General features: G+C 39.1%; 7 protein-coding genes across 8 annotated transcripts in view; 4 read left to right on the top strand and 3 right to left on the bottom strand.

Annotated features, from left to right (window-relative positions):
* Positions 1–85,084: 85,084 nt before the first annotated feature.
* Positions 85,085–91,518, top strand: AGR3 (anterior gradient 3, protein disulphide isomerase family member). Its single transcript, XM_071560202.1, has 7 exons — positions 85,085–85,190; positions 87,276–87,339; positions 88,576–88,628; positions 89,266–89,342; positions 89,588–89,651; positions 90,637–90,720; positions 91,469–91,518. The coding sequence occupies exons 1-7, from the start codon at positions 85,085–85,087 to the stop codon at positions 91,516–91,518; spliced, it is 498 nt and encodes a 165-aa protein (XP_071416303.1).
* A 26,192-nt stretch (positions 91,519–117,710) lies between these two features.
* AGR2 (anterior gradient 2, protein disulphide isomerase family member) lies at positions 117,711–122,963 on the top strand. Its single transcript, XM_071560848.1, has 8 exons — positions 117,711–117,773; positions 119,400–119,537; positions 119,819–119,882; positions 119,962–120,014; positions 121,013–121,086; positions 121,469–121,532; positions 121,964–122,047; positions 122,643–122,963. Exons 2-8 carry the CDS (start codon positions 119,408–119,410, stop codon positions 122,690–122,692), a joined length of 519 nt encoding a protein of 172 aa, XP_071416949.1. The 5' UTR covers positions 117,711–117,773; positions 119,400–119,407; the 3' UTR covers positions 122,693–122,963.
* TSPAN13 (tetraspanin 13) lies at positions 120,384–140,925 on the bottom strand. Its single transcript, XM_071560847.1, has 6 exons — positions 140,786–140,925; positions 131,887–132,054; positions 130,832–130,912; positions 129,875–129,988; positions 129,408–129,518; positions 120,384–128,260 (listed from the first exon to the last, which is right to left on the bottom strand). Exons 1-6 carry the CDS (start codon positions 140,846–140,848, stop codon positions 128,186–128,188), a joined length of 612 nt encoding a protein of 203 aa, XP_071416948.1. The 5' UTR covers positions 140,849–140,925; the 3' UTR covers positions 120,384–128,185.
* An 18,326-nt stretch (positions 140,926–159,251) lies between these two features.
* BZW2 (basic leucine zipper and W2 domains 2) lies at positions 159,252–215,069 on the bottom strand. Of its 2 annotated transcripts, none has more exons than XM_071560844.1 (12): positions 215,051–215,069; positions 196,128–196,192; positions 189,489–189,665; positions 188,273–188,376; positions 184,748–184,813; positions 178,120–178,255; positions 174,656–174,765; positions 172,690–172,860; positions 172,076–172,222; positions 167,718–167,856; positions 161,343–161,465; positions 159,252–159,708 (listed from the first exon to the last, which is right to left on the bottom strand). In XM_071560844.1, the coding sequence occupies exons 2-12, from the start codon at positions 196,183–196,185 to the stop codon at positions 159,680–159,682; spliced, it is 1,260 nt and encodes a 419-aa protein (XP_071416945.1). In that variant the 5' UTR covers positions 196,186–196,192; positions 215,051–215,069; the 3' UTR covers positions 159,252–159,679. The 2 variants fall into 2 exon arrangements, with proteins under 2 accessions (XP_071416945.1, XP_071416947.1); XM_071560846.1 differs by lacking the exon at positions 215,051–215,069 and adding an exon at positions 214,608–214,745.
* ANKMY2 (ankyrin repeat and MYND domain containing 2) lies at positions 214,988–237,294 on the top strand. Its single transcript, XM_071560843.1, has 10 exons — positions 214,988–215,133; positions 217,131–217,195; positions 223,872–224,010; positions 225,826–225,924; positions 228,740–228,900; positions 229,763–229,977; positions 231,086–231,221; positions 232,970–233,098; positions 233,512–233,653; positions 235,821–237,294. Exons 1-10 carry the CDS (start codon positions 215,067–215,069, stop codon positions 236,030–236,032), a joined length of 1,365 nt encoding a protein of 454 aa, XP_071416944.1. The 5' UTR covers positions 214,988–215,066; the 3' UTR covers positions 236,033–237,294.
* Positions 237,295–238,625: 1,331 nt separating this feature from the next.
* On the bottom strand, positions 238,626–255,332 carry LRRC72 (leucine rich repeat containing 72). The gene is made up of 9 exons (XM_071561248.1): positions 255,323–255,332; positions 254,575–254,683; positions 251,219–251,288; positions 248,927–249,008; positions 247,659–247,772; positions 243,388–243,477; positions 241,294–241,458; positions 240,049–240,076; positions 238,626–238,791 (listed from the first exon to the last, which is right to left on the bottom strand). Exons 1-9 carry the CDS (start codon positions 255,330–255,332, stop codon positions 238,626–238,628), a joined length of 834 nt encoding a protein of 277 aa, XP_071417349.1.
* A 31,701-nt stretch (positions 255,333–287,033) lies between these two features.
* Positions 287,034–288,358, top strand: part of SOSTDC1 (sclerostin domain containing 1) — a 3,891-nt gene continuing 2,566 nt past the window's right edge. Inside the window, exon 1 of the mRNA XM_071560104.1 lies at positions 287,034–287,386. Within this exon, the coding sequence (XP_071416205.1) occupies positions 287,068–287,386 (319 nt within the window). The 5' untranslated portion in view covers positions 287,034–287,067. The remainder of the gene's footprint in view (positions 287,387–288,358) is intronic.

The following is a 288,358-nucleotide window of genomic DNA, read 5'->3' as shown; positions in this document are numbered from 1 at the left end:
ACAAAACTGATAAGGTCTTACTAAATGTCACTTCACACTGAATTTTATTTACTGTTGTTGACAATTATGCATGTAAAAATAACCTATTTAGACAATAAGGATTTTTAAAGATGCGTCATATGTTCATGGTTAAATATGTTAAATGTCACATTAAAGCTGACATGCATATGGCTAAAGGCAAAAACACTGTCAAGTTGCCTACGATCCACATGTGGTGTATGTCATCAAACTGATTGTTTCTGTTTGACTGTAGTTTATACTGCATAATATTGCTTATCAAATGTCCTGAAAAAGTGCTGCTTGCCATGAGAGAATTTTTCATCCCCTTTTGGGATTCAGTTTTAGTTAACTCATATTACAGCTGCTGGCAGACACTGCAGATATGTTTCAGTTAGTACTAGCTTCCCCTTATTGGGAGATATCTCTATATATGTACATATATTTACATATATATATGTGAGAAAACTAGAAGTAAATAAACCAAAATAAAATGAAATTGCTGTGGAGACATACTGCTCAGAGGAAATCATAGCTCTACACTGTGTAGCCCTACTATAGTAAGCAGACTTGTGCATGTGTGGGAAAGGGAAGATTTCTCCACAAAAGTCTTGTTAGACTACTTATGCATCGGTTGCAAGTGCTCTTTTGATAACAATTTTTTCCTCCCCAGGCTCTGGCTTTGTCTTTTTATTAGCTAAAAATAAATCAGTGTCCGTAAGATCTAGGTTTAGAAAAGCTTCAGTAGCAGTTGAGCCAGAAGGCTAGCTCTGGAGCAAATCTTGTTGAGTGGTTGTTTATAATATTTTAATTGTCTTTAATATATGGATTTTTAACAGAGCTGGATGCACATTGCAGTTGTACTGGGAATCTGTACTTACTGGCAGATAGCATAGCGGAGTTTTTGCCAGACAGATTTCCGTCACCACTCATAACTTTTTTCCATTAAGTGGGATATTTATAAACACTGTTTCAAGCACGTGTTTGCAGCATGCTTTATCACCAATTAAATCCTCCAGGAGGATTCCAGTTCTTCCTGAAAATAAGCACTGTTAATGTTTTTATTTTTGCTCTAGATATTAATGAAAAAAATAGAAAAAAACCTTGACTTGGACTGGAGAGAGCCTTTCAATGACAGTTGGTTTTACTCCAAGAGAAAACCCAAGAAGTGTTTTTAACATTATGTCATAAAATGCTTTTTTCAGTTTTGAAAGGAAAAGCTAATGTGATTTCTAACTAGATTCAGAACACTTATTTTCTTGCAGCACATCAGTTCTAATTATGGCACTTCAGAGAGAGAACAGAACCAGGTAGGTTTCTGTCTCTTTCTTCTCCAAATGTGGAGGGCTTTTCACTCATTTGAGTGAAGACCAGAGGGCATACTCTCTTTTCTGTTACTGCTGTAATGACTCTGAAGGAGCTTTATGGGGATTTCACACACTTTCATTGTTGTGTTACACTGAGCCACAGTTTATTTCCTCTTGCCTAAGGCAAAAACAAGACTACCAAGTGATATAACCAGAACTCATTGGAAAACTTTGATGGAGCCATTTGGCATTAGAAGAGAACTGCTTCCTGTAATCATGATCCCTCCAACCATAATTTCTTTCACTAAAACAAAAATGGGTCCTGAAAAATACAAAAATGAATGCTCTACAGTTAGAGAATGAAATATTTGACATTAAACACCTTTTTGCCTAAGTAGGAGGTAGTGGTAATTACCCATATTGTCATGGAAACTATTTTTTTACATTTTTGGCTTCCCCTGCCTCCACCACATGAGGAATTTCAAATTTTGGAGCATCTGTTCCAAACTGGAAACAAAAAGAAATGTTGAAATCCAGTGCTCTTTCACAAAACAGATTTTCCATTCTCAATACATCAAAAGTTCTGCAGAGAACTTGAAGTGATAGCTTAGTTCTGGTTTCTCTCTTCAACTGATAAAGTGAAAAGGGGAAAAACAAGCTCCGTTTGGTCCCCTGGGGAGTGTATTTAGAGCTCAGAGGTTGCCATGATGGCCTGTGAGGAGAGAAGAAGGAGATGGCTATCAGCCTGACATACTCACAGAAGTGGTGTCACAAGCCTCACAGCTTTCAGGGCTAGGTAAGAATTAACACCCAGTAGAGTGACTCATTTCTCCATATGGATATGAGGGAATGCATATACTAGTTGTGCATTTTTGTTCCATTAGGATCAGGCACAATTTGACAGCATGTAGGAAAAACAAGGGGGTTTATTCATGTCTTAAATACTTTTGACATAAATAATTTCTTGTTGAAGAATAAATGAAGTGCACTGCTCAAGTTAGTATGTGAGTGTTGCTTGCAACTCCATGGCCAAAGCCTGCAAATCTCTAGTTATTCTCTGCCAGATCTGTAATGAGTAACTCACTTATTCCATACAGTTTAGCCCTCTCACCAGCTCTGTATCCCTGGAGAACTGTAAAGAAAAGTAGGTGGGAGGAAGCTTCTCCGATTCACTTCTGACCCCATCCCACCACTAACACTCCACAAACATATACAGAGACTGACAGAAAAGACACATTCCTACACATTTTTGGCAGATTACCAAGTTTTACAACACAGAGCATGCAAGTCCAAACATATTTTATAATTGTCTGTGAAGAAGTGTCTTATACTGTCTTCTTCACATTTTCAGAGTCAGTGGAAGATATTCTTACATTGCATTTTTTCTTTGAAGTGCAATGTGAGATACAAATCTAAGGCTATTATAGGAAGGCACAGAAATAAGAAAACTATATAAATCATAAGTCTGGAAACTGGTTTTCTGAAAGAAAAAAAAGAGTATGTCTCTAATATTCATCCATTACTACTGACTTCGTGTGAGTTTTATGATTCTATATGAGGTTAGGATTTTGGCACTTCTGGGGCTGAAATTCATGAGTAAAACTAGCATTAGATTGTATAATAAAAAATAAATGTGCTGATTTACTTTGTATAGCTTCCCCAAATCTGCTAAAATAGTTCATCTGACATCATTGTATGATTTTTTGCACTGTGCAGAAATTACAGAAAAGGTTGGCTGGTTTTGATAAAATAGAATGTGCCTCCCAGGGGGAAATTAAATTACACTTGACAGCTAAGAAGTATCCACAGCACAAAAAAAAAAAAAAAAAAAAAAAAAAAGGAAGAATCAAAGTAAGTTGTTGGATTCCTGATCTGTTCTGAAAACATTTTTGTCTGATTCATACTAAACAGTGGTTGAAATCTTAGTTTTTTTCTGAACATCTACTACAACCTGTCTCCACATAGAGTGCTTCAACTCATGGTGCCCCTTCTCTCTTGATCCAAGCATCTGGGCCTGTTCTTATGCCAGCAGGCATCTCCTTTTGATCTGTGAGCATGATTGAGCTCAGACCAGCTGTGTGAGTTCAGTTCTTGATGGGTCCTTTTTCTTGTGACTTGATTTTTCCTAACATAGATAAAATCAATGTCTTCACATGTCTCTGATTTTAATCATAAAGTCGGCAGTATTGACTGTGATGATAAGTAAGAAGTTTTAGTGGAGGAAGTAGAGCACTGGCAGAGAATGGCAAACTATTAGATAAAGGCAAGAAACAGCAAATGTATTCAATCAAGTTCCATTCTTACAGTGTCTGCCCAGACAGAGCATTGCCAAGACATATATATATTTCTTATTTGTTGCTAGTAATGAAATCTGGATTACAGAGTTAAGCACTGCATAAATGAAGTCCTCATTAAAAAAGATCATCCTGTATATAGAAATTGTAGACAGAAAAGATTAAAACAAGAAACAAAGGAACCAAGGGACAAAGTTGAAGTGATGGACTCAAGGGAAAACATCAATATAAGAGCAGAGGGAAACTAAAGGTTTTTCTTCTATTTTTTTACAGAATGCAACCATTCAGTTCTACAGATCTAATCTGAAATGTGCTCTTATCAGTAGAATTACACCCATGGAGGTTGGCTTTGGAAAGAGACATTGATTTTGGTTCTTCTATTGAGATCACTTATTGTTCCATGTTCACAGCCTGTGTAATGTCTGAAGGCTCAGAGGTCTTCAATAGTGTGTTCTTGCTAGAAAATGCCATTTCTTCTAAATCAGCTCTTTTTATGAGAATGAACAAGCTTCAACTTGACACGAGACTCTTGGCTATACTATTCTTGAAGGCATTTCATGTTTTATTAATAGTAATTCATACAGACTGGGGAGAGAACACTGATTGGAGCAATTGCCTTATGTTCACCTCTCTGATCTGCTGCTGTCAGCACTGAGGTGAATGTTCTGACTAGCCAGCAATACTGGGAAGGGCTCCCTCCATCTCTGCTGTGAAATAAACATCTTCGCACCATTTATTTAAAAATCTTTGAAAAGTCTTGTTGGTATCCCAAAGTTTGTATGCTTCATATTCTAATTATGCTCTGTCTCAGATGAAAACCAGAATGTAAAGGTGCTTTTCATGCCATCTGTGCTCTCTTGCTGGCATACTGCTGTCTACAGCACATTCTGCAAGATTTGCTTCTATCCCTCCAAGTTCTCATTTCTTCCAATAGATGGTCATAGGGTTGCTATATTTTTATGCTTTTGAAAAATCTCTGAGTGAGACTTCAACTCCAAATTGTGCTCCTTGCATATATTTTGAGAGGAGTTATTTTTCCCACAAAGAAATGATGGTACATAAAACATCCCTAACAATCTGGATCAGTGATTAAATGTGTATTTTCTGTCTTTCAGTTACTACCATGTTAATTTGATATTCTGGCTGACCAAGCAATTTGATTTTGTAACCATATCCAGCACAATTTAAACATAAATAGGGATCTGTCTATGAGATAGAAATGTTTCTCCTTAAACCTTAAAAATAAAACTAATACAACCCATTAAGGTTACAAATGTTAAGTATTTCAAGTTGAAGTTCTCATAGCCCTTCCTTGTTTGTTTTTTTTTTTAAATATGTCCAAGATTCTGCACCTGTTGAATGGTTTCTAGTGTGAAGTATAAACTAGGAAAAATAAGTGCAGGTTTTAACAAGAAATGATAGACAGCCATCTGCACTCTATTAGTATAGTATGGCCAAACTTCGCGAATGAAGATTTGAGCAGGACTCTCCCCACGTGGGTGCGCCCTTCGAGCCTGCGCAGTGGATTTTTTAGGTGAGGCACTGTGTGTGCAGAACTGGCCCCACCGTTTCAGTCCTGAGGTCTCATGGTGTAATGGTGAGCACTCCAGACTCTGATCACAAGGTTGTGAGTTCGAGTCTCAGTGGAGACCGAACCGGGCACTCAGTTAAATGCCTTCCTGCCATCCCATCCCGTCACATCTCAGATGCTCAGCAGGGTCAGCCCCGGTTAGTACCGGGTGCTGTAGACAGTCTTGAGGACTTCACTGTCACTGTCCAAGCTCGCTCAGCACTCTATTAATGTCACTGCTAAATAAGGGTCTCACCTTCCTCTGAGTGTAGTTTACAGTATTGCAAAAAACATAGCTCATGTCAGTTCAATTTCTATTCAGCATTTAGTTCTTTCTCTCCATCAAAGATACAGAGAGGGTATTTGAAAAGAACTAGCCTCTTCTAATAGCATCAGGTCATCTCTCCAGGCACAAAAATGCCTTTAGATGTGACATAGAAGTGTTCACCTATTGATTCTATCTATAATACTATAAAGATTGGATAGTATTTTACGGCTTACAACACATACTACAGATGCTCATTTATTTAACTGTATGATTTTTTTCTTCTTTTCGAACTATCTGTAAGGGTAAGAAATCATAAAGAGTTCAGGCTTAAAAAACTTTGCACCAAACAGCTATGGCTTTACTCTAGTAATTCCTCTCCATTCATGCATTTATGTCCTCTTATCTTATAGATTCTCAAGAAAACAGTTTCTGTCAAAAGCAGTGACTATGGGTTACACAACTATGAGGGAGAAAAAAATAAGAGGAGCATATGTTATTTTGCATAATCTATTAAAAAAATCAGGTACTTTAAACATAGGCCGAATGGGTTTTGACTCTTTGACTGTTATATATATGTATATATAACATATCACATGTTTATATATATATATATATATTCATGTAAATAGGTTTTTATGTTTCTTGCTGGATGCTAAATTTAATCTAAATACACAGGGCTTTTTTCTTTTTCTATTCTTATTAATTTTTTTCCATTCTTAAGAGAAATTAAGTGGTACAAACCACAACAAACTGTACAAAACCCATTAAGAAGGGCAGTTCTTCAGAAACACTGGTAACTGCAGAGCAGATAGCACACTGTACAACTGATTCTGCAAATTTCAGCGACTCACCCACTTTTGGGCCCCTTCAGAGAGGAATTAGCAGCCCTTAAAATTGTAGACAAAGCTTTGCTCCTCAGAGAGTAACAGAGGTTCTTTTCTTCCATTTGATCTTGTATAGACCCTGGTGGATAAACACACCATCATTCATTTCTGTATTCAGGATTTCTTCCTTTTCTAAAAAGATATGCTAACTGTTAGGCTATTCACCATAAAAACCTCAAGCAAGTGCTGCTTATAAATCAGAAACCCCAGAGTGTAGTGAATACAAGTAAAAAGAAATGTTGGTTCTGTAGTCAGTGTTTGGTAAGCCATTAAGAAGTCTGCTACACGAATGAAAACCATGATTTCCTTCTCTTCTTCTGCTCCCCAACATTTGTTCTAGCCATAAATGATTTTCAGAGGTAGATTGGTTTGCTTCTGAAGCAGAGTAAGACCTTGATTCTTTTATAACACTCTCTGTGGAGACCAGTCAGGCAGGGACTGGAGGCTGAAATATTACCATGAGACTCAGCTGGGATAGAGAGCTTGCAGGAATTTTTTTTATTAGATGTGAGGAGTAGAATACCATTTATCAGTTCTGGAAGTAGAAATAAAGCTGAAACTGAACACCTGAGGAATGGGAGACATCAACCCAATGGAGCGTGATGTCACCATCCTTGGCCTGGAAGACAGGCCAGCAGAGTGAAGGTAGGCTGAGCTGCAAAAACTATCATATCTGCCATCAGTGGTAGAACTTTCCTCAGGATAAGCAGTAATTGTCAGGATTTTGAACAGAGCAGCCTTTATGTCATTTACTAGTAAAGGGAAAGGCAAGTTCTCTGTGCAATTGCCAGTTGTCTAGTGAGCTTTAGACCAGCTATGTCAATGCCTTATCAAGTTGGTGGCTATTGTGAATAACAGGAGGCACAAATAGTAATTTTGTGAAACACCAGCCCTTTGGAAACCTTGCCACAGACCCTTTGTGTGGAGAACTGAGGACATTCCAACTCATGATTCCAGCTCATTGCTGTCTGTTGCTGAGCATGAGCTACTGCCACCAAATTCAATAGCATGGATTTAACTGCAGGGTAAAGAAAGCCTGTCCCCTTCCCACTGTGCTGCAGCCCTGGGCTGTGAAGAAGTTAGGGTCATAAAGAAAGGCTGCCTGAAATCTGCAGCCTAACTTTAGGACTGTTATCAAAACTAATATCCATCTTTGGTAAGAAATAGATATCCAACCATTTTTATTGAGAAATCAGCCTATAAAGCTCTCTGTCTGATCCTGAAAGATGTGTATTGAACCCACCTCCTTCCTGCCATCTATTGTTTATGCTCCTCATAGCCACTGTCATGTTGTATTTTCCAGGTACCCATCCCAGGTTACAGGTATGCTTCAGTGACTATGGACTAGTCTACAAGAACTGGCAGTACTGTGTACAACCAGCTCCCCCCTGGCTACTAACCAGCTATCTGCAGCCGAGCAGCCTCTCTGATCATCAGCTAGTGGCCTTGTGATGTTGGGCCATGCAGCCAGAATAAGCCAAAAGCATGTTCCATATTACTACCTGCTGAAAACTTAAAGCTTGGCTGTAGGCATCCACAGTTCTAGGAAGATTTCGGCTGTCATAATATTTAGACAACAGTAAAAACAACAAAATAGGATGCATTAGACACCAGGCACAGTGTGTCTGTTCTGACAACTGCAGATCAAGGTCACTGCTAAATGAAGCATGGTCTCTGCTTCCAATGCAGTGCAGAGCCAGCCAAGGAGGCAGGAAAAGCCATGGAGAGAACACAAACCTTGTTGAATGAACTCAAATCAACACAGAGAGTCAGACTGCGAGGTCTGCGTCTTTCTCATTACTCCCTAATATACATCATCATAATGGATAGAAAGGAAATACCAAATCGAATATGTTCAGAGAAGGAGCCTAAACTGTAAAATGGCCTATTCAAAGCAAGGAGGACATGCTTTTTACCTCCTCTAAAGTATACACAATTCCAGGCATGTAAATTGAGCTACTCTGGCTCAAATTAGAGTGGAAAACAGCAAAATTAGGTTTTAGTCTTTTTTTCCTGATTCTATGATTTCATTTTCTCTCTAATTTCTTTTTCTTTCATGTTTATTGGTTTAAAAGGGAAAATTTACAGATAAGGAAGTTGTGGATTCTTTTTAACTGTCCAATAGAAACAAAACCCCATTTACTGCAGAAATGTTATTTTGGGAAAGGTATTTGCTGTGAATTTTCATAACTTAATTTCATACTGTTGTATACTTTTTTGTCTCTGACTTTTTTATAGGAAAAAAACAATGTAAGACCTTGGGTCTCTGAGTGAATTCTGAGAGAAGGGGTTGCAATTATCTTCCATATGCTATACTGACGAATGCAAATCTGCCTGGTTTTCAAAAATAGCTCTCTCTTCTCAATGCCATTGAAAATTCCAACTTCTGAATTTTTTTTCATTTTGAAAGAAAGAAACGTAACTTTTGTTACTGCTCGTTATTGGTTTGGACTGGACTGTTATAGGTTTATCTGGATCTCAGAAGCCAGCAGGACAGAAACTGAGCAGAGTTTTTTTTCCTCTCATTTTTCTATAGATGTGAAGTTGACAAGACATCATAATGTTCATGACTTCATTTTCCCAACACTCTTACTAAATAGGGACCTGAATTTTAAAGACGCCACAAGAATTTTGGAACCAAATTAACAGACAACATGACTTTTACAGTTACTGACAAAGTTTAGGTTAATTAGCAGCACTGCTAATTTATTTTATGTTGTTTCAAGGGAGTACTCAAAATTTATACTCATATTTCATCATCATGGTGAGGCTTCATGAACAAAGATTTGGAAAGGGCTCTACCCATGTGGGTGTGTCCTTCCAGTCTGTGCAGTGGATTTTTTAGGTAAGGCACAGCATGCGCAGAACTGGCCCCACCCTTTAACTCCTGAGGTTCATCTTCCATGGCCGAGCGAGCTTGGACGGTGACAGTGAAGTTCTCAGGACTAGAACCTACAGCCCCTGGTATTCCCAGGAGGTGTCTCATCCAAGTACTAACTGGGCCCAATCCTGCTTAGCTTCCAAGGTCTGAAGGAAGGGTGGCATTTAAATGCCTACTCATATTTGAAAGCTGTAAGTATTTTGGCCTGTCTGTCAAACTTGTGACATAACTGTAATACTTTTGATAATTTTTTTAATTTAAATGTATATTTCTAATAGATGGCTACCAGACACATCACTCCAAAACATTGTACTGACCTAATTTTACTTACAAACATAACTGTGTGTGATAGCCACAGAGAAAAGGCTGCTGCAACTCTTTTCACCCCTAATTCACTCTTTCCTTTTTAAAGTAGGAAACAAAGGCTGCATGGACACAGTAGAAGTACTTGCAAAACTGATTTCTGTCAATGAAAGAGAATGACTATAATGCTAAGAGAAAGATACAAGGTTTTGGGGTTTTTTTAACTTTTAGATTATTATGCAAAGCCTATGTGCTCAGAGTGGCCCAGCCTGGTCTTTCTGCCTGAAGAATGGCAGGGAAGGTTTGGATGCCAGCATAGCATCAGCTCTGTGATACCTTTGAAGTCTCTCTAATGCCGCATATCATTACCTCTGTTGTCCTCTGCATAGTTAAGTGGATGGAAATGGTGGCAAGTACCTAAGACAAAATTCACAAGCTGCTGCAGCAGCACATTGGGCAATGCTTGGCCTCATCAGCCTGCTCCTGCATCACCCTCTCTGCCAGGGAAGTACAATGTATGCCTAGGTCTTTGACAAGTGAACAGATTCAGATAAAAAATAACCCTCCCCAGAAGCAGTGTTAGCTCTGGACATGGCTCAGTGGCCAGTTTTGGTGCAAGGCAGAAGCCTGCAGTGGGAGCTCCACACACCAGTGGTTTGCACCGGAATAAAAAGGAGTGAAATGAGAGTCTCAGATTGACAAATGCCAAACAAGTGTTTGCTCACGTCAAGTCAGAACCATCTCAAATCTCTCACACTGCCAGTGCAGACTGTAGAGTGCATAGCATCTTCACAAGGTGTCTGTCAAAGCACTGTGCCCTGTGCTCATCACATTATCACAGCTCTCAGTGCTGACAGCAGCTCCAGCACTGTGGACAGCCTTTGCTGCAGGAGCTGCTGGAATAAAGATAGCATGAGGAACTCAGCCAGACGTCTGCAGAGCAAGAGGGGAGAAGAGTTCAGGTCAGTAGCAAGAGGCATTTCAGTCTATGAAATGCTCCATGAATTGAAAGAGAGTTAAGATACATCTAGAATAAAACCATTGTTCTTTAGCATTCTTCGATTGACCTATTACAGTTGTGATACTGATAATAAAAATTTAATGTAATTACTAGAATTTTGCTCTTTTCTTCATTCTATTAAAGGCTCAAAAACATTCAAATACACAAACTGCTTGGAAAAAAAATACACTAAAATTGTACTTTCAGTAAGCTTTCATAACCCAGAAAACCACCTATAAGGGAATAAATAGATGAAAACACCTGCAGGACAATGCCACCAAAAGCAGATCAAATACATCTAATATAAGAAACTACACCTGCAAATCTAAATGTGCCTTCTTGCTCCCTCTCTCTATTTTGACTTGCTGCCTCTGAAGACCTCTGAGACTGCTGTGTCCTGAACATGGATGCCTCAGTACATCCATAGCTGGTTTAAAACCTCCCAGTCTTTTCCTGTCCTGGTAGGTCTGTGAATTTCTATTTATATTTGGATGATGTGTAAGCCCTTCAAAAATGCTCCAGTTGAGCTGAAAAGTAAGTGGAGTGGGGACTCTCCTGTTCTGCCTAATCAAATCCTTGAAGTGTTGAATACCTTCATTGCAACTATTTCTTCAGACCTACCATGTCTGCCTTCCTGAAGTCAAAGTTTCATTATCTACTAAGATCCAGACTGTTGAACAGCCCAGCATAGGCACTTGCTACATCTGCTGCATAATTCAAAGAAATAAAATAATTAGATATATTCATTCTGGTAAGCATCATTATTTATTACTTCCTCACAATGACAAAAGAGAAGAGATACAATTTGTCCCAAAGTCTAGTGACAAATATGAGAGGAAATATGTTTGAAACTAGTGACAGATATGAAAGGACAGCATACTCCAGGTGAATGAGGAGTAGGCAAAATGTCTCCTCCTTTCAGATATGTTTCTACAAGTCCTTTTTCTTTCTTTAATTCATGCTGACAAGCACACATCGAACCTAGCAGATAAATATTTTACTTAGATTTTATGCTGTCACTGACATGTTTGCACAGCAAGAATCAAGTCTGCTCCTCATTTTCAGGGGCATGCCAAAGCAAGTGCCAGCCTACACAACTCTGCTCTTCAGAGGGCAGAATTCTCTGTGATGGCTACCCCTGGCAAAGTACAGCAGGGCAGAGCTGCAGCAAATAGCTAATGACTTGTCAATTCTGTAGTCCAAAAAGTTAGATACAACCAGTAAAAAAGGCCAGCTTCCAATATTGTTTTATTGGGCATTTTGATATTCAACATCCTGCCAGTGGGAAAATGGCTTCAGCTGCAGGAACTGGGTAAGGAGGCTTCTCCTGCTCAGAGCCATTGCTATGTTAGCAGGACTGGGGACAGTCAACATTGGCTCTGGGCTCACATGCTTTTTACCAATATTATTAACCACAGCTGCATTTCACTAAGCCCAAAAGAGGATTTGCATTAGTTATTACTCAATGCTGAATTATTTTCTGAATCAACTGGAAATTTCAAGGCTTGATATAGCAGTTATAAAACATGTACTATGCTGCTGTTTAGATGGCAAGTTGATCCAGAAATGTGGTACTGCAAGTTTAATACTAAGCATATGAATAGGAAGTTAGGGTACAGGAACTTCTCAGTTATGTAAAGTTACTATTTATCATTTTACTATTGTAAGATATGAACTGATAACTTGCACCAAGTTCTGTTCAGATGACTAGTTAGTTCAATAACAGTAGAAAGAGACATTTCATAAGCACCACTGGGTATTGTTGCCAGCAGAACTTTTGTGCTTTTCTCTTTAGAATAGCAGCACCTTCAGCTTTTACTGTTAGGTACTTTTTATTCTCTTCTTAGCTGTTCACTCTTCCCCTCATCTTCTTTTGCATGCTCTTGGAAACTGAACACAAGAAGTGAAGTTCCCAAGAGACCAGTGGCATGATAATAATCATCTCTTTAGTAAGATGAAACAAAGTTAGAAGATGGAATTACTTGCTGGCTCTCAGATGTTAGTACAAGGCACCGCTAAACCAAATCTGCTGAATCCAGAGTTCCAGTCAAACAAAAAACAGGTTCATATGCTGCTGATGCAGAGAGAGATGAATCACAAAGTTTTCTGGCAACCTTTCTTTACCTTGGCATGGCCCAAGAAATGTCCAAATTACAAAATAACTGGAAGCTAACTTTCTTTGAAGAAAACAAAATAATCAGGGAGGGTGCTGCATTGAAGAATGGAAGCACCATGTCGCTATGCTTCAGGTTTTACACGCACAATCAGTGTTGCACCTTCCTTGGAGATCTGGAGAATGACAAATTCACCACATGAACATCAGTGGGGTGGTAACATTTGGTGTGGTGAGGCTGATTTCTCCAGCATCGTGTGCAGTGGGGAACACTGTAGTAATGAGAGCAGTCTACTGTCCAGTCTATTGATACTCTACCAATAGACAGTTTATGGAGAGATCAAGCCCTACACAGGATTAACATACACAGTATAAACTCCAGTTTTGCAAATGCGCAGATAAATATGGCTGTAGCTAAACTGTCTTTCAATAGTAATGCTTTTTGTTTCTACTTTCAATTATTTGCTTCCTCAAATTTGTTTTGGTTCTTGCTTGATATTAGGATCTTTCAAAACATTCTTTTAGGTCCTTGGTATGGGATGCTTTTTCAAAGGATTTTACATTTAAAGCTTGAAATCCATGGGAAGCAAATGTTTGCAATGTCACTCAGACTCAAATTCAAATACTTCAATATAGTGCTACAAATTCCAAAAAGCAGCTGCATTTTGTCAGGACATTTTGAGAGGTTTTTCTACACTGATTTTGAAGAATAAAAAACCTCTGCCATCCATTTTGTGTCACTTTCAACATCCATACATTTATTGATGTTTTCCATGACAATAAAGTATTTTTTATGTTTCTTGAGTGACACAAACTGCCAGCTAGACATCATACTGTTGTATGTATTTCTAACACTGACACTTAAAAACTATGTGTATGCACTTATGTGCAAATTTACATGCGAGTAAAGAACTACATTAAAATGGTAGTCATAAGCAGATTAGTAGACACTTTGGCAATGTTTATGAATCATATTAAGGATATTGTTAAAAAAGTGGATATACACAACAGATATGAGGCAAAAAACTCATATTCTTTTGATCAATATTTGTACATATATATTTATCATGGGATTTTTTTCTGACTTGTGTTTTCATCACATATTCCTCCTTTGCTTTGGAATTATTGCTTTTCCAGGTCAGGATCCTAAGCAGCTGTCCCTAACCAGCAAAAAACACTTCTAAAATAATATTTTGCTTATTTTACTTTACTTATTAGCTTCTGCAAATTTTCAAGGAACATATTTACCTGTGAATTGCTCAATAAACTGTGTCCACACACAAAATCTTGTCTTTGATTTCTTTCACTGTGCAGCTTTATCAAACACGATGATGGCAGGAGGAACTCTGGAGGATGCAAAGAACCAAAGTTTCAGAGTGCTCAGGAAGTGGCAATAAGTGTAACAAGTAAATGAAAAGGCATCCCTTGGTGAGATTTCCAGATGCATTCATTCTGGTTGCTGCCAGGGTAGCAGGAGTTGTGCTTCTGGTTGAGAATTCTTTCCTCTTGTTTGACCAGAGAGACACCGTTCACAACTCATATCAAAGGCCCCTGAAACTCCCTTATTCTCACCTCAGTAACCCCTAGAAGGCTGTCATGATGCAGTTCTAGTAAACTTGGCTCTACACAGTACTCATATGTAAAGATGCTACTCATTATGTGCCAATTTTCGGCTAAAATACTTAACAAAGATAGCAGTTTTCCAATTTTAATATTTCATTCTGAAAAAGGTTGTGAGCCAGACAAACCCTTAATAACTCCAAATAACTCTAAGTTCTGAAGCTGGCATGACAATATGTTACTAGTATGCCTGCTTTTTTTTTAATGCTAGCTGTTGATTTGAAGGTATGTGGGGAAACATGCTATGCAGAGAATCTTTTCTGATGCGTTCTTCCTCCTCTGTTTTTCAGACTTAGGCAGGACACACAACTCTTTGTTGCAGAACTTAATTCCTTCACATAATGTAGAGACTTTCAGGAACTCTTTACCAGATCAGATTGCTGATAAATACCAGAGACCGCAGGGCTCTGCACTGGTGCAGTCTATCCTTTCAATATCATTGTTACCTACACCTAACAGGGGTTGAGGAGATATGGAGAAAGTTACTCAAGTTTTCACAGGGACCTAGATTGCTCTTACTTCAAAGTTTCAGTAATGTAGGCTGGGGTGAAGACCATAATGAGCTAATTCAGGAGCCTTAGTCTCTGAACATGGCCTAGAGGCAGATCTCAATGCAGATAATTTTCCTTCGTGGTTGTATTTAGCCATTTTGCTTAACATTAATTAAATAATAGCAGTATTTGCCATAGAGTCCCAGAATGATCCCTGACCAGTCATAACTCTTTCCCTTGAACTCTGAAGAAAATCTTGAAGGTTCAGCTTCTCTGCTCCTGAACTTTATTTGCAACAATGCTTTGCTCATTGTTTCTTCAGTATCTGTAGTATAACCACCATCCAGCCTCCAAAGAACATCACCAGAGACAATGACACACTACAGAAGAAATTGTGGAGTTAGTCCTAATTTAGTGTTTCTACTCCCTGCATGCCCCAAAGGAATTTAAAAAGAGGTATTGCCATATAGTTCTGTCAACTAACAGTGAGACTAAAAGCTAGTCTTTCCTCCCTCACTGAAAATAAAAAGTTCAGCAATCTGAACAAAAAAAAACACTAAACAGTAAAAAAGACAAATACAAAAAGCAAAATTTTGAATTATAAGACACAAGTCCTGTGTGGCAAAGTTTAAGAGACTGTTTCAACATGTGTCAGACATTGCTGAGCTTCTGGAGGGGTGACCATCATTGTACTGTATTGTACTGTACTGTGCTATTCCACCCCTCATCTTCCCTACCTTAACCACAGCTGCAAGAAAAGACCACTTTTTATTCATAAGATTGTTTATGCCAGGTACCAGTGACAGCTGGAATCTCCCCAGGGCAATAAGATTCCTCCTTTATGTCATCTCTAACAGTAGGGCATAGAGGAGTAATTCAGTAGAGGACTCTCAAACCCTGATCCAGCCAGGCATTCAATATTGAAGTGAACGTTCGGCTTCAGTCAGGAAAGTTAAACAAGTACTGGCTCACAGAGAGTGAAAATTCCATCACTAGTTTTTATCAAAAACTAACTAGCCTCAGTACATCCAAAATGGAAACATTTCTGCCATGTCATTTGTGATGACATGTTTCAAACCAGCCATGCATAAAACTGCCACAACAACAACAGGAAGGGAATGCCCACTCCCTGCCCTTCACAAAATTCTTAAGACTCCAAAATATCTGTGACGAAGCAAACTGGTCACTCAATCCCCTTTGCCAGACACCCCAAACGCAAAGCATTTTAAATACACACATAATTTAGTTTATTGGCACAAGAACCACAAGGTAATCTAATGTGGGATCTTAAACTGCCAGCAAGAAACAAGAGGTAGGAAAGTGTGATTCAAAACACCATGAATGTAGCCCAGATGGTAATTGAAACAGCAGCTTTGGTAGTTTTCAGTAAAGCTGTGCAGACTATGTATTCCTCTTTTTCTTATCCTGAAACGTAAGATGCCACACCATTACACCTTTGGTTTTCCTTCTTCTGTTGTTAACAGTGCTCTGCACAAGACGTGACCAGGTTGTGATCCATCAGCCTTGGAAATGACAAGTAAATCCACTCAATTTAGTATCTTTTAAATTAGATCTCTAATGAAAAACTTAGCAGAGAAATGTCTTAGAAACCTGAAACAATTGTATAAAAGATACCACAGCTGCTTTTTTTTCCTGTCTTTCTTTTCTCTTACTTGGGCAGAGGCCAATGTGTGGGCCAAAGGCCCTTTTCTGTACAGAGGTGCCCAAGATGATCTGGTTGTAAGTTAACAAGCTCAATGCAAGGGAAGGTTTTAGATTCCCCTTTTGATTAAATGGAAAGGCCGTACACATTTTCCACCATGGCTTGTTTATGATGTAAATGATGGTTTAAGCATTGTTCTTCACTGAAAGTAGTCCAGCTGCCCATAATCTGGCATTGATTTTCAGTGCATATTTTGCAGCTTTAAAATACAATCTTGGCAGGAAACTTAGAAATTTTAGCCTATCATATTAAAATCTGTAACTGGATTTGAGTGTGGAAACATTTTTCCAGGTCTCTAGTCTGCTTCATTTTAGGATCCATGAAAATGTTGCATTTGAACCTTCACCAAAAATTGTACCATGAATACAGAAGCATCATTCTTCTGAGCCGTCTCTGAACACCAGGAGAGCCTGTGGCTTGTTCTGGCACTGTGCATCTTTGCAGTTGCTCTCCCACTTTATGGACAAATTATCTCATCATCTAGTTGGAACTCCGTATTGGTCCTTTTTAACACACTATAAATATTTGTAATTCTTGAAATATCTAAACTTCAATTTTATGATTCAGTGCAATCTTTTCATACTTATACCTAATCAATAAAATTAAAAGAAAAAAAGCAAAAAGAAAATTCTTTCTCTGGTGCAAACGATGAATAAAGTTGCTAATACTCTGAATGCAAGTGTACTATTTAGAATCTTCTGAAATACAACCATTAAGATTTTAAGTGGCAGATTTATCTCCTGACTAATGTTGAAGTTAACACGGATTTCAGACAGACAGTGTAAACTATGGCTTATTTAAACAGTATCTTTGTGAAGAATAAGCTTCCAGACACACACACAGCACTACACCAAATTACACTGCTGTGAGGAAAATATATCTGGAAATCATTGTGCTATAATACTAGCCCTCCCTCATGGCACTTTCTCCTGGTTCGGCAGCTGGGACCAGTTTATGACTACGCGGGTGTGATCAAAGCTGTGTGTTCTCCAACCTCCATGTCATTTCTCATGAACTGTTAACAATGGACCACTTGCAGCAGCTGCCCAGGGCACACCTGACCCCTCAGATTGTAAGCTGGGTGTGAAAGGAGCCTGTGAGATAGGAGCTGTGATAACTCCCCCCGGAGAGTGGCTAGCACCTCCACACCCAGCCTGAGGGGGTGTGTCTGCTAATGGGCCATCAACGATTCCAAAAGTACCCCATAACTCACAGAGTCATAGAATCATAGAATCGATTGGGTTGGAAAAGACCTCCGAGATCATCGAGTCCAACCCTGGTCCAACTTCAGTCCATTTAATAGACCATGGCACTCAGTGCCACATCCAATATCAGTTTAAAAACCTCCAGGGATGGTGAATCCACCACCTCTCTGGGCAGCCCATTCCAATGTCAGATCACCCATTGTGACTTCATTCAATAGATGTAACCTGGCAGGGTGGAGATCAAATTTCGATACTTTCTGGTGTCAGACCAGAGCAGATCTCAGACCCGAGTTCCCTGGTCATAAGCACTACCTGCATGTTGATTCGCCCACTGGCATGGACCTGGAGTGGGACAGCTGGCTCATGAGGCAAAGAGCTCGGTCATGGGAAAACTCAGGAGCCCTCACTCCACTCCAGGTCTCACAGCCACTAGGAGGGGGCCTGTGCAGTCTGGCCCAGGGGCTTGGTTGCACATTTGGGCACTCTTGCCGAAAACAGTGTCTTACCATGCATAGGAATGAAATTTGTGCTGAATGTGTAATACCAATAATGCAGGCTTCTTCAACACAGACTAATGTCGAGAAATTCCTCGCCCTTAATCAGAGATGACCTCAAAAGATTGTTGCTTGATTTTACTCCCATCATGACTGGAAGTTTAGTTTATGAAATGTTCAAGATGTAAAAAGAGTTTCATTCTGGGTTGGCCACATAATGGGAGAAAAAAGGATAATTTAGCATTTACAAAAAAGCTTGTCAAGTTTGGTTTCCTTCTACCAACATTAGAGAGGGAGGTTTGTGTCTTGCTTGTATGCAGAGTCTGTAGAGAAAGAAGGATGGAAAGGTTCCACATCTGGCCTCTCTTTCTCACCATGCAGAAAATCAGTAATGGATCACCCAATTTCCTTCTCTTTGTAACCATTTCACTCTGCCAGGCAGATGTACTGTACTAGTGTAAGCACCAAGAAATATGATAAGAAACCTATTGGATACTACGGATGTTTTCCAAAAAATACAAGATAAGCTTTTAACTTCCTCCTTCTTTACTCCATTCATCTCCTGCTCCTGTTACTCTTTAAAGTTTGTTTGAAAACTTCTGTTCTGTCTCTGTTTCTCTTCTCTACACTTCTTGTGCATAACTGAATTACTATTTCACAAGCATTTGAATATTTTTTATGTTTTCTTTTCTCATGCTGTTATAATTCCCTAGATTTGTTTTCATTCTCATATTTCATGAAATATTTAATCTCCAAGTTGGCATTTTTTTCTGCATCTCTCTCCCACTTATTCATCACTACACACTCCTCCAAAGGCTAATTCCTTATTCTATAGGTTATTCTTCCTATATAACCACCCTATCACACTGTGTGTGACTCTCAGAAGATGTAAAGATGTACCTTTTCTTCAAAATTACATCACATCTGTATTTAAAGTTCCACAGATTTCCACCTCTTCTAATAACAAGGGGAGGAAAAAGAAAGCATAAATGTTTATTTTCAATGGAAACTGTACTGTTTTAACTGCACCAGATTCCTTGGAAAGTGTAACCAGCTTACATCTGTGAAATGCTTCCAGCATTAAGAACACATGCCAAAACTGAAAAGCGTGGGTTGAACATGAACATATTTGGAGATGCCCTGTAATAATTACAAACACTGTATGCTGACCTGCTTATTGGAATAGTTACTGTACAGATAGATTTGGTTTTGTTTAATAGTTGGAAAAAACAGCTAGGACAGAAGAAACTAGGGACAGAGAAGTCTGTTTTCTCTGGAAAAGGGAAGATATTATGTCGGAGTAGACCCGGAGTTTATACAGTGGCAAAAATACTACAAGAGATGGATAGACGAGGACGCCGAAGTCCAGGAACCCGGCTCCCCGAATATGGAAGCTCTGTGAGAGATTTATAAGGACTCTAATAAGTTCACACCCTATATTGGTGTTTCCCCAGTTTGAATGTTATACACCCCAATATGTCTTCCCTAGTCACTTTCCCTTAGTCGTTCCTTATCCAAGTTTTCTCTTCCCACAAAACCCTCTGGGTCACAGCCCCCTGTCCTGGCGCGCCCCGGACATGGGGGTGGTTGCCGGCGGGGCCGCCCATGAGTCGCCACTGGAGCCCAGACGGGGGTTGTTCCTGAACTTCGGCGTCCTCGTCTATCCATCTCTTGTAGTATTTTTGCCACTGTATAAACTCCGGGTCTACTCCGACAATATTAGACAAGAAGGCGTCTAGGTAGCAAGGAAGAGTAGCAGTTTTAACAGCAGCGTGTTCTCGAGGAAGAGAATTACTCTGGGAACAAGACTGAGAGGAAGGCACTTTTCCTTTGGTTGTCTGATGAAGTCAAGCCTGGACTGCCAGCCTGTGGACCCCACTGTGGTTACAAAGAGCGAAAACTTTAATCAAGAAAAGAACATGTGTCTCTTCAGGACCAGAGCATTATTTTGAAGTGATTTTTGTGATTTCCATATGAGTTGATTCAAAAGCAAAATCTTGTAACTTCGGTTGACTTGTGTGTCTGAATATTTCAAATATTCTGAAGTTCCCTAAAGCTGTTTTAACACTGGTTTTAAGCTTTTTGATTTGTGCAGAGTGGCCAGTATTGTTCCTGTGTGAAATTTCCCTTCATCTCAGGCAAAGAATTTCTTTGTACATGCCAATAGTCCCTCTCCATGAACAGAGCATGAAGAAAAAACCAAAAAGAAATCAGCCTTTGAAAAAAAGACCTCTTGCAAAATTATTGTTAAAGAATAGTTAACAAAGCACAGAAAAAACATGTGAGCATACTCCAGCCAGTTATGCATATTTTTCAGATTTATAAGGCCTTCTCTGATGAACCTTAAAAATCTTGGTTCTCCATTAGTATCCAGTCTTTGAGTCAGCAACCAAGAGGGAATAATTCAGAACTGACATCACAGGAAACTTCACAGTTTAATGTCAACGGATGACAGGGGAAGGGAGACTTGCATCAGGTTTTCATCAAACCATATTTAGAACTTATCATGGGTTTCTAAACATAGATCTGACCAGTCTTGCATTTGGCACCAAGTGCAACCTTGCACAGTGTGCTTTGGAAAGGATTTTTGTGACTTGATTTCTTCCTTGTCAAATGCTTTAACCATTTTTAGGTGACTAATGAATATTTTTATCTGACCTTCTAATCTCCAAGTGTGTTACATGCCAAAGAATGATAACATGGGAGACCATGTTGCAAAATAAATTATTTCATTGAAAATCAGAATCCCTTACCTAATTTTACTTTAGTTAATGTTCTACAATACACCAAAAAGATGAGACAGGCATCAGTATGATTAATTTCACCGCTATTTCCTTTTCTTCCTCAAACTGGCCACTGAGGCCACCAAACTGGTATGCACAGGCTTACACTTAGCACATGTTAACTGAAATGTTTGTCAAAAAATCACATTCCTTTTTCCATTAGCTGGTGTTTGGTCAGCCATCTTGAGCTAGTATACAAGAAATTAGTATCAGATGAAAGGTTTGCTTTTGAATTTCCATCCATGCCATATTGAAATGGGTAAAAAAGATTCACAATAGAAAAGTAATTTTGTTTACAAGATCTAGAGTACAGATTTTAGTTTGTTGGATCAAAACCCCCTTGAGTACGTCTTGGATCCAGAACAATTTAGAATATTTCTAGATTTTGAATCTATTCTCATTTAGGATCTTACTTGTAGATTATGACTAGTAAGTGATGTTTATATTCAGTACTGCCCACTGGCATACAGTTATGAAAGTCACCTATGCCAGCTAAAGTTTCATCTATATTTCAAAGAATGAAGTGTAAGCTCTGTCCATTGAAATCACATGGCAATTTTAATTAATAACATTAAATTAGTTCAAAGCTCAGGTCCAGAATAAAGGTTTGAAGCATGTATGGAACTGCTTTTTATTCCACAGTACAAAGAACACCTCCTTTTTTCTACAGCAGTAAGTATAATCCTACCTTCTATTTAAAGCATGCAGTTTATTATCCCACTTTTTTATTTACATTTTTCTATAAGGTCTCTTAATCCATTTCACTGAAAACAGGATTTAGCAAGTGTAGCACATATCAGATTTCCTGGTAGACAAATGGATTTTCTGGGTTTTTTCTTTCATTAGTAAATGTAAAACTATTTCTTTTTTAAACTTTTCATAAGTGGGGGCTGAATGAAAATATTTTCTTTTATTTTTTCCAACTACTATACAAGAGCCCTGTGTCTACAAGTGTGTTGGAGAAAGATCAGAGAAATATCCATGTAGTGTCATGCGTGTGTACAAAATTTCTAATTGATTAATCATACATTATACAAACCTGTCAAACATGATGTTAAAATGTATCCCAAGGTTTCTAAAATGATGAATTATTATTAAGTCTTCTGAGTTTCCCAAAGCAGATAAAAGATGACTGAATTAATCCTCATGATGATTATATAAAACAGGCAGTATCTCACTTTGAAAGACAAGGATTATTTTCTTCAAGGACTTCTCAGTTTGAACCTTCAGTAATAAACTTCCTGATATGGATTTTTAGGACGTATCAAAAAGCTGGAGATTGCAGTAGGTCAGATAGAGCTGTACGTGTTGTCCCCTGGAAAGAAACGACCTCTGTCATTACGTCAACAGGCACATGAAAAACCAACAGAATTTAAGTTCTCTATTAACTGAGTTTTCCAACAAGAGGAAAGGACTCTGACACAGCCCAGCTGAGAGGTCAAGCCACCCAACTCCACAACTTCATTGTGAAAACATCATTTAGACTATCCTACACTGCATTCTAGGGCTCAGAAACTTCTATATTGGTCACATCTTCTTTTTAATAGTTACTCCCAATACCACACAGTGTTTTATTGCAAACTATTATTGTTTACCATGTACCTGTATTTTAACTCTCCTTTACGTGTGCCCTTCTTGATTCTTACAAGAGTTGCACTGCAACTTCATTACCTGGTGGCTCACAGAAAACTTTTCAGATCCCTACACTAAAAAACAAGATCAAAATCCACCTCTCTTTGGTATCAAGGTGCTGCATCTACATATGTGGAAGTAAGAAATGGAAACAGCTGTCTAAAAAGGAGTCTTGACAATCGGATTCTGCCTTCTGTGGCAGTTTCAGCTGCCAGGTTACTAAGGTAGGGGAAAAAGGAAGGAAAGTGGAAGAATTTATTTCAGCTCTCCTTAAAAATTTCCCATGACTCAGAGAAGTTCAGCTAAAAATCTTGAGTTCATAAGTTCTTGAGCACACTTGTTGGTGACTTCTGGAACTTTGAACACTTCAGAATCATCAGCAAACAGCAGCACATCTGACAGTTTTGGTAGGAGAAACATACAGAACTACATCAAATTTCCCATTCAGCCACAATTCAGAGCGCTCTAATGCCAGGAGGGTCAGCTGTCCCAGGGTTGCAACTCATACCAAAAGTATTCACAAGGCTGGAAGGCTGAAAGATCCTGGAGGCATTGTGCATATCATAGAAAACTCAAAAAGAGGGAACTCTGGGGGAAATTAATTGACAAAAAGTGAGAGTAGTTCTCCAGGTGTCCTCTGCAGCTCACTGAGCAAGTATCTATGTCCCAGCACAGTTTGGGAATTGTGTTTCAGATGCCTTTTAGGCTTCCTTCCTCTCCCAGCTCTGCTTCCAGAAACACAAGGCATTCCTCAGGAGGAAGCATTCAGGAACAGCTTGAAAACAACACAAATTTCAAGAGTTATATTGTAGCTGTATCTGCTCTTGTAGGCAATGTACAAAATGATACAAATGGAAAAACTGAACGCAAACCATGACATTTGTTATTTTCTTTATCAGGAGGTGTCACATCCAGTCCCCCAGATGATCCAAGCAGAGGGGCCTCTCTAGAGCAGCTGAAGTTTGGCAACATCTTCTAAGAGAAGGGCTGATGGATCTCATGTTGTGGGTACCTCCTATGTGTGGTGCTCACCAGAAGGAGTATTTCCACCTTTAGCTCGAGTCAGCACAGCAGCTGAGCTGGAAGAGAGCCATGCACCTGCAGATGTGCAGGAAAAGATATTTAAAAATCAAAAGACAGGCCAAACCCAACTTGTATTTATTGGTAATCTTGTGCTTGTGGAGTATCTGATTAATGACCTGAGAAGTTTCATAGCAGACAAAATTCAGGACAAGCTTCATTTAAATGCAGAGCACAGTTCAACATAAAAAGTAGAAAATAATGAGAAGACTCCCGGTCTGAAATTCAGGGACTTGGACTGCTTTTGCATCACTTCCCTGAATCACCTGTTTGCAATTTGAAGCCTAACAACCTGATGACATTTTAATGTCTCTGTAGTTATTTGGGGACTTTTTATAGCTCTAGGGAATTCTGCCTAAGCTTTTTCTCCAGCTTTCTTCTAGCTCTGCTAGCTTTCTTTAGTAGGAAGATACTCTGTTACAGTATATTTTGGAGCCTCTGCTTCAGCAAAGGCTTTAACATTTGCTTTGAAATAAGCCAATAATGAAAGGTTTTGTCTAACAAATTGCACATGATCTTGTAGTTGAGCATCAAAACTAGTTTTCAGGTGACTTTTCAGATTACTTCAGATAATACACACTCTCCAGTGCTGTTTTCTCCTTAAAATCTTTAAGCATTTTTATCTGGAAGGAATTTTCTACTTGAGAAGAAGAGTTTGGGTTTGTTGAGCCTGTTCACTCCTTATTTGTGTTTATTTATGTCAGACTAGCATTTAACAGAATGGGGACAAAGGGAATGGCTATGAAAAAATACTGAACTAAAGCTGTATGGGAAACGGCTGCACAAAGACTGATTACACAGTTTTTTGTTTTTATTCTAGGGTTGATAACTTAGCTTTGGCTTCCAGATAATTAAAACTTATTCTAATTATCCTCATGAATTATATCCTCTAATTTAAAAATTGTCCAGCTTCAAAGACAGGGATATAATGAAGGTAGAGTATGACAGCTATGTACTACTTTGCTTCCAGGTACCCTGAAGGAATTAGTATATATTTATACTCATTTTTGCCTTGTTTGGGTCTTATTCCACTTCCTCTGTGGTTGACTTGCTCTGTGCCTGTGATGACAATCAGTGATAAAGGCAGACTACATAAAACTGAGCTGCAGACTCACAGAGTAAAGTACAGAGAGTAGGAATGCACACCATAAAAATAGTTTTTATTAAGGGTATTCATGTAATCCCATCCCTGTCTTTTTCTCCTCTCCTCATTTCCCCAGGGAACAATTAAGTTTAAGAACAATCCCCTGTCTCAGAGTATTTGATCAAGGAAAATTAAATTAGCTGCTTCCCTGGCTACAGTTCCTAACAGTATTGTGAAATTCTTCATCAAGGCTCCTCAAAACCCCTTCACCCCTCTTGTTAACTCAAAGTCCATGGTTTATAACTACAAACCACAACAGCCAAGAAATGCCAAGTGGCAAAAAATGCCTTATTCAGAGAATATATGCAACTGAAATATTAGATACAGATAATTACTACAGTGGCTTATATTATGATGGAGTCTTCCCACATGACAGGCATACAAACTGGGTAGTATTTCTTCTTGTGGCTTTTGGCTTGGCACAACTCTAGTTTATGAGGGGTGGGATGGGTGGACAGAGGCTAGGAATTGAGCCAGTGGTGTGTACAAAGAGTAATGTAACAAAATAGCCTTTTGGGAATCCTGATCCTAACTATTCAAAAATAGACTCCAGGCAAGAATTTATTTTCCTGTAAAATTGTAATAAAATGTAGGTTGTGCAAATTTGAACACCAGAAGAGCAAGAACATTGAAGAACAATATAGAAATACTGTATGCTAGGAAAAAAAAATTAAGGGACTTTAGGACTGCTAGGCTGCATGCAAGCATTAAGCCAGACCACGTTACAAATAGAACAAGAAACTAGGGATAGATCCAAAGCCCACTGAATTCATAGTCAAATATTCCTCTGATTTGAAGATAATAGGGCTAATGTAAAAGTGCCCTCCTTAATCAAATTCTAGTTTTGTTAGCAAATACTAGCCTTTTACCATAATTTATCCAACTATAACTATTTTTCATATATAATCAAATATAAATATATTTTCCAATATTTTATGTTAAGAAATTCTAAATATATATGTATACAAATATTAACTACAAATACTTCAGTCTGTTTGGTCTGAGGGCATCGTAGCATGTCTAAGAAGCATGGCTTGTGTGGTTTTTTTCACCAAAATAGGGGAAATATGCTACATATTGCAGTAATTTTGATAGCTGTACATGACTAGAAAACCAGGATCTATAAGCTAATATTACCCACTGGAAGGTGAAGCAAAGTGACCTGGCTCCTGGGTCTGAGTAACCTGAAGTAGCACCTGTAGTAAGGTCTTAGTTTAGGGTGTTCAAGGGTTTCTGCATGCCATAGATGTGGGGTGTTGTTGAAGGGGCTTAAGCATTATCTTCAGATGTTTTAGTATTCAAAATGAATTGGGGAAAAAAAAAGCATAGTCAAGGATTTTATTTTTATTCTAGTTGTTTAAGTATACATGCTGATCTCATTTGATTCACCAGTAACTAGATATGAGAAATATCAAGGTAAGCTAAACAAAACTAAAATAATGTTTGTACTTTCTTCTCTGACTTGCAATCTATATTCAGAGAGAAAGTTGAAAATCACCTAAATAAGCTCATTTGTTAAGTTTACATTTTCCAGTGAGAGCAGTTTTTATGTTGTGAAATGCATTTATGTGTTCATTTTGCACAGACCAGTTTCCAAAATGTTACTGTCCAATTTTTTAAAAAATGTAAACTGACTTTTTTCTTATTGGCTTTGTGCTGGCCAAGATGTATTTCATTTAACACTGTCTAAAGTCAGAGGCAACATGGTAAAATACTCTAGAGGTTTTATATGTACATTGGAAAGAAAATATCATGAGGGTTGTATGGAGATCAGGACCAAAAATGTTTAGCCCTGTTAAATATCTTCTCTAGCAGTCATATACATTGCTATAGATCACTTTGGTCAATAGTTAGGTAGGGAAGTCAAATACAGATGGCCTTTTAGAGTTGCAAGAGAAAGTTATCAATTCTATGAGGTGCTAATGCAGACTCAGGGCCAGAGCCAGCATTTGCACATAATGCAAATCTATCTGCATTTGTACCTATGTTTGTGTAGAGAAATCAAAACATTCAAACATATTCTCTTTGAAACTGATGCAAGAAAATCTGATTTACCCTCAGGGTGCAATATCAGGATTCTATGATGACAAGAGAAACATGACTGGAAGGGTGATAAGTGATGTTCATCTGGACAAGGGGTAACTAGAGAAGAGAGAAGGTACTTGAACCTAAAAACTCTCTCTTTCCATGTTTTTTTCTGTTGTTTTTCTGGGTGCCCCCATTGGTAGCCACCCATCCACAAACAGCCCATCATCGGTGCCATTTTATTCTTCACTCCTAGATTTGGTGCCCAGCTGCTGGGCTCAAACCAGAACTGAAGCCTCCGTTAAAGAGCAGAGAGGGCAGACGTAGTTTTTTTATACTTCTCCCAGGCACAGAAAGGCTGGTCTGGCAAAGGCCAAACATCCCTTCACAGGTGAATAGGTGAAAGAACCTGTCATTTTTATTTTTCTTGAGAATACACCAACTTTATTACTTGTGTGAATGAAGACACTTAAATTATTAGAAATTATTAAATTAGAAACTATTAGAAATCCTATGTCCAATCATCCTTTTAATCAGAAACTGAATGGAATATGCAATAGGCTTCTTTGCTAAAGAATTGGCAATCGTATTTCAAATGCTATTTGTTTAGAGTCATGACTGCTTATTTTTCCCTTAACCTCTCAAAATTTGACAAGGGTAAAAATCTTAGACTTGCTGGCTTGCCATAAAATATCAATATTTAATTAAGTCAAAAAGAGGGCTGTCATTAAGTACCTAGAATGATCTCAAACTCACCAGTCCAGCCATATTAAGATCAGTAATAAAATACACTCATTAGATCACAAAGGATAAACAATAGCCTGAGATTAAAGTGCTTTAATCCTCTTGCAGTACAGCAACAGCAGCATTTCAGTTTAAGGTCATCTGGTCTTATGAGGCTTGATATAGTATTTCTATAACTAAATACACCAAAGTGCTACTAATACTGGTTATACAGAGCATTCAGTGGGATTTTCCATGCCAAGTGCTGAAATGAAGATATGGACATGGGACACATGGACTTGTCCAAAATTCAGCAGAATTTAGCAGGCAAATCACAGAAATTATGCTGGAATCACATCATGCAATGTTGCCAAGAATTAAGGGGTTAAACTCTAACAAGGTGAATCAGGATCTCAAATCAGAACAAACTTTAATTGACAGCTGTTCTTCATCTCTGCCCCACATCTCCCACAAATAATGCCCTGATGAATATTGGAGAGACAGCTCCATTCTCACACTGGCAGCACTAACAGTGATGTGTAATTTCTCTTAAAAGCCAAAAGTCAGGAAGCAGGACAGATCCCATGGGACAAGTGTCGCCTTGCTTCAACTGTCTTCCAGGTCCCTCAGCTGAAATGTTGAACACTGGAGCAACAGAAATGTTAAAGGAGGAAGGGCACATGAAAATCAGGAAAATAGAGCTGCAAGTCTTCATCAGAGAGCAAGCGGGAATGATGATTGTAGGTCAGAGACAGCTAAAATGAAAAATGTGCAAGGGCTGAAACCAAAACAAGAACACAGGAAACAGCAAAGGCAGCAAATATATCAGATGAGGCAAATGCTGTCTGCAAAAAAAGGAACAGGGTGTGAGTCACAAACTTCTTCTGAGACCAAAAACTAGATAGAAGGAGGGAGACACCCAAATGGTGAGAAATAATTCCAAAACAAAAAAAGGAAGAGATAAAAGGAGATACATTTTAGATCAGTAATTTGGAAAACATTCTGTTTCTTAAGAAAACAGTTACTTGACAGGTACAAGTCAAATTTCTTCATTGCAAACATCAGAAGTGGAGATGCTTTGTGGAAGTGGAGGAAAGCTTTGTGATTGTACTAGTGGGATAAATTATGTGACTTGCACATACTAGAGGTGAGGGAAATAATAAACAAAATTTTTCCCAAAAGGTCAAATTATTCCATTTAAACACTTTTGTGAGATAAGAACTTTTTTTGACATTCAAAATATCTTTTCTAAATGTCCCTCAGTTTTGCTTTTTTGACCAGGACCTATTTTTAACCTAGTTCCTTTGAGAAAATTGAGGACTTCTATTTTGGATAACCCTTCCCAGGATGGATTTAACCAACTGTAAAAATAGTTCACAATTTCTCCTGCCCATGCATGCAGAGAGTAGCAGAAACCTGCATGAAACTACTTTTCTTTCTTATTTTAACTGCCAGTGAACCAAACAGAGTAAAAAATTAATCGTTCATTCAGTTCTAATCCAGAAAATTCTTAACTGATGTTTTATCACCAACGCTTTTGGGCTCTTGGTGATGTTCTGATTGCATTTGCTCAGCTCTGGAGAAGGCCCATAGATTATAAACTCTTTCTGACAAGGGCTCTCATTTATTTTCTGCTGCCTGGAGTTGCCTTAGGGCTGTATCACGTGGTATGGGAGGCCTGAAAGATTGCTAAAGCTCCCTTTCCCAGAATTGTCTGTGCTTTGTTACATAATTTAGCATAAACATAGATTCCATAACTTCTTAAGTTTTGGGGGAGTATTTTGCTTTGTTCAACGTTCTGAAAAGCCCTCTTTTATTGAGTTCTTGAAAACATTTCAGCAACATAAATCCAAATATCATGAATGTTCCACTTCAAAATTCATCTTTATGATGCTTTTTACTGACAATTAAAATAATTAGCAACTACTTCATACTGTTGATGTCTGCTTCCAGCTTCATGCTCCAGGAATATTACCATGCTCTACTGAACTGGGAGCCTCAGGCTGAAAGCCAGAAGCAAGAACTGTGAGAATAGCTTTGATAGCTCACCTCACAACACATTAGAGTAGGAGCTTTATCAAGACTGAATTATTACATTTGGCTTGAATGACTTGACAGACTGTAGTCTTGAAGTACATTAAGAGAAAAACAATAACTCACTAAAAAGTGGAATAAACATTTCACCATTCCTTGCAGGATATCTTATTTGGATTGGGCCATTTTTCTTAGGCACTTATGAAGTCTGCTCTACAGCATAACATTGATAAAATATCTAGGACTCTGGTTAGTGGCAAGTAGCAATTACCTACGCAAAAAGAAAAGCATAAAACAGAGATTACCACATAATATTTTTATAAATTAAAAACTGGCCATCACTTATTTAGTGTGAGGTGATTCTACTATGATTAATACAGCTACACAATTTATTCCCAGAGACTTGGACTTTATTTACAGGAGAAAAAGCTTAGTTTTGTGACCATCTTCTCTGTGAACCATTTCTCTTCCAAAAACACTGTAGTTGAAAATGACCACGCTGACAATCATGTGTTGAAAATAGTTGCTATTTTTGGAAGAAAAATGGGAGTGTTTATGCAGATACAATAGGCTGTGCTTTTGTGTTCATAAATTAGTGAATACCCTTTTAGGAAAGCTGATGCTGCCAAAAGACATGTAGCAATGGAGGAGGTCTTCTAACTTTATTAGTTGTTATCATCAAATTGCAGCAAAGAAAGAACTGTGAAGCAAAAGATGAAACACAAGAAGGAAATACAGTAATATTGTCTATTAAATGGGGGGAGGGTGTCATATTTAGTAATCTGTATCTGTGATTGCACATAGTAATTCTGACTCTTGGAGCAACAAAGACTTGTTGCCACTGCTGATACCACTGTGTTTAATTTTCTGTTTCCTGTTCAGAGCAACAAAATTCTATCCATGGTTCACATTTTTACATTTTCCAAATTCCTGTTTTCAGGAATATGCCCAGGTATACTGTTCTCATTATCTTTCCAAACCTTTCTTTCACTTTTGTCTCTAAGCTTCTCTCATATCTCTCATTTCTGTTAGATATTCCATCAGTCCTTTTCTCCGAAAGACTAGTCTTCACTCAATTCCTCCTTAACACACATATTTCCTGGGAAGGTCAACACTAATCTGTTGGAGACAGAGATCATTTAATATAATAAATCTGCACAACCTGAGAGATTAGACCCTCATCTGATCATTTCCCACATTTTATTTATGTGCCTGCCTAGTCTTGTTTATCTCACTGCAAACGTGTAATCTAATGGAGTGGCCCTTAAGGTTCAAAAGGTACCACAGTCAGTACAAATGCTCTATAAAATACAGTTATGGTCTACAGTTTAAAAATCAGCTGATGATTTTGTGAGTCCAAGTGGATGACAGTTTTCAGAACAGTTGGTATAGCCAACTCCACACCATCATGAATGCTTAAATGAGGTAATAAAAAGTTGTTAGGCACAGAAATTAGGTTGGTATAATCATAGGAACTGCATTTCAGGACATTAGAAAATAAAAGGAAAAAAAGCCTCTCTCAACAAATGAGAGTAATTTCTCCACAGTATACTAGAAGGTATATTCCAGCTGTAATTGCTGAAGAGTAAAAACATGAAATGAGAGGAAAATTACTAAAAAGAAAGAATAGCATCTCATGACATGAGTAATTACTGAATTTTGTTATATCTTCTACCTGGATTCAAATATTTAAATGACTTTTTTCCCCACCCAACATTTTGAGTCCTGGATTTAACTCTGAATTTTATGCCCGGAAATCACTGGGCTTCTTCTAAAGAGGTAAAAGAAAAAAAAGAAAAGCTTGCTGTTTTATATGTGTGCACATTCTGGATATGGACGTAGGAATTTTTTTTTTCTTTTTTTTTTCTGAAACAGGCTCTTTAGAAACTAACTTTTCTTTTACTTCATTACTTTCCAAGAAAGTTATCTTTAGTTTACGGATAGCTGCTGTTGACCTGCCTATAGAAGAGGTTTCATTAGATACCCCAAATGAAATCACTTTCTCTAATAAGTCTTTTTCAGCATCACAATACTTTTACCATTAAAATCATAGCTCAGGCATAAGAAGACATTGGGAGGTACTATCAGGTATAGCTACCGCAAAAACAAATAGTCTGGGATGCTGTGAGGAAATGGCAATAAAAATCAATCATGGGGACATTTTCCCTGCAGCCACTGGATCAGATCAAAGCTGCAAAGTCAGTGGAAAAGTTGGCATTTGACTCAATAAATGTAAGCCAGTTCCATGCTCAAGGGCTGTACAACTCAATCACAGTGCCCTGCCTGTGCTAATGTTGCTGGTACTGTTGTGCCCCACATCCTTTCACTGTCCACACAGAAAGTTCATCCAGCAGACCTAGATGATTTACATGCTCAGACATGGAAATCCAAAATAATAAGCTATAAAAGTAATTCATTTAGCAATGTAACACAGCTGACTGTGCAATTAAAAAAACAAAAATTAATAATGAAGGTGGTTATTTATAGGTAACTTCTAACCCACAGAGCATCAATGCACTCACCATATTTTACAAATTGATTTATAAACTGCATATCAGAAGGATAACATCACTTAGCAATGAAACCTCTGGAACAATATTTCATAAAGAAAAGTACAGAACATAATATGAGGAAGAAATAATGCACCAATTGAACAGCACAGTGTTGGTGTGTGCTGTGCCAACCAGCATTTGCCCAGGACTCCAGAGCTAACCCCTCTAATCTTGTGAAAGTACTAGAGCATCATAAAAAATAATGCCTGGTGTTTCACCCAAAACACAATAAAAAGACTAAAAGTGCAGATTATTGATCACCATAGAAGTAATTTTGAAATTCGTTTTCTTTCTTTCGCAGTTAACAGTTCATTAAAAGCTTTTGTAACAGTTACTGGCACAACTTGCTTTGGCTGCTACAAAGTACACTGCAGTGACTTAGACAAAGCTGTGACAGATCAGAATATTGGCTTCCTCACTGTTTACACACACCTACATTGTCCCCCTCCTTACTCTACATAAATATGGAAGTAGATTTATTTACCAAACTGAGGTGGGAGTAAAAGTGTCCTGTACTAACATCTCTTGTGTAAGATTTTATTATCAGTAAAATAAAAAACATCACGTATCTATTGACTTCTGAATCACTAAAATTAAGTAAATAAAAATCCTATTTTGGATCTGAGACATGCACAAAAATTAAATGACTGTGTGACTTGAAAATAGAATGTGTAATAATATTTAGTTTAATTCATTAAGCTATAGAACCAAGAAAAAAAATGCTGTATTTCCTGTTTACAATAATACTCTCTTATATTCTAAATTTTAAATGTAGAATACAAAATGCCTAGTATTTAATGGAAAATTACTATATAGATAGATTCTGGCTCACTTTCATGTAAGAAATTCATCACCCAAAGAAATCTGTAAGGTGCTCAAACATGAGAATAAACACTTTCTAACAGTCAAATGTTTTATTTCTCACATAGCATTAAGGAGAGTACAGGGACTAAGCTGAAAACATCTGTGTTGCTCCTTGTATATGGAAAGTATAACAGCCTATGTATAGTGCCAATATCAATATACTGCTTCTTATTTGCCAAGCAGTGCTGGTTATCATCAGAAGCACACCTTTAATGGAGTATCTGAAAGGCACAGATACACAACTGTATTTAAGTAAGAATGGGATAAGGAGGTGATTGTGTCTGAATCTGTTCCTCATCATTTGACATCCCAGATGAGGTGAAAGACAGAAACGCTGTACCTCATTCCCAGCTCTCTTTAACTGGTGACACATACTGGTTTACCTCTAGCTCCACCTTCAAATCTGTCAAAGTCAGTGCTAATGAAATGTGATCTCTCTCCTTCTTCTTGCCTACACAGCTGTTTGATTAGAAGACTTAGTAGTTGGACTCGATGATCCCTGTGGGTCCCTTCCAACTTGGCATATTCTGTGAAATACATCATAAATATCAAATGTGCTCATCTCTATATGGGTCCCATTAACAGTATGCTCCAAGACAGGCTCCAGGGATTTCTCGTTGGTGACAAAGATGCCTGCGTAAAGTAGATAAACCAAAGAAACTCTTTTTCCACCATCTGGTACTAACAGCATAAACAAAAAGTCAGCAACTCAAGTTCCCCACCGGCACAGCTCTTTTCACAGTGATCACCAAAAGAGTTCATTCCCCCAGCATCCAGGTGCTGTACACTGATAACTTTGCCTTTAAATTCTCCCCAGAGGGAACAAAATGTTATTTAATTCCATGAGTTTCAGAGATCATCCTTCTTTTAAGACCAGGAAAGATGTAACACAGCAAAGCTGGGACCAGCCTGAATTTCCTCAAAGACAGATTCCCTGCCAAAGGCATGCAGCTTGGTTTTTCCACCCAAAAAGGCTAACGCTATCCTGCTGGGGTCTGTACCTACAACACCCACAACAATTAATTAAAAATGGCATGATGTGTGCTTGCAGAAAATAAATTATCTGGTGAGGATGCAGACCAGGAAGCAATCTTTTATGCAACTAGACAGTAGCACCACTAATTGCACATGGGTGTCATTTAGCCCTCACTACTGATACTAGCCAATTCCATATATATGCCCAAACAATGTATCTTCATATGCTATTTTTTTTTTTGCAGACTTGATCTTCCAAGTTAAAAAGGTATCAAGATATTTTTACAGAATCACAGAATATTCTGAGTTGGACAGGACCCAAAAGAACCAACAGGTCCAACTGTTAAGTGAAAGGCCCTTTCAAGGATCAAACCCATGATCTTGTTCAAACTAACTGAGCTCATCTCTTATCTTGCACTTAATTATCCTTCTTTTCACTCTTTTAGCTAGGCCAAGATTTTCTTTCCTCTTTTTCTCCCATCTTGCCTTAGGAATCGCTTCTCACTGTATTCCCTCCTAATAATTAGTTACAACATCTTCACAGTGTTGACTATCACACTTTGCCCTATCTTACATGAATTTCTTACATAATGAAGGCAGTAATATCTGCCATGTGGGCAATAAATTTTGCCAGTTTTGCTACACAGTATGCTCGAGACATTATCCTAACCCATGTTAGGATAAAAGCAATTTGTGTTAGCAGCTTTCTGCAAAGATCCTGATAGAGAGCATGTGTATCTGTTGCTTATTAGCATTTGAATGTAAGTATCCTTCGTATGGTTAGAAGAAATGGTAGCAGCAATATGCTTCATAGCTATCAGCATAGTGATGGAGAGTGCATGATAAAATTCACAGTTGAATGAGTTTCCACACTTATCACGTTAGCATGACTAGCAGTTACTCCAAATGTTCATATTTTACAAAGACTACAGATATCCATCTAAAGCTATTTGAGAGACATGTATAATTTTTCAGAAACAATTATTTGAATCACAGTTTGGTAAATCCTGTCATTAAGCTGAATTACCAAAATTTTAACCTTAAAATACACTGTCTAGCATTGGATATTTTCACAAGCCCTGTGAAAGAATAAGCACCCAAATAATAGCTCCTCATCTGTAACTTCTGTATTTTCATCTCCTTGGTCTGCAAAATGGTGTTGGAAATTTTGCAACAGATGTCTTCCAAATTGAATGTCTGGTACTTCCTTTTTTTTTCTATTAAGGTTGGGAAAAGGTTCAGAATAAGACTAATTTCAGCACAGCAGTATTTTACTTCTCCTTCTGATTAAAACCAGAAAGGTATTTAAGGGCAGACAAGGATATCTAGTGAGTGACAGCACAGGTAAGAAAGGGAAGTGTTCAATCAAATTTCCATGAACTTCAGCGAAGATCTAGTTCAAATTCTAAGCAGAAGTCTTAAAACCACTGTTAAAATTTATTTTAATTCATTTTTCACCTCAAATCTTCATAATATTTGTTTCCACTGCCATTTTATGTAAGCTGTATGATTGTCCACTACTACAATAGGATGCTTTTTGCAAGCAAACAGTACTTGAAAGCAGCATTCAGAGTTGGAGGGTGGACAGCAAGAATAAGAAGCCAAACCCAAGAGTACATCTGAGGTGCAACAGCTTAGCCGTGCCAGTAGGATTAAGAGAGAAATAGCCTAAACTCTTGGAGCAGCATCTAGTTGAGCCAGCAGACAAATCTTTGCTAGGCAGGAACACTTGGGTACATGTGCCCCATCGTTTTTCCCTCCATGAACTGTGGGAGGTCTTTTTCCTTCTCTCTCTCAAGAAAAAAAATCACTGACAAAAGTTTATCAGCTGCATCTTCTCTGAGCAGTGTAACGTGGGCTCTGTCTTGTGCGGTCTGAAGCAAACCGGTGTGCCTAACCTACAAGCACCACCTAAGGAAATACTGATGGAAAGAAGGTAAAGGAAATTCAGGCAGTACATCAGAGTGCTAAACATTTAGCCCACACATAGTAAATGTAATTTCCACTCCTCTGGGGACTTCTCTGTAAATCTTACCTCCTGTTAGTGATTACACTAGAAAACCACAAGCATACCCAGACATAAATGACATGCAACTAAAAGGACCTCCATTTCTGTTTCAGCAAATGTTTTGGATCAGTAGAGTTAATTAGACAAAACTTACTAATAGAAATTTGGGGAAAATTCCTTCTTGAAAATGTGGTAATCCCTATGATAAACAGAGGTATGTTTAAAAAGGGTGACCCAGAGATTTCTATTGATGTGCAGTTGGGAAGTTTGTGTCTTAGCAAGAAAAGCAGACATCACAAAATTGCTGTTTTGTTTATTTAGAGTTAAATGAAAAGAACACATTAAAAGGAAGGTGAACAGCACCCAGTGGTGACAGAAGCAATTTTCCAGTGTGATAAATATGCCAATGTTACTAGACATAATGGCAGCATTCTGCAAAGCCTGATGACAAACAGCTTCTTCTTCAGTGCTGGTGCAGCACTTAAGGCTCCAAGACTGACAGGGAAATGGGAGGAAAGGAAATGAAAGGAACTTTCACATTGAGTTTCAGTTAATTAGAAACAGAAATTTGGGAAAGGAAGTAGTCTTACCTTTTGAAATCTCACTTGGCTCTCTTTAGATCATACTATGCCCAAAGGCTGAATGAATATTCTTTTGGTGTTTGGAGCCAAATAATGACTCTGCTCCACAGATATTCTCAGTTTTGATAGATGTGCCATACAAAAAGTTGAATCTATATGTTTGGGATTTTTTTTTCTCCAACATCAGCAATGAAAGTAAAACAAGAACATTAAGCATTTGTGGTCAATTAATTCTGAAGAGGAAAAAAAAAAAGAAAATGCAGATCACAGGAAATCACACTTCTATTCTGCAATTGTAAGATTGCTAGAAATGAGGATGACTGCAAAAAGGAAGTTAAAAATCTGGCAATTTATAAGAAGTGACTGCTTCCTTTTTAGGGACTGTCTTCATATTCTGATTTACTGAGGCTACACCAGACTAGAAATAAGCCCTCTACAGTAGTTCCTCTCTTTGTTAGAATCACCAATAACAAGTAGGGATTTTCAGTATCCATTCTAGTAGTTAGCAATACCTCGGAATTTGTAAATGCCTAATAAGCCAGAAATTCCAGGAACTGTCTCAGAATCTATTTGCATTAACTTTTGTAACTTACACCCTTGTTTCCCCATTTCACCTTCTTAAAAATAACACTCTGTATGGTCCAAAAATTTGATTCTTTCATATTAATGCCAATAAAGGCTTTAGTAGAATAATAGATTGTGTATAGTGATTGCTGATTACTGACTTTTAGGGGATAGTTTGCATGAAGTGTTAAGATTTTGCCTGCAAAATCTTTCACGCCCTGATCTAGGAAAACATTACTGCATTGAAACAATTCCCATAAATTTGATGTGTTTTAGCTAAGCATTTGCTGTTGATTTACTTTATTTTATTGCAGTTTAGTTTAGCTTAGTTTCCCACCTGGCTAAAAGGTTTGCTGTTGATCATACTCCAAGGCACCTTGGTTTTAAGAGAACCCATCACTTGACACTGCCGTTACACCCAGCCCCAGGATCCAAATTATCCTCCGAGCACACAAGCAGGTATGGGATGGGATCACTCTGGGTTTAGCAAATACTCTACCCATGAAGCTAATGAAGATCCTCAAAAAATGCCAGGAAAACCATCACTTTCTTATAAACACTTCTAGTTATAGAAGGAGGACTACTGTGCCTTTCTCCTTTTAGCATAAAGCCCCATTTCAACAGTATAGACAGTATCATCCCCCTAGAGTAAGGCTTTAGTCCACTTTCTGGGATGAGTAGGATGTGCAGGTTAAAATTCCTCAACTAAAAAATTACTGAATCCTAGAATTTCCACCTTTTGTTGGGCACCCTAACCATTACTGTACAGCATAGCCATAACTCCATACTCACCCCACCCCTCAAACATACTGCAAGAAAAAAGCAAGGTCATGTCATTTCCTCAAAAGCCCCAGTGTAGAGGCCCTTAGGTTTGAGAGCGAAGCTCCAGTGACAGAGTTTCACAACTGGAAAAATCCTCCCTCCAGCCCAGACGGAGGGGGAGGCAAGCAAGAAGAAAGGGTTCGTAGCTCATTCTTGTCCTTATGGTTTATTCTTGGCCTCTGTATACCATGTTCGTGGACTCTCCTGGTCACAGCACTGTCTGAGCAGGTCTTGTTAATCACTGTGCTAATGATGGAACATCCATGCTATCCACTCAGGGAGCACTGACTCCTGCTGCCTCTCATCTCACATGAGGACAAAGATGACTATTGGTGTTATTTTTTTCTACGGTAACTTTCTTCAGCCTACAAATTCTGTCTTGGCAGGGTGACTACAGCAGCCTGCCTCTGTTCCTGGTTGTCCTCAATAACTTCCCTAATAAGCATGATTTTTTTTAACAGTATGAGAGGAAATGCAAGCCATTAAAAGGTATAGCTTCCTGGCAGAAATTTAATTATTAATTTCATCATCTGAGACCCCATCTCCTATGACTCCAGTGCCACAACAAAAATGCTTCTGTACTAACATCTGACATCATGCAGAATTTGAAGGCCCTTATCTCACTTTTTATTTGCTCTAGTTTTGTAAAATTCAGGCCATCCAACCACTGCCTCAAATGATTTGTTTTGATATGACCTTTTTCTGTTATAACCTCTTAACTGTGTTGTCCATCTTGTTCTTATAGCGTATATCTTCTCTGACATTTGGTTGTGGTTTTTTTTTATTTCTGAATGAGTTCCATATAGTCTTGCTTGATTTTCAAATTAACGTTCAACTAGTAGCCTTGAAAATTATTAAACTTAAATTTAAAATATGTATGTTTAGTTACTGTAATTATCTATATAAAAGGTTTTACATTCATGTTTTTTTTAAAAAAAACCTTGCAAACAAAAGCATATTCTTTTAACTGTTTGTGCTGGTTTAAAGGTGAACCATGAGAGAGATTATAAGTCAGAGCTAAAATTTAATAATAATATTACAACAACAACACTGACACAAAAGGGAAATTGCTTTCAACTCACAAAAACCCAGCAGTATAACCCAGTGTCCTGGGGCACAAACCCAAGGGGGATTTGTTTGCCCTTGTACTGAGACCCCTGTGGTTCCCCCAAGTCCAGAGCAAAAGGAAATGAAAAACCTGTTGGTGCAGGCAAGGGCTGTGGTCTGGGCAAGAGCGGTGATCTCCTCCTGTCGAGGTCCTGCTGCTCCTCTGGATCTGACAAGAAGTTCCTGAGGTCTTCTTACCCACCACTTATGTACCCTCAGAGAGCACCCAGTCCCTCCCCCTGGGCGGGGACTCACACAATGGGTGATTAACTCTGGGAGCCAGTGGGTATTGTTGAACTGTGGATGGCCCATTAGCAGCTCCGCCCCCTCAGGCTGGGTGTGAAGGTGATAATGGCTCCCTGGGCAGCTGCTGCTAATGGTCCATTGTCCTTGGGGAATGAATAGAGGGGGTAGAATACACAGCTTTGATCACCCCCACACAGGGTTAGCTGGTCCCTCCTGCTGAACTAGGACACAATTGTTAAAGCTCAGTATTTTCAAATTTTGTTCTTGTATTATTTTACTAAAAGAACATATATTCACTTTCAACCCAGAGCTATATCACCTCTGGAGGCCAGAAAAAAATAGGACATGCAGACTTACATACATGCATTTCATATTTCCACTCCAGAATACTTATATATGATCATTATACATTTGAACAAGTGACAGCAACACCATGAACACATTATTTAATGAGTAAAACATGGACACTAGCAACACAGGAATTTGCCCTAGAATATAGACAGGGAAGGAGATTAAATTTGTATTGGTGGATGTTTCATTGTTGTGAATTCAAGTTTTACAGAATTAAAATCTGCTACCCATACTAAATCTGAGGAATTCCTGTGGGGTCGGTTCTTCTCTTGGAAAAATGAGAAGACCCATGTAATTTCCTTCCTCATGTTGGACTTATATTCATTAAGCTAAGGTGCTCTTTCCACAGAGATGAGTGTGAAACCATGTAGGTAAGCACAGCTGAGACAACACAAACTACCAAGAAAGGTCTGCTCCTTCTCCTCTGATGGGATCCACAGGGTGAGCCCAGGGACAGTATTTCAGTAGCAGTTAGAGCTGGTATCCATCCACAAAACAGAGGTTGGAGAAAGTGGACCTTGCTCAAGTCCTTGAAAGTCAGTGTGTTGTGTAAGCAGATACCTCATATGTGAGAGCAGCAAATTAGAAAAAAACAGGACTAGTTGTGCATATAAGATCTATGGAGCAGTAATCAGGAATAAACAGCTCAACTTTGGAGATAGAGGTTTCTTGGTAAGAGGGGACTCATCTCAGGCACAACTCAACACCCAGTCTCAGCTCCCTATTAAGGATAAGGACACCTGCATCCAACAATTGTTTTACTCAGTTTCTTATTTGTCATTAAAGTGGCTTCATGACACATCTTTAGGTCTTTTCATCTCTTTCTATGCTCATGCTCAGGAAGAACAATTTGAAGTCTGACACAACCCAGGGAGAGCTGATGTATTGTCATTCATGTTGGAGATAAGTACCTGCTACTTTGGCAGTATTTCTGCTTTGACTAGATATAAATCTTGCCTTGAAAAAGGCTAAAGAGCTTCAAAAATATCTTAGATCTCTGTGGGGACCAAACAAAAAAAGGACAAGTTATTTATATCTGGTTAATTTGTAGAGCACCTTTCACATTTGGCTGAATTTTCACAACACATGCTTTGTGGTTTTTGCTTGAGGAGTCTAGTGAGCCCAGTGCTTAATCTGCTAACACGAAACAATAGTGAAGGTATATGACATTACAGTTTTTGATGACTCTTTCCTGACCTCTGTGTCCTGAAACTGTCTCACTTAGAGGTGCTGCAGGGAATAAGGACAGCCAGAAGGGGTGAGGTTCACTTGAACTTGTCTGTCTGAAGGACAGGCACTGAGCCAATGTTCCTCTATAGCAACAGGAGATACTAAGGCACCTTTTACCTAATCCTTACCACAGGCTGCACTATTTTCCCCTCAAATGCCTCTCTATCTGTCTCTCCTGCTCTCCCTAGCTGTAGCAGAGCCTTTCTTTTGCTAACTTTTCCTCTACTCACTTCCCTGTACTTCTGTGTTCCAAGCAAGAATGAAAGAGGAAGTGCTGAAACAGCAGCACACTTTTCTCACAGTATTTCTTGACAAAATGGAAGTACCGAGCTCTGGAAATCTGTCCAATTTTGCACTCTGTAAACAGCTTCTATAGCAACATAGCTGGGACCAGACAAGCTATGAATAAGAGTATAGGCTTGTGGACATCAAGGATTCCAAGATTTTATTTTATTCCATTTTACCTCTACCCCAAAATTTTATAAACCATTTGCCTTCGGAATGAAAGGGAATAAATAACAATCTACAATCCCTTCTTCCTTTTCTTTTTTTTAAGGGGGGAAATACCTGTCAGATTTTCCCTCGAAAAACCTACTTTGACATCTCTGAACTCAGACCTAAAAATGTTGTGATTTTTTTTTTTAAACTTTTTGGTTCAAATAAGCACAGTTGTGTTCTTGTCAAGACGCAGAGTACAACATAAGAGAGTACAATGTAAAGAGTAACAAGCTCCAATCTTTCATTTATATGCTGCCCTTGTCTCTGAATTACTTATGTCTTTTTTCCAGAAGTGCCATATTACTGATTACAGAATCATGCAATCATAGAATATATGAAGTTGGAAGGTAGTGACAAGGACCATCGAAATCCGGCTTCTGGCTCCTGACAGTCTGAAGAATCACACCATGTGCCCGAGAGCATTGTTCAAATACTTCTTGAACTCTGTCAGGCTTGGTGCTGTGAGCACTTCTCCAGGAAACCTTTTCCAGTGTCCAACCACCCTCTGGGTGAAGATCTTTTTCCCGTATCGAACCTAAGGCTCCCTTAACAGAGTTTCATGCCATTCCCCCAGTTCCTATCACTGGTCACTAGAGAAAAAAGATGCCTGCCCCTCTGTTTCCCCTTGTGAGGAAGCTGTAGACAGCAGTGAGGTCTCTCTTCAGTCTCCTCTTCTCTAGACTGAAAAAGCCAAATGACCTCAGGCACTCCTTGTGTGGCTTCCCCTCAAGGCCCTTCACATCTTGTGGCCCTCTTCTCTAATAATTTTATCTTTCTTATATTGCAGTGCCCCGAACTGCACACAATATTTAAGGTGAAGCCACCTCAGTGCAGAGCAGAGCAGGACAATCCCCTCCCTCACCCAGCTGATGATGCTGTGCCTGATGCCCCCCAGGACATGGTTGGCCCTCCTGGCTGCCAGGGCACTGCTGACTCATCCAACTTGCCATCAACCAGAACACCCAGGTCTCTTTCCATGGGCCTGCTTTTCAGCCTTTCATTCCCAGTCTGTCTGCACATCCAGGGTTGCCCCTTCCCAGGTGCATATTCTGGCACTTCCCCTTGTTAAAATTTGTATCATATATACATATATATATATATATATATATATATATGTGACTGCCCAGCCCTCTCATTTGTTGAGGTCTCTCTACAGGGTCTCTCTGCTTCAAGGGTGTCCACAGATCCTACCATTGCTCACCAGTTGCACGATGTATTTATCTAGCTTCAAGCTGGACATTTTGCCCTTGTTTTTTTTCATTTGCAGTCTCAGAACTTCAGTATTCTCTGCTTAACTCCCATTGTATGAAAAAAAAAATTCAGATGTGACCATAAATTCTTTGACCTTGTATTACATTTACCTTGCATGAAACATATTTTTGTGACTGATGTTAATAGCCATATATTCTTTACTTAGTTAGAAAGGTAGTTTCCAGCCTCAGCAGTTCCATAGATTCATGCCACGCTTTCTTCACAAACCATGGCAGCTTTAGCCCTGTAGTCCAGTATTTACAATACAAACTTAATTGTCTTTATTAGCCATTATATTTTTCTTAACAAATTAACATTTGAAAGACTTGGTAATTCTATTTACAGGGTCTGTTGTGGGAAAAACAACCTCCAACAAATAACTGAATTCCTCAAGCTCAATGCAATCATAATTGCTTGATACAAGGTACAGATTGCCTTTGTGTTTCCCTAAATGGGATTAATGCCTGGAGGATTCAGTAACTCCTCATTAACAGGCAAAATGATTGAATGCAACTGACTTCCAAATAATGGCTTTGGTCAGATTATGAGTGTGCCAGAGAAACATACACCCTAAATGACTCAAATAGTCCTTTCAGATTTCCCTTCTGTGCAGACCATTGAGTTGAAGGGATAATAGACTCTCAGCTAGCATAATTGCACGGTATTTTCTTACTATCTCTGCTAAATAACTACATGGGCCAAGCAGAAAGGTAAAATTTGAATTTCATTTCCTGCCAGTGAAGAAGCAAACCATAATATTGTGGCAATTATCACAAAAGAGAGATCCTAGATGCATATGTGCTTTTGTAGCCCAAGCAGGCCTGTTCACTGTATGACAGCAACAGCCTCTAATGTAATTTAGAATTTCTATGGAAGGGGAAGGAAACAAAAAAAAAGCATCATTTGGCACTTAAGAGGACTCATGCTGTTATTTATTTCTTAGTGCTTGAAGTATTTTATGTCTACATGTTGAAGAAAAGGTAACTTCTGTACTTTGATAAGGCATTATGCACCTCCAATTACATAAACATCTGATGGAGCCAAATAAGGATTTGGCACTGCATCCCTGATCTCTTTTTTTTTTCTCTTTTTTGCACCAGTGATTAATGATGCTACCAGGTGTCTGATGCCAGGATTTTGTTCACTTTCAAACCCCTGGCAAACTCTTAGACTCAACAATTTGAAAGCTTCCAGATAGGTAACTGAAGAGCTCTTGAGTGACCCTCTCAGGGCAAATGACCATGACATTAATGGTATGATTTAGCTCCCACTGAAGACAATGAAAGTCCTACCATGGACCACAAATGAGGCCAGATCAGGCTATTGTAATAGTTTTACTTCCACTTCTTGAGCTGTAGCAGAGAATTCTAACGCAACAATCTTAACAGCATCACAGACGCAAAAAAAAAAAAGCACATCGCAACTTAAAATGAGAATATACACATAAAACATACTTCCTGCATTAATAGGGTTGCTGTTGTTAAATTAAAGACCTTTATTTACCTCTTAAATATGTTGTTGAATTTTGCTTTCTTTGTTCAAGATTCCATTATTCTAAAGAACAAAAGAAAGAGGGAGTGGGCCTTAGGGGGTGGGTGTTTTCTCTGCACATCACACTGTGTATCTAACCAGTACACTGCTGCTGGCACTCTGAGAGAGCCCCACAACCTCAGCCGCACCAAGAACAAGCAGGAAAAGCAGTTCTTGCTCACGCAAATTTATATGTTAAGTACTGCTACATTTTGAAGCAGTTTGAAGTAATTGAAGAGGTTGGTTTTTATGCTCTGGTGATTTCCAACTGCAGAATGGAAATAAATTGAGCACTTCAAAGGGCTGAAGTTATTTACTCAGCATCTTCTAAGTTATTAATACAGATCAAAAGACAAGATAACTGAATGATAATGCGCAAGGGTATTGCATAAACAGCTTTTAAGCATTTCTTATGAAAGCACTGTGTGGTTGGATGAGATAGTATAACTACTTTCAGCAAGCAATGTACTCCAGGAAATTTTAATGGGTCAAAAACAAAAGGGGACAAATAGGAAGCTATAAAATAAAGTTTAAGTGAGAACACTTCCTATTTAAATAAAGACTTCATCAGAAACATGTAAGATTCATATCAGCTGAACAAGCAGAAAAGCAAGAGGTTTTGTCTGGAGTAAGGAGAAACTGTCTTACAAAAATCAGAAAAAATTTCATACCCTAGTTTCCCCCCTTAAAAAAGATCTCAAGATGCAAGTTAGGTTTCTTATATCTCACATGACTCAAAAATATTCTCTTTATGTCACCTATAGGCACAAAAGATAACAGAGTATAAATCCTTTCCATGCCACTTGTTTGACTCTTGAAAGAGAGGAAAAGGCCTAAAATCAGTGACCATTGGGTGTCAGTCTTTCTAGTCAAATAAAAAGTTCACTTCCTTATTTTATACACTATTGTGCAATACAGAGCAAACCAAGGAAGCAGGGAGTACTATGAAGCAGCATTGCTACTGATCCAAGGAAACTGAAACTCAGCATGTGAAATTTCTATTTAATCTTCTCTTCTCTTGGTAGTAGGATGTAGAATTTGTAATTACTGCTCCCATTTGAAGGGTTAACTTTTCTTCTTCCCTGCTGCAGGATACAGGAAAAGTGCATCTCCCTAGAGGGAGTTGCAACAGCATACCCAGAATAAGGGTTTCCAAAGGGAGTTGTTCCTCAGAGAGGTGCAGCACATACTTCCTTAGGGTTTATGAAGTTAGGCAAATGAGTTAAATACTTTGTTTTGACTGAAGAAATACTTGCATTTGCATGGGAACATTATAACAACTTGTGCGTTTTCAATTCTGGTTGACATAGTTTCTAATTTAGACCTAAGTTTCTGGGTGGGTTTTTCTAGAAATTTAGAAACAGATGGAAATTTTCAATTAAATGGTTTGGTTTTTCCTTTGTAAATTGTCTGCTTTTCTGGTTTCATTCTAAATGCCAGTTAAGTAGGAAAATAGTCTGAGTGGAAAGAAGGGGGGGGAGAGAGAGGGGAAGGGAAAATGCAAATAATCAGTTTAGTATCACAAAGCATTTATCTTTGCAGCTTGTGAGAATTTTCATTAAAATAATCCAGTGTGTCACTACATTTTGCCCTGCTTTTCACATGTGCAAAAACTCTCTTTCAAGAGCATTTAATATGATGAAATTCTCTCTTTTATGCTTAGTAATATTCTGGAATAATAGGAGATTGAAGTTAAAGAAAAACCATTTTACTTCTTCAACACCTCACTAACATTTAACAGTGATAAAATAGTTTATTAAATCATTACTGGTGGCATAATACTTTTGTACATAAATTGCTCTCTATTTATACTCAAAGCAAAGGAATTTGTTTCTTAACCATGTATGGTGTTATCTAACGCTCAATTTTCTGGAATATTTTTCATAGTGTGGGTGGTAATGATGATGATTAATGCAAAAGACACAACCAACCTTCTCAAAGTTTTTCTTTCAGAGATTTAATACTTCCATGTCCAAACATGTACACTGATGAGAAAACATCAATTTATGCTAGACTATATCAGAACATACACAAGTTTTGTATAATTGGACTTGTTCCTCTTAGCCAGCAACCATTGTGGGAATCACAGGTACCACATGAGAAGAGTGGATATGATTTTCAGTGCCTGCTGCAGAAAGTTGCATTAAAATAGGTTAAACAGTGAACCTGTGGCTCCAAGACTCACGAAGAGCATACTGGTCACAGGCAGGGAAAAAGGTGGGGCTGGAAAGTACAGTTAATATGCCAGTGTGTTGTAAGCTGCCAGAATAGGACTGTAAGGAGGGCAGGCATGCATGGTCATGTCCTTTGCAGTCCCAAACCCTGTTGCCTCAGGCATGATGCTTGGGACTGGCCACCTTACCTGGACTTCTTCTTCAAAAAAAACCAAGGTGCAGAGCAGGAAGACTGACACACACCCACATTTGCAAGTTGAGGGGCATGTCCAGATCCCAAAACCTAGACACAGCATAAGATGTCATACTTTTACAGAACAGAGAAAATTTATTCCCCGTTGTCTTGAGACTGGAAAAGTGAAAAGTGCATTAAAGGTTTACCCATACCTATGCAAAGCATGAGTTTAATGGGAGCTGAAAGCTTTCAACAACTTCCCAGAGGCAAGTATAAAATGCTAGTTTAGAATGCTTGAAAGAATTTACCCAAATATAAATAAATGTGACAGTGGAGGTAACTCTGTTTACCAGTTAAGATAAGCTCTTGTCTAGGCTAGATAGGCTGAGCCCTGACCTCTGGGCCAATCAGACCATTAACCTCCTGACCCACACTCTGACTGCTCCTGATCCCAACTCTGTGCCTGCAAACTCCTGTGCAATGCAGAAGTTGAGCTTCCTCCTCAGCAAGACAGGTTGGAACCCACCCAGCACATCCAGCTGTTGCAGACTGAAAAGCACCATGATGGAGAACACCACTTACTAAAGTCAAAAGTATTTGATCACCCCAGATCTGTTCCTAGAGGGAACAGCCATGGCTTGGTCCCATAATGCAATAGAGAAATAATACTTATATAACAAACCCAGCAATAACTAGCACTGATTCTAGCTAAGCCCACCAGTTTAGGCATCTGCCCAGAATGAATCCAGAGACTAATCAGAACAAGTGTCTGGATTCAGTATGAACTATACATGTGTGTGTGTGTGTGTGTGTGTGTGTGTGTGTGTGTGTGTGTACATATATATGCATTTATGTTGCACATGTATATGCAACATGAAACAGAACTGGACTTAGCCAAGAATAAATGTCAGGGCTGTGCAGTGAGTATGCAATAGATTTACATCCCCTCTTGACTGGACCTGGTAGTTTGCACTGAATTACATATGAACAGTTCTGTTTCCCAGATCCTTTCTTGCAGTTTTACCAACAGTATCACTCTTTATTATTAAAACAATTCACAGAATTGTGGGGATAATGCACTTACTCATCTAACCTGACATACTGTATAATAAGAAATGAATCAAATTTTACATAGTCATTAACCAAAGGTCACCGGCCATCCCAACTTGAGTAAGACAGTCCTAATTTTGGTGGGAAGTATCTTCAGGGCAGAGACTGACAAAACAAACATTAAAATGCTGCAAACATGCAAAACACGTGATAGTGAACACCATATGTACCCTGGCTGGCTACTTAGTGAGACACTACTTCTGAGACAATAGACTGAACATCATTCAGAACCTATAGGTTTAAAAAAGCCAAGTAAAACCAGACCTCAAGTCACCATTTTCAAACACAAGCCAGACTCAAGATCCTCTGACAAGTATCTGGAGACATCTCTCTTGGAAGTGACTACAGAAGGATTTTAGGGAGATGAAAATAGCTTCAATGCAGGTTCATCTGCAAGAATCACTGGCTCTATCCACACAGTCAAAATCTGCCACCAGGAAGCTACTGTGGACAGTACTCTCAAGACACAATTCTAAATTCCTGCCCCATCTTTGCTGGTACTAATACTACTTTTTTTCCCAAAAGAGATTAATATCTTCATTGTATGAATCATAGACATTTCTTATGGTACAGACTGGTTTCTGTTTCACTCAAAATCTCATTGTCACTACACCTTGTCATGCACTGACCAACTTTGATGATATATGTGTCTGTTCTTAATATAGTTGACCCTTTGCATATTTTTGGACTGTTTTCCCTCCTTGCTTACTGGACAACCCAATAGCTGAGGTAGCAAGGATGAATCAAATAAAGGATTTAACATTATCACAATAAAATATCATAGTAATAAAATATTTTTTCTTTCTCTCAAATACTGGTGGTACAAAAATGTTTAAAAATATATTCTGAAAATTATTTTGTTACAGACATACAGTGCATATTGCTCAAGCTGTAGTACTGAGCAGACTAGCCTGATTGTTCCTGCTCTTTCTGAGCCATATAATACAGGAGCTCAAAACACCTACAACCCTAAGTTCAGAGAACTGTGGCATTATTTGACCCAATTTCAGACACCAAAAATCACTTGTAACTACCCAATTCATCTGTAATAATCAATAGTGTAAACTTGTGATGTTTTAGTTTAAAGCTGTTAGCATGAAATCCTCCCAGTTTTTCAAGCTGAATAAAGTTTGAGACCAATCACTTGAAATCTGATTGCTTGGCCATACCCTGGGCAGCAAACCAAATTTGTTTAAGACTAATTTTATTTCAGGCTTGAGAATCTTGGTCATCAAAGGTTGCTTCAATAATCATGTTAGCTTTGCATGGGAACACATGCTTCTAATTGTAGGACTGAAGTCCTCAGCCGAAGTTTTTACTCAGACAAAGTCTTTATTCAGAAAAAATTCCAATTTATTCCTTTAAACACAAGCCAGCATAATTTTGAGAGCCCTGAAGGAGGACTAGAGGCTGAGTGAGCATCCCCAACTGGAATTTGTCCTGCTTCTCTGTGGATGACAACTGCTACCTAAGCAGAAGATTCAGTAACATTTCTAAAATATCTCAAAAAACGTGGTAATTTGTAGGGGTGAGATTAATTTTTGCTGTAAATTCTGAGAGTAACATGTTAATGTTGAAAGTCTGGAGAGTAGTTTGGACTTATTTAGTTGCACGGCTTACAGTTGCAGAGACAAAAAAAAGATTTGGATGAGGACAATCTAACAGGAAATAATAAAATTTCATTCTACCATTACAGGTTCTTATTTGGAGGTCAGAATACCATGAACAGTGCAATCTTCACTGGCTTCCCAGCCTTTCTGTGAAAATGAATCAGCAAGTAAACATCACAAAGTTTTTAACCACTTTTTACTCTTCTTGTTGGGGAAAACATTCTTTTCTGTGGAGCACACCTAAGAAATAATTTGCACAATAAATTGCTACTGCACCAGTCTCAATAATAGTTTTCTCTCAATTGTGAGAATCAATTCCTCAAGCTTATACTTTGATATTACAGTTGAGTTGTACACAGCTGTATATGGTATAGTAAAAGTTAATTGGGACATAGGTGGACTTGTCTTGGATGCAAGTTGAGAAAGAGTATCTGCTGAAACCCAAAGCTCTGGGACATTTTCACACAAACATGATCACATCAAAATATAAATATAGCAAAGTCAAATTCTTGGAAATATGCAAAGAATACAGATAACCTCATACAGAATTTTGGCCCTTCCTATGGAACCACTTAATGAAAAATAACATAGAAATCTGATGGCATAATAATTAATTTACTCTTCCATGAAAAGTTTGCATACTGTAGAGTGACAAAGGCAGCTTCACCTGCTGAACAGCAACTTAAATGTTCACAAGGGTCTTCCAAGAGAGGTTTGTGCATGTACCAAGTTGAGAATACACCTTGATCAGGATGAACTATATGAATAACAATGCATCAGCTAAATAATTTTTAAACATCAAAATAGTTTCCTTCCCTCAATGCTCCCTTATCACAAATTGGATAGAATATGATAGCTTCAGAAATTACGCTGAACAGGATTATTTGCATAACCCTTTTCTATCTCAAGGTGAGCTGATTCTGTTGGATCAAGGTTGTGTTTGGTTTGGCTTTAACTCAGCAATGCTACAGTTCTGTTTTCAGGTCTGTCTGTATTTCGACTCCCACACCTGACAGGTTTTATAGTATCCACCTACCATGTGCCTTTCTTAGATTAAAGATTTCTGCAGTTAATTCCTTTTAGTTTTTCCATTCAAGTATGACAGGTCAAAACCACAGGATATTGCTTAAAAAAATCACATTAAATGTGAAACAGTGTAATAATAACTTTCTGAGAGATCTTTGGGGGAAAAAATATATAGGGACCTAAATAAACCCAGTCTTCAGACTCGGTTTTTGAATTCGAGAGAAAAGAACTGATTTCCTGAAATCTGCAATGATCTGTTCCAGTCCTTATCTCATCCCTCTTGTTCATTTCCAAGAATAGATATTAGATACTGTTTGATGTGATAATGTGTTATGTTTGTAAGTCTGATATGAATCATCTTCAAGAAAAGCTATGGCACCAAAGTGACTGTGCCCTATACAGATCTGGCATCAAATAAGTCTGCTGCCATAAATTTGAATTATGTCACAGGAAATACCAACTTTACCACTTACCCACTAGTAAAACCAAAATACTTATCTGCATTATTTGCCCTCAAGTGATTTAGACATGACAAGTTTGAATTATGTGTTTTATGCTGGACCTGCTCCACCAAGAAAAGCTCGAAGGCAAGAAAACATTCTGAGGAGCTACAATCTTAAGAAGCTTTAGTGCAAGCCAGTTAGAAACGCTTTTTGTTTCATGCAGAAGTTAAAGCGATGTTTGCGTGTGTGTGTGTATCAGCTGTCACACTTAGGGTCTAACTGATGGCTGATCAACACCTAACACTAGGACCAAACAGGCAGAGAAAATCCTGGGAAGACAGCTGAAACGCTGAAACAGTGTAGACATCATTCCAATGAAGGTTTCACATTTTATTTATTAGCACCATGTGCCTGCAAAACAGGAAAAAGTCAGAAAGACTGAAAAAGCAGGCTTTTATTACAGTACTGTGTGTCAAACCAAGTTTTTAACAGATTTCCATTAACAAAAGAAGGTTAGTCATTGAATTATTTTACAAGTTGAGTGCTGTACTTCATATTAGAACAACTTTTAAAAGAAGAGTGAGATGGACACCCACACAAACACTGTACTACACATTTATACAGAGCCAGTCACAGAGATCAACACACACAGGTGCTCTCAGCATGCACAGCAGTCTTATTCTGTTCACATCACTGGCTGACCAGGATGAACATTTGTTTTTAGGCATACATGTCTCCATATGCACAAGGGAGAACCCTGTAGCAGCTGTCCAGCCCAGACACTTGATCTTCCCAGTAGCTGTGCATGGGTCCCAATCTCCCCATGTGCTGGCACCAGAGCATACAGGCCTTGGTTTAGAGCCCTCTTGCACACACCAACACATGCTTCTCAGCCCCAGACACCATGGTCTCTCCAGCAGTTGTTCTGGACCTCCTGGACCCCATGTAGCCAACTCTTCTGTTGGTCTCACACACAGTGACACACATATCTTATGGCTGTCTTGAAATCTGGCTCCCAAGACGGTTTACTCTACCTGCTGACTAGGCCAGTTTGGTATCTGCTAGCTATAACATACCAGCACACATACTATCACTCAGTGTGACTGCTGGCACCACAGTCATGTGGGTCACTTGACCATGGCACAGCTCCAGCTATTGTCATATAGACCTCCAAACACATATGCACTCAGCACGTGGTACCCTCACACAGGGAAATAGCTAGAAATTGAGTTAATAAGAGGGTAGAGCAGATTGAGATGGTCAGGCACAGGGGATGGCCACATAAACCCACTGATCATCAGGCTGTTTACTTACAACCAGCCTCAATTCTATTTTCCCACATTTCTTCCTCACCAAACTGCCTTGATTCCTCCCTCTCCATCTCTTTGATTCCTCCCCTGAACCTGCCAAAATAAATCTTGTATGACCTCCAAATGTTATTCCCCTGCATCCAGCAATATGTCCCATACCTCTAGGCAGTGCCCCTGAGGCGGGCTGAGGGTCCAAAAGGTGCTCTGAAGAGCAGCTGTCGCTGGTGTCATCCTTGGCACATGGGGCTGAAGGCACTGTTGGGACAGTCCTAGGAGGGATCATGTCCCTTTCCATGACTGGGGTTTGGAGTTCTCCTCCCTGCCGTCATGTCCCTGAGCCCTTTCATGCCTGTTGCAATGAGCTTTTTATCAAACAACCTAGAAAAGTATATCTGTTAGACTAGGATCTGATCATGCATTTTTGTGGTTGGGACATGAAGGGACCCTGTTATTCATTTCTAGGAACTGAGGACAAGCACTCACCTTTCTAGACCATGGCAAGTCCCCAGAGTCAGTCTCCATAAAGCATCTGGAATATTACAGGCAAAAAATTCACGACATCAGACTGAATCTTGAAAGGGGCTATGTCATTGTGAACACAAGAAGGGATCAAAAATACCATGAGACCTGAGGCAAAAATCTCCAAGTTCACGTTCTCAGCACAAGAAGTCCCACAAATTAGAGCAATAGCAGACAGCAAGATGACATATGATGTTTGGAAAAGACACTCTGTGGTTTATATCTTGTGCCTGGGTTTGCATTACCATTCAAGTGTGCAAAACTTGGGTAAATAAAAAAGGCATCAGAGTAGCTAGGTCAGGGCAATTACTCCTGGCATAAAGAGCAACATTGCAGTAGCTATTTATCAAACTGCCCTTCTGTACTGAAAGTAGAAGGGATTGCATTAGTTTTGATAGAAATCTGTAGTTTGCTGTAGGAAAGACCTGCAAATCTGGACTAAAACCCTGGGCATCAAGGAAACCTCACTTCTCTAAAGTCTGAATAGCTCAACCACATTAGCCATTGCAGCTGGTTCCCAGAATATCCCGCTGTTGCCCTAGGCCACTGAGATGGTAATAACTCTTGGCTGCTCTGCAGCAAACACCACATGCATCAGATATTAAATGCCTCCAGACTCCCACTTCATCCCCTTAATGTGTAGGCAAAAATAGAAAATGTTTTTGGCTGCTTTGTCTCAGGCTATTTGCAAATGCAGATGAAGATACTGACCATTGGTGTCCAGTGGCCCTTCCACATCTCCTTGCAATGGAACCCAAGGATGGGTGCTCCCAGCCAGCTCTTCTGGGCCACACTGGTCTGGGTCACAGAGATCTTATCAGTATTTGAAATTCCCTTTCCTGGCAATATGCACTACTAGTTAATAAGCCCATTATATTTTTTGAGAAAAGAAGGTGGAGGGAGAAGTACCCTCAGGAGTCTCTTATACCAGCTGCTTGGAACCACCTGTATGAGACACCTTAGCCTTTATTATAGAGTAATGTTTAGAATGTAGACAAGGTGAGGCTATTGCATTCTACAACACCTACCTTTCCCACATCCCTCTCTTCCAACAGGCTCCTCAGTTGTCCAGACAGCACGTGACAAGCCTTAGCACTCCCACAACCTCTGCCCCCGTGATTGCACCTCGTGGATAAGTAGGGGCAGCTCGCTGGGGCTGGTACATGCCCAGGTATTGCTGCAGACTTGGAAGACAGCCCAGGCGCATACCTGGGAGGAGCTGAGTCACAGAGTGAGGCACTCCTTGGCTCCAAGGTGCTGCTGAACAACATATTAAGTGTTGGGACCCCAACCACCTTTCAACACAGTCCTCAGCCCTTTTACACTACAAAAGTAACACGCTTCTGTTGGTTTTACCATGCATCCAACTATAAACCTGTCACAGTGAAAGCAATGGGGAAAAGCTCTCAGTTTCTTTGTCCAGTGAGGAATTTTAAAAGGAGAATTAATATTCCTTCTGTGTGCTCTGTTTATGAAGTAACTTTACCATATGCATAGAGCATCTTAAAGAAGATTAGATTCTTCCAGTTGACAATGGAGGGAAAAAGATAGGATAAAACTAGATTTTTTTTTTCTCCCCAAAACATGTAGTTTCAATAAAATTCTTACACAGAACATTTCATTATCATTAGTGCTAGGGATAAAAATAATCTCTTCCATTTTCAAAGTAGCCCCCATTTCTGTTATTCATAATTTTTCCTTGTAAATTATTGTAAAATACTGCTGCTGTTGTGCAATCACGTTTCTGGCTGCACTGGGAGATACCATGTTGGGGCTACCAGAGTAGCTCTTCTGTTTGAGTGCATTACTCTCCATCTTGCAAAAGGGTTTTCCACTATTGTAAGGTACATTTGTGTTATGCTTAAAGCATTTCTACCCTCAGGTAGTGTCAGACTGGCATTGCCCAGAAATGCAGCCATGACACAGCGATGGTCTTGTTAAATGCTGAATGAAAGATGTTAATATTCTAGAGTGTTGCCCAGGGAAAAGTAAAGGGCTGCGCCATCTTGCACCCACTGTACAGTGCACTGCCAGCAAATCCTCCCCTTGCTATACTGCACAGCTCTGCCTTTGGTGGTGCCTTTGTGTGCCTTTAAAATCTTTTAACCACAAGCTGGAAAAAGGCCATTCTGATTTAGACTCAGTATGATTTTTTGTTTTCAATGGTCACATGTTTCAGATGCATTTTTTTAGAGCATTTAAAATTCTTTTTAAAAGGTAACTCACATCACATTTTTTTCAGGTTCCTCTTTAATTAGAAACCTAGAAAGTACATCCCAAATTGCATCACTCATTAAATACACATGGAAAAATGTAATAATAACCCAAGAAACTGTGCAAGAAATTTTGTATGCCTGTATACGTTCTCTTTGACCAGGGAAGCTGATGCACTCACCAAGATAACAGTTTCACAGGTCCCTCAGACGCACAGGGAAAGGTACAAGAGTTTCCCAAGAGGATTTTCTTTCTCCATACTGTTGCTTATTTCTCAAAAATATATGCCCAGCTTTATTAGTGATCAGTGATCATTTAAGTCAGTGTTGAAGGCTCTGTCTGTCTCATCTCTCAACTTCACTCCTACAGTCCCAGTCCCATAGGGTCACATCAAAAACATAAACCTCAGTCACATGATCTAGAGAGGCATGGATACCATGAACCACTGACCAGAGGTAAGATCTCCCGGATCTGTGAAGTGGAAGAAACAGCAGTGAATGTGAGTGTGTGAAAGCCTCTGGGAAAACTGGCACTGGGCTGCTGATAACACAGAAAGACGCTGCACCTGCCTCGGGGAGCCTCTCACCCTAGAGAGCAGCAATGCTAAACTTCAGCTGCCAGAAAGCAGAGAGGAAGTAAATGCAAGGTTTGCCTTTTGCAAAGTCATTGATAAATGCTATCTTTCTGCAAAAGAGTTAAGGCATTTTAAAGTTCAGCACTGCAAGAGATGCAATAGGACTTTCAGAGCCTCATTTAGTGACTCTCTTCCCTCTCTCCCAACTTGTAAACTATATTACAAAAAGCCACTTTATTTACATTATGTTTTATATTTTTGCTATGTATTCCCCACTAGCCACCTTAGCTGAAAAATAACTGAATGAAACAGATCAGACATTTGACTGACTGTGGCTGTTCTTATGTTGCCTTCTCATTCAATTTGTATCACTTGCTCAAAAAACAAGGGTCACCTCCGCTTGGCTCTTGCACTTTGCATACTGTGTGCACCTTGCTAAGTGGTATTAACTGACCTGTCGGTATAGCAGAACTTTTCCCTTGCATTTTCACAGAACAGGACACAAAAAATTAGAGTGCAGCCTTGTGAAATCAAACTGACAGTTCCTATAAATTCCCAGACACCTCTTAGACAGCACAGCAGTATTTCCTGACCCTTAGAAACTCATGACAATGATATTAAATGAAACATTTTAGCGTTATCTCTGTTTAATTTGTTTTTCAGTTTTGTTGTTACAGTACCCATGGTGATGCATCCATTTAGTGATGAACTCCCAGCACAAGTTTAGCATGTTTCCTGTAGTTTTAAGACTACTCTGAGGTGTCAAAACACTCAGCCAAAAGTACCTTTTTGGTAGATGAAAAAAATGCAGAGACACATTTCTTTACCTTCATTCATCTAGAATGATACATCCTTGCAGATCATCGCACTGACTGTAGTCTTAGGGGAAAGATACACAAAAATCCCTCCTACATCCAGATGGTGCATTCAGAGGCTGGAGTACATTGAGAAGCTCTGGAGTTCCCTGCCTGCACAGAAGCAGACAGCCACTTCCAAAAGCTACACAAAGGAGCCTCTGTCTCTGCAGATGAGAGATCCTTTTGAAGCTTAGGAGTCCTGACTGGCAGCATTTCATATCTGGCCATCTTTAGGTTGGAGCAATGAAGAATGATAAAAAAAGGAAAAGATGAGAAAGGAGAGAGCAGGGAAGAAAAAAGGTAGGATCAGCTCAGAACAGGTCTGGCTGAGAGCCTGTCACAGCAACATGCATTTTGCTATGCTATTTTTTTGCTTTCAGGCGTTTTTATCAACACAGAAATTTCCAGTTTATTTTTGACTTTTTGACCAGAGAGTGGGCAATTGCTCTCAGCCAGGAAGATATAATTCACTACTAAGAAACACAAAACCTCCTCAATATAAAAGTACATTTTAAAACATAATAAGTCTAAACCAAGACCATGCAGTTTCATTTTAAAGAATGCATGCATTGCTAATTTCTGTATGAGATTAAAGGGAATTCCTTGCATAAATATTCCAGTTACCTGCAAATAAAGTAATTATGTTTGAATTCGAATATTTCCAGGCTTAAAAAACTCTTAGCTCCTTAATGGTCATGGTTACAAAATATTTTCTCACCTCTATGTCTTGCTTTCTCCAGTTGTAAACCACACAATGTCCTTGTTGAAAGCAGTAAAAGTGCTGCAATTGATTCTTATACAGAAGCAAACATCCATTCTTTAAAGAAGAAAAATCTAGAAGTTAAACTTGCAGTATTAACAAATCTGTTCCCTTGAAATGTTTTCTTCACCACTGTCAATTTCATGTTTCCCTAATACAGAAAACAGAAAAGCTTCATTCATCTCTCTGATAAGTTGTTCTGTTGTTGGTAGTAGTTGTTGTTGTTATTCAACCTTATTCAATTAAATGCCATTTACTGGAGCTGTAGTGTCAAGAAAACAGCTCACAAAATAAATTAAGCTTTCACCTTCAAGTCTTTGAATTCAGAAATAATCAACAATTATTTGTTGATATTCTAATATTGTTTATTCTGCTATATTCTCTTCCTCTCTTTAAAATGCATAACCTAGTTCTTACAAGCAAAGAATATTAATATTAGATATTTCAGAGGGACAGTAAGTGCTAAAGATAAGACTTTTCTGATTGGATGCAAAAGGGCTCAAGAAAATACTCTCCACATTTAAAAAAAAAGGATGGGCTGTGATTCAATAAAGCCAAAGCAAGAATGATAGAGAAGTAAAACTCAAGAATTTGTGACTCTATCATAGTTTTAAAAAATTTAATCTCGTTTTTTTGAAGTGCCAAACTTTTACTTTCTTACAAGTATGCTTTCTCCCATGTTTTCAACACTTATACTTTTATCATAAATTCATAGGACTTCAGAATTTTCTTCATGACTTTACTGTTAGAGGCTCTCTTATGAAAAATTTGGCACAGGGATTGCCTGATCATGGTTACTGATCTGCACGCAACTCAAAGGTGATGAACTATGACCAGCCATAAAGCCCTGCTTGGGTGCTGCCATGCTTAAATACCCATGCAACGAGCCCATGCAGGGCTCTGCTGCACTACACCTCCTCCATGTCCTGTGTAGGGGCCCAAGGAGGCTACTGCCACACTCACCTGGCTATGAACCACCTTTCTTGGAGCTGCCTGTCTACTCCAAATAGCTGATGCTTGTCTGGCTGTGGAATAAATGGGTATGAGGGGAGGAACAGTAAGAAGGGTTGGCTATTCCTTGAGCCGTGCTTTCATTTCACTGTAATGTGTGAATACCTCAAAAGAAAGAGTAAAAAAAAAAAAGAAAAAGAAAAAAATGAGAACAATATTCAGCATTTTCTACTTAAACTACAGTTCAGTGTAGGAAATTAAATAAAACTCCCTAATGATTAATTTAATGAGTGAGACGATAGCCATTTTTATTTTACACTATTAAGTAGGCAATAATGAATGCTGACACTTTTCTTTAAGGTCTAAAATCTGTCCTCAAATCATTAGGAGTAGCTGGATGAAAGTCTGTGCTGTGGGAGAGACATGGGAGACTGAATTACTACCCTTCTTAGCCTCAGGAAAAAAAATAATAAAATATTTAAAGCCTATGAATATAATTTATTTGTGACTTGCCTTCAACTATTGTGCTCACTGATTTCACTTAATCTGCACTGGCAGAGTACGTCAGCCTGGCAGAGCTGCTGCTACATTACAGTGCACTGACTCCATTAAAACACTGTGCAGCAGCTAAACTGGGGCAGCCCTGCACTCCTGAAATCCTCGGCTGGCCCCGCTGACCCAGGAGAGAAGTCAGCCCTAGTGGAGGGGGAGTGCAGGCAGGCTGCCCTCCACTGCACACCTGGAGCCTGCATTTGCCAAAAAGAAGTCCCAGTGATTCCTCCTGTCAGGGGACTGACATCTACCCTCACGAGGATATTGTGCTCCTGGAAACAGCATCCCTTTGCACATGAGGGAGCAGTTGCAGAGCCCTGAGCAGAACCACTCTGATTGCACTTCGGTTGTGCTCATATGTACTTAACTTGGTTGCATTGTAATGATCAGACAAGTGAAAAGGCAAAACACAGCAGCCATTAAGAGAAGACTTGTCAGGGATCAAACATATCCACAACTCTGCCACAATTCACTTGATGGGGACCAACAGCCATGACTGAAATCCAGATCAGCACCGAGTCAAATATTTGCCATCTCTTCAGGCAGATTCCCCTTGACATCCAGTCTGGCGCCAGCTGGATTTCTGGCTGTTAGCTGATGAGACATCGTAAAAACCCAGAAGCAACAGTTACCTCATATGCAAACAGGTACTTATTAACATCTCCTTATTGGGTCTGACACAGCATAGCACATCCTGTATTCTTTCTGAAATAAGTACACAGAGGCACCGAGAGCTTTAGTTATAACTATCATTACTGTTAATGGCTAGGAACATCAGGGCACTTACCACCAGCCAGTTGCTCCCCACCTGGGAATCTCTGCCAGGAGCACAAGGGGACTCACCTGTCCTCTACCTCTGCAACTTTGCTCTTCCTTCTCCTGAGTATCTGAAGTCCACATTATCATTTTTAGGCTTTATTTTGTATATTTTCCTTTTTAAAAGAATTTTTTTTCTTGCCTGAAGTCCTGTGGTATATTTGCCAGGTTCTGTTACTCTCAATGGTCAGACAGGAATTTCACCAGGACAGTTACAGTTCCCAGTTTCTCCTGAAACTTTGGGAGGCAGAGATAATTACTTTCACTCAAACAGCTGAGGACCTTCCTCTTGGACTTAACACATTCATAAAGCATGTATTGCTATCTCTCTTCCATCCCATATCAAAAGGCAACGTAGCTTTTATACAGACATTCAGTCACAGCAGTTTAAACTGGAGGAACTACTAATGCTGTTTTCAGATGGGAAGCTCCATGCAGAAAAGTCAAGTGACATGTCCCAGGTAACAGAGCTGATATGACACATACAGTAGTGAAACCAAGGTCTACAGCACACAGGAGGTTTCCTTGTGCAGCATAGCAGAGCTACAACAGGGTCCCACTCCTGAAGGACATCTTTAGGATCTTCCACAGAATAAATAAATACGATTCTCCACTAACACTCCAGGCATTTCTGCTATTAAGCTCTTCTCCAGTTAATATAGCAATGTCAAGAGATCAATAGATCCACAATTATGCTCAAAAAGATGTTGCTCAGACTGTCAGAAGCAAACAAAACTTACAGCTTGCTCTCTCTTGGCATGAACTGCTTGCCCAAGTGGCTAGATAAAAGTTATATCCCTGGCAGATGTCACACAAGTCAAAAAAGTTTGTTCTCTACCATAAATTCACTTTATTCTTAGCATGTTGGATTAGCATCTGTGATAAAGAGCTTTATGACTGACTGAGAGAAACATATTTTTGCTTCTGAACAGAGCAATAGCTGACTTCTCTGGACCTCTGTCTTTTCATCCAGACACCTAATTGACTTGGGAAAAATGGCCTGTTTATCAACTTAAACAAAACAACTGCTTTCCAGAGCAGACCAATAAAATAGAATTTATATGAGGAGCTGGGGGTTTATTGACTATTGGTTTAAGCTTTTTGTCTCTTTTTAGGAGAGTATAATTTTTATTAGGTTTTTTTGCCCTGGTAGAAAAGACTACTAATTGCATTGTCATAAATAAGGAACTGCTTTGTTCAATGTGGCCATTAAAAAGGAGGTTTATAGATCACATGATCACAAGTGTTCACTTGGGTCTCATAGTAATTAACAGAAATGGTTGCATAGCAGCAGTTCACAACATGCTCTTGTTTGACCTTTTAGACCTACATTTTCAACCACTTTGAGATGATTTTATGTAACCTCTCCAAAAACTGACCTTCGTTGCCCTCTGCTGGCTACATCATTTTCTCATTGCACAACTTAATTCACTGTGCACAAGATGGGATGTGCAGTGGTTTAACCCCAGCTGGCAATTGAGTTTCACGCAGCCACTCACTCACCCTATCCCACTCGGTGAGACGGGCAGGAGAATCAGAAAAATAGGTAAAAACTCATGGATTGAGATAAAAACAGTTCAATGACTAAAAAAGATAATATAATAACATTGACAGCAATAATAATAAGCAAGAGAGAGAAAAATAAAACCCAAGAAATCCAAGTGATTCACAATAAAATTGCTCTCCACCCACTGACAATGCACAGTCTGTCATCAAGCAGCAATCAGCCCCTCCCAGCTGGCTTCTCCTAATTTATACACTGGGCATGACATTCTGTGGCATGAATATCCCTTTGGCCACTTCAGGCCAGCTGTCCAGGCTATACTTCCTCCCAGCTTCTTGTGCACCTGCTCCCTGGCAGAGCATGGGAAATTTAAAAAGTCCTTGATGGAGGGTAAGCAACAACAATTAACAACAACTATAACATCACTGTGTTATCAATGTTATTCTCATACTAAATCAAAAAAACACAGCACTGTACCATCTATTAAGAAAATTAACCCTGTCCCAGCTGAAATCAGGGCAGATGTAGCTGGACAAGCTACAGGACATCTGAAGAAGGCTGATAGAGGTACGAGCTGTCCCAGGGATTGCCAGCAGCAAAGCTGTGGTCTAGCTTTGCTGTCTACTGCAACCATCGTACTGAGCTTAATGCATAGTTACCTACAAGTATACTACAGCAAGCACACTACTAGTTAGGGCAGAGATATCATCTTAGGAAAAATCAGAATGAATATTTCTGCAACAAAAAAAAAGTTTTTAAAAAACTCATTTATCTTCAAAATTGTACAATATGGCTTGCTCTGATAATCCAGCAAAAAGGCAGGCACTGTTCTTTAAAAATACATCTTAAAAACCCTTTTAAATGCCTCCATTTAAAATAATTTTATTTCAGGACCAGTATAAAAATAGTCAACTTCTGCAATACCATAACATGTGTATTGGTCTTTTGAAGGAACTGGTCAGGAAACACACAGGCATAAGCTACTGATAGGTATTGTGTTTCATGTCAACAGTGAATGGTACTTGTTGGAAATATGGTGATAATGTGAAATGTGGCTATGGGAACAATCCAGCCCCTCACAGGTGCATTATCATGAGACCAGGGATTTTTGTAGTTGGTTATTTGGTTGGCAGGCACAGCAGAGGGGTCAGAGCTGTATCAGGCATTGAAACAGAGCTCATCTCTGCCTTAGCAGTGAAAAGAATACATCACATGTTAAATGTACTGGAGGAGTAGGGACCTTTATTTACACTGTGGCTGCCTTTAGTACATATATTTCTTGAGGAAGTACATTGTTGTTGTGCCTACTTCCATGAGCAGCTAATTCATTAAACACTGAATAAGCTGTCCCTTCATACAATCTCCATGTGCTTGGCAGGTGGTGATCACACTAGTAGGAAGCTGGCTTTGAAGGAGTGCTGAAAATCCCCACTCTCACAGAAATAATGTAGCTCATTACTCTCTGGCTCTTTTATTTTATTTCATTCATATCCTTTTCCTTGAAAATAGTTCTAAGAAGATGTTTCTACCAAATAAAAGATGACATATTTGGTAGAGCACTGTATAGGCATTTTTTCACCACGCTGGAGGATTATATTACAAAAGTTTATCTCTACAGATACTTCATGTAGGAAAAAGATTTAAAATGAGGAAAACAACATTCTGGACACTGAATTTTCAGCAATTAGATTAAGAGAAAATCACAGTGTGGTGGATAATGTATTTTGTATATGAGGAAGAAAGGATTGCCTTAATAACAATAACAAGGAAAAAAAAGAGGAGATAGAAAGGAAAGTTAAATGAGTCGTTGTCTTGGAATGGAGAAGTGGGTATTTCTCTTCTTCTGCCCAAGCTCCTTTTCAAAATTAACAGTGATAGTCTCCTGCAGAGACTATCTGTCTCCATCAGACTGCATCCATTTTCCCATTGTTCATCAGTGGACTTTACCAATGCTGTCTATAAATTTCAAGTGAGTTAATGGAAACTCTCAAGACTCTGCTAGGTCTCCTAAGTAAGATAAGATTTTCATGAGATCTCCAAGTCCCTTGCGCACAAGAAAGTAAGGAAAGTACCCTCTGTGTAGCTGCCATAAGGGCTTTTAATGCCAGATACACTGTTCCCTTTAAAGGAAAGACAAAGGGGGAGACTGCTATTCTATTAAATTCACCTTTCAGTTACAAGTTCATACAGCTCCCTGGTCCCTGTCCCTCATTTATCATCATTGAGACTTAGACTATTCTCAACCCATTAGTGAGTATTAGGCCATAAGAAGAAAGCCAGGCTTTTCATTGGAGCAATAGACAAGACCCCAGTAACAGCTTACAGAGAAGATGCTCAGCCTTCAAGGACCTTCCAGGCTTCCCAAAGTGCAACATGTCTCTAGTTAAAGTTACAAAGCAAGTCACAAAAGGTTAAACCTTAACTTAATTCATCTGATTTCCTTTGGTTTAATTTGCCTGTTAAATCTACACATCTTGAAGCAGAAAACAGCTGTGCTAAGTCCTGTCTGTACCTGCATATACCTAGAAATGTGAAGTATTCTCTGCTCTAGCTCAACAGAGTCCCTATGGCAACTTGCAGGTTTATCTCTTGAGTGAGGGTGAGTCAGATATGCACAGTACAGTGTGGGTAGAGGAAGTCTCCTCAAACTGAGGTAATGCTGAAAGTGATACAGTCAAATTCTTCAGTATCACAATGGTTTCCCACCTGTGACTCATCTGTCTGTCTTGCCATGACCATGTATCTGCTTCACAGAGTCCCGGGAGGGAACACTCCCCGTCACATACCTCCTGAGTTTGAAAATAAACATACATCGTGACCTAATGCTTCATATCCAGTACAACTTAACCTTAAGAAATTATATTAAATGATGTGGCCCTGGAGGCTGTTATGAAAGGCATATGTTAGAAAGCTAAACAGCTGTCCAGTTAGATGATATTTTGTTTTTACACATTCAGGATTCTGAACACTGAATGGAGTTAAATGCCAGAAATAAAGTAAGATGCATTTGGGATTAAAAAAAAAAAAAAAAAGGAACATCATGAAAAGTTGAAAGTGAAGCATTTACACTCCCAGGAGATCAGACAGAGAGGCCATAAATGTTTCCCTGTCATTAGAATGGAACATTAGAGTATCTGTCCTGTTCAAGCAAACCCACAAATATGGGAAATGTCATTTATGAATAATTATCCCCTTTTCTTGGCTCTTACTCACTTTACTAAGCCATCTGTAAAAGTGACCCCACCTCCATCAGAGCAAAGGTAAACGAAAACTTATTTTTGACAAGATGACAAAATGCCAGGAGGAGTCCTCAGCAGGATTCTAGGAAATTGATTAAAAAGAGGACAGACTTCTTTTTAAAATGGTATGAAATCAGATTTTCTAGTGGTATCCCATGGTTTTTTCTTATTCCCCATTAGTCTGGAATGGAAAATGTTCAAAAGATCTTGCTGTGAATACACTTCCTATAGAATAATGAAAATCTCTGCTTCCATTTTGAAGGCAACATGAGCCTGCTATACATTAAAATAAGAGACAAGAAAGTTTCTGGAAAAGGAAAATCTAAACTTATACTCACCTCTTCCTTGTCCCTTTTGATAGCATACATACATTCATCAAAGAGATGCAGAAATGAACTGAGTGGAGGATAACAACTCTGAGGAAAAGTTTCAGAAAGTTCTGGCTTCTCTTTGAACAAATACCAAATCAAGAACACATCATTAGGTCATAAGAGACCCCATTCAAAATCAGTGAAATCAGTGGGAAAGCTCCCAGTTGGCTTCAGCATGTTCTGAGTCAACAAGAGAACAATTACAAATGCTTAAAAGTTCTTTTCAATGAAATCACTTTTTAATGAAAAATTATTCTTTCATAACGGTGAAATACTCTTAGGATCATTTGTTTTCATTTATGTACCTCTCTTCTTTGGTGGAGCAAGCTGGAAATAAATATATTTCATCTCACTCATCCTCCAAACTTTTAAATTTTGTTTCTTTATTTTTTACTGGAAAACAAGTATGGCATGAAGAAGGGGTGTGTTCAGGAAGGCAGCATCATGGTCAGATCAGAGAGCTGGCCCACCTGGAAAGCTGGATGCCTGCCAGAAGCAAGGAACAAATGATCCCAGAGGTAGCAAGCTTAGCCAGTTCTCTTACTTTCTTTGTTGTCCCAGCAAGTAACTCCTTTCTCCTTTGCTTTTTTGGATGTTCCACACAAATTGATTGCAGAAAGGATACTACATAGAGTGTAAGAAAACTTTCAGAAAATTTAAAATATGTTGGCAGGATTGCTAGATCTCAAACAAATACTAAATTTGAGCAGAAACAGAAAACATCAGTGAAATTTCTTAGTCAGCTACAGGTATAGGAGGACCACAGGTGGTCACCCATGACCCATGAAGAATTCTCCTTCATCATTCTTCCCTTTTCTGTCCATTCTGTTGAAATGAACCAACACTGAAATACTGGAAGATCACCTTGCTGAGCTTCTGTGCAATTCTCTTCAATGGAAGGCACCACAACTGATCTGCATTCAAGAAGTAAAACACACATGCAGTAATGTTAAACACCTGGTTTTGTGAATATGTTCAGACTGGTACAGTGGTAACCATGATGAACATGGAAACATGGTGACCATCTATGAATATTTAGAGATGCTCCTATTTAGAAGGCAAGAATTATCAGCTGGGTTGTTGTAGTTGGTGTTCACGCTGCACACCATGGAGCACCCAGTTCTAAAGTTAGTGGGCATTTTGTGAAGGAATAGCAGCCTGTGGACAGGCCACACAGAAGCTGCTTTATCTGAAGGACTGCAGCCTGCAGAAAGACCCATGCCAGAGCAGCAGGAGGATGGAGCAGCAGAAAGGGGAACAGCAGAGGAACTCTTATGGACTAACTTCAAACCCACATTGCCCATTCTCCCTGCACTGCTTGTGGGGAGAGGAGGTATAGGAGTTGAGAATGAAGTAGTGACATGAGCCTGAGAAAATAATGCACAAGTAGGAGGGAATGTGTTGCTTTAGTCTTTCTTTATGCTTTTCACTGTCAAAATATATTTTCAATGGCAATAAATTAAATTCATTTTCTTTAAGTCAAGTCTGTTTTGCCTGAAGTGGGAACTGGAAGTAATTTACCCATCTTTATCTCAACTAACAAGTTTTTAAATTTTTTGTTCACCTCACTTGAGGAAAGGAAGTGAGTGAGCAGCTGTTGGAGGGTGTCTGGCTGCTGGGCATGGTCAGCTCAACACAATCCAATACCTTTCTGTTGGTACTGAATCCAATACCTTTCTGTTGGTACTGGCTATCAGTTACACTGCATGAGTGTCTCAATGCTCCAGATAAAATGTGAGTTCCTTTACTCAAGTTGTTTCAAACACATATCTCTCCTCAGTCTCTGCCAGTTCCAATAGGTTAATAAATGTGTAAGCTAAAGCACTAAGCAGCCATCTAAAAATATATTAATGACATGAATTTTTCCTTCTTTCTTTTGAACTCTTATAAAGTGTTGCACATATTTCACACTATCCAGGCAGCCCCTCAAGAACAGCCTCTAGCTTTGAGTTTAGCATTACTAAAATCTGAAGTAATAGTGTCTTTCCTATTTTTTGACTCCCCTCCAAATGTGTTTTAATTAGCAAAGTCTTTGAGCCTTGAGAAGATATTTACTGTGTGTAGCACATGAATTCACGTTATTTGAGTCCATAACATTTTCTCTGTTATTTAATGGTCATAAAGTACTGCATTAAAGCATCCTATTTGTTTTGCTACCTATTGAGGCATATTGGTCAAACACATTTGCTTAGATCTGTGCTTAATAACAGGCCTTCTCAACAGAGCTGAGAGCTGGGAAGGTCTGGTGGTCTGCAGCATCTGAAGGCATTATACCCACAGAAACTAGGACAGGCAGGACATGCAGAACAGTCAGATTTTAAACTTTCTTATCACACCCAAAATGTCTCTCTTCTGATTTGCAGTGTTTATAAATCCACTTAGCTGAGTAGGCCTCACTGCAAGAGCTAAGAGCATGAGTTAATGCCTCACACTTTGACCACAATAAACCAAATTACAACTGGCTACTTGGCCATCAGGTAGGAAGGTCAGAAGTGACTGGACATAATGACAGCTGCATCACCCCCTTATGAAGCTATGACCTGCATAAACGAGTCTATTCCAACTGCACTAGCCCAGAGGATTTATGTAGACACTGGTATAGGCAGAAGCTCAAATAACTGTCTGGAACAAAACAAACATCGCTCTAATTTATGTCTTTCTACCCAGTGATTTTATACACCATACACAGATTACACATTTGCATACATCCTTTCAAGAATGAATTGTCAGGACAAGTATCAAATCGGTCCTGTCTAATGCATCTTTCATCTGGTCCTCCTCTTGCTCCTTCTGTTTTTCTCCTCTTTTGCACTCCTCTAACAATCCTTGCTTCATGTGAGGAGAAATAGCTCTGCATCTAAACTGACATGGTCTTACTGGCTGGCACAAGATCTCTGTGACTTTTCAAGGTAAATTAAGTTTCTTAGCTTAGGACATGGAGATCTTGAGATTAAATGGGTCTTACAGGTAACATCCCAGTATATACTAGAATTTTTCACATTTATTCAACACTGTAGCCTTATGTTTTCTGAATGCTGCCACATGACTTGAAAAAAAGATGCAAAATGCATATACTTTCAGTGCATATGGAAGTATGTGAAAAAATGTTTGTTTTCCATATGCAGGAACTCAATGAACTGTTTTTCCTTAAATGCCTTCAGAGTTCCATGACCACATGTGAAAATGTTTCCTGTCATCCCTTCATGTTTCTATAAAAATCCAGTATGCTACCATAAATGTCAAGAATGAGGCCAGATAGTTTCAATTACTTGTTTCAAGAAGATGCATTTTCAATCACAACTTCTAACTTAAAGGGCAGCTGCTTGGGTCACATTACACGTCAAGAGGCAGACTTCACGATTATTGAAATTTTCTGTATGTGTAAGTCTCAGAAGGCAAAGAAACCAGACTGCCTACATAAAAGAGCATTTCATTGTGACAAGTACTTCAAATACATAGGCTACCACTGAAAGGATGGAAATCTTGACAAAAATATGCCTGTACTGGACAGTTTATTTTAATTTGATGTATATTACTGTGGCTAGAGCTCCACAGAACTGCATCTGTACCATGCAAAGTTGTTCCCAGCAAAGACAGGTGAGGATTAATAGATGTGGTTTCTTAAGAGCCAAAAGCAATACCTTCTAAAGTCAGTGAAATCTTAAGAGCAATGAAGAATTTGGGATGAGAAGGTATTTTCTGGGATTTAGCCAAGAGCTTAAAGACAATGTAAGCAGCTGGCCATTGTAGATGACTTGTTTTGTTGTTTTTTGGGTTTTTTTTAGTTCCTACCCTATTTTCAACCTAAAAACTCATTCTTGGAGTCAGAAGGGTCTGGAAGACATGCATCCTGAGAAACCTGGGACAGCAGTGAGACAGAGCTAAGAAATCTTGCTGAGGTACACAACACAGACCAAATCTGTCAGGTAGGCATGGATTTGTATTACTTATCCTCTGTTAGGTCATTAATTGAAATACCTCTGGCAGACTGGGACAATACAGTTCAGCTGCAAAGCTTCCCGATGAGGTGGTTACAAAGGCAGACTCCTTTTCCTATTTATAGACTCTAACAGAGCTGAGTGAGTCCATGAATAAAGGCACTCATGCTTACTCAAAAAGATAATCTCTTTAGACCTACCATGGACTTCACATTAGCTGAATAATCCCACAAGCTGAACTCTTCAATTTTCAGAATGTCTTTCCCACCCTGTCTTAATGTAAGGTGTTTCTGTGAAGCTGAAATCTGTCCCACAGGAGCAGGGACAGAGTTCTTTACATAAGTTCCATTAAACTTGCTCATTCTTTCATGCAATGACCTAAACCAACAACAGAACAAGGGATCTCCTCCACCTGTGAAAGGATTTGGGAGAACTACCAGAAAGCGATGGCTTTAACAAATCAACTCAATCTTTAAACTCTTTCATTAAAGATTAAAATAGTCCTTCCTTTTTTTGTAATATTATTTTTTTAGAACCATCAAAATTGCTGCTTTTTCATCAGAATACTGCCATAGTTCTGAAAAGGAAGTCCTGTCTAGACATTTTTAGACATATCTATACTCTATTCATCTCTAAAAAAAACCCAAAAAACTAGGGCCCTTTGTGGTAAACGCAGTTTGGCTGATACAGGTAGTGGTTTGTTAGACTTCTCTTGCACATCTTGTTCTCTGAACCAGAGTGAAGCAAAGCTAACTATAAAAAGCTTCAAACAAGTTAACTTTTTGTAGTAAGAGATGTAGTTCTACCTGGGGAGAGATACAATTGACTGCCCATGGAACTTCCACGTAGTACTTTTTTTTTCAGAGTATTTTTCTTAAAAGTACTTTGCCAGTTAATCTCCATCTTGGTGATGCAAGAGATTGCATTTCTCTTTGTCTTCTAATAATATTCCTTATCTGCACTGTCTTCTAAAAGCTTATCCTCTTTTACAGTTTATATTTAAGTAATCATTTTTATCATAGCCATTTGCCATGAGAATACAAATAATATTTCAGGATGAAGTTTGCACATGATGAGGAACAAATTAAATTAAATAAAAATTTCACATTAAAAACTACTATTACAGTTCATCTGTTATAAGAAACACTAATAGTGAAAATATTACTGCTCATTTTTTTGACTTTCCAGGAGTCATCTCTTTGCCCAGCCTGAAACCGAACTACAATAAAATGTGCTATAAAAACTCACATGGATGTTACATCTCTGTGTCAGGACAGTTCAGTGAAAGCTCAGATGGTCACAACACCGAGCATGAAACAATTATAGCTACAACTGACAGACAGTGTCATCATAACACACATATTGTGAATGTATTATAATCCATTTCCCAGGGGCACAAACACACCAAAAATACTGTGACACCATAACATATAAATGGGTATTTCCAAAATAGTTTCTGAAAGTGATAGTTCACAAGCACCAGAGTTCCTGAGGCTCATCATGAGTATAACCAAAAGGCATCACCACAGCGTAACAGAAATTATAGCTCAGACAAACATAAGGGAAATAATGTTACACAAGTAAAAAATGAACCCACGGAAACTACAAAATATTGATTAGTTGTTAAAATGTGACCACAAATTTGAAAGATTTAGTTAATTCTTTGGAAAGCAAAATGTCAAAAAGACAGAGATTCAAGAAGTATTTCCAGATGTCAGGGATCAGCAATATGAGAATCAAATGGTAAATACAATAAAATCCCATGAAATAAATTATGCAAGTTAATGAAATAACAGGTTACCAGAAAACTACATGACTTTTTTTTATTTAGGTTGTGTTTTGGGTTTTTTATTCATAGAAGCTGGTCATAAGTAACCTACCTTCAACCTTCACCTTTAATGTATAAAAGATTAAGCATTATCAAGATGTTCATGCATTTTTAAGATGATCATAGAGAAGATATAGGAATAAATGGATTTTGAAAGCGACATTCTCCATCATTTCTTCACTGATGTAAATTATATAAAAACAGTAAGCAGAGGAGGTAGACACATTCCTCTAGTGGCAATTATCATAGAAGAGGTTCACATGTCTATGTTCAAAGCTATAAAAGATACTTCTAATTTGTTTCTTCTTGTATTGGCTTACGTAGTAATACTTTAAGATTGAGAATAAAAGAAAATACTCCCACTCTTAGTCCTGCTCAGAGACAAAGGACATATAGAGCCTGATTTTTGCCTGTTATGCAATTGACTGCATCTCCTGTACTTCCCTCAACCCACTGGCTTGTCCTGCAGTGGGTTATTCCTACAGTGACCATGTGACATTGAACAGACATGCAAGTACTATACGTACTTCACCAGTTACCAGTTTAGGGCCTCCTCCACAGCACAGCTGACCTCACTGGTGCAGAATGAAGCTTATACTGAAAGAAACAGGACAAGGCTAGAGACCAGGGACCAGTAGCCCTGTGTTGTGTTTTGGTATTGTGGTATTGCAGGCACCTGTGAGTTAGGAATGTTATGCATAAAATAATGTGACAGCTAGGAGAGCATAAAGAACACTTGAAATCTTTTTGCATTCCAGACTTCTCTTATGTGCATCCTGGATAGACACAGAGAGATGGTTCAAATAACCTGAGCCAGGTTACCTTAACCATCAATTTTAGAGTTAATTACTCCAATTTGAGAAGAAATAGAAGAGTTCTGTTATTTCAACACTATATTTAGGTACTGTGAACTTGTTCTCTGAATTATTTAGGAGTTTCTGTTACAATCACAGCTTATCAGCAGAGTCTGGCAGAGGAGCACCATGTAATCTGAAATTTGGCTGGGGTACTTGATATCTTTGTTCTCTTTCTCTACCTTCAAGACCTTCCACTATTTCTTCTGCTCTTTTCCTCATGCAATAGCTTTATCCAAATAGTTCCCTGTTTATTTTTCATTTATATAATTTCTCAGAAGTTTTGAAAATGCTCATTATTTGCTGTATAATGATTAAGAAATAGATCCAGATACATTATTGCCCCTATTGCACAGACAAATAAAATTCAGACACAGCACTCACCAAAGACATTGTGTACAGTATTTTGATAAAAGCAAAACTCAGAACTAAAAAATAGTGGAATAGCTGAAAGGAAGACTAGTACAGCTGCAAAAATAGGTAGACTGGGTACTTAGGATAGTCTGAGCCTACTATTCCTACATAAAATTCCTTATTTTTTCCATATTATTTCTACATTTATATATTTGCAATGGCATTTCTCTCAGCACACTAGTTAGTTTACTAGTTTCAATTATGCCTGTTGAGATGATTTTTTCCAGGTTTTTTGGTTCTTTGTCATGTTAAAAAATGCTTTTGAGACTCATCTCTAGGATAAATTCTGAGATATATACATATATATAATTTCCAAAACTCTTTTTCTATCCACTATTATATAAGAGAGAGATGAGCATATCAAAGGTAGTTTTATGAATCGCTTACAGATTGTGCCATGGACAAACCAGAAAACTAGTTTGGTTCTCCTCATACCCAAGAACTTTTCATTACTTTAAGGCACTGTGGTAAAAAGAGAATGTTTATGAATGTAATGTTGCAGACTTGAGCTTTAAATCTTTAATTGTGAACTGCTAAATCAAATTGAGAGATTGCCTCTAGGTCCCTGGCTGGTTTTAATCACATGATGATTCTGTGGTTGTCCTATTCTAACCATTTCTGCTTTTCCACTCTGAGCATTTCTGCTGGTTGTTTGAGTGGGTGAGAAAGTAGCTGTGCTTTGTTCTGAGCCTAATTTAATGTGATTATATTTCTGGAGTGTCATGAAATTCAAAAAGAAAAAAGGCAAAGTCCTGAACCCAGGATGAGCTAACACACTGCAGAGGTGCAGTCTGGAGACTGAGCAGCTTTAATAGCAGCTCTGCTGAAAAGGACTGGTGTCTTGCTTGACAATGTGATCAACATGACCCAACAGTGTGCCCTGGGAGAAAAAAGGGCCATCAGTATCCTGGACTGAATTAACAGGAGTCCTGCTAGTGATTATCCCCCTTTACATGGCATCTATTAGACAACACATGTAAACCTGTATCCAGTTTTGTACAACCAAATATACGAAAGATGAAGATAGACCTTGGCAAGTGTATGTAGCAAGATACTGCCAAGAGTTAAGAGCTGGAGCCACTGACCCAGAAGGAAAACTAGAGGATTTGGTCTTGTGCAGCCCAGGGTAGAAATGTTTTAGCAAGGACCTAACAGAAGCCTGACAGTGCTTACTGAGGGGTTAGAGGGAGACAAGCCTTTCACTGGGAGAAAAATGTTGTAAAGTAGAGCAGGGAAGGTCCTAACTGAATTCAAAAACTCAAAAAAGAAATCTCTGAAGATGATTAAACATTTAATTAGGTTACCCAGAGAAGTCACAGAGACCCTTTCCTGGAAGATTTTCAACACCCAACTGGACAAAGCCCTGAACAGTATGGTCTGAATTCAGTGTTAAATCTGCCCTGAGCAGGAGATTAGACTAAAGACCTCCCAAGACCATTTACAACTTGAATTTATCTGTATTTAAACACCACTAACAAGTTTGGATTTAGCTAGGAAACAGGAAACATATTTCTCTTTAAATAATTGAAGAAAACCGTGATTTATCCATTTTAAAAAGCATGTTTTGGAAAAAGTCAAAATAGCATGACCTGACAGCCAAGAAATAGAGTTTATAAAGATGAGAGGAAGAATAACAGGCAAGAAATTGCTAGGTTTTACACCACTATCTTGTTACCCAAATGCCATCTCAGCACTGTAGCTTATGCAGTCCCTCTGAAATGTGTTGTGTTGTACAACACATTTTGCTGTTGCTGTCATAACTTCTGCCTTTGCTTGCTTTTTAATTTGGTGGATCTTGTCAGTCTAAAAGACTTTGCTTCAGTAAGAGCCCAGGGTTAGCTTTCTTTCCCTGAGGATAGGTTCATTCTGGTAGCTGGTTTCTTCAGAGGTTCCTCCATTGTGTTCCCTCTCTCTCATCCACAATTGAAACCTATGGGGTAGATTTCCCTGTACACAGCTTTGTGACAGATTTCCACAGTGCAGACTTCCATATCTGAATTAGTCAACTTTCATGAAAGTGCCTTATGATCAGTGGAAATAGGAAATTTAGAGATCTCTACCAACCTATTTTAGACTTCTGTGTTAGAAGGCATCTAATCTAGTGTATATGTCTGCATTTACCAGAGGGAAAATCCCCATGTCATTTGCTTCCTGTTCATACTGGAACTGGGCTTTTCATCCCAACTAGAATACAAAAGCACATTCAGTTGTGCTATGGCATCCATATAGCACTCTTATGCAATTTATGGCTACTGGCAAGCTAAGTTAGAATTAAATCAACAGGGAGAATGTCTTTGTAAGCCACTAGCATTCTCCCACACAGTCCAGTTCCCAGTGATGGTGAGCTGTGCCAGTTACTTCTGCACTAATGCTGCATTGTGGACCCAGCTCAGCCTTCAGTCTATTTCGTGCTTTTATGACAAAGAACAGATCTTTTATTTAGCATATTTCAATTGATCTTTGCTATGTCATTTGTGTTGGATTTTCCTGACATAATTAAATATTGTAATTAAATATTTTTTTCCATTTTTTTTTAATTCATCTTTCTTGCAACATGAGCAAGTTAACTCAGCCATTGGTATACACTACTTTTGATTCCAGTATTGCCACTGAAATCCTATAAATACTAGTGAAAACTAGGTAATTTTCCTTCTGTCTTCATCCCCTCCCAAGGAACATTACAAAGCACTGCACAATGTGTACAATCTGTATGCACTTCCCAAATACCAAACTGTAAAAACATTTCTCAGTTTAAAAGTAAAAATAAAAATGTCCCTTCATGTTCCTTCAATAAACTCTGTAAAAATTTCCTGAAAATTTTTCTCTCTTCTCCCTCACATATGTTCTTGCCTTAAAAAAAAAAAAAAGGTAGTATAAAAGCCCTGTTCTGCTGTTTTACAGTGTCATTAATGCTTGTGGACCAGGACTAGAACTGTTCTTATATATTATCCTGAATAACTGTGGTTAAAATAAGGATTTTCCATCAGTTAGGAAGATCATGACAGAAAAGGAATTTTAAAACTTTTTTTTTTAAACTATAAAAACCATTAGGAAACTCTCTGGATAAAAGTATATGCTGTCAAAAGATGGGCTCATATTTCAGAAGGCATACCATCACATTTCCAGAAGAAAAAGACTGCTGAAGGTGACAACAGACCACAAAGGAGAAAGATTTTGCTCTTTTTTGTTGAAATGAAAAAAAGTACTGAAAATAGCCCCAAAATTTTGTGTAAAGAAGATAAATACAAGACCTATGTGTTTTACAATGATCTACATGTCCCCGTATATTTGAGGATCATATATTTTTCCCAAATACATTTTTTTTGTAGGCAACAGTCCTTGCAGAATATGGAGGAATCTACAGTCAGACAGACCAAGGCATCTCACTTTACAGAAGAGGCCAATTTTTCCAGTATCTGTCTCATGAGAAAGACAGGTTGTCCCAAGAGGGTAACTGGGAACAGTATTCAGTAAAATCTAGCTTAGCCAAAACAGGTATCTTCCTCCCTAGCCACATGAAGTTAAGAAATGTGACTGCCACTTCACAACCTGAATATAGTGATCTCTCTGTGAGCTGTCTCTAAATTGCAGTGGTGTAAGCTGAGAGAGAAAGTTCATTCATTTCCTTTTCATCATGGAAATGCAACGTGGCAGAAGCTGAGCAGAACCCCAGAGTAGTTGCAACCCACACCTTACCACAAACCACGCTTCCTGAAACACTGCACCAAAATCTTTAAGCCAGTTGCAATGCTTTGCATGTATATGTAACAATAAACTATTTCTCATTCAAGAAAGGGAAAAAGATAAAGTCATTGGAACCTCTAACATCATCTTTTGTGCAACATCACCATTATAAATAACAAGGAACTGTCAGGATATACCTGTCTACTGAGGCACCTCACTAATTCAAATAAAAGATCATCCTCTATTCTGAAGAAAACACATATGGAATGTGCTACAACTGGAAGCTCTTATGCAGGCCTTGGAAATGCTTGTCAGCAGAATACCAGTAAAACAGGTGTTTGGTGGGCTAGGGCATATAACAGACTCTTTAAAATTGGCTTCAGTAGTAGTAACACAGAATTTAGTGTTTCAGATATCTGGATCTTCGGGCTTGAAATCTGTTTTTTTTTTTTGGGGGGTGGGTGATCTCACATCTATTTTGGTGTACGTGCTAAAGAAGAATGCAGAGATAATGTGAACTTCCAGACATGTAGCTGGAAAGATATCTACAAAGACTAACATCAGCTCATAGGAGCCAGTCTCCTAGAGTGTCTTTATCTGGTGCCTCCCATCCGGGTCCCATCTGGCTTCTCCAGATGGTAATTTAGAGTAGGCTTAATCCATATGTTTGCAGTCATCTCTGTTCATCTCCATTTCCTAAAGCAGTGGCTTTAGGGAGACTAACCACTTTAGGCTAGGCATAGCCTGAGTGAATACTCCTACAGAGGAAAATGGAAGATGATTCAGTTTTCCTCACTGTCCTCAAGGCCAGCTTATCCCCATCTTAAAAATACTGTTAAAGACAAAAAAGGCACTCATATAAAAAAATCTTTTCACTACTGGGCAGATATTTCTGCTGAAAGTCGGTGCACTGTCAATTGGGAAATTACTGGAAGAAAAAAGATGTGGGTGTAGTCATGGTCAGTCATAGGATAGATCATATTATGATTGATCGTTAGTACCTAGCATATGAAAACTGTAAGAGAGGCAAATGGCACATGACAACGTCTTTTCAGAGAGATAGTAGTTGCACAGGCCCATGGAGGACCAAGTCTGGAACACATGGGTGCATCTCTCTTCAGGAACTCTGAACTCCTGTTAGAATAAATGCAGAAAAGGGCAACTTGATGTGGTGAACGAAGAAACTCAAAATCTTTTCTTTCTTCCATCCAGAAGAAGGAAGACCAAGCTGAGATATTATTTCCCTGCAGAAATACAAGCAAGCGAGAGAGAAACAGCATTTAGGGTAATGCTGGCAAAAGAACACTTGATCAGAAGTTGCCAAGTTCCAGCTAATTAAATCAGAGTTTCTCCAAAGGAATGAGTTGCAAAGGCAGCCTTGAGAAAGAAGAATGGCAAAATTCCTAAGTAATTTTAATGCATATATAAGCAGGATATTATGATGTGGCTGCCTCCAGTGAAGGACAGCACTTGATGACTTAGTCCTATGTTTCTGTCTGTCTCCTATTAACCCTTGGCTTTAAAAAAGCAGCAACAAGAAAATACTGTAGCTAGAGCTAATCTGAAGCTAAATTTTTCTCTGCATCACTTATGTGGGCCCTAAGTGTAACAACAAAATAGCAAAAGGTTATGCTTGGCCAGGCTAAAAATATATTCCAACAATAAAAGCAAACTGTTACTCAGTGGAAACAGACTGTGATAATTAGCAGGTTTTAATGCTCATGGAGATAAAGAAAATCAAGACCTGGTATCTGGTCAATATTTCAAGTTACTCGCATGTACTTTTACATGTTCCCTGCCTCCATCTCTGCCATTCAGAGTGGAATTGTTTTCTGTCAGGTAATGCTAAATTCATTGTTTCTCAGATGTGAATTGTAGTAACAGGAGACCATAACAAGCCATAAGGGTTTTGTTTGGTTTGTGTTTTTTAATAATTCTGATTGAAATTTTCTGAATATATTAAATATTCACATATATTCTGGAGAATAATTATGGAGAAAAATATATGTGAAAGAAGCATTCTATTTTAGGAATATGGAAGTCTGTTGTCACTTATCTTTTTCAGACTGAAAGGAAAGTGCTCAGTGTGGCTGATAACAGGTTGCAGATGAAGAGATGACAGCTCCATGGATTGACTTCAGTGAACAAGCTCAGGCTTAGAGTGATGGGTGAGCAACACCAAAGGGGTTAGTACAGGGACCTCAGGTTGCAGCTCTACAAGCTGCTCAGGTGAGCAGTTCTGCATTGTGGTGGCCAAAGCTGGAACATTTCTGTTCGTAAAGCAGCATGGTCTGCTCACTCCATGAGGAATGATCTGTTAGAGACCATTTCTAGCAACTGGCTGCTGGGGATAAACATGGCTGCACCAGGACAGGTACACATTAGAAGAGAGGCTTGTCTGGCTTTTTTAGGAGAAGTTTCCTGGAGACTTGCCAGAGACCTCAATCCCATATTCTCTGATCCAGTGTAGACACTTGAGAACATGCTTAACTTTAAGCATATGAGTCGTCCTGTGGACATCAATGGGGTTGCTAATGTGCCTAAAGTTAAATACGTATCAAGTGCTGTTCTGGAATGGGACCAAGGACTCAAAAACTTACAGGATCAAGGTTTGGCTGAAGAACAGAGAGTAAAAAAGGAGACAAAAGCTGAGAGAGACAGTTGCTCTCATGCCCTCTTGTGTCAGTGCTTCACAGAAGCAAGCCCCAAGATAAACCCCTTATTACAGTAAAATTTAAAGGAATACCAGTGCAGAGAGATGAAACACTAAAAGATCCTACAAACACTCATTTTACAGTACACAGTGGTTTTTGAGTTTTAGATGTCAGTGGATTTTAAAGTAGATACAGTGATGTCACTGTAGGAAAACATCACAAAAATATTGCAGCAACAGGATCTCTTTCAACAGAGTCCTGCTTGACTCACTCTCACAGCTGCAGCAAAGTAGTCCAATGTGTTTCTGGAGAGCATTCTTGCTTGTGAAGTCTTTATTGGGACACTCTGACTGCAGGGAAATGCAGCCGCTTTTCATTTCTTGTGGCAGTCAGAAAGTTTCATTGAATATTTCTGAGCTCTCAATCTCTTCCAAAACACATGCTGAATTTCCTGGCTCTCTTCCTTAAAATCTGGTCTGGGTTTCTACCCTTGTCACCTCTCAAATTGCTTTATGTGTACACTAAAATAAAATAAAATAAAATAAAATAAAATAAAATAAAATAAAATAAATAAAATAAAATAGAATAAAAATAAACATTCTGATTTTTCAAAATTAAGTTTTAACTTTTTCTTCAAACTACATGATTTTTTATAAGAAATCAGTTTTATGTTTAAATGACCTGTATTATGGACTTATCACTGGAATCCAGCAAAGCTGAAACAGAAATATTTTTCCTTTTGCTATTAGTAATGCAACACTGCCAACTAGAGGCATTGGTAACAATTAAATTTTTGTCTTATTAGCCACATTGATAAAGGGTTGCATACCTATAAATACTAAGAGATTGTATTGGTACTAGAGAAATCCCACCAAGTCCTCCAACTACAGTGATACTTGCATTTCATTTTGATTAGATTTTGATGCATCAGTATGTCATTTATTGAATCCAAACACCTCATTGCATCGTCCAGAAACTCAAACAAAATCAAGTCAGATATCAAATTACCTTAGGTTCCTCAAAGAGTTACTGAGCCATTCTAACAGTTTAGGAAATACGTCTCCACAACACATTCTATTTTAAAAAAAAAATTATAACTTTAGGGGGAAATTCAAATCTAGACATCATTTTCTTAACCCACAATTTCAATAAGACTTCATCATTTACTGGAATAAAGAAATCATAGTCTATTCAGATGGGATCAAACACAATTTCTGTATAAGTTTTCAGGTCTGTAAGATAGCATTCACTTTGAGGAAGGTGTTTGTTCACAGTTGAAGTAGTAAGATTGAAAATAGAGAAAACATGCCCTTGACCAGAAAGGCTCAGCTACAGCCTGCTGCATGTGGTTCCCTGACATGCACACGCTTGTTGGGTCCCTGTATGAGAGGTAACTCAAAGCAAAGCCATTGCTGTTCATGCCCCACGCAGAGTGGAGCTGCCTGGGCCCCACACTGCTGCCCCTGCCCTCTTCCCTGCCAAGCCCATGAGTGTAGGGTGTAGCAGTACAGATACCCAGAACGCAGCAAGAGGAAACTGGAACAGAGGGGAACAGGGACCTTCTGTAGGTCCCCATGCTCACCAACATCCAACAAAGCCTCAGGGAAGGACTCATTCCTGCTGCCTCCAACCCCTGCTGCCATATGACCAAGTCAAACACAACTCTGTGTGTAGGCAGTCTGCTGTCAGGGAGAGAACTGAGAGCCTTGAGGATGCACCAGGCTTAACCACTACACTCCAGACTTACAGAGTGCAGGACATACAACTCTCCCCATTTCTGATTAAGGATAGTAAACAGTGGCAACCCTTCGTGCCTCTTTACAGCAGCCGGGACCTTCCCAGCCATGGGCATGGAGTGCACTGTACCCCTCCTCTGGGCTGGCAGTGTGTGCCTTGCAGTGCACCAGCATCTTGAGAAGCCAGAATAGCTTCCAAGGCTTCCTCCAGCATGGCTAGAACCACACTGTAACAGGAAGATCCACTGGTAGAAGGGAAAACTCTGCCTGCCAGGACTCACGCAGCATTAAACAAACAGTCCAGAACAGTTTGTACTTTGGACTGAAGGAAGGAACCAACATCTAGCACTGGTTTCCTTTTATTTACCAAAACACATTTATTCCATAAATCTCAGCAAAATTCATGAAGAATAATAAATTACATTTCCCCCATTGGAGTCTTCAAAGCTTTGTATCTATAAAAAGTTCTGGGAAATCTGAGAAGCTTAGAGGGCAGGAAAAGAATCTTGTTGGGAAGTGAGAGCAAATAGACAGTAGTGACTCACAGAGGCACAGAGCTGCAGAGCAGCTGAAGTAAGGTGCCAATTAAGTCTGAAACCAAGTTTTCCAGGGGCTGTACCACAGGGTAGTGTAAGGATGGAGAGGCCAGTTTCCAAAAAATACAGAGAAAGCCCTGGAGGGGTTTGGAGGTGAGTGCTGGAATAAGTTGTAGGCATAGAAGTGAAAGCATGGACACTGGCCTGGGAAGCAGAGAAAATGGTTTGCAGTCAGTATAAACCACTGTAAAAACTAATCCAATAAATGTTTTTCCACTTACATTATTAGGCTTATGTTCCATAACAATGTCTTTACAGGAATACGAAGCTAAAAATGTACAGCAGTCCAGTGGAAGCAAATTACTGGGGCACAGGTAACACTGAAGTAGTTTCTTCACTTGAGCAGTACCTAGAGGTCTGCTTTTAGGAAAGGGGACTGGGGGGAGAGTACATCTGTTGTGAATCAGCTTGTAATACCAGAAGTCATATTTCCACAGTTGTAACTATTTTGAAAGACACACTCAGAAACAAACCAGTGTGTCATATCTAGATTTCTTTAAATTACTTTATTGAAATGATCCGGAAATTTTCTAATAATGATTTTTGGCTGTCAGTCAAAACCTAAGCCCAACAGACATTTGCAGAGTTTTTTCACTTATTCTTTTTTTTTTGTTTGGCAGTGAAAGCTTATGCTCAGCTCTTTAAGCTCAAAGTGTTGCTCTCTGCTCTGGTACCATGTGCTGCTTGAATGTACCCCAAGATCCAGACCCACTCCACACCAAATACATGTGTTAGGATCCAGCAGTACCTCTCATCCATGAAAACATGTGTTCCATGAAACTTCCTCCTAATGTTTGATGCAAAATTTGTTTGGGCATTTGTGGTGATGCATCTCCCCTCTCCAGGCCACACTACAACCTCTCTGTGTAATCTCCTAATTAATTTTATATTGATTTGCAAAGGCACACTGATCATGTGTAAAGTCTTTTGTAGAGTTATCAACAGAGGTTGCAGGAATGACCCTGAATTACAACTGTCACAGGAGCTGTGATCTTATACCTTGCTCACACATGAGCTAAGGCAGAGTTGGATAGAGTAAGAACTTCATCAGCAACTTAATCTGTGCAGCACTATGCAAATTCAAATTTAAAAGTCAGCTTTGCTTTTCCCCAATGGCTTACATGTATGGATACGTACCTAAATCTGCTGCTGCATGACTCACATGAAAGCAGTAGCACGTGATTCCAAGTGTCACCTATTGTGCAACATCTTTCTAAAAATCTGTTCTCTTCACATACTTTATTGCTGCCTTGTTCTGCCCTGTATTTAGCTAAGTGTTACATTTCCTCATTTTGACCTGGATAGAACTGTATATACACAGTTAACCCATAGTTATCTGTACCTCCAACATTATTCTTTTCGAGTAGAGAAATAAAATGCAAACACCTTTGACCCACATTACCCTGGAGACTAAGATGGCCAAGAATGAGCAAGAGCATGCTAGTCCAATGAATGAGTGCAAAAGCATGTGTTCTACATTTCAGAGATTCAATATTTTGGCTGGTAACTGCTGCTGCACAGGTCAGCCTTTTGAAAGTCAGGCAGCACAGCTTTTGGCTGGGATGGAGCTCTGGCTTCACACTCTGTTCATGTGTGGATGCTGAACACATGCAATAAAAATCAAGAACAGAGAGCCGATAAGATCCCACTTCACAAACAGTGATTAAGTAGCTACACTGAAGGCACCCAGCTTGGATTTATGAATTATTATAGTCACTTTCTTTCAGCATTAAACATTGACAAGGTCTTTTTCACCAGGGCTGCCAGTCTCTCTGTGGCAACACTGACCAAGCCTGAAGTTCTGACCTTCAAATTTAGAGACAAATTGCTGAACATCATCCTAAAAAAGGGCACTCACAGGTAGCTCAGCACTAATTTTAGTCTATTTGACTGAATGTCAACCCCTTACTCCTTACAATAAGAAACCTGTGCCATGAAAAACACAGTACCTCAGGGCTGAATAACACAATATGTCAGGAATGAGCAACAATACACTTCAGTAATTTTGGAAAACTTCTGTATTTCTAACTATAAGAAGTGTAACTGTACAGTCCATATAAACAAATACATGGGAGATCAAGAACTAAAAGAGGATTGCTTCTGATTTCCTTGCAAAAGCTATCCAAGAAGGAGTGAAAGGGTGATCCAGCTCATTCCTTCTTTGCACAAAGCTGATGAATAAAGGGCTTTTCCTGTATTCATCATGTTCTGTAAAATTATATCAAACATAATGTCCAAGAATCAGATGTTTTGAAACTTCAGCTCCCAGGAGCAGTAATCAGGTATTTTAAACCATATTCTTTTAATAAATAATTTTATTTCCATCTCAGAAAGAAGATAAGTTTGTTTTATCTCTTACTTATACTTCCCTACACAAAGTAACCCTTGTGTCTTCCTATTAAGTTCATACCTGTCTTCAAGCACCAGAGAACCCTGCCTTTCTCTGGGAACAAAAGAACCTACAGTTCCAACTTTCATTGGTGGTTTCCTTTTTCACTGGATGTAAGCCAGACTCAAACTGTCTGAGGGGGAAGTAGCAGACACACATAAGCCACTATTTATTTCCAATCCTCATACAAGACACCTGATACAAGCAAGATGGAGAGAAATGAGAGGATTCAGTGTATAAGCATGGGAATTCACAGGAGTGAAAGTTGGAGGGATGGCAGAAAAGGAGGGGGGAGGGGGGAAACACAGTAATTTGGTTTTCGGCTCAAAGGTTCCTCTCATTTTTTCCCAGGTGAATGCGTTGTTGTTGCTACATAGAGACGTGGGCAGCTCAGGTGTTTTGAGCTTAAATCACACTGATTTTTAACCATCCAGTTCCAGGACGAGGACCTTCGATCGGGAGAACTGATTGCTTCTGGTGAGCAAGTATTTCTCATTCTTAACTCTCCTTCAGTACAGCAATGAGGTTTGGTTCACAAACACCTTACAAGGCAAGTTATACAAAAAGACAAATGCATAGAGATTAGCTAGCAAATGTTTGTTCTGGTGGAGAGTTGAAGGCAATCTATACGGTGCTGGCTATAATTTTTTTCTCTGAGTCAATTAACTAACATTGGATCATGTAGCATAAAAAATTCAGAATATTAAATTTAAACTGCCTCTAGCTGCAGCTCCATAAATTATCCTTCAAAAATCCTATTAATTTTCAATAGGATGGTAATCAAATATTAAGCTTTAGGTACTTATACCTCTGATTTGAAGAGATTTACGCTCGGATTTTTCATTGTGCATCATGAAAGAAAGAACTGAATCACGTCTTCCATATCTGCTTTACAGAGACATTATCTGGTGTGATTTCAAAGCCATATCTATTTATGTTTAAATAGCATTTTAACATGTTAATAGAAATGTTACATTTGGTTGTTAACATCCAATAGGTAAACTGATACTAAAGATAGTTGCTGACTTTCACATAGAGTTGGTACACATAGTCATTTGTCAGGAGTGTAGTAGTCTGGTGTAATGATCTGCTTCAGCTGACTGAAGTTAGTGGTTCACACAAATATGGGAGAAACCTAAATGGAATTTTTATTGAGGATTTATTAAAAATCCTCAGCCCTCAGACTTAACTAAAAATTCCAATCTCTATTTAGGAAACACTGGAAAACTTCTTATTTTCCTATTAAACCTCAATAATCTTCAATCATCAAATTACTTTGCATAATTAGTAAGTTCCAAAGGAGACTCCTTTCCAAATCTCAGTCAACAGTAGCCAACATGAATGAGCCTAGGAAAGTATGTGAAACAAAGAACAACTCTACAGTTTTCAAGAACATAAGATTCTTACTACAAGATGATGATTTCTTTTTCTAATTTTTTGTAATTTTAATGTACAAATCTTTCTCCACCTGAACAGAATTCTTTCCTCAGTTTGATATTGCCAGTTATTGGAAATGGAGTTTTAATTTGTTCACAAGAAATTTAACTGCTAACAGTGACTCTGTGATGTTAAGAGATTCATTAAAACATCACTTTTCATGATTCTCAGTCCTAAAAAGCATGAAGCATTTTCTTTTTCCAGTGCTCAGAGTTGTAATTACATACTGGTTATCTTTTTTTTAAAGTCAAGCTTGAAATTTTCTTTATCAGTATCTGAAAAGTGAAATATCCCATGAGAACTGATAAGAAAACTGGGTGGTATCCTGGGCTATATGCACTACATTGTTTATCTCAGTTGAAACCACCAGGTATCCACCTGAATATCAGAGCTTTAATGCCTAAAGATGATTATACTGGACAGAACGACCCATCAGTCAAAAAAAAATCTGTATTTGTAATGCTTTTCTGCAGCTGTCTCTTGGTTCTCCAACTTTTATCAAAGCCAGAAATTACTGAATTTCTTATAATGATCTTTGTCAGGAAGGGAATACTAAAGCAGCCAGGAGCAGAGATGAATTGTTTCATTCAGAAGGAGTTCACCTGAAACTCAGTGTGAAAAAGCCATGAAGAATGGTGAAATTTTTCAAGTTTTCATTGTGAGAAACTGTTGAAAATTTCTTTGATATTTATTTCACAGCCTTTAACATCCTGGTTCAGAGAGTGCAGGCTTACCAAATTTTGTCAATTTCAACATTTTGGATGGCGTTGCCAATATAAAATCTTGGAAGCAAGTATTTGCCAATTTTCCTATTTTACTAAGGAGGATATCATTAGGCATCTTTTGACAAAAAAAAATCTCATGGTGTTCTGCTTTACTGAAATTAAAACCCCTGTACTGCTGTCTTGATACTGTCATGATCCAGTATTATAGCATTTACTAGTTTATAAGAATCAAATGAGAACAGTTCCCTGCAGTTTTGACAGCTGAGAGCAGTGCTTCACAGTAAAATTAAGTACCTCCATTTTACATTTTTCTCACAAAAGAAGACATTTCTAGAAATAACCAAAGCTACCTCTGAAGTATAGATTGTTAGGATGCCACTAACACATTGATTTACACTGTGCTGGGTGACACATCCAAGTGACTAAAGTTGTTACTTTATTTTCTAGTTTCCTTGCTGCATTGAAAGGGAAATAATGCTCCATTCAACATTGGCCTTGTCTCTCCTGCTAATTGCAGTCACTTCCAACCTTGCAATGGCAATTAAAAAGGAAAAGAAAGCACCTCAGACACTGTCAAGAGGTATTTTATATTTACTGGATGTAGTTACCTCCTTACCTCATCATATAGGCCGGCAAATACTTTTATTTTAATGTACTTACTAAGGTGTGTTTCTCTAGTGTTAAGTGACACTCTGAGTAGTGCATGTTCTTACTTCATGTCATTTAATTCCATCAGTGTATTATTGAGGATATGGTTGACAGTCTCCTATAACGTGTATAATTTATGTAACTCACAGTGACTCAGTAGAAGCAAATAACCCCAACTGAGTCTCTCAGATCGGGATGTACTTGCAGAACTATCAGTGAAAAAATATTCTTTCATATACCATCTGAATTATATTTTATTACGGCAACTCACCATATGAAATGCAGTTTCATAACTTCAGTTGTTATGGGACAATTTTTCTACGGACCCATTTTGTACACAGGACAACAATTTAAACCATTGGTGTCGTTTTCTATATGACCGTTTTTTCCCTTTTGCTTTTCATCAGATATCCATTGCAAATCATGGCTATAAGTAACTCAGTCCTTGTAGTGCATAATTTTCAATCCAGACGTTAAATAAAGACTCTGTTTTAAATTATTTGTATCTGATCAATCCTTGGAAATACAAGCAGAGAAATATCTTAGCAAGCTATTTTCCCCTTCACCTTCCTTCTCCTTTTGAGACCATTCACCAAAAATAATCTCCATCTCCCTTTCTGACTTTTTCTGCATGCTGTACAAAGCCTGTAGATCCCACAGCTCACCTCTGAGGTTTCCCTATCCTGGCAAAGTAGCATATGTCACAGAGGTTCCCTCTGAGCCTAATTGCTCAGAGACCACTTGATAAAATCATATAACACCTGGACTAGCCAAAGCGAAGTTTAAAATCACTTTTTTATAAGCAGTGTCCTTGGTTATAATCAACCTAGCATGTAGATCATGATTTATTTTTTCCACTAAGTCTGAATGCACAAAAAGATAGTAAAAACCTCTTACATTCTGGTGGGTTTGAAAAAAGAAAAAAACAGCGACAAAGCAGGTGTCACTTTTCTACATCTGATTTCAGGCCTTTCAGGATGCCTTGCACATTTTACATGTAATTTTCACAGATCAAAGGGGAATACTTAAACCTGCTGCAAGATGACTCCTCTGTGTAGTTCTCTTCAGCAGCAGCTGACTGCAGCCAGGGTTGGGAAGCCACTGGTCAGCATGCCCAATTTCCACCATCAGCCAGACCGACTCATCTACTGAAAGAAGAGATGATCTTGTAGCATCACAAGCAATTGGACCATGAGAAATCTAACAGCAAATCTGGGCTGGTCCAAGCACTGACCAGACAGTGAAGAAGAAACAGAGCTCTAACATGGTCCAGATGCAGAAATTGTTCTACAATTCTCATGAGGACTGTCATGAATGAGATACACTGCTTAGGATGCAGGGATCTACTACACAGGGGCAGATGCCTTTGGGAGCTGAAGGCATAAAACCAACTGGACAGTTTGCTTTTTGAGATCTGTGTATCACCAGCTAAGGATGAGCTATGAAGCTGATGATTCATTGTGATTTTGTTTCAGTAGAGACTTTTATTTAACAGCCATTCTTTTATTAAATTATTTAATTAAATTAAGTACTTGCAAGTCCAGGGATTGAAGTGCATAACTTTGGAGATAAGTTTATACCCAAGACTGTTCTAATGACATTCACACTAAAGCTGATCTTATTTGAGCTGTCATAATTTACTTTTCTCTCTTCTATATGCCTGCTTCTCTTTAAGTCCCAGGTCTACAAAAAGTATGGAGCAGACAAGATATAAAGGATTTGGGTGCTGATTTAGGGACCTCTGAGCATTTAGAAAGATAACCAACTAGTCTGTCAAAGGGATATTCAACCAGCTGAGATTTTCGGGGGGAGTTGGTTGGTTGTCTAGGTTTTTTTATCCTCTTAGTGTACTTATCAGGAGATGTAGAATTAGCATATCCATAATGTTAGAGAACCTTTGACTAAAAAACCCAAATCCTATTTGTGTGCAAGTGTTGCTAAACATTTTTGTAAAAAAAAGGTATTTGTTATAAGTTACTTGCCTGGCCAACAGCTAATCCTTCTGTTATATTTCTAGGATGGGGAGATGAAATTACCTGGGTACAAACTTATGAAGAAGGGCTTTATCAAGCAAAAAAAAGGTAAGACATTAAAAAGTAGTATGAGGACTATAATGAAACAGAACACAAAACCATCGTGACAGCTGCTCTGCAGACCACCCAGTTAAATAAAACAGACTGTGTCTATAAATAAAAGCCCTTGTAGGAATCTTATGACTCTGAAGTAACATTATGGGCTGACAGTGTACCACAGTCATTTCTTTGTCACAAAAGCAGTGTTTTCATTTGAATTGAAAATGGTAAATACATACTATCATTTTTAAAATTGCATCTGTGGTGTTTTAGTATCATGTACCTCTGATTACTTCCTTGAAATCAGTTCCATTTGTTCTTGCATGGTGATCTGCTGCCTCTGAAGTTCTACCCAACACTTTATGAGTTGGAATGTGTCCATGATATACTCACGATTTCTCACTATCTGGGTAGAAATGGAACTTCCAATTTGAATGTTCTCTAGAACTCAGCTGAAGACACATTTGAGAATTCATAACAATACTTACCTAAATATCTTTTACAGTTCATTTTAGATCCCAATAGTCTAGCAGGAGCTACTGCTAAATAGAAAACAAATTATTTTTAGAATGAAAGACAATTAATGTCATGTACTGAATGTGAAAAAGGCTAGAAATTAACAACTCTTGATAGTGATAGCAGACCAAACATTAGTAACTGATTTGCTGAACACTAAATATAGCTTTAAAAAGATTACAGGAGAAAATGCAGAGAATTTTTTTAATGTTTTGACACCCAGAATATAAAATTTTGATCCTTTACCAAAACATTTACAGAAAAAAAAAATACTATGTAGCTGCTCAAGAAAGCTTAAAGCATATGAAACTTATCAGGGGAAGTATCTGATGACAAACTCAATCTTTAAAAAAAATATTCTTGTTCATGCAGATTATTTTTTATTTTCTTAATCATGGAGAATTTTATACCTAAGCAACATTAAATACCTCTTCAGTTTGATTATTTACTACCTAGGAATGACACGATGATAGAAATGTTGTTTCTTTCTTCTGCAGTCCCTTACTATAGACAACCTATACTTACTATAGATGTAGAAACTCTATGGGTTTTTTTATGGAGTATTTATGCTCCTTCCCATTGCTCAAAAATATCTGTAATACTTTATGGAATTTCTGTATAGTTTTACGTAAGATTAAACACAATTTGCCTTTTTCAGTTTCTAGTAAAATCATCCATTTGCATACTTGTCAAATTATCTAACTACATGTTTTATTATTATTAATAAAGTAACAAGCCGCTGATGGTAATTCATCATTTGGAAGACTGTCAATACTGCCAAGGTAATTTTGATTTTTTTGCCTGTAAAAAACTATCTATATAACTGAACCTATCTCTATATTTATCTTGCACTTACTGAAAATTATTTAAAGAAACAAGCAAGTGAAAAATTATCTGAAAAGCAATTAATTTATTACTGTTATTTACAAAAATTCCACTGTGAAACTACCCAATAAAGAACATGAAAAACGGTGCTGCTGTACTGCTATCCTGAATGCAGCACTCAGCAGTTTAAATTAAGAGGCACGGATTTGCTACTGACTCATTGAACAGATTTAATTTTGTTTGGATCTTCTGAACTGGTAACTAAAGAATGAGACAAGGATAGGGCTGCTGAAATTGATCTAGCAAGAATTTTCTGAGCATAATGCACTTTTGTCAAGCCAAGACATCGTATCCATCAAGACAACAGGCTTCATAAATGACAGAAGAGAGCTTCCATTTTCACAGCCGGGAGGTTGTACTGCCATGGGTCAAAAAAACCCCAAAAAGTAGTGATAGAGCCCTTAAGTGTCTTCTCAGGAATGTGAATCAGCACAGACAGGAACAATGTGGCCAGTCTTTGGCCAATGTGGTGCCCAAACACAGACAAAAAGGCAGAATTTGTGATGGACTTCACAGTGATCCTGTCTTTTCTAGCACTGAAGAAAGCTTTTGCAGAAAATGAAGAAATACAGGAAATGGCCCAAAATAACTTCGTTATGCTGAATCTCATGGTATGAAGGGTTTGGGGTGATTTGACTGGTAACTTTTTATGATCTGTGTTTTCTCTCTCTTTGTCTTGCCTTTTCATGTCATTTTAGCTAACATCTCTGGCATTTTAGTTATATAAGTAGAGGCACTTGTGCATGTGTATTCACACATAAGTAGTACCGTTTTGGTTTTGTACTCTGGTACAAGGTTATTCACAGGGGGACTACTCAACAAATATTTTAATAGCCATCTTTAATTTTTCTACCAGCATGAAACCACAGATAAAAACCTGTCACCTGATGGACAATATGTGCCTCGAATCATGTTTGTAGGTATGTACAATATTTATGTATCTTCAAGGATGTGGTATCTGAATTATGCCAGTGTTCTCCTTTGGGGACATCAAAATCATTCATTTTGCAAAAGGAAAATAGCTTGCTATCTCTGTTGCATTCTTTGACCCTTGTAAACGTCCTCTAATTGCAGATGTGTTCTGGAGGGTACCTAATCTGGGCTTGGGGACAAGATGCTTAAAAATCAGTTAGCATCTGAGGTTTTGCTCTCCATGCTTCTCACTAGTGCTGTTACAAGACAAAGTTTACTGAAAAAGTCAAATATCCAACTGAATGTAGATGTCTATAGTGTGGACATTACCACAGGATAAATCAATAGTCAGTGGCATCTGAGGAATGATTTATTCCATTGTAAAGTAGACTTCTGGAATGGATCAAATTAATTATGCTCCTGAGTGCCTGTTCATTTTGACCAATTGTACAGGCAGTGAGTAGCTCTATGGTGGCATGCAAAGTTCAGAGAGATGAAGCCCACACTCAGAGAGCAATGTAGTTAGGAGTCAGCTAATTACCAAAAAGCTTGGAAGGGGAACTGGGAGAAGATATGCCCACAGCAACCTGTTCCCATGCTGGGAACATCAGGAATCACAAGATTTTCAATCTGAAGGCTCTGGGTAGGTCATGCTAATATTGCATTAGGGATGTATGACCCTCCCTATGTATGTATCCAGTCAAATTAGCCTCTCCTGATGTAAACCCAGAACCCGTAAACACAGGATAACTTCCTTTAAATATGGATGAAATGTGTGACCTAGCACTTAAAATGGCTGCATAATATAAAAACGAGCACTAGCTTTCGTTCAGGATTTCTCCAAGTACAGAGCAGTTGGTTGGAACAGAACGTAACGGTCTCAGAATTGCCTCGTTGATGGAATCAGAAACAGGGTTGTCAAAGCAGTAACATACCATCACCCACAGCTGTTGTGGGAATGCAAGGCAGTGGTTAATAGGATTACTTTTTCAGACCCATCTCTCACAGTAAGGGCTGACATCACAGGAAGATACTCCAACCGGCTTTACACTTATGAACCACAGGACGTACCATTCTGTAAGTGACCCCTTTGTTGTGTTTGCATTTCACACTGTAAGCAGCCAGATAACCAAGCCCAATTTGAGATATAAATACTGTGTGTGAGCATTTGCAATAAATTATAATGGTCTAAGCTGTTCTAGCAAAACAATCACACCTATTGTCGCATTGAATTTGTTTGGACTATTCAGGTAAGAAAAATTGAAAGATCATGGGTGAGAACTTTCAGGATCAAGATCTGAGTAGTTTGCTAGAGAATGGTGAAAGTTATACTTGTGCAAGTCATACTTGCACAAAAAGTATCCTACTGCACAAAAAGTGTCCAACTGCACAATATAAATAGCCAGTGGTGAGAGGGAACAGTAAAGAAATGCTTATCTTGGCACCACCTAACACTCATATTTCAGAAAGGAATGTGATTTTTCAGGTTCAACCAGTCCTTACTCTGTATCATCTATTTGACACCAGTGCACTAACTCACCACAAATATGCACATCACATCTGATTACCAGCTTGCTATTAAGAATTAAGGGAGTTGAAAGGAGCCTTGTCAAATCCCTTTAAGTTAAACATTTTCATTCATGAAAACTTTTACCTTCTGTTCTAGTATCAATGCCAGAATTTTTACAATAGAAAGCTCTAAAATATAATATGGGACATAAATTAATTTCAATGTGAAAAATTTACTAAATCAAACTGGGTGGGTTTTTTTTAATTGTACAAATGGACTTTTAATACATTTTTACACTTCTTATTTTTCTTTCAGTAATAGAAAACATGAAGAAAGCACTACGCCTCATTCAGACTGAACTGTAACCAACAGTGAAATGACCGTAACCTCTACGAGGTGAAACTGCACCTCTGTCTCCACCAACATTTTGAACGCTTACCAAGCAGCTTTTGTATATCAGATTTCTTAAGAAATTTATATGTAAAATTTGGAAATCAAACATAGAAAGGCCATTGCATCCATTCAGAAAAAAAGAGAAGAAACATATTAAATGCTTTGAAATTATTTATCTGAACAACTGAAGGCAATGGTTTAAGGTGCAGCAACCTTCAGCTGTATTTTATAAATCCAACTCTGACTCTATTAAGTCAGCTAAGACTTCTGACCAGAAGTTATAAACAATCTTTTTGATGTCTATTTGCGATTTATTACATAACTGAATAGCTGCATGTTGGCTCCCATTTTAATTTTTATTGCAAGAAGCTTGTTAGTTGTTATTGTACCTCTGCTTTATACACTTATTTCTCATTAAGGGAAAATAAACTTTGGGGTTAAATCAGACAGGAAAGCTCTACTGACAGATTTTGGAATAGCTTATACAGGAAAAAACAAACAAACAAAAAAAAATACCCAAACCAAACAGTGATCTAGGCTTAGACTTCCCCTGCATAATCCTTCAACCATTGTTCTGATAGCTGAAAACAGGACAGACATTCCAGACTGAGCATGTGGTCTCAGTGAGGTGATAACCATCAAAGAGCAACTACAGGTTTTGCTATGATAGAGTGAAGCAAGAGAGATGGAAGGAGATAGTCCCAGAACCCTGCTCCTAAAGCTAAGTGATGATTGTAAAGTCTGCTGTGGGAAAAATGAGGTTTGTCCTTGGTCTTTTCATTAGTTTGGTGTGGGAAAAATGAGGTTTGTCTTTGGTCTTTTCATTTAAACAACACTCGAATCATGGGAAGCTCATCTCAGGTCAATGACTCTTATCACAGCATTCCACCATGTAGGTGGCAGCTTATTGAGGGAATCTGTACATACAAAGCCTTTGCAAAATTTACCCAAGATCACCTGGGTAAGCACTTGTTTTCAGTAAAAAGCTGAAGTTGATTGAAATAGTTTATTATCCCAGTAACACAGTTTTTTGTTAGAGCAAAATAGTCAGCAATTCACCTGCAGTAGGACCGTGTATGTTCTGTTACATGTAAAGCATCAGTGTCATTTGTGCTACTTGCCATTTTCTGTGGTGCTGCCTGTATACACATGTAAAAGATGAAGGAAGGACCTCTGCAGCACAGCTTTGCTAATTTATAATACCTAGTTAATTTGTCATGAAGTAGTTAAATTGCACCTATCTAAGTCTTCAAAATCACTTCAAATTTGGATAAAAGTGTATATTCCAACATAGTGATGACCTGTACACTAAGAGAAAAAGAATTATTATATTAGTCACTAACAATAACAATATCTTAGTAATCAGTTAAATTATTTTTTTAACCTATGGAGAAAATATTAGTATTAAAATTAAACTGAAAATCACATTGCTTTCATTTGTGTTTAGCTCCACTCATTCATGTCTTTATCTATTCCAGATCTGGCAACATTTCCCAGTCTGTGGGCATTGCTCTTTCAAGCATGCCAGAGATGTTCAAGCACACCAGGAGAAAAGGATGTGAGCTAGCTGCCAGAGATGACATAGGATAGCCATGACAGCCACTCAGCCTCCTTTTCCCCAGGCTAAACAACCCCAGTAACCCCCTGATGCTCTTCATGACACTTGTGCTCCAGATCCTTCACCAGTTTTGTTGCCCTTCTCTAGACATGCATCTGCCTGTTGGCCTTCTCCCTGCTTCTTACCCATAAACACTCAATCCTATCATCATCAGCAGCAAGCTCTGGACAACAAAAAAACTCCCTAAAATACAGGGCTCCCCCATCACCTGTCCTTCCTTGCCTGTCCCTTTTGAAGGGTTTATAGCCATGCATTGCAGCACTCCAGTTGTGAAAGTCATCCCACCATGTTTCCATGGTAGTTTTCCTGCTTCATGGTGTCTTCCAGCTCTTTCTGTTTGTTGCCCATGCTATGTGTATTGTGTAGATACACTTCAGTCAGGCTATTGGTCCTGCCATGTTTTTGGGGGAGAAGTCCTAATTCCTACATGACCATTCTCAGGCACTTCTGTGGTTTCTAACACATCAATAACCCCTGGGTCTTTGCTGCCGCGTGGATCTTCATCTCCTACCTCTGCTGAGATGCAGAAAAAAGGACTTTGCTAGTACACTGTCCCTCAAACATTTGTGTGCTACTACCAGGCTTATTTATAGTGAACATGGTTTTACCCCCTCTTCAAATCCAGTTCAAAGTTCATTATTCCTTTAGTGAATCCATTTAAAAGCAAGAGATGTCTGTCAAGAACCCACAAAACTGAAATCCCAAAAGATTTGTTATACAGGACCATAGTCCAGAATTTGCTTGATCTCAGGAAAGCTTAAACTCTATAGTCCGTCTCTCCTCAGTGCTGTAAGAGAAAATAAATGGTAGAATTACCACTTATTGGGATTGTGAAAGAAACAAGTAATGCAAGCCCTGGGCCTAAAAGGCTACTGTTGTTTTGCTTATTTTGGGCATTTGATATTGAGTCAGCAGACAGGAAATATACTATGTGAGTTAAATAAAATAAATAACCAAATTTTCATAACAATACAAAGATCACTGACTTCATTGTTGAACAAAAGTTAACTTTTAGATCTATACTGGAATGCATGTTGTTTTAACATTTAAAGAAAATCTGGATGAATTTCCAAAGGTATTATTGATACTGACTACACCTATAATCTAGAAGACTATTTTCTACTGAGTAGAAGTTTCCAACAGTTTTAATGAACCACTCATTCAAACAGAAAGCAGCTGTTTTCCAGAGATATCACAGGCATATGAGTTCCACCGTGGCAGATGAAATCAATTTGCAAAGTGTCTGAGATTTCACCCTCCTTTCCCTTCTAAAATCCCCATAGGTAGCAGGTTGAAATCTGTTCTCAGCCTTCCAAAATGGGAGTAACCCTTTGTGATTCTTGAAGATTCAGATCCAGTCCTTTTGGTGGAGCTAGATATTCAGGTAAAAAAACACTCTGTATGCTGCACATATTTTTTATTCACAGCTTCATCCAATATTCATCCTTAATTTTAGAGCTGCTACTATATTTCTGCCTTCTCCTCTTTGAAGACTGTTTTACCAGGTAATATTTCTATCGATGGAAGAGAAACTCAGATCTCGTATTAAAGTTCCATTGTTCCATGAGAAGACAATAAGTCTGTAACCTGTGCAATGACAGACACAATGTGATTTTTTTCCCCTTTTTTCCTGTGAAATGAATGGCATGATAAATTGCATGATACACTACTTTCTCTTTTCTTACTTTTCTATCCACTTGCATGCCACACAGATTTATTCACAATATGATTTTTATCCATATTTTTCTCTTTTTCTTAAGAAAGAGTGGGAAACTGTTCTTTTTGTTCCTTGGTTATCTGGAACTAAATCAACCAGGTTTTTTTGACCTTCATTATTTGTGTCAGAGCTGAAGAAGGAGAAAAAAAGACTGAAAAGGTGGATATGATAGCAGAAACTATTTTACAGTTGCAGTATAAGGACCAATAGCTGAGAAAACCTACCTGTGCACACTGTGTGCTTTTACAGAATTCGTATCCTGTATTAGCTATGTGTGGATGTTAATATTAACATGAGCATAATGCAGCATCACCTGTGAAAGTACATGTTTTATACAAAAAAGACTTTTCTGAGTTCTGCTGTTGCTATGAACACAACATGTTCTGGGAAGCAAACTTTATTGCCACTTGTTCACATATCCGTGTCTACTTTACTGTCTGGACTTATCTGTTGTAATCAGACCAAGGGTAGTCAAACAAACGTGGCCTTAACGTCAGTGAGGTGAGGCACAGGAATCTGAGAACTGACAGAACAGGATCCTCCCCTATGTATCCGTCTCAGTGCAGAAAGGCGTGGCCTTTTTCAAGCAGACATCTGGCCTACTGGTTTGCAGAGCTAAAACATTTTCCTGTGTGCAAATATTTGTGCTTGACCAGAACAAAAGAAAAGGCACCATACCTTTGTGTACCATAGAGGTGAAAGACTGTGGGACACCTCAGACCTTAAAATGTAACAGTAACTTGATCTTGCAGAATAAGACTGATATAATTTGACTTATTTCATGTACTACAAAAATTCTTGCCAAAGGTTGACACAGAGAAATTTTCAAATGCTGAGGTGTCCTTCACAGGATCAACCAAGTTATTGGTCTGCTTCCTTTTGTTGGTTCCTGTGTTCAAATGGACATACAGATCAATGGATGTTCAAATGGATGCACAGTATGATTCAGGTGGAAATAATTAGGCTCTATGGCAATTAAAAAGCCCAAAACCACCAATCAGAAGGGGAGGAAAATTAACTTTTTCATCAGAAAATCTACAGGATATGCAGTCTATATATCTATTATTTTTCCTTGATGTTCAAGGTTCTCGTGCTATTCATCACTTGCCATCTTTGGCTGCTACCACATATTGCAAAGTAACTGACCCACTAGTCAGTAAAAGTGAATCTATTTCAGCAAACTGTTTTTCTCTTAGGAGGTATCAGATATTTGCTGGTCTCTTTAGAATAAGAGAAGACACACAAAAACAACAGCTTCTCCTACCTTTGCATAATAAGAAGGACCCCAAATACAGTGGATTATCCTTTAGTTCTTGCTCCCATGTCAACCACCGCACTTTGAAATTTCCCTATAATTCCAACTCCAGCTGTTTTTAAGTAGACGATCATCAAGTCACCCTCTGTACAGGTCTAAGTATGACCTGTGAGAATGAGAAAAGATGCAATAATTTTTCAAGGTTGTAACAGTCATGTGACACCACTCCTCATGGGATATTTTGGTGCTTAGACTTGGTTACTGCTTCAGGAAAGAGCTTAAAAGCACTTCAACAAGATCTACTGTGTCATCTGTTTCTTTCTGAGATATCACTCCTTATAAGTTTGTACACCCTGGCTACATTTCCCTGTGTGAGTGTTTGTAAAAGGTTGGCACACATGAACCCACCCTACTATTTAGCCTTCAGCCAGCTGCAGAGAAACAAGTTCACGTATATATACAAACCACTGGCTTCACCGCTTCTGTTCACATACAGGGAAGAGGACAGGGACTGACTGGGAAAGAAGCTACACCCTAAGGTGAGGATTATTGTACAGGATGAAGAGAACTGGAGCCTTGCTCTCCTAAGGGTTTTTTGTTTACTTCAAGCCTTCAAAAGCAGGTGTGTCTGTGGTTTTACACAGCTCCTGAGCATTTGTATCAGAGAACCGTAAGAGCAGAAGAAGAGCTTGTATCTCCAAGGCCTGCACTGCTTCTCTTGGAAGACAATTCCACATCAAATAGATGTTGCTGTTATCAAATATTTTCACATATGCATTCCCACTGAGAAGCATTCTTGCCCTAAGTGAAAAAATATTCCCTCATGGCCTCAGTAGATTGTTTCTCATTATTTTGTACTCTCAACCTTGACAGAGAAAAGACAAAAATTCCTAAATCCCTCAATGAATTTCCAAAAGGGAATTCAAAGATTCAGAGCAGTAGTTACCCTAGGCCAGGAGACTCAATCTTTCCTTCCTTGGAAAAACGCCCTTTCTTATTTACCAACCAAACAAATTAGTACACGGAGTCATACTCCAGTGAAAATGTATTATGGGCTGTCCTGCATTCTTGGACTAAAGATATGGGATGTGGAACAAATCTGTTAAAGAGAAAGAAACCTTTAGTGTTTATTTGGTTCTTGTTTATAAAAGCCAAGAAACACCATTGTTAATATCTCACAGAGAATTTTAAATTAATAAGTATTATTTCATATGCTATTTCTAGAAGGCATCAGTGCAAATGTTATCCCACCTTAAGTGTTTATGTAGTATCCACTCTATTAACACCATCAACTATGACCACAGGGGATACCTCTAGGCTGCCCTTTCTGACCAAATGGGTTGGCTACACAGATGGTGATCCGAGCTTGTAGAGCCCTAAGTACAGCTATAGGGCATTTCTGGAGCACAAAGGACCAAACATCTTAAGTGCTAGGCGAAGTCATGTCCACTGGCAAGTGTGATGCCTGAAGGTTCCCCATGATATGGGAGTAGCATTAAAGAGACTGATGACTCCTTTGGTCATTTGCCGTAAAGAAAGTTGCAGGAGCTAAGGGTGCTTAGTTTTCCTTATTTTTATACAGAGAAACTAAAACATAGACAGGTTAAGAAACAAAAACATAGGCAGGTTAAGATCACACAAAAAATATGTGGCAGGACAAGGAACCGAAGGTGCATTTATTCAGCTAATATGAATTAAAATTAGCAGAAACTAATTAGCACTGCCTTTTCCTGACTGTGAAATACGTTCTATTAGTCATCTGAATTCTTGAAATTAAGAAGGAAAGGGCATTGTGCTAAGACAAATGAAAGATAGCATCCAAAATTTTGTAACCAACACATAAACATTAAAACCTTTCCTTCCTGCACTGAAATAAAAAGGATACGTGTCCTTTGAGAGAGAGGATGACTCACCAAGAAAGCTAAAGAAAATTCTTGTGCTATATAGTTTCATAACACAGACTACTGAGCCATAAAACCAGTAGGAACAATGTCTTTGAGGTATATATTTGTGGTAAACTTAATTCCAGGGTGCTAGAGTGGCAGAGGTTTTTTAGTAGATACCCTGTCTCCAGGTAAAGTTAAAATTCATGTAAAGAAATGAGGTTCCAAGTTTGACAATAGCAAGTATTGTCAGCAACAATAAATATTTTGGCATTACACGATGTGTATATTTCAGTTATGTTGGCTCAATACATTTGTGGCAATATGCTGATAAATCATGGAAATATGCAAAGGGACTATAGGGACAAGTTGCCAAAAAGATGTCAGGCTGGTAGCCACATTTTGAAACAGCTAAGTTGAAAACTAAGTAAAATCTCCCAATAAAGGTAATTATTAATTTTTAAAACAGTGCAGGGAAAAACAAAAAACTCATCTATTTGTATGACTTGCAAAATCTGGAATAAAAAGTACACTTCAAAGGGTATTTCATTTATGGATGTGTAGATTGCTTTTCATGCTGATACAGGGGTGGGGGAAGGACAGGTGGAATGATTATGGCTTCCATGCCTTTTATAGGTAACCAGCACAACTGGGTGCATCTCTGAAACTGCCTTTCCACCGACACACATGGCATGGGGAACAAACAGGAGGAATAAGAGGTCTGCATGGAGCTGCTGGACTTACTAGGACTCCAATGGAAGTGTTCAAGGCCAGGCTGGATGGTGCCCTGAGCAACCTGGTCTAGGGGAAGACGTCCCTGTCCATGGCAGAGGGCGTGGAACTGGATGACCTTTAAGGTCCCCTCCAGCCCAAACCATTCTGTGATTCCATGGCGGGAGGTAGCAGGGACAGAACTTGGCCCCAAGAGCAGCACTTACAGCTAACATGAACACATTTCCCATTTTGGGCCATTATACCTCTCACATGGCAAATCAGGTAAGTGATTAATGCACAAGTAAAATCCACTTTTCCTAGGAGACAATACTGGCATTGCTTTGAGGAAGGGAATCTATGGTAGCTGCTATTATTGTTCTTCTTGCTTCATTTTTTCACATGATTAAACAATCATCCTAATCCTTATCTGAAGTTTAGCCAAATGTTAGTTTGCCTTGTCCAAATTAAGGGGAGAGGCTTATGTTTTGAAGCCAGAGTATCCACTACAGCCCAAGGCAGGCTGCAAGAGGAGAGAAGAGTGGACACTATATCTACCAAATATGAAGGTAACTTCTATTTAGAGTACAAAATTGCCTCAGAGCAGAGCCTTGGCCTTCAGTGTACAGCTAGTTTCCAACCATCTTGAAGTTTCCTTTACCAGCCTTTCCTCTTATGTTTGCAGTATTATTGTAAAATCAGAATAACTGTTAACACGAAGTTCCTGGATTAGAACAAACTCCTGAATTTCCCATTTTTTCTTGAAGGTGGGTGTCCACAAGCACCATGAGGACATATCAGTCTCCATGTGATTTACCTACACATCAAGTGCTTTCATACAGTTTATGCACATACTTGTAAGGTATTGTCTCTTCTGTAATGAGTGGCAGCATTTTAATGACTAATTTTATTACCTCTAAGAAGGATATAAACTTACTGTATAAAACATCAAACACATTGTCAAGTGTTTCTGCAGTTAAATTGTCAGAGTGGTTGTAATCCCTTTATAAAAATCTTGACATAGAAAGGCTGCCTCCTCCTGGTATATGCTACATTTAATCACTCCTCCATGCACCTCTTCAGGCAAAAAAAGATATTTCTAATTATCCACATAGTTACCAAGGCAATCACTATGCAATGACTACAGAAAATTTTCAAATTCATCTCCTATATAAGCTAGCCTTTGTGAAACCAGAGTAAAATAGAAGATAGAATTTATTGTTTAATAGTAAAAGGACAGCTTTTCCACAGCTGAAGTCACAAGGCTAGGCAAGAGTAGAAGCTGAATAAAATATAGATTTCTTTGTTAATTTTAGGCTCAAATTGAGAAAAATATGTGGTAGCTTGTAATGTGACTTACATAACTGTAGCCATTCTACATATTAAACTTGAAAAATGTATTCTCTTCCTACCAGGGTGTTTTTAATTTTTTATGTTGACAAAACCACTTATACCACATGGACCTAAAATTTGTCTTTATATTTCAACTAATTATTTGGATAAGAGAGCAAAAGAACATAGGTGGGCGTGATAATTTAGCAACACATGCTGCCAAACCACAGGTTAATTTACTGCAAAACAGTTCATACTGAGAAACATGACAGTGATACATTTTTTTAGACTTATTTTTTAAATAGCACACATGCATTTCAATTCTCCTGGTCATTATTACCTTGTTTGCACAAAATTTTTACCTCCCCTGATTTAAGAGGAAAACAATGAAAGAAAACAATGTCAAAAATAAGACTAAATTTGGACAACAGTAGAAAAAGAAAGGATAAGCTATTCATTGAAAAATTCCTCTCTATACCTTAAACTACATTTTCCTGAACTTGAGCCAGAATGAATCCAGGAATGAAAGCCTTAGGGCTGTTTTTCTCTAGGAAAGAAGCATAAGCCAGTTGTCAGTGGTTGCCCGGTGGAGGAGGGTCATCACTGACAGGTACTTAAAATAAATATTGTAACATAGAATCTTGTCCGACTCAACAAAGGATAGAGTGACAGGGAAAAAATTATCATGGGTAGTAAAGGACAACAGTGCAAAATGTGCCTTTATAGATTCTTTTCTCCATGCAGTCTATAGCTGGGAAGTTAAAAAATAAATTCTTTGCATTTAAGACACTGGTCTGAGTTACCTTAAGCTGCCGTTTTCCAGCATGGAGTTACTGTTAGGGAAGGAGCTCAGGAATGTGGCCTCCCCATTTGCAGTGATTACACATTGCTCTCTCTGTCATATCACTGGACCATGCAGCTTCCTTACACAGGCAGGTTGTGCCTGGGCCTTGGTCCTTCCCAGGATGAAAAAGAAAAGGAATTACAGGCATGTCCAAAGGAGGGTCACATGGATTAACTGAGCTAATAGATGAATCAAAGGCAAGAGTGGCAGCTTCTACAGCAAGGGCTATAAATAAGAAAACACTTTTGCAGCTGATTTATCTCAAAAGTGACTAGAAATTATTTTATCATCAGAACAGATAATCTAAGTCAAAGGAATTTTCACAATCAGAGAAAAACTGCTGTTTTTAAAAGACATTTATTTTTAGGTAAAACAAATATGATAAGGCTTGTTTCACTAAAACAGCATTTTGTCTTTTTTTGAATTATAGTTAGATGCACATTAAAATAACCCAGAAATGGACACGTATCCATGATAGCAAACTTCCAACACTTTTATCATTGTCTGGTTTATTAAATTACTGATTCTATATATCTGCATTTAGAGATTCTTCTCTCTGAAACAGCTGGGAGAACAGAAGGGAGCCAAACCCTTGACAATGCAGCTATTCACTGTGGATTCCGCTAAGCAGTTGCTCAAGATTACTCATGTAAGGAGTGGTTGCAACTGTGCTTACAGGGTTTGTGGGAGGCTTTGTGGGAGATAACAGCATCCTTTCCTACGTTACAGGAAGTTCACACCATAAGCATGTGTATCACTGCCCTGATTCTTCACTTCCCCCTCCACCACAGAGGTGCATCCAGCCAGGAAGAGCTGTCAGTGACCAACATACCCTCCCTTTTTGTCACAGAAAGCACAGGGAAGTTTCTCCCCTTTTCACCACATGATGACTCCTGTGTTTCATTGAGGATCTAGCACATGGCAGGCAAACCAGTCCAAGCTCCTATCCACTTTCCCCTTTCCTCCAGCATCCACCCAGCTAGGCAAACAGGGCAAGGCAAAGCTGTGTTCAGCTGCAGCAGCAGCCAACCTGCACAGCGATGCCACTCCCTCTGCAGAGGCACAGCTTAAATTTAATTTTCAGAACAGATCTATCCTCCCTGGTTAGTTTGCACAAAGCAGTCTGTGTCCGTTAATGCTTTTCCACAGACCCAAAACCTTCACTGAATGCACAGCAGCACCTCACCCTCGGCAGTGAACTTAATGGGACCAGCTCAGGGGTCAAAGGTCTTCCTGCACATTTATAACACAAAAAGAGTGGTCAAACAGTATGTCAAGAATGATCAAGCACTCAAGAATCATTCCCTACCACTTTATTCAATAGGATATGCTGTTTCCTATGCTACTTCAAGTCTAGAATGTTACAGGGGGCAGGAAGGCAGAATATTAATCTTCAGTAATCAGGCAAGAGGGAAACAACTAGCTTCAGTCAGAATGCCAGCCTTCCCTTCACAAAGGTATACTTTAGGGGCTTTGTTGAACAGGCTACCACATGAAAACCTCCTGATACTCCCCCCAGCACAGCAGCTTAGTGTAGTGTCTCATTTCTGAGCTCCTCACCACAGGAATACAATTAGAGCCAGCACTGAGGGACTCCTCAGCCTGGGCTGGCAGAGCTGACACCATGCCCTCTCCTTCACCAGAGAAGCACCAACCACACCATGGACATCACGCTAGGCACCTTAATGAGACAGTGTCTTTTGTCAATGGGCAGATTCATCCAGCTTGACGGTCCCCATTTCCAGACATTGCTTATTGGCTTGGAATAGATTCACCTTTAGAGGAGCAGGGCTGCCTGTTGGCCATGATGGAAAGACACTCTGATGGATACTGTTGATGTCACTCTTCTCAAAACAAGAAGAAAAGTACATGGGGCTTTTCAATTTTGCAATAGCAAGCAGTAGTCTTAATAGATATCAAATGTTTAAAATGGCCATGAAAAAAAGCTTGCTTCGTGTTCTCAAATATTAACTGAAAAAGGGGCCTTCTGCATCCCTGCTTCAGCAAGACCTCTTTTCTGTTCTGAAGGCCACATGTATACAGTCATACATAGACAGATGTTCTGAAAATGTAAATTTGACAGACAGACACAGCAATTTGAAATGTGTAGATCAGATTTGAATGATATATGGAGATTTGTATTTATAGAAACAGGAAAGAACATCAGTGAAAGCACACAAGATTTAGGATAGGCCTGAGATCTAGGACAAATTATTTTAAACCAACCAACCTATAAATAATTGCTTAATACTAAAGGAAGTTCTTAAATTAACAGCAGCTTGAGAAATGGATAAATATAGCATGGGTATATCTAATCCCTGAAAGTGTTCTTGAAAACATTAAGTCAGTAAGGAATAAGGAGGTAGCCATTTACAATCTGACATGTTTTCTCTCTATCCGTCAAAGTGTTTTTTAAAGGGATTTGCATTACAAGAATTCTCAAGAGATTTGCTGTTGCTTAGCACAACATGCTGCAAGTAGAATAGCATTTGCAGCAGACCTATTATCTGACCTAGGTCATCTCCTGATTAAACATATATAGATTGGAAGAGATTAGTCATTAAACAAAGTAGAAATACAAGCCAAGCTACTGCTTACATGAAGAAACTATATCCAATTAGCTTTGCAAGTGAGCTAAATGCAGGAATTAAGAGGAAGGTAGTTCCAGGACACTTCTGCCAGCATATCCTGTTCAGGATGCCTGAACACATGGCTGCTCCACCCTGTGCATTACACTGAGTTATATTTCCACATTCTGTGCCACAGGGACAGTGTTTCAAAGATTATTAAATCCTGACATCAGTATAACTGGGAAAAATGAAAAATTAAGGATTTAAATAAGAAAAGTTGAGTCAGGTAACAAAAAACTTACCCTGCCATGTTGTTTTAAAATCAGAAGTTATAATCACATGCATTATCATGCCCATAGGTCATTCAGCGATCAGGCTGAGATCTCACTCTAAGCTGGTGCCTTAGTTCAAAGCCACTCCCCAGGAACTGGACAGGAACCAGGACATAACTGAGCATTAACACGACACACAACCAGTACCTCAGACAGCTTAACCTTAAAACTATGTCTGGCGGAAGTGAAACTCTTCATATAGTCCTGGCAAAGGAAGGGCTACTCCACAATATAGCAAAGCTCAACCAAGAAATGGGTAGTTCTCCAGTGACTGAGAGAAAAGGACAGTGTAGAAATGAAGGCACCTGACTAAGCAGTCAACTGTCACCCATAATGATGAGCCTGATGCCTTCCACCTGTCAAAATGATGGTATGATCACTTCTGTCTCCCCAAAAAAACCTTGTGGTGCACAGGCCAATTTTATTCCTTTGGAGATCAAAGTATCACACAGTATTATATCAGATAAGCCAAGATTTACCACTCATAACAACTCATGCAGCTATGCTGTGACCTGCCATTTCCTTCACTGCTGTGTGTACTTAAAATATCACTCTGCTCTGGTAGCTCTGGCAGCTCTGGCATAGGGGACACCAATCTCGCAAGCACCCTGTGCTCTCATATCTCCACTTATATTACTTCTCTTTTTGTTTTTATAATAGTAACAGTTTTAGAACTGATCTATGTGAATAATTTTACAGGTTTACAGTTGTTGGTTATTTGATTTTCTCTTGGAGATATAAATGGTAGACGTACTAAGAAAAACTGGACTCAAGGTTTAGATGTCATACTAAGACATCCCACAAGAACTCTAGAATGGCCCAGATTCATGTCCAAAAAAACTCCTTCTGAATGGTAAAAGCTGTAGTTATTGTGCAGTGCTAAACAACTAACCCATGTTTAACAAAGTGTTTCTAATCAACAAGAACAAGACTTAGGAGAGTCATGAATAAATTCAGTAATAGTAGGCACAAAATGCAAAACTGGGTTGTGGATCCAAGTCATGAGTTCAAAATCGGTCCGATTTCTGTGACATTTCGTTCTGGAGTTGTAAGTTGAATGAATAACAATTTCAAAAATTTGAATCTTCTAACATTTTCAAAAACCCTAACTGCGCTTCAAGGAGCACTTACTTTACTCCACAAGGAAAAATTCTGCTATCTGATTTTCTACCAAGAGTGGGAGACTGCTGTGGAAAACTACAAACTTCATATTTTACCCCATCCCCATCTAATTATTACTTAATCAATTTCATCTAACCAATTTCCCATGAGAGTGTTGAACTGGTTAAATCATTTCTAAAATAGACTTTTTAACTGATTCATGCTTTCACTTAAAGAATTCTTCACACTCCCAGCTCTTATTGGATCTCCACAAGTAGAGGCAGCACAGGCAATTCCCTACAATACACTCTTTTTGAGATGTGAAGCCAAAATATATACTTTTTCTAAACAAGTTTTATTTCTTTAATGAGAAACTTTGAAAAAATCTTACTTTTCATACCCAAAATTTTTTTTCCAAAATGGCAATTTGACAATAAAAAGCCCCTGTCTTTGATCAAGCACTCATATATTAGGCACAAAAACATCAGTATTCCCAAAAACATTTTTGTGATATCACTGTAAAGCTGTTATGCTTCAGACCGAGTCCCTAACTGTGAGTAAAGCAAAGCTTCACTGGAGTTTTTTTATGGGTAGGGTTGTTTTATTAAAGTGCTTGGTTGGCAATAAATAAGTCTAGATCTGAACTCATCCCTTTCAAAAAGCTTGCTTAAATCACAGTTTTCATCCCTCTGCAAAAGTCTGGGGAAAAATGAAAAATGAATGAATGAAAAAAGGGCCTGAATCTGACTCCACTGTTATTTTGAAGTTGCATCATGCAGAACCAATGGGCAAGCCAAAGGGCAGGGGTACCTTCACTAAAACAAAGAACTAGTATTATTATTACAGCTTCAAAACATGCATTTGTTTCACAAAATGTTAACACTGGCTGCTACAGCTAATGGGGAAAGAGATATTGTTGGGTCTTTCATTGGTATCTTTCCTAAGTTCATGACAGCTTGAACTGGGGAATAACACAGTCTTAAAAACATAGAATAATACAACATAAAACCCGAAATTGTAGGGTGGAGCTTTTATTTGCACTTAGTTTTATATCCAATTCATTTCCTGTTGGAAGAATTGTGGTAATACTCTGCTACAACTTAGCTGCAAGCTATTGTTTGACCAGCACAGTAAAGCCAGCATTAACTTTTAGCCGTCTCAGATTTACTGACTGAGCTCTGCATTCCTGCATTAGGATGCCCTCTCCAGCACTTTCAGAATGCAATACTGTCTTGCATAAAACACACACACAAAAAAGGAAAATAGTATCTTCCCTCAAGGATAGGCTAAAATCTTTGTCATTTATCTACCATAATACTTAAATCTCATTACTGTCATAAGTCACAGGTAGGCTCTCTTTCCACTTCCATAATCAAACTAAAGGCAGCAAGTAGAACATTTTGATTAGTTAAACAAAGTCACTCCCAAATTGCTATGGTACCACAGAGCAGAAAACCAATAGCCATGGCTGCTGCTATTGCAGATTCCTGCTCACCAGCTCTGCAAACTATCCTAGGTGAAAACTCACTTACCAGGCAGAATTAAGTGAAACCGAGCAAATTGGAGAGGAGCATTGTCCTGCAACTGGCTAGAAGGCTTTACAGAATTCAGGTCTCACCACAATGTATCTGCCACTTGAACTAAAGCATTTTATCAAGAAAGTCTGGTTTCTATATAAACCAGCTTGCAAGGAATATTGAATTTATCATACCAGCTGATGTAGTCAGAAATAGCAAAGGGTGTTCAGTTTAAGAATCACTTGACAAGAGATGACCTGTAAAAACTGAGATGTTTTTCAGGCTCAAGTGCCCTAATAGACCACCACAGTACCATTCCTGTGCCAAAATGAAAAAAGAAATGATCTCTTGAAAAGGGGTCAAGAACAGAGCTTGGGTTTAGTCTAAAACTTTTAGAAAATGCAGTAAGATTTACATAAGAGATAGCTGGATATAGAAGTTCAAAGATTAAGTCTCTCTGCTTAGTGTGAACCGGATCACTGAATGAACTCACAGAAGAATTGTTTGCTCACCAAACAGGAAACAGAAAAGAATCATGGCAACATGGTGTGCTCTCATGAAGGCAAGACTCTCGTGACTCTCCTGGAAGGGTCCTTGCTAACAGAATCAGGTGCTGCAGAGCAAAAGGAGTCATTATCCTTTATATGAGCAACTTTAGTGACAGGAAGAAAACCTTGTGATTGTGCAGTAAAAAAAAAAAAATCCCTGGAATAATTTTTCCTTTCAATTTAAATTACCTGTAAACACAAAACACTGGTTTCATTTTCCCCAGACTTCTGTGAATGTAACGCTTTTCCCCTCAAATGAACACTTTTAATTTTCTAACATTAACATAGAATACTCTGAGATGGAAGGGACCTACAAGGGTCATCAAAGTCCAACTCCTGGCCTTGAACAAGACACCCCCAAGAATCTCACCATGTGCCCCTTTGAGTATATAATCTTCCAAGGCATGTGTCAGTTATCTGGAAAAGATTTGTTAAATTAAACTCTTCCCCCATTATTCAAGTTCAAACTAAAAAGACTGTCAGTGATGCAGACCAGAGCTCTGCTAGACAAATACACATGCAACAAATGGTCCACTGACTTCTCTGGAGCACATCACAATGTGTGCAATACAAGGCATTTTCACACCACAGGTTCTAGCAGGCCAAGCTCATACAGATAGATTCCAACAATATGGCAGCTCATAGAAACTCTTACAGCCTGCAACTGAAATAGTTAAAAGGTAGAGCTACTCACATTAGGAGTTTTATATTCCTACATGTTCCGTATCTAGCAGAAAAAAATAGAGTGGTTTTATTTCAAAACCAACCTGACTGCCTCAAAGAGGCAGCTGGAAAATTCTTATTATTATGGTGCATTCATGCTTAAGTTTCATTGACATAGCAATCTCAATCACCAAAATGATGGTCTCATAATTCAAGATGCAGCTTGCTACTGCTTAAATCAATTGTAAGGCTTTTATGATGACTCCTCTTAAATTACCCAGTAATAAGAATGTTATTTATTTTTTCGGCTGAGCCAGGACAGTGAAGAGCAGAAAGGAGGACGGATTCTGCATAGCAGCTACACAAGTGACAAAGTCAAGCAAACTAGATGCTGATCTATTGCACACATCAACCAGGAAGTTTGCAAGGAAATACAGGTGTGACAATCTTATTGGTCAATGGAAAAAAGAAACCTGAGTATATCGAGCACCTCTCAAAATGACGAAGGCATCCTTAGTTGGACCAATAGACTCAGTATCTTCTAAAAGAGTAGAAAAAAGAAAGATTTTACAGGAGATCATGACAAAGGCCCCTACTCCTAACCACAGAGAACAGCTTTGCACACACACAGTGTGACATTTGCAATATGCAAGTGCCCACATGAAGCTCATACAAACTGAAAATCATTTTAGATTTTTTAAGATTTTAAAATATAAAGTATAGGGAGCTAGATCAGATGATGGAGCCTACGAGCTGTTTAGAGCTTATTATTTAATTACCATATGAACCAGGTGAAAGTCACGCCTATCACATAAACCTTTAATAAAAATAATAATTCTTACAGGTTTCCACGCCTCTGGTCTTTTGTCACGGGGCACCCACATGAGTATAGCACTGAATAATTGCTTCTCTACAAGTAACTGACATCATCTACCTGACTGCTATTCATTACCTTCAGTTTGCTTTTTAACTTTTTGATAACATATCTGACATTTAAAACTTCGAGTCAGTGGAGGGAGCAGCACTTTGTACTGAATTAGCAATTTGGATTCAGCACTGCTAGCCAACCCACCAAGGCAGCAGACATCAGACCTTCACGATTAGCCAAACAAAGACAGGCATTTCCCCCATTCCTCTGCTGCTGATTTATGTTCCCTCCACCCATGCCAGAAAGCAGGCGGGTGCTACCAATTGGTCCCTGGTTATTTCTGCCCAGCAACACCTGCAGAATATAGGAGGCTGCCTGTTACAGGCAGCTTTCTGCCTGCTGCCTATTTGTTTGCAGCTGCAGCTGTTGCATGATATAATATAGGAGTGCAGGAACTGAAAGCCCAACCTGCTGATGTGTTTAATGGCTCAACGCTTTCGACTCTGAAAACTTAGCCAGCCAAAGCAGATTAGCTACAGATCTTTCTACAGAAAATAAGAAATTACACCTTATTTCTTCTCATTCAGAGGTGTTAAAAGCAGAAACAGCTTCTAACAGACAATTGACATAACTCTAGTATGTGCATTTTTACATATGTATGATTCCTGATGAAGTTTTAAGTGGTCTACTTCCAGATCACACTCCCATCCCACCTATTTCCACATGATTTTTTTTTTACATTAAACCACCTTGACTATATGGGAATTCCCTGCCTCCTAGGGAATCTCGAAATGATACAGCTAGATCCAGGGAACAGCTGGATGTAAAAAGACCATATTGCCTATGCTTGTTTCTATTTAGGTCATTCTCACAGCTGCTGGAATGACCTTATGGAGAGGGAGGGCAAATGAGATATGGTTGCTCAGTTTCAGGTTCTGAGCCTCTATGCTAAGCATAGCTGAAACAGATCTCAGCCTTTGGACCACTATAAACTAAGCATTTTCCAAGATTTGGGATAACATTGCCTACACAAGTTAGAAAACAAACAAACAAAAAAGAAATAAAAAGAATTTCAAATGATCATTGTGCATTTGAATGCCAAGAAAGAGCCACGTTATCATCAAGCCACCAGCTGGAACAGTGCCAGCAGGAGAATAGGAACACCCATCCTCTATCAGCTCCCTGTGACTGATACTGCTTATTTAGTGTCACCACCTGTGGGAGTGTGCTTACCATTACCAGGCCATAACGTTTAAACAAGACTTTAAGTACACGTTGCCTTAAGTCACTCTAAATGGCTTGAACAGCCAACTAGCTATCCTGATAGGGATATTACAACTGTATTTGTACAGTACACCCATACAGTGGTGAAACATGAGCACCTCATGGGGAAAAGTTAATAACCATTCATTACTGTTCCAGAATAATATCCTCAATTGTGAACATAGTATGGCATCTTTCATTCATTTAGCTTATACTGGACAACAGGTCAGCTGTAGCCAAGAGTGGGATATGTGTGGGTTCAATTATAAGTTCACTTTTCACCTTTGTACTATTTAACCTTTTTTTTTCATATTTACTACATATGTGAAGTCACAAAATAACAGAATTTTTACATTTGGAAGGCATCTCTAAAGACTGTGTTGTCCAAGATCCCCGCTCAAAGCAGGATCACCTACAACAGGTTGCTCAGAACTGTATGCCATTGAGTTTTGGATATATTCAAGGATGGAGATTCCACAGCTTTTCTGGATAGCATGTTCCAGTCTTCAATCATCCTCATATTACAAAAGGAAAAAAATATATTTTACATTTGCATGTAATTTCCCAAATAAACAATATGGGCTCACTGACTTCTGTCCTGTCACTTGATGTCAGAGGAGAGTCTGGCTTTGCCTTCATTACTTAAAGTCAAAAAATCATAGAATGGTTTGGTTTGAAGCGACCTTAAAGAACATATAGTTCCAACCTTCCTGCCATGGGCAGGGGCACGTTCCACTAGACCAGGTAGATCAAAGCCCCAACCAACCTCAACCTGAACACTTCCAGGGATGAGGAACCTACAGCTTCTCTGGCCAATCTGTTCCTTAGCCTAAGCACCCTCATAGCAAAGGATTTCTTTCTTATATGTAATCTAAACCTACTCTCATTCAGTTTAAAGCCATTCCACCTTGTCCTATCACTACATGCCCTTGTAAAAAGTCCCTCTCCCATTTTCTTGTAGGCCCCCTTTAAGTACTGGTAAACGCTATAAGGTCTTCCTTGAGCCTTCTCTATACTAAACAACCCCACACCTCTCAGCCTGTTGAAGACATGTTCAAGCCCTCAGACCATCTTAGTGGCCCTCCTTGGGACAAGGAGGTCCCCACATCAGGTATTTACACACATTGATGAGGTCACTCTGAGCCATCTCTCCTGCAGGCTGAACAGTCCCAGCTCTCTCAGCCTCTCCTCAAATGAGAGGTGCTCCATCTTTTTACCATCTTTGAACCCTTTGCTGTATTTGCCCCACTGTATCTGTATCAACTTATCCAGAACTGGACCCAGCACTTTGTATGTGACCTCATTTTCTTTGTCCTGCTGGCAATGCTTTGCCAAATGCAGGTCTATGGGCTGTTTGTTGCCTTGGTGCAAGGGCATGCTACTGTCTAGTGTTCAATTTGCTGCCCACCAGGAATCCCAGGTCATTTTCTGCTAAGCTGCACTCTCTCTGGTTGAACTCCAGCATGTATTGGTGCCTCCTCAGGTGCAGGACTTTGCACTGCCCTTTGTTGAAATTTATGGGGTTCATTTCCCTGAGCTGTAAATGTCCCTCTGCATGATATCACAGCCATCTGGTTTATCAACCACTTCTAGCAGCTTTGTGTCACCTGCAGACTTACTGAGGGTGCACTCCTTCCATCCATTAATGAAGATGTTAAATAGTATTGGCCCCAGTATTGACCCTGCAGTACACCACTGGATTGGCATCCAGCTTGTGTGTTGCCAACTAAAACCCTGGAAGTCCATGTCACTCTGCTTACTTAGTCCATACTTTATTGTATTTCCCATGGGGATGTTATGAGTGATGTATCTTCTCTCATGCACGGTCAGTATGTTCCCTGACTCAGAAAACAGGTCAGTTCCTTCAAGAACGATGGTCTTTGAGAAGCCACCATCACCGATCCTGCTCCTGTGCTCCTGTTCTTCACAAACATATTCTTTAGCAAGAAACCCAGGGTAGTTTACAGGTAACATATACTAAGAGATTATTAGCAGTAAAATGCTATACTTCAAAGAAATAGAGGGAAAGATTCTTATCCCTGTGGGATGGATTATTTTTGCAGTAAGCAGGGTTTAGGTAGGAGGAACATTGAAAATTCAGCAAAAGGTTTTACTTGCACAGTTACAGAATTCATAAAGAGGAAGATTTCTGTTCTGGGATTATGTCAGGATTTGTAGCTCTGTGGGGATTTCTAAAGGTGATCTTGGTGAAGAACTTTAAAAGGTATGTCCCTAACATTTCAGTTAAATTGGCAAATAAATGATTATTTTAAGAGCCAGAATATAACTATAGCAGAGCAACCCAAAAATAACAAACTAAAGAAAATATGAAATTTGAGGCATTCTGGAACAGAATTACTTTATGCAGTGGGAAGACAAACCAGTGGTCTATGACACATCATTAGGATAATGTGTAACAAAAGGGACTACATTATGTCAATACTTGCAGACAAGGATTGTTGTGAGATGTCTTCAGAAGTATATTCAGCATTCTGCATTAGGAACTACCTCACAGCATGAACAAACTGGAACAGAGTGCTGTGCTATTTCAAAGTTCACATTACAAACAGCTGAAGGTCAAGCAGGATGATGGCACTCTTTCCAATCTCATCCCCTTGCATGACCACTGAATAATGGCATTAATAATCAAACTTTGATGAAAAAGCTCTTTGAAACCTGACATCAGAGTTGCCCTCCCACCTCTCTGGGTAACTTGTGCCAGTGCTACCCTATCCTCCTCATGAAGATGATTTTACTGGTGGGCATTGTGAACCTCCCAGGCCACAGCTCAAGGTCCTCAAACTGATGGGAGAGTTTGGATCCTTCATCTTTGAAGCACCCACTTAAGTAGTTGCAGGCTGCTATTATATAGTCCCTCATCCTCATCTACAAATTAGACAATCAGCCAAATTCTTGAATTTTAGTAGTAGAGGTCAGTTGTGACATTGGACAGAAATTCAGTGTACTGCACTCCAGGGGACGGGTGAAGGGGGGAAGAAAAAACATTTCCTACACCCCCAAAAAACCTCAAACAACAAAAAAACAAAGAACAACAACCAACCAAAACAACAAACAAAAAACCCAAACAACTAAGTAAGAAGGTGAAGATATAGAGTAGTTTATCCCTGGTCTAAATTTGGATAGTTAGTTTTAAAACTCAGAGTCTGAGGCCCAGAACAAAAAGGTAATACTCATGATCTTAGAAATCCAACTTAGAAATGAGGCTGCTAAATCTCAGATTTAACCCTGACAAGGCAACTGGAACTGTCAAACAAAGCCTCCCATCCAGCTCAGACTGAAGTAGAGGGAGAAAAAAAAATGGCACCATGATGTTGACACAGTGGGGACATGACAGAATATCTGAGACATGACAGCTGTGAGATCTGCTGCACAAAGGTGACCGAACCTCAACAGTGGAATCCCTTAAAATTGTGCAGCCTGTGGCTGACTAAAACTACACTATGACAAATACACAAGCCAAGGCAATTTCAAGAATTTGGGAGAAGATGGAGGGTACTGTGGAGTACAGCAGGCCATGCAGACCAGAGGATGTCAACACCACAAGAGTCTGCACAGCTTGGAGAAAAAGACCAGCAGTATCAGGAACAGAGAGAAACTTGGCAGAACACATACCCTTCATTGCAGAGGTAATGCTGATGGGGAAAATGAACCCAAAGCAAAAGGAGTATTAAATAATGTGAGGCTAGCACACAAGAAGTAGAGGGGCTAAGAAAGCAGTTGTGTCAGTGGGTTCAGCTGGAATTTCACTGAGCAGATATATTTACTGCTCATTCATTAAAAAGAAAAATAAACAAAAAACCCCCCAACAGAATGGAATCCTTTATCTTTGCAAACTTTCGAGTGAATTAGTATAAATAAAGAGACTAAGGAGACTCCCATCCCTTACTACTTAAGGACCACTAATTCTGGAGTCAGAGCTGGGACATCACATCACTGGTACTCACTAGAAACCGAAGTTTTCTGATATTCAAGATAAAGTATTTGGAAAACTGAAAGAGTCTGGCGTACAGACTTCTTCCCAGGCTGTGGTACACCTCCAGCTTCCCAGTCCTTCTCATCACAGAATCCCTCTTCACTCATTCACTGCCTTGCTGTGCAACTGAACAAAACATTTCAAAGTAAAATCTAAATGCTGCCAGGCTTTCTCTTACTAAACACAAGCTGAGCAATTAAGTGCCACATATGATGAAAACCTTGACACTGGTGTAACAGACCATGACAGTTTCCTTATTGTGTGAAAAAGGGCATTAAACAATACATGAACAAGTATATACAATATGGGTCTTCAAATGACTTAGTGATTTTAAAATGTGTCATTCAGCAATGCCTTCCAGACAACCCAGTACTTCACAGCTCAAAACAGAGTATGTTTTAAGAACTGGTTACGTGACAAACCCACATCTTTATCTAAAACTATGTAAGGGATGCTCTATGCTTTTCATGCCAGCCTATATCAAGTGATGGTGATTTATATTACAAACATCCACATGTAAATGAAGAAGAATTCCTTCAGAGATATCTAAATCCTCATAGATTGGTCTTCTGTTTTGCAAGCAGTGACTAAAGGGTCAGAATTTCGTATTTTAAATCCTTACCATCTCTTCTGCTAGCCAATTTGAAAAGTATTACCAATAAACCATAGGTAATGCAAGTTAATTGAGTAATTCACTCACGAAAAAAAGAGGAAAGTCTTAGGCTGACATCTTTTGGGAAATCATCATCCTTCAGGACAAATCATCAGATTATTAGCACATATTTATCTGAACTCCAGTTACCAGCTTTAAGTATTCAGCAACAGAAATCTCCTGAACTTCCGAGTGTCCAGCTCTGTACTGAAATGTGACTTTGTACTGAAAATAAAGTGGATGGGAGATGGTTGAACTATAGTTTTCCAACTCTCAGGAGAATGTTTTGACCACTTACAAAACACCAAGTCCTTCCTAGTCTCTCATTTAGTAGTGGTCTCCATTTGCACATATTAGCAAACATTTCCTGAGCCAATGTGAGAAAAACTGTTTTCTCGCCTAGCAGACCACAACCAAGCTGGGAAGGGGGCTATCTGGGGTCTGGGACCTGCTCCAGCACAAATGGCAATTATACAAAAGAAAGAGTCTTGATGTGCGTGACTGGGGACATTGATCATGAGAGCATATCCCAATCCAGATAGTACCTACCTATAATATTCTTTATAAGGATTTAATTTTTTTCAGGGGAAGAGCAAAATAAAATGGAACCTGCATCTCTCATGGATTTCAGAGGTATCTCAACTCCTAAATTTTGGGTTGTAAGGCTTTCCAGAAAATCTCAGTCAAATTTCATCCACAGAGCTTTTGGGTAATAAAAATGTTACTAATCAGTTCATGCAGTTAAAGCATTGACAACAGAAATTTGATCAGTTCTCAAACAAATTGATTCTGCTTTCAGTCACTGAATCTTACAATACACTACTACTTTAAGAGAACTGGAAGCTTCTTGATTCCCAGATCTGACTAGCTCTAGCTTTGACTCAGAGTATTGCTAGTATGGAACTGACTATACATCTCTTTCATTTCTTCTCGTTCCCCTAATGTAAAGTTTTGATATTCATTCTGAGCACTATAAGACAGAGAAGCATGTGTTTGTTATGAAATCAGGAGAAACAGCTGAATTCGAAACCTTATGTATTACAAAACAAGATAAAACAAAGGACTTCAGAGAATACCTTCAAAACAGCTATAACCTCAACCACCTGAAGCTGTGCTGATTTCTGTATAACCTAATGAACAAAGGCACCTCAGACGCAGGGAATCAAAATCATATTAAAAGTCCAATGACTAGTTTTGTAAAGATGTTAAATATTAATGGTAATGGGGTCTACCAGATCTTTAGAGCAAAAGAGGAAAAGCCTTCTGGGACAGTCCTATTTTGTTCCAGGCTCTCTGAGCAATTCCTGAAGGATTTAATCACTAAGGCAGAGAAAATAGCCTCTTATAAATGGCAAAAAACTAACTTAGTGTCTGGGTACAGTCTCAAGGTCTAAGCAGAGGGCTGAGGAAAAAGCTGAGCTCCCCTCTTTCTTCATTAACAAGGTGCAAGGGTGACTTAGAGACAAATTCAACTATCTACATTGAGATCACTGGGCATGAGCTAACAGGGAAGCCCCTATGAGCAGCTGTATTTGAATTACTGAGTTTCCTGTAGAACACAATTCTTTCAGAGCAGAACAAGGCCATGTGGAAACAGGCTAAGGTAAATGCATTCCCCAAAACCAGGAGAAAGCCAAGGTTCAAATGAAATGGAGGCACATCTGAGACTGGAATCAAGGAGGGGGGGGGGGGGGGCTTCATTCTGAGGATGCATTTTTAGACAAAACCCAATTTTTTTTAAAAAAGTCTGTGAGTGGGAGCCTACCTGCTCATTATCACTTCACATCACCAGAAAGCAACTAGAACTTCTGTTATGGGCTTTAAAACTACCAAATGGTCTTAGATGTGACCGAAGATAGTCAGCAAGAACATGTTAAATTACAATTATAAATTTTTTGAGCAGAGACCAACATTTCAGAAATGAGTACACAAGGTTTACTTCTACAGCTGCACAGAGGTGGATTAAGTGTGTAACCTGACTGTCCAAAGTGAGTGGTCCTATGTCCAAGCATGGATCCTGGAAACTTATTTTGGTGTATGATTTGAAAGAAGACCTGAGTGGATGTGGTTTGGATAGACAATATAGAAGCTAACAAAATACATCTCTAAATCTTCACGGAGAAGAAGAAGAAATTTTCTTTTTCAGGAAAACATGTATGTATCACAAAACATATAGGAAGGGAAGTTTAAATGACTGATGCCCCTGGGAGCTTTAGTTTAACCCTTCTAAGTCAAGCAGCTAAGCAAAGCATGGTACTACTGAATATTTGTAAGGAAGAGCAATGATTTTTTTAGCTTGAGTTCACCATCTTGCTTCTGCATCTTGTTTTTCTAATTAATTATGAAAGAAAAAATCCAAATCCAGATTGTGATCCAAAGCTCTTAATTCTCTTACATATATTCGTAACAAATGGGTGCTGTTAGCAGCCAGCAGAGAACACTGAGAATTTTAAACAGGAAAATCCATATCTGATGGATTTCATCTACCCAGCTGAGCAATGTTAAGTACTCACTGCCCATCAACATGTGATTTTAATCTCACTGAAATTTATGAGGCATATACCAAGAACATACTGTAGTTTTAACATACATTTTCTGAGGACCGAAGCACACCAACCTCCCTGTGGAACGACCATCTGTGGACAGCACAACAGTAGGAATGGCCTTCCAGACACCCAAAAAGGTCTCATTTTCCTAAGCACTGCACTATTGTATGCCTATCTGAAAACTAAAGTGATTGGTGTTTATGTTGCAGTTAAAAATAAATGTCTACACAACTACTTATCATGAAATTTGAATTAAATTATTATTTAGACCCCTGCTTATAAACACAGTTTTTTTGTTATAGCTTCAAATGAACTTTCTTTTAGGTATTACTACAGTTTTTCTATTTGTTGTTACATGTGGACGTGTACACACATATCTGTATAATGTGTATGGTCATCAATTTAACTTTTTCTAGGGTCTAAAAGAACAGGGATCCATATTGATTTTCCAACCAATCAAAGAAAGACAAATCACTCTTCAGGCAAATCAGGAGTCTTGACTTCAGCTTACCTGGACTTGGTTCTTTGCCAACCTTTTAAAATCACCTTTCAATAAATATCCTGTAAGTTTACAGAAATGTCTCTGAGCTTTAGATACAGTGCCTGAGAGTAAACTGTAATGTTATTTAATTATTAAATTAATTCTGAATGTTTTGGTGGGGAAAAAACTTCAAAGGTTAGCTCTTTGGAAGTGGTATTCAAATTCAAATCTTGTGGGTGGAGTTGGGTTGTGAAGGTGCATAAATAGGCAGAAAGAACAGCAGCATTCACAAGGGAATACCTTCGCACCCTGGCAGGCGGAGAGTAAACAAGGTAAGGCACTGCACACTCACTGCTTCAGAAAGTACTGGGCGAGCTGTGAACTAGTGCTCCTGGGGCTGGAGAATGTGATCAATAGAAAGAAAAGACTGCAAGGCAGGTACAGTCCAGGACAGCTTGGTATGAGGGAAAATTGTACAACAATGTTGGCTTTGCAAGCTAAGAGAACCAGCAGCGGAGGGGTTATTTTGGAAAACTTTTCAAAAGTGTACATATTCTTCCAGAGTCAAAGTTTTTAAGGAGCAGGTTTAATGTTCCTCTGTCTTTGCTTTCTGCACTCTGCCTCCAAAACAGTATAAAATGTGCCTGGTCTTCAATTTCCTGTTTGTTTCATACCTTTTTTTTTTCTTCTTTTTAAAGAAGCATTACTTCCTCCATACAGCTCTGGCCAAAACAACTCTTGAGGCAACCCTGACTATCCACAGAGCTTAATTCAACTTCGTGCAATTTTCTTCCTTGACAAAAAGACTTTTCTTACAGCAGAAAGTTGTATTTCATTCCCTTGAAACAGTGACTGTTAAAGATGTTTGAGCTCTGCTGGACACCCCAGTAGCAAAGAGCACTGAATCACTGATGGAAACTCAGCTACTGTCTCCTCCTGTAGTTCCTACCCAGAAAAACACTTCTGTTTCCCTGAAGTTTAATTTTCATTATCTGAACTTTAAAAATTGTCAGCCTGTTGTTTTATTAGTTTTGGGGTTTTATGAATCTTTTGAATGTTCTGTGTCACTTTTAGAGTATCTTTAAATTCTCTATCATCATTATATTGGTTCTAGTTTCTAGGAGGAAATGTAATGAGAAAACAGTCAGGTTGCTGAAGTGGTTGTACCCCTTTAGAGAAACATCCCAGCAGAAAAGCTGAGGAGCTTCCCAACAGACATGTCTGGTCTGCAGAGTCTGGCTCAGGAAAAGCTCTGCCGTGTGCTGCTTCTACTCTCAACACCCATTTCAGTTCTCACTGTGCAACACAGCAACTCCTCCCCACTCTTTTTATTATAGATCCTGCTGGTTTTAAGGATTAGTTGATACTTTTAAGGGAGAAGACATAATTGGAAGTCTCAACACCACCATAAAGCCCTGTCTATATGCTAACACTGACTGTAAAGCATGGCTTAACATCTTGACTTCTCATCTGACGCTCCCAGAGCAAAATGGGGGGAAAGTTGAAACAAGTTAATTTGTCAGCACCTGCTGCTGGGTTACTAGAGCACTGGAAGATCAAGGTAGAATTGTGAAATTATTAGAACTTGCAAGTACTTTGGAATTGCCAAAACTTAGTTATTTTACTGAGCAAATTCAATATATGTAAAAAGAAGAGAGAGAAACTAACAAACACGCCTGCATGCACATCCTAGAAGGGTCACAGGCCAGTGGCATGAGCAGGGCAGTGAGAAACAGGTGGGTCCCCCAGGGCACTTTGCTCAACAAACCTCCGGGTTCCTCGCCGTTCCCCAAGCCCAGGCCCCTGCCTGGAGCGATTCCTTTCAGCTCTGACTCACCTCACTGCATATTTGTGACCTGACCTGCTGCTCCACCCGTCCTTATCAGCCGTTCACCTCCCAGCACAAGCCGGGGGGCATCGCAGTGACCGAAGCTTCCCATGTATTCCTCCTATTCCAGGACCAGCCATGGAGAAGAGTTACATGTCCATGTTCCTGTTGCTCGTTGCCATCTCCTGTGCTCTGGCAAAGGATGCAGGCAAGAAGGATACAAAGGAGACTACTGCTAAGCCAAAACTGCCTCAGACACTCTCCAGAGGTAAAAACCAAACAAGTAAAAAAAAAAATTAAAGAAAAAAGTTCAATCGTGTGGACGCTTTGGCTACTAAGCTCCTCTAAAGAAATTAGTTTTCTTGTAATCTATTTTGCAAATACCTTTTCTAGTATTTCCTAGCCCCCTTTCCTCCTTCATTGCTGATTTAAAGCACCCTGGCAGCGGGGTTGTTCCAAGCCGCTGCCGGCAGAGGTCGGCAGGGGCAGGACTCGAACCCGCGGTTGTAAACGCTGTGCCTGTGTGTGTCCCCCCACCCCCCTCCCTAGGCTGGGGAGACCAGCTCATCTGGACGCAGACCTACGAGGAAGCTCTGTTCCGTGCCAAGCACAGGTATCCACCCTGCCACCCCTGCGCACGCCCCGAGCCCCCCGCGACCCCACCGTCCCTAACGAGGGCTCTTCTTTTCCAGCCAGAAACCCCTGATGATTATCCACCATTTGGAAGACTGCCCGCACAGCCAAGGTAATCCTTTTGCACTGGGGAGGGCGGGGGGGGGGGGGGGGGGGGGGGTGCGGAGGGTTAGGGAGGGAAGGAAATTCCGTTTTCAGTTTCTGGATAAGGGCTGTTTAAAATGAAAAAAAAAATCAGCCACCATTCTGCTTGCTGGATAAGCGGATAAGCCTTAGTGAAGTCCTAACTTGGACAAGCATGGTGAGTGTTGTTCTGGTTGCTATCCCGCACAGGTATCTTCTAATGTGTAGAAATAAAATAAAAATGGTAATTCAGTAGTACATGATACAGAAACAAGCATGAGTCAGCAGGGTTTGATATCTGACAAATACAGTTTTGCTTCATGCCACAATCAGTCAAAACCAGTAGCAAGACCAGGAGTAGAGAGAAACAATAATTTATTGGAAAAGACATATTCAGTTCTCAATATCATCAATGACTGAAACTGAATCCAGCCAGGGACTCAATCAAACCAGGCTGAAACTGAGGTCTTGCAGGACTTCTGCCAACTGGGACTGCTCTTTTCCTAGTGTATCTGTGGGCCCTTCTTCCTGCAGGTTGATCCACATGGCAAGACCTTTGCATTTGTCCATAGCTGCAGTAACTCGAGAAGAATCTTTCTACGATAATTAAAACCTTTCCAAACATTATAGGCTGAAGCCTTACATGTTGTATTGTCAAGTGCCTTAAGAAACAGCACCAGAAACTGCAATAGTAGAACAGGAGGTGGGAAGGGTCAAATGCTCAAGTTCAAACCTAAGCAGACAAATCTGAGAGCCAGCTGCACTGTCTGAAGATGGGACATTTCATACCATTATAATTACTCTTTAATGCAGAATATAACTGAGCAGATCATCTTCCACTGGAATGAACTGGAAGTCCTCATTTGCTACAATTGTAAACTGTGAATTCTCATTTTTATTCTGCCACTTTGCTTGAGTTTCTTTTTTGAGGACAAACAATTTCAGGGGCATATTTTTAATTTTCTTTCCCATTTGTTTCCACTCTAGCTCTCAAGAAGGTCTTTGCTGAACACAAAGATATACAGAAACTGGCTGAAAAATTCATTCTCCTGAACCTTGTGGTAAGTTTCCCAGTTATGCTTCACTAAATAAAAGCAATAAAGTTCTATTTTTAATTATGACTTCTTTAGCTTCAGTTTAATAGCTAGAGTTGGCTAGGAAGATAACCACTGCTGAAGCATAATAGATTTAGTACTAAGTTGTTTTTCATTTGTAGCTATCATAAACACAAAATGTGAGAAAATTTAAAGTTTAACAAGAGCGTGACCTGTTGTTAACAATTTGAAATTCCAGTTGTTAAAAATCTGCATCCCAGGCAATTAATCTCTTAAACTGCAAAATGCATTGTTTGAGCTGTATTTCATAACACAAAGTACAATGAAGGAAAAAGATCTTTATGTAACATGGCCTCCTTGACTGGAAATCTTTTCTGTTTTCTTTAAGTATGAAACCACAGACAAGAATCTTGCACCTGATGGCCAGTATGTCCCTCGGGTTTTGTTCATAGGTGAGTACCTCAAGCATCAAAGCTGAGCTCAGAACAGAGCCTCTGCTGCACCATGCATCTTGAATCCTCAGGCTTATTAACAGGAATTTATTCCATGGAAGTATAAAGGTTCTAGTCAGTTTTAGGGATCAAATATCAAAGCAACCCCAGCCAGCTTTACAGTTCCAGCATTACCCCCTCAATGACACAGTGCCACAGTCCCTGGAATGGGTAACCTATCCCATTCTTAACAACCCTGCAAACATAACACTTAAAATTGAAATGCCAGTAATTGTTTTGAAGAACAGTATCTTGGCTGTTAGCGGAAGCAGACAAGTCTTGCAGAAACATGTAGGAAGCAAGTAGGGCTGCAAAAGGTTGACTTCCTTTTATTTCCTTCCAATTGAAGGTTAGTCCTATGCTCTACAACTTCTCTCATGTTTTTTTCTCAGATCCTTCCCTGACTGTGAGGGCAGATATTACTGGAAGATACTCAAACCGCCTCTATGCATACGAGCCCTCTGACATTTCACTGTGTAAGTAGTGTTCTGAAACATTCTGAAAAAGCAGTCACAGTCTATTCATCAGTCACGTTTTTCAAGCAAAAAAAATAACACTAAGCAATACAGATGCCTGCTGAAAGACATTTAACTAAGATTAAAATTAAACAGGATGCTAGACTTAAACTCGGTGAGGTGAGGAAAATGATGGCAGTACCCTGGAGCCTTAAGCATCCATCTGTTTTAAAGGCAGTAGGAACTTGCATAATTCAGCAGTGTTCACTGCAAGCAGTGGTGAGAACTATTGTACACAAGTCCTGCCAGGCCAGGTCAGGAAACCTGGGAGCAGGGAAGGATGTTTGCTACAGCCCTCTCTCACTGTTGCACAGCTCTTGTCTCTGCCCTGTGAATGTCCCTGCGTTTGCATTAGCAGATGTATGTTCTCACCAGCCAAAATTAAACGCCATGACGTTCACAAATTGCTTGGAAGATCACAGTGCATCAGAATCCCTATAGCAATAGGCTTGCGATTTAAAAGCTTTAAAAATAATGACATTTTCTCTACAGCATTTGTAGCTGCTGGCAGAGGAAGTTGCAGCAAAAATAACATGCATGAATATTTCATTTCTAGTGTATTCAAATATGCAGAAGGCACTGAAGCTCCTGAAGACTGAACTGTAAGGGGAAGAAGGAAGCCCTTAAATATTTTGAAGTCTCATCTTGCATCTCTTCTCCATGCATTGACACTGGTGAAGAGACTACTTAGAGAGATATTTAGTGATGTGTAATGATGGTTTCTATACATAAACTCTACAGTTCTATGTTAGCACTTTTGTACTGGGCAGCATTTTTAAAAGCTGGAGGCTTTTAATTTAAGGCATACAGAATACTGTATGATCCAACTGTAAAAATGATTTTTTTTTAAATAAATTCACTTCAAGTGTTTACATACAAAACATTGCTGTGTTTTGGATTTTTTCCTTGTCTTCACCTACCATTATTAGAAAGAGCAAAATCACTACGTTAAGCTTGAGACCACAGCTTGCACTTGACATTTCAGCACTTTGGAAGGAAAAGGGCTGTTGTGGGTTAATCTTGGCCAGCAGCTCAGCCCCACACAGCTGCTCGAACTCTCACTCCACTCCAGTGGGCTGGGAGAGAGAAATCAGAAGGGTAAAAGTGACAAAACTTGTGGGTTGAGGTAAAGACAGTTTAACAGGTAAAGCAAAAACTGTGTGCACATGCAGAATAAAACATAAGATTAATTCACTGCTTCCCATGGGCAGGCTGGCGTTCAGACATCCCCAGGAAAGCAGAGCTCCAGCACACATAATGGTTACTTTGGAAGACAAACACCATCACTCCAAACATCCCCTTGCCCTTGCCTGCTTCTTCCCCCAGTTTATATGCTGAGCATGGCACCATATGATATGAAATACCCCTTTGGGTCGGCTGCCTCAGCTGTGTAGCCCTCACACCTTCTGCAGCCCAAGTCTACTTGCTGGCAGGCAGTGTGAGGAGCAGCAAAGATCTCAATTCTGTGTCAGTGTTAGAAATCACAGAAAATCACCTCATGTTATCAGCCCTTGTTTTGGCCACAAATCCAAAGCCCAGCATCATGCAAGCTACTATGAAGAAAATTACCCAACCAAACTCAGGGGAGGAAAGCAGATTTTTACCTCATTTCAGCAGCCACGTAAGCTCTGTATTGCTCGGTCTGCTTTATCTCCATTTATTTTCTTGTAGCATCAGCCTATATAGAATTCCTTTCCTTTCCCTATATTATCATTCCTTTCTTTACACTGAAGATAACAGGAAGTGCAAACCTTTCCCAGAAAAGTATTTGAGACTAGAGGATGGGTTTGCATGTGAGCTTTTTTATTTCCTTTTTTGTTTGTTTGTTTTTAAACTGCATTCTGGAGGGATTTAAGATAAAACTGCTTCCCTTTAAAGGTCCCTACTTACATCAGATTTCAGTAAAGCCTTGAGATGATTAATAAAGTGATACCAGATTGAGTATATGGTTGGTTCATAACTGTTACAGCTTGTGATTGCTTATTTACAAGCCCAAAAGGGACAAGAGAAGTCTGAAATAAAGTTAATGCTGCAGATGAACACCATGAGAGTACATACCACCTTAACACTTCGGCAAAAGGGAGACTTTCCCCTCCCCAAATATCTAGGAATTCAGCAGCACCATCACTGAGAAAAGCTTTGCCCAGGACCATACCTTATCTTCTCAGCTCTTCGGCAATGACAGCATTCTTACCATTATTATTACCATTACTGCCACTACCAGTCATGGTGAGAATTGTGAAAGAAGAAAACACTTGGGAAGGCAGGAAGGTGAGAGAAGCAAGGGTTCCAGCTCAAGGGAATCTCTCAGCAAATTAGAAGGAAAGTACTTGCTAATGTGTCTTTTGCAAGCTATGTGAACTCTACCAACCAGAAAATCTCAACTCGCACCTGGAAATGGTCCCAGACATGGAACCCCGTATTCCTTCAGCAGTTCAGTAAGATGTTTCTATTGCAGCATCCAGAAGACAGAGGAAAAAGAGATGCAATGAGGGGCAAAAATATTCTATTGAGGCAGCTAACAGTGACGAATAGCAAAATAAGTTGTCACATCACTTAGCAGAGGGGCAGCAGAGGCTGAAGCAACTGGTTATCAGAATCATCTTTACCTACTTCACCCAAACTACACTTGCGAGAGCTCTGTCTCTGATATAAAACAAAAGCTGCCTGTGCTATTATGTTTTAAAAATGTTTTTATAACACTACTAAAGCTGATCATTTTCTTATGCAGATGTACTGATCCCATGGGTAACATCCAGCAAATGGACATAAGGCATATAACCTACAAGGCTCTAGTAGCCTGTCTACATGTTATAGATGCAAATATCCAAGCTAGCTCAGCCTGCAAGTACCAAGAAACTAGTTTTTGAAACGGAACTAATTTTTTTGCACTCAAGGCTATGCTTTTGTCATTTTCAAGAAATCTTAATAAATGGTCAACTTAATCCTGCTCTTTTAATTCTCTCCTAGACATACACATTATTTAGGTTTACAGAGCCACCAAGCCAAGCTGAGATACCTATAAATGCCTCTATTTCTTTGGAAAACCTGGAAATCATTGCTGAAATATTTAGGTCAATAACCTGAAGTACATGTGATATGGGCTTTTCAGAAGTCCACTAGCATTCAGACAATCTTTAAATAATTGGACCTAAAAATAATAATGCAAGTTGGTAACTCTAGCACATCCCTGTTCACTTGTCAGCTATAGCTTTTAGGGTATATTTTTAAAGGTATCACTGCAAGTTATGCAAGTTTTTCCTTCTGTAATAGTTACTTTCATGTGAAAGAAAGCAGATACTGTGCCGTAATTTCAGTATGTTAGTTAAGGTCTGGATTCACTTTCTCATACAGATTCAAAACAGTTAGATTCATTATTTTCCAGCCAATTATTTTTATATGATAAAAACATATAGGTGTTTCGAATGAAGTCAAGATAACTTTCTACTTTTTTCCAGAAAAAAGAACTTTTAAGATGAGAGTATTGCAACACAATTGGGGTCAAAAGACACCTAATGTAAGCAATATGAATGATCCAAGTTAAATCACTCCAATACTTTGATACCCTGCTGCTGTAAATAGCTTCTAGAAAATCTGGAAGCAATGAAGTCCAATTATCAAGCAATCTGGTAAGAACTGAAATGCCTCTCCAGAAAACAAACAACAAAAAAGTCTATATGGCAATGACTCCTTTTTCAAGAAGAGAAGGCAAAGAAAGAAAACTTCAACAAAACACACCAAGAATAGGTGTCTTTTTTTAAGTGCTCTATTTTGACATTTAAGAACAGAACAGTGTCTTGTATACTCACAAGAGTCAGACCGCCCCTGAGAGGCCACCCTCTTCCCTTCCTAAAACCAAAGTTAGACTCAAGGTGTTTCATTGGCCCCCTTCAGGATCAGGTTTGGAAAGTGAATCCACACCTCTAACGAGAATATCAAGGTTTGTGTGCGTTGGTTTTGGGGTTTTTTTAAATCACAATCCTGAAGAGACAAAGTATTATTAAAATGATAGAAAAACTGCAATCAAACCACATGATCTACCAACCCATCTTTTGATCACTTAAACAAATTCACATTTTAAGACTTGCATTTTTGAAGTGGTAGTATTTTCAGTATTTTCCACACTGATGCACATTTGCATTCCAATTTTTAGGAAACCAGGCCCACCAAAAACTACACACTACAAAATAATTAGGAAAAAAAGTCAAAATTGAAGCAGCAATATGGTATTATTTTAATCTTCAGTAACCCTTTCCATATGACTCCTCCTTGCTTTACTACTGCAATGTGCAAAATACAGAGCCTGTCTAGACTGGGAAAATGAACTGTTCCTAAAGGCAATCACAAGATCATCACTGTCCTCTTGACACATACTGAGGACGGCCAGTTAGTTGTTTTAAAAGGGCAGTAACTGGGGGTATGAAGCGCTGCATACATTTACATTAACCTTCAGTGTCTGAAGGCTCTTAAGGTCTTCCAGCATACGAGTGAGCTCTTACCCTGAATGTCCAAACATGTGCTCGAACCAGACAAAGAGCAGGACAGGCACAGCAGGAATTCAGAGCAGCACCAGGAGGTGGCGCTGACCGCGGATGTAGAAGAACCAGCTACAACCAAAGACAAGCAGTTCTAGAAGTTCCTCACATCTCTCTGCATTGAAATTCCACTCTTCCCCTTCCAAACCTCGAGATAATTCCTTCTTCAGGAGTAAAAGTATGAAACTCTGCTCTGATTGGCATGTATTTCAACTTTATGCCTCTGCTGCAGGAGTACGAAGGCATTTCCCTAGTAAAGACAGATTTTGAGAACCTACTTATGTCTGCCCTCTCTAACTTCCTTTCCACGTGGCTCAGGTGCTGTATTCCTTGGCAGAGGGCCTTAACACTCTTTCCCTTTTCTTCCTGCAGAGCTGTATTTCAGGCTACAGCAGCTGCCTACCACACCAGAAGCTGCAACTGTATGAAGAGGTGGAGTGCAAGTCTTGCAGCTCAGCGTGATTAGAAACAAATGGGACATTATGCACCGCAGGTGATTTGATGTCTGCTGTTCCAGCTGATGCAGCACTTCTGTTACAAGCAGGAAGAGGCACCATACTTTCCTTAAGCTCAGACAATAGGTAACATACCCATCGAACTTGAACTCTTTGTTAGTAGAAAACAAACTACTGGAAACCATAGTTTTGTTTTGTTTTTTCTTTTCTTACACATCATTCAATCTCTCGTGAAATCAAGACTGTTATCTGGATGACAGAAATATACACTGCTGAGTTATTACAACAATAATTTTACACCATCTGAAAAAAATAACTGTACAACAACTTTCCAGACGTCAAGTTTCTTACATCAGAGATGACAGACATTGATTGTGCAAATACCAAACTTCATTCACTTGTCAAAGAAAAAAAAAAGTTTCAAGTTAATCAGCTGCAGATTACATTCTCCTGCTTTTCTTCATTCATTGTTCTCGTAGTGACAATATCCATTAAAATTATTTTTACTCTCAACAAAATTCTAAAGCTACCAGAAAGCCAAAACAAACAGGGAAGGGGAGGGGTGAAGGCTACAGTAGTCATTAACACACACTTATGTGCACTACAGAAAATAACATCTTTAGCTTCTATTTTTACCTTAACAGGAAAGTGGGAGACAAGAAGTTTACCAGAGTTCATCCTAAAACCTAAGCAAATCATACCCAACCACCCACCATACATTTTTATCATTTTAGTGAGAATTCATGTGAATTTTTGTAATCAATGAATACAGCAGAAAATACTTCTGGTTTTTTTTGACACCAGATAAGCTAGTAGTGCTATAAAACTCACTGTATAGAGTTCACTGTATCAATTAACAAAGTCTCCACAGTTTTTTAACCAGCAGTTCAACTCTGTCCAGCTACTGAATGCACCCATCTACTTTAAGATAGAGATTCTTGGAAGAAAAATAGTGGAAATTAAGTATGAAAACTACACATTTTCTTATGGAAATTAGATTTTATTTTGGGTACATGTAGAATTCCTATTATGGAGAAATACCAAACTATGGAGAATCAGTATTTTTAAGTAGAGGGTGCAGAGACAAGATTCAGTCCTTCATAAGCTTATCAAAGAAATGCACTGGGGTTTGCACGAGGATCCTTTTGGTTCCTGTATCTGTAAGTCAGCCAGACTCCCAGAATCTGAAAATAAAAACCAAAGACACTATTAAGCGGAAGCTCCTACCTCATCTTCTGTCAGTTTTATAAAATTTGTTTTAAACACAAGCTTATGATACTGTACTGCTGCTAAAGTTGTACAACCACACACCAGCTTTCTTAATGAGAAACAAGATGCACCTTCTCCAAAAAAATTCATATGTAGCAACAGAGAGAACAAAACAAAAATGCCAAAACTGTATCCACAATGCCATACAAAATATTACCCACAGGTATGTCTAGAGCTAAATTATTCTCCCACTTCTCCAAATGATACATATCCACAAAACTGTTTTTTGTATAGTGATAAACAAATCCTGCAAATTGTTTCATTTTACAGTTACCACTAAACTAGAAGGCTATTTTTCTAATGCATTTTCAATCTTGACGTTCTCTCAACCACATCATCCCTTCTTCCCAGCAGCTTCACTTTTTCAGTAGGGAAATTGATGGCTGAAATCAGACTGATTCTGTTTAAGTTGTTGTCTCTCTGTCATTGCTGTAGTACCTATAAACCTTCTAAAAACTGCACAAGGCAGCAGGAGTATTTTCACATGCTGTACTATGGGGTCATTAACAGACCTCCTCTGAGGATTTTTTGTGCACAATCAATAAGGAAAATTATGTATCATCATGGTAGTAAAACAAAGAGTCAAAGATCTTTATTTTAACCTTCTATTTCAATTCACTCATCCTGTAACTCTATCTTTGCACTACAGGTGGCACAAAAAAAAATCCTGGAAGACTGTGTGTCTGCATGAGAGGGGAGAAGGTGGAAGGAAGAGGGAACAGGGTAAAAAACCAGCACTCTTTCTATTAATGTTGGAAAACAGTAAGACTGAATAACTAACTTTCAAAACAACTTAAAACTTTACAGTACCACATTTGAATGTTGCAGTTTGTTGTCTAAATAACACAAAGTTGCAAGAATTCCTGGTGCTGAATAAAGACAAGCCTTCCTTTTGGCAGACTTAAGCAAGCTGATAGCCTTGAAAAACTTGACCTAATTAATTATTTGACTCCTGAGACAGAACTGAGATTTCCTGTAATAGATGCCCTAAAATTAAGTGTTTTGCAAAACAGAGCCTTAAAAGCGGGGGAAAAGCACTCCATTTTCTAACCTCCTACTCACCTCTGTGAAACTGAAGAAAAGTCCTATGCCTCCAACAAATCTCAGTACCATTCCAGAATATTCCTCTATTATCGGTGCACATGGTTTACACTGGCGAGTTCTAAAACAATCCTGTAGCAGATACAGAGAATTTCACTCCATTTTCTGATGACAATTCATTGACTGAAAGTATCCAGTTTGCTCTAGAAGAGACTGCTAGCCATGGACAAACTCCAGCAGTTTTAAAGCCTCCAAAAAAGCAAGCACATGAATGACTGTAACAGAGTATAACCCGAGCAGGGTGCTCTGAGATTGTCTTTCCAATAAGGTAACACAGAAGAGCTCAGTATCACTGCAACAACTACCTTATACATTTGTTAAAAACACTCTTTTCTGTAACTGGGAAAAGACTTGAACAAACACAGCGTGAAATTTTTGAACAAACACAGTGTGAAAATGTTACGTTTTTTCACACTTGAAGAACTTACAGCTGCACAGGTTTCATTTGGATGAAAAGCTCTGAACCCACAACAATTCAGATTTCTCTCAATATCTGTCCTTGCGCTGTTGGTATTATTCCATCCCACCTCCAGAAGTTCACTCTAGAAGGCATAAGCAAACACATATTATATTAATTAAACTGTTCTCAATTGCAAACCAATATGAGGCCAAGGTGATAATGCGCTAACTAAAGCCTTCAGATACTGATGTTTAATAGGATAATATACTAAAGAATACTTGAGTGTCCAAACAGTCTGGGGAGCTAATGAAATAACAGCACCTAGCAGCAGCACATTCATGGGTATAATTAATTTTCTTTCTTTGTTTTTCCTAAACCCAACAAGAGCACTAGTAATGGGACATGCAAGAAATCCAACTGGGACTGCTCAGACTTTAAACAAAAAGTGTGCTCACATGCAAAAGCTGATTATTCAGTCACTGTACCCTTGCCCACTTCTTATGCTGGAAAAAGTCTCATACCACATGGACAATGTTTTACTTTCACATGTAAGAATCACCTCTGTTCCTAATATAGTTACAACATTTTCAGTTACACAAGAACAATTCAGTGGCCTCGCCACCTTTACGTTATGATTACTATAGATTTCATCAGCTTGTCTTAAATTGCTGAACTCGTGGTATATTCAAGGTACTATTGCTGCTATACCTGTGACAATAAATCTACAAAGAAAGCTTAAAAACAAATCAATTAAAAAAAACCCAAACATCTGAAAGTCATTTCAGGACCCAGATGTATTTCTTTCTAGCTACCAGAGTCAAGCACTGATCAAGATCTAGTCCTTAATTAACAGGATAATGCCAATTTTCTTAAAATATCCTCTCCCCAATTTGTGAAAGACTGTACACAAATATGTGTGCCTGTGTACATACATATTTATAATATTATGCTATACATTAACTGAAAGTCATGAAACTTTTCTTACCTGCTGGTCCTTGTTTAGTGCCAAACAAGCACAGGAGACAGAAAACTGGACAATAAAGACTAGAAGAAGAATAATCATGTACTGGAAACAGTAGTTAAGGATATAGTTTCAAATTCATTTTGCTTTTATTACATATACACATAATGATATTATTTCATTGGGTAACAGTAAGTCTTTTGAAACAGAAGAACTATAGAAGCAAATTCTGACTGGATGTCGAAAATATGACCTAAATAATGTTCCCAGAACTCAATCACCATATATTGTCTCTTTTTGGCTATTATTATACATAGCTGGCATTTCCAGGTTAGGTACTTCTTGCCTAGCAAGAAAACATGAGCAGAGAAGTTAATAAAAGGAGCTTGGAGAGGAAAATCTACAACAGCTAATTTCTCCAGTTTTAGGGGCTTCATGTTGTAGAAAAGAAAGTATTTTTCTGGTATTGCGTATTCAGAATATTTTTTTCAATGATATAGTCTTGTAATTAATTACAAATAACTTTAGCCTAGACTTAAAAAAAAAAAAGTCAAGAGTTGCTCTTGGAACACAGTCTCACACACTTTTGTACTAATGTACCTGAAAACAATATAAAAAAAAGAATAAACTTTGATATTAAAGATGGCATTTTGACAACTGTGGACTGCCTTCACAATTTGGCTGCTGTGCTCAGAGGGAGGAATGTACCTCACACAATTAAGTTGTTTGTAAAGTGGAGGTCAATACTTTTTCACAGACCACAAAGGTTAAACATTAACTGTTTGCACACTTCAGCTCTGTGTAGGCCTGAGCGCACAGCAAGAGGCACCTGTGACACAGTGAGCCACCATAAAAACCTGTCCAAAAACTACATGTGAATACTGTCCTCAGAGCACAAACACGAGAGAAAAAAAGGATGCCCAAATAAAGTTAAACAGGAAGGAAGTCTAACTTAGACTGTACTTGATCAAAATAAAATTGTGAATATCTGTTCTGTTTCTGAAGCACCTTCCCCATCAGTCTCAGCTGACAGAGCAGGTTGTTTACATGGCAATCAATGCAGTGTGTCAGAAGGATACAAAGAATAGCAATACTTGATGATGTTTCACCGCACCAATCAATCCGACTAAGGCAATAAAGAAAAGGAAGACTCCAACTGCAATTACCACTCCAACAACTCGGAAACTAGAGATGAGGCCAAAGCCAATTCCCCATGCCGCAATTCCAATCAGCAGCAGACTCACCAGCTGGAGGGAAGAGAAAACACAAAGTTAGTCTGCATGTTAACAGAGAATCTGATCCACGGATAAATTTGTTACGCTGAAGTTGTTAGTAGAAAGGTACAACTTTCCTTTCTGGTGCAAAGAGAAGCAGCACAATGCTAAACAAACCAATACTCCACTTCATTGTAGAGGTAACTTCAGTTCCAGACGTTTAAGTCACACATGTTCTTCAATACTGCTGATGTGGAACTGTTACAACTTAATCTACCTACAAGTCAAGCCATGTTGCACTGTCTGTGACTGACTAGAGATACTAAACCATAGATTAACATAATTGACAAATAAGCTAAAAATCATCCACTTTAAGTCACAGAGTAGAATAAGAACAAAAATTCCAGATATTTTGTGAAACTGAGGCAGTGTATTTAAAGAAAGTGGAATATACAGCTCCACAGCTCTGATGTGTAAAAAAGTGCACTTTGCAAAGCTGATCAGGGATACAGCTGTATTAATTAGAGACGTGGCTGCATGATTGATGATACAACGTAACACTTAACAAGGTCACACAAAAACATATTTTAGATCTGAATCTCAAGAACTTCATGCAGTAAAACACTGTGTCTCAGCAACATATTTCTTCAAGAAAACTGCTCTACTATTAAGTAAATCCTGTTTTGATACCCAAACCACTTATGCTGTTTCCTTGCTTTTCAAGATGGTATTCAGGGAAGGCAAGCATAATCTGTCCCAGTTAGTTCACTGGGATTTATTGTTTATATGGGCAGGAAACTCCAGCCTTTCCTGTTTCCATGCCAAAACCCACACAATTGAAAAAAAAATTCCAACATGAAAAGCTGAAGAGAAATCTGTAATGAGGTAAAGCAGCAGACAAAGCCAACCCAGATGTCCAGTGCAGTCTCTGATTTGAAACCTGGTGTGACACATCACTCACTACATTCTCTGTTAAATGACGCCAATTCAACATGCAAGTTTTAACTTTCCGAAATGCCGACCTCACAAAAAAAATCCAGAAGTTGTATCATTATTTAAAAACAAAACAAAACAACCCCAAACCAAACCACAAAAACAAACAAAAAAATCCCCAACAAACTCAAAACCCTCAACATGAAACAGTAAGCACTTAGTCTAGTCCAACTCCTTGGCTGTATTTGACAACAGATACAGAGCAAGCACTTAGACCTGCTCTCTAGTTTCCATTCAAACAAGGCACACCTCGTGACATTTTACTGCTTACCTGGAGGTTGGCGGAGGGGATTAAAAAAAAAAAACAACAAAGGAGGTAATTTCCAACTTGCCACTTCAGTATACCTACTCTACAGCTGGGCATTTTTGTTGGTTTTAATGCCAAATGCATCCACACTATTTTTTCAATTTACGTACATTTTAGAAAACTGACTTATGTAATGCTGCTTTTGAAACAGAAAGCTAAGGTAACATCAAGAAAATAAGTTGAGATGCTCATCAAGGTCAAAACATGGTGGGTATTTTTTTGAGTGCTCCCACAGGAACACATCTCAAAAAACTCTTTACCAAAAGCCAGTAATCCACACAAAGAAAGTTAAGGGTCTGCAAGAACAAAAGCAGGATACTTGTCATACTTACACTTCTCTCAACACATGAAGAGACTAAAATCCAACATAAAATTCAAAGGAATTGTTCAATACCAGCAGAGTTTTAGGATTATTTCACTTTTATCTTTGTTTCTCTTAAACAAAAAGCCTTAATTACCATGTTTATTTAAAACCAAAACAACAGCCTAAGGTGTCATGAATCAAAACTGTAAAGGGGGAAGAAAAAAAATAGAAAACAAAAGAAAAAGCCTTAGCTCTGACACAGACAAATTTTCTGAACCATTTTGCACAAGGCTATAGACTTCCTGGTATTAGTAGATTAAAAATTAGCCTTGCTAATCAGACAGTTAAATGCAAGACCTACCTGTTCCAATCTATGTCTACCCACTTTATTTAATTGTCTCATTTCACTGGTAAGACTTATTTTTCCATGCAAGTGCCACAAACATGCGAGCAACAAAAGAAATCCCCAAACCCAATTTCCAATCAAAAAATGCTGGCTGATATCCCATGCTATTTACCAAATTTTGAACACTGAACTCGCACTGTCACTACACAGCATCTCAAACTTACTAAAAAAAAATCTCAACAGCAATGTCGAATTCCAGTTTATTTCACAAAGAGCAGATGAAACTTTGTTCCCAATGATTTCCACTATACTTTTCTGAAAGTGGAATGGATCAGACTCCACTTTTGATGACATCTTTTGTAATATAGTTATATACAAACATTTGAATTTCAGAGATGTTTAAAAAAATAACAACAAATCTAACAAATCTCCTATTTTGCTCTGTTCTTTAAATTTTAGTTCACTTATGCACATAGCTGTTCCTTTTCCTCACTCCTGGAAAAAATGTGTTTCTCTTCACATGTACCCTTTGTATACTTACATAAAAGCTGACAGTCTAAATCACCAAAAAACCCCCAAGATATTGACAGATTATTTGTGTAGACAATGCCACTGAGAAACAATTCAAATGCTAGAGCCACTTCCTCCTTACTACATCAGCAAGCCACCAGTAAATCTGCTGGTTTGACTAACTGGCAACCTTTTGGTATTTCAAGTAGCTCGGACTGCCGGCTAGGAAGGAAGTCATATGCAGAAGTTCATGTTCCCACAGCTTTCTTACAGCCTCAGCCCAATGAGGAGTCAGTAAAAACTGCATTTCAGAATTTAAATGTCATGAAATATTGACTCACTATTCCCAGGTAAAGAGATTGGATAGCCTTTATACGGGTACCAACAAGGGAAATATTCACAGAATAGCTGTTAGGCTGGATGTGGAACAGGAACTAAAACCAGGGAGATTACACAGATGATGAAATACATCCTCCCTAACCTCTCTCTCCACGTCTAAGTTTATATTTCACTACTTTTAAGGGGACTTTAAACCGTAAATGGCATATATATTGAAGGTAGAGCTGTTTACATCACTCTCCTCTTCAACTTGGCCAACCATTTCTGCACAGCCATAGAGAATCAATTAGAGAATAGACAACTCTTGTGTTTCCCTGGAGTTCATCCAAAGCCACCACATTAAAATTACAAGCAAACAACAGTATATAGTGATGCATCTTTAGCAAGTTAAGACTAAGTTGAAATGGTTTTTATCACAGTTGTAAGCTACTCAACCTGTAAGGAACTTTATCTCTTTACAGAGTTCCTTCAGCTTTACTGTAAGCAAAGGAAAGCTTTAGGTATCTCCAAAGGATTCCTAACAGAAAGCAAAATCTTCTACCTTTATGTGACTGACTTAAACAAAGAGTGATCAGTAGTCTGGTTACTGAACAGCCCTGAGACATGCAGTGTGGAACAAGCAATTTATGTGAAAGGCAGAATTCCTGACTCTTACCACAAAAGCCTGTTCTTTCAGTTTCAGGACTAGTAGAGTTACTCGTGTTATTGGCCATGTAATAAACTACTTTCATGCTAAAATGTCAATGAGATTCAACCCCTGTTCAATACTCCCTGGTCTTTGGAAAGGCAACCTTTCCACTACACAGCAGTAACAATTGTCTTCTAAAATGTTTACTTTTGCTTGCATGTTTGTTTGTTGTTTTTAAGAGGTTGCAAAATGTTTTCACGAAGCCCGATGATTCCTCTTCCATTCATATATCACCCTCAACAGAAAAACAACAGTACAAAGAACACAACTAATGATATAAGCTACAGGACATCTACAGGGCACTCAAAGGGCCTCTCCATAATTGCGCTGGTTTTAGTTTCCATCTGCACCACTCAGATGGCTACAAAGATCACCGGTATCAAACATACCATGCCCCATGTAGCCTTCTCCTCCCTGCCCTGTTGTTCTCCTGTTCTTTCCCTAAGGACTATGTGCTTTCATAGCTCTAAATGCCACTGTGCACTCTGCACATGACAAGGGAGAAACAAAAACCCATTCCTGGGTCTAAAGACTCAGCATGTCTTGATTCTGAGATGGCACCACAAACTGCCACACTTGGGCTATAAACTGACACATGGAGTAGCGAGGGCATTCCCCAGCAGTGGCAAGAGATCCACAAATACATATCTGCATATTTGCTGTACTATTCTGTGCTCCTGAGTGTAAGCACAGAAACCTTCCCAAAATGTCAAGGAGAACAAAACCCATTACCCTTCCTTGCCAAAGACCTGGCGACTCCTGTACCACTGTTTATTTACACATCGAGACCAGATAGCACAGCTTATACTGCTGCCTTCAAAATGTCCTTGAGAGTGACAGAAATGGCTACAAGGCCACCTATCCCATTTGCTGAGGATCCAGTCATGACAGTGAGCAAGACCAACACAGAACTGGCTGGTGCTGGGGCAAACTTAATGCTGCCCTCCTTAATGCTGACCAGAATCCATCAGACAGAGCAAACAGTATCCTATTTACTTCTTACAGCTGAAAGCAAACTTACACAAACCAAAACAGAATTGCACTCAAGAGATCACAGACTGACTTACCACTGTAAAAGAAATTGCCACTTGAGGCAAGAACTGTGATTCTCTAATTCCTGTCTGCTTGTACCTGGCTCTGCCCAGCCACTACACCAGTCAGGAATTATATGACAACACAGAACACAGTCATACACCCCTTCCCTAGGAAAATCCAGACGTTCACCTCTTTAACAACAGGTTTCCCCTAAGCAGCAAAATGATGGAGCTGACAGATTTGCATGGAAGATGCAACATGGTCACTCTTCTGCATCAGGAACTCTGCTTGTAAGACAAACATTGCAAAAAACTTTATGAATTAAAAACTCTATTAAAACCTTCAAGGCCAGGTTGGATAGGGCTTTGAATAACCTGGTTTAGTGGAAGGTGTACGTGCCCACAGCAGGGGGATTGGACCTACATGATTTTTAAGGTCCCTTCCAACCCAAAACATTCCATGATAACAAACACGTGTCGTCCAAATCCGAGAACTCCTATACCCATCTTTGCATATTCCCATAATACAGGCAAACAAAATTTGATAACTAGGGCAGATAGTACAAATGCACTTTTAATAATTATGGCATCCAGAGAACAAGAGGCAGTGATGGGGGAGAGGGGGGGGGAGAAAAAACCCCAACCTTTCAAGCACAATTCTTTGAAAATGGATGCAAAACCCAGGACATTTAATAGTCAAACAAAAAAACAGGTTCAAAGAGCAAAGTAACATAAAAAGTAAATTAATAAGGTATCTTCTAGTGTAAAGAGGAAATGTGTGTGCTTTTGGGGGAGGAATTTTGTGCTACTAAAAAGTACATACTTCTAATGTAAAGGTACTATACGTTTTACTTTAAATCAAATGGCCAATCTAGGTGTAAGAAAAACTGGAAAACTGCTCATCAAAACAAATGTGAGATGTTTACATACTAACAAGAAATGGTTCATGTTTGCTGCTGCAGCAATAATTAAGAAGTTGTTTGGGTGACAAAACCAGCACACACCATCTGAATGAACTGTCAGTATTTTTTTAATTCAAATATTTAATCTTGTGGCCCATCTACCATGTCCATCTTTCACCAGTAGGTAGGACTTTGGAATTTCCCTTTCCTCCCTGAAAATCTGATTTAGAATATCAACTATTTGCACTTAAACACAATTCCTGAAGACTTCCTTGGAAGGAACACTGTCTAGCAAAGGAAATCCTTGTCTTGTTAAAGTGAGGATCTAGAGTTCTTATACTTGAAAGACTGGAATCCTTAAGCTACAAATAGATCCTGGAATTTGGATTAATTCTGTGAAGAGGCAGTTTAAACAACTTGTATAGACTTGCCATTTGATCAGAAATGTAGATTTGACTGAATAAATACAGAGAAAATTAGTCGGATATCAAAAAGTATTATTTTAAAGGTCTTTCTATACAGACAGTTCTCCAACATAAGGCTTATTCCAGCAATACACATCATTATATGCACAGAGTCAATAAACAGTCTCAATTATTCTCCTCTACTCTTCCTCTACCCGTAAGAAACAATACTGAAGTCAGCAAGACTCAGCACAGATGCCAGAATTACTCATATAAAATAAATTTAAAAATAGAATCAAGGCTGAAGGACATTAACTTTGTCCAGAGAAGAACCAAAAGCCACCAGCAAAGTAAGATCTGAAAAGAACATTAAGTGAGCAATTAGGTTACTGGGTTTCTGGTTTCTTGCCTTTAACCAGTAACTGATTTATTACTGCCAGGACATATATTTTATTAGTGTCCTACTATAAAAAGTAAAACAAGACAACACTTAAAAAAAGAAGAAGAAAAAAAGCTTGAATATAATATCCTATCCTAGAAGTGTTTTAAAGAAAAACAAAATATAAGCTGTAACCTCCAATATACAGTTCTGAGGGCTAATTCATTCCAAGAATGTCATACAGACATCAATGCTGGCTACAAAAACATTCAAGAAATGTTACCTATCCCTTCTTACCCGCACTACTTCCTTCTCAGCATTTTTTAGTGAATTAACGTCATGTAAAAAGATGATGATGTAGTTATTGCCCTGATTGTCTTCTGTATTTTTTTCCAGTTGATAGAAAGTAAGTCCATCGTTCATTGTGCTGTTGTAACCCAACTTGTGTTGTCAGAGTTTTGCCTAATCAAGGAACACAGAAGCTCCCACATTTTACTAGATCACCTCCACTGGGCCACCCAGGTGCCTTAAATGTTATTTCTGAAACTCAGAATTTGAAAGCATTAGTCTTGTAACTTAACTGTAATTAATAAACAAGACTAGCAATAACAATTGCACAGTCTAGTAACTATCATTCAAAAATGTCAGTCCTTCCCTTTAGCAAAAACATATGCTCTGCATAGGTCAAATGACAGAACACCAAGTGACACCCACAAAGTAAATTCTACTCAAGGAGACATCAGAGCAAGATTCAGGTCATAGGTGCACTGTACAGATATCACAAACAGAACTACAGACATCCCAAAGATCAACTCACCCTTACTGAGGCCAAATATGCCCAGAAGACCTACCAGACTCCTTATACCTGGTTAATAAATGGCTGTAGGAATAAGTAATGGAGTCTTTAAAAGAAACAAAAACAACTGGTGTCCACAGGACAACACAATGAGATTTGTGCATGTATTATATGGGAAAGATCTAAATTTCTCTCACTCTTCTGTCACTCACTGAACAATAACAACAATAACAAAGAAAGTCTTGCATTACCCCCTTTTTCACTGAAAAGTGAAATGGGGATGGGACAACCCAACTATAATCCGCCCGCTAGAACTGGAAAATCCCACAAAAAGTAGGTCATGGTCTTTTGGGGTTCCTTTCGATCTGGGCTACCCTGTGATTCTATCTTAGCTGCAATCATGACAGTCTACATACACTAAACTTACCTCCAACTATAGATATCTAGCGAGGCAACGCCCATCTGCTCTGGCTGGGAGCAGCAACACACGCCATCAGAGGGATTCCAGCTGACACTCACAGTGGGCACGCTGGGCTGCCTAAGCGTGCTCCAGAGACTTTTTCAGAGTCATATTCTGCTCTGCAACCTCCTCCAAGGAGGGAGGGCAAGCAGCAGTGCAGCCTCTCCCACATAAAGGTTTATGTTCTGCTCTTTCCTGAGGAAAGGGGGGAGTCACCTCATACACCAAAGAATGTAACAGCCAGCTATGGTTTCAGCACAGGCACTTCTACATCCATTCACGCTCCATCCTGGGGATCACCGTAACCACCACCAGCCATGAGAACGGCTTGTTCTGGTGACCAGCGTTACATCAGTTTATTCTCTGCTCTTGCCTTCAGCCGAGGTCAGGCAATGCTTTTGGAACAGCACCGGCAGAACTGTCCACAAGCACCAGCTGGCCTCAGTTTCAGTCTACTGAAAGTCAGCCCCAAGCACAGTTGTTAACTTGAAACATTAGAGGCCTCACTACCTCTCCAGATGTGCTTTGAGAGGAAGCCATTACACTTACTACTGTTTCTTGCTATTTCTGTGTCATTTAAAAATAGATAGCAAAGAAAAAACCCTATAGCTATAACACAGTTAGAGATTTTATTGTTCTCTGTTGAAAACAAGTCCTCCAACATGCCGGAGCAAAGCCAGGCACCTGCCTGGAGCTCCCCACAAGTCAGTTATTTCAGTTTAACATACTCCTTTCCCGTCTTTCTCACATATGTTCTCACCACCCGGAGCAGCGAGACTTTGCAGCTCCCTGGTCCATCCCAGAAGACACCGATGGGGAAGGCCTGGGGGCCTTGTCACTGACCGAGCTGCACTTATTTCGGCGACGCTGCTTGGATGAGCAACAACAAATCAAACCCTTGCCTGTCTCACGCTTGGATTGGTGCAGCGCCCTTTCCTGTCGGAGAAAAAGGGCACGGCGGGCCGGGCCCCGGGGCCGCTCTGCCGGGAGATGCGGCACCGCCGCGGCCCTGGACGGCAGCGCTCCCGGGCCGCCCTGGATTTTGATCCCGAGGAGCCACGTCCGCGCGGTGACAAAGCTCGGCCTAAGCGCTATCACCTCCTCAGCCTCCCCACCCCACCCTCCCGAGCCGGAGGCCGCGACGAAAAGCCTGCCGAGCCCCGGAGCGCCCCCAGCCCCGCAGCCACGGCCCGCCGGGGTAAGCGCGGCGAGTCCCGGCGCCTCGCCTCGCCTCCCCCCGCAGCCGACGGCGGAACGAGGAAGCCCCGCTGGCCCGGGCCGGCTGAGTGCGGCGGCACTCACCGTGTAGAGCAGGTTGAGGGCGCACAGGCAGTTCTTGGAGCAGGCGAAGCCCCCGCACGCCATCGCGGCCCCGCCGCGCCCGCGTCCGCACCCGCGGAGCTCCAGGAGGCCCCGGCCCCGCCCCCGGTGCGCGCGGGTGCGGCCGCAGCAGGTGAGCGGCGCCCGCTGATTGGCTGCCGACGGGCGCAAAGGTAAATGTATGCAAATATGCGGTGACGTCACGCTCCCCCCTATTGTGGCGGCGCGTGCGGGCCCGCCCCCCTCCCCGCGGCCTCCGGGCAGGGCCCTGTGAGGGACATCCCGTGGCCGTGTAAGGGGCTGTCCGTAGCCGTGTCATCCCGGGGACACCCCGTGGGACGTGTAATCCCAAAGACACCCATGGCCCGTGTGAGGGACACCCCGTGGGACGTGTAATACCGGGGACACAGACAGAGACTGACTTGTGCAGGCCGTGAAAGTGTTGGAGTACTGTTAGATTTACCAGCTAATCATTGAATCACCAAGGCTGGAAGAGATCTTTCAGTCATAAAGTCCAACCACAACCTAGCACCACCACTGTCCACTTGTTTCTATTTTTAACAGTTTTTAATTGCCTTTTTTTTTTACTAAGTTGTGTTTCCATTGTGCCTCATTACATGTTTGGGGGCGGTCCCGTGGTGTAAAGGAGAGCACTCTGGACTCTGAATCCCAAGGTGCTGAGTTCGAGTCTCAGTGGGGACTGCCCACTGGCAGTTCAATGCCTCCCTGCCATCCCATCCCGTCACATCTCGGATGCTCAGCAGGGTCAGCCCCCGGGTGCTGTGACAGTCCCGAGGACTTTACTGTCACTGTCCAAGCTCACTCGGCAGTGGTAGATGAACCTTAGGACTTAAACGGTGAGGCCAGTTCTGTGCACGCTGTGCCTCACCTAAAAAATCCACTGCACAGGCTCAAAGGGCACACCCACGTGGGGAGAGCCCTTCCCAAATCTCTGCGTCTGAGAAATTTGGCCATATATACATGTATATATACATTACATGTTTACATCTGTACATTTCCTTAGTTTTAGGGTTAAATGTTTTCACTTGCAATTATTTTCCTTTACAAAAATCCTGTGTCAGTAATTTCCTGCTATTCAGTACCTAGTTTTTATTACTGTTCTTAACTGATTTGAATGGTGTCCCAGTTTAGTAGAACCCTCCAAAATCCTGTCCTCACAGTTGCCATGGGCTAGGCTCTGCTGAGTGATGCTTTGGAACAGCTACAACAGATCTCTTAAGTGCTGGTTATTTCAAAGTGCACAGGTTGTTGCAGAATTAGTGTCCAAGATAGTCAAGGAGACACGTTTCTCCCTCGGGGTGTCTGTAAGGTGGCATCACACAGTAGTTTTACTTTGTCAGGGTTTGATGCCAGAGAAGAAGTTGGGATGATCAGTTCCCAGTACACAGAGGAAGCTGCATCTACTTGCTGATGAATTCACAACAATTCTTAATAGGAGCTTGTCACCAAAACAGTTCAAGGAGGAAATTCCAAAAGCATTTTGTTTTCCGTAATTTGGCTGGCCTTCATCTGCTAAAGGAAGCCCCAGCAGGCAAGTAATCCTTGCCAGCAGTGAGACACGGAGAGGTTGAACACCAGCATGCTTTGTCTTTCCTGGTCTGTTACTCTGGTCTTTTGTTTTTCTTTTTTATTATTACTTTAAACATCTTTTTTCTATGCTCTTTGATGTTTTGCCAAACTTCTGCAATTAAATATAACACACATTTTTTTCTCATGCAAATAGCAAAGACTCGCTGTTTTTTTACTGATGTATACCTACCTCTCAGCTGCTAGACAGGCAACAAATTAAGATTCTCCAATATTTGTGACCACAAATTAAATCTGAATGCTCAAAAGTGGTGAAGCTTTATATATGTTTGTTTCTCAACTTGATAGACACAGACTATCCCTGCTGCTGGGACTCTGTGAAGTGACAGGAGTAGTTACAAATCTGTTGGTTTATTGTTTTTTTTTTCCTTGATAATTAAACTGACTTGATGTTGTGCCTAATTTAGGCGATTGACAGTGCAGATTTACTGACTGGAGCTACTGCTTTACTGGTCCACGCTTCTGATCTTTTGGGCTCAAGTCTGGCAGAGAATAAAACCAATATAAAGTCATTTGGTTCAGTGCAATTTTACCAGCTGCTTTTAATTTTGTTGTAAAGACCGGTTTCAGAAATTGTTTGATGTCCACTCAATTGGAAACAGTATCTTTCCTGAACACAAGAAGCCGACAGCATATCAAATGTTTTTGTTGGATTTTGTTGCAAATGCTCACATCTAAAGTTACTGTGCCATTGTTCCTTTGGTTATAGTGTTGAATTATTCAATATTATCATCTGCTGCCCTTAGTCTTAGGAGATCTCTTTCATCATAAATTATTAAAAGATGTACCTCCACTTTCTTAATTAATGCTGGTGTTTCTTATTAAGGGACTCAGCTCCTACAGCCCTTTATGACTGGGAAGTACCTCTTACATGTTTACTACCTCATGTTCAGGTATGTGTCTAACCATGTCTGATGCAACTTGGTTCATACCCACTGCCAGCCATAAAATCTGGGGCACAGTTCTGCTGGTATAAGCAATCAAAGGCTCCAATTAAGTAAACAAAGCTGTGACAAATGAATGCAGCAGGGGTGTCGTTATCTCTCCCCACCCTCTTCCAATTTGGATTGTAAGTTATAGGACAAACTTGGATTTAGAATAATACCTTTGCTGATATGGCAGTCAGCTGTGCTGACTGTGTAGTTTGTGATAGTGGTTAGGAGTACGTCTGTGCTCCCATTCCTCATCAGCACTTAGCTTGTATTCTGGCTACAATTAAATTGGCTTAATTATTTTAAATAGCTCATTATAATTTATTAGTTATGAAAAGACTCTCCTGGAGTTGGAAGGAAATCTTTTCCCTTTTGTAGGGAAAACATAGATAGCTGGTCCAAGTGAGGATCCTAGGTATTTGTCTCCTCAGCCTTTGTCTCTGTAGAGGATGAATTCTGCACTCCCATCTGTTAGACGAACCCAGAGCTGCCAGACATAACCAAGAGCAGAATACGCCTTCTCCTTTTCTTCTCTCACTTTTTTTCTGATGCTTATTCTCCGCTTCCTTGCACAGTCTTTGTTCTCCTGCCCTTCTTTAGTGTGTTTCAATGGCACTGCTGGCAACAGGAGGAGCTATGAACAGAATGAATTAGTCTTTCTTTCATGGGAAACTGCAATGGAGAGAGTACACTGGGCACTTGTAATGCTGCTGACGTGCACTTACAAGACAGTACAAAAAGTAAATGCTCCTGCAAAGGGGAAAGGGAGTGAAAACACAGAGTTACTAGGGCTCAATCACAGCACGCTTCTTCCTGATCAGAAAAGCTTCAAATGAAGCTGTTTGGGTAGTTTGTTCTTCGTTTCCCTGTAAACTCACATCAGCTGCATTGTTTTTTAGGAGATTTTCTGCATGGAGCCTTCTGCTGAAACAATGTGAATGCAAACTCAGCTTGTAGGCAAATCTTTTCTGTTTCTGTTGCCTGCGACCCCACGATTGCTTCTGGTTTCTGTTATTTGTTATGTGCCTGACATCTTAAGGCCTGTGTCACTTCTGAGGCACAAACTTGAAATGTAAAGGCTCAAGTATATACAAAATCCTTCTAAAGTATATACATTGTCTTAAAATTAAGATAGTGTGACTTTCTGTCTCTCTGCTGTTATGGAATGTCTGAAACACTGCAACTGAAACATTATTTGAGGAAATTGATTTTTATCACTTTATCTTTCCCAGGTTTACAATGAGTTGTTGACAGCATTTTAAGTATTTTATTTCACTCTTTGTTTTGCAAAGTCATTTTTCTTCCTCTTTTGTTTGTCTGAAGTCTCTCATGCACATCAAAATCAGGGAGGGGAAAAACAGGGTTAAAAACAGCCAGGTGTTTCCATCAGTAGTATTTATTGTGTTCAGTTGACATATTTAGATGTTAGTCTTGAGGTGAATAATGTATTCACACAAAGGGACAGGGTTTCAGCTGGCTTAACTTGGAGTAAGTAAAGGCCTTATCCTACCTTGGCAGTTGACCATTAAAGCAGGTTCTGGTCTTTGGGCCAGTTATATATTTCTGAAGTTTGATGATGGCTGTAGAATCTGTCAACAAAGTCTGTGAAGTAAAATGCTGTTTATCATCAACCATGTCTCAATCGATGCAGAGTTTTCAACGTCCAGTCATTTCTTGTGTCACTGAACAGGAAATCTGAGTCATCTCGGTCACCTGAACTGCCTCACTTATTGAGTCATGTCAATTAGTCAGCTTAGTTATCAGCAACGTATGACTGAACATATGAAGTCAATAAAACATACACTTAAAATATGGGCTGCAGTAACAATAAAGAATTTTTTTTTAAATTCAGCACAGATGTCCTGTGGATATACCCCAGTTATTTCTTGACGTGTTAATAATGAATTGGCTGTGCCATGGTGTTTGCATGCAGTCATGACATTCTCCTTGCTTTCTGGAACAGAACCAGTTCCCAGCAGTGCTATTGCGCTTGTGCCATCACATCCTCCACCTTAAAGAAGCCCTTTCTTGCACCAGGCAGTGAGGAATAACATGGGTAGGCATAGCTGTTGTGTGAATCTTTGCTATCTTACAGGTTAACACACAAGATGCTGTAGTGGCATTTCATGTTGATGATCATTATGAGCCAGACACGATGGAGGGATGAGTCTGGCATACAAAATAAACTTGTCTGTGTTGTTTGGATCAGAGGTTCTTCCGTGCAGAGAAGAAAAAATATACAAAATTGTTTGGCCTTTATTTTTTTTTGGTCAAGTGGAGCATTGTAGATTTAGAAAGGGAAATTAGGACAGGAAAATAGGCCATTTAAGTATCATGGCTAAAGCAACCCACAACTAGGTCAGAAATTAGCTCCTCTAAAAGCACAAATGGTTTACTAAATCTAACAAGTGGTTACAAAGAAAACAATGGTTTGTTCATCTTTGCTCTTGGACAGACAGATAATGAATCTAGTATTTGACAAACTTTCTGACAAAAATCCAAATGTCATAAAAAGCTTTTGGATTAAACCTGGAAAGTTAAAGTGCTATTAGAAAACTACCTAAAAGAGAGGCTCATTCAAGCAAAAACAGTCACAGGCAAGTGCGAAACTGTTGGTCTGGATGGAGTGTCTGGATGGCCAGCCTTGCTTTTTAAGCTTTTCTTAATGATTTCTACCAGGTCTGCCATGCAGTGGTTGAAAATAACATTGGAATATAACAATAGCATGTCTACTTGTTAATTTAATTGATGCCCATGTCTTTTGAATTGTCTCATGAATGGGGCTTGCCAGATAAAAGAAAGGCTTGGTGAAGTTTGTCCCTCTAATGTTTATAGACAGGTGAAGGGGAAAAAATGCCAAAGAACAAAACAAGAGCTAAAATACCCCCAGGAGTTTAAAGGGAAAGCCTATTTCAAAGGTCAGCCTGCTAAAAATAGTCAAAGAGGCAAATACTCATTTTATAGGTTCAGAAGGTAGGTGTTGGTATATCTGAATATATTAACTGTAGGAATCACCTTCTGGCACATTTAAAATCCATTTGCATTAATCTTATAGAGGTTAGGACAAGGAGGGTTTGTTGAATCTGTTGTATTAAAAAAACAACTAGAGACTGAAAATACCAGTATAATGATATTTCGAATAGTAGTACGTGAAAGGCTTGACCTAAAGCCCAGTCCTTCTGCTCAAGATTAGGATTTGGAAATGTTCTGAAATTGGGCTGGTTTTAGGTAAGCGTGGAAGAGAAAAAGGCATAATTCTAATACAGGAAGTGATCTAGTGCCTCCTGCAGACAAATCCAAACTTACTTGTCCTGTTAATGTATAAAGCATTTGCGTGTCTGTCTGCAGAGGTGGATAACTGCTGGGAAAGTAGCCTCCCAAGGACTGTGTGTATCATAGTCTGTGTTCACGGGAAGTGGATCAAAGCAACATGCTGGCACCTGACCTGTCACCACATCTATTCTTCAGGTCTGAAGTAAACCCAGTAAACTTCAACAGCAAATATAATTTAAGACAATAACTCTGTCATTAACAGGACATGTTAATGCTTGAAGACTAACAGTGGGGTGTAAGCATCAGCAGAGTAAATAGTTTTTAGATTAATTGCAGGTTTTATTTGGTTTATATTATGTCTGCTGCAGGTTCTTATTACCATTGCTTCTCAAAGATTTCCTATTCATCACATTCAGTGGAAACCAACACCCCTTGACATTGGTTTAAAGAGAAAATGGATACCATCTGCCCAGTACCCTCCCAGGTGATTCTCTGGGAGAGTTCCAAAAATCGTAAGAAGCAGAAATCCAAAGTCTTTACAAGTATATAGCAGAACAGTAGAGGATGGTTTGAGGAAGACCCTATATGGTGGAAGTGGAAGGGTGAAGAGAAAAGCTGGGCATTACAAAGGAAATTCAAGCACTAAGGTTCTGATGTAAGCTGATTTGCTAAGGGGTCATCACCAGGTCTGTCTGTTGGCTGTGTTGCTGCTCCCTCTGTGTTTGTTAGCTGTGTGACAAATTGTGTTGTGCCTGTCACTGAACCATGGAGAACGCAGGTTGGAAAGGACTCCTGGAAGTCACCTGATCCAACCTTCTACTTAAAGGCCAAAGCACTTTTCTCAGAGAAGAATTCTCAGGGAGTCAAATTTTGAACATCTCTGAGAATGAAGGGTCACAACAACTTGTCATAGTGCTTGAGTACGCTCACGGTGAAAACCTTTCCATTATCAGAAATAACCTTGTTGCAACTTGTGCACATTGTCTTGTTCTTTTGCTGTGTTCGTCTGATGAGTTTGGCTCTGTCTTCACTCTAACTCCTTTTTGCAAGTGTAAGACTGCAGTCAGATCTAGCCCCAGCCTTCTTCTGTGTACATTAAACACAGTTCTGTTGTCATTCCTACATCATTTGTCCAGGAGCCAGAACAGTCATTTTTTTCCCTGTGAAGTCATGAGCTGATATTTTCCTTTGACATGCTGTTAAAGTGCAGTAGATCACTTGTAAGAAAATACAAGCTCTTTCATTCAAACTAGCAATCCCCAGGTGAAACAAATTCACAGGATGAAGAGAAAGACAGAATGCCAAGGTTTGTTCTGTCTGTTTCTTTCTGTGGCTTATGTAAAGCACAGTCAGTGTGCTCACCCTGGTCCATCAGCGTGGCTTAGCTGTGATAAAGTTAGCTGCTGTGGTCCTGTGATGATGTAAGAATCTTTCAGAAATGGGCAATTTGGTTATGAGCAAAGCCTTGGAAACATGAGCAGTAAATGGCTCAAAATTCAGAAGGTAAATTTAAAGAACCTAATTTCTTTCCTTATATCCAGTCTTAAACTAGTGTCAGAACTAATTTAGACACCTGACACACATTTTGAAGCAGTTGGTTCAGTGATAATGCTATCTGCCCCTAGAAAATCATCTTTTTTCTTTGAACATGTCATTACTAGAACAGCCTAGCTTCTTGTCTTGCAAAGAGAAGACCTGGAGCCACGAGCTGCCAGTATTGTGAATGCAGTACTTCTGAGTGTGCGTGAGGAGCATATAGAAAAAGCTATGACTCTTTAGTTAGGAAAACAACCTGCCACTGCCAGCCAGTTCTGCTGCATCACCACCACCATCCGTGTGCAATCTGGGGACAAGCTGGGAAGCAGTTTTATCTTCTGGTCTTTTCCCTCAATGGCACTAAAAGCGTATCAGGCCCTCACATAAAATTTAAAGCAATATGAGTGCTCAGGAGTCTGTTCAGCTACAAGAACAACTCTGTTTAGTTTCCTGTAGTCTTCTTGCAAGCCGATGACACTAACAGCAGAATGGGTACCTAATAAATAGGAAAGAGAAGAAACAAACTTTGTTTGTTACTTGAGTGTCAGGTGATATCCAGAGTCTGATAGTGAAGCCCTGAAGTCTCATGCTTATTCTGAATTTTCTGCATTGCTCTTAAGCTATATAAATCCCGCTCCTGTACAGTAGCAGACATATCACTGTGAAAATCAGCCCATTTTTCTTGGTGTGGAGTGCATTTCTGACTTTATGTAAACTAAGGAGTATACAGGCTTATATATTTAAATTTAGCTTTGTATTTTATCCAGAAGTTAGCTGCTTATGGAGTCTAATGTCAGTGCTTTTTGCTATCAGTGCCCAAACATCTGCATTAGGGACATACACAAGCTGACAGGCAGATATTGGTATCTGCATTAAGTAATTAATCTCTTAAGCACACAGGAATTTTCTATCAGTCAAATTGGCTTGGTACAATTTCCCTAAAGAAAAGATAAAGCTGATGGGGCATGGCTTATCTTTCACCAAAATTTCTTCTTGGAGTCCCAAGATTTGCCTCTTTTTATTGTCTGGCTTCCCAACTTGCCATCACAATGTAGGGTTTGCCCTTTTGAAAGTGTGGGGGTTTGTGTTTCTAGTTGGTGTTGGTCAAAGCAGCCATCAGTTGAAAATGGTTTTGTATGAATTGGATGGGTATGAGCTTCGGTTTGTTCTTTTTGTCTATGCAGTTGGTTTTTACTGTACAGTTCACAAGATGAGAAGAGTGTTCTGCCAGTATGTTAATACAGTTTCCATTTAATTGTGTACTTCACATGTGTCAAGGACCATTCTTCAAGAAAGTAAAAGCAGCAAACATTTAGGGATGAAGGAAGAATCCTAGAATAGAAAGAATATTTGCTGTGATTGTGCTTTACATAATGTACACTAAGCAAATCCAAAGGTAAATCTAAACTTAATTCTGCAGAAAATTTTAAATTATGGTGGATTTTCAAGTGTAAAATAATGAGTTTACTTCCTAGCATCCGCCGCAAAGTGTTTTTGACACCATCTTGTGATTTATTTCCACCTTCTATGTATGAGTGAGAGCTGGCAGCTCTGGAAGCTACCAGCCTGTCACCACAGGAGTGCTTTTGCTTCTGGAAGTGTATTGAAACTTGATGGCACAGTTTCCTTATAGCAGCCCAAGTCATGGCAGCTTGCAGTATGCTTGGTGCTGCTTTGTCTTGTTGATGCCACCGAGAGAGACACAGCAGCTGACAAAGCAATAACTGGGGTGCTGATGAAAAACAAGGCTGCTTCACTAGTAGCAAAGCATTCTATGTATGAACCTACCTTTTAAAGGATCCAGCCTTAAATAAATATTGTGTACTCTGAATAGAGTGCTCTTGAAGGTTGCTTTTCCCCAGGAAATATTTCTTCATGTGATTTAGGAAGAGCAAGAAATCAGTCATATTAGGAGCAGACAGATCTGGAGCACTGACACCTTGTGGGTGCATTTGTGATGTGGCTTTGCACCCGTTCAGTGGGATTGCTGCATGAATGATAAAAGATTACAAGTGCTATTGGCTATTACAAGTTACATTATGATAGGAACAATACAACAAATGTCAGAGAGACTTTATGGCCCCCCTCTTTGTCAGCAGCATGCTGTTTGTTTCTAGTCTCAACTCTGGCCATTAGTGCAAAGATTTTCTTTGAAAATGAAAGGAGTGGAATTCAGGTCTCTCTTTGCTGCTTTTCATTGCTGTATCTGTGTTGGGGCTGAGACACCACAACTTCACCCTCCTAATTTTCTGCTGTCACAAGTCATGCAGTATTTCCAGGTATCTTGATGTCAGGCTTAAGTGCCATCTTCATCTCTGAGCCAACAGACAGGAAGGTCACAGGCTTCACAGAACAAAGCAGAAGATCCCTCAGAAGGTTTACTCCAAACACTGTGTAAATCCTTAACTGCTAAGACACTTCATTTAAATTGTATAAGATTTTTATTTGACACTCCTATCTCAAAGGCATGTGCGCTGCACTAACCAAATACTATAAGCACCTCTGCATTTAGGGAGTAGAGTATAATTGATATTTTTATTCAGTAGTTGATGTTTTTTCAGAGTGCTTTATCAGATCTGTTTAATATTATTTTCCTGAGCTGGGTGATTTCTGGTTTTTGTTTGCCTCTGAAGAAGAATTTATTTCTGCTCCTTACAGACTAGGACAGCAGTGAAAGATGGCTGGTGAGAGGTGGTTCAGTAACATAGTGATACCATCTCCAAATGTCTTCTCCAAAAGTAGGAGCCTCTCATTGTCATTGGGCAATCTGGTTCATCATGGGGGAATACTTTGATTTCTAATGCTTCCATTTTATGGGGTGGAGTAAGAACCCTTGGGAATTCAGAATATCTCTGGGTTCCTGATATTTTAAGTGACTTCTTATGAGAAAGGTTAGCATGAATTTCAGTATGGAAACAAAGTTCCAGCTTAAATGTTGTCTACAGCATGGTTCAGACCCTCCCACAGTTTCAGGACTGGGAGGTTGTTGCTCTGCTGTCACTCTCTCTTTTATGTCTGTAGAAGACCATGCTTTTGTGCTTTTCCTCCAGTTTACATTTAGGTTCCCATCTATACTATTAAAATTGTCCTTAGTGGATTCTTCCTTTGATATGGCAAGAAGTTTTACTCCCTCTCTATTAGTATTCCCAGGAAAACCACACTTTTCCTCTGTGCCTTTTTCATGTTAAAACTTGAGGGTTGCTTTGCAGCATCAGCACCACCATGTGTTTCTCTTCAATCAGTTGTCCATAGGTCACTTAGAGCTTTCAGACCTCTCCCAGGCCCCGCGGAGGCCATTTAGAGTTTAGGGGCATGAGAACCAGTTGCTTTAGGACTTCTTTAGTAAATATATTTATGTCTTTGATTTATCCATTCTGGTTCTTCTTGCCTGTATCTGATTCTTGAATTTCATCCATCCTACTCATGTTTAGTAATGTATAAAGGTGAAGTTGCACACAGGCAGATCATAAACAAGTGTCTGCTTTGCTAGTCCTTGAAGGGAGGCTTGTTTTACTCAGTTTGAATACATCATTCAGATATATGACTGTATCATTTTAGCTCCATTTTGCCCCCAAAACCCCCCAGCTTAAAGGAGCACCATGAGCTGCTATTCCAGGAAGGTTTCTTAAAAAAATACAGTTGCTGTAACAGCCACTAAATTATAACATAAACATAATGAGACCACTGCTACATAAATCACTAAACTATAACCAGTTATTATAAAAATACTAAAACTCACCCACACAAACAAAACTAAGAAAACATTTAAGGGGAACTGTTAATGTGATAATGCACAAAATGCAGCTGAAAGCTGAAATAGAAGAAAAAAAATGGAGATGAAGCAGTCTCTGCTGATCAGTAACAGGAACCTGTGTGTGACTGTAAGATGAGCAGTGCATACCTCCTGTTTGGTGCAGAAGGGACACACATGACCTTGAATGATACAGGTATTCTTAATTATCTGTCTGTCCTGGTTTTTGTGTCCTGTACTTCTCTTGGGACGCTACTTTTCTCTATCTGTCTTTGCAGTGTTTGCTGGCATTTTTCCTGACAAGCTCCTGGCCTGTTTGGTGTCTCTGGAGAATGCATCCCCACAAATCTGGCTGCTGTGATTATTTTAGCACTCAACGCAGATTTCCCTGAGGAACAGCAGAATTGTGCCAGATGTAGTTCAAGTGCTCTGCTTCCCCTGGGCCCAGCAAAGAGATTGTGTGCTGGCTGGAGGGGCACCAAGAGGGGGCTGAAGCAATGGCACCTGGGCCCTGCCTCAGACCCTGGGAAAGGAGGGATCCCCTTTTCTTCCTCTGGGTGAGGGGCTGCAGGGTGTGTCACTGCACAGGCTCTTCAGCAGCATGGGAGGGCAGGCAGCTCTGACTGCAGATCCAGAAGCTTAGCTGACGCTCACAAAATGTTTTCCCAGTCTTTCTGGAAATCTGGGCCAACCTATAAGGAAGAGGAAGTTGAGAAACCATGGTGAGAGGTGATGTGTCTGGGAGCAGAAGACATTTCCATGTTGGATTTTTTGAATTATGTGTGGTTTGTGATGGGAGAGACTTCACAGGATGTTCTCACCTAGGGACAGGATGAGATACCCTTGGATTAGAAATCAGCCTTAATGAGTACTTCTGGAACAGCTTTACTGGTCCAGAGTTTTCTGGGTTCATTGTCTTAAGCTCAAAGCAAAATGCAGAAGATATGAAGTCTGTGATAAAAAAAAGTAATACAAGGTTGTTTCCATTAATCGCCAAATCCCAGTCTTGATGAAACCACAAAAAACCTAATTTTTTATTCCAAAAGGTAGGAGAAGTGTAATCTTCCATGTCTGTCCATACACTGCTTCCATTTTTTGACACCAGAAAAATTTCTGGTTGTGGAAAAATAGTGTAATCTCCAGGCCCTTTCAGAAGATATCTTTGCAGTGGCATTATCCCAAGGGCCTGGATCGTAGGGACAGACTTGTAGGGATGGACACCCAGCCTTGTGATAAATATCATTTTTGCCAGCTAGTGCAGTGCTGTCCAAGACCCTTTAGTAAAGGTGGAAAAGTCTGAATTTCCTTCTTTAGGTCATCAACACAGTAAAAGAGAGATTCTGAGACAACTTTTGACATTTTCTTTCACTGACCTGTCCTACTTATTCCATTAACTCTACATTTTCTGCCTTCTCATTTCCCTTTTGAATCTCCTTCAATATCACAGATACCATCTGTTTTCTCTCAGGTGGTCTTATTGATACAAATCTAACTAAATTTTAGATCAGTTGTTCCCAGCTGGTTTTTATTTTTTCAAGGCTGCTGCTTCTGTTTTGGACCTAGGGAAGAACTGATGCACTTGAAAGCTTATTGACTTTTCCCAACTAGACTAGTGGGTTTAATAACATAGAGCTGGCTACAAGCCTTATTTTGGTGATATCCTTGGATACATCAACAATGCTGTTTTGTTATTTCTTCTGGCATAATTTATGGCTTTCAGTGTTATGCAAATATCTCAACCATATGGAGAGTATTATGTTGGCTTGTCAGCAATGTTTCTAATCTTCATCAGGGAAAAATTAAGAGAAAGATCTCAGGCAACTGATGTACTGGGAGAGACTGCAATGCAAATGCATCTTCTTATTATGAAGTGGCCATGATACAATCATTTGTTCATTATGGGTTGAATCAATCTTTTCTTATTCCCATTGTGTTCCTAAGTCAGAGAAATTTAGTGTCCAGGGTGTGTTTCTCCCTACTGCTGGAGTTCCAGAATAGTGAGTGGTGAGTGTAGGACGGAGTGGCACTTGTTAATGCTGAACTGGTAAATGAGACACTTGAACTGAGGTCATTGAGTTTCTGGCAGCAGCCATGGGAGTGACAGATCCAAGTACCAAAATGTTACCTGTCCAACTGCAGCTGAGTCATATTAGCAGCTCCAGCACTTCCCTCATGCTGACAGGGAGAAGATGGTGGATCTTGGCAAATACAGTCTAGCAATGCCTCTCCAGTGCATAGAGGACATGTCCTATATGTCTGTAAAACAGAGCCATCCATGTGCTCCTGCTTGGTGATGGCTGAGATAGACAAGTGCATTTCTCTTTTGCATCCATGTGGGACAGACAGTGGGAAAGCAAGTACGCACTCTTTCCTTCTAATCTGGATCTCCTCAGGTGAATACTAAGGACACTGCTCTCCCAGCATGGCCCCTGGTGGCCCAGGGCATCAGGGAGCAGTGGTGAGGGGAGACTCCGACTGCACAGCTACTACTGAAGCCCATAAGGTCCCTTGTAATCTGGTGAATTTCTTACAAGAGAATAATGTTGGTAAACTGGAGAGACCCAGAGGGAGCCAAGCATCTGAACCCCCTGCTAAAGCATGGTGTGATGTGAGCTATCAGACCTCCGTGGGAGGAAGCTGAGGCCGCCACAGTGGTGTTAATCAGATTCCTGCCAGGAAAAATAGCAAGTGAGCAGGTCATCCAGGACACCAGCACAGCAGCTCTATGACATCGGCCAGTTATAGGTTATGTGTACAGCCTGGGAGTGCTCACCTGCCTGAATTGTGTCTCTGCAGATGTCGGCGTAACTTCCTCTGTGGTGATTTGTTTCCATTTACATGAAGCTTTAAAGGCTCATGTGGCTGCAACAATCAACTTTTCCTTAAAATACCACAGCAAAAACAAAACCAAAAGCCTGTGGAGAAGTGGATGAAGCCAACCCTGACGATTTGCTTTTCCCCCCTTCAGAATCAAAAGATGTGGCTTTTTTTGGAAAACATATACTTATGTAATTTGTCCTAGTTTTGGTTCTTAATAACCAGCACAGCTCAGCGAGTGCTGAATGGTTTGCTGCAATTAACCCATATAATGTTATTTGTGGCTTTGTTTGACAAAGGACTGTTTTGTCTCAGCCTACAAGCCTTATTTTAGATAATTCCCATTTTTAAGTGCAACTGTGGTTTTAAAGGTAGTTACTTTTGTCCATGAACATGACAGGAACTTAAAGCAAAGCCTTTGAGATACCAGAGGGACCCATTACAATTTCCAAGCAGTCTACCAGTGCCTCAGTAGGGGCGTGCTTGGGAGCAACAGGTATTATTCTCCACCTGCTGTTTAGACAAACCCAGCAAGGCTGAATCACCACATGCCCTAGGACCTGCAACCACTTTAGGCCTGAAACAGTTGATTCTGGAAGGTCACATTTTGAGGAAGGGGTTCAAAACAGAAACCAGACTTCACCAACCCCACACTCTTACATCACTTGGGATTGGGCCACCTTTGCTTGCCTGAAGTGCCGGGCTGTTAGTGCTGAAGTGCACAACCTGTCCTGAAATAAAATTGCACCTCTTAAATACAAGACGCAAAGAAGCTTGTTTCTTGCTGCTAATGCAATATCATGGATGCTTGTCAGTGCCCTGCCCCAGGCATCACCACTGAGGAGCTGTGCTTGGAGCTGGAGCCCCACAATGAATTGCACCAGGAACCTTAAGCCTAAACCCAAGTGCTACATGCAGGAGGTCCATCAGTCCTGTCAGTGTTGCTCAGGTCAGCACATGGGTGTTTGTTCTGATCAAAGTTCTGCCTCTTACACTGTGGATTATGGCTGCATTGAAGGAAAACATGACTCACCCACCCACCCATTTATGAGACATTGTTTAACAGTACCTTACACCACTAAATGAACTGGGGGTTGTTTTTAAAGATTTGAGAAAATGGCTCTTTGTTGCTTACAGAGCCCCTTTCATGTAAAATCTTAATTGTGCACACTCAAAACCTCTGACGTATCCCCCCTCTCCCAAGCATGGTCATGGAATGGATCCTAGGATATTGCAGAGGGTCTGACCTGGCAGATGCTGGTTGTTCTGGGTGCTAAGTGCCCTCCTTGCTCAGCCAGCTGGAACTGCCCTGGAGATGAGCTCAGGGGTTTTTCCATCACTCCTTTTGGCACAGGGCTGGCTGCTGGGTTTAGGATGTGCTGTCCAAGCAGATAAAGGGGGATGCTGGCACAGGAGGTCATCACATGTTTTGGGGGTGAATCTCTAATGGCCAAAACATAAGGGTCAAGCAGGATTGCTGCTGAAAACACTGCAGGGAGTGTCAGCTTGATGATAGTTTGGGATCTGTAGGATTACTGACTGTTGTGGGGTAGAAAGTCCCTTTGTACAGGGCTCGACACAGACAAGCCTGCATGCAATCAGGTAGTTGAAACATAGTTGTAAGGAATTGTCAGCCCCTTTCAGATTCCTAACCAGTGCTTTAACCAAGTAGACTGCAAAATCTCACTGCTGCATCCCAAGGACGATGTGGTCCCTCTCCTGGAGAGCACTTGCACTCCAGAGGAATGTTTTACAGCAATGTAATTGGCTTTCTTAGTTAAAACCTCAGCATGATTTCAGAAGGGAGAGGCCAGAAGGGAAGAATCACCTTCAAATTCAGTAATTGCCACTTTGAAGTGCAACCCATTGCAACTTATTGTCAAGTAAAATACATATTTACAGTTTTGACATTTAGATTGCACTGATGTTTCAAAATTGAATGCAATGTATTATGTGAAGCACACTTTCTGTAAAGTGTCTTTTTATTTTTACAAGACTGATTCTATATTTGAAAAAGATATTTAGTGCTGACTGTAACTTTCACTTCTCTAGCAGTGATGCCTCAGGGTTTTTTTATTTTTTGATTTTAATTTTTATATATTTTAGAATGTAGATTTAGTGAAAGTGGATTTTAGTGTACCAGTATTTCTAATAGCTTAAGTTCAATGTTTAGACATACCAACCCATACTCATATCAATCTCTCAAAATTCTGTTAGCTGTTTAGTCTTCTTTTCAAGGTAGAAGTGCTGAAAAACATCTTAAGGCCTCCACCAGGAGACACAAACATAGGCAGAGTGACCTCAAAGCTCAGGACCCTGAAAGGACTCCAAGAACCTTTATGTGCTGCAAGGAAGATGATGAAGGAAGGGCCCCAACTCCCCCAGACTCAATTTCTGGTGGGTGTGCCAGGGGATGAGAGAGGGCAGAACCAGGGATGGGTGAACAGGGATTGGACAGACGCTCATAAAAACCATGAAGCCAGAGTTCAGGCACGTTCATCTATATGTATTCCTGTGGGCCTCAGGCCTGGAATTAAAGGACCTATTCTTTTTCTCTTATACACTAAGTTGGCTGAGTCCTGTTTTCTGTAGTCTTTAAAGGCAACACAGAGAAACACTAATTCAAGGGATGTGTTGAAGAAATGCTTTGGGTTGGGAACACTGTTAACTGAAATGCAGACTCTGGAGGCTTCCAGAAAAGGGCACTTTGCCTGGAGAGTCACATTGAAAGTTCCACCCAGTTTGTAAATCTCAGGTTTCTTGAAAAATCTTATCATTACACACATTTGCACTGAAATTCAGTCTGATGCAAACCAGATCTATTTGTATTTGTGCCCCTGCCTAGTTTAGTTACCACCATACATATGAAGTGCTGGATGAAAAAACACACATATGCGTTGAAGGTGCTCATTTGAACTGATCTGAGAGATTAAGTGGGGAAAACTCCTGAAAATGAGATACAGAAACACCCAGTGCCTAATAATTTTGCTGGGGGTGGGTGGCAAGCTGAGAGGGGGTCCTAGAAGCTACACATCAGACTTGATATGAACACAGAAGATGCTGGAGTTTGGGCACTGCTTGACTGAAAAATGGACAACTCCTGTCAGCCCAGAGTGCAACTCCTCACACTGCTCCAAATCACAAGTCTCACTTGGCCAGCAGCCCTGTGCTAAAAACACCCGTTTCTCTTCCAACACATCTATAAATGGGACAACTGCATGAGCAGTCACAGTATATCTCAGCTTGGCAGGGGCCCATAAGGATCACTGGAGGCAACTCAATGGGTGCCTGGCTTGTAGGTACCTGAACTTCAGTGAAGTGGATCCCACTCAGCTTTGCTTGTATCTGCATTATGACAGTTGCAACAGCCACCCCAGATTTGCTGCCTTTGGCCTCAAAGTGCCTCCTGCTGCTGCTGATCCTTGTCTCCAGCAGATGGCCCAGCCAGCTGTGCCTTGCTGTCCCTGGCAGTCTCACCAGAGGGGCAGTATTATCCTAGATTGGCACCTTTGAAGTCAGTCTAAGTTTCAGCTTATATAAAAAAGTGATTTTATGTACACCACATTAAATATTCACTAGTACCTCAGAAAATGGCCATGTTTTTAGTAACAGTGACTCCACAGCAATGACTCAATACTACCATATCACTGCTGCAGTTTGTGAAAAAAATTACCTTCTGTAATAACAAAGACCAAAATGAAAAGCATGCAGCTAATCCATCAGTTCTACTTTTTAAATATGATTATCTTATGGTTTCCCCTAAGTTACTGAAAATATCCCTATGACATATTTTCCCTTCCAGAGACCTGTTACAAAAATAAATGCTGTTCTAGATGGAAAGGTGGCATTCAGCAATACTTGATTTCCACCTGCTGTTTGCTGTTTCCAGTAAAGCTAGATATATATTGAGACAAGAGACTTACAGCCATACAACCTGTGGTTTATAGGAGGTGTTGACTTTCCCACAGAAAAATCTGTACTATTGGTTTCTAATGACAAAATACACCACTTCTTTAGTTAATTATGCTCTTTCACGCATTTCCCCTCTAAGAATACAATCCTGTCTTTTCTAAACCTGATGTAAATAAATTTCAGATTTCACAGTAATGATTTCTAGTCATGCATGTTTTGAAGCTAATACTTCTAAAATGAGAGGATTCTCTTGCAAAACTCAGCAATCACCAGTAAACTGCATGTAGTTTGAACTGAGAAGAGCGTATTATCCTACTTATCATTCGCATAAATTGTACCTGCAAAATTGCGACTCCACAGATTTGTTTCTGTACCTTTTCTTTGAATTAATTGATGGAATGAATCAACATTTGTTACAGAATATGGTTAATCTGTCTAAAGTTATATGGAAGGACAGGAATAAAGATTTGATAGTGATCCCAGTTAACTATGGTTGCTGATTTTTTGGGTAAAAAGTATAAGAACTGTCTCTTGACATTCTTGTTTAATTTTCACTTGAAGAATCATAAAAATTTTGGCAAGCCAAATTGAGAAAGCATACATGGTAACACCACAAAACTAAGATATAAAAGCCATTTATTCAAAAAAATGTGGTGGTGTCAAATCACATACACAAGCCAATATTGAGCTACAAACACAGACCAAACAGTTCTATAAACAGAAATTGGAGTGTTCATATACCATAGTACCTGAAAAAGACCGTTAATAAAAAGGAGTCCATAAGTATTTCATTTCACTTTTTCTATATGGCTCCCTGCTGGATGTGTTTGCCTAAGTTAGTGTACAATGACCCAGAGGTAGAGTCCCAAGTAAAGCATCTAATGCCTCAGGGCTCCATTAAAAATCTTTATTCTTCTAAACAAAAGGAAAGTCTAGTCTATAGTTTTCTGTATGACACTGAAGTAAAGCCTCTTTGCTTGAACAGTACGGCATTCCCAAGCGCATTTGGCATTAACCTAGATTGAGACTGTGCTTTGTGGAACCGTCTCAGTTCTCCTCCCCTTCAGACTCCGACTCTGGAAGAGAAGAAAGTAAAACACTTCATATAGATTATGCAAGGACAGTGATATGAGTTATTCTATAAAAATAACAAGATAGCCTTCTAAAATGAAAATTTTCATCACATGCAGTACTTCCTAGGAAAGACTGGCAGATCAAATAGAGTAAGCCGGAAAGAAACATACAGCTTCAGAAGATGGAGGTCTACTCTGCTGCCCTCCACGGTGGAGCTCTTCACTTACAGATCTATCACTAAAATTTTCACCACATTGCTAAGAATGATTCTGGCTGTGATCTGCAGAGATCTAGCCACACAATGCATATCTGAGCTGCATTTAATAAAGGATCAGCATTATTTGCTCACTCTTCTAATCTCTATAAGTAGACTCTACTGATAGCATCCAGGATCCCTTAAACCTATTTGCTCTGCAAATATCAATCAGCATTATCATCTAGCCTATGTAGGAAGGCAGAAGTGATGTTACCCTGCAGGTAGGTATGAAGCCTGTAAAAAACAAAAATGTTATGATTTGCATAGCATAAAAGTCATTTAGAAGTAGAAGCAGGAGAAGTGGAAGTAACTGAGAAATAGTAATACACATGGTGGTTTTGTCACCTAAAGCTACTTTGGATCATACTGTATTTCTGTCTGTGTTCACCTGACAGGAAAGGGCTTGCTGCCAACAAATATTACACCATAGATCAGATTTCTCACAGCAAACACAGTCTGTGTGTTCTTACAGAAACATTTTGTCTCCGTTCGTACTGGACTTTGTAACGAAGGACACCTGGCAGAGGGGACATGCAGGAAAGGATAGAAATAAAGAGCAGTTGAAAGGCATACAAGCAGAAAATTAAAAGGTCAGAAATATTGCTTAATTAGACCAAGATTGCCCATCCAAAATCTCAAGTGTGAAAGGAGCTGTCATATCTATACTGCTACCTGAACACGTGATTTGCTGCAAAGTTCTATGTGTTCCTTAGTGTTACTACATATTTGCTCCAAGTTTATAAAAGTAATTACATTAAATGGATGCAAATGAACACTAATAATTATATCTCTATCTACTACACGTGGATTTATCTTCCCAAAAGATGTGGAATTCTTTTTCCATGCAAAAGAAGAGAACTTATTCAGTACAAACCAAAGTATTTTCCTATGCAGAACATGAGAAAAATCAAGTTAAGAACTAAAGAAATTAGTTCCTCTCCCAAATAACCATTTTAAAGCAGAAAATACAGACCACATAATCTTAGTTTGACCACTCAGCATAACTCAGTTGCAAGTGCCATGGCACAAGCAGGTGTATGCTATGTTCATGATGCCACTAAACATGATGCAGAGAAGACACCAAGACTAAAAACCATTTGGTTGCATGTGCTAACACCAAGGTACTTCATGCTGTCATCACTGCAAAGGTCCTCCCTGAAGAAGCTTAAAGAGATGAGTGGTGACTGAGGATTAAAAGCACTTCACAGGGACACCACAATCACTAAAATGCAGCAAATGTAGTTAAGCTTAGGCATGTCCAGAAACAATTTGGACAGTGATGCCTGCTGTTTTGTATTGTAAGTCCTGTATATTCCTGGTACAACTAAAATCAGAAAAAACAGAAAAGACACTACCATAGTTCCTCAAATGAACCCCTACCTTCTTCAGCGTTTTGCAGCCACTCCACAAATTTCTTCATCTGGTCAAGAAAAACACTTTTGCCTTTAGCAACATGTGCTTCTTTATACCACTTGAGGATAGCTTCTTCACTGAGAACATCAGCTGAAATACAGATCAGTGTTTGTGAAAAATCACCATATTTTTTAGAGATTAACAGATTTTGAACATGAGAGGAAAATGACTTTTTTTCAAGGCAGCATAAAATAAGTCAATATGATCGCAGTGGAACAAGCTTTGCATGATCTATATTAGGCTACAAATACAGAATATTTGCTGCATATTACAGGTTCCAAATGCAATAAAATGTGTAATGTATTAGGCTTAAAATAAAGTATTAAATATTGTTTCTCTCTAAAGAGTCCTCTATTCATCTGCTTTAAATTCACCACATAAGATGGAGGGTTGGATAAAAGAAATCTAATAATCAGCCTGCCCATCTTGCAAGTTACCACAATAACAATTACCATGCTTTTTCTTGCTGTTGTCTCACAGAACTGTGCATGGTTCTAGAAACCTGAACTGACATCTCCTGATTAAATACTTAAAAGGCAGCCAGTAGGGATTTTTTGTAATCCCTTAAGGCTTTATATTGTTTTAAGGTCACTATTCAGACCACCCATTTGAAGGATCTGGCTTGGATGGAGAGCACAGCGGACATTTTTGGGACAAGCACCAGGAATAAAATAGCTGTCAGTGAAGAAATGTGAGGCCGAGTACAATTCAGAATAAAGAAACAGTAATAAATAGCAAGGACACTTATTGTTTCCAACAGATGCAAATTTAGGTCTTGCAACAGACCTCTAGCCCCAGGACAAAGCTTCTGTGATCCAGCCAAGCCAAGTATCTCAGTAATTGATGGTTGCAGAGGCAAAATCTGGGATCCACAATGGCATTTTAGCCGTTATATAATGCAAGAGGCGAGAACAAACATCAACAACAAAAAAATCAAACTGTGTTCTATAAAAAGACTCAAGACAGCTTTCTACACCTCATTAAGATTTTCATTATTTTTGTCTTTGAACAAACCACCCTCCCTTGCTCTGCAAAATCAACACATTTATGTACTTCAGTGCTTCCTTGAGCTCCTTGGTGCCATCCCACCCACTGGGATTTGCTTGCCAAAGCACTGACCCTGACCACCACCTTCTGCTTCAGCCTAAAGTTACAGCAGATGTGGCAGGGAAGAGAAGATGACCAACTGAAATAAACGACATCAAAACTCCAAAGCATCTGATCAACTGAGACAGAGGACACATTTCACATATGCTGTTGAATAATAAACAGATGGAAGCAACAGGGATATGTTCGAACTTAATCAAAACTATCCCAAGACATCTAACAGTAACTGAATATGAAGTCTCCCTGAAAATCAGGAATTTAGTTAAGTGCATGTGACTGGAAATTACCTTGTCTCTCATTCAGACTCTTTTCCAAAATAAAAGCTCTTCTGCAGTTTGCTGCATCTGACCGTAATGCAGAGAAAATGCAGGGAAAACAGGACTGTGCTGGCCCTAGGCTTTTTTCCATACATATAAATTGTGCTTAGTGAACCCTACAAGCGGGTTCACACAAAGCCAACTATCGTCCTGAAATCACAACCTGCCACAATGCACTTTTCCTCAGATGTTACAGAAAGGCTGGAGCTAAGAGAGAGGTTTCAAACATGTTGCATTAGATACTTGCCACTATTCCTTAGCAACAGCTCAAAGGCATTACATATTTAACAAATCTGGATTTTAATTTAGCAAACCTGAAAATATTTAACATGGACTCATGAATTTGCAGTTTAATGTAAATGCATGTGAAAAGCTTACATTTATCATAGAGTCCTGAAGTTCACACAACTGTATCTGAAAAATTACACTAGGTATGGCACATATTATCATTCTTACAGATTGGCAAAGAAAATCAGGGGAGATTTCAGAAAAAAACCTCAAAAGAACCAAGCAACAAAAACCTCAAATCAACAAGAAAAAAATGAGTAGAGTAACTCCCTCCCCAGCTCAAGCTCTGGGGCACTGTGGCCATTTACAAGCATGAAGTTGCTGTATAGAAGAAACTGCTGAAGCCTGTTGTCACTGTGTTACAGTTCACCCTACGATACTGTACAAGGACACAGGTAGGCACATAGCTCAGTTCAAGAGTAATGGGATGTAAGTCTGGCTTTTCGATTTGCAGTCTGCTCAACTGGTTTTGTTGCCAGAGAGGAAAGGGGATCTTCTCCCTCCCCAAACCCCTAATCTGATAATAGCAGCACACAATCTCACTGTGTACCATGAAGATTAAAACACTCCAAGTGCAGAGGATGAAAAATTTGCCTGTATGGAACTCAACAGTGATAAACCTCCTACCCTAACAGAGAAGAACAAAACGTGCTGAAGTAAAAAAGGGGACAACTGCAACTCTCATTTCTGAGAAACATTATCTGTAATACATTCATGCCTCCAGTGCTCATAAGGGATGACATTCTTCTGTCAGAACACAGATTAGCAATTCAACAATCATGAAGGACAGGGTGTAGTTAATCATACCTCTAGGTTGCTTTGAAGCAGTGGGAACAGTGGGGAAAAATGGAAGAAGGATGAAGGGATGATTCATTTTGTATATATACAGTTATTCCTCATTGAAGTTGATTATAGATATATTATAATGGCTGGAGCTGAACACTGTGGTTTGTGGGTGTGTGCACATCATTTTCACTGCAGTCCCAGGTGATGTCAGCCCCAGAGCTGGTTTTCCTGCAGGTGCAGCCAACTGCCACTCAAACCACCCACGCCAGAGCCTCCAGGGATGTCCCTCATGAAAGGGAGAAGCTGCACTGCAGAGACTGAACAGCCCAGTGTCTTTACTTCAGGGTTAATGGAGAGTTACTTGAAGTTCAGGTCTGGACTTTGTACTCAATCACCTGGTTCAAATGAATTTCTGCTTTCAACTCAAACCACATAGCCACAGGCAGCAACAGGAAAAGCACACCCTGGCAGCTGCCAACAGTCAATCAATCTGTAAAATTCAACTCTATTGCAGCTAACTCAGCAGGGAGAACAGAGCCTTAGGGCAAGGGCTCTTTCAATGCAAGGAATGTCACCCACAGCATAGTTAAGGCCTTTATGGTTTGTTTTGGGTTTTTCCCAGGAAAATTTTACATCCAGTACCACAAAAAAGTATTCAAATTATGAAGATATTTAAAAATAATTGTGATCCATCAAAAACCAAAACCCATAAATGAAGTAGAACTTGAAGATCCTATTTTTATAAGTGCAGAATTCAGAGTTTGAGAATCTCTGAGAGTCTGCATCATTTGGTCACTGTACCTCTGTACGCAGGAGAGTGTACCTGACGCCTAATTATGCTGCAAACCAGAGTCCTACTTCACCTCCACTTGTGATCAAATTTTTTTTTTTTGTATTTTGTACATGTCTTAAATTCTAATGGAAAAATACACAGAGGCTTTGGTTTGCTGTTTAAAGGGTGAAATCCTGATCCTTATGAAAGAAATGGGTATTCATTTCAATAGCATCAATTTCACGTTTGGAATTTCAAGGATGGACACAAACTAAAAGGAGATTCAACAGGTGAATATGATATATAGCATGTAACCCAGTACAACAGTGCTTGTTTTATCCACAGTAAGGAATACTGCAACACAGAATGAACTAACAAATTATGTACATAATGCAATGCAAGCAAGGAGACTGGCACACTTATTGGGTGTCACTCAGGAGAATTCAAAAATTCTTATTCTGCAACTGGCTTTTAGATTATTGGTCAAAATGCAACTGGCAGATTAACAATTTTATTGGCTTTAAGTGAAAACCAGAGAAGCAACATCATAGCCAGGGATCAGTACAAAACTGGACAGCTGTGCTGGTTCCAGCTAAGGCAGAGTGAGGGTAGGGTTGATCCAGTCCAGCTGGGCTTAAAACCACGACAACAGCTTATTTTTCTATCTACTATATCGGGAACACAAACATAGACTAATAATAATGTCAACAAGCTTTAACTGACTACATAACTGCTTTTGCTGATTATACTTACAAGCTGGTAAGAAGCTGCTACTACTTAAGGGAAAATAGGGCTTGATTTCCGTAAGGCAAAAAGTGAATGTTCCTTCTTGTTTAGAGACAAAATAATAAATAAAAAAATCAACACCACAGGCTTTCAAGACCTTCTAGGTGCTAATTAGCCCCAGCTGTCAGTATGTTTAGGTATTTTCAGGTAATTCACAAAAAAGTAATCCGAGTGATGTTTTATGACAGAAATATGGAAAGCGCTGAGATTCAAGATGTTGGACGTGCTGATGAGAGTAGTCATAGAACTAAATATGTCAAAGCATGACTGGTCTTTGGTGCCTATCATCACTGTTTTCATGCCCAGGAAGCATTCCCTAATAATGAGTAATGAACACACTGTCCACATTCATGCTGGTAGAAATCTGCATTTCTGTCTGCATATTCACAGATACTTCAAACACCTCTATCTGTCACTAGATAACATTCATTAGGTATCCTGAAACCTCTCCAGATCCTGTGCAGGTTACACTTAGTTAAACAGAAAGGGGAACATGGATATCTGCTGTACCCTCACAACCAACATGGCCAGTAACAGCTTTAGGGGGATGTTTTCCTTAACTATTAGGAAATAGAAGATATGCAAATATCATCAGCAAGTTAGTCATACAAATTAGCAAATTTATCATACAATGAAGTGTATGTCTCTAAAATGACTTGATGGCTTGTATCTTGTGGATAGGCATGAAGTGGGGAGAGAAAGGGTGAGATCTACCAGCATCGAATCAATGATGAGGCAGGCAGCATGGCTCTGGACAAGCCAAACTCTGTCAAAGCTCAACAGCATCCTGTGGGAGAAACAGGAATTGAAGGACTTGTACTCCCAGAATCTTCCCTGGTTAACGCAGGAGCATGTTTTCACCTAATGGACACTGTTTAACTGCAAAGCTGCCATAAACAGATGGAGCTGATGACTTCCTCGCTGTGTCCAACGCACAGAAAGGCCCTGCGGCAGTGGCTGTGAACTCAGGCGAGGAGTTTCTAGCAGGAAGCAGTACATTTGCCAAACAGGGCAGATCCAGCTTCAGCCTAAATGGGGCCAGGAAGGGCTGGCAGCTGTGCATGACTGCATCAGATAGCAGAGAGGCAGGTGCCGCTGCATGCCTGCCCCAGATATTCCAAGAAGGAACACAGGCACAGGAGCACATTGCGCATGCTGGACACACCAAACTCATGGCTTCCACTGACAGGCCATACAGTAGCTTCAAACACTCTTCCAGACATCATGTGAATCCTTAACAATGTTGTGGCATCTGCAGTGCTGAGGCTCATCTTCCCAACCCCTCTGAACAAGTGCATCTCCAGAGTCAGAACAAGAGCAGACCAGGTGAGCAGAGTAAAGGGGAACTGGGTTCTTCAGGCATGTTAAGTTTAATGTACAATTAGTGATTTATTCTCGATTTAATTTTAAAATGCTTTAGAATGTCAGGGTTGCTCTTCCAGGCTAACCCAGTAAAGAATCTACAGAAATTCTGAAGCCAATCCTTCACAAGACTATTTCTGGTTTAACCATCCCTTATGCTCTAAGCACACAGAAGTTACGCCTCCCATTCATCACGTCTGAAGCGAATGTTCTTTTCCAAGAAAATTGAATAAAGTGCTTGCTGCAGATTGCAGTTTCAAGTTGTTCTACAGTCATTAATATTATTTAGGAATTGTATAATTTGAGGGCAGAGGGACAAGGTGTGTAGCTTTTTTATTGTTGAGGCCACACTATATTGTCACAAGGAGGGAAATAAATCCATATATTTCTCTCACTTTTGCCTTCTGCCTTCTGAAGCCATGAAATTATTTTAACAGTCTGAACTTGTTTGCCTTGAACATGTACCTGGACTCATCAGGGTGAACAAAGATCAACACTGTGTTTCTAATCCTGACTTTTCTCCTTCAACTATTTATAGCAAAAACGTCAGAACAAACTGTTTGGCACTCACCCATCACACGCAGTGCAAGACCATTAGTCTCTATGACAACCTGATCAGAATAAACTTGTGAAGAAGTCAATTTCACAACAAAAATGAAAACCCTCAAACTATAGCACCTGCAAGAAATTGGCAGGGAAAGAAGAAAAAGGAAAGCTACTTCTGGCAGGGAGTGACTTGAAAAAAAAACAACTCGAAAACCCTGAAAAATCTTCCTGCCAAGAGGGTTTGCACTTTCAAGGTTTCTTAAAAGAGTTAAATGCCAACACATCCTGCTCATGTGCCATAACTGCTGATACCTCAGAGGCAAGTGGTTGGCATGGAGAATCCAAGCACAGAATACAACAGTGGGTATAGACTTTTACCTTTATAAAAGAGTACCACTATCTTCTGAAAGGCTTTCATGAAGTGGATGTTGTCATAACAGTACTCCTGCACCTTCTGGAGAAGGATTAACTCTGACTGGCCTTGTGTGCTGAACACAGCAAGCAGGGGGGCATATTGCTGAAAGAAAGAGAAGATAAAAAAAGTGTTAGTATACTAAAACAAAGAGAATTTTTTAGAATATGCATCATGAATTTCATTCCTGAAAATCACTTTCACCAAAGCCTCAGATTTACTTGCGCACTGTATTTTCTTAAACACATACAATGCATATACATATTCATGGGTTTTTCTAGTGTGTGCTGCATGCTGTAAGCTAAAATTCACTGCCACTTAAGATACTGAATTTTGTAAAATCAATTTATAAAGCCCAGTCTGGGAGCCACACATTTCACAAGGCAGCATACTGCTGATTCAGGAGTGATGCTTTACTGAGGTCCATAACCTAACACATCCCAAGATGAAATGCATGAAAATAAAAATCCCTAGTTTCATAGGGGTTTCAGAAGTCCCAGGAAACTAAAAGAAATTAAATTATTCCAAGTAAACTGTGATCAAGTGTCATTATTTTTTCTCATTACCACAATAAAGAGTATCATGACAACAATGCCCTGTGTGGGCCATTGATTTAGAGTTGGACTCGATGATCCTTGTGGGTCCCTTCCAACTCAGAATAGTCTGTGATTCTGTGAACCTTTACTAATAAAGAGTATCATGACAACCTTTACTTTAGTAAACAGCAACATTTTCTAAGCAGTGTATTAACTGCTAATGTTACTCTGACAGGAGAGTAATGGTACATTCATTGTCTTTTTCTTTCTGGAGTTTATTCACATAATAAAAGATAAACCAAAACCCTATTTGTTATGCAATTTCCCCCTCATATCAGATTATGAAATTAAAAATTACATTAAAGGACCATATCCTGTTAACTCTTTTCTTAAAAGCTAGTGCTTATGCCCACATCTCTAATTTCCTGTCATCTTAGCCTATGATGAGTCCAGCTAAGGCTGCAATCGTAAATTTAAGGTAATATTAAGAGCATTTTGCAGAGATGACGGTAAGACAAATTACTCTTGATCTTCAGAGCCCCTGGCCAAATATACATTAATGTCACTGTTAAAATTGTACCGATAAGCTCAACCTTTCTTAGTCGACTTTTTCAGTAACAGCCACTCTGGCACTGTTCAGTTGGATGTGCAATGGCTTGGTATCACAGAATTCTGGTACGCGAAACTAGAGCTACTGATGGTCTTGGTAAGGTAACAAACCACCAATCACTGATGGGCATGATCAACAGTACATACACTTCAGAACTTCTCTACAAGGCTAAATCCTGAGAGTTTTACCCAACACAATCCATGGAAATAACTATGAAAATGCACAAAACTGAAATATGAAAGTTTGGTCAAAAAAGTATTTTGCAATAATTTTCAGCTATGAATTTTAAGACAGAGAGAGCAAGAAATTACACAGCAACAGTAAGGAGCATCTCAGCAGGCAGACAGTATTTCTGGAAGAAATTCCCTTACACAGCAACTATAAGAAATTGCAAGATACAGCTAACACTAGAGGTTAAGTTTTTCTACTTCTGGCAGGTATAGCCACATCTTCAGAAACAACATCACTGCTTTGGTAAAAGCACTGAAAAACTTGTGCAGGCTTTAGGCAGCTATTTTTCCCGTTTTAGCCCTTGCAGCATCCAGCTCTTGCAGGGAGGCAGGGCAATATACATTGCAGTTGGTTTACTTAATAGCTTTAGCAGAACTTATGTTCTTATACATATGTTTGTAAAGTGCTGCTGTCTATAAACATTAGCTTATTTCTACTAAAAATCCTACAGAAGTGAAATATCTTCATTTTGCTACATCTGACTCCCTTTGCATTCCTCTCACCTCTCAACTGGTATAGATTTACAGTTGTGAGTTTAGCAAGGGTCTAACTGATTAAGGATCTATGAAATTAGCTTGCTTTCATTACTGGCTGAGCCAAGTGGCATTATTTTCCATTTGTGTCAGGTTAGGGCGCAGTGAGTCAGCACCTGCAGTTGTCATGGAGCTTACCACAGCCTCGCCTCCAGTGAGAACTGTCTGGAGGATTCTCCCCACCCATGGAGAAATCTCTGCATTGGAGGTGGCCAAGGCAATAAGCCCCAGTGTCACAGTGAGGTTACTGGGACGATGAGGAGCTTATTCTGTAAGACTGAACAGCTTGCCTTGTCTCCTCCCAAGTTCAGCTCCTGCTGGCCCTGCCATATGGATGGGGCACGTGACTTTTACTGCACTGCCCAAGTATGCTGGTTCATGGCTGCCCACCTCCATTAGGCAGCCACCCATTCAGCAAGGCTTTTTAAGGTCTGTAAACTAGGTCAATTTTCTTTGCTTTGACAGGTCTTTTTAGGCATGCCTTGTATATAGCTTACTAAAAGAAATCAAATAAATTAAAGAGACTGGTACCTAGATGTCAAAGTTTTGGAAATGTGCTTTGTCAAAATTATCTGTCAGTTAGAGCCATACAAGAATAAATCCCACCACATGACATGTAACACATCAAGTATGTATTTATAGGCATCCTGACTTGCACCACCAGATCAAAACAAGTCCCTGATTGTTTCCTGGCATGTCAATGCACAGGAGGGCACTGAACTAAGCTCTGTATCATGCTAACACTGTCAATCCAGTTTCTGGAGCTAGTTCACACACTGGGTCAGCTGAGAGCCCAAAGAGAAGAATCCAAGATCTGCCTCCACCTATCCCAAAGAAGGATGCGAAACAAATTCTGTAATGTTTGAATGCTGAACTGTAAAGAAGTGGTTATTAAAGTCTAAATTTTCTATTTCTACTGCTTCTATTAAAATCTTACCTGTAAGTGCAAATAGTAAATATCCCTACAAATCTGTCCTCTGTTTTTAGAAAGTGGATGCAGCTAGAAAGATGCCTATCTGACATAGGCAAGATGCCTCACCTCATGCACTGGGGGTACATATATAGCTGATGGCTTGGGCCAGGGAGATGCACAGGATTAAACATCTAGTCAACAATATCTGCACAAAGCCAGATGTGTTTCTCTTTTCCCACTGTTCAAATATTCCAGAAAGTGTTTGTTAATTTGCCCTGCAGTACTAGACAATAAATCTCACTGGATACTTTGTTACAACTCAAAGAGATATGATCAGTTTTTACATCAAAAGATAAGAAAAACAATGTCTCTCCTCCTTCTAGAAACTATTCTGCCTCTACTGCTATTTGGGTCACTTGAGAAAACTTCAAGGCATTCAATCTTACCATCAAAGACTACACAATACCCCAAGTGACTTCGTTTCTATGATGACTGATTGGGAAAACAAATTCAGATGAAAGGACAGCAGCAGTAGGAACTAAACCACTGTGGGAACTTCCAAGTATGGAGAAACATCCAGTATGAAAAAAAGAGATCCATTTTACCATGAAGAATAAAGCCCAGATTTCTTCTATCCTAGGGCAGATCTTTACAGCCCTGGCTATGAGGGGGTATTCTCTTGGTAATGTTTTACGAGCTTAAAAGGACTAACTCTGTTGAAAATCATCTCTGCCTCTATTCTCAGCTCAAGCGTCTTGCACTGCACAATTCCTTCAGACTTAGATGAGGAATATTGATGATAACAATGACTCTGATGCCTGTGCATTGGGTTTTGGTTTTGGAATTTTTTTCACTTCAAGATCTTAAGTTTTTGTACCAACATGCAATGGTGATTCCCTCATCCACAAGGATGGTACCTGGATCAGAGAGTAACCACGTTACACAGTTCATGCAGTCCCAAGCCAGCTTCTAGATCATTAGTTGACAAGTCACTGAGAATCCAAATGGCAACAACTGTTGCACAGATTCTGGCCTCAACATTCCTGCTTTGATATAACCAGCTCTTTGCAAAACCAGCATAGATTCCACCTCACCATGCTCCCAAAATGTCTTTGCTTCTGGCAAAGACATAGCAAAGGCACCCCCTGCAGGCTTGCTAGTCAGATATGAACAGGCTGAATCCCAGCACCTGATTAGCACTGTCCCCCATGCAAGGAGCATCTCAGGACCTGGCTCACTGAGAAAGCACAACAGAGAGGTTCAGGCTGTGATAACCTGAGTGCCCCCTGGCCCTCTGCACTAAGTGCTTCAGGGCACTCTGATCTGAACTAACTCAGTTTTGCATTTGTTTGACTGAACTCAGACTATAGACAATGCTTGGTGTGCTCAGCATCAGCCTTCAAAACTCTACATCTCCTGGATTTAAACATGCGAAAACTTGACAGCTATAGGATGTATTGTGAATTCACAGCTTCCTTCCCCTCTTCACCCATGCATGCACCTTCAGATGTTTGAGGGCCTGCTCTGCAACCAGCTCTTCTTTCTTGTTCCATTCCACAGCATTCATAACACAGGTCCAGAGGAGGCCGATCACTGCTGGCTCTGGCAGCTCATTTCTTTTCATTTCCTCTTTCACATAAAGCACTACCTGAAGCAGGAAATAAGTAACATTTCCAATGAACCAGAAATGATGCTGACTTTCCAAATACTTACAGTCATTTACAGATAATACCATGGTGCACAAGTAATAAAAAACAAAAGTAGAACAAGAATAATAAAAAGGAAGTATTTAGCATGACATTACTATAACTTGACTACAAGTTTTGTCCCTCCCCTCCAACCCGACAGTTAATGCAGCTAAAGGAAATACTTTGTTAAGCATAAATGAATGGAAAACCCCCAACTCCATAATCTGCTGCATTTGCAAATCCAGAGGTTATTTTGTTGCTTTAGCCTTAAGCACAGAATGAATGGATGAATAAATTAAACTAATTTAAAGAAAAACAGAGGAAATCTATGAGGAAAACAGGGGAAATCTGTTTCTCTCTACCTAGTGTTGATTTAAGACTTTGACTATGATTGTATAAGCAGAAGGGTGTAAAAAACCACTTTTACCTCTTTAATTGGGCATTCCTGAGAGAGACGTTCTTGTAGTTCTTTTTGAAGTTCTTTACGAGTCCCCAGTGACTGCTGAACTCTAAGGAAATCTGAGAGTTCTTTCAGACCTGCTTCAGTAAAATACTTGGCAAAATGGTCCACATTCTGCCGGTTGGCTGGAAAGAGTTCCTAAAAAGACAGGAATGCTCTCTGTTAAATAATCAAGTATGACTCTTGACAAAAAGGAAGGAACATTTTTTCAGAATGAACAATGGGAATAACCCGGTACTGAACTTAAAAACAGCTTGTATCCACACTGGAAAACTCAACACTTCATTCATATTGTTGTGTTTCATTACAGTGAAGGGAAAAAATTATGTCCAGTCACTCAAATAACTTAACACTGACTCCACGTGAAATGTATGTACTTGTGAATAGCCATGAGCTGAAGAAGTTGATCAAAACAGTCCTAAGAGAAACTATACCTTTTCCAGATTCAAGAGTCTTGTGGGGAATGTACACAGGACTAGATGGCAAAGCCATTGTATGGAAAGCACATTTACCATGTCCTTTCAGTGCATCCACATGTTTATCTCGTAAGACAAATATGCTCAGCAATACCCAGTAAGTGGTCCAGGGTACCCTGACCTACCACTAATGCATCATTTAACAAAAATCAAAAAAACCCCACTATATACTGTTAATATTAACTCCTACAGGCATTTCTAATTCAAAGATACTGTCAATTTATGAAAGTACAGGTACTTAAAAAAGTTAAAATTTTTCTTAAAAATTGTTATAGCAAATGCCTCATCTTGGCAAGGATTCAACAGCATTTGTTTACCATCCAGTTCTTGGTGTCTTAACAATGATCTGTAGGATGGATAGCACTTTTTTTAACAAAAAAGCTAGGAACCCTCCATCTGCTTGCACTGACTAATGACATTAAGAAGACACTTTTATGAAGGCATCTGTGCTAGGTAACATCATCCGATACTTTGTTTAATATAAGCAGCACAATGAGAGTCAACAGCTGAAAGATAAAGTCAGTCAAGTCTGAAATACAAGGAAGATGCACTTTGTCTTCCCCTCTCTAATAAAGAGCATAATCAGCCCAGTTCCAAGTTTAATGGCAAATTGTTTATGACCTGGACTCTTAAAATCAAATACAAATTGAAGAGATGAAGGGGTGTGGAAGGCTGCTTCACTTTTGAAAGATACTTGCTTAATTATTAATTATTGAAGTAGAAACAGGAAATACTGCTGAGTCTCCAGGCAGTAGTACACAGGATGTGTATTTGACTGGATTATCGCAGCAGCAATCTCTTTGAGGATTAAAAAACTCCTATTCATCTTCAGAAAAATACTGGGAGAGAAAGGTACATGACATTGTTACATATTCATATATTCTCTGAATACCTTGCTACAAGCCCAGAACAGGCTTTGAGTCCAGAGGCTGAAAGCCTTCCTGCACTGCACCTACTAGGTCTGCTGTAATAACTGTAGGACCACTTATGCTACCGAGATGGCTACTGCCTCAGAAAATTAGCTGACTGTGCATTTGCCGTTGTATTTAAACACCGTTGCTTCAGAAACTTACCTTCTAATCATAACCCTTTGTACTTCATTATTTGCAAAAGAAAACATATTAAAAAATAAAACTTCCCATGCCCAGTTGCTAGTGATGTGTGTTTTGTTAGAAGTGGTTAGAAAAAAAAAACTCTTTTAGTTAACTCCCAAGCCCCACATGCACAGTGTCTCAGAAGGCATTTGACTACAGGAAAAATAGAGAAAGAATGTAAAAACATGTGATATTTAATATTCCTGAACAGCCCTAACAATATTGCTGTGATTCAAAATATTTTAAAAATGCTAACAGAGTCTGAGGGAGAGTTAACATGCTAACAGCAAACTACCATCTGCATTTTATTTCCTTCTTTTTCCCCAGGAGAGATAAGGATTATTGAAAATATATTGTACTTACTAGCAATCTCTTATCAAGGTTGGCTTTCCTTAAAGCAGAGGTAACAGAATTGGCATCTTTCTCTGCCATCCATGCTTTAAAAAGCTTTACAGCAAAAGAGGCTGCAATCCCTGTTTGAGAAAGGCACATTTCAACAATTTTCAACATGAATTAGTTGACTGTAAGAATTACAAGGTTACAAAAAGTTACAAGACTATGGAATGAAAATATATTTATGACTACAGGACTAAACAAATAGACCTGAAACACTTATTTTCTTCTTTAACGCAATACTAGTTTCCTGAGGTATGCAAGATTGTTTGAAAATCTCCTCATGCTGTATTACCCATCTCCATTCAATTTTTCAAAGATTTTCTTTGCAATTATTTTTCCTACATTCCCAATTCACAGACTGAGTCTAATGCAGAAGGAAAAATTAGGCATTAAATCAGTTAGGAAACAAAGGCACAAAACAATAAAGGACAGTCAGGAATGAGAACTGAAAAAAATATATTTCAAACATTTTCTTAGCAAGCCCTGGAATAGGGTTAACTTTGCAACTTCAAGGTGACTGATTGTACTGTGTCCTCCTAGAAGCCATTTAGTAGCTTGTAGGACCAGGCACAAAGACTACTTTAAGTGGAAAAATTCCTTCCTGAGGCATAAGTTAGTATTTTGTGCATTTTATCAAACCTCTGCTAGCAGGGTAGCTCATGAAGCACTAGGCCCATATCTCCTGTTTACTAGAGGGGCACCACCTCAGCTCTGCTCCAGCTGCTGGTCTATGAGGAAGTGTAGGGAGCTGAAGGAAGCCAAAAGGTCTCAGAGATGGAGACCCAGCTCATCATGGGTCAGTTATTCTCCATGCTACACTCACACCAATATCTGCAGTGCTACTGAGGGCAGTGATAAAGCATAATGAAAAGCATAATTCTATGCTACTGTCAGTCACTGTAGTCTTCTGTTTCACCTTCAAACAGTCCTGAAGCTCTGACAGCTGGATGGGCCTTACCAGTAGGAAGGAGCTTCATTGCTCTTAGCTACTTTATAGATAGATATGCATTCTTTTTATTTTTAGGCTATGACTAAATGAGTCATCAAACAAGAACAGAAGAGATTATTCCCAGAGCAGTATAAAGTTCATCGACAATCATTATAGATCTTGATTGCTATGACAGTTCCGGCAACTGTATTTCAGGAGCTTAGTCATAAGGAATGATCCACAGAGAAGTACTATATGGAACCATGGGCACACAACGCCATGCCAAGAGGGGCCTGCAAATACTCCTTTGGGCTTGCTTTATGTGTTGGACAGCAGGTTTCAAGAGGAACCAGTGCAATGCGGCAATCCTAAGTGCTGTAGGCAGACTAGTCAAGACTCGCAAAACCTGGGCCACCAACAGGTGACTTGGGCATAGCTCCTAACTGCAAATACATGTCAGCACATCCAGGATGTGCTTATAAGCTCAATACCAAAACTGAATGGAATGGTCTCTGTCACCAAGCACTGTCCCAATACATGTCCTAATTTCAAGTTTTAGCTTAAAACAAAGTAAGTTTTATGTCAGCATCCATGCCTGAGGTTGTGCTAGGGCTTCACTACCTCCAGATTCTCAAACTTGCTTCTAATTTACTGTCCAAATTTATCAATGGCCAGTTCCTATACTCTATGCATGTGCTGCTGTCTTTTCCTTGAAATAGCTCTTCTCTTTTCCTGGTTGTTTTTTGGTGTTTTTTTTTTCTTTTTCCTATTTCCAGAAAGTAACTTTAACCATTTATTTTATTGATTAAATCCATTAGCTGCTCTTTGCATTGCACTGTTTTTCCAGCATGGGTGACAAGAAGGGTACACTTAACTCTTAGGAGGTTCCATCACCACCTAGACCTTTCTCTGTCTGCTGCAAATATGTCAGCAATCCACACAAGACATTTTTGTTTTCCATCTACATATGACAGTAAAAGTAATGGCAACACTGAAATAGGGTAATCTGAAAATAGATTAGGTGTTTGCGCTCAAACTTGTTAGATCTCCTGTTCGCATAATCCACTCTTGGTCTCACTTTCAGCCAATGATTTGCCAGTGTTACAATTTCCAAGCTGATCAGCAACTCCCTCAGCACACCTAATTGTTTCCTCGTGTAGTTTAACCTCAGTTGACTGCAGCATTGCTTTTGTAAATTAAAGGAAGCTTCAAGTTTATTCATATGTGATCTATGTGTTTTGCCTTGCTCTTTTCCCCTTTTTTCAATTATCTTTGCATCTTTAATTATTCTTCCATAAATTGTCTATTCCAGGGCACTCATGAACAATCTTTCCTCAAATGCTGTCATAGGTACATCTTTAGGATATATAAACCAAGCAAAAAAAGTATATGTAAGCACCTGATAACAATTTAAGGCTCCTAGAAATGTAAGTTCATAATGAAAGTAAGAATTGTATTCCTAAAATGTAAAATATAAAATATAACTATTTACATGATTTTTAAAAATTTGAATTTTCAGATGGCTCTAGTCTTCCCACAACTAAGAAGACTTTCATTTAAACACATTGCAGACAATCACTCTAAAACATGGATTAGTGCTTTTGATTTTTTTCCTAGTTCAATTCTGATTCCAAAAGCTGTGAGTGATGACAGAGCAAAGCTGCAGCTGTAGCTTTTCTTTCTGCAGCATTTAGAAAACAAATGTAATGGTTAGCATGCTGCAAATGAGAACATGAAGTTAGAATAATTATTTTTGATTGAAAGTTAGAATACATTTTGGATAATATATAACATTTTAAACAAAACAAAAAAAAGGTCATGAAAACTGTTCCACACTGACAGTACATTTGGAATTACGTCAGAGAAAGAAACTGTTGAGCAAGCAGTTGGACAATCAGGGCTCCAAGGCAGATATATAACAAAAATTCTTTAAAAAAGTAATCTCAAAAAGGCATTATACCTTAAGACTGAAAGAACATTTACTCATCATATGGTGAATACAAGTCCATGGGACGGTTTATCCATTACTGATCACTACTATGAAGGCAAACTGAGGGACTGATTTTTTTTCTTCTGCAGTATCCTGTTGGCCTGCATGTGCTTCCTGTCCCACTTTCCACCCACGTGCAATTAGCAATGCTTGAAAAAATGCTAGCAGACATATCTCAGGAATAGATGTTATACTTCACACCCTTGCACAATCACAGTAATACATACATTCTCCAATTCTGCACACACCAGTACGACTTCCAGAAAAACATAAATCCTTTGGCATTTGTTGATGCTAGTTGTTGCTTTTTTCTATGTTTGACTGCTCTCTTACTAGATTTCAAAAAGTATGTGGGTCACTGCTGTCTGTATATGCTTCTGCTTCAAAATACTGATTTTTGTTGTACCATCACAAGTTCCCAACTTCCATTTTATTGCCATATATATATTATGTTGCAATAAAATACATCTCCTATGAAAAACTAATGCAATAAAAAAACATACAGAAAATTACCTTCTTTGACTATATTATCAGTGAAGAGGCTTGTTAAAATTGTAGCAGGAAGAGTCCCATTGGCTAACAGGATGCCAGAAAGCATTGCCAGTTTTGTCTGCTCCGTCTCAGTAAAGGCTTTAAGAAACAGCAGGAGCTATGGGTCAGACAAGTAAAAAGAAAAAAAGAAGATATATTAGAGGCACAGGCAATGACAACAGGTAGAGATGAATATTAACAAACAGTCTAATTTCTTGTTTCTCAGAAGTCTCACTACAAGTAATAGCAATCACATCAAAATCTATCCTGACGCGTGGTTGTGCCATTTCCCTGATCCCTTGTAATTTCACTTCCTGTAAGGACACAAGCCAGCACCTGAAGGGAGCCTAAAAGAAAGATGGAGAGAGCATGTAGTGACCTGAAAAGGGGGAATGGCTTCAAACTGAGTTAGATTAAATATTAGGAAGAAATTCTTGTACTGTGAGGGTGGTAAGGCACTGGAACAGGTAGCCAAGAGACGTTGTGGATGCCCCATCCCTGGAATTGTTCAACACCAGGTTGGATGGAGCTCTAACAACGTGATGTCATGGAATGTATCCCTGCCAATGGCAGGGAGGTTGGAACTACACGAACTTTAAGGTCCTTCCAACCCAAAGCATTCTATGATTCTACGGGCACTATGGCCTTAGCCAGGTAGAAAAGACCTGTCTTCTCCAAAGTATGTATTATATGTGTAAAGATAAAAGTGCTTGCTACAGGCTTCAGGTGCACAGAAACCAGAGACAGGAGCCTGCCTATCTATCCACATCTGTAGACTTCCAGCTAAGCCACAGAAAGCTGCCATTCATTTTCGAGCTTTTGAAAACTATTGCTGATGCAAACAATAAAAGGATGAGAAAGCTTCCTGTTTTTCTTTTGGAGAAGGGAACACAGCACAATTACAACAGATTTTTTTACCGGCTAAAATAAGAGATATATTTAAAGTTCAGACATTCTCTACAAAGTTGACAAAGAACAGACAGGAACACAAGCTGCTTTAAGACCTTGCCATTCCCAGTACTAATTAATACAAGAGAAAACAAATAGCTTGAGAAAAAATTACAAATCTCATCACCTTAAGTGCTAGAAGACCTGAACTACATATATACCCCTCAAAAGTCTAAAAATAACAACTAAGTCACTGTTTTAAAAATCCTAATTTCCTATGTTAAGATGAATGATGCGAGAGTATACTGATGAAGTACATTACACCCCTTTTCCTTTATATCAGGAAAAAAAGTAGTGCAAAATGAGCTTTTGTCACTGGTGTTGCTGTTAACAACAATATGTTAATATGTTGTTAGCAATCACAATATGGTTGATGAAAAAAAGAAGGTGAGACAATAAAGGACACCTTCATTCAACACCAAAAGCTGCTGAGTCCCTCAGATGCTGGCTCGCAAATTTACCACCACCACAGAGAAAGATAAAAAAAAGAAGAACTAAAAAAAGGAAAAATACTGCAGATGTGATTTTCTGGAGCTAAAAAGGAATTCTCATTTTCTTCCTCATAAGGAAGAAGAAATGACACCCGTTCAAAAGGGTGTCATAACCTTCTACTGTCATGACACTCTTTTTTCTTTTCCAAATGAGCAACAGATGCAATCAAAGCAAAACAGCTTGTTCTGATGGAAAATTCCCACCAGGTTTTCACATTATGCATAATTCTTAATTATCAGATTCTACCCATACAAAGGGACAGAATATCACACATGTCCTTGTGTTTGTTTGTTACCATGGACAGTGAGAGATCTTCTCCAAGATATTTAAGGAGCTTATCATTAACTGTAGAGCTTTCTGAATGCAGTGATGCTTTAAAAATCCAGATAACTAATGAAGTTATCAAACTCATGCAGTGTTTTATGAATAGTTCTTCTCTGTAGCAGTGAACAGAACTGAAAAAACCCTAATTCATATGGCAGTACTTACATTATAACATCAGCTTTAAATTACAGCTTTAATTAACAAGCCTAAATGATTCAGCCACAGACAAATCATACGGGATTTTTCTTAGGGGGCTTCAGCCACATGATTGCAACGTGCACTTTTAGCTTAGAAGAAAAATTATGAAACTATAAAATCTCAAGGTGTAAGTTTATTTCAATATGTTAACTGACTCAACCAAAAATTTATAAAAATTTAGAATGCAGAAGAAGAGAATTATTATTTCTAAATCCATGAATGAGAAACAAGTGCTGTATTTCCAAATGCAGCAACTAAGTGGTGCAGAGAAAGCAACGATAGAGCCACATTTAATGTGAAGACTTAAAATATTTTTAGAGAATTTCAATATAACCCTAGTGTAAAGTGGAAGCCTGGAGATTTAAAGCTTTCTTTATACAAGATTTATCAACAACACTGTACTAAAATGAGATCTGCACAAGCAAAAAAATCAGAATTAGACCTTTTGTTCTTTGCTGTAAGTATTGAGACTGTTAAGAAAGAGGAAACGGCTTCAGATTTCTGTGTAGCCTTCTTAACTCTTTTGCTACCCTAAACAATAGATGAGGATATTATTAGAAAGTGGCCACACTGACAACTTTAACATGACAACTTTTGACATACTTCTGAGCTGTAACCTCCATCGGGTCTTGTCAGTAACGTAGTTCATGAACAGTTATACCTATTCATGTCAGATTTTAGTTAGGAAAGCAACGATGTCAGGAAATCCACCTGCAAAGCCAGAGTTACACGGTACAATACGGAGATGGATTCTATGAGAAGGACATCCAAAAAATTATCAATTCTAATTTTGAGAAATCTGTATTTGTTCAAATGTTTTGGAAGGTCTGAAATTACATGTCTGCACAGTTTGCAGCGTTATCTTCTTCCCTTTCCTCTGAATGTGCTCCTTGTAAGTCTCTTAGCATGGTTTCTGGTGTTCTTGAACTGCACTCCACTGCAGTATGTTTTGAGCAGCACTCTCGCCTTCTACACGTTTCTCACTACTTAAAGTACTGTTTCCTACTAGCACAGATTTTGTTTTACTAGTAGTTTTTAAAAGCAGCTCAAACTTAGGCTTGCCATTTTCTGCTGTTTAAGCATATTCTTCTATATTTTCAAGCAATTGTGAAACACAGCCTAATTTAGAAGACTGGTTCATAGGAGGAATCAAAACCTTTCATAAACCCATTTTAAAAACATCAAAAAGAACAAAAATTTCAGTCTATAGTTGTTATTTCTGATTTTTATTTCTGATTACTTTAAGAGCTCTTCTTTTACCATCACAATTACAAATCTCAGCAGGGAAGTCACAAAATGTCCAAGTCACTTCACAATAATACCCAACCACACATAGAATGTTCTCCAAGCAGATGCTTCCCTGCTGTTAGTCAAGCATGGATATTACCACTTTGCTTAGAGATACAGACTGATTCCAGGCATAGAAAGCACAGTCCTGGCTCACAGTTTTGTGTTTCTATTATAGCTATAACTACTCTTACCTATTTAAATGGGAGATCAGAAAGCCTAATGAGCACAAGACCAGACCTAATGTGCTGTTCCACACTATTTTTGTCTTTTAAACACAAGTTTTGGGCATAAAAGATATGCACAAGACACACATGCAACATTAAAAAGCAGACAAGAAACATTTCTGCTCTCCTCTTGTGATCTGGAAGTCTTAATAGTGAAAATTAAGGAACTCTACCCACACAGAGAATGTGGTGTCTTTTAATATCTTCGTTATCTGAACCGGTCTGTTGCTGACAGTTTGTCACACCTGTAGACAGCACTGAATTGGCAGCAATGGAGAAGGTGATGCCTTAACATAACAACAGATTTCTGCTGATTCTTGCCTTCAATTTACCTGACTTAAAGCATCTCTGTTTACTCCCCATTTGATCTCAGAATGTTATTCTCCTCTTATTTCCTAATTCCTAGCTTGATTTATTAGGAAAACAGGAACACAAAGAAGATCACAACATCTCTCAGCACTTCAGACTTCCTCATGTGACTCAGTAACATTTATCTGTACTTTACCCCAATTTTGATAATAAAAACCTGTATAGAACCTATATACTTAAACATGCAGCACAATATATATACAGCTAATATTGCATTCTTCATCCACTGACCTCAACAAAAATACATACACAGAGGAAGATGAACACAAATTTGGAATTGAGAATTTTACTGAAACTATTGGAAAATGTTGTCATAGGTCTGTGCCAGTACACTGGGTAATGCTCATGTGAACTTAAGCTGCCTACATAAAAAAACAAGTGAGGAATGTATTTAAACCTCTTTGTCTTCTGTTGAAATCACTTGCACAAAATAATTGAGCTGTAAAACTTTAGAGATATGGTTTGCTTATGCCATTAGAAAAAATAATTGGTAATTTGGGGGGGAGAGAGTTAAGAAATAAAACTAGAAATAGACAAAAATGAGAATATCCTAATGACAAAGTTATGATCTAGAAGACAAATACTTGTGCAAATACTTTTATTTAAGATAATCTCTCTTGAAAGACAAGTGTCACTGACACCACTTCTTTAGAGTGAAACTGCTGGTATTGCCTTCATTTTTTTGGCATGCCTTTTTCTGCAAGAAGATCTACTTTTCCCCCAAGTACTCTATCGGCCTAGTGAGTCTGCCAGAAAAATCACTTTATTTGTGGGACAGTGACACATGAAAAAACATCAAGGAGTCACTCTCTACATTTCTAACCACCACTAATTGCAGCTGTCTTTGAACTACTTGATCTTGCAGTACCATATTTTAAAAATATGAATGTACATATCTTCTGGCCCTCTATGGGCAGCTACTTTTGGACACGTTACAGCACACAGAGATTAAAGGATTAACTGGTTAAAAACCCAGCAGACTGATCAGTGAGAATACAGTCACTTGGTGGGTTCACACAAGCAGAGGGAGAGAAGGTAAGCAAAGGACACCTACAAATAGTCTCAAGGGTTTTAAGGGCAATAGCAGTGCAGGTGCAATACACAGGCCCAAACACCTTCACAACCACCTTCTTAGTTTCTATTCTCTAATAAATGCATGAACAGAGCACCCCTGGCACCCCCAGAAGCCACACCAAGATTCGCACCCGTGCCATGGATGGTGATGGAATGGTAGATGGAAAAATTTCCCCTCAACCAAAGACCACTATGCAAACCTCATCCTGTGATTTGTCATACAAGATGTAATCTGTCATTGAAAACTACACAAAAAGCACGTACATAAAATTGAGGCTTGCAGTCTGCAAGGTGAACAAGCCTGCTCTGATCCCACGCTGCCACAGCTAGGATGTTTCCAATGGCTTTAAATGAGTAGCATGGTTCCAGTCATGCTGCACCTCAAACTACTGCTTTCTTTTAAGCTGGCATAAGGCTAAACTTCACGTCAGAGGTACCTGTTTCTCAACTGAAGAGTTAATTATTATGTATTAACCACAGTCTCACTTTGTCACTAAGTGTGCAAAGTGAATTTTCAGAAACTTAGAGGATTCAAAACCAAGCAAATTACAGAAGAGAGAGGAGGCGGCTTGAATTGCCATGGCATTTGCTTAATATGCTGAACACTCTCTGAAACTTGAATGCTGTGAGTCAGCACTTCTCATGTCAGTGATTATAGTAATTAACAGCAGGAACATTAGATTTGTGTGGGGATAGAGGTAAATTTAGGTCTTTAGAATGATGTACTGAGTAATCAGCATCAGTTGATAGGCATGCTGGCCATAAGTGTAAAAATAATTTCCTATATGAGAAAGAATGCATAAATCAGAGCCAAATTTATTCAGCCACAAGAGGTGGTGGTGAGGCATCATGCTCCAGGCATGCCCTCATTTGACCCTTGCAGCAATTTTTCTAATGTCTAAATAATATGGAAACCCACTTTTACGTTTAACAAACATGGCATTTTATTCACAGGATAGGTTTTGCCATTATCAGTATGCCTGTTAAGTTACAGCACAATACAGTGTTTATTACTTGTTCAGGCCATTAGAAAAAGATATTACCAAGAACTCAAAATAGACAAATAAATCTGTATTTTGTTTTTCAAATACTTCTACCCTGGTTTCTCCTGTCTCCTTAGAATTCAGTATCACAAAACAAACAACATCCACAAATATCCACTATAGTCTTATCAGGCAAATCCTGAGCACTCTGCCATTGGTGAGGACTTCCCCTTGCATGTATCTGTGCCCTTAATTACAAAAACCTTGTGGTTAGCATTCATTCCACAATGCACAAGTGGTTTAATACTCATAGATCAAGTGACATTCTGCACAACAGATTTGCATTTATTCTTTGGAAAAAAACACAGAGAGCTGTTCTATTAGCGGAACAGTAACGCCACCTCTTTTTAAGAACTATACCTCAAAGCATATCAAAGTTCTGCACAAAAAAGCCTGGAATAAGAAGGTGAGTTTGGTCAGAGCAACCAAAGGAATCATTAATTCAGAATTGCTCTACATGGACTGCTGGCTGCAGTATTCTCACAGAGCCACACCTGCAGAGCAAAGCTGCCTTCTGTAAATTCCTTCCTCTTTTCCAGTAGGGCTAAATAAAATACTTAATATAGTGCCACATTTATACATTTACAATTATATTAGAAATAGAGCAAAAAATATTACCATTTCAGGAAAGACCACCATCATCATTACCTTTTTGATTTCATCTTCAAATGCTTTTTCCAGATATTTGTATCTCCTGATAAGTTTATTGAAGACCTAAAGATAAACACAGATTAAAAAGTATAATAATCGCAGCCATTTTTCTTCACAAAAAAGAAAAAGGACAACAAGACTGCCACTACTGAATCCATAAAGGGAAACTTTGACTAATCCATGACAAGACATTTTTTTCTTTTTACTATCTCCATAGCAGGAAAGAAAATGTAGAAGGCACTGCTGGCATCTCACATTCTAATATTGCACTGCACAGTTTCTTTAGACATGTTTCCAGGAAATAAGCAACTTGCAGAATGGTATTTCTGCAGTTATCTGCTGCATTGTCTGCCTAATGGAGACCATGAAACATCCTTCTCTATCAGTTTATTCACAAATGAAAAAAAAAGTTTTGTGATTCTTGTTGGACAGAGCAATGCTTGATTCAGAGAATTTACTGCAGCTTGAGTCTTGTTTTTGCATTTCTCAAAATGTTATTCCTACGCTACTTTTCATCCCATGCACATATCAAAAGCAAGGGAGAGAAGGAGAAAGCTAACTCTGCCCCCTTCCCACAGTAGTGCAGTTCTGGGGAGGCTGCCAGCTGAGGCTGATGGAGGGAGGCTGTCAGGATGCTGAGCATCTTCAGCAGCTGCAGCATCTTTGCAAATCAGCTAACATAAATGTTTACAACAAAACACACTACTGACAAGGAAAGAGAAAGAACATTTGACAAAGCTTTTACAACAATTATGTTACTGGAAACACTTGTTCTCCAGTTTTCACCATTCGTTTCCCATCATGCGACCACAGATTATGAAACTAGAAGCAACACAGGTGCAGAGCATTCAAGGTCAAGAAGGAAGAGATGAGAAATTAAATATACAAATGATTGCTGGCAGGACTGTACAAAGGCACAAAACATATGACTCACTGTCAGAAGTAAAAACGTTTATGTGGGGAACAAATGACATCATTGCCACACTGGATGGGGGTTGAATTCAGTGTAGAAAGTTTTAATTCACTTTTCAGGACATAAAATACATCCAAGCATCCTAAATGGTAGTATTTTGTCTCAGAACAAGTGAAAAATCAAGTTGAAGCTACACAGAATTTGAACAAAATAAGGTGTAATATGAAAATGTAAGCTACTTTCTTGTTCACATTTCCAAGCAAAATTTTGTATATTTTCATAAGCTCTTGTAAATGACAGAAGTACACTTCATATGCAAATAATCTATTAAAATATAAACACTAGCTTTAGTCTGTTTACCTGAAGATTTTTCACTCTTGTAATTGTTTCCATGGCTAAATCCACAAAAAACCCCACACTACTGGTTTATTTGGCAGTCAGAGGAAGAAGTTACCTTAGAGTTCTAAACAATATTTTAGATTAACTCCACTTTTTTGATAGTAGAATAAGAACTCTGTTTTCCATTATGCATGGAAAAAAAACCCTGGCAAGGTCAATAAAAGGACACATCTCTTCAGGTATGTGTCCTCAAGATACATACCTGAATTACAAAGTGTTGACTTATTTTGGTGGGTTTTGGCTTGAAATGCAGAGATTATACTGAAAATTCCACTGCTTCAAATCCTGCTTCAATATGCAAGCTTCTACTTTAAATTTCTCCTTGGAGGACTGGTATTGCCAATTTTTGGTACACAACCATTAAAACATTAAAATTCAAGACAGAATCAATGCTTTTACCAGTAACAGAGATTTTCCTGATTTAAGAAATGATAAAGCTGATACACGAGAAATATTGATCCTTTTTCCCAAAACAAATATATTTAACTTCTTTAGATTATCAGAGATACATTTTTAACAGAGATTTCTGCTATTAAGCAAACATTTGTTACTGATGCAGATTTTGATCTCAGCACCCTTTAAATCAACCATGCGTGTGTGTGTGTGTCTCGGCTTCGCGAACGAAGATTTGGGAAGGGCTCCCCCCACATGGGTGTGCCCTTCCAGCCTGCACAGTGGATTTTAGGTGAGACTCAGCGTGCGCAGAACTGGCCCCACCATTTAAGTCCTGAGGTTCATCTGCCACGGCCGAGCGAGCTTAGACAGTGCCAGTGGAGGCATTTAACTGCCTTGTAAATCAACCATGCACCTTTGCAGCAACTTGCCACCTTAGGAGGGACAGTGGCTTTCATGCCTTTACTTGCTGTCTCCAGTATTCCAATAATAACAGTTATTTTAAAGGACAAATATATTACTTAATTAACAAAAGATTTCTGACATATGGGAGGTGCAATGGTACTGCATTTTTATGCAATCCTACTTTTATCCAGAACTGAATGGTGGATTTGAACTTTCCATAGAATTCTTACTGTACTTTCTCATATATCATTATCTTGCATTAAGTAGTTAGCTTCCTGTCAAGAATGCTTTAGGCTTCACTGCTTTTTTTGTGTTAATTTCATGTAGGTCTATTTATGCAAGCCTCATTCCTGCAAGAAGAAACTATGTACCACATACGATGGAGAAATAAAAGCTCTTGGAATATATGCCCAATTCCTAACTAGTTATAAAATGAAAGGTTGGAGGCAGGATCTTTATATTTTCTGTCATTTTTATACTTCGCAGAATGGTTAGGTTGGAAAATACCTTTACGATTATTGAGTCCAACTGTTAACCCAGCACTTGCAAGTCCCACTAAACCATGTCCCTAGGCACCATGTCTACACATCTTTTAACTATACCTCAAAGGATGGTGATTTCCCCACTTCCCTGAGCAGTGTACGGTAATGTCTGACAACACTTGCAGTGAAGAAATTTTTCCTACTATCCATATAACCCTCCCCTGGCATAACTTGAGGCCAATTCTTTTTGTCACTTGTTACCTTGGAGAAGAGGCTGACCTCCACCTGGCTACAATCTTCTTTCAGGGAGTTGTAAAGAGCAATAAGGTCATCCCAGAGCCTCATTTTCTTCAGGCTAAACAACCCCAGCTCCTTCACCCACTCTTCCTAAGACTTGGGCTCCAGACCTTTCACCAGCTTTGTTGCCCTCCTCCGGATATGCTCTGGCTTCTCAATGTCTTTCGTGCAAGTGAGGGGCCCAGAACTGAACACAGGATTTGAAGTGAAGCCTCACCAGCATCAAGTACAGAGGAACAATCCCTGCCCTGGTTCTGCTGGCCACCCTACTGCAGATACATGCTGATACAGTTCATCCCTTTCTAAAAATATGTTCATACAAATCTTTCAGTCTGCATACAGAAAAGGTCGACAAAAATAATAAAGGTAGTGTCAAGAAATAGACTCAGCAACAGCAGACTGAGATAAAGGAAATGGCTTTTTGTAAAAGAAAGCATGGCCAACTGTGATCAGATTATCTTAGATATCCTATTTTCTTACCTAAAATGTATAGGTTAGAGCAAATTACTCATTAACTGGATTTTCAATTGGCCTGTAACTAGCCTAGTATAGCCTAGACAGTCTGCAGATGTTCCACTGTAATCCCTTTTGATACGTAAATGGAAAACAGTAATCAACTAAGCCTCTACCGACCTGAGCATAATTTCGGATGGCATCATGATCTTCATCTGCAAAAAATACACAGTGGTTGGTCATCTTGGTCTTATCGTTGTCATCTATGCGTGTGCCTCCAGGAGCTAAAAGAAAGGGAAAATAAGGTAGGGGATGATTTCTTACTTACAGGATGTTCTGTATGTAAGATTTACTAAGTCTAGTAAGTCTCTTGTCAGGATTACTGAGGCAAAAGACCAGGGTAGGAATTAGAAGGGGAAAGGGAGGAACAGAGAGAGACTAAACTTTGCTAATGTGTGGTGGCACCTGACAGAAGGGACACTTGGCCATATGCTCCACCTTAGATCACACAGACCCCATAGGACTGAGTGATTCAGTTCACACTGAGGAATCTCAGCTGGTTTTGAGAGCTCTGACAGTGACTAAACAAATATGGGCTGGAGCACAACCCTTGCACATATTTTAACTACTACTTTAAACACCACAATTATGAAATCCTTTCCAAAGAGAAAAGTGTTAGCACTCTGTTAGTAATGTGAGGACACAGAACACCCTACCAACCCCTCTAATGCTTACCAGGCTCATGTAAACATTCAAAACACTGGCTTATTTTGTTGAGTGTTTTGTCATACGTATTTCCACTAGCTTTTGTTTCCAGCATTCCCTCAAATCTTACAAAAACATCTTTCCTTCCTACATACTAAAGAGCAGGAAGCAGGACTCAAACCAACTTGACCAGTAAAAGAATTCAACTTATTCAAAATACAGAGAAAGGTGAAGAGAATGTTTTTGCCAAAGCTGCCCCTGACACGTGGGAGAAATGTCCTATGAACATCCATAAAGCACTCCTCATGACCCTTCACTTCTCCTCTCAGCTAGCCTTTGCTGCAACATCTCCAAAGCAAGACTTGCAACAGTTAATAACCAGAGTGCTCTATTATACCTTTTTACACTAATAAGGCCCTCTGTCTGCTTTACTTAGCACATCTGTCATTTTCTTTGCTATTGCAGTTACATGCTGGTTTAGCTCAGACTGAAGGGTTCTCAGAGCACTATCAATCAAGTGCAGAGGGTGTTCCTGCACAACAAACAGTGCTATGATAGAAGATGCAAGCAGTATCTAGGCAAGTGAAATTGTAATACAGGCTATAATTTCCATTGTAAAGAAGGAGAGCATCTTAAAAGAGGCAAACAAGGCTGATCATCAAAATTGTCTTTCAGATACTCTGCAGGTTACCTAACATGCTGCCAGCTACCAAAATATCAAAGAGTGTGTCAGCATAGCGGCGATAATCAAGCCGTGAGCCTGCTGCATCCAGAAACTTGGCTATAGCCTCCAGGTCATTCCCAGCTTCATTGAGGCCTTGGACAATCGTATCCCTGAAGACTGTGGGTTCAAATTTCTCCTTTTCATCTGCAACAGAGATTAAGGAGAAAGAAAAGGAGAGAGACAGTTTTTAAACTTTCTGTTAAAATCCTGTATCAGTCAGCAATTTAAATGACCACGGCACCCAAATATATTCTTGTCATTCTAGTCAACACATCAAAAGTTTGTTTGGCTTGTGCTGCCTCTGGAGATTCTGCAGTGTTTATCCTTGCTTCCCTCTTCTCCTCATCTCCCAACACCAAACCTTCCCATTTCTCAACACTAAAACACACACAAACATATCAGAATAAATAAATAAAGGAGAGGAAAAGCAACTACTGAAATTGTTTTCAAACTTCATACTCTTACTTCTCTTCTTGAAGGAATTATCACATGTGCATTGCTAATCTGAGAGCAGAGTGAAGCGAATGTAGGAACACTCTGTTTTTCATTTCTTGTTATTTTTCTTTAAATAACTATGGTCACACAGCCAAAATGTTTTCAAAAAGACAAGTCTTCAGAAAAAGAGATCAACGTATTAATAAAACTAGTTTTGTGTAAACATTTAGGACCCAGCAACACAGTGTAACCAAGAATTTATCCTTCATATTCACAGACCTAAACAGCACTAGGAACACAGAAACATAGGGCTCACGTTGCATTTTCTACAGCTGTCCCTTGCTGAACTCGATTAAGGCACAGTCTGACCCCCAGACAATGTCCCTATGTCAATGTCATTAGTCACAACAGACGTAACTGCAACCTTCAGATAAATGTAGGTAGACTTACCCATACCTCCTGCTGCCTTTTCATGCAGTCTGTCTGTTAACAGCTCATCACAGACACTTGAAGCTTCTTAAGAAAATGTGTCCCAGCTTTATATATGGGCACATATGAAATACCTGTTACTGTCAAAATAACTCTGAACTTTAGGAACAACACTGAAGCTGTTCCACGTACTCAAACCCCAGGTTTGTTATCACCTGCTGACACAAGTATTGATAAAACCTCCTGAAAAACCTGCACGTTATATCCAGAGATTCAAACCAGAGATTTTTTTTACTTATTAAGATAAAACAGGATTGGTTAAATTGATGTCTAAACATATGCTAATGCAGTCTGAAACTTACCAGCTTCAATTCTTGCAGACTTTTTGTGACAAAAGGTTCTGGCCTTTACATATCCTCTGGCTGCAAGCTTCGGTTCCCTGCTACTCATGGTGCAGCTTCTCATCCCAGCCATTAACCAAGAGACCTTGCTTTCTAATAGTCTTTCTTCCCCAATCTCTTCCCTCCTGCCACAGTAGTCTTAGGGCAATAACTACTTTACACACAATTCCTACTTTTACTAACAGTTTTATTTCTAATACACAAAAGATTTTCTCTCTCCTTGTTCCCCTGCATGCACCTGGGATGCACCCATTTTACTGTCTTCAGTAGCTCACTTGCACTTTCCCCACCACTTCCAACACATCCTCTTCCTCCATAACAATCATACCTGGAAGGCACAAAACAGTCCCTTCCACTCCCAGGCCACTGGAAAGCTCAGGTGACCCATCAGCCTGTCCTTCCAAGCAGCCTGGCAGCACAAAGACAGCTGCCAAAAGGCTGTCTGTCAAGCACAAAGCACTGGAAAACTGTAGCATTCCCTTATTTTCTATAAATCCCCTGCTATGCCTAGCTTTTAGTGACTCACGGAGTCTACTTCCCATCTACACATGAATTGCTTCCCCATCCCCCAAACTCTGACCTCCTCAGACCAAAGCTGAGGATTACTCAACTCCATGGACACCCAGACATATGCTTATGAAACCTAAGCCAGCTCATCCAGAAGTGATGCACAGAAGCACAGAGCCAGCCTCGATTCTCCCCACCACGTTCTCATCATTTAATACACTACTTAATTAACATGGCCCTTCTCTGGACTGCAAATCACTTCTTTCAAAGCTTTTTACTTCACCAGACCCTGACATTCAGGCTCTCAGCTGTGTTACCTCAACTTCAGCTGTGATGGAAATCCAGAGCGCCATTCAAGTGATCATCTCTCTTACCTGCAAGGGCATGCTCATGGTAGACAAACCAGAGAGGGTTGACAGGGGAAAGGAAAGAACATGCCTTTGCTCTGGGGGAATGCCTACAGAGAAGCATAGTACTGGAATCCCATCTGAGTAATCAGACCTATTACCAAATACTCAATTGCAGCTCTCTTCCATCTTCAAGTACAAAAACCAAGCCAAAATAAGGAACAAAGCAACCAACCAACTCTCAAGCCAACTAGTCTTTTACTGAAGTTTAAGTACTTCAGTATGTGTACTTCAAGCAGTTCTATTTGTACACACGAAACACAGTTCCACCCATAAACAAGTATCTGAGTATAATTACTTTCTTCTAGATTACCAAGTAAGTATGTATTATTTGCAAGACAAAAAAAAAAGCTCAATGATACGTCAACCAGCAAGAAGACTGAGTTCTGTCTTAAGAGAGGAATTAAAAAAATACTCCTGCTTTACTTTTTAAAATGTATTTCGTCTAAAAATTTAAGATGTTTACATTTAAACTGAAAGGTGTTATATACTTGGTATCATAGGTAGGTACACAGTTCTCAGTACAAACACCATGATTAATACCAACTCTTTTAAATACTCTTCTCCTGTCCCAGAAGTCCTCCTCTCATCTGTACTACCCTACTATTTTCTTGTCTATCACAATCTAAAAATTTTACACAGGAGAATTCATTGCATGAAAAATTATTTATAATTTTACTGAAACATTTTCCTACCAAACTAACGTGAAGAGAAATATGCTGATGTAGTACAAGAGGGTGAGTAAGAAGCCATCATCAAGAAGGGGTGACAGTGTGTGGAGGTGTCAAGTGCACAATTATTGAACAAGCACAGCTCCAATCACAGGATAGCAGAAGCAGGTGTAGATTGCAGATGTGATGCACACAATATCCAATACAGCAGTGCTATACACAGCTTTTCATTTTCAACATGTTCCCAGATCCTTATATCCTTGCTTTTGTTTCTAAGAAAATCACAGAGTATATTTATACCCCTCTCCTTCAAGAATTAATTTTAAGTCCTCAACAGAAGGCTCATTACTGTATTCTGTGGGAGAAAAAAGATGGTTTGGCCTCTCTTTTTACTTCATGTTAAAGGTGCAAATGGTGACGTTTTACTACATAATTTTCTTCCTGAAAGTATTAGGCATAATTTTGCAGAGATTATTTTGCACCATATTTTTAGTATATACGAATCCTATGTTATCTATACCATGGCAACATATTTAGGTATCAGGTATTGCCTGACAGCTTACTTCAAACAATGTGCACTGTTTGTTCTTGTTAATGCTTTGGGAAGCTTTTTGTCCTGTAGGTATTTGTCAACTGTCTGGATTCATAAATTTTCCTTACTACCTACTGGCATTTTTGCTACTCCTATTTCTTCCTCTTTCATTTTAGAACACACAAAGACATCCCTTTGCACACATCCATGCAGCCAATGCAGTCCACATCCCTGTTATCTGCTCCATGGTACAGGGATACTCACAAAAAAAAGCTGTATTCATCAAGTACAGAGATTATACTGAGAAGAAACAAAACTATTCTCTTTGCCCAAAGTGCTGCAAACTTGATATGGGACTGTGAGATGCCTTCTTCCCTTGCAAGGTTCTTCCCTTAACACCATCATTCCTCCTTCAAACGTTTTTAAAGTGATTTTAATGTCTGCCATTATGTATTTTGGAGGCAAGGCTTATTCCTTTTATTTGGTCAACTAATAGAACTGGAAACAGTGGGATTTACAAGCTCCTCCTTCACGGTCCTCTCTCAAAAATACTTTAGAGTCTAAGCACATTTTCAAATGTTAAAGAAAAAAACCATTGTATTCTGGGTTTTTTTTCCCTCTGAAAGCTCAGAAGTTGTTCTCAATCAGATTAGTTGCAGTTAGCTGACCAGTGGTAAGAGTTCATATAGGAACTAATTTTATTAGATGCCTGACTGCAGTGTCACTCCTTGCTGTCTCCCCACATGGCAGCATTCCAGGGAGCTACAAAAGGGAAAAAGGAGTATCATGGGGCACGAGTCAACTGGTAAAAACAAGTCATCTCTCACCCAGCTTTCTGTCCCCAGAGTTGTCACATTTCAGACCCCACTACCTGCCTGCCTTCTTGCTACACACAACAGGATAGACTTTGACACCTGAAATGCCATGGTCAAGCCAAAGCCACTGCACTCTGTCCTACCTGGGTGACATCTCAGGACTCCTTGATAAACTGAAAGTCATAATAAAAAAACCCTACTCTAAGTCCAAGACATAATAGTCTGTTACACTGCTGTGATACTATATGCAAAGAGAGGGGAATAAAGGTATTTGGGAGTAATTTCTCTTCCTCAAGCCCTCTGCTTCTAGAAAGAAACAACTATCTACCATGTTCTAAGCAGGATATTCAAATGTTAAGGCATAACCATAATCCCCCCATGTTTGAAGAAGAGATTTTATGCTTTGAGCACAAAAACTAATGTTTCCATGTTAAAATTTCTATATTAAAGCCATTTAATATCCACAACTCCACTTAAGTAACCTCTCTCACAAAAGAAACCAAAACCCCACCACGCGATCTTTCAGACTCCCAAACACATCTTTTGCTTCTTCCATGTAGTCAATGAGTTATCTGGTAACACTCCCAAACACTGTAACAGAAATCCAACAATAGGCACTGAAACACAAATCAAATCTCTTTATTTAGTGTAATTAGTCTAATTACTGCTTGGAGTCAAAGGCCAAATCTGAGTTAGGAACCATTATGCCACAGTGCAAAACACAGGCTGAAAGTTTGCATGAGAAAGAGAATGCTTTCTGAGACAATTTTATCAAATAACACATGTGCCAGTTATAACTGAGTGACCTTGACTGGAAACCACATAGGATCAATGCAGAAGTGAGCCTGTCTCATTGCTTTCACTGGTGGTCTGACAGACTTATTTCTTCAGGGATTGTTAGTTCCACCCCTCTGGCTGTGTCTATATGGTTGCCAGTTACTGCAGGGTACAGCTCCCACTGCACAATGCTCTGGACCATGCTGATGGAAAGTTAATCCCAATAATTAACTGGAGCATTGTGATACTTAATAACAAACAACACTAGTTTTTTAATTAGTTATACTACATTCTGTGTGCATGATAGAAAATACACTTTGCATTTAAGAGACTGCACCAGTCAAATAAACTGAAGAAGGGCTGGCTGCAAGGGAGGAAAGACGAGAGAAAGCTGGTACTGCCCTTTAACATGACTGAAACCAAATTATTTTTTAATTCTCATCCTAGCTTTGTGATCCTCCTAGATCTCAAGACACTCACTCACTCATCTGTTTAGACTCGTGAGAGGATTTGCAATTTTCTGAGAAAGGTTACCAAAAAAGCCTCTTTCTCTTTCTCTCATCCCAACTAAGAAAAATGCTCCTTTTTATATTTTCAGTCATAAGACATTAAAACAAGGTGTTAGCTCTTGATCAGAAGCAGAAAAGTCAAGATGGAAAAAGTCTATTTCATGTCATGCAGGAAACCCATCTGTCTGCTGAAATAATCATAATCTGCTATTGCACAGCAAAAAGTCTGAGCTTTCTTTTCACAGACCAGACTTTTTGTTTTGGTGGTGGTGGTAAGATAATTTATTTCATATAATTTTGCTCTCTGCCTCAAACTGTTGGGCATTTATCTCAGCCACCAAAAATATGACAAATGAACTCTCAGTATCAGCAAACATGTTACAGAATCCACTGTACAGAATACCTGCATAACCAGTATAATTAGCCCCACTCAGCTTTTGTTAAAAATTGATGCTTACAGTACATAAGGAAAGGGTGTTGGTCATCTTTACAGAAAATCAGTATCACAATGAGTAAAATGGGACTCGCACAATGGTAATTGTTTTATTTTAACAATAAAAAAAGACTACAGTAACACAGGAGAAAGAAGTATTTGTGAAAAAGGAGCTTTCTGACTTCCGTTGTTCCACAAAGCAGGGCCAATGAGATCATCTGACCATGTCATAGAGAAGGAAGGTGAGACAATTCCTTTCTAAATATGAAAGGTTCCTTTATAAACATAGCATTGATTTGAGTCAATGAAATCAAAACAAAAATCAAAACAAAAAAAGTGAGATAATTTTCTTTACAAAATCTTTAATTAAAGGTCATATTTTGCTTTAATTGAACACTTTAAGAAACATGCAAAAATGAACAGTTAGTAAGTTTTCATCCTCATATGTAAATATACTGTAAACTCAGAATTCAATTATTAACTGAAGATTTCATAGCTAATAAAAACAAATTTTAAATGAAGTTCTAAGATATACAGTGAAAATAATAAAATTCATAGAGTTAAGTTAAAAACAGCAATTGCAGTCTTAACATGGCTGAATAGAAGGGGATAAAAACCTTAATCTACTCTACCTGCCCTGTTTATAGCCATTTTATCAAAGAAAAAAATGAAGTAAGAAATGTAACCTACCCCTCTTCCTAGTTTTGAACCGCTGGCCTGTTAGCACTGGCTTCTGATTCTTATTCATAAAATTTCTGGAGAAAGAAAAAAAGGAAAAAAATATTTTTATTCTGGCATTTACAGACAACAGTTTAATCTAAAGGCAAAAGACACTCATTGCAGTAAAATCCTAACATATAAAAGGGCAAGAGAGTTCTTGATGCATATTGAAAGAGTAATTCACATTATCTTAAAGATGAAGAGCACTACAATCCAAGAATGACTATGACTTCCCCCAAAACCTGGCTCTTGGCAGGAAGGTGATGGAGCCTCTGCTCTTATTCCTGGGGCAGTACCACTGTCCACCCAGCTCATGGGGGTGCTGGGGGCACAGAAGTCACCAGGGCAGAGGCCTGAGGACCGTCTGGTGGGGCTCTTCACAGCACAGGTCTCTGTGAACACCCCTCTGGCATGTTCAGCAGGCAGATGAATCCCCGGGCTACACACTGTTCTGCTACAGACATGACTTTGTGATCTAACCACAATGACAGTGTTTTAACCATCAAATCTCAACACACAATGTCAAAAATTTTGGGAAGTGATAATATATTGATGCCATTTTATCTAAACAACACTATTTCTCAGCTTCAGATATAATCAGTTTAATCACACAGACACGGCTTCTGCAATGAGCTGCTATACCGAGAGTTGAATGCAAACAGCAGCAAACAAAAGGAAGCTTTGCAGCACACAGAAATCATCATGGGTCATCCCCCTGTTTGTCAACAGCAAAGGCCAGCCCTGAGACTCAGAGGCCACCTATTTCATATGCTGCGTGTCATTACGACACTGTTATGTATGATTTGCTTGTCCAAAATTAAGCCTTCCCTTCAAGACTTTGAACATGTTCTAATAATTTCAGTTTTAACAACATCCATATTATTGCTAATTCTTCATTGTAGACTCCACAGGTCCAGTTTAGAAGTACATACATTTGCCAACATTTCTTCCTATCATGAATGGAAAGAAATTCAAGCTCCATAGCTAGAAAGATGCCATCAATCACCTTACTACCCAAGTAATGCTTTCTCTTCCCCTCAAAATTCATTTAACTCTGTTAACAGTGCTCCAGCTGTACAATGTGTTACCATTTGCCAGACTACCCCCTCCACTGAAGCATTCCTAGCTAGCCATTTCTACAGCATTTCAAATGTTTAACTTGGCAAACCACTGCTTTCTAGTGTAGGTTTATCACTTATCCACAGTCAAAAACTGCACAAAGGCATTGGAAATAGCCAGTAAACTTCAGAGTCAAGGCTGGGTTTGCTTCGTGCAAGTCATAAAAACACAAAAGACACAAGAAGCTAAACTGACAAGTTCAGATTTATCACTGAGATTTAAAGCTGCTGTTGGAACAAACTAAGGAGCATTCTGAAACAACTGTGTCACTAAACAGCCTTCTGGAAAAATTATTTGCTCATCTGCAAAGAGAGTTATACATGGCAAGTCCCTGTATCATGGAATCTTTAAAAATGCTATAGGATCCAAGCATCCCTTTACAGTAGAGCCCAAAAGGCTCCTTCCCCTCCTTAACTGTCTCGGTGGCAGAGAACAGAAGGTGCTTTACAAATTAATTAGGCAGATAATCTAGCAGTCTCCAGGGATAAGCAAGAGTCCAGCCTTTTGCCAGTGATGGGCTGGATTTGACATACTTACCTGGTTTGTCTTACTGACCTTCAGTTATTTGTAAAGACACTGATCTGTAACATTCGTCCAGCTGTTTCTCATTTGGTTTTATGCCTGACCTGGACACCTTATGCCATGCTCCAGGTCCGAAAACGTTCAAGAGATGGCAGGAGGAGCCCATAAGGTTTGGAAACAAAGCATCAAGTGAGCCACACATCAGGTAAGAATTAATCTGCTTGCTTATCACAGCTCTTCCAGAGCACAGACGCCATCAGGCTGGGACCAACAATGCCCACTTCCTTAATAAACACACGAAAGTCTTCAATGCAGCCATACTGGCACACTTTCCCCATTTCTATAACAGACAGAAATGCATATGCTAAATTTCTAGCACCAGACTTCTCCTTTCCTTGGATGCAGTGTATTTTTAAACTGCAAGAAGAGTTGCATGTACCTGAAGCTTCACTATCAATTTTAACTGTTCCCTGTGAATATAAAATATGTCCTTTAAGATAGCTGGGAAAAAGATTTTTAAAAAAGCAGTTAAAGTAAGACTCACTGCTTGTGGCAGATTTAATGACTAGACATTCAGTGCAACAGAAGTGACTCCTGAATAGTTAATTACTAGGAAGACAGGATATGCCTTCTTCTATATTTAGCTTTAAATGTACTGTGCTCTGATCTGCTCGAGTGAGGGTCTGGCTTTATAAGGCACTGCCTCAAGTACTGGCCCAGGATATTTCATCAAGGAACTGCAGCATGAGGCTGTGCAAAACCAACCCAGTGACCTACACAACAAGCCAGGATCATACAAGCAGCACCAGCTCCTGCAAATGAGATTTTAAAGTGCTGTTGTTACCACAACAGAAACCTGGATGATAGCTCAGAATTTACAGAAGTGGATGTATGCAAAATGTTTGGGTTTGGTTTTGTTTTTGGGGGTGTTTTTGGTTGTTTGTTAAATCACAAACACATTGACAACAGCACAAAAGTAATGGCTGATGGTTGTACATTCGGGGGGCAGCACATAAACCTGTACACAACACGTCTGATGGCATCAGAGTGCAGCCAGTGCAACCAGGGCTCATGTAGCTGTAAAACCTTGAAATGACAAGACCTTGAACTATTACACATATTCTCCATTTTGAAAGGTACATCTGGGCAGGTTAAATCCAACAGCAGATTTTGAAGTGGCAGCTAGAGAAGTCATAATGGTTTCAGAGAACAGATCTTAAGGATAGATAGCAGTAGGAAGGCAACAGCCTCCAAAATAAACCCCAAACCACCAGTCAAACTTGGATCTTGCAGCCCAACATCCTCCAGGATTCATATGAATTGTCAGCAGGAAACTGAGCACGAGTGTGAAAACCACAGCTCACTCCCTTCACAGGCTCCACGCTTCTACAGAAGATGGGAGAGGATCAGCAACAGAAGCTTTACTCTCAACTTACTGCTCAATGTTCAAGCAGATGTCAGAGAGAGTGCAGAACCAGGCATTACACTCCAGTGTGGACTGTGGAAAATGGCTCATTTTTCATACAAACCACAAATGTCTAAGCCTGCTAACTTTGAGCTACAAAATTAATCAGAAAAATAAAAAAATACATGACTTAAAAGTTTCCCAAATTTCACACCCACTCTTGTTAACAGGCTTGTATAAAACAGATTCATTCTTTAAAAATATGCAAGTTATTGAGTTGGTACATTCTCCCAAGCCTGCCTGAAGTCCACGAGCTCAGCTTTCTCTATTGTAACTCCTCATTTACAAGCTGAAGACCCTAAACAGTTAAAATAAAACTGAGGAACGTCTACCATTGTAGATATCAAGACATATATTATACAGCAGTTGCTTTAATCGACCAAGCCTTCTCATGCAATTAATAAAAATGTTTACAGCTTTAATTAATAAATCCAGAATTAATTAATATAATTAATTTACAAAACCTGCAACAGATGAAGTAAAAGTTACTTTGGAACTTCAAGTATGAACTTGCTTAACAAGATAGAAAAATGAAGCCTTTTATCCATACCACAGGGAAATTCTTATGATGATTAACTCCTGAATTATTTAAAGCCTTGGTAAGGCTTAAGTTTTTACCAAACTAAAATACTGGAAACGTTTGTTCTTGGGAACATATTGCACAAATTGAACAAAAAAAAACACACTGAAAACCTTTATGCATAGCAACACTTTTTCTAAGTATCATTTTATACTTCTTTTAACCAAAAGCTCAGAATCATCTGGTATTGTTCAAACATTCATATGCTCAGATGAATTTGGGAACAGTTACTTCACAGCAGAAAAACTCCACTGCCCTAGTTATGGAGAGAAGGAAATTAGTGCCAAACAATGTAAGAAAAAGAACAACAGCTTATTATTAAACTCCCTACCAAGATTTTACAGCTCCATGTACACAGAGCACTAACAAAAGCCCACAGGGGCAAGCAGTGACCATGTGAGTGGCCCAGTGGAGGGGGGCCCTTGGCAGCAGTGCCCCACAGGACCCTGCTGCTGTGGAGACTGGCACTGATGGCATTTGACTGACAGGTGATGGAGAGCTGCCAAAGCACCACCAACACAGCACCTCCAGCTTTCACAGGAACAGATGCTTGGCAGGAATTATTTCCATCCCTTCCCTTGCTGAGATACCAAGTAAGATGGGGCACTCATCACAAAGTCCAATCAAAGAGAAGCATAGATGGGGAGGGAGAGTTGCTATGAAGGGAACACTCCAACCCACATAACAAGGGCAATTCCCCATCCCCCAAAGTATCCATGACTTTACAGGACTTCAAAAAGGACTTTAAAATGCTTTACTGGGTCTTTTTCATCCACCAGTGTTACTGGGCATTTTCATCCTCTCACAGTTACAGTTCCAGAGTAAAGAGGGTTTTCCTGTTTTTTACAGCAGTAAGACAAAAAGTTACATTAAAAGCAAATTATCAAACTTGAGCAGCATGGAGGAAGAGCTGCCCGTGCACTTCTGCTGGAGAGGAAACATGTCAGCACACAGCCAGCAGTTGTCTCTGCTCTCCGGGAAGGCAGCAGGCAGTTAGATTATGAACTAACAAAATCTGTAGGTGGAAAACTCATAAATCATTACCAGTACAAAGGCAATGTGAGGGGATGACAAGACAGAGCAGCTGAAATGCAGTCACTGGTTCTCGCCAAATCCTCTTCAGGCTTCCCACTTTCTATCAGGACACTAAGTCCCTCTGGGGGCTCTCACAGCTCCTCCTTTTCCACAGGCACTTCCCAACACATGGGTGCAGTGAGCAATCACAAGGCACACTGGTCATGCAGACTGTGTGGTTGCTGCAGTATTCACTGCAGCCGAGACAGCTGTGAAGCCTCTTTTGTTTTAACACCGTTTCTGCACCCTCACAAGGCTCCGAAATCCAGCTCGGCTCCTGACATTTCCCAGAACTGGTCAGTGTGAACAAAAAGTGCTTTATTTCCACAGTCAAAGCTGTACAATGGCTAGCACACAACGCGAAGAGCAGTTGAAGTATTTGCCACCTCCTGCTAAAAGCTCACTTTGATATTGTTGAAAAATAAGGAAATAAACAGCTCTATTTTCTGCTTCCCAGGGTCGCAAGTGCTCAGAATAGGACCAGAGCAGTGTTAAGAAGCCACCTCTCCTCTCTCCTTCATTGCATATCTGGGGGACACAGCAAGAGCAAGACTTAGTGATACACATCAGGTCTTCTCTGCACAGGTTGACTTGCGCCATTTCATCAGTATTTTCTGACTGTTGCCCTTCTGTTTCTGAAAACATATGTGGTTTCTTAAAAGAAGTGGTTAGCTAGGTTTATCTTGCTGTTTTGCTCTTGGAGACACAGTTACAATGTTTATAAAATCTTTATCCCTAAGGTGCCATTCACTGGGAACAGTAAAGCTGGAGCCAGGCTTTTGCTACATTAAAATTCCCTCACTGATTTTATTGCACAAATGACCTCAACAGCAACATGCAGGGCAGTCATGTAAAGATGTGCAGGGCAAATACAATCAACCTCGTGTTTTAATATCTACATGAAATAAGGATATCACTAATCCACATATTTATTGCTGAAAATACCTTTGATTTCATACTTGGAAGCATGCCCAGGTCACCAGTGGCTATTATGTACATCATCTTACGACAGTGCTCTAATAGGTTTTCAACACACACTGAATGCCCTGTGTTTCCCAAAAGAGCTTTCTAGAAGATTTCAAGGCCCTTAATTCTTTTTCAAATGTTTATTTTTTTAATCACAGAACAGTGTTTGTCCACAATAAGAAGCATCTACTCCAATAAAAGTACTAGTCCTTTACTAGTATGTCTAGTGGGAGAGAGAAAAAGACACGAAACAAGCAGAATTGGTTTCATTCTGCAGCAAGTACAAACAAATACCTGAAGAGAATGAAACTTACCACACATTAGATAAAAAATAAAAACTGGTGCTCATGCAAGATTCTCCACCAAGAATTGTGCACACAGGCTGTGAGTAGTTAACCTGGAGAAAAGGAGAGCAAGGAAGACCTTACTGCTCTTTGCAGATACCTTAAAAGAAGAGGTGGTAGAGGGGCAGAACCTGGTCTCTTCTTCCAAGTAACAAGCAACAAGAGGAAACGGCCTCATCTTAAGCCACGGGAGGTTTAAACTGGATATTAGGAAAAATTTCTCCACTGAAAGGGTTGTGAAGCATTGGAATAGGCTGCCCAGGGAAGTGGTGGAGTCACTACCCCTGAAGGTGTTTAAAACATGGGTAGATGTGGCATTTATGGACATAGTCTAGTGGTGGCTGTGGCTGTGCTGGGTTAATGGTTGGACTCAATGATCGTGCAGGTATTTTCCAACCTAAACAATTCCATGACTCTAAGCCGAGAAAAGAATGAGAAGACAGACTCACAAAGTTTGCACCATAAATCACATCCCCTAACTCCTAAACTGGGATGCATAGGAAGATGTTTCTTAAAAAACTGTAATAGGGTGGGTTCTACAGTTGCTGGAAAAATGAGGCTGAGCACTGCAGAGAGTTCAGAAAACACAGTATCTTTATTAACAAGACTGACTGAATAACAAGAACCCAAAGGGAAGGGAGAGAGAAGGAGGGGGACTAAAGCACCAAGCCCAAACGTGTAAGCACCCCAGTCACCAAAGAGTTACTCACATAAGGTTGTTTTACCAACTCAGGATACCCTCCCAAAGGCAGGAGCTACATCTTCTAAGCATTGGCAGAGAGCAGGCATCCCTGCTGTCTTTTTGGGGAAAGAACTACCAACGCCAAGAGCATGAGCTCTCTCACCCTTCCCATTGAGCCTCCTGGAGACATCTGCCTGGGGGGGGAGGAATGAAGCCTCCATCCCAGACCCTGCTGGTCACTCTTGCTCACTCTCTCTTTCACCTTGCTCCCCCCACCATCAGCTCTCCTCCCAAGGCTGTCAAACCAATAGGAGAGACTCAAGTAACTTTTGTTTATGCAGTCTGTCTTCAAGGATGAAACTTTCACTGTATAAGCTTTTGTTCCCTAGAACTTGGCAGGAAAAGGATAAATCTTTTGACAGGTGGCAATGGCAAAAACACAGACCAAAATGTCAACAGTTTTTGATGTCCAACACAAAAATAGCAAAAAATCCCCACTTCCCACTGCCATCAATGAATGTACAATCATACACTGCATTAGAGATCCATCTCACTCCACCTATTTCAGGAGACTGGGTATTTCTTAGGTCACTAACCAAAAATTTCTACCAAAGTGGCTCATATGAATAACACTACTGAAGCACTCCAGATGCACTTCACAATGTCAAGAGAGCTGTAAACTGAAGCACAAAGAACTTCTCTGTCTTGTAATTGGCATCCATATGAAAAATGTGTAAGTCATGGCACAGTCAGTGAAAGAAAAAAAAAATCTCAGTAATTGACAGGTAGATATACAAGTCAAGAAAATAATCATATACTCAGCCTGACACAGAAAATGTTCTTTCAGTGACAAGCTTTCAGCAGCTGAAGGGGAGGAATTAGATGTAATTCTTCAAGGACAAGATATTACCAGGAGCTTTTCTTGCTGCTGAGAGCTCTCTTAGGTGCTGTGCTTTTAACTGGAGTAAGCTGAGATAATGGAGATGCTGTATTGCTACAGATCAATTCATATCCAATTAACATTCATTTTAAGGTGATGGCTAGTCATCCAACTCCAAGCTTGCATACCTTGCCAACGGAGAAACCTCTCAGAAAAAGAAGGGGATAAAAAGGATTGGCAGAGATCCGGGTCAGGTGAACTGAGAAAAAAAGAGGAAGACAATACTCTTCCAAAGCTAACAAGGTTTTTATATTGTACAAGACACCACTTTCAAAGGACTGTATAAATGTTAGAACAGGATTCTTGAATTCAAAGGTATATTGGATGTCTTGTTTATCCTGAAAAAAATTATCGTTTCAGAAATTGCTGTAGAGATGATTTTGCTATAGGAAAAATAGTATAGCTGAAATTCTGCAAAAAACACAATTAAAAAGGTACTGCAACTTAGCTCAAGCCTTCATTAACATTTAGCAGAGAAAACTGTATTAGTCACTGTTCATAGTACACTTGTGAAAAATCATTAATGGAGTTACTTTATAGGGTCCCCTCAAACCAGACCTCCAATAAACCACTAAACACAAGTATTTGAAAGAAAACATGTTCAAAAAATTACCAGAGAGGCTTCATTCCCAGCAATGAATGCCATCAGATAAAAGACAATACAAGAACAGTTCAGTAATAAAGGACAGTGCAGGAAGAGCAGGAGGACACAGCACTGCAGCACCTGAAAACTCAAAACTGCCTTAAAAATTATGAGGGCTAAGCTTAAAAATTAAAAATAAATAAATACAATCTATGCATTCTCCATAAAGCAATGTCTCCCAGCTGGTAACAGTTTATTATTTCATGAACTAAATACAGTAATTGGAGGAGGGATGTATTAATAGCCAGCACCTCCTACACACTGCAAGTGGTGAAGGCCTTGGCGTTAATAGAACTGCTGTAAGCACTAAAGCAAGTTTCAATTTAGAGTTCCCTAATTATTCTTCAAAGCATGGGGCAAGGAGTTCTCCAAGGTAACACACAGTTTTTTACCTGCGGGAAAGTCAATCAGCCTCCATACACCTCAATTCTGATCCTTCTGGCGCATGAAGAGATGGCACAAAGGGCCAGCAGTGGAAACACACAACCCTTTGCACCATGTCAAGCATTCCAACCACAGCTGTGAACACCAATTATGCTGTTAGCAGCATTCGCCTGCACAAAAAAGGAGTCCATAACTGACTTGTACTACTCTGCATCCCAAAAGCAGTCCCATGTTCCCTGTGGGTGCTTCTTCCTCCTCAGGGCAGACTGAACATTCTGACAGAACACACTAGTTTTGGTGAAAAATTCCAGGAGCAAGGAATAAAAGCAGACAATGCTCAAACTGCTTCAACATGCAGTTATTTTCTAGGCAGTGGTGGGTACAATTCCTCTCAGATCAAGTTAAGATAATTCTATGGCAATAGATACTGATTCATATCCAAGTTAGGTGTTGGGAAAAAAAAGAAACAAAGCCCACCTAACAGTGTAAGGCATGGTGTGCCTACACAATCAACTAGTTTTCTAGGTGAGTCAGAAAAATAACTATTACAGACCGAGCACACAGAGAGAGGGCACACACTTGCTATCCTACCCACTGCTTGACAGCTCCCATAGCAGCATTCTCAGGCTTATTTCAAAAAGGCATTTCTTCAATCTACATAGAAGCCTGGAAGCTCTTTAATTAATTTGTGGAGAAGAGTCTATCAAGGGCTATTAAATACAGGGATGATAAAACTTTCTAAGCTTGAAAATTGCTGTGAGTTTCACAAGGGCATGAAAGATAGAAATGTAGCCACTCTCATGTCTATTTTTATACCACCACATTCTCCTCCCTACTCATTTTCTGTTTTCCTTTTTACACCTCTCAGCACTGCAGGCCACTTTCATAGATGAGACTCCAGACCAAAGGCCAGTTTCTCCCAGTAAGCTGAGCGTTGGTATGAGGAGACTCTCTCTTAAATTCACAAAAACACAAGACAAGCTTTACTCACCCATCACAGTATACTCCACCTAGGAGTATTATGATAACAGCACTCAGAGCTGGGTGGCAACTGAGTAAGGCCAGGTGAAGAGCAGAAGTAAACAAAAATCCCAAGAGGACTGTCCTGGGCCACTACTAATTTTGTAGAAGGCCTTTAGGTTGCTTCTTCTAAGATGAGGGAAAACATTCAAACTAGTTATCTTCAGTGATGAAAGTAAAAAGCTTTGAGCCAGTTTGTACAGAATATTGCAATTCAGCCCATCAATATTTTTTCCCAGTGACTGGGGATGCCCAGCACCGTGCCCAGTGAGCATACTGTAGAGACTGCTAATACCAACCCCATTGGTATTGTGATTGAACTGTGCACTGCAATGCTTTACTTTGTTATGGGCATTTACAACTGTATTATGTTCCCAGTATAATCCGTATTACTGTACTAAATCCCACGTAATATCAACTATCTCCCATGTGAGGAAATTAGATATTAAACATCACATCCTCCACATGTGGAATACGTAAAATATGCTGGTCAGAGAGAGTATTGGATCCTGACACTATTCACATAAAAGAACTGGTAGATCAGTCTTGGTTTGGTAACCAAAAACTCAAATGCTAGGCAATCATGCTTCGCTTATTTTGTAATACCTTGCACAGACACAGTCATGGAAGTGCTCAAAGCACCACATCCTCTCTCAATTTTGACAGTTCAACTTTGCTTTTCTTATTCTTCTTCCGTAACTGACATTAAGTACAACATTTAAAATATAAACACAAACTCAAGAATATGCCAAGAATATGTCTTTGTTGCTAATCCAGACTCAGTAGACTTTGAATTCCACCAAACTAAACCCAAAGAATTCACAGTCTATCTATAAAGAGAGCATTGCAAGCAATGGCTATTATGAATACATCTCAATAGTTTTGTTCTCAAAAAGTTATAAACAATTTTGATAATAACTGTAACTGGATGAAAACTCAATTTTCAAAAATACATTTATGTACACAGGTGGCCAGAACCTCAGAATTAAGAAAAACTGCTCTGAAAGGAAGTCAAATAAAGTAGCAATGTAAACGACAGGAGCTAGAAAAAAAAAATACAGAGTAACAAGCCGGTTGAGTCAATAATTTGTATCTATTTTCCAGTACTAGCGTCATCTCCTAACAGCATACAAAATAGAAGTTAGTGAGACATCTGTTTTACCCAGATGTAGACCAAAGAAGGTATATTTTACCCCACTCCATCACTGAGGCAGCAAATCCCACCAGTGAGCAGGGCTGAACACACTGCAGCGCTTTCTGCCCACACACTGGCAATGGAAGCATGGGCAGCTCAGTCAGCTCAGTTCAATGCACAACCCAATAATTTAAATGATACTGTTTGGTGTGAGGATCACTACCTGTTTCACTGTCCATCATTTTAGAAGGCAATCAGCTAAGCCAAAACCCATATCCACCTTTTCTCAACCAAACAGCCAACTGTCAGAACCCAAAAATGGGGTGCATTTGACCTAACTTTAAAAATTAATGAAAACAGACACCTCACTCTGACCCTGCAATCTTTGTCTCTTTTCACCATAAGAAAAAACAAACATTTCCAGAAAACAGCTTATCTAAAACACTCCTCTTGCCCGTGTGAGAGTGAGATGGGTGAAGAGCTTCACAGCTTCAGTTTTAGGCACTTTTTAAAATATCTAAACCAGATCAAACTTCACACCTGCAGATTGGCCATCTGTGTGAAAGTCTATAGCTCAGTGATCCTTATAAACATCTTAGGCAGAGTTAAGAGTTTAGTTACCCACCCAAAATTAACTCTAGAGCAATTACTATTGGTATATTATTCAGTTCTATAGTTGATTCAGTAGACTTCTTGTTTGTCTTTCTGAAATGATTCACAGAATTTTCATTGTTGGCTGAGAAGTTTCAAAATCCAGTGTACCACAAATACGCTGTGAGAACAGGCTCAGTGTCAGACCAGAGCCACCCACTCACACCAACCCAGTTTCTGAAGCCAACATTACTGAGGAGTTATGGATTTCTAACTGCAATAGCTGAAGTATCTTCTTTAAGGGGCAGAAAATATCACTATGCCATACAGCCTGGCTTCCTTCAGAGAAAGCACTCCCACTTTGCGGTTGTTTGGACTGTTTCAATACCAGCTGGGCACAATGATATCTGACACTATTAATAGGGAAATCTATTACTTTGTTTACAGCATTGCTGTTCATGCACTGGAAAGACCAGTATCAGCAACTTACTTCCACTGATAACCCAATAAAGGTTCCATGGATGTGTATCTGTAGGTGTCTGCGCACACACATACACACATACATACAAGACAGCAAGAACGCCAGTAAAAGCCATGTTGGCTTTCTACAACTCACCTTCCATGAGGATGCAACATACGAAGAATTTAAAAGTTTTACTAATGAAACAGCTAAAGGATTTGTTTTTTCTGAACTGAGAAGCCACAATGAAAGGCCTGGCTGCTCCCTCTGAGTCCTCAGAAGGAGATGTCAGTTAACCTCGGGCTCTTGAATGTGGATCTAGAAAAACATTCTACAATATACATGAACTTTCAGTGGAAAAGGGGCATACACCTTCCAGTGCAACACTGCCTGTCCTTTTAAATGGAACAGAAGTTCTTTAACAGCCAAAAGCCTGTTAACAGCTACTGCATCTATCATAAAATGAAGAGAACAAAAAAATTAATTCCAATTTTAAATAGTGAACTGATGCTAAATCCCAAAATATAGAGCTGTTCAATCATGGATACAGCCAAACTCTCCCAAGTCAATGAGCAGACTGCTAAAGGTCATACAGACCAACATCTCTGCACCCCACCTGAAATGTTGCTCTTGATGTGCTCTGTAGAGTTGAAGAACTAGAAAAAACTGGCATATGTTCTTTGCTAATGGAGGATAAAAATGCAAAGGTAGCAGAAATGCCAATCTAAATTATTTTTTTTAAATTCTAAAAGAGAAGAGAGCAGATACTCAACATGACTCTCCATTGGGGGCTTTGCAATAGGTGGTATTTTTTTTGCTATTCTTGAAAATGCTTCAAAAAGAAAGTTGATATTTCAGATGAAGAATATGTTGATATGAGCCTTCATTAACCAACTATTAAGCACACAAATTAAGGTAGCTTATTCAGTAATCTAAAAGCCTAGTTTTCAACAGGAATTGAGAAATTTATATTGGGCTTACAAAAAAAAAGGTAACAAGTATGTTGAAAATAATAAATGGGAAACATGACCGACAGTAGGAAGACTTGTTCCCATCATCAACATCTTGCTCTCCCTCAGCTTCAAAAGACTTTTTTGTGTTGACTCCTCATACCATAACACTTCTTTTGCAGTACTGATACCCACTGAAAACATCAACAACTGTTTAAACTGATAGGACAAAGGAAAATGGGGACAGAATCAGGCCTTCCTACATCCAGGAAACAAAATACAACTTAGGGAGAGCAGGAAGCTACTAAACTAATCCCAGCATCAAACAGGCTACCCATGAAATGCTTTGGTTTGACACACCTGGCTTCAGGGAGCTGGGTACCACTGCCCATGGATAAAAGTTTAAGAATCACCAACTTCCTCACAGGAGAGACCTGACAGCAGGATGCCTTGATGATTTAGCAGCACAGGTCACTAAACAAGCACTCCAGGATCATCATGAAGGATCTTGGAAGCACAACAGCAGTGCAAATAAATTGCCATACTGATGGTGAGGCACATTAGGAAAAGGCACATTTCAGCCTCCACCAATAAACACTTTAACAACAAGAAAACAAATGACAAAATAAAGCACTCCCCTTGGCTCCTTCAGATAATTATGAGTATGCTTTCTTTTCTGTAATTCAAGAAGGCTTTTACTAAAGTTCCACAAAACAAGACAGCCAAACTCAAAATTTGGCAAAACACCTCACGCATGTGCTTGAGCACAGGAGCAGCAGGTGCTCCCCTGTTCTGTGAAGGGAGCTGAGATTGATGTGCAGGATGATGAAACTCAGTGTCAGAGCCAAGGATTCCTGTGGCTCTGGGGACACACTGACTGGGGCCTCTTTTCACATGAAATGTGGGGGAAAAACCCCACACACATCTTGGCAGAATATGGTACTCAACAGCACAACATTGGGCTCCCATAGCACTGGCTGATGGTTTGGGGATCCTCAGGTCTCAGTCACAGGAAATTGGACATTAAGACAATGCAGTCAAAAGAGACCTAAGGCAGAAGAGACTTAAAAACACGTAAAAGGCCTCAGAGGTGCAGAGACATGGCATAAAACCAGCAACAAGACTTGAACCAAACTCCTGTCAATACTGGTGCATACAGAGAAGGTTGTAGATTGAAAAGAAAGTCACCAACCCCTCTTCTTTCTAAAGGATTGACTTCTTGAGATTTAAAACAAATAACATACTTTGTTTTTATAATTTTCTACTGATCAATGCATGAAATGGTAGTGCAAATAAATTACAAGTCCTGTATCTACTCATGCTCAGCAGTATTTTCCCAAGATTTCATTCCTGTGTCTTATCAGAAGAAAAATTATATATAATTTGATGTAAAATTGAATGCACTAAGTGAATCTTCCCTCTTAAAAATATTTCTAGAGAACTAGAGGATTTTATTTATGGAAACAAAACCTAAAATGAAAGGATCACTTTAGCTTGCAAATTATAAACCACTGAATGCTTAGACTTCTTTTTCTGCATGAAAGCACATTTAAGGAAAACACATGAAACAGTGGTTATTACAAGGAAGCACAACCACAAAGCCATATTTAATTGTTCTGCCTGCGGTAGTTGAAGGAGTTGTAGTAGGGTGTGTAACTCTAAGATACTACAGGAGATGCCTCCTTCCCGGATCCCTGGCCAACCTCTGTCCCTGACTGTGTCTAGCAATTCCTTTGCCTGACTTGTTTGTATTTAGTCCTAATTTTCACTAGAGGCAATCCATCCTTCTTACAGGCTGACTAAACCCAATAATCTTGCTAGTCCACCACCATGAGTCTGTAATAACTGTAAGCAATCTCTAGACAAAACTTCTCTGTCTGACCTAAGAATAATTCAGATTTTGCAGAGTGTAGAGAAAGCCCAACTTTCTGCAAGGTCCCCCAAGAAATAGGTAGCAGATGAAGATCTCTATCCATGTCTCAGTAAGCATCTTACCTATGGGAATACCTTGAGAATAGCTACTGTGGATACACCAACTATGTTTGAACATGTAGGTGCTCCCCAGTTTTAGTTACTCTTTTGTGGTCTTTGTATAGTCTCCCTTCTGGTACAAAACACGCCTGAGCAATGTTGACAGATCACATCAAAGATCAAGTAGCTGTCCTGAGATCCAAAAACAGATAAAACTTGGAAAAAACCCCCACTTAAAATAAAATTAAAGTACTTAAGGAAGTCAGAATTATACAATGCCAATCCACTGATTACTATTTGTGAGATCTGAGAGGAAAAACAGAGGATGGTTTTAGCAATAAAAACCCTTTGAACTAGCATGAACTTGAATTGATCTAAATGAATAATCCTATTAGATCCTCTTAACTTTGGCCAGGATATAATTATAAGGATTGGAGACAGTCGGACCAAAACCCAATGGGAGTCTGTCTGCAAGGCTCAGCTCCACTGGCAGATCTCCCATAGCCCAGGCCAAACAGGAAACAGAACCATTTTATGAAAACACACTTGGCAACCAACTGACATGGCTTATACATAGGAATAACTAAATATTCCTAACACTTCAGCTTAGCAAAAACACAATGGCAGGGGATAACACAGGTCTGTCAGGCATGCCTGTACATCAAGGGTGAACAGGACCCAAAACACAAACTGGAGCTTGGGGCATCAAAGGAAACCACGAAGTAGCAGGTTCAAAAACAAGTAAAAAGGGGTCCTCTTTCAAGCAGTTCTGAAAGTAACAATCATGGAATTTTGCATACACACAATTCATCTACATTCAAAAAACCCACCACAGCCTATCATATATAAAGGTAAACACAAAGACATCACTTTTTGCTGAGCAAAAACTTAGCTGTGAACCAGTGAGATGTAAGCTAGGAGAATAAGTCACAGAAATAGGAGTACTTATTTGACCTATTATTTTATTTTCCCCTAGGTAAAACAAAGTGGGTCAGACCAAGTTTCTGACCCTGCCCGGCCCAGGCACAGAAAGAGGCTGTAGGATACACAACCCCTGCTACCATCAGCAAAGCAGCAAAGTGCACAGCCACAATTCAAGCAAGCCTCCAAGACACAAGCAAAGGTTGGTCATTTGAAAAAAAATAGCTTAAGATCAGTGAAACCAGTTGAGCATTTCTTTTTCCTTTTTCCTCTCTTCTGTGTCCAAAGACCGAGAGTTTCATGGTGCACTCTCTGGGGTACAGGGCAGTCTTTTCTCCCTCAGCTTGACCCAAGAAAAAGCTTACTGTTTTGTACAGTCACCAAAAACAAATGTGACTTAATTAAACAAATCTTTGTTATTTCCTTGCATGAATCTTGCTCTCGACAACTACTGAAAATGTCAGGCATTTATGATCACTGACACCAACAGCCATCACAAATCCCCACTAACACATCTGCATGAACTAGAGCCAGCAAACCACTGGGGGAAAATGACACCTCTGGTTCCTGCTTTCACAAATCACGAGTATCAGCTGTATCACCTGATAAGGAAATAGACAATGGTACACTTATCCTTTGAAATCTAGAAAATATCCTCAGTCATAGTGAGGTTAACATTTCCTTCTCCCTTTGCAATACCCAAACCGTAAATCATTAATTACCAAACAGTCGTACCCACAGTCTAAATATGTGAAACAAACAGCAGATAAAAGAAAATGCATTAAGGGGCAAGACACAAACGTACAGAACCTACATTTTCATGTTCCAATTCCCTGCCCTGACACTCACTCTCTACACTGCCTTGACAAAAATCACTTGTTGCCTCCATGCTTCAAATTATGTTCATAAAATGGAGGCAAAGCCACTGAATTACTTCACCATCTCGCAAGGATGAACTGGAGATTGTGAAATGTCTGCATGTTACAGGATCAAAGGTCACATAGAAAACTTTCACAGGTAAGAGCAAGAAATATTTTTAACTAGTGTTAGAAGTATTTTATTACCCTTGCAGATGAAGCACTCCTGTAGCTTTAGTCACTAAGTGAGCTCCACTGACACAGCCAAGGAAAAACTGTTTGCCTGCTCACTCTGCAACCGAGGGTGCGACAACAGTACTGACATTTTCACATTAAAAAAAGGAATGTAATATGCATACTTTTGTACACTGAATGCCCAACAGGTTTTGGGGTTTTTTTTAATAGGAAAGGAAGCTTGAAGGCTCTTGTTATTTAATAGTGCCACAGAGATTATCAGTGCACTGTAATATCACAAAATTTGTTCACAGTGGGGGAAATTTACACCCTGCAGTGAAGCAACAAAAGACCACTTAAACCCTAATTTCAGCTTTCATGGCTGAGTCAGTGACAGACTTCTGCTAGCACTACACGGGGATATTTTTCTGGATCAGCATATTAAAAGCACATTTGCTTTTAGGCAATGCTTTGCAGGTATTTCCTTCAAGGCATTTTTGTCCGCCACAAAAAAACCCTCACAGGAATCTGTTATAATCTCAAGTCCAAAACAATCAATCTTATTTACACGAGTTGATGTAAGTAAAACTAGATGGTGGTACACTCCTGTATTTCCACGATTTTTAAAATTATGAAAACATAAAGAATTTTGCTGTTTTGTTAAAATAAAAACGTACCACATTTTGGTTTTGTACCCAAATAGTTATGAAGATACACGGTACTCAAAGAGCATGCTCTTCCCTGAACCAGGAAGCAAACAATGGGGCTTCACCATTTCTGAAAGTCAGTCAAGCCATTAAGAGACGACAAAACCGAGAACAGGTCAGTATTTGAAAGAGAAATTCCAAAATGTAAATAACCATGAGATGACCTGCACGTAGTAAGGAAAGAAAAAAAACCAGCTTCCTGACAAAGTTATGGCTTCAAAAATCAGTTAGAGGAAAAAAACGGTTTCCTTAAAAGAAAGGACACAAAAACTATACATTGAAGAGTAGGGCAAAAGAGGGTAAAACGTCAGCACCAAGTATCAGGGTCCTGCTTTTCTCTCTGGTACAAACACAGGGAGAAATCAAGGATGTTAAACCCAGCCTCTGTCCCTTGGAGGGGATCTGCAGGATAGTCCCAGTGCCTACTGAGCTTCAGCTGGAGTAGTGGAAAGTTGGATCCGTAACAAAGACCATTTTTCCATCGACAGTTTAATTTTAGAAAGGCGCCAACAAAAGGCACCGTTCTGACCAGCCCGAGCTCGTTACTTCCCTTCCCGATCCATCAGCGCCCGCTTCCTGCAGGAGACACGACGCCGTGACACAACCACGGCTTCCCTCGGCCACTTCAGCCGAACAAACCACTTTTCCTGCTTAGGAAATGATAATAATGAAAAAAACAACCACCACCTCAGAAGCCGGTGCCACAAAAAGGCAGAGAAGCAGTATCACGGATGGAGGAGCGGGCGGGCCCCGCACACCCGCGGCCGGCGGCGCTTCCCACCCCGCGGGGCTGCCTCGGCCCGGGGGCTGCGCCGCCCGCCCTGCCCTGCCCTGCCCCGCCATGGCCGTCGCGCCCGCCCGGCCGCCCCAGCGCGGCCGCCCGGGCAGCGACCCAAAGGGCTCCGTCGCGGCTCCCGCCCGGCGCTCTCCCCGTCCCAGCCGCACCTGTCGGGTGGTTGCGCGGTCCGGGGCGGGGAGGGCGGCGGGCGCGGCGGCAGCGGCGGCAGCTCCGGCAGACAATGGAGGAGTGAAGGACGGACACATTGACACACGGGCGCCTCCGCCCGCCCCCACCACTCGCGGCACCTCTCGGGGGGGGGAGGAACGGGAGAGAAGCCACAGAGAAGTCTCAAAGGGGAGACAAAAGAAGAGCAGAACGCGTTTCACAACTTGCAAAGAACGGGACAAGATCAGACAGGCTCCTTCTCTCCGGCAGCGCCGGGACGGGAGGCCGGCGCAAGGGAGCGGCCGGCACGCAGTGCCCCCCCCGGCTGGGCAGGGATGGTTCGCCCCGCGGCCGGCCCCGGCAGGGCGGAGTTGCGGGCGGAAGGTACCGCCAGGAGCGGGGCGGGGTCGCTGCCGGCTAGTCCCGGGCCCGGCCCGCTTACCGTGCGCGGGGGCGCGATGGCTCCCCCCAGGAAGGGCGACCTGAACCCGGAGGAGAAGGACTTGCTGGCAGTGATCGCCACCGGTGAGCCCACCTGGCCCTCGCCACTCGCGGTCCTGGGCCGCAGCTCCGGCCGTGCCATGCAGGGCTCCTGCGGCGGCGGCGCGAGAGACGCCGTTACCGCGCGGGCCGCTCCGCGCCGGGCCCGGGACTGCTCCTTGGCCCGCCGCCCTCGGGCAGCCCGGGCCACCCGCGAACGCAGGGGAGGGCACGGTGCAGTGGGTCGTGGGAAGCTCAGCTGGGCGAGTCTGACTCCGCCAAGGAAAGCTTACATCTCATTAGTAATGTCTGTTGACATTTGCCTAATGATTGATGTTCGCGTGCTCTGCCAAAAAGAAGAAAAAAAAAGTTTTCTTGGGGGTAATCCAGTCCGATTCCTAGAGCAGGCTGTCCTGGCAGTCAGTTCTTAAGTTAACAGAACTTGGGCTTGTCCAGGGTGTTGTGCACGTCTTATCCCTTATACGGTCTTATTTTATTATGCCTTGTACTATTTTACTACCGTCCTCTTAGAGAGAGGAGAGGAGACCTCCTCAGTGTCTTAAAATCTGAAGGGAAGGTGTGAAGAGGATCGAGCCAGGCTCTTCTCAATGGTGCCAAGCAGTAGGACAAAAGGCAACAGGCAGAAACTGATGCACAGCAAGTTCCACCTAAATGTGCGGAAGAATTTTGCTGTGTGGGTGACCAAGCACTGGAACAGATTGCCCGAAGAGGTTGTGAAGTCTCCCTCACTGGTGACATTCCAGAACTGTGTGGATGCAATCCTGTGCAATGTGCTCTTTGATGACCCTGCTTGAGATGTGGTCCCTTCCAAACTGACCCATTCTGTGACTCTGATTTTGCATTTCACACAAGTGTCGTGTTTTCACCACACACATGCTTATTGCTGGAGGGCTTTCTGTCACGCTTTCTGTAACATTTGGGTTTCCTGGTCCACCAACATGAATTCCACAGCCCTGTCTAAATAGTTATACTCCAAATGACATTTGGAAAATAGCGACTGGTGGTCATTAGTTGGAGGTAAACTAAAACCACTTGGTTTATCTCATGCATTCCTATATGTAGTTTTCAGGCAAATTGAACCCACAAGAAATTTTATTTATAGTTTTGGGACTTCATTCTCAGTTACGTAAAAATGTTTCTCTGTGTCAGAGACACAGGGATAGGACAGTCAGCAATGAATTTATTGTGAATCAAAATCAGTCTGATTGACCCACTTTAATCAGTTTCAGGCCTTTGTCTTGCAGACACTTCTGTCTAACTTACCTGATCACTTATGATACGGTCTCAGAATGATTCAGGTCCGAAGGAACCTCAGGAGTTCTCTAGGCCAACCTCCTGCTCAAAACACATTAGCTGTGAGGTCAAATGAGATTACTCAGGGTGTTATCCTATCAGGCCTTGAAAACCTGCAAGGATGGAGGCTGCAAAATGTCTCTGGGCAACCTGTTTTGCTTTACTGGGCTCATAGTGAAAAAGTTTTTGCCTATATTCAGTCTAAAGCTTCCTTTTCTTTCAACTCTTGGCCTCCTTGCATGCGCCACTGTGAGCAGCCTGGCTCCAGCTTGTAGCTCTAGACAACTTGTGAGATCTGAGCTCTTTTAGACATAAGATGCTCCAAAAGAAGTCAAAGTGTATTAAAATGCTCAGCATCATTGTGCTCATTCAGAATTGTTGCGGTGCTCTTTATGAAGATATGCATTAGTGTCCTGTTCTCATGTGTGTGTAGATCAGCTACTTCACAAAAAATGGATGTTTACTTCTAGTGCATGCTCTCTGACTTGCTTGTTAATGTTGTGACTTCTTGGCTTTTAACTTCTAGAGCAGAACCCTGTTCATTCCTGAGCTTCTTCACTAAGTGTACTTGATTTATTGGTAGTTGATCTACATCCCAAGTAGTTAATCTGCAAAGATTTTGATTGTAATGAGGAATGGAAATAATCATTTTCCTCTTGATTCTCAGTTTATTCTTTTTCTCACTCTACTTTCACCTCTCTGTGTCTTTTTTTTTATTATTATTAAAGGAAACACTGAGGAGGCTGGAAGGCTCCTGGGCAGCAAGAATGTCCGTGTCAACTGCTTGGATGAGGTACAGCAAAACTACAAGCATTATGCTGAGTTTATCAAGCAATATACTAGGTCTGAAGGCCTTACTGTTGTTAAATAACATTGCTGGAAGTCAGAGTTGTTCTGAAGATACTGCCAGCCTGCAGCTGAATAATGAGCCTTTGAAGAGTTCTTACTGGGTGTTTTTTAAGAAAGGTTAAAGATTAATGTTATGTAAATTACTACACTGTTTGTGTTTTCTCTGAGTTTCCAGCATGAATTTTGGTGTCTGTAAGGTAAGGTAAACACTGCAGCAAGACACATAGGGGTGCTCCCTGGCTTCTGTAGTCCCTTTGCAGCAGAGAGTGGGGATAAAGAATACCTGTCCCTTCTTGTGCTTGGGTCTCATCACTCAAAGTCCTGTCTTTGCCAAATCGTAAACGTACTTGGAGGGTGAGTGGCTCAATCAGAAGTGGAAAACACAGTCTATTGCAGAGGCAGATGAGATAGATATGTAGAAGATAAAATCCTTAAGTGCAACCTGATGATGAGATTAAGTTAGTAGAGAAAGGAGCCTGGTGGGATGGTCTTATGTTTCCTCTTCTTTTTCTTTTTACAATGTCTTTCTAAAGTGTGCAGCATTAATATGAAGTGTAACATGGAAGCAAAACTGTAATTCCCCACCGTGCATGTTAAATCCATGAGTAATTTATTAATTTAAATGTCAGTTTGTGGGATTTTTGGCAATTTTATAATTTCATAGGATCACTGGGAAATTCATGCAAGAAGGGACCTCAGAAAGTCTCTAGTCCAGCCTCTGGGTCAGAGCAGTTTCAGCTCCAAGGTCAGATGAGGTTGCTTTGAGCTTTGTCCTGTCTGGCCTGGTAAGCCTCCAAAGCTGGAGATTGCACAATATTTCTGGGCAACTTGTTCCACTGCCTTACTGTGCTTCTGGTGAAATTGTGTTTCTCCCTTAGTTTGAACCTCAGCTTAGCCTCGGTGTCTCTTGCCCCCCTTGCCACCATCACTGAAGGGTTTGTCTTCTCAGTGACCTCTATGCTGGCTCTGGAAGGGTGCCCTGGGGGCCCCCCAAAGCCATCTCTGCTCCAGGCTGAGTGAGTCTGTCTCTCTCAGCCTCTCCTCACCACACGAGCGCTCAAGTTCCCACCACGTGTTGGTGGTGTCCAGCTGAATTTGCTGCTGTTAATACACATCTTTGTTGTGCTGGTAGGCCCAAGATTGGACAGAGTATTACAGTTGTGGTCCCCTGAGTGCTGAATGGAGGAAAATTACCCCTTCATCTACCAGATAACTTCCTGGAATATTGTTAGCCTTTTTTGTGCTGCCAATAGATCCATTTTCTGAATGCTTCTAAGTAACTGTTAAGTATTTAAACCTTAATTTCTATTGCATGAATTGCAATAAGCTTCTGACAAACTCATCATGCTAAGCTTTACAGTGAACTTTAGGAACCCAAGATACAATATGTTTGCACATGTTCTTTATTGTAAGGTCATTAAAAGATTTTCCTGTAGTAGAATTGCTGACTGCACCCATGATGCAGTGTTAATGCAACATACAGGATTACTGTCAAGAGGATGTAGTTTATTAATAGAAACCATAACTGAGTTATGCCCGAAGTTATTGTTAAAGAAGAAATAGTATTAGCAATGCTTGCCTAATGCTCACATCTGACTAGATACAAAAAAGGCACATAAGACTTAAAAAATTTATGCAATGGACTTTTTTTTTATCCCCCAAAGTGGTCTGTAATCACACATATTGAACAGGAAAGAGCTCAGATTTGTTTAGGATTCTTAAGTCCATCAGTCATCCACTAGAATTTTTCTATTATAAACCATTTTTGCTCCAATGTGTTACTCAAATACCTATACAAAAGTAAGAGTGTATGAAATCCCAGTGAAACGTTACCTTCATCTGTTATTCAGTGTCACCACAACTGGAGAATGCTCTCAGTGCATCAGGTCTTACTTGTTTTTCTCTCTTGCCATAGTTGTTTATCCTGAAATTCACATTATTATTATTATTTTACTAATGTTAAGAAATAAGGAAACAGCTCTCAAAATGGAATGCTTAGGAATTGAAATGGGAGCACAATTTATTTGGGAACTCATTTTCATCCTGAAAGTCCTTTCTGCGTGAGAGAATCCACAGAACGAGCACAGCTTTAATGTAATTCTGTCTTCTAGTTGTGGTACAAAAAGAACGCATCACAATTTAATAATTTCCACAGACTGAGAAATTCACAGCACACCCAGAAGCAGGATGTTACATGTTGCACTTCCTAATGTTAAAAAACCAAACACACAAGCTGTTTCTTTCATTTTCGGTTTGACCATATATTCTAACTCCTGGGATCTGCTTTATTCTAGATTAAAAACTCCTGACAATCAGCTGTCTTTTCTCTATGTACCTCTAGACAAGGATCAAGTCACATTTTAACATCTTACACATGCACTAACCTCTTAAGTATCTTGCCTAAAGATATGTTTCTGCACAAATTGAGCTATAGTTGTGGCTCTTTTCCAAATCCTTTCCATTTGTTTCAGCTTCTTACTTCAAAAATGTAGTCATGAGCTGGAAACAGTATTTCAGCATTGCTTCTGCTGTTGGTATGTGTATTTAAAACCAAAAAGTTACTGTTAAGTCTGCTCACTTTTTCTGCCCTTGTGCCAAGACTCACTCACCCTTCACCTCCTGCCATCTGCAGAGCTTTGCTGGCAGCAGTAGCTCACTTGAAAGCAGAATAAGATCACTTTATTCAAATGAGTTGCACAGATGCCCAACTTCCAGAAGGCTGGAGATATCCAGCAGATACAGTCCTGCTTTTTCTCAGCACCCTTTCTGACCAAATATATTTTTCTGTTGTTGTTGCTTTGTGGATTTAGGTAGATGAAAGGAAAGGTGTTTAGGCTTTATCACTCTATGTAAACAAAGAAATATAATAGCTCTATCACAAAACTAGTCTTTAACAGCTTCACAACTTAGAAACTTCAGGGACGTTTAAGCTCAGGTATCCTAAAACATTAGGACAAATGTATGGGCCATGGAAAAGGATACAAAATAAACGCAAGTATATTTCATTTAAATGTACACCACTTAGGCATTTTTTGATCTCTTTTAGATGGAGTGGTTCCTAATATGGAAACTTAGTATAGAAGAAAGTGTTCAGGACTTTTCTTTCCCCTGAGAGGGCAGAGTTTGTAAATAGTGCTGTGACTTCATGTTGGCAATTTGCTGACTTAACTCCCTCTGTTTGCAGCATGGCTAAGATATTTCAGATTATTACACACAGAAAGGCAGGCCAGAGGAAGCACATGGTCATGTTGGTAGTTAAGGTTTTAGTACTACAGTGCTATATTTTCTGCAGATCAAGCAGAAAGACTTGACCTGAAAAGGCTTCACAATTTTTCTGTATTTAAAATAATTATAAGGTTGTACATAATCTTCTTATATACAGAACTATCACCTGGCTTTAGCCACTTTACTTTTTTTCCCTCTAGTTTGGTAATTCAGCTGTTCAGTTCTGTAATACATCTTTTAGAAACAGTATCCTTCTATATGCTAATTACAGAACCAAATACTTCCCCAGAATTACAGCAGGAGCCTTCTTATTAATGCCTGAGACATGTCTAGCTTTAGTTGTACTGATTATGTTCAGCAGAGGGTTCTGCAGTTAATCTTTCTTGCTATTTCAGCGTGAACATCCTATGCCAGGAGAAAATACCCAGATCCTGGGCCTTTACTGAAGAGAGCATTGTCTTTTGATGTTTTTTACATAGTAATTCAAAATACACAATCCAAAGAAAATTCAACAGCTATTAAGAATTATCTGGTTTCAGTTCAGATTGCTGACTGATGTAGACTTTAGCTTTTCATCACTTTCAGATGAACTGAAAGATAATCAGAGGAATCTAATGCATGACACATGGGAAACCAACAGTTGAGCTGGATGACTGTAAAGGAGAACTATAGCTATGATAAACACTGAACAGTATTTCATATTCTAATTAGTTCATACTTAGCTGTAGCTAAAATTATTTGTGCATGTGACTGTTGACTAGCTTCCAAATCCTGCCTGCAGAAAGTTTAAGATGGATCAGGGTATTCTTAATCAAAAGCTTTAAGGATGAAATTCCAAAGGGCCTTCATCCACTGGGAAGTCAAGTCATATATCTCGACTAGCAGCATTCAGTACCAAAGAGCTGATTTTGAAGACATACTTGAAGACAAGTATTTCTGTCTTCCTTGTGGCACCTGTTCTTTTTGCATCCTGTTTGTTTCCTTTTTAGTAACTTCCCAAAATACTGTCTCAAAAAAACCCAAACCTACAGTTTTATATTTAGTTTATAATTTTTGGAATTGAATAAAACTGGTATAGGTGGCTGAATCTAAAGAATAAAATAAGACACTCTTTCCATATTAGTGTGAGGCTGGGTTCCTCATTGGAAAATGAGCTGGAAAAGAGAAAGATGGATGCTTTTCAAGAGAAAGGCTGAATTTTTGGTCACAAGAATGTTACATAGTAGCTGTTAGAATTCTTCATCTGATTTTCCATAGTGGAACAATAAATAATTTGTTTCATCTGTACACTTAATAAACCATCTGCTAGTTTTGTCTTTTAAGTGTGTTGTATTGACAATACCAGCATCATCTGTGAGAAAACAGACTGTTGCTGGACCTGTCTTTGACATTCAGGATGAGAAAAATATTTGCAGTCATTTCGGTTTCTTTGTAGGGCTAATACAGGGTACTGAGCTTTTTCCAGATAAGCTTGTGTCTAGCCTGACCCTTTTTTGTTTGCTGTGAATGTGCAAATCTGACATTAGTGTGACTTTAAATACAGTTTTCTGTTAACTGTCCACATACTTTTTGCTTGATATGTTTATTTGATCCACACCACAGCCTGACACTTCCAAAATTGAATCAAAGGATTTAAAAAAAAAATTCTGTGAGGAAGAGATGATTAAAACCAAACCCAGTCCTATAATCTTCAGATCTTAATTGAAACAAGTGACATTAGATATAACCAAACTTAATTCATTGTTCTTTAAAAGTTCCTTCTCTCATCAAAACTGTATTGTGTTCATATCCCCTTAAAACAGTCCCTTTCTGTGCTGCTAAAGGAGGCGAATCTGTGCTGTGACTTCCATTTTTATGGGACATAACATAATGAAGTGTAATACAATGTAACGTATTTTGTATATTAGGACAAAAAGTCTTCACTTGTGGCATCCCAAATAAAACCTAGCAAAACCTTTTTTTTTCATGTTTGTGAAGTGATCTCTTCAGATCTTTTATTTCTTTAGTGGCAGTTTGTATTGCAGTTTACCAAAATATTTGGCTTGCTAAAATATGAAACATCAAGTAATCACTTTTTATTGTTTTCAGTCAGGATGGGGAATAATGAAAATATAATACTTTAAAATTGTTATATTAACTTTCCCAATTTCCTTCACCTTTAGAAAGTTTTTGAAAATTATACTGAAAAAGTAAATTCATTTGGGTTTTATGCTATTATAAACCAAAACAAGTAATATATTAATGCTTAATTTGGCAATTACATTATTTCAGAATAAGTATCACATTACCATGCCTTTACAGAGCTGGAGTAATGTGTGCATGACTGTGTTCATGCACACAGCTTTGACAAGCTAAAAAAGGAACAAAATGCCAGTCTGATTTCCTTCCGGAACAAACTAAAGTCCATTCCCGTGTATTCAGTTTTGGAGAGTGTTCTTGGGCAATTACTGTGTCTTGGCGGATAACATGAATCCTGGCTCAATGTTAAGTGAAAATAAACAGCATATTGGAAAAAGCACATTAAATTCTAAAAATGGAATGTCATGCAATTTTCTCAAACAGAAATGTGCTTCTCCCTGCCCTTGGAGAGGGAAAGAGCCTGCACTCACAGTTCTGAAAATTTCCCCAAGGGTTTGCCCAGGCTTTCATTTATAATTACACCAGCACAGCTCCAGTAAAACCTCAGTGCCTGCCGTGCCGAAGCAAATCCGGTTTGTACTGGGGCAGTTGATCAAACAGCAAGGTTTGAAGCTGTGGTACTTAAATTCTAGTGAGCTCTGTGTATCTTCACAAGGGCTTTCAGAGCTCTGGCTGTTTGTGGACACAATGCCAAAAGGGTGGAGAAGTGGGAGACAGGAGGATGGCACAGTTAGCAGTAATCCCGACTAAAGATAAGCAAGATGGGTTTCACAAACTGCACATCTTGTAATCTTTAAAACAAGAGCCTATTTCTAATTTTCTTGTTGCTTAACGTATAAGCAACAGCAGGGAGAAAAGAAATAATGTAGGAGTCTAATAAGTTTTCTAAAATAAGCTTTTCTCACTACCAGAAGCATTAGTTGTCTTTAACACAAATGTCTTACAAAAAAGGCCAATGAGAAATCGCCAGTAAATGGTTTTCATTTATTCAACACTGGTCTGTTTTCCAATCTATAGCACAGCATAATCAGAAAAGTGATATGGAAGTGGAAAATCTGCTGCTTATTAGTAACCATATATTTTTATGAAGATTTCTTAATGAAGATTTTATGAGGCTTTTTGTAACTTTCAATACTATGTGAGGCTTTGGTAGTTATAGTGAATACGCCTGTACAAGTAAAAATTATAAATGGTATGAAGACGAGAGATGTAACATTGTTCTCTGTATGCTGCTCGCTTCCCCTTTGTTTGGCCAGCACGGCATGACCCCCCTGATGCACGCAGCCTACAAGGGCAAGGGGGAGATGTGCAGGCTGCTCCTGCGACACGGCGCCGACGTGAACTGCAACGAGCACGAGCACGGATACACAGCCTTGATGTTCGCGGGACTCTCAGGTAACTGCTTACTAACTTAGGTCACTGACTTTTGTGACATCAATGGGTACAATTTGCCATAAATAATAATTTAAAGGGCAATATTGTCATGCTTTTACTATTGAGGTTTACTGTTACTTACATGAACTATGGCAATATGTCAAGACCAGTAGCATCATTAGGACAGTGGAACAGGAGAGTTACTGTTCAGGCTTACAACATAAAAGTTGATTTTTTTTTTCAGCATTTTGAGACATTTGGTCTATCTTTACTTTGTCCTGTTTGTTACAGATCCTAAAATTCAGTTTCCTGTGACAGTTTTCTTGTGCAGTGGGATACATTCTGTTTACTTACACTGTTACATTGAAAAAGATGCTGCACCAGACTGCCTTTTTAGGATTACAGTTTTAGTAATATCTGAAACTTCTCAAATCAATCCAGCATTTTGCAAATTTTGTTTTCTCCTACATTATTTTTGCAACTATCCTGTGGGCTTTGAAAAATATATTTAGTAAGTTTTAAAAACATTTTTTCCAACAATTAGTTTCCCTCTCCTCTTACATTATTTTTAATTTTCATGGAAGTGCTTATAGCTGTATATATCTTCTGCTGTCTCAAGTGGTGGTTTGCAGCTTTCCTCTTCCTATTCTTCTTCCCTGATGACAGGACCAATTATTTCCTTGAGTGGGAAAAAGACAGTACATGGTTCCTTCTGGGGAAAAGATTAGATTTGGGAATAATCGGTTATTTTAAGTATCTTCTTTACTAGGCCACTTAATGTCTTCCCAACAAGGATATTCTAGGAAATTAAGATTTCTTAGCAGGTAAAGTTTAAACTGCATTCTTTAAGTATATAAAAAAGAAAGGCTTATGTGTGTATATGAACTCTAAGTGGATCATCAGATTGCTTTTCTGCTAAAACTTTGGTGAAAAGATTTGGGAAATTTCAACGTTCTGTAGCATTGAGCAATGTCAGAGCTGCTGCAAATAGATGAGAAAAACACTTAGAGGTTGTTAAATTACTGCAACTTTATGGAAAATGCTGGACTTTTACCATTTTCTCACAGCTGAGCTGTTAACCTGTCATTCTGGGTGTGAATTCTTCTGAATGTTGACTTTAAGGTCTGTTACCTGTGAGCACACAAGGTACACGGGCACTCCTGATGCAATGACTTTGTTTTTAAACTAGAAATGTTCGTTTTCATCCACCACTCTCTTTTTATATTCACTTTTCTGTACTTAGCATCTGCACTAAAACTGATAAAGTAAGAATACCTTTGAAAGCAGTACCAACACAAGTGGTGACAAGTGTCCTTATTAGACTATGAAGGGCACCAATTAAGTCATCTAATCTTCCTATCAAATTTTAGCTTCATTTTACTTGGTATTTAGCCCAGTCTGAACACCCAGTTCCCACTATGGAGAAAGGAACAATCCGTTCTCTTCTCTGTGCTCCTGCTGCATCATAATCCTGAATTTGTTTTTCTTCTTAGAATAGCAAATGTAGTTGAACTGTCAAACTAGATTAGTAGAGTTTGCTTCTATACTGCTATCCAGAGGGACCAAGCTCTAGTGTAGCTACTTGCATACAACTCTATAAGCTCCATGGGAGGCTGAATGTGCATTACACAGAGCAGAGTTACATCCTCTGGAACCATAAATAAGCACTGTGCCTTTCTCTTAATCAAATTTTAAAATAATGACATTAAGAACGTTTATTTCCCTCAGTTTTATGCCTGGTCTTTAAGAAATTCAGTCCATGTTTTTCTAAAGCATGAAGAATTCCAAGTTCTGATTGGTTCTCACCCATTCACCATATTTTCCCTGCAAATTCAGGAAATAAAGAAATCACCTGGATGATGTTAGAGGCTGGAGCAGAAACTGATGTTGTCAACTCTGTGGGAAGAACAGCAGCTCAGATGGCTGCTTTTGTGGGTAAGGTGAAAATCTATTATCATTTCCTAAATTCCTAAAGAAGAAAAATGTTATATCCTGATTCTTTTTTGTTGAAGAAAGGTTATTTAATTATCTCTTCTTAACTGACACATTTGATGAGCTTTTCTTTACACATCTCATCCTGTAACAGTCAATTTGTGTTTCATTTCCATGGTTGGTTTCATAAAAACACAGATGATCTTACCTGTGAGAACAGATACTGCTGTTCAAGAGTGTAAGTTTTTGCAGTGTTACCACTTTGGAAATAGTAAGAGGGAGCTGGTAACATTAGAGGTGTCTGAAGTGCAGTACGAAGTGCCCAAGTGGAGTTTACTTTGTGGGAAGGAATGACCTTAGTGCTTGGAGTCTGTAACTCTGATCTGAGCGTTGCCACTAGTGTGCTGTGTGCTGCCAGAGAGCCACTGCCTGCCCTTCTCCCTCTGCATCTGGGAGAGGGAGAAGTCTTGGAAGGTATTCTGAAATAGTCAGTGCTTATTGACCTAAACTTCTCTAGAACAAGATAAAAGATTTGTCATTCCAGTATGCAGTGTTATCCCCAATGAAACATGCAACAGGCTTTTTTTTCTGTTCTTGTTTCTTTTTCTTATCTTTTTTCTTGTTTTTATAAACTCTTTTTACTTGTTTTACCCACCTTGGCAGTAGTAGGAGATTCCTGGATTAATGTTCCATTTTTTCTCTACTTGTAGCAAGGAAAACTGATAAAATATTATGAAGAAAATTGGAGTCATTTTAATGATACAGCTGTTGCTGTCCAGAGAACCTTCCCAAAAACCAAATATGAGAACCTGTATTTTCTTTCAAACACAACCTTCTCATGGTGTTTGAATGCATTAGAACTCCCTTTCAAGACCATTAGGTGTTCTGGATTCAAGAGCCTATCTTGCTATTTAGATTCACTTCCTTGAATAGTGGTTTAGCATTAAGTTTCAATTTCCATCTTGTCTCATTCTGTTCTTTAAAGAGGAAAAGGCTGACATTGTTCACTTGAGCTCTGAGCAACAAAACCTTAACTATTCACTTGATGTGTCAGACAAGTTTACTACTATTAATTTTACTTCAGATTTGGAGAGTCTTTTCCAGTGTGATGCTGTATGGGCATATTAGTGAGTGGGGAATATTATTTCCAACATAATTTGGGTGAATTCTTGTTTAAAATCTCATCACGTCACCAAGAAAGAAGAAATACTTTCAGGCATACTGAGGTACACTACTCTGTAAAAGTCTGAACATTGGAATATATTACTGTTCTTTTTTATTCTCTGTCCAATCAACATTAATTCATCTGTCTGTCTGTGAGAATACTTCTTTCCCTGTCATTTGTCTTACACTGTGCTCTATTAGCTCAGAACTGTCTCTTCTAAAACAGTGAAGGATTTTAAGTGCTGGAATTTGATTGGCTGTGTCTTCTACTGGTTATAGGATTAGTGCCAAGACAAATCAATCACTTTAAAGAATGTGGTCCTGAACTAGAGAAGCTCAGTTTTACTTTCCCTTTAGCCAAGTAATCCATCATATTGTCAGATGTAGAAAAACAGAAGGGTGTAACTTTTCTCATCTTGTTGATTTCATCACAGTCCTTTTGTTTTCAGTAAATTTTAAGCATGTTCTATTCTTATAACTTCTCCCACTTCAGGTTAATACACTTGTGGTGGTTTAAAGGTAGACTGGCAGGAGAAACTAACCCAACGCAAACGAGATTATAAGTCAGAGTTTCAATTTAATAAAAATATTACAATAAATGCAATGATACAAAGCAAAATTGGCTTTAACCCACAAAAAACAGGTATAACCCAACACCATGGGGCACAAAGAGAATGGTGTTAATTAGCCCTTGTGCTGAGCCCCATGGGGTCCCTCTGAGTGCAAAGTAAAAGGAAAGGAAAAAAACCTGTTGGTGAGGATGATGGTCTCAGTCTGGTCAAGAGTGGCAGTTGCACCTCTCTCGAGGTTCTGGTTGCGCTCTGGATCCAACAAGTGGTACCAGAAGTCCCAAACCCCAGGATTATATATACTCAGGTTCAGGTGGGAATGCCCAGTACCTCCCCCAGGGCGAGGAGTTTCACAATGGGTGATTTACTCTGTGAGTCATGGGATATTTGTGGAATCTTTGATGGCCCATTAGCAGTCAGTGTTAAGGTGCTGATGCCTCCCTGGATGTGAGTTATCACAGCCCATTGGTGTGAAGACCCCATCTCTAACACCCAGCTTGTAGCCTGAGGGGTCAGGTGTGCCCTGGGCAGTTGCTGAAAATGATCCATTGTTAAACAGTTTGTTAGAAATTACGTAGAGGGTGTAGAAGACACAGTTTTGGTTACACCCACACAGTAATGAGCTGGTCCCGGCCACTGTAACGAGGACAACACTACTATCTGTTCAGGTCTGACAACTTGCAAGTCCAATGCAAATGTCATTAATTTTTAAAAGTCCAAAGTGGAGGAACTTCCCTTAAACATTTTTAACACCAGGATGATACTACTCATGTAGCATAACTTGGGGTAGAAATACCTGTTCTCTTAGTTTTGCCTTGCCAGGGAAAGAGGACACAGGAAGGGGAGAGAGTTTTCAAAATGAATTTTCATAAGGGCACTCCCTGCTGGGAGTCAGTAAATTACACTTAGTGAACATTAAATCTACACCCAAAAGAATGACAAGGGTTGTCTGTTTTCAGTACAAAAGTATAACATGCAAGGCTCCTTTGTGGATAATTCTCACTTGTATTGCTTCTATTAGATTTGGTTTTAGGTTGGATTTTTTGTTATATTTCACTGCTGATTTTTGTTCTTGTGTGTTTTAGGACAACATGACTGTGTGACTGTCATCAACAACTTCTTTCCACGTGAAAGGCTGGACTACTATACTAAACCTCAAGGCTTAGATAAAGAACCAAAACTGCCAGTAAAATTAGCTGGGCCTCTGCATAAAATTATTACTACTACCAACATGCATCCTGTTAAGGTGGAGTAATATGTAAATTGTATGTGTTTGTTGGCATGGGAGCCATTGTTTTGTGTCAGGCAGCATTCAGCTCTTCTGAGAGTCCAGCTGAGATCAGAATCATTATACACTAATTCAGATGCTTCTGAAAATGAGGAAGAATCAGGCTCAGTGTTTAGATGTGATTAAAAACCCCCTCTTGCAGTGTTTGTACACATAAGAATCTTGAGCTAACACCTTTAAGTAGAGAGATTCTTACTTTTTACATCAATAACCATAAATAGCTTTCTTTTGGCTTTTTTTATCTAGCCCCATTTGAAGTGGAAATACAGAACAATTTCCTCTCTTAACAAAATCTCGTTGTTCTCCCAATGCTTTTCTCAGCATGTATCTTCCTACTGTCATCACTGGTTTGCCATAGTAACATCTACCACTGCTGCTGTTTCTGAAAGTATGTGCAAGAGAATGTTTATTTCTACTTCCCAGGGTATTTGGTGAAAATAATGTTGTTTATGATTTGCTCCACCAGTGTAGTTCAGAGACATTAATACACCTAAATTCAAATACAAGTTCCTTGGGCTTGCCATTCAAAGTCCGGAATTTGTCAGAAGTTGCCAACCAAGTGTCTGTGGTACATACAGACAGGCAGCTCATTTAGTGAGTGGAGCATACAGTTTCCTCTGTTTTCCTCCTGTGAATTACAGTAAACCGAATAATAATACTAAATAATGCCTGAAAAAAGAAAGGGAAAACTGCATAAGAAGGAAGTAGCGGGATATTAGAAACTCCACTGAAATTTAGCTACAGTGAGCTGTATAAGCATTAATGCTAATGCACAAGTTTAAAAATACCTGTATTAAATTTTCTTCAATCTCTCTCCTAGATCGTGTTGCTGGTAAAAGAGAACCCTCTGTTGGCCGAAGTAGAAGCCCTGCAGAAATGCTACAAGGTTCTGGATCTCATTTGTGAGAAATGTATGAAGCAGAAAGATATGAATGAAGTACTTGCTATGAAAATGCACTACATCAGTTGCATCTTCCAGAAATGTATTACATTTTTAAAAGAGCGAGAGGATAAACTAGATGGATTTATCAAAAGGTATGTATTTCTACTGAGAGGTCTGAAGGCACATGAACACACCAGCTTTACAGACCAGAAAAAAAGGCAGCTGCAATAATAGATTGGATTGTCTTTGACAAAGGCTATGCCAGATAAATGCTGAAATAATCCTAGCTTCATTTACTTCAGGGTGGCACCAACTCCCTTTTTTCTGTCTGAAGTGACAACGTCCTTTTCTGGGTACAAAGAAAACATTCCAAGAGTTTCAACTCTGCTGGAACTGGTTAGAGCTTGGCATTTGTATACACAGTGTGAAGCAGCAACATGTGATGGAGGGAGAGGGGAGTGATGGGCTTGAACAAAGAATTTCTAAGTGTCCAATATGGGTCATCTGGGAACATTTCTTGTGCCATCTTGCTCTCCAGCAGTCATGCAGGGTGAGATTTTCTTTTCCAAAACACTTAATCAACTGAGAACTGCAAATCCCACAGACTCTTGATCCAGAGACTTGGACTCTTAAAGCATGTAGACAGATCTTGAGAATCTCAGTTACAAAACTAGCTGCCTGATCTTAAATATCAAAGTTAAGTGACCTGGCCTTTAGAAGGATCTCATTTCCCATAGACCTCTGTGAATTTTTACTGAAATCTTATCAGATAATGAAATAAACTAAGAAGTCAGCTTTCATCTACTGAAATCAAATAGTTCATCGATGATCCATGTAAAAAAGCAGGAGCAAACCAGATAGGTACAGAGGTTAAATAAGGCAGAATTTATATTTTAAAGTAGTGTGTGCTTGTTTGGTCTTAAAATCCTTATTTTTAAGCACCACAGAGCATTTTGATATTTTAGTCAGATGGCTATCCTAGTCTACCTGTAGATGATTATTTTTCTCTGTGTGGTTGAATTAATGAGTCATGGTTTGAAAGCATACATTTAATTATTGTATATTTCATAATGATGGTACATTAGAATAAAAATAATTTTATTTGCATTTTAAACATTTCTACATATGAAGTTGCCATATTATTTTGAATTATAATTCTTCTGTATAATTTGAAAGAGGACAGAGTACAGCATGCTGTATGTTTGTTCTAGAATATTTACTATGTGATTTCTTATTTTACTTGGGTTTTTAAAAATTTAGTCTTTTAAAAGGGAGAGATAAAGACGGTTTCCCTGTGTATCAAGAGAAGCTGATTCGAGAAAGTATCCGCAAGTTTCCTTACTGTGAAGCAACATTGCTCCAGCAGCTTGTGAGAAGTATTGCTCCTGTTGAAATAGTAAGTTTTTCCTACCAAGAAGATACTTTCTAAGCAACTTGCATAGTAAATTCAGTTTAAGCCATCCTTCTGTTCTCAGCTTCTCCCATGTGAAGGTTTTTGATGTCCCTGAACTCTGGCTAACTGGAATTTGATTTGACATATTGGAAGAAAATGCTCTTAAAATACTTCAACTAGTATGTGCCCATAGTGAATGCTTAAACACCTCAGCTTTTAAAGAAAACTGAAGCAATTTGTTTCTTGTCTCAGAGCTTTTTTTTCTTGCTATGGGACATCTGTTCAGTTTTTCCAGTTTGCTTTTAGGAATTGTAGATTTAGACACAAATGAACCTTATCTTGCACTGTTTTTTCACAATGTCTAAATTCAATTTAAGATTGAATAATTTCCTAAATTTAATGCATTCAGTAGTTCCACTGTACACAAGAAGTTGGTAATATATGATGGTAGAAAAAATGTTCTGTGAATCTCGTTTTATCACAGAGGGAGGCAGGATGACACAACGTATAGCAAAATGTGTATCTAAGTTAGGAAATCAAAATTACAAGCAAAACCAAATCTATCTTCAGATTTCTTCATATGCCTTTGCTAATACACTTCATTATAGTACTGTTTATTACTTCATAATTAATTTTACACAAACGTTGCTATTCTTTTTTTTGAGCATGTTCTTTCTGGTCTCTGAGAGTAAGATGTTGTATGCACAAATGCTGGGGCAGTGGAACAATCTTGCAGTGTGTTTGGATTATGTTGAGGGAATTAGAAATAGCCTCCATTTTAAGTGGCTCCAGGTCTGCTAAAATACCCTGAGGTTTAATGCAATCTCTACTGTTTGTCTAAGCCAGGCACACACAGTGTGAAAACAAGCCATTGTGATGCATTACCTACCACTTGCTTTAGAGTAAACATTTTCCTTCCTATCCCTTTTTTCTTACAAGAGCTTGCAATCTTTTCTGCCTTTAAAAAAATGGTTTATTCTATTGGATTTCTGTCCATTATGCAGAACTGGAAAGGAGGAGACACTATTCGGAAGCCTTTGGACCTTTATCAGGGCATAATTACTTGGATTCAGTCTGGGCATCTCAGTGTTGTTGTAAGAGTTATGATTGTGCGTGTTCCATGGTAGTCTAAAAGTTTAAGGACTGACTTAGAGCTGGAGCAACTTGGCATTTTTTTATCTCTTCATGTTTACATCATTGCCCAAAAGAATAATCTTAATTTATGTTTACCATTAAAATACAGTAAATCCTACTGCTTGCATTTCATGTGAAGAATGGTCCAAGTAACATCTAAATAGTAATAGGCAAATAATTGTTTTGAAGATTTCAGGTTCTGACCATTTGATCTGTAGCATGGGAGTGCACTGAGCACAACAGTGTATCACTGACAAGTGAAACATATTTGTGTGGTGCCAGCACAGAGACTGACCTGCAAAAATCGGCTTCATAGGATCTACAAGTGGGTGACAGTGTGTAAAGAACACCGAGTTCATGTATATATTATTAATAATTTACAAAGTAAATTCTACAGAAGCTGAGGGCTTAAGTTAACTTCATATACAGAAGTTTAACTAACAATATGAATGTTGTGTGTGTTATTTGATGTTCTATGATTTAATTTTATGTTCTTGTTGTTACAGCAGCTTCAGTGAGACCAAAGCCTCCGTCAGTCATTTTGTTTTTCCCTCGTGTCCCTCTTTGCAACAGTGTTGGTTTTTAATCTCATTACCACCTCTTGTCTTGTCTTTCAGGGCTCTGACCCTACAGCTTTTTCTGTACTTACACAAGCAATTACTGGCCAAGTGGGTTTTGTGGATGCTGAATTCTGTACAACTTGTGGGGGAAAGGGAGCAGACAAAAGATGTTCAGTATGTAAAATGGTAAGAATCCAAAAATCGTGCCATTGAGGTGCTAAGAATCTTGAATGCTTCCCTATTTACTGTGTAGACTTAGGAGGAATGACATGTATGTCTGCATTGAGAATGTTCAAGCCAGCTACTTCTGGGAAAAAGGCCTTAAATTCACAAGTAGGAGTACTTAGCTTTCCAAGTGTGTGTGCTTAAGAATGAAGAAAGAGTAAAATTTCTGTATGGTTAGGGTTAATAAAACAACCAGCTGTTCTTTACAGATTCTTATATAGGTTAGAATCACTCCATATGACCTTACAAATTGCTTACAAATGCCTGTAAGTGCTGTACATAGGGAGATCTAACTTGGCCCACTAAGAAATGCAAGGATATTGTGGGGTTTTTTTAGTATGTGAAAATGAATTGATAACTCTGGTAACTTTCAGGTGATGTACTGCGACCAGAACTGCCAGAAAATACACTGGTTTACCCACAAAAAAGTCTGCAAGACCCTGAAGGAAATTCATGAGAAGCAAGAACTAGAAGCTGCCAAAGAGAAAAGGAAACAAGAAAAGAAGCAAAAGAAAGGTTAGGATCTGTAGTTTGCTTGCTGAAACTAATTCTGCATTAACTGCACCACAAAGAGCAATTTAACAGGTCTTTATCAGCTGAGGTTGGGAGAAAAATCTTTGATGTACCATAACAGCAAACCTGCGTTTGTTGGGATTCTGGTCTTTCAATTTACAAATATACTGGCTATGTTCTAAACCTGGTTTTGAATGCTACAGTTGCACAGCGTTCTGCAGCTAAAGTGTTCGGAATTACACCTCACTGTTTCAAAATCCAGATCTTTAATCAAGCTCATGCAGAAGTTTCCTGCTGCTCTATCTTTTGTTGGAGATGTTAGAACAAGTTGGATAATAAGGAAGCAGCTCACTCCTTCCAGTTGCAAAGGCTGATAGAATGTTAATTTTCCTCTAGTACTTTCTCTTCATAATCACAGTACTGAGTTGTGTTGTGTACTGGAATATGAAGCAAACATTAGTCTTTAAACTGTTCATGGTGGTTTTCTCCTTTCGAAAAGCAAATAATTACTACATAACAGAAAAGACACTCTGTTGCCCCGTCCCTTAACTTACTCCGATGCAATGTTTCTCTTAAGTGAAATAATAGGAAAAATGACTTTTTCTCTTTTAGAAGTTACTGAATTTAAATTCCCTTGGTTTAAGGATTGTGGAAGTGCACTGACAAATCACACTTGTCTGACAATGTAGTATTGTTCATTTCAACTACTCAAAAAACTATATCAGGATATAAATTAGTAATAATTGAATTTTTCAACATCTTCCTTCAGTGGTTCTGTTACAAGAGCTACTGTTGCATGGGATCAGAATGACTGTGGAAGTTGGAGGCAAGGATACTAGAAATCCCTGATTATACTGCATACCAGTACAGCAAAACATAATGAGCTGTGAGCTGTGATGTCTCACACCGGTGACACACACACACTTGCAGGGTCACATTTACTGAAGGAGTCTGTGGCCAAGTATTGTCCTCTTCAGAGGGATCTGGTGGATGGCTCTTCTCTCTCCCTTCCAAAAAAGGGAAGCTAACATTTTTTGATATGTTTCTACTGCACTATCTACATAGTAATCTTCATTAACTTTTTCAGGTACATGGCCAGTACACTATAGACCCTATCAGATTATGTATTATTAGGAAGCCACTGAATTTGTCTGAGCTTCAGGTCACCTATAAAGGGTGTTGTGTCAGAGCACTTCATATGATCAAGAGTTTTATTTCAGAAAGTTAGCAATACCCGTTACAAATACTGTTCATAAGGAAATTAAAAAATAAAAAAATAAATGCCACAACTGCAGCTACAAGCAAACCCAAGAGCTTGAGTTTCCACTGTCCAAGGGTGAGTGTTAAGGAAGTCCCTGCTTCAGCCTGTGCTTAAGGCCATTAGCTCCACAGCCACATAAGACCTTGGCAGGGCTTTGCCAGGGTTGTGGCTAACTGTGACAGAATTTTTGTCTCACTGTCAATCCTAACAAAGAACAAGAAACCAAGATTTAACTACTCCTGGCCCCAATTAGGCTTTCCCTTGTTCTTTTCAGAATTGCTGCCACACAAACCCTACTTAGCAGAATCAGGGCAAAAAGTCACTTAACAATTTTTCTCCGAAAACATGGCATGAAAAGTAAAGTTGCAATAGCTGATTCCGTTCCATGTAATCAGGTTATAAATTCTAGCATGACTCACTTCAACCAAAGGTCATTGTGGGGTCAACTGTTTATTTGCAAATTATTTATTAAGTCTGTTATATGCAAAAATGCTTCCTACGTAGTGACCCACATGCCCTTTTTATAAAAACCCAACTCACCTACACTCTCTTTAACCAGCCTGCAGCCATTCTTTGAAAAGCTAACAGTAAGATTAGTGTCAATAAAGCACGTTTGAATTGAAAGTGAAAATAACTGTAGTGTCCTACTATGCTCCTCTCTGTATATTGAAAAGAAGTGTGACGAAATTGAAGATAAATTAATGAGAGCTTTGGGTAGGGTTAGTTAGAGTAACCTTATACCAACTTAAGCAGAACTTTAGTGTTTGGGTCTTTTTTCCACAGTTTGGTTAAATTAATTACTTGTAATTGATGCAAAGTGTCCTAGTGTTTATTACGCTAAAGTAATAAAAATGTTTGCTTGCAAATGAGTTCAGTGTTTATTAATTGTGTGATTTCTCTTTTGCTTAGATGAGATGCAATTAGTAGAGAGTAGTTCTACAAGTGAACAGCAATCAAATCCTGATCCAGATTCTACAAAGGAAGTGGATCCAAATAATCCTACTGACCAAACAGAAGAACCTGAAATCACCAAAGAGATGGAGACACTGGCCCTGCACCCTGAAAGTGAGACTAGCTTAGCTGACATTGATCTTCAGAAACTTCAAGGTTCTGAGGAGTAAGAAGAGGGTAGGAAGGGACTGAGAGTTCTCAAGTGTACTAAAGAATTTTTCATGCTGACCATGTCTGAGTTCTTAGAGCATGGCTTATGCAAGACTTCCTTTGAAAGACAGAATATCTCCGTTCATTATGAGATGAAATACTGGCTACTTTGTGTATAAATACTCCAGATTCTGTTGTAAATTGTCAAAATAGATATTTATTATCTGCTAAAAACTAGAGTTGCATCGATCCATCTGTATATATACCAACAGTAAGCCTAGTGAAACTCTATGAGTATGGAAAGCATTTGATTTGGATTATTCATGTTTTCAGAATCTAAATTTTGTTTTAATGGTAATTTAAATATTTTTTCCTGCAAGTACATAGATCTGTAGTTAAAAGCACTGGGAAGCCAACTGTTAAATTGCCTTTTTTACCAGTTTGTGAAGCTTTATCTGAAGGAATTCAGTAGCAGTTAAGCTTCTGAAGATATTCATCTGAACTCTCAACTTTTCATGACATTACTGTAAATATTTTGGCTAGTGAGAGCACAATAACAGTGTCTATTTTGTGGCCATTTTAGTCAACTGTTGTTTCAGGTGTCTCAATCTGATGGTAAAATGTGTGTTTAACAGTATTATTTTACTATTTGGTCAGAAACAGTCCAAAGTCTAATGAAGGGAAGACCAGAATGACTAAAAATATTTTGTCTGACAAGATTAATGGTTTCTAAATCAGTTTTCAGGTAAAGATGCCTTAGAGTACACTGAGATGTTGCTTATGAATTATTTCATAAATGTAAAAAATGCTTGATAATTGTTCATGCTTAGCCTGGTCACAGATGGGAAAATTCATGTGTGCATTGATACAGCTGAGATTTCACTTTGGCTTTCAACCAGATCTAGAAAACAGCTTCCTTTAACTATGCTTTTCGCTCAGATTTATTACTGTGTCTCATGAAATCCGTGGGAATAACACAACTGAAAATATCACTTGCTGCATAAGGATGCCAAAATTAGAGACTGTCTTATTGTTGGCTGAATAACTAGTGTTTTGAACATGGCAATATTCTTCTAATGAGAGGAGTAAGGAGCATCCTCAAAACAGAGGGAAAATGCTATCAATTTTTTTACTATTTAATATGTTGAAAGTTTTTGTTTAATATTCTGAAAACTGTACAAGTGAAGATACATAAATGCACCTGTGCAGGGAATGTACCTGTGTTTTAATTTCAAGGATTAGTAGATTGTGAAGAATAAAGGGAATTTTTTAGAAGAAGGAGGCTACATGGCAGTTTTCTTTACTGTGTCTGTAACACCTGTTGGGACACACAGTGACCTTCTCATGTGACATGCAGGGGCCTCCCATAGCTTGAGTGTACAAGTTTAAGTTCATGACAATTGCCAAGCAGGAGATGCCTGCCTGGAACTTCGATTCATGCTGTAGAGTCACCATCCACTCTGGGGTCTGGGAATGCAGAAGTGCTGCTGGTTCCCTGTTCCAGACATAGCATTTGCGGCCACAGGGGTGTGTTGCCCCTTCTCTGAAAAAGACCCTTCAGGTCAAAAGATTCAGTATTTTGTAAGTGTGCTAAAATCCACAGCACAAATCCCACTTGCATTCTCCCTGTTGTGGTGCCTCACTCATTGGAAATACTTGATTGCTCTAGACAGGCCACCAGACAACCTCATCTCCAACCTGCTTTCAACAGGAAGGTTGGACTAGATAAGCTCCAGAGATCCCTGCCAGCTTAGACTGCCCTGTGGGTCTGTGGTAACTCAGGAGAGAAGGACAGAACTCAGAAGACAAGTCACAGGCTGAAGAAGACCTTTGATATGCTAACAGGCATCACTGACTTTAAGCCTTTGGCAAAATAGAGGAATAAATATGCGAGGAAATGTATTATTTTCCATCTGTATACACACTTTCCACTGGCTTCCTTAGTGCTAACAGGTTTAGAAGCCAGAAATGACAGGTGTGCTGCAGCACTGTGTGACCCACGTGGTTATAAAAGAGAATGTTAAACCAGTCCATCAGTGTTGGGGCAGTGCCCTGGGCCAGACCTGTCTCTCCAGAATGACCAGTGAGCACAGGCTGCACCCTGGGAGAGTATCAGCAGCCACAGACAGGAGACAGATACCAGTATGCTTAAGAGATCATGGATCCCCTATATTGGAACCAAATGAGTATCCTGATATAACTGACTTTCCAGCACATTCATGCAGCATGCAAATTAGCAAACTGATACTTTAATCCCTCTCAGAAATGATAAAAGGTTAATGATTGCTTTGTTAATGATGAAGAAAATTACTGCTAGAGAACAGAGTAAGTTGTAATTCTCCAGCAGAAACTATGAGAAATGAAAGTATTTATCCTTAGTTTCTTAAAAATTAGCATGCTGTTTAACTTTCTGATAACAAAAATATGGTAAGAATTGCATTTCAAGCAACTTTTATCATAATATTGACATTATCATTTCTTATCATAATTTCTTCAATATTTTACATATGATAAATGTTACACTTTTTTCCTGGAAATTCATTTAATTACATGCATGTTGTCAGGTACTTGTTTTACAGAGAGAAATTAGTCTTTTCTTAAGGAAGAAAGGACTCATCTGAATTGGACTGTCAGCTTCTCAGGAGGCTCTTCTGCTTTGTTTTGAAGCCGTCTTTCTTGACAGGTGGCTACCTTGTTCCAGTCCACAAAGGAAAATTCTGATAGAGATCTTGTCACTGCCCGTACTAAAACTGCATCTTCAGGGTTCTCAAATGGTACTCTGCAAAAAGAACACACCAAATGTCCATTATCTGAATGTTTCCAAACTACTTTGGAACTAATTTACAACACTCAGTGTAGAAAGTAAAGTTGGTGGTCATGATGACACTAATACTGAGGATTTGACAACTTTCAATTTTCAGAAGGTTTTCTTCTTTTGCCAAATTTCAGAAAGTGAAACAAAATGAGAAAAGGTCAGAATCACAGGATTCTAATGGGGAAAAATCAGTTATAAATTATTTAAATTACATTTATTGTAGTTCTTAAAATAATATTTTTCAATTCCATCTCCCCTCCAAATTATAATTGGATACTTTTAATGCTCTGATTCAGTGGACATGATTCAAGCAATTTGATACCAATTAATGCAAATGCACATTTATTTTGCTGTGGGTCTTTTAACTAGTCCTTGGTCAAATCTCCGTGCTCCAAGCTCTGAATCCAGAACACTGAGAGCTTGTGTTGTTCACGTGTCCTGCCACAGCTGCAGCTCATCAGGCTGGATGAGAAAAGTGGGAGATCTGCATCAATGCAGGACTGACAGGGACTTCATGTTAGAAAAAGCTTCCACCTCTGATACAATATTAAAAGTTTATCTTGTAAGAACTTACTTCTTAGACATGTACCTGTAGTAACACACACCTAAATATGAACTACAGGGCTATCTCCACTGAGTTTAATGCACTTTGTCACGAAAAGGCTCCTTTGCAAAGCCTCAGAATTTGCATAAATAAGACTTGAGGAAGCCATACATCCATTCTATCAATGGGGACAGCTAACTCCACTGAAAGCAGGTAAGAATGAATTTTTCAACATAAATTAGCTTGATTTTAAACAGCTACTGTCAAAGGATACCATCATAAGTAGGGTTTTATTATTTCCTTTAACAAAGCAATCAGGAGAATATTTCCTGGACCATAATATAGAACAGATAATCTGATGCTCTAATACTAAGAGCATGTTTTTTTCTAGTGATCAGTATTTGTTTGATCTTACAAATACATGGCAATTGTATATACCCATTTCCAAATGTGGAATACCTTTCAATAGTAACTTTCGGACAGCAGGGGGTGGGTTGTCTCATCAGAATAGGACCGAGTTGCAACTATATTGAATACAATGGCCTGAATTTTTTCACAAAAGCTTATTTTTACTGGATGTTTTCTCTGGTTAGGGTATTTTTTTGGGAACAAGAAGCGGAAATTATGTAAATGCTTCAGAGATGCAAAAGGAAAAAAAAATCCAAAAAATTACTTACTTATTTGTGTTCTTTCCAAATTCACAACCTATAACAAAAATTTCCAAATAAGACTTTAATAGCTGTACAGCAGTTTCAGTAGTTGAGGATTACCATTCTGATCCTAAGTTGCTCATTTCAATTAACTAAAAACTAGCATATTACTTGAAATGTTTAAGATCATATTTCATTAGATTACTGTGGAAAGAAGTACCTGTTGTGGGTTTTTTTAAGTTTGTGTAGTTTTTGTATTTTATTTCCCATAGACATATATTTACAGACCTTTTTTTCTTTCACGGAAAATGATGCCACTGTCTCTATAAGTGAATGATTGAATAGTAGAGACAGACAACTGTACACCTATTTTGATAATCATCACCAAAACAAATAAATATTATTAAACTATCCTCCTCCTAACCACTCCAAAATTACTGTGAAATAAACTGCTTTCAACTCTACTATTGTGATACATACATTTAAAAAACTTGCAGATATTTTATTACTTACCAAAGTTCGTCTACACTACTGTTTAAAATGCTAAAATTTCAGTCATCTATGCACAATTTCATAGTTTTCTTATTCTTAAAACATCAAAAAAGCAGCCAAGATTGTGTGGGATTCCAAGGTTTGCTCTGGATTGTGATACAGTACAAGTCACAAGGTTCCAGGTGGTATTCACCTGCTTTCCTGTGCCAGGATCATGCTGTCTTCAAGATCAGAATGTTTTCAGAACGCTAAAAATTGCCCTATATGATAAGACATCATTAAAATATTCTTACCTTTGAATCATAATAAAGAATCTTCTTATAAAACTAGGCACAATATGTAAAATTCAAAACACTAGAAAGTGCTTTCGTTGAGACATTATTTTATAAAAGCACTAGAGGGCAACAAAACTCTATGATGCTGTCTCTGCTGGAGACTTGGCCTAGAAGTGTATTGAGATGTTTCAAATTAAATAAAAGTAAAACCAAACACTCACAAGACCTATGTTGGAAAAAAAAAATTTGTTTGTTCAGCTATCTTTACAGGTAATTCTGTAACTATGGGGAGTGACTAGAACTTACTTTCCACAATACTGTCAGTGGAAGGATTCATTTGTTGCCTGTTGCTGTTACTACTACTTTATGAAATGATTTGGTTGAGTTTCTGACGCATTTATATTTTATTTATATTTATTAAAATAACTTTTCAGATGCATGAAAAAAGTGTTTCTAATTCAAATGACCTAAAAATGAATGCTTTTCCTTCTATTATTATAAATACCTGAAGGCATTATCAGTCCTCTGGCTGGTTGAGTGCATTTGTTGGATCCCTCTGGAATCCCGAGGGGTGTATTTACTCTCTTCCCAAAAGCAATTGACTGCATGAGCAGAGACCTTTCAGGGTTGTAAAGATGAAGTGCTGATTCCCTTTCTCTTTGTGTAACTACTGTTAAGGGGATATAAAAAAAACCAAAATTACCAATTGAAAAGGCAGCATGCAAAAGGTGATTCACTCTTTTTCTGTGCAGAGTTTTGTACCAATAGCAGTGTAAGTTACATAATTTCACAACAATTCAAAATGGAAGCATGGAGTGATAGTTTTGAAGGCTTTATGGTAAAGCCCTGTAAAACAAATTATTTTCTTTTGAGTGCAGTAGGATCACAAGTTTTAAACCAAGAAACTAAAAAGTAAGTCTTTTCGTACTGCTTAAATGAGATCTGTTGCAGAAGTCAGTAAAGATTTGTAAGTTTCTTTATGAAGAGCAAAACCAAATCCTGGTTTGAGGCCACTTAATTCCCACTGGTCAATTACAGAGAAAATCTAGGAGTGCAATCAAGAAAAAAGCTTGAAATTTTCCTGTTTTGCAATTTAATTAAAAATTACTTTAAATTTTAAACACATATTTTGAGGCTGTTAAATCAAATTGTGGATTATAACTTCAATTACATGAACTTTATACTAATCCAGTACTTCAGCTCTGAGACAGAAGTGAGCTAAAGTTTAGAACAAGTAACTGGCAGAAGCATTTTGAATTCAGGGAAGTTTTGGAGTCATGGTGTCTAGGGGACCCATTAGGAAGGAACTGCAATAGTCATGCCTGAAGTGCAAGCACATCTTGTGTAAAGGTGAGAGCCAGGACTATGCTGTGGAAATGTTCCACAGATGGTGAAAAAGCTTTGTAATGTCAGAGAAATAGTTCACCAAATAGGAAGTCGAGGATACAGCTTGATACAAATAATTGCAAGTCTTAATCCAGGACTGATTACACTAGAACTGTATTTAGGAGATTAAGTCCAGGACGTTTTACAGAAGTGTTCCTAGACATGTAAATGCAACACATATTTTTCAGTGTCAGTCATCGCTCCCCAGTCACGAGTGATCATTATTAGCACAGTCTGACAGACATGTCAAGCACAGCTGTAACACAAGACCAAATACTGGAGACTGGAGGTAGCAGTGCAAAATTACTGTAGGCAAATGGCCGTGTGGTCAGATCCAGCAGTTCCTCATCAACCCTTGGCACAGGCTGTGGCCCATCCACCAGCTTTCCTTCATGACAGAGCTGCAATCTCCCAGCACCTGCAGATGTCCTGCATCTGCCTTGCTCAAGTCTTACGTCTTGATTGTCTCAGAGACTGGGAACAGGTTTTCAAGAGGGCACTGTTTTTCCTTGCTACTTTCTTATAAGCTAGAGCTGGGACAAGAATCAACCCCTTTCTCAGTGCTCTCTAGTAATTTCCAGTCCTCCTGCCAATCACATGGCTTTCCAACCACCAGAGACAAAAATCACCACAGTTGATTTTCAGGTTTTGTTGTGACATGTATGGATTCACTGATTCAACATCTGGCTATTGTTAAGACAATTTTTTTTCTGTAGAATTTACAATAGACAAGCTGTGAAAGAGCTCTTGGTGATTTATGAATATTTATATTTTAAAGCCTGGTCTGCATCTACCTCATAAAGAAATGTGCATATTCATATTTAAACTGTAGAGAAACATGTAGATAGCTGAAGATATTATCCATACCTAAGTAAATATACTCACCCAGGTGATTATACCAGTCTGAATGCACAACTGCAGGTACATGTTTCTAAGCACAGGCTTTATGTGTCTTACCCAAACAGACCAAGATACAAGAAAAGCATGCACAATTTAAAGACAGAAATCAAAAGCAGTTGAGTAAGTAAACTCTACTTACTTGACAAATCTTGCAAAAAATGGGTATCTGCTCATTAGATCTTTTACTATATCAACAAATTATGTAAAAGAACTTTACAAGGCAAGATAATTTCACCTGTGTTTCCAAACTGATTAAAAATTAAAATCAAAAGCAACTGTCTGCGTTTTGTGAGAAGAGGAAAGCAATCCTTACACTTCCTATCAAGGAGCTGAACTGAAGGAAGGAAGTATATCACATAAAGTCGGTAATCTGGATCATGTACCAGAGGGTTTTGGAATAGGTCTGCAAAAGGTATACAGAAAAAACAAATAACATTACAAAAAACCAAACTCAGCAATGGAAGAACAACTTTGCACGGCAGGAAAATTAAAGATCACTAGGAACCAAAGATTTTTTACAAAACATTATCGAATTCAATTTGTTCTTACGATGGATAAACAAAGCACAGTCTCTTTACACACATGAAATTGCTCAACTAAACATGGACTTCTGGAATTGGCTTATTGCAGAGTATGCAAAACACTACAGGCAAGAACTGAGTAAAGGTGTCATTGTGCACTCCAAACCTTTGAGGTTTTTTGTATTTTTTAAGATGTATAGAAAAACCCGCTAGGTGCTTGGCTTTGATTTTCTTGCGTATTGTTAGGTGAGGACTATTTTAAATAACAGTGGTCTTTTAGGTGTGACAGCTTAAAGGTAGGACGTAAAATTTGTAGGGGAAGTGAGTTATTGAAACCAGATGAGCTTTAGGACACCTAAGGGTTTTTTTCAGAGCTGATATAAACACAATATAAAATGTAAATACCCAGTCTTGTGATGTTTTCGTAATGATGAGTTTGAAAATGGAAGAAACTTAAGAGTAAAATGTTTAATGGATCTAAGTTGCTGAGAACTGGGGTCCCCACTAGCTTTCCTTGAGCTCCAAAAGACCATTAGTGACTTGACTAGAATGCCTATATTTGGGCTCACAATACCTGTAATAACCAAATATTTGCAATAGAGACAGGTATCAATCGTGAGCTGCTGCTTTGCCAAATGTGGAAACTTTGCCTAGCTGACAAGTCAAATCAGTTTATTTCATGAGTGATATCTAAGCTGGATCAAAATAGAAACTGTCTCATTCCCAGATCTGCTAACAAATAAACAATGAAACAAACAAGTGTTGTTGGGTGAGGCTTTATTCTAAATGAAAGACATGACAATGCTATTTTTCTCCTTAAAAAAACACTGTTCTTCTAAAACAGAAAAAGTAATCAGGAGACGGCCACCTTGAGATCAGAGCAGAGAAAAAAACCCTAAATTAATAATTCAGACAACTTCTGCTACATGGATCTGTTTTTCTCTTTTTGAGGGAGGCTGTGGCTACTATTCACTCTAGGGTAAAAAAATCCTGTTACATGTAATTTTAGCAGTTAGAGGGGGAAAGATGGTATTACAGAAGCAAGTAAGAGACAGTAGAAGAAGAAAAAGTCTGAAAATATATATACACAGATTTCTAAACCACAAGACACCATTTCATGTTCTTCAGGACAAGTATGACTGCCAAAGAGGGCTCAGTGCTTGATGCGATACAGCAGTTCTTTGGAAGGTGCAGTAAGGCTGGAATGGGCATTTGGAACTTCTGCACAGAAAACACCTGCTCATGTGTCCAGAGGAACTTAAAATATTTTTCTTCTTTAAAGAATTTTTAAAAATCACTGACGTAGAAACCCACAAGGTGGCAGCAAAAGAAAGTTCCATTTTTACTGAACAAAGCAGTATATAGCTCTTTTTTTTCCAGAAAGTGTTAATCAGAATTAATATAATGCATATATCTGATAAGTCTCTCCTTGAGTCAAGAAAACATGCAAAAGCATTCTAGAGAAAAAATGTTTCAGAAAGATCTCTAAATTAGGTATGTTTGGTCATGGAATGAAATAAAGATTCAAAAGAGATTTTTCCAAGGCACAAACTGGTGCTGATACTAAGCACTTGTGAATCTGAATGGTACATGGAGCAGGTCCCTCCTCATCAACACTGATTTGTAGGTTTGTTTTAGAGAATGTGAATTTTTTTAGTGCTTATTTTTACAATAAATCCAACCATTGTACAGATCAAGATGGTCTTGTTTTACAAAACATCTGGGATCAATTTCTGGCTCAGTTATCTACTTTCTTGTCTAGGTCATGCAGTTTTACTTCTACAAATTAGGGATAATGCTTTCTTCCTCCACAGTTTTGTCTGTTTTCTCTATTTGGAGTACAGGAAAACAGCGTGCCTATGCCACATGGGGCAGAAATACAGTGAAGAACAGAGATTTCTGAGGTCTAGCAGCAGGATGTTATCAACTGAGGACAATAAATCAGTTGAGACAATTTGCAGAGTACGTAACAAAAATCTTGGATTCCAAAAGGGAGATGTGAGCACAAGGTGAGCCCATAAAGAAACCCTCTGTGTCTCCCAAAAGGCTGCAGTTGTGAGCAACACATGCAGTAAATCTTTCAGTGCTGAGTGTCTTCCCTAAAGGCCTGGTGAAGGATGGTGTTATGCTACACATCCAGTGCAGGGCAGTGGCTAAAGATCACAAGAGAGCCTTCAAGAAGAGGAATGCAATATTTTGGCATCTGGATGCTACTCCTGAAGTAACAATAATAATGTGTTTTAATAGTTCTGTTGTCCCCAAGAGCTACAAAATAATAAAACGTTAAGCATCCAGGAGCTCTGTTGAAGGCAGCAAATGTTTTTTTTAAATCAGATTGTCTGGTAATAAAAAATGATCTACCTCATAACAGTGAGAACTGTCACTGGTTTTGTTTTATAAAAATGAGTTATGGGCATAGCCCTTTTCAAAGCTACATAGTGCAAATTTAGCACCCATTTCATATTTCTTAATAATGCAAGGAGGCATATAAATGACACAGTAATATGATATGATATACAGGATATTATTTTTATGATTTATTTTGTTTATTTGCTGATGTAATTTACGTAAATATGACATTGTATTTTATTAAAACAATGGAGTCCTGGTAATTTGAGAACCCATTATTTTGAAATCTCCTTGAAACAAACACCTTTACAGTTTTTTCATGACTGCAAAGGTCAAGGAGGAACTACTTTAATGGTAATGTTATTAAGCTTCTTCCACTGATTACTTTTGTAGAAATCATTCAGCTGAAGAACAATTTTTTTTAGTTAGGGTAGATTGATATATATATTGTTTGACTGTTCTTTCAAACGTTTCCTTTTCTATGGTGGTGGCCTGTCCAATTTGCTCCCAATTTTCACTATGCCTTTGTGACTGCCATTCATAATAACTCAGCAGCACTTTCTTTAACTGTCTGCTCTGTATTCCCCACAAATGGTTGAAAGAAGTACAGTAAAATTCCTGTGCCTGTTGAAGCTCCTTATTTATTTGTAGGGTTAACATTAAATTCAAGTGACTGAACCCTTCATACATAGGATGTCTGTCCAGACTTTGCCTAATCATTTCAAACAACTGCATTCTTAAATGGACTGTTTTTTCTGTCTTCATGTAATGAAAAAAAATACAATAACTTGGCTGACATATTTCTAAATACTTGATTTGTTTTTTTAGTTTTGGCCCAGTGTCAAGCTCAATTAAAAGTGTGCTTTTTAAGTCATATTTTCCTTTCCTACAATCAGACATTCAGTTTTCTGAATGCTTAAGGAGGTGTTACAGTCTGATGATATTCACCTCCTTAACCATGTCACTCAGGCATGAAACTTGTTTCCTGTTTTCTCCAAGTACTGGCATCTGTCAGGACCTCTGTTGACATTCCTTTAGGAACTAGGGAAAACACTGCTTATATTTTCACTTTCGGTATCTTAGTGACATATAAGCCTACTTCCCCTGGTCTTCACTTCTTACCCTGTAACTTAGTGGCGCCAACACTGTCTTATGTAACCTAATCTGAAATTTCAGATTCAGTGCCATTTTCATTTCCAGCCGGTGTATGGGAAAATATCCTACTTAACAGATACTGTTGTGAAGAATACCTAAGTATACTTATTCTTAGCTTCTAGAAATCTGCAGTCTGCCAAAGAGATGCAGAAAGGGAACAGAATTAATGAGGCAGGAATTTGGGTTCTATAACCTATCCCTCACACTCTCAGCAGCGATAACACCCATTTTTCAACTCTGCCTCTGTGGTAATCTCACTGGACTCCCACATTCCCTTTCAAAGGAGCAGCAGTAAATTGCCTTGACACCCACCAAGATATTCATCCAGGATACTGGCTAGCCAGCAGCCAAAAAGAGTTAACTTCTGAACTCACTTAGCAGGTTTTTTATCTCAGTTAAGGTAGTCTGTGGAATTTTCAGGTCTTAGAGATTGCTGTCTCCTGTCAGATTTGGTTGAAATTCATAATTATATTCAAAGCTATTGGCAAATGATATGGAAAGCGACAAGAAACTAAAAAGCTACTACTTGCTGTTCTGCAAAATAAAAATAAGGGATTACTTAGAGTATGCAAGCTTATCATTCCTTTCAATTCCTTCACTGTTTTTCCAAGTTTTTTTAACTTGTTGTTGTGAAGAAACAGAATCTGTAATGAACATAAGTGTTTCAGAACACCTGAAATAAAATGAAAAACAACAATTAATTCTCATTGCAACAGATTGCTTTCATTAGATAATTATTTTGTTATTCTGCACATTGAATTTGATATTTTAATTATCCATCTATGCCTGCCTTTTGGTAACACATAGCATGACATATTAATTAAAAAAAACAACTAGAGCTATCCAATAGCCCTTTCATCTTCATTTTTCAATCCAGTTCTTTACATTTCCTTACATTACCCTTGCATCAACAGATCAGCATCAACAGCAACCTCTCTTTCTCCTTCCTTCTTTCCTGCTATATCCCAGTAATCCTTGATTCACTTCCTTTTACCATGACCTTATACTACCTTTGCCTCACGAACAATACATAGTGAATTCTTTAGAAAATATTTGCATTTCATATAATTATTTAAAAGTAAGTATTTAAAAGTTATAACAAAATATTTTTTGGCTGTCCCAGGCTATGTGTTCACATCATTACACCACATCAGGACTGGATATCTCATTTTGCAAATTCTATACAATATTTCCTACCCACATTTCCCTATAAATGATACCCTTCTCTTTAACCATATTTTGTTATCATCCGTATTGTCTTTTTTACTCATGTTTATGTCTTTCAAAGATTAATTTTTCTCAGAATCTCACAGAAACTAATCAACATAATTTCTCATCCCAGCACTTTATAGGGACAGAGAAAAATAAAGCATTAACATTTAAAATGTATAAGATAGACAGAAATTTATTATGCTTTGGACTCTTTATTCACAAATTCACCAGTCTGATACAGCCACTTTCATCTACAAGACCAGGAAAAACTCATATTTTGCAATAAAAAAGTTTGGCAGTAACTTTGCAAAATACTTCTGATTATAAATTCTCAATATGAAGTATGTGCATGTAAGACCAAAAATATGTTACAATTGCAGGACATAAAGTGAGCGACATTTCATCCCTTAGACCAGGGTAAACATGTCACCTTATTGCCACTCAGGTATGCTGGAACAATCAAATATCTAATAATTAACATTTCTTGTTATACATACATAGCAGCTTTCAACCAGTAAGTTACTTGCTGTGCCAGGTTTTATAAATTCTAATGCCAATACACAGAAAAGAAAGTATAGGCCTCTGCTCAATAATCCAAAAAGGCAATATTGGTACCTGATATATCTGTCAGTTCATTATTGTTGAGATAGAGTTCAGTCAAGCAGTAGTTTTTGATCAAGAAAGTTAAATCTTGTATCTGAAATTAGAGTTAGGCAAACTATTATATGTCAGTCAATGTAATGTTGGAGAATTATAAACATGGTGTCTTGAAAACTGCATAACTATCAGCAGTTTCTTCTATTTCTGTTTAAGACTCTTGGTTTAAGGATTCTCATGATAGCTGAACCTTCATTCAGTGTTAGTTAGAGAATGTCCTTGAATTGTGCCAGTGACTCTAAAACAAACTGTGCTTTGCTCTGTGCATTGACTGTACCTGAAAGCAAGAAGGAAGAACATAAGGCAGAGGTTTTTCCACTCACTTGTACAATGGTGTTTTCCCATCTTTGACAAGTTTAATTTTTAGGGTCACCTGAAATTTACTTTTTTGTGATAAAACTTTTGAGTATAGAAACTTATACTCCATTAGAGCATTTAAGTGAAACTTTTCCTAAGAAAAGACGGTGAGTGGCTTCTCCACAAAAGTTATATAGAATATCAGAAAAATGCTCTTTATTAATACTTAGGTAAGAAACTCAGATCTGGGCAAAAATCAGATTGATTTATCTTTTTTGGTCAGCAAGGTTAGTCCTGCTTAGTCATCAGGCCAATTTCTTCTTATTCTTTATCCTCCTTTAGAGATACAAGCAAAACCCTTTTTATACCTATGTTCAATCTTCTAATGTATCTATATGTTTGCTTTTTTTGAAAATAGGTGGATAACCACAGATCTTTTGATGAAGTTGAGGTAAGATTCCATATAATTGATGTTAGCCCGGGGCAGCAGATATACATACGCTCCAAAGAGACACAGAATATAGATTTATTTTTCATGCTGCTCACAGATCTACTTATTTACCTGAGCAAGGAATTCTGGTGTTCTAAGAACTTGAGCTCACTGAAGAAGTCATGTAAACTACTGTACAGTAAGATATTTAAAAGCAGGTTAAACTTCTTGGGGTTTTATTATTTTTCTTGCTTTTCAGTTACCACTGGCTAATGATAAAGGTTTGGATACAATTCAGCCATTTAATAATGGTTGGCTATGCATATGGAAATTTAGTATGGCAAGGCTTTGCAAATGAAGATTTAGGAAGGGCTCTCCCCACATGGGTGTGTCCTTCGAGCCTGTGCAGCGGATATTTTAGGTGAGGCACAGCGTGCGCAGAACTGGCACTCCTGAGGTTCATCTGCCACAGACGAGAGAGCTTGGACGGTGACAGTGAAGTCCTCAGGACTAGAACCTACAGCCCCCGGTATTGCCAGGAGGTCTTCCATCCAAGTACTAACCGGGGCTGACCCTGCTTGGCTTCCGAGATCTGATGGAATTGGGTGTCAGGGTGGCACTTAACTGCCCTATATGGAGATTTATAAATCAGATAATACTACTGTCAAGTAGATGATTTTGTGTGAGATACAATGTGCTTACAATTGGCTGGAAATTGTACTGTCTGGAGATTTTGACAGAGCGTTGTCTTAAAACCCATACAGGATATAATAAATACTATAATCTGGATATGCCCAGATAAAGAAAGTAAGGCACGTGGTTTGTGTAACTGATTTAGGGCCACACACTGCATTGGAAACAAGAGAAATTCATGTGGTCCCACTCTGACCACTTGCCTGGAAATCTCTTAAATCCAACAAGTTTAGGTGGCACAACAGCCTGTGTAACAGCAGCAGATCCCCATCATCCCTAGCATTGCAGTGCTGCTTACCGTGCACAGGGAGCAGCTCATTTCAAAGAGTTTTATGTCACCCTTGTGTGCATGGGGGCAAAAAGGAGTCTCACCTCAACCACTATCCTGCCAGGAAATAAACTGCATTTCTGCAAGTGCACAAAAAAAGGGCTGCGCGTTTCCTGCAGTCCCCTCCTGTCCTACAGCCACATCACCCCTTGGGCTCTGGCCCGAGTTGCCCACTCTGCTGGGCAGGGCACACCAGCTGCCCTGTGAACTGCTTTCTTTATGTGGCTAAGGAATTAGCACAAACGCTCAGCTTCTTGAATACACAAAATTTATGTCTGATGTGCATCTAAAGGAAAATGAATTAGCCTATACTCTGCAAGGTAAAAATAAATAAATATTATTTTCCTTAAATCTGTTACATTTGACAGTTAAATTTGCCTGGAAATTAAAAATAACTTATAAGCTTGACAATTACACAATACTTCTCATTAGAAAACATTACAAAATAATAATCACGGAGCATAGGTGAATTGTTCTGCTCTTTACATTAATATCTTATTACCTTATTGTTGTTAAGCCACAAGTACCTTAACCTATGAAACTGTGAGAGACTTGGGATACTTCTTAGTCCTCTGGTGGAAGAAAATGAAAAGAGTAGCAAATTTCTTAACATTATTAGTGCTCAATAATTTTATAAATAGTTTAAATTTTTATAAATCATATTATACAAGAAATAAAAAGGCACACTCCTTAGAAACTGTAGCCGAGAAAGACACAAAGAACAAGATGGCAGAGACAATGTAAGCATTCTACACACCTGAAAGCAAAACAAGACAGCAGATGGTAAAGAAATGCAACAAAATAAGTAACTAATTGTTTTTCCATAACAGCATTTCTTTTCTAGAGGAGTCAGAGTCCCACGAACTCTGCACTTTGTAGAAATCCTACTCAGAACACAGGAGTAGAAATTTGGCACGCTGGAGACACACACCTGAAAGGAAAATTGCTTTGAAGGTGCAGTGGGGATTGTCCAGCCAGTGCCAGGGAAACCAACAGAGCCAGACATCAAGCACATCAATGCACATTTCTTGTTATTTTTCATATTAGTGCATATTGCAAAATCTTTTGCCCTTTTTTCCACTCCTCTCTTGTTCTCATATAAATTTAGTATATCCACAGAGGCAGAAACTATCTCACATGTGCCAGTAGGGTTTTTTTGTTTAATTGTATATCTAGCACTTTGAGCTTGCTAGTGTTCTACAAATAACAAATTACAGGGAATATTGCTGAGCTGCTCAGTAATTTTCACTAATTGCTCCTCTTTATTTTTCATTGCTTTAAATAAATATTCTTGATTTCCACTAGAATAATTATAGATGACCTTTATTTGACAAATTTTAATTGACATAATAAAATTTTCCTTGTGGATTTTAATGTGTTCCAAGAACAGGCCGTGTTTCAGAAAAAAACTAACAGGATTGATAAAAATTAACCTCACATCTCAGCCTAAAATCATGTTTGTTTTCCAACTGTGAAGCCTAGTCTCTAGTTTCTCATGTTGGTTTTTTTCTTTTATTTTCAACACACCGTCCAGGTACAGACAGAGGGAGGTGCTGAGGTGTTGTACTTTTATTCTCCTGTATTTCTGAAAGTCAGATTATCCCATGCTGTTCCTTCATTAAAACCTTTATTTGGCCTCCTCAGATAATCCATAAAAACTAACTTTGCAAATACATACATATGTGTGTATTGTCACAAGTAACCAGAAAAGACATTACTGCAAGTGTTTCAGACAGGCAGATGACTGTTGACAGGACATACAGAGGTCTTACAGAGCTACTTCTAATTCTCTTGTACACACCTGAACTATTTTTCAGGTAGCAAAGTCAAAATTTCCTCATATTCTTTGTCACTGCCATTCTATACCTAGTTTACAGGTTTACATTTAATTGGCTTTACTCCCTGTCTAGTTACAGCCTCATCCCGACAATTTCCAAGCCTTGATCTGTTTGGGGTTTTTTTTTGCCTAGTATTTAAGGCATTTAATTTGCCCCAGGTAGAGCTTAATTCCTCTAACATTTTGAAAGCGCCTGTCCCTTTCTAGATGCCTTCCAGACTTTGTATGTCTTTTATAAACTGATCCTTTTTGGCCTGCAGCACTCATTTTCTACCTACTGCTAAGTTAATCAGTTTTCCTAGGATGACAGCTTTCAGTATCCAAATGTACATTGTTTCATGTCCCTTTAATAGTAGCATTTTAAAAATATAAACCCATTCCCTCTTATTTGATTGACTTTAATTATTTTTTTTCATTTTCTTATTTCAGCCAGCAGAAAAAATATGTCAAACCGACAGTAGAGGAGGCATGATCTGAAATTGAGTTTGGCTGAGGTTCAAGTTTATATAAACTGGTATAGATTAAAAAGACTTCACTTCTAGCCAATCATCAAAGAAGGCATCTTGCATCATCTGTCTCAAAATGGTTTCATGGGAAGACAGATCACTTCTCTATCTGCCATCTAAACACCTCTTTATATTTATACCAAAAAGTATTCAAAGCCAGTGAAGGCATACATTCAAGCATTTAAAATCAGAAAATGTGCCTAATAAGACTGTATACACAGTCTTAATTCTCTTACACATATACATCATAGTAATTTTCTTATCTTGTTTAAAATATTTATATATGTATCTTGTATTTTTCTCATTATTTCAACTTCTCTAATTTTTATGCTTTCTTCTTTCTAAAATACATATTTTTTAAAAAAAGACAGTAACTCCATGTTTTATGTTTACTTTTTACAAAGCATCACATACTTTCCTGGTGTAATAAGGAGATGTGGTAAGGAACTTATACATACTAGTGGACATATTCAGATTTTCAATATCCCCTGATTTCCACCAAAAACAGGCTAGACAACACTGAAATTCCATAATTCTTTTTTTTTCTTTCATTCACTGGACCCAGGGACCTTGAAAACCTTGTCCCTGAATTATTAAACTACATTAGGATCCTATATATGATAGCAACCATACAAACAGTAAATGCAGTTGTGAGGCTGCAGACAGGTATGTAACACTTGGAATTATGCCCTGGCCAGAAATTCAAAGCACGCTTTCCAAAAACTTTGAAGTATGTCCTGTCATGCATCCATCCCTCTATGGTAGCCTCTCAGCATGTTCATACTACAACATACACCTCTATCAACCTAGATCACCCACAGGTTCACGAAAGCTTTGCCTTCCTTCACTTAGCATGGCTTCTTCTCCTCATCTGCCCTACATCTCAAGGTGTTTAATAAAGCTCCAAGAGATCAGTTCTGTGATCAGCACTGCCTGCCCAAAACAAGCATTCTTGTGCTTGTATTCACTTCATGTTGCCCTGCCCTCCCTTCAGTTCTTAACAGCAGAAATGCAGGCAATTTCAAAGGTGCTACCAATAAGTTTTGCTTTTGCAGTAACAGATTTCTTCAGGGAGGTCAGAAATTTGGCAGTCCTTAGACTGGGCAGGTCCTGTGTTTTTTTTCATTTACCTCCTTGATGTTCCTTCCACCCAGCCTTATGAGCCAGTTAGAACAGGCTGAGATTAGCCCATCAAGCCTCACTCTGCTCCCACGGTAGAAGTTAACGCACAACTCTGTGAACTCACAGACCCTGGAGCAACTCTGTGTTGCTGGAGACAGATAGTGTATCTAGGGTTGAGGCACTTAACTGCTTTACACTGAGCACAGCTCTGTTGTGTGTGTTACTGTACCTTCACCATTTCTTCATTCACATGTATGGACTAGGTAAAATAAGTTTTACTGGTATTTCTCATATAAATGATGTTAAGAGACACAGATAGCACTATGAAAGGTTACCATTTACTGTGTGCTCTACTTACAGTAAAAGTCAAAAGGAGAAACATATTTTACTTACTGTCTAGCCAGATACAATCCTACAACATCCCCTCTGCTCTTAAAGCCACAGATCTTCAGCTGGTTTTGTACTGCCTGACAGTATATAGTACATTTGTCAGTATAATATACTGCATCATTATGGATTCATTACCACATAAACAAATTCAATATGCACACCAAAATGAGTATATATATAAAAGCACCTTGCAAACTATAATATAGTCTAAGAGAGTGGGAGAGATTATCAGTCTCTATTTTAAAGTGATAAAAATATTTCATTGATTATGCTACACTTGCACTAATTTTCTTTTTCTGTGGAGAATCATAGTTGGTAGACATGAAAGTGAGAAAGTAATGTATATTGACTGGAGAATGGGCTTCTCACTAAGGTCAGCCAACCCAGTATCTGTGATAAATATGAAAACTGCTTACTTTGCAATACAGTTGCAACTTTATTGCATGCAACTTTACTATACGCACATGAGATCTTAGAATTACACATCCAGAAAACTCTGCTTGTACGTTAAACGTTGGAAAATATAAGATGCAATTTTGATTTTCAGAGTGTATTGTTGATATGTTGTAATTTGTACAAGCAATGAAAACCACTAAGATAAGAATTACGGGCTTCCTTTACTAGTGGTTGATGAAAACTAAAATGTGTATCCGAAAAAGTGGGTTTTCTACATGAACTATTAGGCCCAACATCAGTAAGATAATTTGTTTAAACCTCAAAACTTTACAAATATGGAATAGCTTGGAAGCACCAACAGGCATGTTGAGAGTGGCCTGTCTTGTCTGCACACCCCCTCCAGTGTGTTCTGGGCGCGTTGAACACACACAAAAGGACTCCCAAGCAGGGGGTGCCCGTGGCACTTGCTGGGCAGGGGCAGACTGGCCCCCTCGGGCCCGCACAAGCTCCTTCCACACGGCGCAGTGGGACGGGCCCGTCCGCTCAGGCTGCAGCTGTCAGGGAGGGGAAAATCTGGGAAAAATGGTCGTATTTTCCTTCTCCACGGGCAAAATCTGCCTACGGAACACCAAACGTTCTCTGGAGAAAAGAAGCTGCGCGACACCCCAGGTGTGCTGCTGCCTGTCCTCGGCACGGACGGACACACCGACGGCGGGTGTGGACGCGCCAGCGGGGAATGCACACCCGCTCCGGGCAGCAGAACTCCGGGGCTGCGCGCTCGACACTCAGGAAGGCTGTGCCCGACGATCTGTACTTTGCATACTGCGCTTTGTGAGACCTCCCCGCACTGGAGCCCTGGAGGGGCGCCCCGAGCTCTGCGCCACAGCCCCCGAGGCGGGGCCAAGGCCCCCGGAGCTCGGCTGTGGGCGCTCCGGGCTCTACCCACTGCCCGCATCGAGGGAACGGGCCGGGGGCGCTGCCGGGCAGGGGGCGGCCGCCAATGCGGGCGGGAGGCGGGGGAGCGGCGCGGCCGGGCGGGGCCAGGGACGGGAGGGGAAGGGAAGAGGAGACACCGCCCCGCTCACCTGCGCGGCGGGGGCCACAGGCGCCGCCATCGGGGAGCGTCCTGTGCGGGGCCGGGAGCGGGAGCTGAGGCCGGGGCAGCGCTGGGGGAACAGGGGGGACGGGGGCCCGGCACCGCACCCTGCGGTTTTAGGGTCACAATCGGCTGGTTGGAAAAGACCTCTGAGATCATCGAACCCAGTTTATAACCGAACACTACCATGTCAACGAGACCATGGCACTAAGTGCCACATCCAGTCTTTCCCTTAAAAAGGTCCAAAATGGTGACTCCAACGCCTCTCTGGGCAGTCCATTCCAATCTCTAATGATCCTTTCTGTGAAGAAATTCTTTCTAATGTCCAACCTAAATCTCCCTGGCACGGCGTAAGATTGCCTTTCCGTCCCGTCACTGGTTGCCTGGGAGCAGAACGCGCCCGGCCCTGGATGGCGCTCCCGTCGGGCCGGGCCGGAGGGGGATGAGGGTCCGCTGCGCCTCGCTCTCTCCAGGCGACCATCCCAGCTCCCTCGGCCGCTCCAAGCAGGACACGTGCTCCAGAGCTTCCCCCAGTTTCACTGTGCTTTTCCGGACACGCTCCAGCACCTCAGTGCCCTTCCTGAGCTGAGGGGCCCAGAGCTGGGCACACTGAAATGGTGTAAGGCCGAAAGGGGACCCCGAGCCAGGGTGTTCCTCAGTGCCGGGGGAAGGCGGGGACGAGGGGCGAGGGCAATTCTGCAGGGGCCGGGGCTCGGGGAGGGGCCGGGGGGGCTGGTGAGAGCCTGAGCACAACTGCGGTACCTCTGGGAAGCCACTTGGGTCATGTTCACTCACAATCTGAAAAAGTATGCCTTATTTTTTTTTTAAACTACATCCCTATGGAGTTTTTTGTTTGTTTTTTTGTTTGTTTTTGGTTAGGTTTTGTTGTTTTTTGGGGGGTTTTGGTTGGTTGTTGGGGGTTTTGTTTGTTTTAAAAACACTGTTCCGGTGTGCATGTCTGTATGTCACTGAATCACAGACTCGATTAGGTTGGAAAAGATGTCAGAGATCATCAAGTCCAACTTACAACCAAATACCACTATGGCAACTAGACCATGGCACTGAGTGCCACATCCAGTCTTCCTTTAAGACCCTCCAGGGACAATGACTCCACCACCTCCCTGGGCAGTCTATTCCAATGTCTAACCACAGTTTCTGTGAAGAATTTTCCCCTATATATATGTCACTTATAAAGAAAACACTTGTGAGTTTCATTTACAGCTAATCCACACCATACATATTACTCCCTTGCAACTTGCAAATCACCTTGGTGCCTGGGAGACCCTCTCCCGTGCCAGCTCCTGGAGCAGCCCCACTGCTGCGACAGCGCCTTGCATTGAGCTTGGCTGTAAAGGAACACAAAATGTTTATGACATCCACATGTGCAAGCAACTGTTGCCATGTTGCTATTTTTGTAACCATTTTACTGCATAGCACAAGCTGAAGAATAGAAAAAGCCATTACCAGCGTGTGTGTGTGTGCACTCACTCAAGTGCATGTAGGACAATAGAAAATGTTTGATCAAGCTACAACAAAAATATGTCTGAAAACTTGGAGCTTTATTTAGCATTTAATTTAAACAGAGTACTCAAGTTAGCAGAAATACTCATTGTAAATTATGTGCAACTGATATACAAAGAGCAAGAGTTGTGTGTGCAAATATTTGAATAAGCTGTTCCTCATGGAATTAATTATGTGCATGCCATTGCTTGTTCAGACCTCTGAAGCTGGATGTAGTATGCATGATGGAGGAATGGAACTACAGTACAAGTATTATATTGCAAATATATAATTTTGTTGGAAAAATTATGTGGGTGGCTTCTATTTCAGTGAGATAGCTTTAAACAAATAGAAACCTCAAATAAGAAAGAGTAGATATCTTAAAGGTATGAAACTCACAACAGAAAAGTCTTTAATCCCTTATTTTAGCATGTAAAAATATCTCTAGGGTATTACAGATATAAAAAGGAAATGTAATGGAGAAGAAGAGATCCATATTTTTTTTCATTCTACATTCTAGTTCAGTGTTTTCAATCAACAAGAGAGATCTACCAGTTTAGCATTGCAAAAGACAAGATGGTTATTAAGGAAAACTTTAATAATAAAAGTGACATATCAACTAGTCTAATTAACATGATAGGACAAGCAAATTCAGGACTAAAGTATGGACTGAGAGAGGGAGGGAACCTCTGGAAAGCATTTTGCTGCATTCTGTCACAGAGGTGTGACATTTGTGGGTTGAGGTTTGTTTAGATTTGTTCTGGGGTTTTGAGGTGCTTTTCTCTCAATTGGTAGCTGGTAGTCTGGATGACAGTTTAAAATTCAGTAAATTTAATATATTTTTCTTTCTGCATCTGGTACGTAAAATCCCCACTAAGTTCAAAGGACCTTAAGCAGAAGATGAGTATTTTTTTATTCACATTGAACTATCAGCATATTTTACAGTGACTTGGTGGTTTTTTTTCCAAAATACATAATCTGTCACCTATTTAATCCTATTCCCGGATTCCTGTCCATAAATGAACAAGTGAGATGAGCTCAGTTGATTAGAGCACAGTGCTAATAGCACCAAGGGTGTGGGGTTTACCCCTTATGTGCCATTCACTTAAGAGTTGGACTTGATGATCCTTTTGGGTCCCTTCCAACTCAGAATATTCTGTGAAATTCCTGTGAAATGATCACTTGTCCTTTGGGTTATTCAGAATAATGACTGACTTCATATTGACTGCATATTTTCTCCAAAAGTTCTCCTTATATTTATGTAGTAAAAATGCTTAATATGCTTATACATGGATACACAGTTACAACAAGATGTGACCTCATAGTATTTGATAACAGAACATAAAAATAGGGGAAAACACAGACAGATCTGTTTTTACAGATAAAGATGATAGGGCAGAACAGGAGATTATTAATTTTGTAAACCACCAGGCTACAGATGCATTGGGGAATTCATCTGGCCCATGGAGTGACAGCTTTTCTTCCCTGCTTCAGAGGCCTCCTGGTATGTCCATGCTTCAACCACAGACCAAGGGTACGGGAAATAGTAATTGTATCATTTTAGAGACCACATTATAGAAATATGGATTTGCCTTGGATAAAAAAATTAAACCTGGTTTAAAACATAACCTGTCACTGTTGAATGCTCTCTAGTACAGTCACCCACATTCTCCACCCTCTCTGGGGAAAATATGGAAAAGGTTTATCACAGTCTATGAAGTGAAACTTGGACAATGATGACATGATGTGCTAAATCATTCTGCCATTTTTTTTACTTTCCAGTGATTTTGACAGGGCTTTACTGAAAAACTGATAGCACAATAGCTCTTTGTAACTTAATCTGTTGTACAATGGCTGGGAAAGATGGAACATACTAAACCCAATGTCAATATGTGATATTTTTAATCACCAGAGCTTATAATCTTCAGAATTCAATTGGTTTTTGCCTACGATATTAGAACTGTTATTTATCAGGGTTTATATTCAATTTATGTTTTTCAACTCCCATATCATTTCTAAAAATTGCCTTTTTGAATGTCTCCATTTCTGAATGTATTATACAAGTAGGAATTTTTGTTTCATGGAGTGTCCCAAATATTTTAAGTAAGATCTGTGTTCATTATCATACAGAAAATTTAAACTACTTGCATATTAATCTCATCTTTATAGTCTTATTGACCTCAATTTAATGTTGTGAGTTTCAGTGCATCTCCCTGACAAGGCCTGTAGTTTTAGAGCACATTTATTCAGTGTGAAAAGAAAAATATTGAACAGTGAAAAATAAAGTAGTAAGTTTGCACTCACTCCCTTTTTTATTTTTGAGAAATTGGTACAATATACATTACAGTGTGGTGATCATATAGTTATTTACTGTCTCCTAGGATTAAATACTTCTCATCAAACGTACTGTGCTGTATGGCTTTTTCACGGAAGGATTTTTTAAAAAGGGCATCTTTATTTTATAAAATCAACTAACTTATGTTGGAAGGGATTTCTGGAGGTCATCTAGTCCAACTCCCCAAAGAAAGTAGATCCTACTACAGAATTATTTTCCATCTCACATGTTTATGCAGTTTTGCACACTTACAGATCATCCATCAAAAAATGAGCTTTATCTGAGACAAATTTAAAATTGCCTGTGTTATACTAATGATACATAGAAATTAGTATAATTAGCTTGCTTCTGAGCTTGTTAAATAAATTTCACTTGGAAAGAGAAATGAAAAATACCATAGATAAATGCATATTTCCTTTTTTCTTCTTGTAACCGGAAATATGTTATCAGTGTTTATCAGGTGAGACCCAGAAGCCTGAGGAAAGATCAGTAGGATATCCCACCTGCATTCCAGCTATTCCTCCAGAGGAGTGCAGTTCTCCTGTAGGTCCAGTAGCTGCAAGCCCTGTGCACATGTTTCAAATACTCCACACTGTCTAAACCATTCAGGAATTTGAATCACTTCTCTTGCTCACACTATTAATCTTGTGGATGGCACTCATGACTTTCCAGTGACCCTGTAACATGTTCAGGAGCAGAATTTTGGAAGAGTACTTTTTTTCCAATAAACAATACAAACTTGATCCTATATCTAAACCGATTAGACAATTTTCAATTTGAAGCTAGTGATTAACTGGAATACTTAGGCTCCTGCCTGGGAAACTTATATTTAATTTTTCTAGTATTTAATTTAATATAAGTTAATATATTATACTCAATGTTAAATACAAGGGAGGAAGATACAATAGTCCAGTTGCAACCTATGGCAAAATTCTCCCAGCAGACTACATCATATGGATGAACTATCTCATTCTAATCCAGCTTCACTCTGACTTGAAAACTGAATACTACCCTGGAGAATAAAGAGCACCACCACCACAAATGTGACAGACCTGCTGGAGAGGAGTTCCAAGAGATACATAAATACTTTGCCTTGCTTTTCTCTCAGCACAATTTGGACATATATTTCATTTCAACACAGCCAACTCTTAACTTTGTTCTCTGGCCATTCTGTGTGCTGGAGTGTTCCTGCCGTCTGGCGTCCAAGTCTGATCATCAATCAGAAAAGAAATTATTGTCTGCAGCAGCTCTTTTATGGGTATATAAGCAACATTCCATAAACAATATCATTATGTCAAATGATCCTGTTACTCTAGTCTCAAAAATTTGCATCCTAATCTTTCAAAATGTTGTAGGTGCACTTCCACAATAGTTTGTAGCTATCCTAATAAATATGTTTATAACTATCTATCTCCTATCTATCTCTTATCTATCTATCTATCTATCTATCTATCTATCTATCTATCATCTATCTATCATCTATCTATCTATCTCTTCATTGATATGATCACACATGCTATCCAGAACATGATAACTGGAATTTTTGGTTCTCTACAACGTGCAAGCTTGGAATTCCTGAAGCTTCATGGGAAGATATTATTAAGAGAAATTATAAAATATCACTGTTAGTCATGTAAGTAAATCTGTATTCAATACTTGAAATCAAGTTACTAACATTGTTGGTAATTTTCATAAAAACATATTGTGCATGTTTAAAACTTCTAATACTGCTTCCTAACAAAGTTGACTACCTTAAAGTTATTACTGTTTTCTAGAAGAAGAATGTCTGCAGATCTCTGTGCAGGTAGAATTCTTGTTCTTACTGATGACAGTGTCCCTGTTAATTCAGAGCAATCTTCATCACTGGGCTGCTTTCATAACCTGCAGATACTGAAAAAAGCCCTTAACTTTTCATTGCAAATAATTTTTTAATAGTGATGGCTGCCAGACTAATTTTCAGATGTAAATTTCTGGTATTCTGTCTTAATGTGTTGGCAGTGGGGTTGGGTTTATATGGCGCAAGACTGTGCCACATAGAGATGCACAAAAGCAGCTCTGAATAAATTGCCTTGGGGGTTGGAGGGTCTGTGTCCATTGCTGGCTCCTGAACACTATGTGGAACCAGAAGTGTTCAGGGAATGTGTTCAGATAACATGGGCATTCCCAGTGACAAGTGCAAGTGTAATAGCTTAATCAGTCCGTTAATGCTGTGGAGATACAACATGGCAAATATGTGTCCTGTGGTGAATTCATACTGTAATATTATATAGATACAAATGATTATATGCAATACAAAATAAAAAACTAAAGTCTGAAGAAGAGTTTGAATTTATACAGGTAAGAACATACATTCAAGGGAAGAGGAGCGCAATCTCAATACTGTAACTCTTAAAATAATTATTTGAATTATACACAAAGTCTTTATTTATGTAATACTGACTATACATCTTAATCTACATATGGGATACATTATGTTTATTGGCTACCTGGCACTGAAATTGTTTCTTCATGCCTTCTGCCCTGGGAAAACCCCTGATTAATCTGCCTCACTGAACTGAGATTTTGGAATATGTAAGTTTTGTTTAGTCTATCAAAGCTCTACTGACCTAAGCTGCATGAATGAATTACTTATACAATATGTTGTAATTACTACTATTCTTATTATATAACTATTACCATGTACTCACTACTGTACCTAAGTTAAAGGTACTGAAAAATAGCTAAAGCTAGTAAAAGAGTTAGGATCAAATGACATCTGGGCACCATAGCAGCATATCAAAGGCAATTAATGGATTAATTATCAGTGGTATCTTTTTGTACATGGCAAAAGCCACTATTACAGTACTGCTCTGCTCAGAAAATAGGCTCAAACTTGGATCAAATCAAGTGTTTTTCTCTTATGTTCATGTAATCACATTGATAAATTTGTTGTCATTGCCATTTAGCAGCAGAATGAAAAATAGTATAATTATATTTCACAACTGTTTCTGATTCTATTTATTGTTTCTTGCCTTCATATTGGAGAAGAAGGGAGCAGGTAACACTGAACGGTGAAAAGCAAAAGAAGGTGCTTGAAGAGCAGCTTCATGAACTTGAAGATTCTCACAAACTATGAGTTGTTACTGACTTCAGAGATTTTTTTAGAGCTGGTAGGCATGATGATTTCACTGTCCCATAGGAAAAGTTTAATAAATTTAGATTAAAGTTTTCTTATGTCCATGTTTTCATTTTTCTTAGTGTTTTCATGCAATGATATGTAGAGGTATGGTATGTATACTGATATGTAGTGGCATTACTTAGGCCAATGACTAACAGAGGTATGAGATCAAGTTCACAAAACTGTATAGGGGAGAAAAATACTTGAGAGTATATTTGTAAAATTGGTAGAAAACTCAAACAAGTAACAGTCACTGTAGCCGAGCACAGTTTGAATCCAATATGAACTCTTTCAAACTGTCAAATGCAGAGGAATTGCTCAAACAACATGAATTAGAAAGAGAACTACTTGGACTTCTAAGTACATTAGTCCTTTGAGAATTTGACTTTTTGTCTGTCAGGATGAGTCTGTAATTTCTGTTTAAAAAGACACACAGTTACAAAATCATATATGGACAGAGCCCATTTCCACTTCTACAGAAAAACCTGGGATTTTTAAAAAAAATTACCAGATGCGTGTACCAGCAGACCTTAAACGGAATTATCATCGTAGAGAACTGTTCTACCTTTATATAGTTTGATGCATAATACAGCTTTTTTTCTCCTCTAAGTATAATTGATAATTACTTCAGCCCCACAGTAGGGTCTTTTAGTGAGTTCTAGGTGGGGTGGTTGATTAGCGAAAACTGGTATTTTGTGGTTGCACAATCTGTAAGCCTCAGCTGAAGTATTTTCAATACATATACGTTATGGATATTTATATTTCCCCAGCCTCCCACCAGTTTGATTCCTTGTTAGATGAATGTTTCCAGTAGCTGCAGGTGTCAGAGCTATCTGATTGTTTGCCTTGAGGGAACAGATTAGATTAGTTAAAGCTTATTGATATAAGAAAGCTCCTTATTTTGCATGGATAAGTATGGATAAGTAGGAAAAATTTTCCATTAAAAATTGTGTATCTAATATGATAAAAAAAAATTCTAGGCACACATACATAACATTGGCTTTTGTTAATTTGAGCTTATTCAAGATGATAAGAAGATTTTTACCTCAAAAATGTTACTCAAATACACTGTTTTGTTAAAACTGAAGATTTTTTAAAAGTTCTTGAGATTCAGGAAACTTATATAACTTCAGAATGGAAAGGAGAGTTGCAAGAGCTGAACTTCTGCATTTCAAAAACACTACTTTGCAAGAAAGCATTTCATGTATTTACAGTACTTTGTTCAACAAGAACAGGAATAAAATAGTCTGCACTGGTATAATTTTCTACAAGATTTCCCGTGTCTGTGCATTGCTGGGAATTTGCTGGAGTTAGATACATATCTGTAAGCTTTCTGTACAGTACCATCTTAAATTTCAGAACAGGCTAAACCACATATTATTAGGAAATTAGTAAATGCCAGTAAAAATTCTGCTTTTTAGTGCTAGTGCTAGGTCACTAGTAAGCAGTCCTGAATATTTGACTTCTGAGTAGATGGTATTGTAGTTAGAGACTTTTTTTTTCCCCAGAATAATTACCCACTAAAATCCCCACCAGAAATAAGAACAAGCTGAACTGCCATGCATTGCAACTGGGTTTCTGGTTTGGGATTTTTGTTGGTTTTTCCCCCACCCCCCTATATTGTTGTGCTAACCACATACATAAACAACTCTGGCATACAATGTGTGTGCTAAAATTAAACAGTACATCCTGAACAATTTTCTCTGATCTTCTCCCATACTGCCTAAAAGAACCAAAGGAGTCCCAAGTAATGTTTTGGAAATAGCTTCAACAAAGGTAGAAAGCAGTTCTGCATAATTCTCACAGAACTTCAAAAGTGATATAGATAAATATTTGGAACAGGCACCTGAGACATCACACAGTAACATTCCAAAATAGTGTTCCGCAGCCTCAAAGCATCCTTACCACGTCAGCAAGGTAAAGTTAGACCTCATGACCCTGGCAGAACAACAAGCATGGACAAGTGCCTTTGCAGCCTCCTGTCAAAATCATAGTGTGACACCTCTGTCTTCAATGCTCTGCTGGTCTTCAGGACTTCATTGATGGGCTTTAAAGCTTTTAATTGTGCAGCTTCTTATACCCTGACTCTCAGCAGACTCATTTACATCAGCGATCCAATATCACCAATATTGTGTAGCCCATGTCTTTGTATCAGAAGGATAGTGGAGGAACAGTAGGCAAGAAGGAAGAAAAAAAGTAAATAATAGAGACATAAGGATAAGATCAAACACACTAGAAATAAGTACCCCTGTTTTAACAATCCCATTATGAAATGTAATTGTGTAAAAATTGCCTCATTTCAATGGCATTCTTTGCACAGGGAAGATTATCTTCTTTTTATCTAACACTCACAAGCAGAAGACTTTTATATACATTTAAAAGGGAAACATATGAGTTCCAAAATTTAGTATTGCTGTGTCTGACTTCTGGAAACTTTCTCACTTACAAGAAATTCATAATTTTGAGTGAACTTGCCATGCTGGAAAAATTAGCCGTCTAGAAGGGAATTAATTGAAATCAATTTGCAGGGCAGATTGTAAACTGAGCTAGCCAACAGAAAATGCAATTTGCAGCTGTGACATCCATTAGGCAGCTCTGACATCTGTTAGGTGCCCAAAGCAGCCCAGTGCCCTCTTCCTCTGCCTGCAAAGCATGAAGAGAACACTCAGAGGTCAGGGGCACAGGACTCCTCCTCCTGTCACAGAGACTGTCCATCATCAGCACAAACTGCCAGTTCCATCAGTCTTTCTGTGCGTACTTTATTTGGAGAAAGACTTATTTGCCCCAGTCCAATGAGTACAGAGGACCCTAAATTGCTCCTTTGTTGGATTTGTGACAGGAATTTCTGCCAGGAAATTCTGAATTTCATCCATGAGCAAAATGCAACTGCTAGTTCACTGAGTATACTGCAATGGTAAACCTATTCCACTTAGGGATTTTAGGTGTCAAATTTGGTCTAGGAAATCCAGATATCTTAGAACTTTCTGTGTGAGCCTAGCAACCAAAATGAATCTCATTGGTTCGTGTGAATAAATACTTTCATCAATAAATCCTGAAGCTTTATACTAAAGAATTTATTTTTATCAATGCAGAATTCAAAGCACAGAATGCTCAAAGCACAGAACAGCAGTGATGGAAATAAAGTCAAGATCTACTGACTTTCATCTCAAAGACTAAATATCAGCGCTATCTGCAATTGGAAAGAATTGGGAAAAAAAAGAAGTGGATTCAAAGATATTTTATTAAAATAGTTTTTAAAACTTTTAAAATATTTAATTGCATGCAGTGAAGTTTAAGCCTGAGAATATGTTTTTGAAGTGTCTAAAAATTAGTGTCTTAAAAGTGATCCTGCATTCTTGCTTGACTGGGACACATACAGGATATAGTGATTGTTCCCATGTTCCATCAGAAGTTTTTAAATAACTTCTGAAAAAAATGGTCTGAAAAGCAGACCATTTTTTAGAAAGAAACATACTCTTCCCTCAGCCTGTGCTTTGTCCAAAGGAATGTGGTCACTCTTCTTTAAAGATGTCTCCATATTTAATACTAACTTTTGAGACAAAGAATTTTTAAATGGAAACATTGTTTTGTTCTCAGCCTCATAAACTAGGAACTTCCTTTATATCTTATTTTGTGAGGGCAGATATAAGAACATATAAGAAAAAATGGTAGTTGAATTGAATCTAAGCCTATACTGTGAGAATATATTTTCATATTTATATGAAAAAGGCACAACTTATAGAAATAAGGAATTTTAATTGAAAAATGCTGTCAAAATGCCAACTATTTGGACTGGTTTTGATTTCAGACATAAAAGAGTCTTAATTTTATAGAAAAGACATGATGAGACTATGTATTATCCAAAGTTCTCAATTGTCAATATAAATATTATGATCTTGTTCAACAGTAAGGGGATTGTATTCATTTTGGCACTATTCAAAATGCAATCAACCGTAGATTATGAATGTCTTTAGACACTGTGCAATGGTGCATAAACCCAATCAATTATCCTTTTTGACTAGGCTTATCTGGCACTGAGACTGGAAACCTGTTTTATTGTGAATTGTTTGCACCTCAAAAATACATACAAACTATTTTCTTGTTTTTCTTTGCTTAATTAGTATACATGACATTCCTAGTTGATCTGGGCATGGGAATGTTTACCATCCAATTTTCACATGTGTTCTACTTTCAGGAAACTTATCTAGAAGTTAAATAAACATCACTCCTTAGAACCTTCTTGTATGTCTCTTGTCTTTAGTCTCATGAGATACCTCACAACATCATTAATTTACATGTGCAGCATGGAACTCATGACTGTGCAGCATACCATGAGATTTTTGCAGCCTTTTGAGCTCCAGATGAAAGTGAAGAACTAAATGAGTTTGCACCACAGTTCTCTGAATAATTACTTGAATTATTCCACCTGTATAGGTCAGTTGGGTTCTTTGCCACTACCGCTATTTGTAATTCACATCAGAAATAGACAATTGTGCCAAACTCTGCATCTGTCAATGGGCTCCTATGAAACTCAGCAGTACCATCAAGGAATTTCCTTGAATGCTATAAAGTGGTCTCCCACAGAGGAACAAAGGAGGCAGAGAAAGATACTGTATTCTCTGAGCTTCCCGCACATCATCTACTTTATTAAAAATGCAAACCCCTCTCCTCGTGGCTAAATAAGCCATTTGTTTAAGACTTGATTCCAACCAGTATTGCACTTCACCATTATATTAAAAATGGCACTTCCCATGTATCACAACTGTGAGACATGGAAGTTTTCTCCACATTCCGTAGTATATGTTGCATTTGGAGGATTCTCTCTTCAGTAGTGCTATTACTGCCTTGACAGTTTAGTTATTGTTATTCATGAGGCCTTGATGCTTATCTGCAAGTTGTTCAAAGAAGATCACACAGCGATGACCTTGAAATGAGAATGAATGAGGCCTTTGTGTTCTATAAATCACTAAGAGTCAGGACAATGCTTGTATTTTTCTCCTAGGAGAAAAAAATGATAACTACCTGTGGCCATACGCTTTTCTGCTTGTACATAATACCTGTTTACTAATACAAAATTAAATCTGTAACAGAGGGGGAAAAACACCCAACAAATGAAAGCAAAAAGGAAAGTTTTCAAAACCTGTGTTCAGTCTAAGTTGCTAGAGCAAAAAAATACTGTATATCAGAGAAGGCATCAAATATACATGATTCAGAGTCTCCGTGCAACACTTTAAAGACATTCCAGGACAGCCTAAAACCCCAGAAAGAGCTATAGATATAGAGAAATGCATTAAAGGAATAAGCAAATAGCATATTGGAGGAAAGTGCAAGTTTTACTGAAGCACAGCTAAATATATTAGCCTGCTATCGCAAAAATGAAATACTCTTCAAAATACTAAATGAATAGCATTGTGTATAAAATAGTAGGTTGAAATCAGTAAGGAAGAAAATCAAACTATATTCTCCAGAAGTAATTTTTTGAACCTCTAGGAATAAAAAATAGGGAAAAGTTACCTGTCATACTAGAAAAGCAACTATCAGATTGATAATACAGAATGCTTGTTTTCACCACTAAGGCAGTTGAATCCCAAAGTTGCTGAGAAGCCTTGGCATTGTGTGTAAAAACATGTAGCTCTAAGGGGAACTTAAATGATTATGGAATTGAGCAGCTACTTGATCTGGAGAGACAAAAAAGGTTTGGAGTCTTCAGCAATGAAGGGAGAAGGCCGGGAAGAAAAGTGATGAAGGGTTATGTAGTCATGATAATCGTGGATGAGGTACAGACAGAACTTACATTCACTCTATCCTGTAATATGAGAAGTGGAAAATAATAGAACATCAACTTCAAACAAATCTAAAAAGCATTTATTTAAACACAAAGTAGTGGACTTCTGGTACTTGCAATCACATGGAATTTCAGGGGCAAACTGTCAGGAAGTTCCACAAAGAATTAGACAAATGGATGGACAATATCACAAGAGGGTGAGGATGTACCTCTTGCCACCCTGATAAAACAGTGGTGTATTGTGGGAGAGAAAGAGGAATGGACCTCTGAGAACAGCTGGGATCATTAATCTCTAAATAGCTTCTCCTATTGCCGCTGTTGGAGACAGAAAACTTGCCTGGATAGACCACTGGTCTAACCCAGTAAAACCTTTCTTATATTCTAAAATTAAATGAAGAGCTTTATGTAAATGAAAGCATCAATCTGATTGGCATTATTAGTCCTAAAAGTGAATATAAACCTTGAATAGTTCTGTTTGGTGTTAAAATAACTTAAGAAATCCATGTTATTTACCTTGGCCTCATAAAAGTAAAAATTCTGTGTGCATAGTAAAAATTATTTCAGTAAATGATGTCCTGTCTTTACAGGAATACTACTGATTTCTGAATTGTAAGAATTTGTGTATATTTTGTTTCAATTATACAGCTTGTGTATTTTAAGTTTCTTTGTTGTGTCATATAAGGGGAAAGTACTAAAAGGTTGCATGTGCTTGTGAATTTACGGCCAAGCTTAACCTAGAAACCAGCATACAAAAATGTATTATAGCTCATTAGAAATATAGTGGTGCTGATAATATTTCCCCAAACTCTGCTTTATTTTACATATATGATGTGGAAAAGTCCAGGCTATTAAACTCATTTGTTGCCATAAAAAGGGTGATTGAGTGAGGTTTTGCTGAGGATGAGCTCACAATAGATCTGCAAATTTTCATCTGTATGAGCTCACAATAGATCTGCAAATTTTCAGCTGTAATTATGCACAGATGTGATTCTGTCTCCATTTTTTTTAATTTTAAAAAAGACACCCTATCCCTCTCTTTGTGTGCTTCATGAGAAATATAAACATAGCAGACAAAATACATTTTTCAGGCAAATGTATAGCATACATTTATCAATAATGCTGTCTTCAAAATTCTTCCAAATTCTTTTGTTGCTGCTAGGAAATTCACTAGAATACACTGCTGCTGGGGAGACCTCTCAAAACATTCATCCAGTCACACCAAGGGAAAAAAATAAAGGGCATATTCTGGAAGCTAATTGTTCAGGACTCTGTTTGACTAAGGGCAAAATTTTGATCTAGGGCTTATTGCTTAGCTACTACCTGATATACCTTAAGTACATGCAACGAACCCTCCAGCAAAGAGGAACCTGTCCCAGTTTTGTTTCAATTTTGTAGTTCACTTTGCTGGATGAAAGCCCATCCAGGTAGTGTTTGCTCTGCAAGTAGGTTTAGATGAGCCACATGAATGACGTCTACATTATTAAGTAGTGCAGGCTAATGAGAATGGATTTGTGGCATGAAAAGGTTAGTGCTGAGAACATAGCATCCACATTACATGTTTCAGGAAGGTGTTTCTAGCCTGGTCCTGTGGCTGGAGAATGTAATGAGCTTTTGAAGCGTATCTTCCAGTTCAATCTCATTCAAAAGCTACCTAATTCCTATGCTTTAAGATTGCTTTGTAATGTGAATAAAAGCATGATAAATGCTGCAGAAGCACAGGCTAAAATGTCAGTGGATAAAAGCTGCCATGAGTATCATCAACACCCAAAATTGGCTACATTTCAGTACTTTTAGCATTGCCTTTGACAGTTTGGGTTACTTAGAGGCCATGTTTGTGAAAGATTTTGATCAGAATAGTATTTCTAAACTTCCTTTAGCATGAGGTTGGATAAGTCTGGGGAAACTGTAAGATATCTGGGCAAAACCACATTTTACAGAATAAAGGGGAAAAAAAGAACTTGCAAATATAAACATATGCTTTAACTACATTTATCCTCCATATAGTGGCCCACAACAGCCCTTTGGACCCATGTAAGTGAATGAGGAACAGTTGAATGTCTATTTCACAAACACCGACACCAGATTTTTGAAACTCACATTTTTCGATACTTGAATGCTCAAGGGAAAATTTTACATTTTATCAAACTGCCATATCTGGAAAGAAAGATAGTAAACAGTGCTCTTTATTGCTGCACTACATTTCACCCATTTTCATCTTTCAATGAGCAATGGAGGCAGGAAGCTCTCAAGTGCCCTTATTTTATTAAAACTGCAGAAAATCTGCATGGTTTAGAGAATATTGACACTAAATTAATTAATTCAAGCTGGTTTAGGAAAAGATTGGGCTTATATAAATAGAAAATATTCAACAGTCTACTCAATGACAAAATTTTGAAAAATGAGGCCACTAAAAAGTGGAAAAATAGATACTTTTGATTAATGACTCAATAGTGGAAGAATGTTGCCCATACCCATCTGTGTCCCAGACAGAGTGAAGGAGATGGTTTATCTCCTGCCAGGACAAAAGCCAGAACAAAAAGATCTTACAATGGAGCATTCTGGTGAATCTTCACTTATGGTACCCCGTGGAGTCTGTAGTAACAATAGGGAAAGGAAATGTGACAGACTAAAAAAATCTCACAGAAATCCAGAAGATAATTTAAGCTTTTATACTGAATGGGGCTAGGTGCATATTTGAGTGCAATCTGGTTCTGTGTTTATGAAAGAATAAAATACCACTTTAAATTCTCTACTAGCAAAATAGTAAGACAAGAAAAAATGAATAAAAAATAAAAATAGAATCTATGGTTTCTGTAGTGTGTTGTTCATTATGTGTGTCAACTAAACTGAAGCAGCTCATGGCAACAGACTGTACAAACTGCTTCATAAATTCCTGATATTTAAGCCAACACTTCCAGTACTTTTTCAAAATGAGGAGTCTAAATTTGGCTCTTAAATCAGCAGTCTGATGCTCAGGTCTACCACGTGCCCAATCATATCTGCTGAGTCAGCAAGAACTGTAGTGCTCAACGTTTTACTATAACTTACACAGCTTTTCAAAGTTTTCCCCTCACCTTTGCTACTGCTGTCACCAAGATATTCTCCTCTGCTGTTTCATCTTTCTTCTGCAGAATGAGAACCATTGCTGAAGGGGAATTTGTCTGTTGGACAAGCGGATAGATAGTCACGAGTAAAGAAAAGTTGACTCCATACTATGAAAATCCCACACTCACTTAACTTTGAAGAGTGTCAGTGTTTCTTTTCCTGGTGTTCTTTTTCACCTGTTTTGGATGAAGAGGAAGGTTCTGGAGCTATCACAGTTCAGGAGGTGGCTTCACTGTTTCATGGCCTCACTCTGCTCCTGCTTTGTGCATATCAGTCCTTCTCCCAGCAGACATTCCCTCAGCACAGTTCTGTGCCTTGACCTTGTCCATCTTTTAGCCACTTCTCAAGCAGCATGATTTGTAGGGAATGACCTCCTATGTGGAGAACTGGCTCAGAATGACAAATAAATAACATTTACAGAAAAAAAACCCCAAACAAACCAAAACCAAAACCAAACAATAACAACAACAACAAAAAACCAACCCAAAAAGCAAACACTCAAGAAGTCAGGCTTCTTTTGGCTTTAAGTCATAGATTTCTATGAAATGGCTAAGGTAAAGTGCATAATTTGATATAAAAGTGATTAGTGATGATATGCACTATTTGGCACCTTATTAATAGTATGCTTCATCCTTTTGTTCACTGTATTCTGTCTCAAATTTTCTGATTATGTCCCAATTTTTGTGTTTAATCCTTGTTTATTAGTAAAAGTTTGGTGCTTTTTACTTCTCAGTGACTTCTACAGCACTTATGAAACATGAGGTGGAACTATATGTACCTTTCAGTGGTTTAAAATGTCATCATTCACTGCCTTTATTCCTTGGTATGCACCTGGACCGTAGCACTCTGCTCATATGTGGGGCATCAGTAATTGCTAAAGCCTTCTGCAGATTCATGAGTTTGCCTTGATGTGGTACAGAAGAAATAGATGGAAATTTTGGTCTGAAACCACAGTACTTGCTTGGACACATAACCTTGCTCCCTGTTCACAAATGGCACAAATGGCACCAACCTTCATCCCACAAGTTCTCGGAACACTTTTCATGTCCCTGAGAGCACCAACCTCCAATTTCTGTCCAGCTTTAGAACCTAAGACAATATCTGTATAACTTATTCATAATCCAGTACATTTCAAAGAGATCAGTCTACTGAATCTGGAATTTCTAATCTAGATGCTTCTATAGAGAATGCATAATTGGACTGTGCAGAGGTACAAATTATCAGTATCCAATGAAAAATTAGCAAACAGCCTGAAACAGACCTACCTCTTATTATATGATCCTTTTAAAAAAAAACAACCTAAAACAGAGGCAAGGGTAGTAATGCACCTCAACGAACTAATTTTCTAGAGGTATCTATTAAAGCTTGTAAAACGTAGGGACAGATATAACTGTTTTAACAAGTATTCTTCACTCTGACACTGCTGAGAATTTGATAGCACTGTTCCTGTATTAGATCTTTGTCATGAATGCCTTGATGTTTAGTACTCAGTGTATAGCAACCCTCATACTGTATTCTTAGAGACAAAAATACCTCCTTTGTTTTCAGCTGAGTAGGTTGGTATTATCTGAGACACTGAACAGTGATAAATGAGAGAGAAATAAAAGAAGACTTAGAGATCATTGAAACTTGGTGGGCCTGCACCTTTACAAGGGAAACACTGGGTAGTATCATAGCTGAGAAATCTTTTTGTGGCCAAGAAGTGAAAGCCCAAATTTTCAGGCTACAGATAAGATACATATTTTTAGGAGCAAGGGTGAATGTCCAAATTAGCAGAAGAGATGGGTTCTGCATCTGCTGAAGTCTTCCTTCACATTTCAGTATTTTTCCGAAACAGGTTCTTTAGTCAAATACAGGTAATTAAGTTCAGTAAAAAAGAACACAGATGTATTGTATAAAATCACCTAGCTATCTCCCCTGGCCTTTCCACCTTAAAAAAGCTTGGGAAATGAAGAAAAATTGAAGCCATGCTTTGTTTGGTCTTACAGTTAAAAAAGAATAAAAAATAACATTTGAATACTTTACTTCTGCACGTCAAGTATTTTGCCATAACTGTAGCCTTTAGAATTAATAGTTTGCATAAATTTTTGTGGCTTTCATACTCTCACATTCTTGGGCTCTAAAGAAAAACAGCACCTTGCTTTAATGACTGCCTTTTTCACATAAATGTCCAGCTGATAGAAAATAAACTGTCTTTGTGGATCAACTGCAGACAGCTGGTTTTCTTTGGCTCTTTTAAAGACTTCATCAAAAATCAGTTTTCCTTTTTTTATGTTTCTCCTACAAACAGAAACTCAGAAAAAAGAAAAATTTGCTTTTCATACACTTAAAAAGAGAGCATTTTTTTTTCTGTATTTCTTAACAGTTATCCTTGGGAAAAAAAACCAAACAATTGTATAAAGACTTACAGGTTGGAGCACAGAACAACATACACAACATGGCCAGTAAACCATATGTGGAAAACTAAACCAAAATTTTAATGAATACTAGGTCATAAGAAGCAGCATCAATTCCTATAATTTCTTTCTTTTAAAATGATACTTGTCCAATTTTAAAAGAATTCTTCCAAACACTCATTAAATAAAAAGGGGGGTGGGGGAAAGTATGTAGATTATAGTTTACAATTTGAAAGAAGAAAATGTATTTTTTAAAATATTTTTGTTTATTATCTCTACCATATGTGTTGTGTTTTGTCCATTAGTATTCTATGTATAATTTACATAAAATGCTTGGGTAAGGACTGGCCTTTTGGCAAGATTGAGGTAGCAGGGAATACATAAACCAAGAATCAGTGTAATCTCTTTCTTCTACTGAAGCAAATTTTTATTTTTTTGAGACTTTTGTCTCAATATACAAAAGTGCGGTTTCAATTTGATTTAGTATTTCTAATGTCATTTACTAAGTTCTTTATTTTTTCAGTCCTAACTAACAGCATTTCAGTGAATGCTGCAGCTACTCCTCAGCAAGCTCGATCCTGCCTTGCTTATGCACAATTGCAGTGGAACTGCGCGAGAGTTCCTGCTTCTAAAGAAGCAGACATTTCAGTCCTAACTTGTGTCGAGCATTCTTGGATCTTTCAACATGCTTGATGCCAAAATACAATGCTACATGACAGTTCTGTAAGTTAACAAAATGAGCCTTCACTGTATCCTCCATTTTATTTCCACTGTAACAAAAAAAGCTCATGATTTTAATATATGCATTCACCTGATATTGTTACTAGTATTGTTTTCTTGCATGCAGTACTACTTTACCCTCTGAATTACTGCTATGCTTAGTATTTTCTTTTTGGCAGAGAATACCAGTCTGGCAAATGCTTGGTAGTAACATTCAGTTCTTCACGCTTCTGTAGGAAAGTACTTTTGCTTGTCTGCAGCCTGACTAAGGCTTTATACCTAGCAGCTGTCTCATCTGCATGCAAGACATAGGAACTAATATCCAGATATATCTGTCAAGAAAAGCCTAATACTCTAAGCATTAGCTTCAATACACACAGACTATTACTATGCCAGTCCCAACGAAATAATTTCACTGCTTCTACCTTTCCAGGTACTTACTGGAGTGGTAAAGTTTACAATTAACTGAGTATTTTGAAAAATCCAGGGTCCTGGACATTTCACGTATATGAAAAAATGTATTATTCTTTCAGCAATGGCAGAATTCTGGTGTAGTGTTCCTGGCCAAAACTTCTGTGGTCCAAGGTATGTGTTGTGCCTGCATGTCTGATTGTTGCTCCCTGTGCAGTTTAGTCACATTTAGGTGATTTTGATTGAATGCAGTTTGCAAAATCTGTTGGGACTTTTCAGGATGAAAAGCACTTTATAAATGTAAAATATTTTATTATTACAGCTGCCTCCAAGAGAGAGGTTGTGTTTAGCTGAACATTCAGAAAGAAAATTTACAGAAGTTTTTTAGAAACTTTAATTTTGTTTCCAAACCACAGTCACTAGAGTTCCAAACTATATATCTTGAATTGTACCTGCCAAATTTTGATGACATGAAATTCCCCCCTCCCCATTTGAAAGAGCAGGATTGACCACAGTCATATTGCAGACATTAAAGTAACCTGCATTATTAGGTTTTCTCCACATTCCAAGATATCTGCCTTAGGGTATTAAATGCTACTTTTATCTTCATGAGGTTCAGTATTTCCAAATCCAAGTCATAAGGCCATGTCTAGACTACAAACTGAAAAGTGGGTTTGACTGCACACATGCACACCCTAAGCCACATGTCCCACAGATTTTCCATCTCTACTTTTGGACATACACCACTCACAGTTTCATTTTAAATAATTTACACTCTTCTAAAGAAAACCAACTTTGCAGGATTAGCTGATGAACCATTACTTTGATTGATTTTGCCTGGGTGCAGGCCAGGGAGGCTGCCTGAACAAAAGCTTGGCCCACACAAAGCCATTGAGTATAATCTGTGTTTCTGAGCACAGTGAGAGTTTTTCCACCTCCTGGCACTCATGCTAAAATAACGTCTTGGTATTAGTTTAAGGGTTTGTGATGTGAATAATGGCAGAGTCAGGTCTTGAGAATATTCTGATATTCCCACATGCTTGACAGTAGAGATGTGAATCCTGGACATAAAAAGCATTCTAATGGGCCCAAAATCTTGAGATTAGATTAACAAGACATTTTCAAGTACACCACCAACTTTTGATGCTGGAGCCCAAACCAATTAGGGTTCAGAATACAGCCTGAACTTTTACCGTGCAAAGATTACATGTGCCACAAAGCTGAAGGCTAGATTTGGAGACCAAACTCAGTGTTCTTGTTCTTCAGGTGTTTTGGTGAAGGGAAACAATGAGTAATTTTTGTCCTCTGCAACTTCCCTAGCCAAAACCGACCTTAATAACCAAGAGTAATGCTGAAGTAAGATTACATTAAGCAGTCTTTAAATTCTTGGTACTGTCTTCCTTCCTTTAATCTTTCTGTGTGGGATAATTAAGATATTTTCATTTTTTTTCAGGTATTGTAGTTTCACAAAGTGATGTTAAGTCTTACGTGATGATGTGGTATTAAATCACTGCTACATTACCTATTGTATCAAAATAAAGAGCAATTAGTGATACAAAAAGGACTGAAATGGAAATGAGAGGATTCCCAAGCCTTCCTTTCAAGGAAATTCATAGATTTCTTGTAGTGGCATTGCTGCATATGGCATGAGGTTGAAATCGGAGTCTGAGTGTTGAAAGTCTATAGGAAGCAATGTATATCACGGGGGAAGGGGCTGCTAGGATATGATGCATTCACTAATGACCTCAAAGCAGACAACTTCTCTCAGGAAGAATGAGCAAAAGTCCTCCACCACATGTTTGGAATGAGTATTTGGGAATGACTGCCACCAACCAATTAGCACAAGTGTGCTGATATTAGTAATAAACATTAAGTAATAGAAATACTGAAAAATGTAAATTATTTTAACAAGCTGAATAAATCAAAAATTTTATAACCATGCTATTCATAAATATAATGTTTCTTTTTAACATGGAAATGGGAATCTAATAATGCTAATTAAACAAGAGCTAATAAAAAGACCACACTGGTCACTGCCCATAGACAGTTAAAGTGCATATTTGCCTTTTAGACTGAACTGGTTGAATACCAGTTTCCTGGGCTGGTGGTGACATGCCATTTCTGTATTTACATTTTAGACTATGAGATCTCATGTGCCACCTACTGGAAAGATGTTTTGGGCTCTGAACACAGGTTATCAGAACTCGGCCAGCTACTCTCTTGGCAGGCAGTTAAATGCCTCCCTGACATCCGATCCCGTCAGATCTCGGAAGCAAAGCAGGGTCAGCCCCGGATTAGTACTTGGATGGGAGACCTCCTGGGAAATGCTGGGTGCTGTAGGTTCTAGTCCTGAGGACTTCACTGTCACTGTCCAAGCTCGCTCGGCCGTGGCAGATGAACCTCAGGACTTAAATGGTGGGGCCAGTTTTGCGCACGCTGAGCCTCACCTAAAATCCACTGCGCAGGCTGGAAGGGCACACCCACGTGGGGACAGCCCTTCCCAAATCTTCGTTCGCGAAGTTTGGCCATTCATACATACTCTCTTGGTGACTGTTTTACTGCATGGATGCTCTAAACTCAAGTCCCTCTAAGACAATTGAAGGATTTATATTAACTTCAGCAAGGATCAAATTGAATCCTTAATGCATAGCTGGCAGTTTATAAAATAAATGATCTATCTTAAACAGTTTATTTTTGACAGTAACTGTTTTCTAGGATGTAAAATAAAATGCATTTCATGACCATATATACCTTTGTCCTTAGTAACTATCATAGCCATTCATTTTTGTTTATACTTGTTGACTGAATTAATAGTAATAAAATAACAGTTTTCATCACTTAAGAACAAAGAAAGTCATTAACGAATACATTGGCTTCAGCACTTCAGTTGTAGTTCTTTTTCTAACAAACCTTATACTGATACTGAGTGTTGACAAGAATTATGTATTGGGTTGCCTGGAACGAAATATTTTTTTTCTGTTTAAGACATACTTTTTTGTGTTCTCTATATAATTTTTTAGAAGGAGCACAAAATACCTATTCTATGCACTATTTATAACAGGCTACATATGTAAATGTGGTACAGTTCAAGTAAGAAGCAGTTGTAAAATTTGGTATTGACTGGTATGGGTAAAACCTAAAAGAGATATATTAGCATTTACTGATATCATCTATAACTATATAAAAGAAATTATGCTATAACTACTTGTATATATAAAAGTAATTTTTAATTAATTTTCCTTTATGTAATTTATTTAAAAGAAAAAACTGTCATATGAGGTTCTTTACTATTGTAAGGAGCTCTACAGTACTATGATCTGTCATTGAAACTGCTAAAATTATTTTCCACTCATTTTTTTCATAAAAATTTTCTATGATTTTATGATTCTATGAAATGCATTGGCACCTACCAGAATTCCCTTAGAATACCCGTTTTATAAGATTTGTCCCCAAATCACCTCCTAAACCTGCATTATCTACTGGCTTTTTCTGACACTGTGCAAGTATGCAGCCTTCAGAAGTATGTCCAGTGATTTTCCTCTCTTGAAGCTTCCACCGTGCAGTAATTTCTCTGGAGACATGCCTTCCCAATCCTCTGTCTCCTCTGTTGGTTACTAAAGGTGCTTCCTACACAGAGGAACCAGGTAGACAGACATGGAATGCCAGGCAGTTGTTACCGCATTCTTTATGCTCCAACAGCTTGCCAGAGTTTGCAATGGAAAAAGAGAAGGAGGGAGTCAGCATGGGGAGCTAATTCCATTCATCTGTACAAGAGGTAGATGAAAATGAGCATCTGTGATGCAAAGCTCTGAAGGAAAGCTGGAATAACACTCCGTGATCCTACCCTCCTAACAGGTAGCAAAGGTAGCAAATAACAAGAAAAACAGAAATGAAACAAAACCCCAGCTCTTAGTAGCTGTGTATACCAAAGTGGTTTGATACATCCAGCCTTATGAAGGAAATAGGCATGCCCTAGACTTAACAGGAGCCAGTCTGTTTACCATCAGGGAAGACTCAGGCCAGGGATTTTCACCTGCGGGATTTTCACCTGCAGAATTTTCCATTTACAGTAAAAATTGTTTTGTTGCTCTAATCAGGCAGGCATGAATGTGTGACATGAGAGCAACATTTCAGATGAAAACTCACAGAAGGGAGGACACTACTCTGGTTTTCCTCAGAACGAAAATTTATTGGAAATATTCCACCTGAAAAACAAACTCAGATGTTGACAGTTACGAAAGCTTTATTTGTCTAATGTTTCCATGTTAGGATACATTTTAGAAAAGCAACCCTGTGAAAAGCTTTGAAGAATTGCAGAAAGGCCAAATGAACAAACAGAATGTTCTGACATTTCCTTTCTTGAATACTGTTTATATGTCATCTGAAGTAGTTAGTAATTCCAAATAGACTAACGATTGAAGTCCCAAAATAAATGTCACTCACAACAACCATGCTTTGCATTGGAAAAAGAATGTCTTTATGGCCTGAAGGTTACAGGCATAAATAGTGGTAAGGTCTTGAATATGGGGTAACATGTTGTGGAGCCTATTTAGTTCCTGGACAGTGATGTGAGGTGTAACAGTGGCAAGAGCTACTGTTAGAGCCGGTTTTGAACAGTATGGACAAAGTTTAATGTAGGAGAAGTAGACTTTTTAAAACAAGCATTGCTGATTATCTCTGCTGACAGTGGCCTCATTGTTGAGTCGTTTTGTAACCATATTACTTTAACTGTACTTTAATTCTAAATGCTAATCGGTTGTAATCATATAGATAAATAAAGCATTAGATGAAGACTGAAATCCCACTGCACTTCAGGCTAGAGGATAGTTTTGCTTAAAACTCTGTGATCAAGCAAGTACTACTAATTACTTATTACCATGAAGGTACACTGAGAGAGTTCTAAGCTTAGATATGATAAGATAAATAATCCTCTAAATCCTAATACCATGCTTGAGGCAGGGATTATCCTGCTGCTGTTGAACCACCACTATTAAAAGTCAAGATTAATCAAAGAAAAAAATCAAAAATAATTACATCTGGTTAGATTTTCTTTTTTTCTCTGAAATTTCTTTTGTAAGGAGTCTTAGAATGTGAGGGTTTTTTCTGACAGATTGAAGAAAAGATTTTGAAATCTTGACATCTACTGCGGCAAAGAATTGCCATTCTTGATCCTTCCTGAAGTGTTTTGATACAAAATTTTACATAGAACCTGCAGAATGGGTAGCACGTACTGAATATTTATTCACACCTCTCAATGTTATGGCAATGGCATTTTTCACATTTCGCCAAACTGACTGTGCATATGTTTCTATATATTATATTTGTGAGTGACAGGAGTCAACAACAACAAAATGTTCTCACTGTAAAAATGCCCTAAAAACTATTAGGCACTTAGCCCTAGAATTTTGGAAACTTGACTCTCAGTGTGCATTTTGACACTTTAATAGTTAAGGTTGTATTGTAGTCATAGTGAGTTTTATTAAGCTTTACTTCACTAAAAATGTAATTTTGTTATTTTAAAAGAGTTCCTAGAGCATTCAAGTAAGGAGATCTTCAACCAGCAGGGGTCTATCAGCTCTTTCTGTTACATTTTCTTTTACATGTGAAATCAAGGTAATTAAAATTGCTGGAAAGGATGTCTGGAATGGGCTGTAGTGTCTGTGTGGTCAAGTGATACTTGGTTCGGTGTCTTAATTTCATTCAGGCTGACTCATTCATTTATTGCATGAAACAATCTGAGACTTAGAAGAGAACTAGATGACTGAAACTAACTACAGGTAGGGAGGAAATATGCTCAGTGGCTGAGAGTAAAAACCAACACATCAAGATCGATCCTTTGAGAAAGATTTCCATGTTAATTAAGGTTCCCAGTGTTTAAAACTGTGTCTGGGCTGATAATGTGGAAACATTTGCTGGTTTATAACAGAGTTTATGTGTGCAAATAAGAGATTCACAGTACTGTACAAATGCACCATCATATTGGAAGGATTAATTTTAATAAAATAAGCTCTATACACTTAGATTAAATATATTGTGGTTCATGGGCTAAAAGTGAAACCCTGAGTGCATGGCATGAATTTGTGGTGCAGAACAAGCCTTTTCTGTCTCTTGGCAGGGAAAGGATTACACAGTATTACAATTATTAAAATTCTAGTTTTGGGGGCAGGTTTTGCCCTCAGGTACTTCCTTAATTTCAGCAGGGAGTTGTGCATGTTTATCTGATTGAAGAATTTGGACACTAACATTCTTGGTGAAGGCACCTTTCTTTTCTTTAACAAGAATGTGCACCAATCATATCTAAAATCTGAAAGCAGCAGGGATGGGTTTCCTACCAGGAGACAAATGTCAGTAACTGTTTTGTTTTGATAAGGTAAAGTGATTTCCTTGTAAGGGAATTGGAGATGGTGCAGAAGGAAGGAAGGGGGGAACTTCTTCCAGATACCTTGTAGGCTTGTTTTTAAATTATGACTTTGGATATAACAACAGGTTTGGCAAGTGTTTCCCTAGGAAATCCTGACACTGTGCCAGATTTTCTTAGCTGCTTTGTTGTAGAGTGTGCATTTTTTAAATACACTGTAATCATTTCAGACCACATAATTAGAAACACAAAGCAGTTTACTGAAACATAGTGATATATTAAGAATTCAGTTAATTACATGTACAGAAACAAGTCAGACTTCAAAACTTTTACTCGGTTTCTATTTTATTTGCAACTAGGGCATGTTGATGGGACTTTGCCTGTTTGTGTAGGAGTTTCAGAATTTTAACCTGAGGGTAAAATTTTCAAAAGCATTTAAGAGACTGGCTCATTGAAAATCAATTGGACTTTTACTCCTTAGGGCAACACTTTAGCAAGTATGTAGATACTGAAATTCAGTTGACTTCAGTGGCTTTGTGTATTAAAAAATTCCGTATTTACTGCCCTAAATCTCCTTAAAATAGAAGTGTTACATTTCAGTGTCATCTAAGAGTTTCCAGTAATGTTATCCCAAGTGGACAAGCTGTTATTCTCATTTTTTTTCATTTGTAAAACATACTTTGTTTTTCTTTCTTCTTCAACACATGCAGAAATCATAAAATATGTTATAGATGATAAGCCACATTGTCTTCAATCTTGTGTTAAAAATCTTACTGCAAATGCTCAAGAAGAGGTAGCAATTTCAATTACTGCAGACAGTTCTTCATTCTACTGTAAATTTTTGTAGAATTTTTTAAAAAATTAGATCTGCCCCCTTTTCAGTCTATTTAATGTCTTTTTTGATAAAAGTGGTAAATTACCTCCTTTGAAGCCACAGCCTGACCTAAATTATTCTGTCTACATTATGTATAAGAGCAAGTAGAAAAAAAATTAAAATTGTAATATGGCATCTTAGGGAAACAAAGACATAAATCAGAACTAATTGGTCATTCTTATTTATAAGAATATATGCTATATTTTCCATTGAATCTCTCAAATGTAATTTAATGAGAAAATTTAAAAGTGTCTGTGTAGAAAAACCTCTGTCTTTACAGCAAAATGTATTCAAAAAAATCTTTGGGTTTAGAATCTGCATCATGGGGGTGTATCTTGGTTCTCTAACATGTTTCTGTATGAGCTTTAAAATTATGCTAAATTGTTGCACAACAGCATACAAATTCTCAACAGTTGCATTTATTACAATTTTACCTCACTTTCAGACAAGTTATCTTATCATGCTCCAAATCACATTTTATGCTGCTTTGAAGTACATTACTAATATGCTTATTGCTTAACAGAAAATAGCCTGACAGTCATTTCTGTTTTAAGGTGCAAAGTAATAAATGTCAGTTTCTTTTCTGCAGTCATTTATCTGAGGCTATACTTACTCTCCAAGTATCTGCCTTTGAAAACAAGTCAGAAGTGCAGTTCCCTAATGGTCTTCTCTTTGGGACTAACAATAAAAATATAAAACCAAATTTTGAACCTTTCTTTCCATGGTGCCTTCATTCTAATTCTGGCCCTTTCCTGTCATTATTAAAACAGGACAAGCCTAAGTTTATGAAAAATTGAGGATTCCTTCTTATTTTGTGCATCTTTGGTGATCCTGTGGTTTGCAAAGACAAGGCTCTCTGGCAGTCATTTGTACCTGTCAGTGCATACCCTTCTATTCCCTGTGGCTGTTTTGTGCTGCTAGACAGGTGTGTGCACTCTGCACAAAACCTTGCCCTTTGGACATCATTATAGTCCAAGAAACATGGAGAATGGGATCCTGACAGACTTATAAATGACCATAACAAAGGGAATTCTCTTTTGGGATCTTTGTGGAATGTATGCCTTATATTATTCCACATCCATCGAGAGAAGTGTGGTTTTTCCATCACAGAAAATGGAAAAAGCAAGAGTTAAGTTGTGGATAATTCTGGACACCAGTCTCTCTGAAGAGTGATGGATGACTTTATCACTATGTTTAGGTTCACTCAGAAACCAGGCTGTTAAGATAGGAGGAGCAGCTAAGCTGAAAAAAAGTGTGTAGTTAGATGCAGCACTTTATTTCTGGGTACATATACAAAGATTTAAATTAACCTGGTTAATGTGTTTCTGCCCTCTGCCTCCCCCCCAGTCACCTTTCAAGCAGCTGACTAAACAGTGGCCTTTACAGTATGCCAAGTAGCCAAAAGAAGCTCTCTTGGATCCTTAGGAGCAGTGAAATCCAGACTCCTGGACCGTTCACACTTAGCATTCTATCTCTGCAGACACTCAGGTATAGTCAGTATGCCCCGCTGATCTTAAGCATCATAATGGAAGATAAAGGAGATAGAATTTATTGCCTAGGACTCAAAGCATATAGGGTTTTATAGATCAATAAGAACATCCTGAGTTATGCCCAGAGGCAAAAAGGAAGCCAGTACAGACTTCAAAGACTTTGTGTAATATATTCCTTATGTCCAATAGTACAGATTAAGCAGAGCAATGTTCTACACAAGCCACTGAATCTGACTAGAATGAGGACTGACTATACATTGCATAAGTCTACTTTGGAGGCTACAATGGTAACTTAAAGCTTTCACCTTTGTGAACTTATCACAACATCTAACTAATGACAGCAAAAAATATTTTAAGTCTGGGAATGAACTTTGAGCTTAGCAACAAGAACCACCTTTTGATTCTGAAGTTTGCTCAGGAAGAATAACGAAATTTGACTGATCAGAATCCCTTCTTCTCAAGCAACTTCTAATCTCTCTCAGGGAGACTCAGAAAAAGTGAAAGACTGGGAGATCTAGGTTTGATAAAGAAGGCATAAATCAAAGTAACTCAAAACCTCCTCAGAACTCTGCTTACCTTTCAAAGCAGGAGGCTGACAGTACTGGGCAAGGAACTGAAATCATATTTTCATACAATATTTTTAACAAGTGAAAAACACAACTAAAATTAAAATAATGCCTACTCTGTGTCTACTGCACAGAAAAATGAGGGTAATATGTATTCTCTTTCTTCTGGCAAATTCAGGGCCAAACCTTTGCTTTACAAAGGCTGTAAGAGGTCTTCCTTCTCTAAGTGACAAGACCAAGAGATGCACATGACAAACTTAATGGTTTCACGTAGACTAAATATGAAAGGATGATCTTTAGCTTTCATTGAAAGCTGAATAGATTGAGCCACAGAGAGCACCTTGTAGACCCAGTTCTTATAATCACACCAAAGCCTCATTCATTTTCCCTATGAGAAGATTATATGCTTTATTTCAAAGAAAACAGCTCTCAAGGAAACTTCTGACTTTCTTAAGTCTGGTCTAATGTGGGAAAATCTTTCTACTAGGAAGAGGTCCCCTGACTGGTATACACAGGTACTGTGGATAACTGGAAAATTGGTTCCATGCTTTTAATTATAGGGGCTCAGTTCAGCACAGAGACTATCCTGCAGGGAAGATGAGATGTGTGAAGATCTGTGTGATCTGTGAATATGAGAAAAAATGAAGTAGGACTTGAACATCAAGAAAGAAGACCTTTGGATCATTGTTGCTGAAAAAAAAATAATGCTCAAATATGGTCATTAATGTACATATCTTTTTTGATAATTTGCTTAAGAAAGCATTTCTTTAAGGGAATGTAAAATGCACATCTCTGCTTTTGTGGTTAAATTAGACATTCCATGAGATTGGATCTTGGCACTTTGGTGGGGGTTAGCAGAGATCCCACTCCTCCATACAATACTCTGCTGAAAGATCTCACTCTGCCTTGCAACATTCTTGTTATTCCAGAACTGGGTTGGGCTAGTCATAATAGATGCAGGCAATCAACTCAACTTCCCCACACACAACTCTGCCAGTAAAACTCACTTCACCTTCCAACACTCCTGGCTTTCCTGTGTTCTTTAAGCAAGGGCTGTCAATTTGACACTTACTGGGGATTTGTCATTACTCCTGCTGAAATCCAGGATAACTTAGTGATGCAAGAGGAAGGTGTTGCTGATACAGACAAATGTCTGCTTGTGACTAGGATGAAACAAAGTTGTCTTCTCTGGATGACTGAGATTTTCATTCTGGCAGTAGAGGTAACTAACTTGTGTTTCAGTTCCGCTTTTATTATAGCAATAAAATCCAGCGTGACTATAGACATCAACTCAGTTATAGAGTGTATAAATGAGATTAGAGTCTAACCCTTACATAATGTGGCCTTCTGCAAGGTACTTTTTTTCAAGTAAAAGGTTTCATTAGAACCCTAGAGCTTTCAGTATTGATCCCTGTTGTTTTAGCAGTCACCAGGCTGCAGACAAGCATGGCCTACTGGCAGCATCTCAGTTTACACTAGTGTTGGGATTTGGGCCATTTAATTTTATGTAAAATCAAGTAAGTGTGTGACACAGTAAAACACTATGCCAAAGTAAGGATTATTCTTCTAAAAATTTAGAAATTTAAAATTTGAAAGAGATTTGCATGTTTTCTCTAAGCAAGGTACAACCCCCCAAAAAGACCAGTTTGGTGAATGAGCATGGTGAGAAGCTATGAATATGGATATGTTTGTACTTAGGAGTCTAGAGGAGACTTTTTTTTATGTGTGGTGATACAGAAATACATACTTGTAACTCTGCACATCAGGGAGAGAATATTCCCCTAAAACAAGTAATTTCTCTTGCAGTGTTCCCTGTTGATCAAAGCTGCATAATTTAAAGCATCTAGAGGCAGCTTTAAATTATTCACAGTATTTTTAAAAATTATCTTGCTATACTGCAGACAGTATGTGTGTAATTAGCAGTCTTCTGTAAGTTCTATAAATTTTTGCATCCTTACAGAGCTCGTCTCATTCGAGAAGACAGTACATAACTTTGCATAACAGACTCCTTCTGACACCGTGTTAGTCACATCTCACAAAAGTGCTAGGCACACAGGACCATAGGGAATGGCAGGACAGAGTCGGTAGTCTCTAGGTCTCAGCTTGAATTCTGCTTTTTGGTGGTGCCTCAGAGTTTTCTGATACCCCCAAAAGCCCCAAATAGGAATTCTGCAATTAGTGTATCTAACTCCTCCTTTACTGCAGTCTTCTCTCCTATTGGTGAAAGGTCTTCGCAGCTCATGTAGGGATCCCACCCCTTTTGTGGGTTTTCATTCTGAAGCTATCCACAACTTTACACCTGAATGAATGCCAAACTTCTCTGAATATATAAAGGAAATCTTCAAGAGCAATTTCAGAGTTACCCAGAAGAAGCAGAAGGAAAAGCTTTCATCCAGCTCTGTCAGACAGACTAAATCAGCCATGCTTCTCCCTGCCATTCACTTCTATGGCTTTCTCCTGGCTTGCATCTTCACGAGAAGCTACTTGGCTTTCAAGAACGATGCCACAGAGATACTTTATTCACACGTTGTTAAACCCGCTGCAGCGAGCCCAGGCAGCAACAGCACGTTGAATCAAGCAAGGAATGGAGGGAGGCACTTCACTAGCACAGGATCCGACCGTAACAGTGAGTATCGCACCAGCGGCACTTCCAGCGCGTTCCGCAGCTCTGGGCGGCAGCTCCGCCCGGCCGGCCCCGGGAGCGGAAGCGGAGCCCCCGACCGCAGCAGCGCATCCCTCCGCAGCGCCCCAAGCCCCCTGGCCCGAGCGCGGCGCTCCAGCGAACCGGCGCCGGGGGGACGCCGGGGCACGGGGATGATGCTGGTGTCGGGCCGGGATCTGCCTCACCAGGCGGCCCCCGAGCCAACCACCCTCCCTTCCTCCCTCCCCGTGCTGGGGAGTCCTGTAGGACCGGCTCGCTCAGGCAGGTTACTTCCTGAGGAAGGTTCATCCAGGAATACCGTGTTCCATGGGTTATCCGGCAGGGAAGCGAGATAAAGCAAAAGGAGTGAGAGGCATTTCCAGAGCCCTTGTTTTCTTAACTCACCTTCCCATTACGGGCAGGGGAGGCGTCTGAGCTACTTTTCAAATGCAATCAAAGATTCTGAATTTTGTTCCCGCTCTGTTTAGTTTTACTTCCTGCTGTAGCGCCTAACCGCTTAACACCTCCAGCAAAAGTAAACAAATCAGCTCTAATTTGCCTATGATCTCTGCTCTAACTTGCCTTTTTACATTTAGTCTTTTCCTGCTGAGTTTTATGTATATATGTCAGATACGTGGGGATCTGGAGACCTGCTGACTTTCTCTGTTCCCTCCCCTGCCCACCTCCTTAAAATGAAAGAAATCCAAATAGAGAAACACACACACACACACACACCAACCCACAACAATTCGATAAAAACAGCGTCGAAAGTGAAGGCAACAAGTGACACCGATACCTTTCAGCTAAGCCAGGTGTGTCAGCTTCTATGAATGCTAAGGGTTTAAGGGCACAGGAAACATCTCATTACGAGATTACTGGAGCAGCCCAGTAGGTATTCATTGTCAAGGAGCTGTCACTGGCAAAAAACTGAACCCGGGAAGACGAAAAAATGGAAGA

Source organism: Pithys albifrons, chromosome 7 (genome assembly GCF_047495875.1).
Source record: "Pithys albifrons albifrons isolate INPA30051 chromosome 7, PitAlb_v1, whole genome shotgun sequence".
Taxonomy (NCBI): domain Eukaryota; kingdom Metazoa; phylum Chordata; class Aves; order Passeriformes; family Thamnophilidae; genus Pithys; species Pithys albifrons.
The sequence above is the reverse complement of the archived record's forward strand: the minus strand, read 5'-3'. Positions and strand labels throughout refer to the sequence as shown.

What these genes read in the sequence shown, in the direction of transcription:
- AGR3 (XM_071560202.1), top strand. Translation starts at nt 85,085, where the DNA reads ATGCTCCATTCAACATTGGCCTTGTCTCTCCTGCTAATTGCAGTCACT. An exon ending in ACCTCAGACACTGTCAAGAG is followed by an intron (nt 85,191 to 87,275) that starts GTATTTTATATT and finishes TTATATTTCTAG; the next exon opens with GATGGGGAGATGAAATTACC. An exon ending in GCCTCGAATCATGTTTGTAG is followed by an intron (nt 89,652 to 90,636) that starts GTATGTACAATA and finishes TTACTTTTTCAG; the next exon opens with ACCCATCTCTCACAGTAAGG.
- AGR2 (XM_071560848.1), top strand. Translation starts at nt 119,408, where the DNA reads ATGGAGAAGAGTTACATGTCCATGTTCCTGTTGCTCGTTGCCATCTCC. An exon ending in CTGTTCCGTGCCAAGCACAG is followed by an intron (nt 119,883 to 119,961) that starts GTATCCACCCTG and finishes CTTCTTTTCCAG; the next exon opens with CCAGAAACCCCTGATGATTA. An exon ending in TCATTCTCCTGAACCTTGTG is followed by an intron (nt 121,087 to 121,468) that starts GTAAGTTTCCCA and finishes GTTTTCTTTAAG; the next exon opens with TATGAAACCACAGACAAGAA.
- TSPAN13 (XM_071560847.1), bottom strand. Translation starts at nt 140,848, where the DNA reads ATGGCGTGCGGGGGCTTCGCCTGCTCCAAGAACTGCCTGTGCGCCCTC. An exon ending in ATCAAGTATTGCTATTCTTT is followed by an intron (nt 130,913 to 131,886) that starts GTATCCTTCTGA and finishes TACTGTTTCCAG; the next exon opens with TACATGATTATTCTTCTTCT. An exon ending in TTTTCTTCAGTTTCACAGAG is followed by an intron (nt 128,261 to 129,407) that starts GTGAGTAGGAGG and finishes TTTTATTTTCAG; the next exon opens with ATTCTGGGAGTCTGGCTGAC.
- BZW2 (XM_071560844.1), bottom strand. Translation starts at nt 196,185, where the DNA reads ATGAATAAGAATCAGAAGCCAGTGCTAACAGGCCAGCGGTTCAAAACT. An exon ending in GTTCAAAACTAGGAAGAGGG is followed by an intron (nt 189,666 to 196,127) that starts GTAGGTTACATT and finishes TCTCTGTTGCAG; the next exon opens with ATGAAAAGGAGAAATTTGAA. An exon ending in TTGAAGATGAAATCAAAAAG is followed by an intron (nt 178,256 to 184,747) that starts GTAATGATGATG and finishes TCTGACCCATAG; the next exon opens with CTCCTGCTGTTTCTTAAAGC.
- ANKMY2 (XM_071560843.1), top strand. Translation starts at nt 215,067, where the DNA reads ATGGCTCCCCCCAGGAAGGGCGACCTGAACCCGGAGGAGAAGGACTTG. An exon ending in TCAGATGGCTGCTTTTGTGG is followed by an intron (nt 225,925 to 228,739) that starts GTAAGGTGAAAA and finishes TGTGTGTTTTAG; the next exon opens with GACAACATGACTGTGTGACT. An exon ending in CTAGATGGATTTATCAAAAG is followed by an intron (nt 229,978 to 231,085) that starts GTATGTATTTCT and finishes TTAAAAATTTAG; the next exon opens with TCTTTTAAAAGGGAGAGATA.
- LRRC72 (XM_071561248.1), bottom strand. An exon ending in TGTGGCTTAACAACAATAAG is followed by an intron (nt 249,009 to 251,218) that starts GTAATAAGATAT and finishes CTCTAATTTCAG; the next exon opens with ATACAAGATTTAACTTTCTT. An exon ending in TGAACTGACAGATATATCAG is followed by an intron (nt 247,773 to 248,926) that starts GTACCAATATTG and finishes ATTTTATTTCAG; the next exon opens with GTGTTCTGAAACACTTATGT.